This window comes from Trachurus japonicus, chromosome 8 (assembly GCF_045865225.1).
Source record: "Trachurus japonicus isolate A0001 chromosome 8, Traja_1.0".
Taxonomy (NCBI): domain Eukaryota; kingdom Metazoa; phylum Chordata; class Actinopteri; order Carangiformes; family Carangidae; genus Trachurus; species Trachurus japonicus.
In genome coordinates, this window is record NC_140914.1 from 28,875,585 (window position 1) to 29,163,942 (window position 288,358).

The following is a 288,358-nucleotide window of genomic DNA, read 5'->3' on the forward strand; positions in this document are numbered from 1 at the left end:
AGGCGAGAAAGTAGCCGTTTAGATCAGCAGTGTGTCGTTAATTTGTCTAAATACCAGCTGTTTACAATTTTGTTCGGACAAATTCGGCGCTACTCAAGCTAGCCGTTGTGACCAACGCACTTCTGGTTACTTTCACAAAATAAAACACCCGTTGCCCTTTACATACAGAAAACCATGATGATAGAATTTGTGCTTTTACTTTGAAATAGGAAGCTAACCTACCCTCGATGTAGCTAGCTTGAACCAAAATAAACCGTCTTTGCTTGAACCCTCCGTTTTGACCGATCTCATCCCGTTACCGGCATTTGACCGCTCAAGATGCATGAGGCAAGACACGATGTGTGAGGCAAGACATGAAAAAAAAAAATGTAGCGTATCCCTTTAAGACAGATTTCTCTTTATTAGTAACCACAGGGAGAATACAAACCATTAAGCAGAGAGCAGACTCTTAACGTGTGCAGCTTATTTCAGAATATTTTATTGCACAGATAAATAATTTCCACATTTTATATAACGGGCAGCTTTTCAAAATAGAATAACACTTACTGGAATTAAGCCATTTGTTCATGATTGGATTAGTGTTTACAGAGAATAAACAATGTGCAAAATATGGAAAATAAATATGATCACAGAACAGACAATCAAAAAATGACACCAACAGACACATTAGCTCAACAGCTCCACACATCCAGGTGGTGACACACAGGGAAGCTTCACAGTTTTCATGCAGACACAGAAGGCAAACACTTCCCAGGATGTTGAACTGTTGCTTCCAGTGGGAAACGACACTGATTGCGTTGCGTACTGATCTTTAACCACGTCCATGAATAAAGAAGAAGTTGAGTTATGAGCTGACAGTATTGAAAGCTGTTGTAACTTTGGCAGAAGGTTTAGTTTGTGTGGTTCCCTATCACTCAGGGTGAGATGCCGATTTCAACTATGCAAACATCTCCTATGTGAATGAAACATGAGCTCCTAACGCCTCCAACCCTGAGAACACAACACACAGTAACGTTTCACACGACTACACAGCTAACATGAAGCCTCTGGATGAGAACCAGTTAATACTCAGTAACTATCAAGTTTGTCGAGTGTAAAAAATAAAATAAAATAATATTTCTAATGATAAATCAACAACAATCACATTCACTCTCTCAGAGGTTCATGTCAGTGAGATGCTACACTTACAGAAGGAATGTTAATCAGGTGGGCTAACACAACCGGGAATGGCAAATATTAATATCTGTCAGCTTCTGATTGGCTCCTTGGCCTCTTCTTGCAACAGCTCGGACTAGATGACAAATACATATATAAAAAAATAAAAACCTTCCCAGGATGTCCCTTACATTTGCATGGTTAGTCTGGAGGATGGACTGGAGTTAGATCAGAAAGGTCTGTAGTTCCAGAAACTGGAAAAGACAGATATCTGCAAAGGACAGAGAAAACAGGAGCAGATGATGATCTATCCAAACAGCAAAGGCTAAAAAAACACCTGCATGCAAATTAAGAGAGCAAAGAGGACGTGGTGGAACACAGTTCAGACAAGTCAATTTAAGGCTTTAAAATAACCTTAAAATCCTACTTTTAATAGCAGAGAGAAAAGAGCATTGCAATAATCCAGTCTTGAAGATAGAAGAAGAGTGTGGAGAACAATCTCAGCATTACAGAGAGATAAAACAGGGAGGATGTTAGCTGTTCTGCAGGTGAAGAAATGCTGAGACACTGAGAAACTAATCGTACTTTTCTCTCCAGCAGATCTGGCAAGTGTAGTGCTTTTCAAACATATTCTAAATCAGAGGGAGAGAAAAAGGCCTAACAGCCCGACAGCTTCCATTTGAATTTTAAGATCCATTTAGCTACTCGTTTTAAAAAAAACGCAGTCATGGTCTTACACTGACACTTCCGTAGTGGTGCGTAGTAGGGCTGGGACGATATGCTTTTCTCCCAATTCGATTCTCCTACGATTTTTTGGGTGCCGATTCGATTTAAATTGCGATTCTACGATATTGCTGATTTTCTCGATTTTTAGTCTGCATGTTTAACACCAGTGAAACAGTTGAATGATTATGATTGTCTAGACTCTACAGACTATTCCAGGAAACACATTCCGTAAAAAAAAAAATCGATTTAAAAATCGTCAAGAAAAATATTGCGATACTTATGTGAATCGATTTTTTCTCCCACCCCAAGTGCGTAGTGTTCCTTTTTATTTCAGCTCTGGCCTGTGTGAAAAGTGTCCTACTAATAAACAGATGGAAGATTGTTTAGTGAGTGTTGTGTGAAGATGACCCACCTTGTCCTTGAGCTGCTGACAGAGCTGCAGGGAGATGGTGAAGAACACCAGCGTGTCGTTGAGCCACGGCACCACACACTCCACCTTGTGAACATGGCTCACCTCAAAGCGGTTGTTGTTGAGCTCACTGGAAGGGAAGTGCACCATGTAAAGGGGACATTAAAGATATACTTCACCTCCAAAATGTAATCATATATTAAAGGGATAGTTCACCCTAGAATGATATTTCGCTCATTATCTACTCACCCTCATGTTGACTAAGGGCTGGAAGAATTTTCAGAGTCCACCGTCCCTTCTCTGAGTTACAGGGGGTCTCGGCGTAGCAGTGCATTTCAATGCCACGGTAGCAAAGGGACACCGGAGCTCTTCGTAAAAAAACACACACAAAAAAACATCCAAATACCTCCATGATGCTCGTATGTAATGTCCGTCTTGTGCTGAAGCCCCAAATTGCGTAATTGTCCCGAAAAAAATTAAATAAGTCTATATTTGAAGCTTGTTTGTAGCGGAAGCTTCTCGAAGCTCCTCTTCCTGGTCTGTCCAAATCTCGCGTGATTCGCAGTAACCGCACTGACGCCGGCGCAAATCACGCGAGATTTGGACGGACCAGGAAGAGGAGCTTCGAGAAGCTTCCGCTACAAACAAGCTTAAAATATAGACTTATTTAATTTTTTTCGGGACAATTACGCAATTTGGGGCTTCAGCACAAGACGGACATTACATACGAGCATCATGGAGGTATTTGGATGTTTTTTTGTGTATGTTTTTTTACGAAGAGCTCTGGTGTCCCTTTGCAACCGTTGCATTGAAATGCACTGCTACGCCAAGACCCCCTGTAACTCAGAGAAGGGACGGTGGACTCTGACACTTCTTCCAGCCCTTAGTCAACATGAGGGTGAGTAGATAATGAGCGAAATATCATTCTAGGGTGAACTATCCCTTTAAAGGGATAGTTCAACATTTTGGCAAATTGGCCCATTGCCATTATCCCTATAGTCGTAGCAGTAGGTTCGTTACCTTTAATTGTCGGTGCAAGCTATTTTTAGAATGGCAGAGCAGAGCCGTGAGCTGCTCAGAGCTACACTATGGAGGCTAATGGGATTTCTTGGTTTCCCTCATCAAACTCATCAAATAAACAACAACTCCAAAACGCTCTGGTGGACAAGTTGTGACCTGCACATTCACCACGCTATGAGATAATAACGGAACGTTACGAAACAGAGTTGTTTTAGAAGTAAATTCATGCTGATGCGCGTTGCCTTCAGGGACAGTTTTTCAGCAAGCAGTCTCTGTATTTACCTTGAAAACGGCTCTGTCTCGTAACGTTCCATTATTATCTCATAGCGTGGTGAATGTGCAGGTCACAACTTGTCCACCAGTGCGTTTTGAGTTTTTGGATTGTGTATTTGATGAGTTTGATGAGGGAAACCAAGAAATCCCATTAGCCTCCATAGCGTAGTTCTCGCGGTTGCGCTCACTGCTATGACTATAGCGATTATGACAATGGGCCAATTTGCCAAAATGTTGAACTATCCCTTTAACAATTTTTCCCAATTGTTGCTTATTTCAAGATGTATTTATCTACATTTATATATTTATTGATAGGATTTATAGGATCCATAGGACATGGTTTGTGTTGTTAGCTCTAACTTGTTCACGTATACATGAGCTCAAGAGAAGGAAGCAGGGCTTACAACATGGCTCCAGGGTTATGCAACACTGAACCTCCAGCTGGCTTGAAGTTCTGTAAAGATGAGAGAGAAAACAGCCATGTCAGTCACACAGCGCTGTGTGCAGCCTCATGTGTAGTGATGCAGGACATCACGGGTTCAAACCTTGGTGGTGTTGGGGGGCAGCACATGGAGCTGGTAGACAGTCAGACACAGCTTGCTTAAGTTGATGTAAAAGTTCACCATCACATCTCCAGGCATGGGAGGAGAGAACATTTTCTGGCAGGGAACATAGAGACAGAGAGGAACATCAAACAAGTACCAGAGACCAGAGACCGATACAAATCTTAATAGAAAAAATGAGTTGTAATTATGATAGTTTAGGCTGAAATCACTGTTTTCCATAAGGAGGGTGGAGTATCAATGTTGTACATGAACTTAAAGGAGACATATTATGCCCCTTTTCCACAAATTAAAATAGTCCCCAGGTGTCTTAAAGACATGTCTGTGACATGCTTTGGCCAAAATACCCCAAGGATCAAACATCACAGCAAATGAACCACTGCTTGCCCCATCCCTTCTACTGGTACCAGGTAGGGGTGGGATTATGCAAATTCAAAAACTAGTTATATCATTGGAAGAGAATTGAGGGAACAGCTCGTAAAACCACGTGGATTTTAACCTAGAGGGCCTGAAAATAAATTACAGATGTTTTTGTCAATTCTCACATTTTGGGGGCCGGAAGGCAAGACAAACACCTAAATATATGTTAAAGAGCCTTCAAAAACTGATATTTCCATAATATGTCCCCTTTAACATCAACTGAACTCATGTGGATTGAGAAATAAAACCACTGTGGAGTTTTAAATCCAGAAAAACTGCAGCTCCTCAATTTTTTTCCAGATATTTACGCTTGCAGTCTGGCCTGGTCAAAGGGCAAAAACGTATCACAGCAACTGGCTGAAGTCAAATTGTAGTGTCTGGCGTATGTGTCTATGTCTGTTCCTGTTCCAGAAAATAAAAACTGAGATCTGTTTCTGTTTCTATGTTTGCATTCTTCAACAACCAGGAATTATGTTTGCAAGATCATAACTGAAATACAGCAAGATAATTCATCTTCACTATCAGATTAAATGAGAGCGTCTTCTTCTCCTTAGTGTGTAGTGAGAGTGGAATGTGTGTTGCTGCTGGCCTGTACCATCAGACCGCTGGTGGCCAGCTCCGGCAGCGTCATGGAGGCCGGGGTGGTGAGACGGTTTCGTGCTCGCGTCAGCTGGAGCATCACTGCATCCATGAGCTTATTGACCTCAGCCCCCGTCTTGAAGTGGTAGCTTTCATCATGACTGTTGAGCAGCTGCAGAGCCTGGTTCACATGGTTCCTGGCATCCTGGATCTGAGGGAGGAGCGGACATAGGAACGTCATTTCCATACAATAAGCAACATTCCCCTGTGAAAGGTCTTCTGTGTGACTTTCTTCAGCCATTGTTGTGTTCACAAAACGGTCATTATACATTCTGCGAGCTTCTGGTTCTTCAGATTAGAGGCTACACTGACTAAAGAGATGAGGTGGCTAGCATGTTAGCATGCTAACTTCAGTCATAGAACAGAAAGCGTTGTCTTCCACCTCTGGAGACAGCAGTTAGTGAGTAAAGGAGTGCTCAACTTATAATGTCTTTTTCTAATGTGCAAGTAAGTAAGTTTCCACATGTAACTCATTAAATCACTTCTTTCTTCTGGGACATGTGGTGACTTTTGTCTATGTGTCTGTCCGTTTCTTGGGAAATAAGGTTTTGAATCGTGATATCAGCCATGTTGTAATAAGACACTTAACAACTCAGGTAAACTTAAGGCAGTGGTTCCCAACCCTTTCTGGCTCATGACCAGATCAGTTATTTTTATATGCTGCATTTTATTTGAACTCGATTTCAATTCGAGAAAGTGAAAGTATAGAATACAGTTGTTTAGGATTGTGTGTGGTGTTTTTAATCATATTTTTAAAAAGAATAATAATTAGTTTAAAAAATATTTTTATCAGTATTTTTTTAAAATCAATTACTGGACATTTCAGGCGACCCCACATGGGGTCCTGACCCCAAGGTTGAAAAACACTGACTTAAGGATAGAGGAGATGGAATTAGAAAGAATATATGAAAATACCTTTTTAGGAGTAATTATAGACCACAAATTCAGTTGGAAACCACAGGTGAATCAAGTCAGATCCAAAATTTCCAGAAGCCTCGGTGTGATGAACAAAGTCAAGCCCCTTCTAAACTTCAGATCTATGAACCTCCTTTACTGCACCTTGATTCTGCCATATTTAACTTACTGTGTTGAGATATGGGGTAATGCCTGCAAAACTACGCTACAGACAGTATGCACAGTACAAAAGAATAGTAAATAATGTTGGTTTTTATGATCATACCAATTAATTATTCATAAGGTCATAAGCACTTAAATTCATGGACTTGGTAGACCAGAAAACAGCGTTAGTCATGTACAAATCCAGAAATAACCTACTTCCATCCATACATACAATCCATGTTCAGAGAAAGAGAGGGGGGTTACGCCCTCAGAAACAAACTAAATTGGAAACAGCCCGTCTACAATACAGTTATGAAAAGCAGGTGCATTTCTGTTTGTGGCGTGAACGAAGTTATTGAATGCATTACCTGACGAACTAAGTAAGAATGTGCTAATATTTTTTTTTTTAAAAGGTACAAAGACATGATGATAGATAAATACAGACTTTCTCCTGGGTGACCAAACAATGGAGAACATTGAGTATTATAATTATGTTCTAATGTTTGAACATTAACTAAGCACTCACCTGGAGGTACAGGATTTCATGCAGCACATGACTGGCTCATTGCATAACTGCATGAATAAGCAGATGCACAGCAGTTCCTCCTAACGTGCTGCTGGGTGTGTGCATATTTGCTGTCTGTCACTGCTGAGTGCACAAAGAAGTGGAAGAGAAATCACACTCTACCTGCTGCAGCTTCCACTGCTTGTCCTCTCTGAACTGAAAGTGCAGCACCTGGCTACTCTTTGCAACCTTCAGGTTTATGTCCTGTTAAAAAAAGTACAAAACATTAACAGAGGACAGTATTACCTTCAATCAAAGATCCATTTGAATATGAAACACAAAAACCCTTTAAGTCCAACTCACAGCCTGGATCAGAGCCTCTCCCTGCAGAGTCAGAACCCCCTTGACCTGATCCATGCTGCAAAACAACAAATCACATTGCTGCCATGTTACTTTAACAGGACACAACAGGAAAGGCACATTGTAGCAAAGATGGTGAGGGAGGTCAGTCTCCAAGCATCTGACATTTAAAGGAGAAATCCGGTCGGAGATATTTTGGACATTACCACGGCACTGCTCCACCGTTTATTTTTGTAAAGAAATCATCACAACAAGGAAAAAGTGTTTGTTTCTGTGGCGGCGAGAGCAGGCTCTCTGTGATCGGATAGTAATGTCTTTCCAGGATGTTTCAGAGTTCGGCTATCTGAGGTGAGTGACTACATGCAAAAAAAAAGTTTATACTGTTTATACTGTACACTATATGAGTTCAGTGGTGTGTCATAAGGATTCCAGTCATGTACCATAGATATTTGATTGTTTTTTCAGTGTTTGTTGTGGTTGAAAGAATTGCCCCCATACTTTAGCGTTGTCGCTATCCCTAGCGCCGTCTAGCCATGGTGTAACTCTGGTTTGCCTGCATCAATTTTAGTCGCGTTTTTTGCTCCCCCCAACACTGGGTGACCATCAGGACAACGACTTAGGGGTCAAAAATGCCGAAATTCTCCTTTAACCACCACTTTCCCACAGAAGTCATCTTACACACATTTCAAACATATTTCATTATCCACCACTGTATCTGTTCAGTAACTGTCCGTCAGATGAAAAACTGGAAAAGTTGTAGATATGAAGTATTACGTTGAGCTGCCGAGGATGAAGTTCTCCTGTTTGAGCTGACTCTCCAGGCCCGGGGTGGCCATTGAGAAACGCCTGGACGCCTCCTGTTGACAACAGAGCAAGCTGTCACCATGACGATTAAACTTCATCACACAGACAATAGAAAGACAAGAGAAAAATAACACTAGACAGGAGAATCATTATAATAACCTGTAGTAGTAGTAGTAGTAGTAGCAGTAGTAGGAAGCACTGCCTTTGGCTGAGGTGTAGTACAGCTGTTCTTTGTTCTGTCTCTAATTTCCTTACATCCACAACACCTAGTTGTCTATCTCTGACTGATGAAGCCTTTTCCATGTGTTTTGTGAGTTAGACATAGAGGTAGAAGTTTTAGGCTGTCTTTACACGACAGGCCTTGAAGCCCAATTCTGATGTGTTGCCTGTATCAGATTTTTTTGACTAGATCTATTTACATCAGTGTTTTTCAACCTTGGGGTCGGGACCCCACATGGGGTCGCCTCAAATCCAAATGGGGTTGCCTGAAATTTTCTAGTAATTGATAAAAAAATACTCATAAAACATTTTTTTTAACTAATTATTATTCTTTTTAAAATTAAAAACATCTGATATGCACGTGATCGCGGGGTCGCCAAAATTTTGTGATGTCAAAATAGGGTCATGAGTCAAAAAAGGTTGGGAACCACTGATTTACATGTTCTATCAGAAGTGACCTATATCTGATATCTGCATTTACACCTGCTTTGCATGAGTGAAGGAAATAAGCTGGTGAACCTTTTTAAAGACGGGAGATTTATTAGGTCACGTTCTAATTCCATAATAATTATAAAGGAAGGTGAGTCTGGTGCTCAGAGTTTATATCCAACACGTCACTGTTTACAAAGTGAACATCTCTTCTGTCCTTACAAAATAAAGTTAGTGAAGTGGCTGCATGGAGCCGACCTGTTGTGAGCTGAGCAGTGACCGGTGGAATGGCCTTTTAAAATTGTGGCAAGGATTTCACCACGTTGGGCCATGAGTATGGCTGGATACATTAAATCTTAATGTTTTGGTTTTTTAAAGTATATTTTTTGGGCTTTTTATTGCCTTTAATTGGTAGCACAGTGGAGAGAGAGACAGGAAATGGGGAGGCAGAGAGGGGGAATGACAAGCAGGAAAGGGCTGCCTGATGCGGGATTCGAACCGGGGCCGCCTGCAGTGAGGACTGTAGCCTCAACATGGGGCGGCAGCTCTACCAAGTGAGCCAAACGCCGCCCGAAATGTTTACCTTCAAAACATCCTGGAGCTGCTTTAGGACAGCATGCACTTCTTCTTTCAGCAGCCAGTTGAATTCCTCCTCCTATCAAACAGATACAACAAAGGTGTGACTTCAAATACCAAACCAAATGTACAGAGGATTCTCTGGTGGAGGTGTCAGAGGAGATGAACACCATGTGTTCATTACACTCTCAGTCTCGATTTGAAAGCTGTTTGACAAGACAGAGGTGTGAGATGATTAGACTGTGGAACATCCTAACTCAACTGCCAGAGGAGAGGTTAACAAAAGTATATTTAACTGGAACAAAGTGCATAACCATCCATGGATCAGAGAGGTGTCTTCATTTTTTTATGTACTTTTATGAATAATTTGCAGTGTAATCTAAAGGTGGTTAAACAATCACTGTTACATCAACAACAATGGAAGGTGGCTATTTGGAAAAAACCAAAGCTAAGAAATTATGTTCAGAGTAAAAATGAGTATTCCACTGAATCCTATGTTTCATTTAATTTAAAGAAAGGACAGAGGTCCCTCTGTGCTCAACTAAGAGCGGGTGTTTTACCCTTGGCAGTTAAGGTAGGTAGGTATAATGGTATCCCCGAAGAAGAGCCACTGTGTGTACTTTGTGGCCTTGGAGTTGTGGAGGATGAATTTCATTTTGTGTTTCATTGTCCACTTTATCATGGTTTAAGAAATGTTCTTTGAAAAAATCCAAGAAAAGAATCCTGATTTGTTGTGGATCTCTGAATGTTCTATGTTATGTTGGTTGGCAGTTGCGCAGGAGAATTCTGTATTCTTAATTCACTTTTTGGGAATATTAATTGTATTTCCTTGCTATGACTGTCTTGGATATTATTATTAGGCCTATGTGATTCACGTGAGTGTCTTGTAAGCCCGTGGGGGCTGGGCACCTTGTTGTGCAGAACGCTTTAATAAAATTTTTACTTTACTTACTTACTTTTGCAAAAGAGATCTTGGATCTCAATGTGACCTGGTTAAATAAAGGTTATAATAACTTACTACTCTGTCTTTTCAGTGCTTGTAATCTGTAACTCACACTTTCAGTCATGTGCTGCCATCATTTGGACTTTGCACCTCACTTTATTCTAAAGGTTTACACACGGTTAATAGGTACAAGTATAACACAACAGTCCTGTAGTAAATGATGCTACTCCAATGCTCAGCTAGCTCATACTAGCAACACAAAAATGACCAGCGCCGTAAAAGGTTTGCATATCAATTGTTAATAAAAAAAATTGATACAGTGCTCTTGAATATCAATACAGTATGGTGAAATTAAATATTGATATTTCAGTCTATCAATATTTTCTTACACCCTTAATATGGAGTATGTTCTAGTTTCTAGTGTTAGTTTGGATTTTCTGAAAAAGTGGCAGCCGCACAAGGGTGGACAAAATGTTGTAGGGTTTTTTTTGTCCTCAAATAAACTTAAATAAGTCAAAGGTAGACTAATGCACCATGGGTTGGTGGTGAAAGTGAAAGCAATAAAATACAGCAAAATTAAATAAGATAAAATAATCTAAAAGTGTCATCACACTACTGGGTATTAAAAGCCATCCTAAACAGGTTTTTAGCCTGGATTTGAAGAGGCCCAGGTCAGAAATAAGACATTTCGGTGGGGAGCTTGTTCCAGAGCCTGGGAGCAGCAACAGAGAAGGCTCGGTCACCCCATTGTTTGTATTTTGACCTGGGCACTTCCAGCAAAAGTTGATTGGTTGACCTCAGAGCTCTACCAAGATCACGGACAGTTAAAAGCTCAGATAAATACGATGGGGCAAGGCCGTTAAAAGCTTTAAAAACAAACATTAAAAGTTTAAAATCAATTCTATAAAGGACAGGAAGCCAATGAAGGGAGTTAAGAACAGGAGTGATGTGCACATGTCTGTTAATGTTGGTTAAGTACACTGAGTTTTCACAATTGTATGAGTATCTCAAGCTTGCACAGGCAATTCATTGTCTTAATCCAAATAACTTTGTTTTATGATTAAATATTCATTTCATGCTGCATTGCCACTGGAAAATACTAAGAACAAAGCAAAGGTGAAGCATAATACATCTTATACGTTAAGAGTGACCAGTGGAATCTGTAAGAAGAGCTTGCCAGGCTTGTATGATATCCAAAATGTATTATTTCAATAAAGTCTATATTGTTATAGATACTGCATTGTGCTGCAGTATTTTATGTTTTTATGTTCCAAGTTTTATTTGGTACAGTAAGTAAGGCAGTAAAAAGGGTTGGACGCATGGCCGCGTGTGGAAAAAAGAAAAGATTCCTTATTATGGAAAATATTCTGTGTGGTTAGAAATACTGCTGTACAGTGGAACACTTGTCCAGGCCTGGTTCCAGTGTCCTTCTGTGGACACCCAAAATAGGTCTGGACTGGTCTGGGACTAAACAACATCTGATCATGACAACTTGGCTCTGTACTGACCAGAGCACTAATCAATTATCCAAGGATATGATCAAAAGATTAATTTATCCATAATACAGTCTAAATCAGTTACAGTCCCAGCTGCAGGAAAATATCTTTCCAGTTGACTACTTTAATATGTTTTCATGGACTGAAAATCATCAGTCTTCAAAGGCTGGGAATCTGTCTCATCCCAGAGACAGTGACATCACTGCAGCATCAGATCTGCAGTTCATCTGTTCATATCAGCAGCCACATGGAGCTGAGCTGCAGCTGGCTGCCTAGTGCCTATCAATTAACTGGTCAGCGTCACTGTCACTTCCTAGTGTTATCAGCTGTGACCACACACCAGGAATAACGGCGTTACTTTTTTCAGCTACGGTAATCAAAAAGTTACTGTTCCCCCAGCCAGTTATAATGCTGTTACCGTTACTGACAGTAAAATGCGCCGTTATTTGACTCAAGAAGTCCTGGCACAAAATGATAACAACCCTTAACGCCTACACGTTTTTTTCAGTCCATCAACCAGTCGGAAAAAGCTATCTAGAACTAACCAACTCACTCACTCAGTATCAGGCTCCGCGACATGAAAGTTAGGGTTATGGTCAGGGGGGGCGAGTCCAAGAAATTTGACATAGGAATTGAGCATTAAAAAAAATCTGGGAAAAAAAAAGTAACGCAATACTTTTCCGGGCGATTCGTTTTTTGTGTAGTAATGCAGAAACTAACTCTGTTTTACTTATTGGAGAAAGTAACTAGTACTATAACTAATTACTTTTTCAAAGTAACGTGCCCAACACTGCCACACATACACACGCACGCACACCCACCCACACACACACAGGCCCACTGACAACATCATAACAGAGTAACTGACAGGGCCAGCCTGGCAGCACCTGCACACCGGGATGGAGCTGTGTCTGTCGCCTAACGGCAGCAGCTCCACACGCTCCACATCCTCCTCCACCCAGCTCCAGCTGCACTCTTTAAAATATGTACCACAGATATGAAAAACATATGTGACGTTAACCGACGGGTCAGTGAGGGAAGCAGCTAGCCGCGGAGCCGCTGCCTTCCCCTGCCCCGGTGCTGGCGGTGCAGCAGACGCGGTCGCAGGCTCACCAGCACGGCTCTCTCCACCTGGCTGGCAGCGGACATCTTGGGCAGCTCGGACAGAGACCTCTGTGGGTTCAGCATGGTGTGCAGGGAACAGAAGCAGAGCCGCGACAGGAACCGTAGGAAACACTGTCCTCTCCTCGGGAATCGAGATGAAGGTGTCTCAGTATTTACTAGCTTAGCGGAAGATATGCTGCCTTCAGGGACCGTCGGAAATATTACAAGCCTCCAAACGAACGATTCATTTCAGCGTTAAATACAAAAACACTAAAGAGCTATTACATCATGCGACGAGCTGCTGACGTGTAAAATAGTCTTTCGACGCAAATATAAAGTAAGTTGTGTATTTTCCAGCTGTGTGTGGTTTCGCGTTTAATTTAAAGCTTTCATTGAGAAGCGCGCGCAGCCTGATGTCTGTTTGACACAAAAACCGTCTGCTCTCTGCAACGTGGAGGGGAGGGGGGGCTCCCTCCCTCATATGAAATATATTGCGCTGATAGAAACATGTAGGCCTAGCACCTAATTTCAACCAAACCAACACGAAGTGAATTAGTTTAGATATTTACGAGTGGCTCTGAACGCACCATTAGGCTGGTCACACATTCACTATTAAACGTAGCCCCGCCCACTCGTTCTTCAGAGGCCTTTTAATGGGAATAAAACTTCCGCCCAGCGTCACACAGGCGAGCGGGGATGCGCTGCGCTCAGGTGACATGGAAAATATTACGACAGTGTAAGCATCTGCTAAATCTTAACTTTTTAATCCTTTATTCATTGCTACTTTTTCCTGTTAATTTACAACTTTGTACTCTAATAGCCTAATACAACTATTCTTTATGTTTCATATTATTTTCCACAATGTGGCCCTGTTACCTATAGCCTATTATTATCATTAGATTAGATCATCCACCCATTTGGATAGAAAATTAGATGTAGATTCAAATGTTGCTGGTAAAGAAGATTCATCCATCACTGAAAAATTCCTCTTTCTCTCTTAAATTCTTAAATTTAGTTGAAAAGAATACTCTTTGATAATTACTATCGGTGTTTAAAAGCTACTGTATAATTGTGTTTGGTGTTTTTAATGTTTCTTTTCAGCAACAACCAATGGATTAGAAGCTAGGAGCCACAGAGGTCAAAAAGTGGAGAAACTGATCCACATGGTTTTTGAGTGTCACATAATAAAGATATTATCAAATCGCCATTAACTACCATCAGTCACAAAACATGCACGGTGTCAGTAATCAGGAAAGGATTTATTAAACAGCACAAAAGTCTTGATATTTCCACATGTACACAAAATCATATGTCCCCAAAACCAAAGTTACAGCCTCCTTCCTTTAATGGGATCCAAGTCATTGTCATTTAAATGTTATAAGACAGATTATATAAGCCACATATCAATAAACCATTTACACTTGAACTGACCAATCTACAGTATTAAGACACAAAGATGTTAGACAGTTGCTCTGTGGCGTCAAAACAAAGAGAAATTGTTTTCATTAATCCCAGTTATTGTAGATATAAAAGAAACTCTACTCAACCTAATATGCTATTTACATCTGTCTTCTAAAAACACTTGTTTAAATGTGGTGTGTAGCCTTAAGTAAAAACTGAAACGTTTGTTTGGCAGAAAAGGTGATGATGGATTCTTAACATGCAACTAAATCAGTCTGTTTTATGGTCAACTAATTAACATTCAGTGAGATCAGAACTGTAAAAGAACAACAACACAAGCAGTTACAGGTTTGGGTCTGATGGTGCACGCTCTTGTGTTTATATCGCTCAGTCTCAACCCCAGACATTGACGGTGGGGGTTGAGCACTGACATGCTACTTCTTGAGACACATTTGTATCAGTTTAATTAAAAAGAATTACCAGGAAAGAAAAAAAAAGTATATTTGTCATCATGACTCGTGTCTGCATGAACATTAGCACTGATGTGAATTTGGCCAAAGCTGACAGACATGGGATAAGGTCAGCCCGCAGTATGCTAACACCGACACATAGCTACTAACTCACTCTGTGGACATCAGCAGGTTTTAGTGGTAAAGTGAAAAGTGCTTCAACAGGCACCACATTAAAGCTGTCTTGTTTCATTTGTGCTTCTCTCTGGCCTTTGACAAGCCCTGTTTGAAGGTCTGGATCAACAGAGGGACTGAGCACAGCAGTGCCATGTCTCTTTTCCATACATGAGGCACGTTATTATCACGTGCGCACTTGTTTAGGGCAGATTTTAGGCCACCTAGTAGAGGTTGTCACAGGTCAAAACTTTAGCCCCCATCCTAAATGGCCCCCTACAAAAAAAATTGCATGATATGCATTGTGAACTCAAGAAAACCCATTAAAGGAATAGTTCACCAAAAAATGAAATTCATTAGTGACTCACCCTCATGCTGATGAATACTTTGGAGTACTTTTTTATTCCTCAAAGTGCATCTGGAGACCCAGGAGGCCGGTTCGTAGTCCAACAAAAACTTTGTATGTGAAAAATAGCGCCTGACACAAAAACGTCCATAAAACTACACAAAGACCATTTAATATTCCTCCATACTGCTCGTCCACTGCAATCCCAAGTGTCCTGAAGGGATATAGTCCAGAGTTTACTCAAAACTACACCATTTAGGACATTTTTACAGCCTAAACAGTCCTGTATTGAATCTCTGGACTATATCCCTTCAGGACACTTGGATTGCAGTGGACGAGCAGTGTGGAGGAATATTAAATTGTTTTTGTGTAGTTTTATGGACGTTTTTGTGTCAGGCCCTATTACTCTCATATGAACTTTTCGTTGGACTATGAACCGGCCTCCCGGGACTCTAGATGCACTTTGAGGGATAAAAAACTACTCGGGAGAATTCATCAGCATGAGGGTGAGTCCATGACTGAATTTCATTTTTTGGTGAACTATTCCTTTAAAGCAGGCAGGTGGATAATCACACATGATCCAGAACATGTGGTTCCAGCGTGAATAAACATTACTGTCATGATTCTTGTGTCTGAGTCGCTCAGATCCACAGACCTGAGACCTTCTGAGACGTTAACACCATCCTGCCAGACCAGATTAGACTCATGATGCACAGTATGGCATCAACAAGAGTGTTAAAAAACGTGATCAAATATATTAAATAAATACTTTTCACTTTTCAGCAACATATAATATTTTAAATCAATTCAAATCATCATGACTGGGTGAACATCTGAATGACCTTGACCTGACCTCTGGTAGCTGTGCACTGGCCCAGGCCAGTTCATCAGTCAGGTTCCAGACCCCAGTCAGGACTTGTGATAACCTCTACCTCTCCCTTCATTCTACCTCGACTCTTTTTGAGGGCTCCATGAGAAATGAAAGAGTGAAAACACAAAGTTACGCTGGAGCAAGTTGTGTGTGTGGGGCTGAGGATGTACTCTGTGTCTTCTCACCACTAACAACCAAAACCTGCTTCTTTAAGTTTGGATTTTAATTGTGTGTTTTATACAAGGGTCTAAACTTGGCCTCAAAACTCTGCCACAAGTTTTTAGAACTGACCAGAAAAAAAATAAAACATGACACTGGGGCATAAATATGAATTACAGTTAAAATGCAACTCAAACAGTGGATTCATCTAGTTGCAGGTTAATATATTAAAAAAAGAAAAACACAGTAGAAATGAGAACTCTTCCAAATAAAAGAATGAGGGGTTTTTAAATGTGGAAATCTCAAGTCTTGATGAGAAACATCATTTGTTACTGCATTTTAAGGCCTCAACACATCTGTTGCTCTGTCCTTAACCTGTTCAAGAAAGATCATCAACACCAACGTAAAAGCATCATCATCGTCATAATCATCATCATCATCATCATCATCATCATCATCATCATCGTCATCGCCAAATACAGAAACGAGCCATGAACAAACTGCACCAAGAAGACCCTGGAAAGAAACATAAATAAATACATCTATCATCGAAGGACGAGGGGTTACAATATTAAGGCAATGCAGTTGCATGTTCTTGGTGTTTTCTCTCATGGAATTCTGGACATTTAAGATATCTAAGAAAAGCAAATATCACACTCAATTAAATAAACTCTTCATTTGAACATCAACAAAAAAAATCTTGCGGATTTTTGCATTCACAAAACCTGACAGCAATTCATAGTCACGTGCCGTGCTGCTGAGAGCAGCACTGGATGTGACATCCTCACAGACACCACGCTTTACTTTCTACTCTTCTTTTGACTTGTCAGAAACTGCAGCAGTGCAGAGCTGTAACCTCGTCTGGAGATCTTGTGCCTGGGACGCGGTGCCTGTGTTTTTGCCTGCATGACAGCCACCGCTCTGAACTGAGTCCACACCGCCAGAATGTCTGCTGCTGCCGCCACCAGTAATTGACCGACTAATTCTTCTTTGTTCTAAACCTTTACTGACCTCATTCACAGCAGAAGACAGAGTGTTTGTGGGAAAAAATACTAAAATACTGCTCTCCATTCGATCTCTGCTGTCTGCACATGCTGTTCCTAAAACAGTTAAGAAAATAATACTGTGTCCTTTCTATGTCTGTGACATGCAGCCTAGACGCTGATACCATAATGAAACATGTCACTTTTATGCAATGTTACTTGTATGGTGTCAATATGACAATATGTAAATCAAGAGGCCTTTTTCCTGTCTGTCTGCACTGGTTCACATCATGCATGAAGAATACTACAGATGTGGGTTCTGCAGATGTGGATCTCACAGGTTGTGAGGTGTTCAAATGGACAGCAGGACGAGCTGTGACTGTCATGCACATGAAACACAGGCAGCATGTCAGGGCCCTCACAGCATACATTTCCCCGGTGAAGTCAGTACAATGGTCAAGGTTGTTGCCTCTAAAAAAGGAAATGCATCCTGCAACGTGTGGGAAAGTAACAGCTGGCGCTGCAGACAAATAAAGTAAAACAACTAGAATTTAAAAATAAAAACCAGTAAATGAGGGAGAAATAAGAATGGATTAAAGACTGTGTGGTCCAGAAGATAGGTCACACCCCTGTCTAGTGAATGTAGGCTCTGTAGACTGCAGAAATATCATTGTCTGACTGGTCCAGTGCCTTAGCCCTCTTGTAAACCTGCACAGGGACAGACAAAAAGAAAAAAAGTTTCAGTTTTCAAGATTCTTGCTTCTCTCCTTTGGTTAATTCAGCATCTGTTCATATTTTGGTAAAAAGGAGAAAGATACTTGTTGGATTTGATGATCCAGTCTTTAGCTGGCCGTACCACTGCCAAGTAACCTTATAGTAATGGCTCCTGTGATGAGTTTCCTCTAATGCTTTAGTTCATACTGCTATTTATCCTCAAGTATTTTTTCTCCACAGGGTGAGCCAAAGGAGCAGTGATAAGGTCATTTACATAGAGGTTTTTATAATAATAGTCACATGTTCTGTGATGGTGGTGCTACAACATTTTAAAATCAGACTGTCAACAATTTAATGGAATCAACAAATCCAGTCTTTGAAAAAAACAAAAAACACAGAAGTGTGGTTTGTGTCCTTTCCTCTTCTACTTCATAGCCAACACTTGAGGGTGAGAAGTGTTCAGCATTTTACACTCTCATTTCTGAATGTTTTGAATGAATCCTCTGGGTGCTTATAGGGCGCTGTCTTGTCTTTATCTCATCTTAACAGACGTGATAATAATTCTACTGAAGCTAAATGTTGCTAGATTACATAACATACAAAAGGGGAATTGCCGTTTTTTACAATCTGGACCTTATTTCTAGCACCAAATACGATCATTTACGGTACTCACCCAGATAACTTTGGTGTCATTACAAGTTGTTCCGACGAAATTAGCTCCAGCCAAGAGCCACGTATATCCATATAATGTGAGTCTACAGGGCATCAGAATGCAGCCTCTAAATAACACATTATCTGCCGCGAAACTCGTTCATTTCACCAATATTTTGTTATGATACGCTAGTGCTATTCCCCTCTGAGTCCGGGGTTAGCTGTTATCAACATCTGGGGTCTGTAGGTTGATCTACTAACCTCCAGATTGTAAAAAAAAACGGCAATCCCCCTTTAATTAGTATATTAATATGTGTCTCATTTGCATTGATCCTAGTGCTTGTACAGCATCAGCTGGCTTCAGTGTACACCAGAAAACATGAAGAAATAAAAGCACACAGTGGTACCTCATTGGCAGCTGCAGCCATTGGGGTTGGATGGTTGGCCATGTCGCCCATGGAGATGGCTAGCCTCAGATCCTTCTGAATATGTTTCAAATAGTAGTCTGGCTTAAAGTTGCCCTGCAAAATATCTAGAAGAAAAGAGAAGGAAGGTTTCATCAGTGCACATTCACAAAATGTTGTCCATTATCTTCAGGCTGGGGTTGTAGGGGATGTAGACAGCCTAAGCAGCGGAACTTCAATCCGTTCCCATTCGTCGCTGCCATGGTGATGCGGGGACAGACACAGCTACCGCAAAACAGGAGCAATTAAATTGAAAATCTTCAGATTCTTTCTTTTAGACCTAAAATGTTAGAAAAATACAACCCTGAGTTGAATTTGCCCGGAATTGTCCTTTAACTCCCAACTCAACACTGAATTACGCAGTTGAAAATGTACGGACAGATTCTATTTGAAAGAATGAAGTGTAACCATCATGTAAGGTGTAGGTCATTCATGGACAAATGGCTTACTTTGGCATTTCTGGTCCACAAAGGTGCTGGCCATCTGGCCCTGACAGAGGATGTCCAAGAAGGTCTGCTGTGATTGGCCAGTGGCCTGGGCCAGGGTCAGCCCCTCTGCAATGGTGGCCATGAAGCTGCCCTGCACCATGTTGAGGATCAGCATCATCCTTGCTGCATTCCCTGCTTCACCTAATAACACACAAACACACATTTTCATACAAACAGAAAACAACAACGATGCAACAGTCTGTTGTAAAGTTGTTCATGTCGTTGTTCAGTGCAACGTCTGGCTTGTTAAGCGCAACAAATGAAAAGCCAGAAACCAGAGGTGAGACAGTTGGATCTGATATCAAGGACACAGGTTGTTGTGTCTCAACTCATCATTCACTCTGGTCACATTGCACCAACAGCGGTTTCCAACTAACCCATATTACAAAATTCAATCAGTCTTAAAAAGGGACAATAAGGAGTTTTTTTGGTTATAAAAGAGTCTCATATTAATGTGGATGAATCTACGTTACCCACACTTGTAAATGGACCCATTTTCGATAAATTTCTGTCTTTATAGTTATTATTATTTAGTGGTGGAGTCTCCCAGCATTTCCTAGTTTGACGGATGCTGCCCGGCGGGTCATGGGAATAACACCGCCGAATCGCCGTTTTGGTCAGAACTAAAGCGGTATCTGATCGTCTTCCAACCTCCGACTTTCATTCTTGATCAATGAAAACAGTCTTGGCATATGTTTTCGCTTTCGTCCATCTTAGTGCCGATCCAAGAATTTCACCACGCGCGCAGAGGCTCATGGGAAATGTAGTGTGAAAACACTTCACTTTCCAAAACTCCTTGTTGTCCCTTTAAGCAGTTTTGTGGGATATTCTGTCTCTGCACCAAACAACATGATTTTAGGCCTTTCAGACTACCAAAGCTGATACAACAGTTTAGGCAAGAGACTGTTTAGAGAATCTCAGCTTTCAAAGGATCATTGTTATGAGAGGTGTGTTCTGTGTTTGATAGACAGGAGTGTGACAAAGAGATGAAGGGTGTTCCAATGTGTGTGATATACACCTGGGAGAAACCAAGGTTACGTTTCCCTGTATCTCAGCTGTCCCTATCCATTCAACACAATATGTCAAAAATGGAACAAACCTGCCATTTTTTCTTAGAACCAGGATGGTTTGTCCTTGTTGATGATACGTTTCTTAAAGGGATAGTTCAACATTTTGGCAAATTGGCCCATTACCATAATTGCTACAGTCATAGCAGTAGGTTCGTTACCTTTATTTGTGCAAGCTGTTTTTAGAACAGCCGAGCGGAGTGGCGAGCTGCTCAGAGCTACGCTACTGAGGCTCATGGGATTCCTTGGTTTCCCTCATCAAACTCATCAAATACGCAATCCAAAAACTCCAAAACGCTCTGGTGGACAAGTTGTGACCTGCACATTCACCACGCTATGAGATAATAATGGAACGTTGCGAGACAGAGTTGTTTTCGAGGTAAATACAGAGACGACTTGATGAAAAACTGTCCCTGAAGGCAACGCGCATCAGCGGTTTTGCTAACAATGTGGCAGTATGTGATACAGATCAGAGGGGAACGGCAGGAAGGAAAATAAACCCAGTGAATGACAACATGAGAAGTTGTACAAGGACAAATGACAAATGATCACAAAAGGTCATGTAAAACAAGAGGCTGATGTTGATGGTTTTTATGTTCCACTGTTTAAACACTTAACTTTATGAAGCATAAAAACAGGAGCCTTTCCTTTGTGTTGTCCAAAACCAGCTCTACATCACACTGTATCTGATGAATGCATGTATTTATTAGAAATGTGTATTATGAGGGAGAAGTCTTAGTGATTCTCGTGTGATCTAGAGTAATGTAGCCCCATCAGCAATGAAGCCTGATGGACATGGACTGTTAGATTTGTGCTACTACTATAATGAGATTTACATACCCAGGAAGAAGGAGGTCTTGCCCATGGCCTGGAAGCAGCTGCTGCAGTCCTCATAGACGGTTCGGTCTCCAGCTGCCAGGATGACCAGCATTCCATCGTTGGAGAGCTGCTGGCTTCCCGCCACAGGAGCCTCCAGGAAGCGGCCGCCCCGCGACGTGATCACCTGGCAATTAAATAAACAATTTACAACATTCATACTATTATAACATTGTATCCAGAATAGATCAAGAGTTAAATCAGAGTTTATTGACATAGCTTTACTGTTTCCAGAAAATGCATCCCATTAACCTGGAAGTCACATTCCTCCCTCTCTATATCGAAATGGATCAGAAATGATGACCTGTTTACCCTTCGAGAAGATCACATACACTGCTGAACAAAATCTTAAGACCGAGGGGAAAAATTACAAGAATTCACATTTTGCACTGGTGGATCATAACCAGGTTGTAAGTTGTGCTTCAAAGTGCAAAAAGAAGAAACTGGAGCAAGAGACAAAAAAACAGAGAGTTGGCAATTTATTGAAAACTGCATTTTAACTCAAACAGGCTGCTCATCAGCTGATCAGAAGTTTAAGCCCTTCTCTCACAGACACCATCTTATGGTTAGTGGGCTGCAGTCAGCATCAGTTAAGCCAGGGACACACCGAGCCGACCGTCGGGCGTCGGGCCTCGTCGGACGGCGTCGGGAGCTCGTCTGTTTGGTGTGTTCCTCTCCGTCGGGGAGCCTCAGCTCTTGTCGGATCTCGTCGGGGCCGATTGAACATGCTCAGTCGGGACTCGTCGGCCGTCGGGAGAGTAGACTCGTCGGGTACTCTGATTGGCTGTGTGCTAGCTATGGCGATTCTGATTGGCGGTGCCCTAAGCGAATCAGCGCGGTGTGTGGGAGGGACGGAAGTGACCACAGTAAACAAGCGGTGTCATAGCCTGTCCTACAGTAAAAATGGTATACAAAATAAAAAGAGGAGTAAAGCAATATATCAAGCGGCAATATATATTTAAACATCAAAGATGTTCAATCAAACCCACATAGTTTGAAACAACGTTCAAAACACACACAGCTCACAACTAAGCATATAAAGCCCGCTAGCTTCATGCTAACGTGTAATGTAAAACGCCATAGACGGGCTAACAGAAATTAGCATCGGCTATCGCCAATTCGCGACAACCGAGCCACAGCAGTAAACTGCTAAAAACTGTTTTAATTTCGGCTTTAGCGCTGTTAAAACGTGGCTGGTTAAATTGTTTTGGGGAGATTAATGTTGTCTCATTGATGAAATTAACTGTGGCAGTGGCATTAGTTTGTTTGAATGAACAGTGAGCAGAGCTGCCTCTGGTCTGTATTGGTCTGTATTTCTATGGGGGAGTCCTCGCCACTCAGTCTCTCTGGTCGGCAGTCTGGGCGGTGTGTTTCACTTTTTCCTTTCTCCCGACGAGAGGCGACAGACTCGTCGGCCAAAGCCGTCGGCGTCGGGACGCCGCGGGAAGCGTCGTGGCGGTGTGTCAGGGGCTTTAGGGCCTTCATTTGGGTCCATCCTGCTTGTTCCCCTGATCTAAATCCCATTGAGAATGTTTGGGGATGAATGAATGGCAAGGGAAGTTTCCAGACCATGGATGCACTTTGTGAAGCTATCTTCACCGCATGGAGCAATGTTCCCAGCAGCCTCCTGCAAACACTTGCATCAAGCATGCCTGAACACATTTTTTAAGTGATCAACAAGAATGGTGGGGTTACTCACTACTGATTCCTTTATTGGCACTTTTAATTCTGTTCTTTGTTTTTTGGGGGCTTTGGTCTTAAAACTTCAGCTGATGAGCAGCCTGTTAGAGTTAAAATGCAGTTTTCAATAAATTGCCAACTCTTTGTTTTTTGTCTCTTGCTCCAATTTCTTCTTTTTGCACTTTGAAGCACAACTTACAACCTGGTTATGATCCACCAGTGCAAAATGTGAATTCTTGTAATTTTTCCCTCAGTCTTAAGATTTTGTTCAGGATTGTATGTCATGAGAAATAGATATGACACCTTTTTAAAGAGCTGGCAACCTTTTATTGAGTATATAGAAACATTACCCCTAACACTCTCTGTAAGGCTGTGACACATGTGTCACAATGTAATACATTTCCCTCTTTTTTTGTATTTATTTTATTTTCTTAAATTATTTTATTTTCTTCTCATTATTATTATTATTTATTTGTTTGTCTTTATTATTTGTACTACTTTTGCCTGTGGGAATGAGTTGTACTGTTTTTGCATAACTGAAAACTTAAAAAATAAAAATATTAAATAAAATATTTTTTTTTTTTAAAAACCGCCACCTTACCTCCTCCTTGAACCGCCACCTTACCGTGGTGGAGGGGTTTGAGCACCCGAATGATCCTGGGAGCTATGTTGTCCGGGGCTTAATGCCCCTGGTAGGGTCTCCCAAGGCAAACAGGTCCTAGGTGACGGGTCAGACTAAGAGCGGTTCCAAAACCCCCCCATGAGTGACAAAATACCAAGGACGTTCACGTCGCCCGGATCGGCGTCACCGGGGCCCCACCCTGGAGCCAGGCCTGGGGTTGGGGCTCGCAGGCGAGCGCCTGGTGGCCGGGTCTCCGCCCACGGGACCCGGCCGGGCCCAGCCCGAAGGAGCGACGTGGGCCCGCCTTCCAGTAGGCCCACCACCCGCAGGAAGGACCATGAGGGGTCGGTGCCGTGTGTTTTGGGTGGCAGCCGTGGGCGGGGGCCCCGGCGACCCAATCCCCGGACAACGACTCTGGCTTTAGGGCAGGGCTTGACGCTAAGCTTTTTTCCAAGTAGCACTGTGCTACCATGCTGAAAAATTTAGTAGCACACAACATTTTTTAGTAGCACAATAAAAATTTTGTAGTTTTGGTGAAAATATCATTTTCAAACAAATAAAGTAGATTTAGCCTATAATCCTAACCCTGTAGACTAATTTTTAATGTTTTAACTGGCTCTTTGCCTTAACAAAAATCAGGAAAGACAAACAATGCAAATATGTGTGAGAAAATAGAATATTTATTACAACCAATATTAGTTTTTAGTTTTACGCTGTATGTGTGTGCATGTGGCCCAGGGGTGGGGGTATTGATGAGCAGTGAACCTATATTTCCCTCAGTATAAAAAGCTGAACATTACATACAGGGCTCTACACTAAGATTTTTTAGGAGCACAATGAAAAATGTTGTAGCAGGCTGTTTAAGCCTTAAATAATGCTGAGGGTCCAACATGACCCATTTTTACATTTGAGAACAGTAAAAACACCAAACATTTTTCCTCAACAACCTGTCACACAAACGGCTCCATGTTGCCCCTGTGTGATGTTCAGGGACAGGTCAGACAGGGAGCTTTGAGGTTGAAGTTTATATGAATGTTGCACTGTGAGACTGTGACCACATGTCAGCTGTTCTCACCGCGACAAGCGTTTTTTTTTTTTGATAGCTCCGTGGTAGCCTCGGAGGCCACGTACCACCTAAGGGCTTCCTTCACCTGGGGCAGAGCTCCGTGTGAAACAGTAGGGGAGAGACAGCCCGAGACCGTGAACCGGAGGGAGAAGCAGGTCGAACGTGCACGGAAAAAAAGCGCTTCGCACCGAATGTGCGCTGCTACGGTGTCGCCTTGGCGTGCATGACGCGCGTCTACCTTGAAAGTAATGTGCGGAAAAGACGTTACATCTGAACGGCCCCGATGTACACAAGCTTTAATCAATGCGGCGGCCAAAATCACCAAACAGGCAGGGGGGGGCGGGGCGGGGGGGATACTGCTCACGTTGAACAGCATGCAAAGCGGTGCATGCAGTTTCTGTCTGAGTCGCACTGATGCGACTGAATGCAATTTTTTATTCGCACGGGCTATTATCAACTCGCAAATGCGAGCAAAACTGTCGCACTGTCGAGCCCTGCTTTAGGGACATGGAATGTCACCTCGCTGGGGGGGAAAGAGCCTGAGCTCGTGCGGGAGGCTGAGAGGTATCGACTAGAGATAGTCGGGCTCACCTCCACGCACAGCCTGGGCTCTGGAACCCAACTCCTTGAGAGAGGCTGGACTCTCTTCCACTCTGGAGTTGCCCATGGTGAGAGGCGGCGAGCTGGTGTGGGCTTGCTCATAGCCCCCCAGCTCAGCCGACATGTGTTGGAGTTCTCCCCACTGAACGAGAGGGTCGTTTCCCTACGCCTTCGGGTCGGGGATAGGTCTCTCATGGTTGTCTCGGCCTACGGGCCGAACGGCAGTGCAGAGTACCCGGCCTTCCTGGAGGCCCTGGGAGGGGTGCTGGAAAGTGCTCCAACCGGGGACTCCATCGTTCTGCTGGGGGACTTCAACGCTCACGTGGGCAGCGACAGTGTTACCTGGAGAGGTGTGATTGGGAGGAACGGCCTCCCCGATCTGAACCCGAGCGGTGTTTTGTTATTGGACTTCTGTGCTAGCCACAGTTTGTCCATAACGAACACCATGTTCAGGCATAAGGGTGTCCATCAGTGCACGTGGCACCAGGACACCCTAGGCCGGAGGTCAATGATCGACTTTGTAGTCGTGTCATCTGATCTCCGGCCGTATGTCTTGGACACTCGGGTGAAGAGAGGGGCTGAGCTGTCAACTGATCACCATCTGGTGGTGAGTTGGATCCGCTGGCAGGGGAGGAAGCTGGTCAGACTTGGCAGACCCAAGCGTATCGTGAGGGTCTGCTGGGAACGTCTGGCAGAATCCCCTGTCAGGGAGGTCTTCAACTCCCACCTCCGGGAGAGCTTTGACCGGATTCCGAGGGAGGCCGGAGACATTGAGTCTGAATGGACCATGTTCTCCACTTCCATTGTTGACGCGGCCGTCCGGAGCTGTGGCCGTAAGGTCTCCGGTGCTTGTCGTGGCGGTAATCCCCGAACCCGGTGGTGGACACCAGAAGTAAGGGATGCCGTCAAGCTGAAGAAGGAGTCCTACCGAGCCTGGCTAGCTCGGGGGACTCCCGAGGCAGCTGACGGGTACCGGCAGGCCAAGCGGACGGCAGCCCGGGCGGTCACGGAAGCAAAAACTCGGGTCTGGGAAAAGTTCGGGGAGGCCATGGAGGAGGACTACCGGTCGGCCTCGAGGAAATTCTGGCAAACCGTCCGACGCCTCAGGAGGGGGAAGCAGTGCTCCGCCAACACTGTTTACAGTGGAGGAGGGGAGCTGTTGACCTCGACTGGGGATATCGTCGGACGGTGGAAGGAATACTTCGAGGATCTCCTCAATCCCACTGACACGCCTTCCGTCGAGGAAGCAGAGGCTGAGGATTCAGAGGTTGATTCATTCATCACTCAAGCTGAAGTCACTGAGGTAGTCCGGAAGCTCCTCAGTGGCAAGGCACCGGGGGTGGATGAGATCCGCCCTGAGTACCTCAAGTCTCTGGATGTTGCGGGGCTGTCGTGGCTGACACGCCTCTGCAGCATCGCGTGGCAGTCGGGGACAGTGCCTCTGGACTGGCAGACCGGGGTGGTGGTCCCTCTCTTCAAAAAGGGGGACCGGAGGGTGTGTTCCAACTACCGGGGGATCACACTCCTCAGCCTCCCGGGGAAAGTCTATTCCAGGGTGCTGGAGAGGAGAATTCGGCCGATAGTCGAACCTCGGATTCAGGAGGAACAATGCGGTTTTCGTCCTGGCCGTGGAACGCTGGACCAGCTCTACACCCTCCGCAGGGTGCTCGAGGGTGCATGGGAGTTTGCCCAACCAGTCCACATGTGTTTTGTGGACTTGGAGAAGGCTTTCGACCGTGTCCCACGTGGCATCCTGTGGGAGGTGCTTCGAGAGTATGGGGTCGGAGGCCCTCTGCTGAGGGCTGTACGGTCCCTGTATGACCGGAGCAGGAGCTTGGTTCGCATTGCCGGCAGTAAGTCAGACCTGTTCCCGGTGCGTGTTGGACTCCGGCAGGGCTGCCCTTTGTCACCGGTTCTGTTCATTATTTATATGGACAGAATTTCTAGGCGCAGCCAAGGGCCGGAGGGGGTACGGTTCGGGAGCCACTTGATTTCATCTCTGCTTTTTGCAGATGATGTGGTCTTGTTGGCTCCCTCGAGCCAGGACCTTCAGCATGCACTGGGGCAGTTTGCAGCCGAGTGTGAAGCAGCTGGGATGAGAATCAGCACCTCTAAGTCCGAGGCCATGGTTCTCGACCGGAAAAAGGTGGCTTGCACCCTCCAGGTCGGGGGAGAGTTCCTGCCTCAGGTGGAGGAGTTTAAGTATCTTGGGGTCTTGTTCACGAGTGAGGGGAGAACGGAGCGCGAGATCGACAGGCGGATCGGTGCGGCGGCCGCAGTAATGCGGTCACTGTATCGGTCCGTCGTGGTGAAGAAGGAGCTGAGCCGAAAGGCAAAGCTCTCGATTTACCGGTCGATCTACGTTCCCACCCTCACCTATGGTCATGAACTCTGGGTCATGACCGAAAGAACGGGATCCCGGATACAAGCGGCCGAAATGAGTTTCCTCCGCAGGGTGGCGGGGCGCTCCCTTAGAGATAGGGTGAGGAGCTCTGTCACCCGGGAGGAGCTCGGAGTAGAGCCGCTGCTCCTCCACATCGAGAGGAGCCAGCTGAGGTGGCTCGGGCACCTGTATAGGATGCCCCCTGGACGCCTCCCTCGTGAGGTGTTCCGGGCATGTCCCACCGGGAGGAGGCCCCGAGGAAGACCCAGGACATGCTGGAGTGACTACGTCACTCGGCTGGCCTGGGAACGCCTTGGGGTCCCCCCGGAAGAGCTGGAGGAAGTGTCCGGGGAGAGGGAAGTCTGGGGATCCCTGCTCCGACTGCTGCCCCCGCGACCCGACTCCGGATCAAGCGGATGAAAATGGATGGATGGATGGATTTTTTTTAAAAGAGAACAGTTCGAGAGTAGTGTGTGTGTTTGTGTGCACACTGCTGCATACCTGTGAGAGTTCTGTGATAGTCTCTGGGTCTACAGTTGACATCTCTATGTAGCATTTTCCTGGCCTGATTCCCTGCAGCACTCCACTGGGTCCCAGCACCACCTGACACAAAGACATGAAGGAGTTTTTACCTGTGAACCTCTGATTAACACAGGAGCAGGAGGTTGTTTACTGTAGATGAGACAGTGTGATACTCACATCCCTGGCAGCCTTTGGGTCCGAGACACAGGAAAAAGTGATGTCACACATGGAAGCTACTTCTGCAGGAGTGCGGCCTAACCTGGCCCCCTCCTGGATGAACAGGTCACACTGGAACACACAAGTTGATATTAGTCGATCTGTAAGACGTTATAAATTCCGGATTGCCAAAATCCAAGTTTATTTAGCAAATAGCCTCGTTCTTTTTGCCTTTGTTATTTCATTGCAACATCATTACCACCAAATGTGAGTAGTAGATCACTGGAAAACGTGATACACTAAGCCCCTGCATGGAAGCCACATGTACCAGCTCTCTGTAGCAGCAGAGGTCACAGACTCTAGAGACAGTCTTCAACAGTCAGATTGGTGCCGATTACACTTCAGGCTACTCTAGATGACCAAACACCTGCCACCTGTGTTGGAGCTGGTCTTTCCCTGTTTGCAGCCGGCCTTTCATTCCCTATTTTCCAAGCCAATCCACAGCATGCCGTCTGATTGCAAGGCCTGAAAAAAGCCACGTGGCCGGCTGTGATTTAAAATAAGCGGTGCCACCAGTCATTACATGTTGACAATGTGTAGTGAACTGTAAAAGTGGACTAAGACGGTTAACGTAATGTGAATGTACGAATGTTGACTGGACTGAGGCTTGTGGTCTATGGTTTTTTTATGGGCTCAAAGGTCTAGTTTTCTTTGTTTAGAACACACAGGGGCCACTCCCTGTGTTATGGCAAGATAAGTGGAGACAGGCATGGTTCTATTTTATTTCTCTTGGTGGTTTTATTTCTGTTGTTGTTGTAGTACAGCACCTTGTAACTTGTTTTTGAAAGGTGCTTTATAAATAAAGTGTATACAATTTTTTATTTTATTTATTTTTTGTATTTTTAGTTGGATACTTTCCTGTTGCTTTATATTGTCTTGTTACAACTTGCTTTTAGCTTTTTTAGTCCTGTTTGTTTCTGTTTTTCTGTCCTCCCTTATGTTTGTGATGTTGATGGGTTGTATGTTACTGCCACCTGATTATTTGTGTCATTTTTCCTTAAAATGAAAGAAAAAGAATGAAAAGAAAAAGAAAAAAAAAATTAATGAGAAAGAAAAAAGAAAAATAAATTTTAAAAAAAGAAGCCATACAATGGAAATGAGGATGGAAAGAGTGGTCTGTGGAGGGGACAATCTGCCTCCTTTGAGTTCGGTTGTGGCTGGATGTCCACAGTAAACTATTTGGGGCTTTGTAAACAGAGTTGTTCAAGGGGATACAGTGTGAGATGGTACTACCACACCACTGGGTGACATATGAAATGACATTTGAAGCAGAGGTTGCTGTAGTTAGGTGTATTGTCAGTTCCTTGTTTGACAGTGACCATGTGTTGCGTTACGTACCTTTTCTGCTGTGCGATTCCACACCGTGACGACGTGACCCATTTTCAGCAGGTTAGAAACGATACCACTACCCATCAGCCCCAGACCCAGGAAGCCTATCCTGGAAGATAAAGTCAACGGAGAACACACAGATCAAAACACAAGCAAACACACAATGAATTGAAAAAAATACATAATTAATATACACACAAGGGATGTAACGATTACTAGTTTTCACAATTAATTGATCGTAAAGATTCCTAAATACGTCACTTTCCGAAAAAGATTATGATGGAACCGTATCGGCAGATGTGTGTCAAAGTAAAGGTAAATCAGATACTGGCCCATTTACCTAGAGTAACACTGAACTGGTAGGAATTTAAATGTTAGCGTGTCATTTGTATTGTAAAAAAAATTATTAAAATAAACTTAAACATTTGCATCTGCACACAGCTCTTCCAGTGACATCAGGTTTTATCCATTTGAAACAGTAAACATTAAACTGCATTGAGATTTATCAGACCATGACAGTGGATGTCAGTAGAGCATTTGGTCCTATATTGCAGCCCAGGACATATTCACTTTCACATCCATAAAATAATGAGGCCAGGTTTTGATATTCGTGATATGAGGATCTGACAAACTAAAGTGTTGATGTGCTCTTCCTAATAAAGTACTCAGTGAAACTCTGCGGAGTTGATGAATCAGTAAAAACAGTCTACTCTACTGTACGATATGTATGATCCAGTAAAATGTCCACAGTCATTGTGATGATGATGTTCAACGCTGCTGCAGTGAGGATGTCTTAATACCTTTTATCTGTGGGTGTGATGCTGCCATTGATGGCTGTGCTGTCTGCTGCCTGGATAGATGTTGACCCTGTGTCCTGCACAATCAAAAACAAAGTCGACATCATCATCAAGGAAACAAAGTCATACCCAGATTGGCAACATGAACATACATAATGTGAGGAACAAAATATGCTTCGAAAATGTGATTAAACTCTACACTACAGATCATGCAAAAAGATTTGTATTCATGTAAAATAATTTAAGTCTGGACATTTTGACCAGTTACTTCTCTAAGTGTACTGTCTCCAAGTGGACAGTCAGTTACTTTACCTCTTCAACGATCTTCAAGCGCTTGCTAATGGGCTCCATTGATGAAGCAGGCTGTGGACAGAGAGGAAACAATCAAGAGACAATAAACTCAATGTACTCATCACATGTAGGGGTGGAACGGTTCACTAAATCCTCGGCCCAGTTTGTTTTACGGTTATGATTGTCAGTTGGTTTGGTATACCTTTTTGGAATCATCATCATCATATATCTGTTTTATTTCAAAGAACAATTCCGAGCAAATTCAACTCGGGGCTGTATTTTCCAAACATTTCAGGTCTAAAAGAAGGCAGATGGCTACTCAAACATGCACCGAGAAGTTTGTTTACTTCAAGCAAGCCGACATGTTTGTCAAACTAGATCTAATTCAATGTCTCGCGCGATCCAAGTTGATGCTCGGTGCGTTTACGTGCAGTCGGAAGCTCCCGTTTGTGTCATAAACACAGGAATATCAACTCTTGACTTGCTTAAAGTAAATAAACTTCTCGATGCATGTCTGAGTCGCCATCTGACGCTGTCTGTGGAAAATTGCAGCTTTGAGGGATGTAAACAGCCTAAGCAGCAGAACCTCAATCCGCTCCCATTCATCGCTGCCGTGGCGATGCGGGGACAGCCACAACTACCGCAAAACAGGAGCAATTAAACTGAAAATCTTCAGATTCCTTCTTTTAGACCTAAAATGTTAGGAAAATACAGCCCTGAGTTGAATTTGTCCGGAATGGTAATGCTTGTGATACTTTGAAATTAGAATGTGAATGAGATTTCATCACATTGTGATTGTTATCACATTAAAACATCACAGTAACTAACACACAGACAGCACAGCAGTGTGTGACCAGCGAACCTTTTTTTTCTCCCCACAAACTTCCATCCCTAATAACATCAGAGTCTCAGTGTCTTCAGTAAAACTTAATTTTGAGATCCCAAGTGTTTAGGAAACATGTTGTGATTTGTGCCTTGAGTATTTATAACTACATATTATACAACAGATCAAACCTGAACCAAGCAGACACGTGATAGACAACAGAACACTGAGAAGAACAGATTAAGCGTGCAGCAGTGCTTCTTCATTACCTTCTCAGACTGGCTGAGTAGGAAGTGGTGGAAATGTGGGTCATCCTTCACAGGCTGCAACAGAAGAAGAGTTCAGTGGGACAGTGTTCTTCTTGGAGATGGTGGATGTGTTAACAGGACAGAAAACTAAATGCAGAAACCCTTAAACATTTTGGACTGCACAGTGCCGACACATCAGAGCTCCCATCTTGATCCACAACCCTCTACAAGTTCAGGTCACCAACTGAAGGTTGTGCCCTGAACCGTTGAGAGGTTAAAGGAGAATTCCGGTCATTTTTGACCCCTAAATCATTTTCCTGATGGTCACCTAGTGTTGGGGGGAGCAAAAATTGCGACTAAAATTGATGCAGGCAAACCAGAGTTACACCATGGCTGCATCAATTTTAGTCGCGTTCTTTGCTCCCCCCCAACACTGGGTGACCATCAGGACAACGATTTAGGGGTAAAAAATGACCAGAATTCTCCTTTAATCAAACCAACGAGGAGCCTGTGTGTGTTCGAACAGCTGCACAATTCATCCATAGAACGACAGTTTGCTTTTCAACAGAAACCAGAGGTGCACCGACTGACACGACTGCTGTGTGCTTTATAGTGTGAATTGAATGTCTGGTCTTTTTATATTCATTTCCACCAGTAGCACACTGATCAGTGTTGGCTGTCTAGCCAAAACCTGTCTTCACAGTGTGTAGTTATCAGGTGAGAAGAGTGAAAACAAGTCATCTTTTGGGAAACAAAACCAATGTGAGTGGGCCGAGGGCAAGTCTTCTGAAACCCGACAGCACTGATTCTAAAACTTCAGGTACAGTGCACTTCTATCAAATGATTAGTAAAACCCACAAAGCCAGTCACTGTCTGCTCCTCCCTATGTGAGTGGAAACTTGGTACAACTCCAAAATACATGAAATCATAGATCAATGTTCTCCTTGAAACCAAGATTAAATAAACTGGATTTAGATTTTTAAGTAGCAAAATATGAGGTTATGTTTTTGCATATGATAACTGAAATAAGGAATTGTGCCTTCTCTGTTTACATGTGAACAGCCCATGAAAATGGAAGAGGGGCAGCACTATCTGACAAACCTCTACTGGTTCAGTTTAATCATCCAATTTCATTCAAAGAAATATATTTAGACTTCCTGATTATGTAAAATTTGGGCCCACAGCACATTATTTCATTAGTTTTTGGAGCTGTACAACTGCTGCACTTTAACTACAGCAGCAATTTCTCTTGTAAAAAAAAAGGTTTCCACTGACATAAAAGGACCAGTTAATGACTCATCTCTCATCTTGCAGTGTAAAGTTTATCTGCACACACACAAACACAAGCTCTGGTGAGCACACCGCGGTTTGTAAGCGTTTGATTCACGAGTGGTCAACAACCCTGGTCCTCGGGAGCAGGCTTGCTAATGGAAAGCAGGAAGCTAACACATTGCACATTTCTGGGTCAACTCAGCTGAAGCCTCGGGCCTCCTTTTGGGCTCCACGCACAGAGTTAGTGACCATCTCAAGAGAACAAGGCAAACACAGTTTCAGGAGTCGACAGTGAGCACCAAACAGGTCAGAAGGGAAAGGTCTGCAGTTGGTGGTGATTAAAGCCAAAGGTTAAGGTTCAGGTAGAAAAACAGCAAGGCAAGGCAGGCTTGGTGGGAGAGGAGGTGGGAGATGGGGAGTGGGAGTGGGAGTGGGGTGGGGTGGGGGGGGGGTCACCTACACTGCTTTCCCATTTGAATCCTGAGCCAGGTCCAGCACCCAGCCTCTCAATAATGGATGGCTCGGGGTCAGAGTCAGTTAAGTCCTTAAGGAGGAGAGAGACACACATTCACCTTCTAAATCAAAGGGTGAACTTGCAGACGTCCATGTCATGGGAGACGTTTCTCTGTCGCTGACGGAGGAGCCGTCCACTGAATGGAGGTACAAGTCTCAGACAGACAGCAGTCTAAAACCTGGACAACACCTGCCTGATCTGAATGGATACACACCAACAGAGATGCCAGAGAACCCCCTTTTATCATGGTACTGATGTCATGTGACTGTTATTCTGACTAAGGATGGCCATTTCCAGTCATTTTCTAACCAAGTAGCACAACCTGCTCTTACCTGGGTAACTGATTACTTTAATAAAAATAGAATGACATCATGTCTGAAGGACAGAGCGCAGCCGCGGCATAAAATTCACAGCGCCATTCACAGCGTCGTCAGAAAAAACATCAGGTGGATAATAATAGTAGAGACTGGAGTTTTGCATTTATGCCCCGGCTGCCTTGGAGGAGAATTTTTTTTTTCCAGTCATTAGCTGTGCTTATTTATTAGTCTACACTACATTTTGGCGCCTACACTCTTCTCTGCCTCGCATCGTCTCAGGAAACAACTGGGAAGGTTTCAGAATGTTTGAAAGCTGAAAGCCTGTTTTCTAACAGACTTGATGACACCTGTCGTCTCCCTCCCGACGGTTTACCCCGAGGGAACCACCACAGATTCTTGTAAAAAGGTTTGAAAGTTTGAGGCTCGATCCAAAAATGCTTTTAAACAGCAAAAAATCGCGTTGCTTGATCCGAAACTGTTTAATACCACGGAAAAGCCGAACCGTGACATGATTATGTAGTTTGAGCCGACGCTGTACTGCGCTCTTTTTTTTTTATTCCTAGGTTAACTGGATAATAATTCATAACCGATTAGCAGATTGCCTACTCGGGTACTCGAGTACTCGGGTAACCGTGCACATCCCCAATTCTGACAATATGAGCTCCACAGCTTCAGGTGGAAGCTGAGGCAGCATTAAAACAAGGGGGAGCTGAGTAAAGCTGGGTTTTGTAAGTCAGCTCTGATGAAAACATATCATGAATCATGACTAAATACTTAACACATGGCCAGGAGGTTTTCCATACTGTGAACATTTACAGTGCAAAGTCTTGGTATAAGGTTTCTTTTATGTGTGCTGCAATTTTAACTTGGGTTCTGCAAGATTCATCCAATTAAATCTAAGGCTTAACTATAACAGAACACCATTTATTATTATGACCATGAAGAAAACTCCATTCGGCAATAAATTAACGTGGGCTGCAACAAGAGGCAGCTTTAACTAATTCTAGTTAATACACATGCATATCAGCAAAAACTTCATTAATATTTCCCTTTTTTTTATTTGTTCATGTCACCACATACATCATATTAGAGTCTATTAACCCCCCTCTGCAGCAGCTCTATTTGAGATCAGCTACTAAGGCCATTTTAAGGAAACTTTAGTCTTTCAAACCAAGACTTTTTAAGAATTGCAGATATGAAGATGGCATAGCAACTGTCCTGGTCAGTGGAGATGAAGTAGCTCCTGTTGTTATGAGGATTGGAACATTAGCTGCCCATCACCATGTTGAGCCCACGTTGTCAACACTGACTCCAGCTCTTGGGTTAAATGATGCACTGTCTATTAACCTTTTGAGGAAAACCTTTTTTTTTTTATTTGCATGGCCTATTTTTATTGTTGGTGCATCAGACTCATGAAAGAATCTTATGCATGTTTGACCTCTTAGTTAAAAGATGTGAACAGTCACAGCCTCAGTCAAATGCCTGGGGCCTCATTTATCATTGTGGATACACGTTTTTTTACAGGCTCTTTAACCCCGTTTTATGCGCACGCACTTTTCTCCGCCTAATTTGGGATCTATCAAACCAAAACCTGTCGGGAGAAAGTGCAGAAATTTACGACCAGTCTGACCATGGCGTACCGGCATTTACACGCTTTTTGAAGAACAGGAGGAATTGGCGACGCCGCTGCTGAGTCAGAGAACTGCAGTATGCGAGGGAGAGAGGAGCGGAGTACACAGTGTTTGAAGTAGTGGTGGTGATTATCAACCCCCCCCCACCGCACACGTGCTGACGTTGGCACTTACTACATGAAAAGCACAACGACTTTGATTTTTCCCCTGTGCATTTACACTAGTTTGCTCCTAAATACTGGCTTTATAAAACGAATTTAGTTTTCTTTTGATATCATATTGATATTTTTCCCCTGCATGTAGACTACACCTCTTCCACAACCAGTCTGTCTGGAAAATAATTTCTGCGACGTGCGTGTGTGAAGTAGCCAGACTGCACACACACAGCGCAGCAAGCCCAATAATGTCAGCGCAAATCGGTGAATTCTCTGGTCGTCCAATGATCGAAGGTGGTGGTTACAAGTAAAAAATGAGAAAACATGTTGATCGATATTTTTTGTGTGAATAATATTTATTGTATTTAACAAAAGGGGGTGCTTTTTTTTTTTTTTTAAAGTATATTTTTCGGCTTTTTGCCTTTATTTGATAGTGATGACAGTAGAGATAGACAGGAAATGGGGAGGCAGAGAGAGGGGGAATGACACGCAGGAAAGGTCTGCCCGACGCGGGATTCGAACCGGGGACGCCTGCGGCGAGGACTGTAGCCTCTACATGGGGCGGCCGCTCTACCCATTGCGCCACGCACCGCCCCGGGGGTGCTTATATTGTATTTAACAAAAGGGGGTGCTGCCCAACATCATTTTAGGAAAAGTCACAGACTGGTGGACTTCAATGTTTAAGAATGTTTCAAAGTAGCCTAATAGTAACTGGTAGTGGAAAACCTGCTTTAAATTATTTGTGACATACCTAATCTAAAATTATTCTTCTTTCTGCTCTGTTTCATTTAGATTTGGGAGTTTTTTTGTTTTTATTGTAGCCTTTCAATGCAAGATGATGTTTCTGACTGATATTGCCGTGTTACTGTGTATCTGGCTTTCAGAGAAATTCCGCTTCTTTCTCCACTCTCCGTCCATCTGTTGTCTTCACCGTCTTCCACTGATGTCACTCCACACGATTCCAGAGTGCACATGGCTACTTAATATGCACGTGCTTATTTGCATTGACCATATATGGTTGTGTGGGGCTGTTTAGCAGGCGGGATATGAGGCGTGTTCACATCCGCACTTTCTTGGGTCCGGTGTGATTTATCAATGGAAATTGCGGGCAGTTGTGCGTACGCACAGTTTGATAGATCTGAAAAGGGTGTAAATATTTTGGGTCTACGCCATTTTTTGCTTTTCGTCGTACGTCAAAATTTAGTAGCAGTTTTACACCCTCTTTGATAAATGAGGCCCCTGGGTGTTATGAAGTTGACCCTCCTTGCAGACAGTGAGCATCTAGCTCAGGGGTCATCAACTATATTTGTCGAAGGGCCAGAATCTTTCTCAGCAGACACTTTGGGGGCCGGACATTCAAATAGGCCGAGATTGAAATTAAATTCACCTTTTTGCCTAATAATTTAGTTGTTTATATTTTATTTTACCTGTAAGCTCATAATACACATCTTTGGTGTTTGGTATGGTATAAAATGAAAAATCTTGACAGCTGACTTTCAGATACATGCTGGAGCTTTACACTGCTGACTTGCCCTGTGATTTTCAGCCTAAATATGAAAGGAGGCTGACAATTTCTCTTCTATAATACACATTCTACTGTACATCTCGGAGGAGAGGTTTTTCCACACACAGAGCTCAGTGGGAAACAGTAGGAGAGACTCAGGCCGAGGGGGAACCGGGACACAACACCGGAGGGAGAAGCAGCTCCGTGCAGCTGTGCGCCAGGACGTGCACAAAAAAAAAACAACCGAGTGGCATCAAACACGCGCCGCTACCGCATCGTTTTTGTTTTGAGAGGGTGCATGGCGCGCATCTACACTGAATGGGTTTGAGTGCGCAAAAGACGCTACATCTGAACGGCCCGCCCACACCCGGTTTAACCAAGGCTGCGGCCAAACTCACCCAGGCAGCTGGCCTCTGCAGACAGAGAGGGAAAACCCTGCAGTCCAGCTCCCTAAACTTTCATGCACGGTGCTTTGGGTACCGCGGCGTTTCCTAATCCCAGTGCAGGGGCTCACAGGCACACACAAACACGTTTAGCGTGTCTCCGTTTCCCAGCGCATTGACTTACAGGCGCACAGAGCCCGAGAAATAATACTTGTAAACTTTTAGAACTCAGTCGCGGGCCGGATTGGAAGGTTCGGCGGGCCGGATTCGGCCCGCGGGCCGCCAGTTGATGATCACTGATCTAGCTCAATGCATTGAGGTCAGAAGCTTGAAGATCAAAAATCTAAAAATCAACAAAGGGTTGGGGTCTCCATCTCTTCACTGCTGTCAACTTTCCTGTCACTTTTAAATATTGTACATTGAGTTAAGATGTATTAAAGTAATGTTTTAACTTGGCGCTGACCAACTGACCTTCTCAGAGGGATCCTTCAGCGCACTGAGATCTTCATCATCCTCCTCCAGGATTTTCAGCGGCTTGTTTGGTGTCTTCTTTCCTTTTGAGTCTCCTTTGCCATCCGAGTTCTGTCAAAAGAAAACACACACTACCATTGCTTGGTGCAGCCATTTTAGGCAAGACAAGTTTATTTGTATAGGCTGTTTTTACAAACAGTTTGTGTCAAAGGGCTTTACACAGCATCATGACAACATCCTCTGTCCTTAGACCCTCACATCCTTGGAGGAAAAACCCCCAGGAAAAAAACAGGAGAAAGCTCAGGGTGAGAGACAGAGGAGGGATCCCTCACCCAGGACGGACAGACATATAATAGATGTTGTATAGGCAAGACAATTACAGTACAGACAATTTTAAACATCACAAGAGCAGTTAGATACTTTTCTGAAGTCAACATGACTGAAAAAAAGAGGGAGCCGCTTCCCACAGTCCTAAATCCACTGCTTCTGGTGGACAGGCAACCTGCACAGAGTTCATGTGTCCAGCTAAACCAACTGCAGCATCTCTGCTAACAAGACTTGAGCCAACCTGCTGGGTTACAAGAGGAGACCTTGTTTCTGGTGCACTTCAATGAGTGGATGTGCAGGCACCGTTCATTGTTGGATGACCAAGAATTCAGTTAAAAGGTACTACAAATAAGACATGTGATGGTTGGCTTAGTTTTTGTGTACCAAGTGTGAGACCCCCATCACACACCAACATCAGCTGGTCTGATTCCCCCTGCCATTGCTCTACACGACCATCCATGATACAGCCTGGCACACCAGAAATACACAGGTACAATAGATGGCTCCTACATATGTTTACTGTGAGATCCAGAGATTTTCCACGATGGGGGTCAAGAAGAGCAGACTTACTGGGAAGAGTCAGTTCAATATAAGAATTCAATAATAAGTATTTTCCGGACTATATGTTGCACCGGAGTATTAGTTCCATGGGTCAAAAGATACATCATGAATAGGAAAAAAACATATATAAGTCGCACCGGTCTATAAGTCACATTTATTTTTACTATTTACTATTTCACTTTTATTTATTTTATTTTACTTCCAGGACTTGTTGTTCTTCTTTATGCTGATGATAGTTCTAAATGACACTGGCTGAATGTTTGGGGTTGTTGTGAATAAATGTGGGTCCACCAAAATTCAAATTTCTCTCATTATCTCCTTCCCCTCATGTGGACTAAGGGCTGGGAGAAGTTTCAGAGTCCTCCGTGCCTTCTCTGAGTTACAGCGGGGCTACGTGCAGCACTGCATGTCCATATGACGGTTGAGAACGGGGCTCACTTTTCTTCGTCCAAAAAGACACACCAAAAAAACATCCAAATACCTCCATAGTGCTCGTCTGTAATGTCCCTCTTGTATTGAAGCCCCAACATGAGAAATTGTTCCGAAAAAAATTAAATAAGTATATGTTTTAAGCTTGTTTGTAGCACTGCTCTTCCTGGTCCGTCCAAATCTTGCGCTATTTGCATTGACACCCAGTTCACGGCTCCGCAAATCGCGGAAAATTCCATTGGGAGCTTGTGCTACAAACAAGCTTAAAATATATACTTATTTAATTTTTTCGGAACAATTTCTCATGTTGGGGCTTCAATACAAGAGGGACATTACAGACGAGCACTATGGAGGTATTTGAATGTTTTTTGGTGTGTCTTTTTGGACGAAGAAAAGTGAGCTCCGTTCGCAACCGTCATATGGACATGCAGTGCTGTGAAATTTGAATTTTGGGTGAACTATCCCTTTAACAGCATTTTTCATGCCTAAAACTTTTTCACAGTACTGTATAAGTCGCTTCTAAATATAGGTCGCATGGCCAGCCAAACTACTACAAAAAGCACAATTTATAGTCCAGAAAATACGGTAGTGATTAATCAGTTTCTGGGGTGGCCAACAGAACTGCAAAAATGAATGAATGAATAGATCAAAATTAAGTGGTTACTTTTTTTGCAACATTAGTCTTGCATTGCAGCTTTCTCTACCATCGCACATTATCAACATCTATGATGTGAAAACACTTTGACTAAGACATTCACCTCACTAAATTAATTTGAATTACCCGCTTTTAGAGAGAGGGCTCCATCGCTTTCTATCGGATTAGAGGGGTCTACAACAGACTGTTTGAAGGAATGCTTTGAAAGAGAACAGCACAGCACAGCACTTCTCTAAAATTCCAGTATTTCAATCGCTTACTTGTCCAGCAAGCTTACAAGAGAGCTGTGGTCACAGTTCAATCAAGCTGAACTTTGAATTTTGACAGCCGCACGTTGTGATGAACACAACCATGTGGCCAACAGAAGCAAGGCTGTTACCCACAGCCTCCTCCTTGCTGCCTCTCTTCTTCTTCTTCTTCTAGCAAGGCTAGTACTAGCACTTGTTTCTTAGCACTGGAAAGATAGTGACCTAAAAATAGAATACACACTGCTTCGTTGTGACATATCCTGCTAGAAGTTTGGAAACTCTGTCTGTGTTCACTCTTTCCTTTGCAAGGCGAGTGCCAGTCAAGCCAGTGCACTGGAAACAGTATTATGATCTAAAAGACCTTGTTGTCTTTTGCTAGCAGCTGTTGTTCAGTTAGTCTGTATTTTAATGCCACAACTGCCTTTGCTGTTCCTAATTCATAGTATTTTCTGCAACTAATCAATGGCAGAAGACAATCTGCCTTCAGTTTACACCAGTCCAGCTATTGCTGTATGTAAATGGTCATGTGGTGTGAGTTTTGCAGTGTGCAAGTCTGTGGAGACGTCAGAGTTCTGGATGGAGACTATTTTTGTTTTAAAATGAAAACATAGTAGTGGTGACATAACCTGAAATTCATGTCTCAGGTGCATGTGAATAAAATTCCACAAATTAGAGACAACCCAGAAGACAATGAGAAGAAATACAAACTCATTAGAACAAGATCCATTAAGAGGAGCTGGATCAACCACTAGAAGACGGCCCTCTTACCTGTTCTTTTCCCTTTGCTTTCTTTAGGAAGTCCTCCACCGCATCAACTGCCTGCTGGAAGCGCTTCCCTTTGTTTATCTTGATCATCTCCTCCTTGTGAGCATGGTAGGGCTTCAGCTGTTCTACTTTGATCCAGGCACTGGACAAACGCACATAAACCCAATATATTACACTTATATATTCGCTGGTAAAGCATTGTGAGGTCAGTCGGATCAGAAACCTTACACTGCAAACTTACTGGTCTTCAGTTCCAAAGAATTTCACAAAGTGGCATTTCTTGCCCCTGGGCTTTTTCAGGTCCTTTGGGGGGCTTACTACCTGTAACGTTAAAAAAAAAAATGTGTTGGTGCAATATTTGCATAAGATTTGTCACACAAACAGAAGTATATATTTGAACCAGCTATTGATATGTCTTTACTCCTTACCTTTCCTGGCCATGGTGGGTAACGACCAAGTTTCCCCCTGAAATAGAAACGATAGGTTAACACTTGTGTTGTGTCTTGTGCTGACAAATCTACATATTTGGAACCAAATGTATCCATATAACTAAGTACTGAAAATAATCTGGTCTACAAAGTTGCAATCAATGTTTTGTTGTGGATACAGCATCCTGTGCAGCTGGGATTGGCACCTTTAGCATAACACAGTGGAGATACAGTGTTAGCTGTGAGAGGCTGTTTTGAAATTGTATTTAAATGATCATTATCCACTGGTGTTGACTGAGTTCTACTTGATCTAATTTTCATGTTACTGATATTTGCTTATATGTCCTCTACATTAACACTTCCTGTTGCCACATTACCAGACTGTCAGAGGCCTCTGGTTGAGGAGTATCAGCCACTTCTACTGTTGTGTACTATTTAGCAGTTACCATTTGTCAGTATCGAGTCGGACATGCTTTAAAACACGATATTCAACGCAGCAGGCGTCTACAGGATGTTACAGGAAACTGCTCAGCAAAGTGACTGAAATTGGTTAGTTTATCCACTTTAAAGAAACAAATGTGCCATTGCAAATTTTTGTTTTCCTAATGTACATAGAACCCTGCCCCACTTTCACTCTGGTATATTTTGTCATGATAATGATGGCACCGACATTAAACTAATGCTACGAAACAACTACAGACGACGAATTTGACGTTACAGTCGGCATAAATAAGCCGCACGTGCGAGTTAAATTGACCCAAACTAAAAAATAAAATAAAAAAAACATGGAAGTAACGTTAAACGAGGACAAACGCGAAAAAAGAGCGGCCACAGTTAACACGGAAGCCGAGCAGATACAGAGCCACATACAGTAGAAATCCGCTTAAGCTACAGTGCTAGCAAAGCTCGTCACAACCACTACATGTCACAATATCAGAAAAAGTATTCCACTAAAGCTTCACGGATAAACCCGTCGTCGTGAAGAACAGAAACTTCCATCTAACAACAAATGTGTGCCCGAAAAAACTATCTTATATAAAGTCTAAACCTTTCCTGTAGCTTGTCCGCTAGCTAACAGCTAACGACAGCTGTTGGCTGAGTCAGCTTGGTTAGCAATTTGTTTGGGTTGACCATCAACTAACCTAGTACGCGAACACTTCACTTATTTCCCTGTGGTCAACACCGGCGAGAAACGTTAGCGTTAGGCAAGTAATACGACACTACCCCACGTAATGTAAGTTCATGTAGCAACTGTGAAGGCGTGTAACAGTGTTTAAAGGTTATCTCACCACACTAGGTCCCCGATCCTTAGATGCACCGTCGCCATCTTACAACTTAATAAAACGTCGCACTGAATGAGGGGAAAGACAACACACACCCACTAATCACATGAGGAGGAACCCCTCCTCCCTATGTAATATCCGCTACCATACTCTCTGCTCTGTTTAATGCATACAAAATACTCATTCAGCGACAGCGTTATAGCCTACAAAAATGAACAGAGAAAGCAATAACTAAACACACGTAGTGACGTCAAATCTGTAAACAAATGCGAGTAGGCTATGTCGTCATGATATGAGAGAAGACACAATTTATAGGCCTGCTCCTCATGACTTGCTTTAAAAAAAGTGTTGTCCTCTCCATTTAAGTCAAATATCTAGAATAGTGGATATCACATTTCTTGTGTCTTTATTGAACACAGTCATTCACATTAGCAGATCTAGTGGAAACAGTATAATTCTATTCTATTCTATTCTATTCTATTCTAATTAAGCCTACTAAATTCATCATTTATAACACATGAATAGACTCATTAGTATGTTTATAAACACAGTTTAAATATTTTACTCATCACTGATAAGCACTACTGTATTTAAAAATTCCTACATAGCCTACTAATGAGTAGCCTAGGCTATTCATGTGTTATTTATGAAGAAGTAGCCTATTCATGCTATGGTTAGCCTAATAGTGTGTTTACTTATAAAATGTTACCAAAACAGTCAGTGAACCTTTGGTAATAACTTGTGCATCCCCTGAAAGCAGCTCATCTTGTAGCTGATCAGAGCTCAGTGCAGTGTTTGGATCATTCCTCCTCACAGAGCTGATCAGCTCAGACACATTCTCAGGATGTCTGGTGTGAGTGGCTCTCTGAGCTCAGTCCACAGCTTCTCTCCTGGATTTAGGTCTGTGCTCAGACTGGCCCACTCCAGAAGGCAGATTTACTTTGATGTCTAGGGTCACTGACCTTCATAGAATTAGACTGATTGTCTCCTATAATGCAGAGTATTCCAGGTTTGACCCAGATCATGGTGTCTGAGTCCCACAATCCATTTTTTTTTTTTTTAGAACCGTGAGTTGTTGTAGCAGGTGTTTTTTTATATCTGTTTTTGTCTGGTTCAATAGATCATCTGGAAACTGAAATGTTTGGGTGTTTTTCATACATCACTGTAGGGTGAATTCAGGTATATTGGGACATCAGGTAATTTGGGACAGATAAGGAAAAACAATGCTTCCACTTGCCTTGAATGGGCTATGGCAAAGTTAAAGGTGCTGATACATTCCTTTGGATGTCTACATTAAAAGTCACATTAAACATTTTGGGTGACATCACACAGGGGGGTGGGGTCAGCATCAAACAGGACGCTGACCCCAAATATCAGGAGGTAAGCAAAACGGCATGTGCTTTTGTTGGAATTTAATATAAGGCTATTACATTTGTATGACTAATTTACTGTAGGTATGAAAGTTATATTAAGATGTGTGATGCATTGGTGTACTAAAATAAACAAACAATGGTTTGTGAGGATTTTCTTAATTTGGACATTTTCTTGCTGTCCCAAATTACCAATAGTGGTATGGTAATTTGGGACAGCATGTTCAGGTTATTTGGGACAGTGTTTCTGGGTTTATATTGAAATATTTCAATAGTGTAGTCATATCTTACATGCTTAAAAGTGAGAAATTCTTACACATATAGGGAAAACAGGTACCTTTGTACATTTCAGAATATCAAATCAGCGGTTAATGTATGTGAAGTGACGTTCAAAAATAGGTCAGATTGTTTTATCTCTTATTATGTCATGAGTTATCTTTATTTAATATATTTATATTTAACAAAATATAAAAATAAATGTATTTTTAAAAACATGCTTGCTTCTCCTGAGGTCAATAGTCTGCTCACAATATGTTTTAGGCTATTAAATCTGCTGTATGTTGAAATAATTCGTATATTTGGTTGATTTGGTTATAAATCACTAGATTATAAACAATACACAACATAAAAATAATAGGCTATAGGCCTAATATACATAAATAAGCAATCTATTCATGTCTTTTTTAATGTAATTGCAGCTCCATGCAATATCCCATTGCACAAGCCTGTGTCCCAAATTACCAAACCTACTGTCCCAATTTACCAAACAAGTTGCAAAAAAATAGTTTTGTGTCAAAACCTTTAAAATAGAGTGCTGTGCTCTCACAACAGAATTTTAACACATAATTGTTTCACATAAAGAACGCAGACACCTAAAGGAATCCAGACATATCTCATTTGTTGGGTTATTTATTAATCTTGATGACAAAAAATGGCTCAGAAAATGAATTTACAAAAATTGTCCCAATATACCTGAATTCACCCTATAGAATTGTCCTTAAAAATGTTTTATTCCGGCAAAGGGCCATCTCTCAGTGTAAGAGCCCTTTTCAGCTGTTTGTTTGTTTGTTGGTTGTTTTTTGTGTGTATACAAACAACATCTAAAAAATTAAAAAAAGGCTATAGGCCTACAAATAAACTTGAATTGTGTTGTACATTCAGTGCTTAGTGGGAGTTCATCACCAAAATATAAGGGGAAATCAGAAAGGGAAAATAAAGTTAGAAGGGCTACATTACAAGTCATTTTCCCTCTCACTTAATTGTTTTTTATTTATACTTCTTTATTTCATCCTCGGTTTTTATAAAATATACCAAGGAAATCAAAAAATAAATAAATAAATTGTACAAGACACATGAAATGTTCTCTGTTTGACTTTTATTAAGCTTGCAGAGCACACATAAGATAAACCAGAAAAGACCCCACAAATAAATGAAACAAGTAGTACCCTTGTAAATGACAATGATAGTGACAATATCAAATATATATTTTCCACCCTAATACCCAGTCTAAAAAATTAAAGCTCAGCTGAGCAAATCGTCTCCTACCACAATTTAATGTTGTTATGTAGTTGGCTGTAATGATAGTAATATCAATCCAGGTATGCTAGTACCATAAAACTAAATATATAAAAGTAAATAATTAGGAATCATATTCCAAATATTGCCAAGTCACCAAAGTAGCCAGAGCAGAAGTACATGAAAAAACAATTTGATTTGTCAGACAACACGGATGAAACAGTTTGAAGCTTTTACAGTCAAACCAAATTTCCATTCTCTTACATTTATTGTTTCTGGCCCGACACCATTACACCAAACTCCTGGATGGAGAGTTCTTTGTTTATGTACTGCTGAAGATGGCGATTTGTGATGTGTCCAAGACGCAACGCATCATCGATGGAGAACTTTTTCCCTGATTTTCTGTCATGAAGAACCGAGGATTCTCCCGCGGGACCCTTCACCGTGATCTCCTCCCAGTCACACTCCTGGCTCTGCAGGTTCACAAACATCTTCCAGTCGATCAGCCCCAGCTTGTAGGCCTCCTCTGGTCGCATCTCCTTGCCCGTATCTGGATCAATAACGACGATAGACCTTCGGAGATGACTCTCCCTCTGCTCCCTCTTTATTCTCACTGCTGCCAGGCTCTTTTGAAGCTTTTCAATTTCCTCATCCTTTTGACTGGTTATGCTTCTGAGTTCTGCAAGTTCCTTCTGGAGGGATTCCTGCCTCAACTCCAGATTCTTCCCATCCTCCCTTGGCGCTGACTCAGTAATAATCCGAGTCTCTTTGCTGGTGATCTCAATCTCAGAACGCAGTTTACGGATCTCATTCTGCAGCCTTTGATTTTCTTGCTGTAGACGGCTACTTTCATCACGGATGTAGTCCAGATCTTTTGTAGACTTGGTGTTCGTGAACTCCACTTCAGAAAGCTTGGTAGTGAGGGTGGACAACTCTATGTCAAGATCATGCCTTCTTCTCTTCTCTTCTTCTAGAGTCCTCCTTAGGTTCTCGATCTCAATCTCAGCCTCTGGATCCCTCTCAACCTGAACTTTCTCAGTGCGGACGACTCTTTCCTTCACATCCATCCTCTCTAGTGCGTGCTGCTGCTGGACAAGGGCACTCAACTCTTTCTCAAGCAGGGTGCGTTTGTGCTTCTCTTCATCAAGCTGTAGTCTGAGGATGGAGTGTTCCTTCTCCTGCTGGGGATCCTGCTGCAACACTACCTTCTGTTTGACTGTCACCTTTTCGCGGTTGTCTTTGTCGCGGATCTCCAGTTCACTAAGCCGGACCCGAAGCCTTTGGATCTCCAATTCCGCATCACGTCTTGACCTGCGCTCGCGCTCGAGTTCCTCCAGCTGCAGATCCAAGTCAGCCTTCTGTCTCTGCAGTTGGCTGAGCTCTGTTTTCAGGCCATCTCTGTTTCTCTGCTCTGTGCTGATGTTTAGTGAGAAGGTGTCACACTCCGACCTGAGGAGAGGGTCTTCTTCCATCTTTACCACTTCTTGCTGAACAATCTTCTCGCGAACCTGAGACAGATCTATCTTCCTCACTCTGATCTTCTCTTCTTGAGATGACCTGTCTCTCTCAAGATCAAGCCGTTTCTTCTGTTCATCTGCAAGTTTCCGTTTGAGAACTTCAACCTCCTCCTTGGTCTTGGGATCTTCTCTGTACTGCAGAACTTCATTTACCACCTCCTTTGTCTGCACTTGGGGTTTGGTGTCCTTCCATCTTTGAATATCATCACGGAGTTGGCGGATCTCCATCTCAGATTTCTCCGTCTGGTGACTTTTGTCAACGATTTCATTGCGAAGTCTCTCCAGTTCTCTTTCAGTTGCTGGATCTGTTTTGTATTTGATGACTTCTTTGACCATCTCTTTGATCTCCACTTGAGGTCCTCTGTTCCTCAGCACAGTCAGCTCGTCCTGTAGGGATCTAAGCTGGAGCTCTGAATCTTTATAGCGCCTCTGGTGCTCCACAACTTCAAGACGGAGATTGGCCACCTCATTCTCAGCCTTGGGGTCAGGCCGGACAATCTCCCGCACTTTCTCTTGAATGATCACCTTGGACTTCTCCTCCTCCAGGCTAGTAATTTTCCTCTGGAGGTCAGCTTTTTCTCGCTGTGATGATCTTCGTCTGGTCTTCTCATCTTCGTACTGTCGCCTGAGGTTTTCAACCTCCCTTTCAAAGGCAACGTCTTTCTCTACTTTCAGTACCTCCTTGATGGAGATCTTCTCCTCTGCCATCGATTTTTCCTTCTCCAGCCTTCGTAGCTTCTCCTGAAGGAATTGTAGTTCATCCTCCAGCTGCTTCCTGCCATCCGATTCCTTCTGCTTCCTATCCAGGAGCACTCGGTACTCGGTTTCAAGTTGAGGGTCGTTCTGAACTTTGATCACCTCCTCTTCAGTGATCACCTCTTGTTCCCTGTTCTTCTCTTCAGCCAGGAGTGTCATTTGTTTTTGTATCTGAATTAGCTCGTTGTCTTTCACCAACTTCTGCCTTCTTAGCTCATCCAGGTCCTCCCGAAGCTTGCGCACCTCCTCTTCCTGACCTCGGTCTCTTTCAATGCGCAGGACCTCCTTCACTGTATATTGCTGGGCCCCTTCTTTGACCTCGGTCTCAAGGCCGTGCAGCTTCAGCTTCAGTATTTCAAGGTCATTCTCCAGGACATGGGTAGTGCGGCGTTCTTCTGAGAGTCTCTGTTGGACTTTATGAACCTCTTCATCCAGCTGGGGATCAGGAACCTTTTTGATCAGCTCCTTCTTGACAATTGTATCTTGGGGCTTCTGTCCTTCAAGGACATAGATGTCAGTTTGGATGGTCTCAAGCTCCTTTTGTAGATGTTCCCTCCTCTGGATCTCATCTTCCAGCTGTTTCCTGATTCTCCATGGTTCTTCTCCCGGGGTTGTATTCACTGACTTGACATTTGTAACCTGGACCATGGAAATCTCAGGTTGCTATAGATGGAAAATCATTATTATTAGTGCTGTTTTATAATGAGAGATGTTTTCATAATGTTGATATTATTGTGTGATAAATATTGAAAATATTTCACCTGTTTGAGAAGACTTTCGGCAAACTCAAGATTCTGCAACCTTTGCTTATTCACAGCATTCACTTCAGTAAACTTGGCCTCGATAGCAGCTTCCTGTAAACAGTGAAATAAAGTCATATAAAGCACACAGAGTGATCCTACAGTTGTTCGGAACCTTTATGGGTTTTGACCATTTAAAGACCATTTAAAGCAAAGTTATGTTTATTTTCTATGCCTTGCCCTGGTCACATCTGCACTTAGTTGGTAGTTTATTAGAAAAACATCTAGAAAAAAGGCAGTCTAATAAGTCATTCAATTAATCTTCACATCGTGAAGGTTATAATGTTTAGTATTTACAAGATTGTTTCAGAGTATGTTATTTAACCTGCTCTGATTGATGTAACTGTAGTTGTGAAACATAATGCAACAGCCTCCTAGATGACCACACAGTTAAATCTAGTCCACACACACATTACACACATGATATAACTATATAAAAGTGTGAAATGTATTTGTTGTGCCTCTCACCATGTGTGTTGGTGGCTGCAATGGCTAACCATACCATACCATACCATACCATACCATACCAACTTTATTTATAAAGTACTTTAAAAACCCAGTGGACCAAAGTGCTGATCAATACTGAGAAACAGCTCACAGAGAAGTGTTTTACGTTGAAGTTTACAAAATGCACATTTCATTGCAAGACAGGGACAGGTTGTGTGTCTTGTGTATACTTCACCTCTGCCTTGACTGCTAGAGCAGGTGATTCCAGTCTGCTCCTCTTGTATGTCTGAGGCACAAGTCCATCCTCAAGGTCAAGGATGGATCTGAACTTCTCAGATTCACCCTCGTAGTCCTACAAAGAAGAGCCAGTAACATGTTCATCAAACCTTGTCTAATTTGTTATTCTGTACATCCTAGGTAATGATGACAGTGGTGGTAAAATCAATACAGAATGTCTTACTTTGATAGCTTGTTGGTACAGCTGTGCATTTTTGGAGACGTTGTTCAAGTCAGACTCTTTTCTTGCGATATCAGAAAGCAAGTTCTGTAGAAAACAAAGGTTAATTTAATTGTTTTTCTACACAACCACTGGCAAAATATTGTGCTTACGCAGGAATATTTATCACTCTCACCCTCTGATTCTTCAGTTTGGTCTCCACTTGTCGGACGTCATCAGTTTCACGGGGTTCGTAGTTTGGGACACGAGACAGCCAGCTGTTCAGGTTGTCATAATCATTGCGGTAATTGTTGTATGCCATCTTGGCTCTCTGCAAACTCTGAGACCTGCAAATCACAGCACAACAGATCAATATTCAGACATTATTGTGTAAAGTGTTCAATTAACTTGTTTCTTTAATTATTTTTGAATGCATTTAAAACTTTCCCTCCTTGGTCTGATCATCTCACCTGGCGTCAGTCTGCCTGCTGAGGTTGTTGTAGCGCTTGTTGAGCTTCTGGACATCAGATTCCTGTCTCTCAATGTCGGGGCAGTGCTCTTGGAATTTGACAGCCATGTTGTCACAGCTGTTTTTGGCCGAGCGCAGGTTCTGCTCTGTCTCTGAGATCACAGACCTGTTGGACCTCAGGTCTGATGCAATATCCTTAGGGTGGCAAATTAGATTAAATGAATACACACAGCAGGATTTTCTTCAGAAAAGAATAATTATGCATCAGTGATGGAATGAGTGTGTCGAGCTTTCTTTTTCTTACAGTGTATACCAGCATTTATCATCCAGCATTTAGCCTATGTTTGCAAGTGCAAAAGCTCCACTTGCTATGTGCTGATAAAGGTGTTTACACAGGGGCCACACTTGTTTTGGGCCTCAGGGGCAGATATGTCAACATTTGCCTCTCCATTTACCCTCATTTATCCTCCAAACACTAACCCCCAGCGGCCTAAACCAGGAGTATGATATAAAGCATTTTCTTTAGTCTCCTTTAGACAGGATTTTAATTGTTCTGTTACTTTCAATGATTTTTTTAAAAAGGTTAGTATGTGATGTTGGATGTTGTTTATGTATTTATGTCTATTATGGACTATATACACGGCTTTTATTCTTTTTCCTCATGATGATGAATTTTTGACTACAAATGGGTTCCCACTGACTATATACGTATAGTATATAAAAATATATGTATGTGATAGTGTGTTTACCTTAGCCTAAATTTGGTTGTCGAATAATAGTGTATGATGTTATTTTCTATATTTAAAAATGTTTCTACATTTAAAAATTGTTCAAATTTTCCGGGCTCAACCCCTTTTCATTCAATTGGACCGCACATCAACACACCTGTGACCCATGTGGTCCATGTTTCTCTATATATAGATGTGAGTGTTCTATTGTTCTGATAGCACCTGAAAAAGACCATACGGTCGAAAACGTTTGTGTGCAATTAAAGTCACTGTGATACTACCAGAGTGTGCGGGCATACCCTCTCTTTTTTCTAGGACATTTTTTATTGCCCTGCACCTCAAGACAGCCTGATGTGCGTATAAAAACCCTTGCTTTTCCCGAAACATTTGCCTCTATACCACCCAATCTGTTGCTTGGTTTTCTTTCTGGCAATTTGACAAATTTGACAATGCTCACACTTTAACACTCAGCCCTACGGCCAATTTGGAGTCACCAATTAACCTAATGTGCATAGACTGTTGGGGGAAGCTGGAGAACCTGGAGAGAACCAACACAGGTACAGGGAGGATGTGCAAAGAACCCGGCCAAAAGTCAGTCAGTGCAGGATATTATTCTAATGTGTGCCACACAGTGCAAATGCTTACTGCAAGCTCCCGCTGGGTTTTCTCCACTGAGGTGTTGTCTGCTGGAGCAACTTCCTCCCTGGCCAGCTTGTTCTCATAGGTGGACAGGAACGTTTTTCCATTCTGAATGGAATTCTCCAGCTGGTTGGAATTTTTCAGTCTAAAACAAAGGAGAGTTATTAGATGAAGAGAAATGCATCATATTCAACCATATAGAACAACATGTTTGGTCTGAACCCATTTAAACCAGAGGAACACTGAGATATCTATCAAGTCCCATACTTCTCCTGAGAGCTCTGGAGAAGCTGCTCAACTTTGTTGTACTTCTTGCTGGCCTCGTCCACCTTGTTGTTAAGCTGCGGAGCACTGATGCAGTTCGGGTTTGAGACCAAGAAATTCTTTGCTTCCTGCACTTTAGAGGATTTATCTGGCTCAATCCTGGTGACAGCTGCAGCGATGTCCTGAAGGGAAACACCACACACAGGCACGTGAGTTTAAAGATGTGGGACTGTGTGTTTTCATACAGCAGAATGAAGTGAAGGCCTTACCCTCATGTCATGCAGGCGGTCAGAACTGTCCTGCAGCGGCCTGGTCTGCTCCAGCGGTGGGCGCACTCGTGCATGAATGGCCTTCTCCTGTTTGTCCAGGTCAGTGACGACTTTATCCAGACCGGCCATCAGCTGACGACACTGCTGCTCCTGCTTGTCTGAGGTCACACAATCACACACAGCATGATGAAGTTGATTATTTGCTTTCCCCTTCTCAGTGGTACAGAGTGAAGCAGGGAAACAGGTTGACAGCTACTCTGGATTATCTAATTAAAATTATTTATTTTCACTATAGGTCTATCCTAAAAGGGGAATTGCTGTTTTTTACAATCTGGACCTTATTTCTAGCATAAAATACGATCATTTACTCACCCAGATAACTTTGGTGTCATTACAAGTTGTTCTGATGAAATTAGCTCCAGCTAAGCCGAGAGCCGCGTATATCCATATAATGTGAGTCTACAGGGCAGCAGAATGCAGCCTCTAAATAACACATTATCTGCTGCGAAACTTGTTCATTTCACCAATATTTTGTTATGATATGCTAGTGCTATTCCCCTCTGAGTCCGGGGTTAGCTGTTATCAACATCCAGGGTCTGTAGGTTGACCTACTAACCTCTGACCTGGATGATGTCATTTCTGAGCGCTGTACGGCTCATTCTGATAATAATGATTCCACTTCGGCATTCGGGTCCATTTTTAGTGCAACTAGCCAGAGCTTTAGTAAGTCCAGGCTGTGGAGAGGAAGCCTGTGGAAGCTGAACTTCGTCCAGCTGCTCATTTTGTTCTGACAAGTCAGAAACACGCAGAAACGAACCGTAGCATTAGCGGTAGCAACAAGCCACGCCGCGCAGCGCTCAGAGATGACATCATCCAGGTCAGAGGTTAGTAGGTCAACCTACAGACCCGGATGTTGATAACAGCTAACCCCGGACTCAGAGGGGAATAGCACTAGCGTATCATAACAAAATATTGGTGAAATGAACGAGTTCCGCTGCAGATAATGTGTTATTTAGAGGCTGCATTCCACTGCCCTGTAGACTCACATTATATGGATATACGCGACTCTCAGATGAAGCTAATTTCATCGGAACGACTTGTAATGACACCGAAGTTATCTGGGTGAGAAATGCTAGAAATAAGGTCCATATTGTAAAAAAAAAAAAAACAGCAATTGACCCTTCGCGTAAGCCCCGCCCCCTTGGTTACTGTTGCTACGCCGGGCAAGCTTTCACTCCCAGCCATGCTCCTGGCAATATTTGGTATCGATTTCAAAGGAAATATCAGCAAATTTCTGCATAAACTGTTCTGAGATAATAGAGAGAAGAAGTCACAAAGATCATTCTTAGTTTTCAGTGACGTGACTCGCGCAGGAGGATAAAACATCTTTTCAACGACACGACTGGACAATGTACAGAGCAGCAGTAAGGGCTGGTCATTTTACCGTCTATCAACCCACGAAGACTTGGGTCATCTCACTGGTCATGAAACGTTGTCAAACTGCAAGTTTTGGGGCGATTGTGAACCACATACAGCTTTCGTTGCTGTTTTTTTTCTCCCACCGCTGTATCAGTCAGTGAAAGCAGTCCCTGCCTGGAGGATCCCTCGCCTAAAAGCCCAGGTAAAAGCTGTAAAAGTACAGCTGTCATTTCGGAGGTGAACATATGGTTATCCCCATATTTACACCTGCTCAAGTCGAAAAAAAAAGTCCGCTCGTATCTGAACATCTCTATATATTGCTGCTGCCGCCGCCGCCGCCATAGTAGCAGCAGCAACAACAACATCCTTCTCTGCAAACAAATGTTTTTCGTCCTAGTCTCAAAATGTGTCCACAAAAGCAAACGTAATGACTCACCGCGGAAAGCTTGCCAGGCCTATAGTTACGGTTGCTAACGTAGGATTGGACAATAGCCGTTTGTGGGAGGAGTTGGCGTAGGGTCAATTACCCTTTAAATAACACAGTGGCACAATGTATATAGTCTTTGGTCAAATTTGTGTCAGTTGAGGGTTCTTGAGATCCACTCACAAACCACTTTATTTACCAAAGTTGTTGAAAGAAACCTCTTATCACACAGGACAGTATCCAGGTGGTTTAATGTGGACCATCAACATTTCTTGAGAACATCTGCAACTAATGAATGAGGCATAAATCAACTGGGTGGGTGTCACCAGTTGGAACTTGAAACTTGGAGCTCGGGGATGCTAATCCAGCCTTGTCAAAATGTTGAAATGAGGTTTCAAGTCTGTTAAGGACCTGGATTTAAAATGTGTCTCCAGCCATCCCACTTGATGATGATGATCAGCAGCTTCACTGCTTTATTATGCAAATAAACAGGCATGTGTTGTTGTTTTTAACCAATAAACACTTGGGACACACGTGCATCCTCAATGTGTTTCAGGTACAGTTACACCTGAACTTAGAGCTGACCACTCAGATCACACAGAGGTGAACACCAGGTCTGCACAGGGTCAAAGATCTGTGCTGACATCACACTGGCTGCTTCCTTTGGTTTTTTCTAAAAGGCAACATGGAGGCAGAGCTGTGTGTGTGTGTGTGTGTGTGTGTGTGTGTGTGTGTGTGTTGTGCACCTGTAGCTGTGCCGGTCCCACTCTCCCTCTTCAGCTCATCAAAGCGTTTCTGCAGAGTTGACTTGCTGCTCGCCATCTTCTGTTTCACGGCCTTCTGCTGGCTGGCCAGGCTGGAAGCACACAACATGACATCCTGTTACAGCTGCACCGGAATAAAACGCTGGAGTTGATACAATAAATGATTTTTAGGAAGTCACGTGTCCTTTATATACTATTTGCACACACTCACTTGTCAGAGACGGCCACAGCCTCAGGGTCGGTGGGGGGAATCATGAAGCAGACAGCGGGGGCAGAGATTTTACGTCCAGCTGCGTCCTTCACGTCCCATTTGGCGCCATTGTTCCGGAGCAGAGTGTACCTCTCCCCGCGCAGGATCTGTCCCTGTACAAGACCAACAATCTGTCATCAGCATGTCATTTGTTTAATTAACTTTTCTTTTTTTTTATTTGAGATTAGAGGCTATCTGCAAAATGGCAGTTTGATTTAATTCAACTGGCTGGAATTAAATGATCTCAAGTTGATGTTGGACAAAGCCTCAAACAGAGAAATATTTTAATAAATCTGCTGCATTCTGATCCCCCAGGGTTTAAAATAACATCCTGAGTCTCAGTCTGAAGGATCTGAATACATTACATCACATAACACAGCAGGTACAGGCCTGGGATTTAGACAGTGCTTAGTTATGTGCTCTGATAGCAGGAAACGTCCTGAGATAAATACTGCCACAAGCTGAAACACAGTAAATGTCAAGTCTTTAATGTGACAATTAGATGATAAAGCAAAAAAAAAAAAATCTGATTAAGGAATAACACAGAAGAGGACACAAATGATGCTGAGGTATCAAAGGAGGACTCTAAAAAAAGAACAGGGATGAAAAACAGCTGATGACAAAAGTTAAATCAATACTATGGAACAAAAGTTTAAAGACCTGTTCTATGGCTAAAATCAATCATTTTTAAAGTTCTTTTATTGGTTTTTAAAGCTCTTAATGGTCTTAGTCCTTCTTATCTGTCAGATTTGCTTTTAACTTATGAGCCATCCAGAACTCTCAGGTCTTCAGATAGAGGCCTTTTATTAATACCTAAAGTCAGAACCAAAACTCACAGCGAAGCAGCTTTTTGTTATTACGGTCCACGACTGTGGAACAGCCTGAAGACCTGAGAGCAGCTGCCAATGTGGACATTTTTAAGAGCAAACTTAAGACACACCTTTTTAGCTTGGCTTTTGATTAGATTTTACTTATAGGTTTTACTATTTGATTAGTTTTCCTATCCTTTTATTTATCGATTTTTACTGTTTATTAATTTTTTTATTATTATTTTATTTTATTTGTATTTATTTATTTATTTTTAATCTTTTTAGTCTTAGCCTATTTATTGTATAATTTTAGCTATTTGTATCATGTCCTTGCACTTATGCTAACTTTTAGTTCATTTGATTTATTTGGTTTTATCCAGTCCCTGGTGTTTCCTCACAGCAAATTGTTGAGAGTAAGATACTGTAGTGCTTCAGTTGCCTTCTTTTAAGCTCTATAAATGCTTAAAGTTTAATAACTTTAAACTTTATCTATTTTCTTTTATTCTACTTTTTTATTCTTCTTTGCTCCTGCTTTTAACTATGTGTTTCTGTTTTTATGCTGTTTTTATGCTGTTCTTTTTAAATGTTTTGTCTTTATGTAAAGCACATTGAGTTGCCTTGGTATGAAATGCGCTATATAAATAGATGCCTTGCCCTGCCGTGCCTATAAATGAGTGTGGTTGTGTGTGTGTGTAGTTGCGTGACTTTGGGTTTTATTTTTGCTTTGTTTTGTCTGCTTTTATGGTGAAAAGCGCTTTGTGCTACATTTCATTTATATGAAAAGTGCTCTATAAATACAGTCTGATTGATTGATTGGTTGAAAATAGGAAAGATGTGTTACATTATTTACAGAAAGTTGCAGGATTGCTGAGTCCTTTTCTCTTTCTCATATATACAGAATATTGTTCAGACATAGTTCCAGTGACAGGACGTACGTACCTCATCGGTGTCAAACTCACACAGGGCTTCAACAGGCAGCAGCTTCTGGGGCGTTTCTCTGCGGTACTTCAGAGGCATCACCTGCAGGCTGCGCTTCTGAAGAGCCTTGACCCGCTCATCAAAGTGGTCCATGGCTTTGGCTTGGTCCTTCACACACACACATAAATACAAACTATGTAAATATTTTCATCTGCTGAAGAAGATATCATCAGATCTCCATGTTGGGATGGAACACTCACATCCAGCTCCCTGATCAGACCTTCCATCTGATACACATCCTTGAACTCTGGGTTGTACTTCTGGTTGACTTCTGTCTCCAGCCGCTTCTGCAGGTCCTGAGTGTCACGGGCCTCCTTGTGGTACTGGACGCACACAGATGCACACTCACATGAGACTGATGCTTTGCCAAAAATGTGTGTGCGTGTGTGTGTGTTTGTCTGCCCTCAGTGTCTAACCTTGTGGTACTCATCCATGTGTTTCAGGTGGTTTTCCTCACAGATGAGCAGGTTCAGGTACTCCTTCCAGTCAGCGTGAACCGCCTCCATGTGAGCCTGACAGAAAAAGTGTGTGAGGATGTGATTAGACTCAACAGTTGGTGTACATTAGTTACAAAACAGCACAGAAGAATGTGCACCATGCTTGACTGGGAATTGCCGCTTTTTACAATCTGGACCTTATTTCTAGTTATGATACGCTAGTGCTATTCCCCTCTGAGTCCAGGGTTAGCTGTTATCAACATCCGGGGTCTGTAGGTTGACCTACTGACCTCTGACCTGGATGATGTCATCTCTGAGCGCTGCCCGGCTCATTCGGGTCCATTTTTAGCGAAACTAGCCAGAGCTTTAGTAAGTCCAGGTTGCCTGGACAGGTCATTTTGTTCTGACAAGCCGGAAACACGCAGAAACGAACCATAGCATTAGCAGTAGCAACAAGCCGCACCGCGCGGCGCTCGGAGATGACATCACCCAGGTCAGAGGTCAGTAGGTCAACCTACAGACCCTGGATGTTGATAACAGCTAACCCCGGACTCAGAGGGGAATAGCACTAGCGTATCATAACAAAATATTGGTGAAATGAATGAGTTTCACAGCAGGTAATGTGTTATTTAGAGGCTGCATTCCGCTGCCCTGTAGACTCACATTATATGGATACGCGGCTCTCAGCTGGATCTAATTTCGTCAGAATGACTTGTAATGACACCGAAGTTATCTGGGTGAGTAAATGATCATATTTTATGCTAGAAATAAGGTCCAGATTGTAAAAAACTGTAATTATCCTTTAAGAAAATGTACATACAGTAGAGACAACAATTGCCCCCTACACCTAAAGGTCAGAAGGTCAGAAATCCAGGAAAGCCTGAGATACCATTTGAGTAGAAGTAATCATTTTCACTCTATTCTAGCACGACTGATTGATACCAGCATATAATGAGTTGTAGTTTATGTGGCAGGAAATGTGTGGATGACCTGTCCCCACATTGAGGTGGAAGGGGAAAGAGTTCATTTTGGAGGTTATCTGCAGGAAACTGGGTCTAAATGGATCCCTGGGAAAGCCCACGCTCTGGACACCCAGATGTGCAGCAACAAAAAAGTCAACCATGTGAATGCGAGGAGTCTTTTCTTTACCTCAATGACATTCTTCCCAGGATGTGAAGAAGCAATCAGCTTCTCTCCATCCTCGTTCAGCTTGGTGACGGTGGCCTCCTTAGACTCCAGACATTTGCCGATGAAGTTCTGTAGGGGTGAGACATACGTAAGGAGTAAATTGGGTATTGGACGACACGTTGAACATGTAGCTGGTTGTTATGCGTTGGTGTATGTGCACTTCTCAGCTACCTCATACTGCCTCTGGCGGGCGGGGTAGTCCAGGTTGGTGTCACTCCAGTCATAGTCGATCCTCTCTCCAGCCTGTTGGTCCATCCAGTACAGCTCGTTGGTGCAGCGCTGCATGTAGTCCCGCAGGCTCAGCAGGTTTCGCTGACGAGCGCTGGAGGCGGTCTAAGACAAGGGAAAAAGACACTTCATCATGAGAAAATGGATGACTTGATGACTGGAAGTCGATGTACTAATGAAATTAATTGGAGAAAGGTTCATTTTTATGCACAAATTTGACAATGTGAGCAGCAGGAGCAGTGTTCAGCAGTTTAAAATACATGTGAATAATGTGAACTGAATTATAAATTGAAATGTGAGGGGAATGATGTGCTAAAGAGGTTTTAAGGGGAGACGCTACAGGTGAATAGGGTAAAAAAAAGTTAACTAACACACATCACCATGAAACTTCCCAAGTTTATCACTTACATTAAGACAAATATTTTTTGTATTACATATTTTGTCAAATTTCATGTTTAAATATGTAAATGAGGCAATATCTAATGAAATATGCGCTAATTTGCATACATTTCCAGAACCAAAATCTGAACAAAATTCTTATTTTATTTTGTTGACATATTAGAATCGGAAGTTTTTACAGAGGGGATTTTGGATATCTCTTTTTATCACTCTGTAAATGAGAAAATACTGTCAACAGCCCAAAAAAAAATCAAATTTTACCCTGTTTTTAGGAATAAAATGTTGTATAAATCAGGCTGTGAATGATATATCAACAATCCCCTCTGTAACAACCTTCAGAATATAGACAGGAATGAAACTGGAAGGTTTGGTGTCTGTAAGTGCTGCTGAAGTGGAGACTTCTATCTCAGAGTCTGAGGAAAAACTCATTTTGACAAAAAGGCCTTTAAAGACTTGTACTGTAAAATTCCATAGATTGTCAATGTAAATCATACTTATACGATTGATTGCCGATACGGAGGAAATGACCATTTTTGAAGCCTACATAATTGTTCAGGAGAGAGAGCTTTACAATGACACCTGACATGACATGGGTCAGACAACAGGCACAGCACAGTATGTCACAGTAGCATGTTAACTTTTGGTGAATTTAGGAGAAATCTACTGACGAAAGAGACAAAATGAAGTAAAATAAAAACCTAAATGATGATTTTCTACCATTTATTTCGACTTTTCTGAAAGAATACATGTTCAGGAAGAAAAATAGCCCATAATCTCAAAATTGATCAGTGCATGAAAAAACTGTGTTTTTGCCTGTAGTGTCTCCTTATCAATAACCTCAGGGTGGTTGGGTGGAAGCAGCTACAGAGACAAACAAGCTGAACAGTAATAAAGATCCAGTAGCTCTGTAACAGGAACTTTAATCTCAACTTTTACTTTCAGGTTGAGGCTGATATTAGATCAGTTGTTTTTTTTCTCATTGTCAGCAAATATGATATTAGACCAAAACCAGCATGACTGATAATTGTTTCACAAAATAAATCAATGAAAAAGACATTTAAGGGACTACTTTTTAGTGGTGGATTAATTCACATCTGGTGCTCTAGTGAGTATTTAGAGCAGCAGAATCTCATGATGATGTAATGAGTTCATGGTGGTGATGATGATGATGTGTTAATAACCACAGAGCTCCATGGTTTATGATCATAGGAAGTAGAAAGTTTAGGCTTTGAAGCTTTGAGCACGTGTTGAAACATTTGTTTCAGTGCAATAAAGTCAACTTTAAAGGTGGAAGTGTTTGTCTGTAAACACATAAACTGGCTGCAAAGCAAGCAGGTGGTGACAGATGGAACGGTACACAGCTCTGGGCCTAGAAAGTGAGAGTTGGAGGGGGGGAGGGGGGTTACCAGTAGTTTGTTGTACTTCATCTGGAGGCCACTGACGTACTCCTGAAACAAAGAAAACATACGTTAAGACAAAAACACAAGGTTTTTTTTTTTATTCATATGTAACTAAATGCTCCATGGACTAAACAGCTCTGTTAGTTAGTTTCCGTTTATTTCTGACATGTTAAAAGAAATAAGAAATAATACAGTAATGGTCAGACATAACAAATAAATACTCCACAAAGACAACACATGAAAAAAAAAAAAAATTGGAAATGAAGATAATTTGATTTTTTTTTTTCATACCCGAAAAGGAGTGGGAAGAAGTAAAACTTATTTACTCAAATTAGCTATCAAGCTTCCTTGTCATTATAATCTATACAATAAATTAATTTTATCTAGCTGGATTTATTCTAATATATTATCACTAATCTTTATCATATATATATATATATATATATATATATATATATACGTGTGTGTGTGTGTGTGTGTGTGTGTGTGTGTGTGTGTGTGTGTGTGTGTTTCTAATAGATGATTGAAATGTTGGTAAATGTTACTCCATAATTCATCTAACCATACTCTGTGAATTATACAATAGTTCTATTCTTTGTTCAGCAGTTTCCAGCTGTGCATTCTGGACCTTCAAGAAGAGTCCTGACATCATTCAGCTCTTCATACCTTGTCACCGCCGGAGGAGATGTGAGGGGCCAGAGCCTCCACCTCACTGTGGAAGATGTTGTGTTCTTCCACCTCATTCTCCACGGTTGGCAGGTCCTGTCCAAAGCCCTTGTTGTTCAGGTTGTCCTGGGCAGGGAGACAGAAAGGGACACTTCAGTCCACTTCACACAGGTAACACTGTATAATTACTGAAATATTTTTATACTCTGATTCTTTCCTTTGGTTTGTCACCTGGTATCTATCTATCCACCTGGTATCTATTTGTTTTTTTGTGAATTACTTAGTATATAGGTTTTTTAAGACTGTGTGTGCATCGAATTTGATCTATTCACTGAAAACATATTAGAAATACCAGGCATGTGTACAACTAACCAGTTGAGTAAAATAAAACAAGATGTATGTTTCAGTTTGCTGGTGTGTGAAGCAGCACAGTGGTCAGAGTCGGTGAAGCTTCCTACCAGCTTCTCATCGATCATGTTGCCCCAGTTGATGCTGGGCCTTCCCTCGGTGCGGATCAGGTGGTAGATACGGTCGTGGTCTTCTCTCAGCTTCATCACTCTCTCACGCAGCTGCTTCATACTGAACACACACACACACACACAATGATGATGATTAATAACTCATGTTCATTACATTCACTCTGACAAGATAAAGAGCCTCCGTGTTCACAGATTAAACTCATAACTGTGATATTCACACCTTTATATTCAATAGCAGAGATTCTCCAATAAAAGCTTGCTCACTCATTAATAATTGTGGACTATTTGAATTCTATATCTATTCTACTGAATTTACAGTTTCCCCAGTCATATCAACTGTGAATTTTCTCTATTGTTTGTTAAACAAGGCAGTTTACGTAAATGAAACCTGTGGATTTTCAAATTAAATGCAGGATTTTACCCACTGGGTGACTAGAAAGCTTTCAATGTGAAACATCTGTTTATCTGTGAAGTGATGGGACTAAGTAGAAGTGGTACGAAATACTGAGTTAAAGGAATAGTTCACCAAAAAATGAAATTCATCAATTCAATCACTCTCATGCTGATGAATACTCCGGAGTAGTTTTTTATTCCTCAAAGTGCATCTAGAGACCCGGGAGGCCGGTTCGTAGTCCAATGAAAACTTTATTATGAGAGTAATAGGGCTCGAAACAAAAACGTCCATAAAACTACACAAAAACCATTAAATATCCCTCCACACTGCTCGTCCACTGCAATCCAAGTCGAGTAAACTCTGGACTATATCCCTTCAGGACACTTGGTTTGCAGTGGACGAGCAGTGTGGAGGAATATTAAATGGTTTTTGTGTAGTTTTATGGACGTTTTTGTTTCGAGCCCTATTACTCTCCGAACCGGCCTCCCGGGTCTCCAGATGCACTTTGAGGAATAAAAAACTACTCTACTATACTATAGTATTCATCAGCATGAGGGTGAATCACTAATGACTGAATTTAATTTTTGGGTGAACTATTCCTTTAATTCCTTTAATTGAAGACAGTAGAGATATGGCAGGATAATTTTGTTACAAAGGTGGACTAGTTGTTGAAATGTACATACTACATCTTTCTAGATAGTCAGATTGTCTACAGTATTTGTCCGTCTCAAATAAAGGCCGAACTAGTAGCTCCCATGCTACACAGCACACAGTATAAACTTCAGGTGATAGAAGAAGCTCAAGCGAGCCGAGTGCCACTCACTCCTGCTCTATCATCTCAGCCTGTGGGTGCTGGAGACGCTTGGCGTTGACGGCGTCCTCGTCCAGGCCGGTGAGCAGGTCCAGAGAGTTGAGGATCCTCTTGTTGGTGTCATCCTGATACAGAGGCTGCTTCCCCTCGTTGATTTTACTCACATCCTGCAGCAAAAAAACACAGTCAGTCAGCTGCAGTCAACACCACTGGCTACAATTAATTGTCAGAGTAAATACAAACATCAGCAGAACAAACACACAAACTGAAGTTATGTTCTTGTCTTGTCTCAAATGACTCTCTTCCTTCCAATATGTCACCAGCAAATCCACTGGCAGGCTGCACATGGTTCAACATGGCATTTTAAAGTCACATTCAAAACTTTTAAGAGTACAATGAAGTGGTTTGCTTCAGCCTTGGATTTACTTTGTATAACACAGAATTGTGAAACATTAACATCTGTATGAGAGAGAATACTGGCACAACTCCTCTTGATCATTCTCTTTTTAGCTTTATCTCTCAGTTTTATTTTTATTCAAATCATGACTCAGATGAAGTGATGAGTATGAGCAGATGTCTGCGGTTGCTGGGAGACACTGTGATCAGACTGCACCTTGTTGATGTTCTGCTCCACGTCGTAGATGTTCTTCTCCACCTTGTCGGCATTCTTCTGCAGCTTCTCGATCAGAGCGCTCAGCTCGGTGGATGGAGCACTGTGAGAGAGACACACACGTTTTGTATCATCTGATGATCAGAAAGTGCATGGGAAACTTTCAGTGGAAACTAAGGGAACATTTATAGAGAACGTCAACCAGAACCACAGAGGTCTTCATTGTGTTCATTAGAATGAGGCTTAAGGGGTGTGGTGACTTCTGTAATGACATCATGGGACGTCAGCTTATTGTATTGGCAGCACAATTGCACTTAATTGTTTTTACATTATTATCTGGTGCCAGCCAATGAAAACTATTCATTGTTTCATTGTAATCTGGCTGGCATGATAATCACTTAGTACTAATTAATTGGTAAGTTAAAGAGAATACATTAAAACAACAACATTAAAATAATTGGTAACACTTGATGTCTATCTCTATAATGCATTATATAACCATACTTAGATATAATGCAGTTATAGCACTGTATGACTATAGTTATGAATGTTCATAAATTATCATAATGCTTTATAACAATAATCATAACACACTATAAAGCATTTTATCATGACTTATAAGGTCAGGTATTATAATACATTATAATTGTTAGTAACTGGCTGACAATGCCCACATCAATAATGCATTATAAATATAGTTATAATGTGTTACAATTGGCTTATAGACGTGTATAACTATCATTATAAACACTCATCAATTATCATAAGACTTTATAACAATAAGCATAACACATTATAGAGCATTATAACTCTATTATAATACTTGACCTTATAAGCCATTATAAAATGCTCTATGATGTGTTATGCTTATTGTTTTTTAATGCATTATCAATGTGGGCATTGTCAGCCAGTTACTATCAGTTATAACGTATTATAATACCTGACCTTATTTAGTCATGATAAAATGCTTTATAGTGTGTTATGCTTATTGTTATAAAGCATTATGATCATTTATGAGTGTTTATAACTATAGTTATACAGTGCTATAACTGCATTATAACTCATTATAAGTATGGTCATAATGCCTTATAGAGATAGGCGTCAAATAAAGTGTTACCTAATAGGTAATTCAACTATTGAAAAAAATGTAAAACATGATCCTGAATAGTGAGGTTGAACCTGTTAGATGGACGTTGATCCGGTTGTGTTTTTGTGCTGCTTCTGGAAGCTTGATGTCATGTGTTCAATTAAAATATACCCTTGCTCTTGTTCTGGGTTTGTTCCAAATGACTCAAAGGAAACCAAGCTGGAGCAGGTATTAATTTAATTTAATATACGTATAGATGCACTAATGTTATTCAGCATTGAGCCGATAATAATAATGTAATGAACCATAATTACACTGCTACACACTGCTTTATTTCCTCCGGGATGGAAATACCAGGCGGATGACTCACAGCTTTTCTCTCAGAGTCAACAACAATCTGCCTTTCAGTCCAGGTCAGGACTACAGTCACTGTGACTGCTGGTGTCTCTCAGCTGAATGGACTCTCTGAGAGGGCGAGGACACTGAGACGCAGACACCTCGCCTTGAAGTATAAAAGAAACTGGCCCAGCAGGCTTTTACCTGCTATCACACAGGAGACACACCCAGTCCAATCACCGTGACAACTATCACCGACTGCAAGGTGCAAGTGTCCTTGTGAATCCTGGTATATCACTCACAGTGTGTGAGGTTTTTAGTGTTATCGGGGATCACTGTCAAGGCTGTCTTTGTGTAATTCCAGAGCCTACCTGGTATTTTATTCATTCATGTTTATTTACTCTTTATACAGTCCAAGAGAGAGATGAGAAAAAGACATAATAAACTTATAATAAACATAATAAACTAAGCATTAACATTTACAATCAACATAATTTATTGCATTTCGATGTTGCATAATCCCTGAAACCAGTTCTGCTAACATCGGTGTAACCTTGAGGGTTCAACAGTTCCTGGATCAAGTTGTGTCGATACTGAATTTAAATGAGGGAAGAGACAAAAAACGACATATATTATATATATTACAGTACATCTCATTCTAGCTGATCAAAGATGGTGCCACGCAAATACATAACAAGAAACTGAGATTCATAACTTCAAAGCTCTGTTTCAGACCTGTATCATTACACAGTGTGTCCAGCAGGGAGTGCTGACACTTTGGACCTGGACAGTGGACACTGGTGTCCAGTCAACACATTCAAAGGGTCAGCTGTAAACTGATTGTGGCACAAACGCAAACAATGAACAGACTTGTCACAGTGAAATGACTATGAATCTATGATGATGAGCTAATATTGGCTAATACTATCAGTCAGTGTGTATTTATCTGCACTGAGATGTTGTTATCTAGTTTGTGTTACTGCCATGATGGACTGCTGCATCAGCTTCAAAGGTCCAGTGTCAGTGCAGTGGACTGTTTCACATTAGCTTTCCCTTGCACTGTCCCAGTCTAATCATTAGTGATGTACTCACACAGATTCAGGGTCAGTTCTGGGTCACAAAGACGTCACACATCAACTGTTGTCCCTCAAATCAAGTGGTCACATGAAACTAGGAAATGTTCGAACATCTGTGAGCCAGTACCAAACCCAGAGCCAAGGCCGTCCACCACCCAGCGCTTTAAACACACATCCACGCCCCAGCACCGTTTGTGCACAAGTTACATAATGCCTGTTGAATGCACACTGGACACTGACTTTCATTTCCCAGCCTCTCCTGGTTTTGATACGAAACAAGTTTGAACTGGTGAATCCTGCAGAGCTCTGCACAAACTGTCACATCGCAGCACAACACAACACAAACACTGCTCTGCTCTCACTGCAACCTTCAAACTGACAGGTCCATGTGTGAGCACAGCACTCATTCAGCCCACATCTATTACATGGACGTGACGCGCACACACACACACACACACACACAGTTCACAATACAATGTTGGACCTGGAGAATACATGGTTTCTACGACGGAGTCTAAGGGCCACATTGAGAAAAAAAAAACACAGATGAGAATAAAATCGTACATTTCCTATGAGAAAAAAGTCATACATTTACGAGAATAAAGTCGTAAATTTACAAGAATAAGTCGTACATTTTCGAGAATAAAGTCGTACATTTCCTATGAGAAAAAAGTCAGAACATTACGAGAATAAAGTCGTAAATTTACGAGTATAAAGTCGTACATTTCCTATGAGAAAAAAGTCATAACATTACGAGAATAAAGTCGTACATTTATGAGAATAAAGTCGTACATTTCCTACGAGAATAAAGTCGTAAATTTACAAGAATAAAGTCGTACATTTCCTACGAGAAAAAAGTCATAACATTACGAGAATAAAGTCGTAAATTTATGAGAATAAAGTCGTAAATTTACGACTTTACTCTTGAAGTTTGTGATTTTTTTATTTGTCAATGTGGCCCTAATACTCCGTCGTATGGTTTCAACTCCAGAAGAGATGATAACAAACACCACCCTGAAAATCCCCTCTGTGTGTTGGAGAAAATGTTGCACAACTACAAACAGTCTTTGTCTTGATTCCCAGGGTAGGTTTTTTTTTTTTTTACACAATCATTAAACAACGCTACAATAGCTCTACCTGCTCGACTATATTCTGTGTCCAGACATGCTGTCTGTCTGTCGGTTCCCTGGGAAACTTGCTGGCTCAGATTCAGTGTTCCCAACAGAGGTTCTCTTGGTTCTGGGAAGGGAAGGAACTGGCACTGGAGCTTTACTCAGCTCAGAGGTCTCCACAGGGAGAGGGTCAAATTAGAACCAGAACACTCCAGCACTAAGTCATAGAGGGTGTGGAGCCTTGTGAGCGTCACAGTGAACCCAGAGCACCACTGCGTCTGAGCAGCCCACTCCCCATCCACGTGTTTAAAGCCCAGACACATGCACAGAGTATGAGACAATAAACAAACAGGAGGGCTGCACTGTTTCTAGTGGTTGTGCATTATCCATCCATGTCTAAAGAGAGGAAATATACTCCTCTACCTCTCAACCACAACATTTGAAAATTAACTGGCTTAAATCTTGATATGTCACCTATTATTTTGGATTGTAAAGCTAGGAACAAATCACCATCTCCTAGGCTTTTAGTGGTGTAGCCATCTTTAGATCTTTTGCATTGTAAAAGAAGACCAGCATGTAGAAAATGGAGTGAATGCAGCAGCATTACAGAGATTCCTGTTACTGTTTATTATCAGGCTCATCAGGGGCTGGTTTGACTGTTGCTTAGATAAAGTCTAAACTCAAGCAGTTTAGCTCTTGACAATCTTGAGCTGGACTGTGGTACAATGCATTCTGGGTACAGTAGTATTTTTGCGAAATTAAGCAAAGAATGAAACAAACGATAGAGTATTAGGGCCACATTGACAATAAAGTCATAAATTTACGAGAATAACGTCGTACATTTCCTACGTTAAAAAAGTCATAACATTATAGTCTTCTAGGTAGGTGACACAGCACAGTTCTATGGAAGATTGAAGATAATGGAAGATAATCTGTAAAATTGTTCTTTTGGTATTTTCTTAGCCCCCCCCCCCCCCAGCCTTCTTTACACCTGCTGAGTGACAGAGAGCAGTATCTCTCCACAGAGGGTGGAGCACAGCCAAGATATTAGGCTGAAATGAAAATGAACAGTCTCTGGGGAAAATGATCTCACTTAAAAAGCAACATCAAACTCCACACACACACACACACACTTCTTCACTTTATTGTTTCCAAGGCAGAAAGCCTGTGTGTGTGACGGGGGACTGAGCCTGAGCCAGCTATTCTGTGGGAGAGGCTGCAGGCAGTTCCTCAGTCTGTGTCTTGTGGGGAGGAGGACAACCTCATAACTTATCAAACCAGTTACTACAACTTTACTACACGGCCTATCAGCCACACCCTCTGCTCGCTTATAGCACATTGTGCAATCGAATGCACGCTTTCCTGCGAAATTAGTCTTTAACATTCCATTCATTTGACATCCAGTCTCCATTAATATTCAACCCACAGCAGAGAGAATCAACTGTGTTCATCCAGCATAAGGCACAGCGTGTTCTCTTGTTGCATGTTCAGCTCAGCATACAAACTCAATGTGACTGATAAAAAACAACTTGACCTGGAATAAAACATGATCTGTACACGTTCTGTGAATAAATATAATACTACAACTGCGATTTTAAGATTCATTTTAATTCATTTTAAACTCTACATTTGCACTTCAACTTATTTTATGGTATGTCCTTGTGCAGTCTGTGTTAGTTTGTGCTCATTTGGATGAATTGGAAGTGAAGGCTGGCTGTAATCTGTTTTTTGTGATGAGCTTCCTTACATTTGAATTTCCTTGCAGGGATGAATAAAGTTTTACTCTAGCTACTCTAAATATAATATAGCCATAATATCACACAATAAGTGTTTATTCTTACTCATTCATGAATAATGTATAATGTCTTCTCTATACATTTCAATACTTTTTTACATTATTGTTGAAAAACATTAGAGGAAGTCTTGCAAAGAAGCAGTTTGAGGTTGGTGGTGGAGGTCAGGGCCGTTGCATAGGGGAGAAAGGTGATGATAATTCTAGGGGTCCAGCACCCAGTAGGGCCCACAAAAAAAAACCAGTAGTCTAATCTTTGTATGACTGATTTATTGTGCATAAGACCCTGACTAATACTCATAGTAATGGTGCATTAGCATCAAAACAAAGTAGGCTAAATAAAAAAAATGATAATACATACGTAGTCTAAAAATTTTTTTTTTTTTTAAAGTGGAAAAGTCAGGGGGTAAGGGGCCCACTTTAGTATTCTTTCAGGGGGCCCAGAATTCCTAGCAACGGCCCTGGTGAAGGTGTCGACGTGACTCCACCGGAACACGACGTCGCTTTAAATGAACGAGTGAAGAGAAGAGGAGCTGGACAGAAGGAGAGAGAAACAAAGTGTGCTACTCACGCGGGCTTGGGCTGCGTTATCACAGTGGATTTGCTCTTCTTCTTAAACATGGTGACAGTCTACCTGTCAGCGGCTCGCGACGAAACAGTCCCAGTACAGGTGACCCTCAGCTGAGTGTGTGTGTGTTGTGTGTGTGTGTTCCGTCCGCTCCGCTGCGCACACCGCTCCGAGCGTGTCGTGTGTCTGATAGGTCCACACACCCTTCAGTGTCAGAGCTTCTCCTCCCACTGTGTCCGCGCGCCACTGACTAAACCCATCACCTGCTGCTGCCTTCACTTTTACTGCTTTCGCCTCAACCCGTGAACCTGTCGGTGGAGGAGGGGCGGGGCTACGGCTACGGGGCCGCCCCGCCCCTCCCCTCACCCTGCCCTCACCTCCCAGATATTAACCAAACACACACACACACACACACACACACACACACACACACACACAAGGCAAGGCAGGGCATCTTTATTTATATAGCGCATTTTATACCAAGGCAAATCAATGTGCTTTACATAAAGAAAAAGAAAAAACTTCTTTTTTTTTTAAAGAATAGCATAAAACAGCATTAAAAAAACACAGAGTTAAAAGCAGGAGCAAAGAAGAATAAAAAAGTAAAAGAAAAGAAAATAGATAAAGTTTAAAGTTCTTAAAAAGAGCTCAGCTATAAGCACATGAAAAGAGAAATGTTTTTAACCTGGATTTAAAAGTGCTCACAGTTGGGGCTGATTTCAGTTCTGCTGGTAGTTTGTTCCAGTTGTGTGCAGCATAACAGCTAAATGCTGCTTCGACCGAACTCTGAGCTCCACTATCTGACCTGAGTCAGTAGATCTCAGAGCTCTACTGGGTTTATACTCGACTAACATGTCATTCATGTATTCTGGACCTAAACCATTCAGTGATTTGTAGACCAGTAGCAGAACTTTAAAATCTATTCTGTAGCTGACTGGGAGCCAGTGTAAGGTCTTAAGAACTGGGGTGAAAAACTCAAGCTGCAGCTGTTTGATACTTTTTTACCTGCAAAAACAACACAGAACAACAATGCACTGTCCTGAGAGATATCATAACAGTAGTAACCAAACAGTTAGAGATGAGTTTTTAAAAAATGGATGAGAAAAATCTGTGTATGTGAGAGTGTGTGTGTCTGAAGATGTGCAGTATGGGTAGGTGAGGTGATACACAGCTGAGAAGGGTGTGGCAGCCAGGGCTAACACTGGCTGAGCCCGTCTGACTGGATAGTGTCCTCCTGTGTGATTGTTGTCAGTGTGTGTGTGTGTGTGTGTGTGTGTGTGTGTGTGTGTGTGTGCGTGCGTGCGTGCGTGCGTGCGTGCGTGCGTGCGTGCGTGCGTGCGTGCGTCAGTGATACTACGACTCTCCACAGGAATTCCAGGTGAACTAGCAGGTAATGATTATACAGAGAGCAGGTGTAACGGAGGGTCTGGGTGCCGTCACTCACCCATAAAGGCCATGCAGGAGACCAGGGTTCAAACCTCACCTGAGGCAGTCCATACCAAACACAACGCAGAGGGCCAGATTAAAGGGATAGTTCAACATTTTTACAAATTGGCCCATGCCATAATCCCTATAGTCATAGCAGTAGCTTCGTTACCTTTAATTGTCGGTGTAAACTATTTTTAGAACGGCGGAGCGGAGCAGCAGGCTGCTCAGAGCTACACTACGTAGGCTAATGGGATTTCTTGGTTTCCGTAATACGCAATCCAAAAACTCCAAAACGCTTTCGTGGACAAATTGTGACCTGCACATGAGATAATAATGGAACGTTATGAAACAGAGCCGTTCTCGAGGTAAATACGGAGACTGCTTGCTGAAAAACTGTCCCTGAAGGCAACGTGCATGAACGGTTTTGCATGAATTTACCTCTAAAACAACTCTGCCTCGTAATGTTCCGTTATTATCTCATAGCGTGGTGATTGAATGTGTAGGTCACAACTTGTCCACGAGAGCGTTTTGGAGTTGTTGGATTGTGTATTTGATGAGTTTGAGGAGGGAAACCAAGAAATCCCATTAGCCTCTGTAGCGTAGCTCTGAGAAGCTCCGGGCTCCGCTCCGCCGTTCTAAAAATAGCTTGCACCGACAAATAAAGGTAATGAATCTACTGCTATGACTATAGCAATTACAGTATGGCAATGGGCCAATTTGCCAAAATGTTGAACTATCCCTTTAACATTGGCTACACACAGTATATACAAAGTTTTGCTGTTTACACTGAGAATTTAGAGATAAGGTAAAAGCAGAGCTGACAGGCGGTGTTTTCTCCTCTAAAATGAAACTAAAGGCTGACTCAGACCATGAGACACAGGAGAGGTTAAAGGTCTGCTGTAATCTTGAATAAGGGCTGGCTCTGTTGTTGGTTTGATTTGGGCTGGGGTGTGTGTGTGTGGTGCAGGCAGGTCTGGATGGAGGATGGATGAGTTGCAGAGGCTGGTGCACATACAACATGTGACTTTTGTCATGTCTGAGACTCTTGTGTGAGAATCCTCTAAACTTGGCTTTGTGTTTGTGTATATCTTCTCACTTGTACCTGTTGCAACACGTCCACACCTCCGCTGCTCCTTGTGCTGTTCTTGTTTGACGGTGTGAACATTTCCTTCTTCACTTGACATGCTGCATTCTTGATATTTAAAAGTACTCAAACATGGCCTGTATGTGTGGACATTATGTCTTTACTCATGTAACCTCTCTGATTGACTGTATTGAGTGGAGTCATTGTTTCCATCCCTCTGGAGAGGTGAAGCAGTGTCATTGAACATCTGTGCAGAAGGCCACCGCTTCACCACTGTTATCAGCTGCAAGAAACAGAGTGTGTGTGTGTGTGTGTGTGTGTGTGTGTTTCCATGTTCTCATGTGTGATTGAGGAAACCAACAGTGTGGTGCTGGGTTCTGTCCTTTCCTGTGCTGCCTCTTCCTCTCCCTGTTCATTCTCTCACAAAGAAACAGTTAGCACCGACACTTCATGTAGTTCCCACCCTTCATATGGTTTGTTCTTAAAATTGTAGGACAGTGACCTTAGAGTTCATGACATCCTGACCTTTGACCCCAGGGAGTTCAAGTTCAAAGGAGTTCAGCCACCGCTGCCATCTGACTCACCGGTTCACTTCTCAATCTAGGTTTTCTCTGCAGCTGTGAAACATCATCAGTCTCAGTTCAAGTACTGTTACAGTTCACAGCTGTAATGTTTTTGCCATTCAGACTCCAGGTATGATGTCGGCAGCCTTTTGTTCATTACTGGTGACTCTGTGTCTGTAGTGTTTTAATATATGATATCATATATAGTGTGTGTGTATATATATATATATATATATATATATACATATCACAATATGTATATGATTTCTCTTGGAAGATGAAACTTAATCTTTTAGTTGAAACGTAAAATTTGTTGCTGCTCTCTAATCTGGGAGGAAGAAGCAGAATAAATATGTGATTTTCTGCATAATTTACTTTACTTAAACTTAAAAGACCTTTATTGTCCTTACGGAAATTTGTGCTGCACAGCAGCTCCACAATCCCCACATTCCCAATCAAGACAAATCATACATTAAAAATATCATACGTATAAATAAAATAGAATTAAAACCTGATAGCTAACCAGTTTACATCCAATCCACCTATAGCACGCTAGTAGAAGTCTGACCCCGATGACCTTGAGCCATCTCCTTTCTCCTGGGTCAAGCCTGGTTTCATCCCAGCTGACAGTAAGCCTGGTCCTGGGTCTGTTTCTACTGTCAGTGTTCTGTCTTTACCAATGTCCAGCCTGGTTTGAGCATCAATTGCTGAATCTTGTGTTCTGCTTCTGTTGTGCTTCAGCTTCCCTGTTCATGGACCCCGCCTTCAAGTTACCTACATACATATGATTGCAATTTGGAAATGAGGGAGTAGTGTAGTTCCTAGAGGAGATAGATGACTTCAGCCAACAACATTTAGAGATGAATGTATCAGGTTTTAGACAGTAGAGATCAATGAGAGGGACAAAACCAGAACATCCACCATAATGAAATGGATTGTTGTTGTGTAAAGGGCTAAATGTGACTTCACTGTGCTTAGATCCATCGTATCATCATCGGAGGCCAACTGAGATATACACAATACCCCCCCCCCCCACACACACACACACACACACACACACACACACTAATCTCATCACCACAGCATTCCTTCTTGCATTCTTCAGTGTCCTTAACCAAATAACAGGCCATGGTTAACTAAAATCACTGATGAATCAATGACCTCTCTTGTAAACACACAGCTCGCCCAAACTACAACCTGACGCTACAGTACAGGATTAACTCATTCATGTGTCCACCGTACAATGAACATTTTCAGCAGTTATTGATTCATTAGACATAATCAGATAACACTATAATGCTGAACTGTAAAGCAATCATCACGTGTAAAATTGTATGAATGAATGAAACTTCAAAGTGGATCAAATCGATTGTGGGGTTTATCTTTGTCATCAAAGTTTTTGATTGCAACATCAACACCAATGTGCCGGAGCTGGGCTGCCTCTGTGATGAAAGGTGAAGCATTCCAACAGGGTGTAGCCGGTGAGGTTGGTCCAGGTTCACCACAGCTGGAATGTATGGCTGGACTGTAGAACCGGTACGGCAGCATTCTGATCATCAGCGTGGGCATGAATCAGCCAACAGGAAGGGCTGATGCACTGCCTGATGGAGACCCCGGGGGTGGTCCAGCGTGTTTATCTCTTACTATAGCTGCTGCAGGGCAGCGTGGAGCAGCGTTACACTCATCAGGTTTTTATCTGCTTACATTTCTGGAGATGTAGTGCAGGGGGGTTCCTCCGCTGTCAGCTGCATTTGATTCCTCTGTTGGGAGTTACAGTGTTGTACTGCAGCACCTCACCGTGCTGCTCAAAGGAGAGGCACAAAAGTACATTTTAGTTGCCATTTCTTTAAATTTTAAAACAAAATATTATTGTAAGTCATCTAATACTAAACTTTGTAAAGAGTTAAAGGTACATTGTGTAGGAATTAGCCTACTCCCATCTAGCGTTGCGGTTGTATATCGCAAGCAACTCAATCGTATTTTTCATGCTGCATTCACGTGAAATTGGGCAGACGGCAGACGGACGACAACCGCTGCACGTAACGGCATAAACAAGCCTCTATGTAAACAAGTGGTCCGTCAGCACGAGGCAAAACAATACACGTGACAATATGTTGTCATGGCGATGTCGTATTGTTTACCTGACCCACGTTTTACCGGTTTTCTCTTGACTTCTGTGACTAAAATGACATCTGGTTTGTTACCAACGGCCGTCTGCCCGACTGCACGTGAATGCAGCATCAGTGTAACGCTCCATTCCTCCTCACTGCGTTACCGCGGTGACTTTTCACAGACGCCACCTTGACCTGAGCCGACAGCTCCGGTGTCTCCGCTGAGTTTCCGTGGTTTCCTACCGTCACGCTGCCACTGAACGTAAAAACATGGAGACACCACATGGCAGCCAGCACCGAGCTTACCCGCTCCATGTAGATATGAATGACGGCTAATTCAGAGCTGAAAGGAACACTTCAGTTTGTTGATGGGGGGGATTACTGATTAATGAAAAACATACTTCTGAACAAAATAATCGATTTTCATGAATAGATAACAGGAGAAGTTACACAATGACCCTTTAAGATCAGTGAAATAAAGCACAAGGCCGGTAAACACATGATCAATGTGGGCAGACTGGGGATGAACATACAATTGTAAATCAATGTGTGACATTTCAGCAGCTCTAAAAGAAAAAAAAGAGGCAACATAGAAGGAGAGTGGAATCACAGGTGGACTGTGTTTAAACCCTTCCAAGTTTGTCATGTTTTGTTATGGTGCTGAACTAAAAATGAAAAAATGTTTTCCTCCTCACCAGTCAACGCTGAGCACCTCATAATGCAGTGGTTGGTTCCCAACTTTTTGGGCTTGTGACCCCATTTTGACATCACAAATTTCTAGCGACCCCGTGATCATGTGTAGTCATGTGTCAATCAAGATGCGCCAGCAGATATTTTTTTTTTTTTTTTTTCAATTACTGGACATTTCAGGCGACCCCATTTGGATTCCAGGCGACCCCACGTGGGGTCCCGACCCCAAGGTTGAAAAACAAGGAACAACAGTAGCAGAAGAAGCTCTGCAAGCTCTGTTACAGTGGAAATAAAGAATAGCTGTGGAAGCAGTGTGGAGGTAAAATAGCTGCAGAAGTAGCTCAGCATTCAGCTACTGTTCAATGTTCTCTTTAAAACCAGAGTAACAGCAGTATAACAAGAGGAAACAATAAGAATCAGCTGCTCTCCTCAGACACAATAGGAGGATAGGCCTTTGACATCCAGCTAACAGAAGCCTCAGTGCTCGACTGAAGGCCAAGGATTAGGCTAAAGGTATTCAAAAAAGAAAATTGAATTTGATCCCACTGAAATTAGTGTAATCACTCATCTATCAGACGATGTAGCCCAAACTTTATGCAAAATTCTATTTTCGAGTAAATCTGGGGTGAAAGTGTGGTAGTTTTTTTCTCGCATTGGTTAATGCAGCTGCACAAATTATGCGTCATGTTGCTCACGATTCATCAGCCAATGATATTGGATCCGTCATCCGTCAATCAAACGTCTGAGAAAAACGAGGAGACTCGTCCACATTGAACATTGAATATCCCGCCCGTTCGATAACGCCCAATCAAATTTGTTTTCCTTACTCGGGTAAACTCGTGCGGCAACTCGTGGAAACCCGTGGAAGGAAGGTGACAAACACGGACATTTCTGAACACCTTTAAAGCTCAGCTCACTCTGAGAATGTCCAGGCTGAATGGACTGCAGTTGTGGACACTGTGTGGACAAGATCGGTGGACTCTGACAGGTTACACCTGTAGGAAGTGGATAAAAATGACACTGTGTGTTCTTCCTACAGCTACACCTTGTGCCCTGCCCTTGGCTCACTCTGTAGTTTGTGCCCAGTAGGATTCTATGTGATTAGCATCAGACATTTATTCAGGCCTATCTTTGAACTAGTACAGAAGGAAAGCGTAGACAGGTGTCTATGTTGCACTGATACTGGGTGGTTGAATGTGTGCAGGTGTGACATGAAAAAGGGAAGTGCATACTTTCCTTGGAGTCCACATTCCTCAGGGAGGTGTGCCCTGGGTAAGTGAGAGGTGTGTCTGTGCTGTCACCAGAGCTTTATTACCTGGAGGAGGTGGGTTCGCTGCTGGAATGACAGGTATGACACCCATGGAGCTTTGGACACATTGCTGCCCAGGGTGGTGCCATGGAGCGGTGGGGTTTCTCAGGTGACTGTTGCATTGTGAGGGCCCAGGTTTACATGCAAGTTCTGTTTATGTTGCTCTGCTGTAGTTTTAAATGTTGTTGAACTTCAGTTTGACCTGTGGAAACTGTGAGATCTGAATTGAAGGTTCCACAGGTTTGAATTCTTCCCTGCAACGTAATATTGTTTGTGTGTACAAACTGTAAATGTCAAGCCAGCGGCTTTTCTGGATCATTGTCAGTGAATGGTGCAGGGTGTGGAACATGTCATTCCAGACTCACATCACTGCTCAGGTGTGGCGAACAGACGCCGATACAGACACAGCAAATATGTTGATGGAGTTACAAACTGTAACAACATACCATTCCTTGTTCTTAGTAACACAAATCCATTATTATGTTGATACTAAAAGTCTTTATACTTGTGTTAAGGAAACTCTTGAAAACTGAAAAGATCAGAATGTGTTGCCTGAACCTCTCACTGTTTACTTCCTACTAGTTAAAAAAAACTGTATAGATTATGAATGAATGAATGAATGAATGAATGAATGAATTTATTTCGAACATGAAAAATTAATTTTAAAAACAAAAAAATACAAACAATAGAGCAGTGTCCGAGTTTATAGTAGTAGTTTATTATATAATTCATATATAATAATATAATTAATACACCCAGCATCTTTATTTCTACCAAAAAAATAATACACAACACTTTTAGTATGAACTAAACAAGCTTTGTAGGGTTACAGTACTCAGGGTTGACAGAAAACAATATTTTGTACCAAATCGACAAAGCCACTGAAAACTCACACTGTTGTAATCACTAGGACTTAGTCACTAGAAACACCTGTCTCTCAATGTAAAGCTTGTTATGCAAAGTGTGATGTTTGAAAGGTGAAGCAAGTCCCTTTAAATTATTTGTAGCAGAGTTCTTTCATCGCTGTTGAGGCAGGGTGAAGGGTGTGTGCTCTCAATGACAGGAGTGCCCCGCTCTTCAGGTTTCAGACAAACACATTTCTGCCATACATCCATGCAGGTGTTTCTACAAACAACGCATCAAAGCTATGCCCAGCCCTTTGCTGCTTTGCATTTTTAAAAAGCGTCTGTTGGCATCTAAGAGACGCCACCCTGCTCTCAAATGTCCTCCACTCAATCAACACTGCTGGAATTCCAAGGAAGTGCTTTGCTTCTGTAGGTTTATTTTCAATTTGTGCATTTCTCCACTTTCTCACCTTATTGACCGTACCTCACCTTACCTTTTTTGTTGTTGGATGTAACATAGCGTTTGTAAATATTGTTTCTAATCACTGTACATATTTTCTATTCATTTGCATCAGTGGTGTAGTCTAATTAGTTGTAGTGGGTATACTGATTTTTAGGTGAATACACTGTTCATACCTGTATCATAGACTATCGTTAAATAGTTTTGTTGTAGGCAAGGCAGCTTTACTGTATCTACATAGTGTATTTCATACCAAGGGGCAACTCAATGTGCTTCACATGAACATTTTTTTTTTTTTTTTTATGTAAGAAAAGGAAACAGAAAAAAACAGAACCACCAAGAACAGCCTTTGGATAAGCAGAACAACCAGTCATCTTTCACCCTTTCTGTAAAGCATATTTTGATGCATACAAACAACATTAAAGCCTGAATTGAATATTTATTAGCAGAGCTACACTGGCCATCAGGTGTTAAAGGTACAATCCCGAACGGCTGGATTTACTGGACTAACGATTTTTTTTTTTTCCGAATTGCACACCCGCCCCTCCATCCAATCAGGAATCACAAAAACCATGCCCCCGTTTAATCCAGAGTCTTTGCTTCGATGTTTGTTTTGGGAGAAGTGCAGAGTCTGTGGGAGCAATCAGAGCGACCGGGGACCGTGGCAGCGGCTGTCACAGCAGCAGCAGCCGCTCTACTGAGCTGATCTGCCGGGGCCAACCTCCGTCATCATACCGGGGGAGAAAACGAGCCAAGTAACTTCTGACGGTCTTTCATACTTTCAATAAAAGTTTTAGGTTTTTTGGGTGGTGGTTGACTAGGAGGTGCAGTTGGAGGTCGGAAAACCGGCTGGTCCTTCGGCTTTGCCATGACAAATTCCTAGCTTGCTAGCTGCAGGCTGGCTGGCTGTGATGTGTTGTCAAAAAGTGTAGCTACAATCAAAGTGCTTGCATACTAGAGCGCATGCGCAGAACAGCGTGCACGTTGACTGATAGACATCCAACCAAAGTTGTCTGAGACTAATTTGATTGGTCGGCCAAATTTTAGCCCCTACTCCTTACACAGATGACCAAATTTCGTCATTGATACGCCAAATCATCAATTACTCTCTAATACTTAACCGATATACTCAGATTTTTATATTTTTGCCACAAAATGAGCCGCCCGGGATGGTACCTTTAATTATTGGACAAATCCCAAAAGGTGACACTTTAACCCCCTCCTAATTATTGGACAGCCCTGCTCACTCCTGCCACATAAGGAAGCCCCTGTACCAGCAGAACATAAAGCCCCCAAAACCCAGCAAAGCCACTCTGACAGGAAACTGCTGCTCTGTGTGTCCAGACGGCTAAGCCACACAGAGCCGTCCCTGCTGCTGGTGGCCAAACCAACCACATACACACTCAAAATTCACTATACACTAATGTAAAATGTAATACAGAGTTATTGCCTCTAAAGTAGTGCCTGTGGTCATTCATACAGATTAAACGTGTCTGAAGTGGATTCACGTTGCTTCTGATCCTGATTGAAACATATTTAATATTCCCTGTGTGTTGCCTGTGTGATGTTTTCATGCATTTCATCAAAGCTTAAGATCAGAGGTTTGTTTTTGAAGAAAGCGGGAAACTAATTGAAGAAATAGACATTGAAACATTTTTTCTCTTTTTCTAAAATATATATTTAAAGAAACTGAAATCAGCCCTTTATCAGACTTTTCATGAACTGCAGAGTTTATGTTTGAGCGAGTTGATGAAAAGCCCCTGAAAGTGACACGTGATTTTTATTCTGTTATGTTTGATTATTTCAGTCTAAAGCTCATGTAAATTTATTTTGGAAAGGTCTGCTGTGTTTTCTTTGATATTTATGGCAAAATATATTTTGCACTAACTTAAAAAACACAAACATTTTATATTTTTAACCTAAATTTATAAAATAAATTAAATTAAATATAATTAGATATAATACATAACTTTGTTGAGTATAATTTCTTTATAAGTTGCAGTATGTCATTATTTCTTCTATAATTTGTATGTGTCGCATAAAAATGTATCTATTTATTTTTGATTTACAGTGAATGTGTGTTGAGCACTTTGGTTCCCACCTGCCTTTATTTCAGGGGGACAGGTGTTATTGGGACGAAGCAGAATAAAGTCCTGTTGCAGAAGGAGGAACATTAATTCACTGTTAGTGTAGAAGACAGGAACATTTGTTTAATTAATTTCTGATTATTTCCTTTGAACCTTGAACCGGATAATGGTTTTGAACCCATGTTTGTTTTATTATTTCTTCGTTGATGATGTGCTCTGGTCCTGGTTTGTTTTCTTGGTGTTTTATAAGCCCATGCGGGCTTGGGCATACAGAAGAATGCATAACACATAAAAGTCATTCATTCATTCATTCATTCATTCATTCATTCATTCATTCATTCATTCATTCATTCATTCATTCGTTCCAGTCTTGACCTTCTCCTCTACACACATGATAAATGCTGTTCCTATTCCTCTAACTTTCACTTTTACCTGGAAATCTGTGGTTTAGCACTGCTCAGCCTGTGTGGGGTATCTGAGGACTCAGAGGCAGCATTTCACTCCTGACCCCCCTCTAGACCTTGGGAATCAAACCAGCCCCTTCCTTTCAAAGGTCAAAGACGAGAGTCAGAGCAGTTACACCATATTCCTCCACTTTCCATCCCTGAAGCCTACAGTGTGAGCAAACCGCTCCTCACACTATTATGTCACCTGAACAGTGAGTGAGTGTGACAGACTTAGGCTACACCTGCTGGAGTAAACCTGCTTGGTGAGGTTTAGACTCAGAGAGAGGACATGATGTAGTAGCAGACCTTTAATGTCCCAAAAATGACAAAATCTCATTTTTGACAAATGAGTTACACCCTGTCTCACTTTTAAAAATGTTCTGCCTGAGGTTAAAAGGCCATTCTGAAAGGAAAATTACAAGACTGCTCTTCAGACTGCAGTTTACTACTGAGTGAGTCGAGTGGTGCTTAACCCCTCTGTTAGGTTGTCATAACAGCTGATCTCTACCAAAACATTACTGGTGATTTAGCTGTCCTGGCCTTTCCTGCAGCGCCACCATCAGGCAATTTTCTTTCGAAACCACACAAGAATATCAAAATCTCAGTAGATGATTAAGGTTTTTTATACAAAAGGCAGGAGGAACTTAAATCAATTCTAAATGTAACAGGAAGCTAAAACTGGACTCATGTTCTCTCCTGTTGGTTCTGGTTCAGAGCCGAGCTGCAGAAGTTTTCAGTGAACTGAAGTCTGTCAGCATTTGTTGCTGGTTCCAGTGAAAGTGCACAGATGTGTTTGTACAGCAAGTATCCAAACACACGTGTATCTCTGTTACAACAGGTCAGAAAAACCTGCCTTAGGTTACCCACGACCACTGAGAGCTCAGTAGGTCAAGAATGAGTCTCCATGTTCAAACACTAACATTTGGCCCTTCTACTCTCTCCACTCTTTTAAGCTCTCTGTCTTATACTTTAGCTTCTCAAATAACACTCTGCAGAGATTCACTACTTATCAGACCATGAGGTAGAACTCGCTATCTAACAGGCGTGATAGACACTGGATTTTATTTATTTTTAAAGCTCTCACTGGCCTCTCACCATCCTATATTAACTCTTTAGTATCTTTTAATGCAAGCCTCTATCATACACGGTCAAAGGACTGGCTCACATTGCAGGTTCCCTCTGTTAATACTGAATTTGGAAAGTATACTGTGCACCTGCAACCTCGAACACTCTGCAAAACCATCTGAAACTTACCACACCTTTATCATTATGGCAATTTAAATCCATAACTGCATCTTATTTTATCTCCAACTGCTCCTGTTTTTAACTAGACTTCTCTATTTTCAATTTATCTTTGTCACTTTACTTTTGGGTATTATTTCGGATATGCTTGTATGCTTCAAACGTTTTGTGTTGTCAAATGTTTTGTCTCGGCTATATTGCAAATGAGGTTGCTCTTCAATATATTTCCGAGTTTAAATAAAGGTTTAAAGGTACATTGTTTACTCCCATCTAGCATTGCGGTTGTATATCGCAAGCAAATCAATCGTATTTTTCATGCTGCATTCACGTGAAATTGGGCAGAAAGCAGACGGACGACAGCTGCTGCACGTAACGGCATAAACAAGCCTCTATGTAAACAAGTGGTCCGTCAGCACGGGGCAAAACAATACACGTGACAATATGTTGTCATGGCGATGCTGACCCATGTTTTACCGGCTCTCTCTGGACTTCTGTGACTAAAATGACATCTGGTTTGTTACCGACAGCCGTCTGCCCGACTGCAGGTGAATGCAGCATCAGTGTAACGCTCCATTCCTCCTCACTGCGTTACCACGGTGACTTTTCACAGACGCCACCTCGACCTGAGCCGACAGCTCCGGTGTCTCCGCTGAGTTTCCGTGGTTTCCTACCGTCACGCTGCCACTGAACGTAAAAACATGGAGACACCACATGGCAGCCAGCACCGAGCTTACCCGCTCCATGTAGATATGAATGATATGAACGGCTAATTCAGAGCTGAAAGGAACACTTCAGTTTGTTGATGGGGCAATTTCTGATAATGAAAACACACTTTTGAATGAAATAATCGATCGATTTTCATGAATAGATAACAGGTGAAGTTACACAATGTCCCTTTAAATAAAAAAATAAAAAAAACTCCATTTGACTTAATCCGCTGTGCTGTATTTGCCTCAAGCTGAAGTCACTTTGTATCAATACATTTGAAGTTTGTAAATCAGATCATAGAAGTGCACACAACAACTCTTCAACAGTGTTGGCAGCGTGTTGCAGTTGTGTGTTTTGACAGCAGGTCTTTCCTGAGGAAGAGTTACAGAAGTAGTCATACAGACTGTCCAGAAGAGGGCGGTGTGTTACCAGCTGTCTGAACAGACTCACTGGTCTGACTCTGTTCAGATCATTTGTCGGACCTGCAGGAGCTTCAGTCTGGTACTGAGGCTGACTGGATCCACCTGCTGTGGTCACAACTGGAGTATGACAGATTCAGGATCAGGTTGCACAGTACATTCTGAAAGTCTTCAGACCCTTTCACTTGTTCACATTTCTTTATGATGCAGTTTTATAAGATTGTTTAAATTGTCTTGAAGTGAAACAGATGTGTTCTGTTCATTTTGGATCTGATGTAACGTCACACTTTTTAAACATCTGGATTATCAGATCTTCTCTGCGAATTCTCACAAACTCAGTCAGGTTGGATGTGGACAGATGTTTTGAGGTTTCTCCAGATGCTGGATCAGGTTCAGGTCAGGACTCGGTCCTGGTCCACTGAAGGACGCTCACAGAGTTGTCTCTGATCCATCCCTGTGTCCTTCTGTCACTCCACTCTGGGACCCTGCCAACCCATCTCACAGCCAAGTTCATGAGACCAATAATATTAAAGGAATAGTTCACTCAAAATTCAAATTGCACTCATTATCTACTCACCCTCATGTGGACTAAGGGCTGAGAGAAGTTTCAGAGTTATCCGTGGCTTCTCTGAGTTACAGGGGGTCTCGGCGTAGCAGTCCATGTCCATATAACGGTTGCAAATGGATACCAACTGTCTTCGTAACAAAAAGACACACCAAAAAACATCCAAATACCTCCATGCTGCTCGTATGTAATGTCCATCTTATATTGAAGCCCCGAAATGCGTCCAAATCTCGCACGATTTGTGCCGGCGTCAGTAATCGCACTTATGCTGGCGCAAATCGCGCGAGATTTGGACGGACCAGGAAGAGGAGCTTCCGTTACAAACAAGCTTGAAATATAGACTTATTTAATTTTTTTCGGAACAATTTCGCATTTCGGGGCTTCAATACAAGACGGACATTACATACGAGCAGCATGGAGGTATTTGGATGTTTTTTGGTGTGTCTTTTTGTTACGAAGACAGTTGGTATCCATTTGCAATCGTTATATTGACATGCACTGCTACGCCGAGACCCCCTGTAAGTCAGAGAAGCCACGGAGGACTCTGAAACTTCTCCCAGCCCTTAGTCCACATGAGGGTGAGTAGATAATGAGTGCAATTTGAATTTTGGGTGAACTATTCTTTTATTGATGAGGAACAGTACAGTACAAAGTAGATTTATCATCAGGAAAAATATATGGATAAATAAACAATTAAATGGTAACCAAATGAATACCTGCCGTTACTGAATGTAGCCTACAACACACACATTGAATTGCTGAAGCCAGCTGACATCGGAGGAGAGGTATACACCCTATATACCTATAGATATATAGATAGATAGATGACTATAGTATCTCAGGTCTGACATATAGAGACAAACAAGCACTCACTTTAATACCTACAGGGGATTTAGGGCCTGCTTGTCTCTGGACTGTGAGAGGACACCGGCGGAGTACCTGGAAGAAACCCAGGAAGTGTGCACTCAGCCGGAAGAGTGCAGCCACAGTACACCATATTTGCACATATACTGCATGTATAAATATAGGACATCAAATGAGGAACAGACATTTGCAAAGTGTGGCGGGAGTGTGGTGTATGACACAATTTTAAATAAGGGGGAACTAAAGATAACTAAAGAGGGACCAACAACACCACCTGGGGACTTGCACCCCAGGATGTAAAGAACTGAGAAATTAAACTGCTGTAATGCAGAAAATATAAGGGCACAGGTTTGAGAGAGAGACAGTAAGTAAATTAAATATTGTATGGCAATAATAATAAAATCAAGAATAAACCTAAGAAAATTTTGAGCTGTTAAGGAACAAGGAGAAACACAAGGTGAGTATAACAAAATAATTGTATTAACAGAAATAATCTAAAAGGCCGGCTAAACAAACACTAAAACTAATATAACTATAACAGAAAACTAAAACCAGTGGGCTGGGGCCTCAGTGGGAGGCAGACTACTACGGTAGGTACGTGCCTATTCCCACTGGCATGGGCTGCAACACAACACAAAACACTACAAAAACATGCAATAAAGGTGACCCAGTGCCTATACTTGCATGCAACGGGAGCAGGAGTGCAGATCCGATGCCAGGATTGGGGGGGACACAAAAGTGATTTTTTTTTTTTTGCCCATATGCAACTCATACCATGCCGCCATAAATCACAACTCCGCAGAGGCTCGGCATATCATTCAAAAAGTACTGCACAGGGAATCATTTATTGTGCTTACCTTTCTTGTTTATTTGTCCTAAACAGCCAACAGCACGTATCACTGCTGTTATATTAGTAAATTTTAATTTTAAGGGTCTCGGGTATGTAATGTCTACTCACGTTCTTATCTTTCGCCTCCCACCGACCCTCCCAGATCCCCAATTCTTCTCACCATCTTCCTTTTCTCCCAGTGTATGGAACTTTATGCATGATTAATTGATATGGATGAATATCAAAATATGAAGCCCATGATGCCCAGGCAGCACTGAAAATCAAAGAAAGAAACAAAAAAAGGAACTCCCTGAAACAAAGAGCGAAAGAAAGTTAACAAAACCAACAACCCAATTGACAAACAATATCTCTAAAGCAAGGACTGGGCCTTTTATACTGCATTTTATCTGAGAATGTGTTTTCAGTTTGATATACTATATAGTATCAATTTAACAGCAGCATCAATTGTAATACGGATCTGCCAAGTCCAACTGCCTGCGGTCACCTCACCTGTCCTATATGCTACGACTGAGGCTGTGCGTATGTGAGTGTATGGTTTCAGGGTTAATAGTTAGAGTCAGTGGCTCAGGAGTTAGAAGCAGTGACATGTTGGATTAACTGGATTAGCTGATCTGGGTTTATTAACCTCAGAGCTCTCCTGTGGGATTAAGGTAACAGGGGGATTGGCGTGTACACAGCCTGATAAGAAACATGGGAGATGGAGATGGAGGTTTTACTAACTCTACCTCAGTCACCACACCAGCTTTGTGCACAGGACGGTAAACTGATTATAGCAGATGCATTATGAAACACACAGTTTTATATTAACACCATTGGTATGGTTTGGTCAAACAAATGAGAGAACTGCTGACAGGATGGGACTCTGCTGGTCTCAGTTTAAGTTTATCAATCTGCCTTGTGTAAAAGCACCAATCGCCCCCCTGCTGTTAGACCGGCCTGCCCTCCCTTCCCATGAACCAGTCTGCCATCCAGTCCTCCCATTAAGCTGCCCTGCTCTCCCTGCCTTTCCTTCCACCAGAAGCTGCCTTCATCAGCTCTTGTTAACATTTCTATGTTTTCCACATTCTCTGTTATAAACTGTTTTCTTGTCTGTAACAACATCTATTGCACGTCTGTCCGTCCTGGGTGAGGGATCCCTCCTCTGTTGCTCACCCTGAGGTTTCTCCTGTTTTTCCCTGTTAAAAGGGTTTTCTATGGAGTTTTTCCTCAGTGGATGTGAGGGTCTAAGGGCAGAGGATGTTGTTATGATGCCATGTAAAGCCCTTTGTGACAAACTGTTTGTAAAATTGGGTTATACAAATAAAATTGCCTTGCCTAAAAGCACTGACCTATGTGGATATTGTGCTCATGAATCTTCCAGTATTCCTAAGCCCTTGGCATTGTTAAAAACCAGTAAATACAAAGTTGTTAATGAACTGTAAAATACTGAGGCAGAATCAGTGCCTGTAGAGGTGTTGTGTAATGATTTAGCCTTCACATGACTCATGATGTAAAACAGTTATGATATCAGGTTGAACTGTGCATCAGGTGACTGATGACAGACTGGATCATAGACCCTGTTCCTATATGACTAACTTTGAAACATGAATCAATGGTGAAAATACGCGGAGGAAAGAAACATTAGACAAAAAACATTCATCCATTGAGACCGCTAGAGCTGAAACATCTGTACAGATGTTATTTTAAGACCCTTCACATCTCACTTAAACACTCAGTCTGTAACATCTGCCTTGAGGGGTCAAACTATTTCATTTTTATTTATTTATTAATTTACTGAATGAGGACAATGCACATTAATTAACATATCAACAGAAAGCATTAGCGTAAATATACCAGAATTAGAGAAATCGCTAAATTACATCCATAGTCCTAAGGCAGGTAGCATAACAGGACACTTCATTAGACATTCCACGGGACATCACACAAATAACTGAACAATAACAAAAGACAGGGTTGGTTGACATCATGATTGCATTGAATGATGGGAGTTAAAGCAGAAGTAAGCGGAATATTTGTGTTAATATAAGTCTTAAATAGTTATATCTTCCGACGGCAATCACTTACATAGAGTGTTTGGTCTGAAACACGGGTCTGTCAGTCACTCTGCTCTGCTCTGAGCCGAGGAGAAAACGTCTTGTATACTTCCTTGTATCCTACAAGCTTTATCCAATGAGGAGAGAGAACGGCATGAAGGGCTGTGTGTGCAGCCAAGGGATGCGCGTGAATGTGGTGACGTAGGGACGAGGACCAATAGATCCATGACGAGGGCAGGGACTGCTAACTCCATCGGCTGACAAGAAGAAAAACGACCGGATCGCTTACTTCTGCTTTAAGTTCCACCTGGTCTGTATTCCCTCTGTGTCAGTGACTATAACCATTAAAAACAGGTTGGGGTAGCTGAGATTGTTGATAACTGATAGCCTAGATGTTCAGTAGGTTTTTACCAGCAGCTGTTTTATCCACAGAGGTGACCCCTCAAACACTCATAAAGCAGCTTCACTTTTTTGGGGCGCATTTTACTTTTAATTGACAGGAAAGTGGAGAAAGAGACTGGAAGGTGGGGAGAGAGACTGTGGGGAATGACATGCAGTACAGATCAGCACAGTCGGGGATCAATCCGATGACTGCATTGGGCATTGCCACCATGGATGTGCTCTTAACCACCCAACCACTGAGCACCCCCAAATAATCTGCTCAGCGTGCTCTTGAATTGCCCCTCGGGGATAAATAAAGTTTTTTGAAATTGAAATTGAATAACATTGAACAACAGTTTCAGTTTCACCAGCACTCTTCAGTGGACACACACAACAGTTAGAGCATTGGTTGGCTTGTTTTAATGTGAAAACGTTTTTGTTGTTGTTTTTTATGTGGTACTTCTTAAAGGGATAGTTCAACATTTTGGCAAATTGGCCCATTGCCATAATCGCTATAGTCATAGCAGTAGGTTCGTTACCTTTAATTGTAGGTGTAAGCTATTTTCAGTACGGCGGAGCGCAGCAGCTGGCTGCTCAGAGCTACGCTATGGAGGCTAAGGGAATTTCTTGGTTTCCCTCATTAAACTCATCAAATACAAAATCCCAAAACTCCACAGCGCTTTTGTAGACAAGTTGTGACCTGCACAACCACCACGCTATGAGATAATGACGGAACGATACGAAACAGAGCCGTTTTCGAGGTAAATACAGGGTAAATACGGAGACTGCTTGCTGAAAAACTGTCCCTGAACGCAACGCGCATCAGCGGTTTTGTATGAATTTACCTCGAAAACGGCTCCGTTTCGTTTCGTTCCGTCATTATCTCATAGCGTGGTGGTTGTGCAGCTCACAACTTGTCTACAAAAGCGCTGTGGAGTTTTGGGATGTTGAATTTGATGAGTTTAATGAGGGAAACCAAGAAATTCCGTTAGCCTCCATAGCGTAGCTCTGAGCAGCCAGCTGCTGCGCTCCGCCGTACTGAAAATAGCTTACACCTACAATTAAAGGTAACGAACCTACTGCTATGACTATAGCGATTATGGCAATGGGCCAATTTGCCAAAATGTTGAACTATCCCTTTAAATTTCTAGCATAAAATACGATCATTTACTCACCCAGATAACTTTGGTGTCAAGTCGTTCCGATGAAATTAGCTCCAGCCGAGAGCCGCGTATATCCATATAATGTGAGTCTACAGCAGGGGTGGGCAATTATTTTTTCCAGAGGGCCACACTGACTCCGATAAAGTGAGCGAAGGGCCACACAATTCGAAATCGAATTGAAACATTAGATATTTATTGCTGAATTATATTAAACTACATATATTTGGTGGGCATATTGCTTTACAATAGGCTATTTGACAGACCACAATCGATATAACTGCATTTTCAACCTATATCCAGCACAGATCACTGAAGAAACATACTGTATTATGATATAAATATGGACTCAAGGCAGATTGATACACAAAACTTACTGAGCATTAAGTAAATGACTGCATCAATGAATAATATTCACAGACACCTTATCAACTCAGATCCTTTCAGTTCTGATTCAGTGAGACTGTTCTATTTCTGTAAATAACCCAAACTTTAACAGACCTGCATAATGAAGAAAATATTAGGCTAATATGTTTTATTTATGAAGAAACACACAACTCCTTTGCTGCTGCTTTACTGTAACTAACAGCACCAACATGAAAATGATTCAAACTGTGAAAAATAGCCTAACTGATTTACAAGCGTTACCATTGGTGGATGGAGGCTTCAGACGCACGTGGCTACAATCAGTCACGGTTGCACCGATCACGTCAGAATGACATCGCCAGCGATCTCATAAAATGCTCTTTTAATCACAGTTTGTTAAATTTCAGTGTTTGGGAAGTTACGTCGTGATGGCGCTTAGTAACCGTCAGCAGTTATGACGTGATTTGGCTGACGGAGGGTTGTGAAACACCGGCTCGGTCCCCGGTCTCCCTCTGACAGGTCGAGGTGATCAGAAACTCTGCTGTGGAGAAAACCTGCACCAGAGCGGCTCCTCTCTCTCCTCCGCCGGACCTCCGGTGCCTGACAGAGAAAGAGACTGAGCACTGAGCAGCCGTTCATAACTGTCATACAGGAGATCTTCTACCTGGAGGAGGTTTCTGTCTGCGATGTGTAGGCTACTGCTCCAGGGCCGTCACTGTTTCAAACAGCTGATTAACGCGCATCAATAAACGCATCTTCTCTTTTTTTTTTTCTTTTTTCTTTGTGCACGTCGCGGGCCGGATTGAGATGGTCCAAGGGCCGGGTCCGGCCTGCGGGCCGTAAAATGCCCAGGTCTGGTCTACAGGGCAGCGGAATGCAGCCTCTAAATAACACATTATCTGCTGTGAAACTAGTTCATTTCACCAATTTTGTTATGATACGCTAGTGCTATTCCCCTCTGAGTCCGGGGTTAGCTGTTATCAACATCCGGGGTCTGTAGGTTGACATACTAACCTCTGACCTGGATGATGTCATCTCTGAGCGCTGTCTGGCTCATTCTGATAATAATCATTCCACTTCGGCATTCGGGTCCGGAGAGGAAGCCTGTGGAAGCTGAACTTCATCCAGCTGCTCATTTTGTTCTGACAAGTTGGAAACACGCAGAAACGAACCGTAGCAGTAGCAGTAGCAACGCGCCGCGCGGCGGTCGGAGAAGACATCATCCAGGACAGAGGTCAGTAGGTCAACCTACAGACCCCGGATGTTGATAACAGCTAACCCCGGACTCAGAGGGGAATAGCACTAGCATATCGTAACTAAATATTGGTGAAATTAACGAGTTTTGCTGCAGATAGTGTGTTATTTAGAGGCTGCATTCCGCTGCCCCGTAGACCACCATTATATGGATATACACGGCTCTCGGCTGGATCTAATTTCATCGGAGCGACTTGTAATGACACAAAAGTTATCTGGGTGAGTAAATGATCGTATTTTATGCTAGAAATAAGGTTTTACAGATTGTAAAAAATGGCAATTCCCCTTTAATTAAATAAGTAATAGTTATATTTCTCATACAGATTGCTCTCTATTCTAGGTCTCATCTACAATAATTATGTAATGTAAGGCAAATGTATTCAGCCTGTTTAAAGTCACCAACAACCACACGTGGATCAGCAGAGAGTCTCATCACTGATGAGCTCCAGAGTTTTAAATACCTGATAGCGACTAGTTCTCTGCTATAATTCCAGCTCTTAATACTCTGCCTTGTTCCTGTAGACAGTGGGAGGTGAACAGCCCACAGCGGGTGTCAATTAGGTAACTGACAGCGTCCTCAGGACGCCCAGCAGGCAGCTGCCCTCAGGGCGCCAGCTCTGTCTGACAACAGGAAGGAACTTCTGTTGCTCCAGCATGAACATAACTGAGACTAAATCTAACAATGGCAAATGATAAAATTAGTGTTGTCATTTGCTACATGGCAGCCTTGATGAATGGACATTAACCTGGAGTATCCAGGTGTTGTCCTGCAGGTGCTTTTAATGCTACTACTGCTCCTGCTGTTGTTGTTCCTTTACTTTATTTCACCAGGCTCATCCTCTCAGTAATTCACTGGGTAGAAAACAAAACAAAACAATAAAACAATGAGACATTTAGGAAACTCCCTACCCTCTCTTGGATTACAGACAGATGTTGACTGTGGCTGAGATCCAAATGATCAGATTTAAGACAGACAGAAGACAGAAGAGACAGAATAATAATCCACATTTTTCTTTGTTGTTGTTGGTCAGAGCAGGTGTCACTGTTACCTGACATCTATGTTCACAGCTACTAATAGTGAAGCCTACTACAGACCAGTCTGAGATATCCCTGTGTTCGGTGACATGAGTGACAGACTCATTCAGATTCAGAATGCTTTATATTGTCACAGAACGACAAGTCAGTTCCTACAGTCACGATTTAACAAAACAAACATTTATACATAGTATACATTCTCATTAAAAAATATAATATGTAAATAAGATAGAATAAAAACCAACTTCAAGGGAAGTAAAAACGGTCAGGTAGCCTAGATAAGTAAAGTGCCTAGGTGTAGGCTAAACTGAACTAGAGTAAAGTGCCAAGTATGTTATTGTTTCACAGTTCGGTGCAGCGTCAACTGTCTGTAGAAAGATTTAAGTCAGTGGCGACGAGACTGGACGTCATAATCCTGAATGATGTGGATCTTTGCCCGTAGGTAGGCTGCTACTGTTGTTTCCGTTTTTTTAATTGGACTTTGAATGCAGCGTCACTCGGGAGTCGGGAGTCAGGCTCGGGTCCTCCCGCCGGGGCGGACAGTAGACACCGTCAGGACCGAGGAGCGGCTGGACAGACCGGAGAGCGGGATGAGAGCACACACAGCCCCGCAGTCCGCCGGCTGAGGAGCGGGGTGGGGAGGGGGGAGCAGGGGGAGCAGGGAGGGATGGTCTCCGGGACTGGGGCACTCAGTTTGCACGCTCAGCACACGTAGCCTGGACCAGGACCAGGACCGGGACCACGTCTGAAGAACATGTCTCTACTGAAGCAGCGGGGGAGAGAGCTAGAGAGGTTCGACGGACTGTCGCTCATCTACTGGTAGGTGCAAAGTCAACCAAGTTTAGTTTGAGACGCACGCACGCGCACAGTTGAATTTGACTGGCTTTTTGAGCTCGCAGATGAAAACAAAATAGCATTCAGTGTGTTGTCCTTTTGTAGCTATTTGTCTGCTGGCATGTAAAATCCTGCATGTGAAGTGAACAGTTCAGCTTTAGTTTATTCAGATGGATGAAATCTTTAAAAGTCTTTGATTCTGGGATGTTTCTTAATTAGGCTACATACCATGCAGTGACTTATTGACATATTCTGAGAATGAATGAATGCATACAACTGTACCTCTAGTCTAGAAACTAAGTAAATAATGACCCAAAACACATGATCCACATGATATATAATGATATTAGACTATTAGACTTAGTTATTTTCAAATCAATGAAAAAAAAATTTAAAAATCAAAATAAACTTTATTGTCCCTGGTGGGAAATTTTTCTTGGACAGTCAGTGCTGCACCCGGCTGCAGTCAACAATCATTCAACACAGCCTGTGTGTTTTTGTTGCTGTTTTTGTTTTGTTTTGTTTTGTTTTGTTTTGTTTTGTTTTGTTGTTGCTGTTTTTATTGTTTAGCTTGTGTACTTGTTTGTTGTGGGGATTTTGGAGTGATTTTTGAAAATAATAAAAAAATATATAATTGGAACAATCATTCAACACACACAGTAAACAGAGAACACTTACAGACTAACAGTGCTACTAGTTCAGTCAGTCTTTATTGCACTTTTTCTGATTATTGCATCTTGCCCTAATTGCATCAGTCTCTATAATTCACGGTCCATGTGTGTGCAAACTGCACACATCAGTCTGGTTCAATAAAAGGTTAAAGTGCCCAATAGGGATAAAATAATGACACAAATATAAAATAACACAAGGAGAAAGGATATTGATATTCTTTTTGCCACACTATTGAAACGCCATATAGGATTACATAACAGAGCGCTGAGAGCTGAGCAGGTCTGTGGTGCAGCTGTCAGGTTGATCCTGTCTATACAACTAAAGATGAGTAAAACGGCTCAAATGTGAACGAGCCCATGGGGCAGTTTGAGGAGGGTGGGTTCATTTTGTGCTTGTGTTATGCCCCAAGGGGAGGAGTCAGTCAGCTAACTGTAGCTGCTGAGTGGATTGCTGAGGTCGGGCCAGACAGGAACGCTTACACACACTGAGTGGGAGGTGATATAACACTCCTGGGTGGCCCCTCTCTGGATGACACCCATCTTTTTCCGCACGTCTCTCTCTGACAAACGGAGCCGACACCAAAGCCGTCCTCATGATTCTCTCCTCCCAGAAGTTACCTGAGCTCTGGGACTACTTCCTCATCTACATCTCAGGAGCTCTAGAGTTTAATCCTGACTGTAAGGACATAGATCTGGGACTGTTTCCTCTCAGGATGAACCCCACCATTAAAAGCAGGTAGGTGAGATAGGGGGCACTTTATCTGGTGGTTTTTAGAGGAGGTGTAGCTCACCAGTAAACTGCTGGAAAGACGGATGAGGAGTGATTTGTGCTGAGACGTTCTTCAGTAACTCAGTTTAGAAATTCAGTGTTTATCGTACAGCATTGTGTGAGGCTGTTACAGACTGGTATGTTACGTTTCTACTTGTGACAGATTCTAGCTGTGTCCTCCTGGAAAGGACACATCATCATCTTGGCTTATTTCAGAATTTTTGTTTTAATTGATGCAATGCAGCATACAGTACAGTACAGATTTCACTGGCTTCCCTTTGGTGTCATACTGTATCTGTCACTCAAAAAAGCTAAAGCCTACAGAACACATGATACTGAGGAGAAGTTGTCTCTGTCCATCTGGAGTCTTGTGTGTTGTTGTGCTCTAAAATCATCTCACAGTTAACACACAGTTAACACACACACACACACAGTTAACACACACTCATCTCTGTCAGTCTCTGCACTGCAAAACACTCTTCTCCTGATTTGAAGCCAGAGGAGCTGTGAGAGCTCTGCTGGGTCTGTGCTCCCAGGTCTGTAGTCTCAGGTCTGTGCTCTGAGGTCTGTAGTACTTTGTTTGTTTGGTTTGTGGTGTCAGGTCTGTGGTGCCAGGTCTGTAGTCTCAGGTCTGTGGTCTCAGGTCTGTAGTGTCAGGTCTGTGGTCTCAGGTATGTGGTCTCAGGTCTGTAGTGTCAGGTCTGTGGTGCCAGGTCTGTAGTTTCAGGTCTGTGGTCTCAGGTCTGTAGTGTCAGGTCTGTAGTCTCAGGTCTGTGGTCTCAGGTCTGTAGTTTCAGGTCTGTGGTGTCAGGTCTGTAGTGTCAGGTCTGTAGTCTCAGGTCTGTGGTCTCAGGTCTGTTGTTTCAGGTCTGTGATCTCAGGTCTGTAGTTTCAGGTCTGTAGTTTCAGGTCTGTGGTCTGTGAAGACAGTTGAGATGAGCAGATGTGTAACGTCACTGTCCAGTGATGACCTGACCTGGATCATGTGTGGATGTCAGCATATTTGAAAGGCACCTGACTGGGTCTCTGCTCTCTGGTCCTCACAGTTTAAAAGGAATTCTATGTCATTTAGTAGATGATTGTATATATTTCATACTACATATTCTGGTAGTTTTGTATTGTTAACACTGAAGCAATGTGTGATTGTGTAACCACTGTTCCTGTGGTGACAGGTTTACATAGATGAGTCAAGGTAAATCATGATCACAATATGACGTAGCGTCACACAAACATCCAGCTCAGTAAAACGTAGAAGGTTTCTGGTTCTAAACTGTTCCTGTTCATCCTAAACCATCTGAGCAGTCCTACATGCAGCATGAATCACAGTGAGGCTGCCAACACAGATCATGCTGGAGGTTAAGACAGTGAGACAGATGGTGAATTGCTTAGTCCAAACTCTCTTCTTTTTCTGTCTCTGTCTCTGTCTCTTTCACTTGCATTTCACATTTTGCTGTTGGAACTTGATGCGTGGCTACACACAGACGGATCAGGCCAATCCTGGCCTTTTGTTGAAATTCAGCCTTTATAATGGAAGGAGCAACTATTGCATTGTTCTTTTATCAGGTGACTCATGTAACTCATGTAAAATGTGTCTTGTTGAAGGATTTTACTCGGCAGTGATACATGGGATGAAATTCATCTCACAAAGAAATGTGTCTAGTTTTTACTTTTCCTGAATGGTAGACAGTCTGGAGATGTAGCGGTGAGGAGGTGGTGAAGGACGACGGAGGGGACTGTTGATTGGAGGACTGACTGATGGGGAGGACGGGTGATGGACGGCTGAAGGTGGTGGATGATGGTAGAACTATGGGACCAGGAGGCTAAAGCTGCAGTCACTAGAACTCCTCTGGTAAAATATAGTGTGATTAAGAGCAGGTGGTAGGGGCAGGACTTAAAGAGATAGTTCAACATTTTGGCAAATTCGCCTATTGCCATAATCCCTACAGGTTCATTACCTTTAATTGTCGGTGCAAGCTGTTTTTAGATCGGCAGAGCAGAGCCGTGAGCTCTGCACGGGGTGCAGTATTTCCACCTTTCCCTCATCAAACTCATCAAATACACAATCCAACAACTCCAAAACACTCTGGTGGACAAGTTGTGACCTGCACATTCACCACACTATGAAATAATAATGTTACGTTACGAGATGGAGTTGTTTTCCAGACACGGCTGCTCGGCAGAGAGACGTCAAAAGCGTAAGTAGTTTGAAGTGTTTGCTTCATGTGTCGTAATGTTACATAATTATACATTATTATTTCATAGCGTAGTGAATGTGCAGGTCACAACTTGTCCACCTGAGTGTTTTGGAGTTGTTAGATTGTGTATTTAGCTTAATGAGGGAAACGTGGAAATACTGTGCGCCTCCATCTCTGCCCCACCGATCTTAAAACAGCTTGCACCGACAATTAAAGGAAATGAACCTACTGCTATGACTATAGGGATTATGGTGATAGGAGAATTTGCCAAAATGTTGAATATCCTTTTGAGGCATGAAGTGCAGGACCTGACATGGCTGATGTGGTGGCAGCAGCAGACCACAAAGCTTAGATAACTTCACCTTAGATCAAAGCAGCAGGCATTAGAGATTCTCTCTCTAGGACTCTTGGCCTTTCAAACTTTGACATGAGGCAGGGAGGTAGAAAGAGGCTGGACAGAGTGGAGTTTCAGAGCGCAGAGGTCATGGACTGATGGTCCATACAAGCAGCACCAACGGAGAACCTGAACTTGAGCCAAGACAGAAGACACTATACCCCAGTGATCTGGAGAGGATTGGAGAGCTGAGTCAGGCCTTTAACAGGTGAGGGAGGAAATGACTTTCTCAGCTGATTGACAGCAGATGTGTCAAAGGCAACGAGGAGAAACTCCAGCTCCACCCAGCTCCAGGCCAACCTCCAACAAAACACACCAGACAGGAGAAAAGACAAACAAGACGGTCACTCTGACAAAAAGGAGGGAAGGGAGCAGGGTCAGGCAAAGGGAGAAGACACTGAGATCTTGACATTGCTAAAGAAAATTAACAAAACAAATCCATCTAGATTGACCTTTATGGTGCACAGGTTGCCTTTTTTTGCAGAGCCTGTTGAGATGGATTTATTTGTCACTGGTTTAAATGATGACATTATTATTTAGATCAGCTGGAGCTGGAGGTTCAAGTAGAAATGTTGTAAATTAACTACTACTTAACCCTAACCCCTGATCACCAGCCAATGTGAAGAAGAATTTCCACTAGCAAATGTTTTTCCGGTGAAAATAAGAGAGATTCTTTACGTTCGTAAAACAAAACTGTGTTTCCTCCTCTTTGTGAAAATAGCATGTGTTTAGCCTCTATCATAGCCTACTGACAACTGAAATAATTACTTTCAGGTAATGTCCCCCCTCTATTAAATATGAAAGGAGGCTGAAAATCACAGAACATGTCTGTTCTGATGATACAAATCATTGGTCCTGAAATGTGTGTTTCTCTTCTATAAAAAATATTCTACATCTGGGGGCAGAGCTCTGTGGGAAACAGTAGGGGAGGAACAGCTGGACAGGGAAGCGGGATTTGACACAACACAGACAAGCACTGAGAGCCAGGTAGCATGTTACTGCAGGAGAAGCAGGTCTGTTGGTCTGCCACCACTACTGCTTTACTTCGGTTGTGAGCGGGTATGTGGCGCGACTACACGTTACATCTGAACGGCCCCATGCACGCACACACGCTTCAACCTAGGCAGCCCGGTTTGGGAAAGGGGCTGCGAGCTACCGGCAGACCTGTTGCAGACCCCTGCTCTAAAACCGCCTCTGCTATAGCGTCAAATACCGGCATGTGCGCAGCCAATGGGCGTCCGATAAGTCATCACGTAGCATTACGGCAGTGTTAATGGGAAATGTAGTAAGTAGGCTACTGCCAGGGGGACAAATGACCGTGAACAGTAAAGCGGCTCTGACCGTCATGATTGCCTCGTGCATCACCGGCCAAACTGGCTAATTAAATAGCCTAAGTCTTTATTAACACCCGTCAAAATGATTTTTAACTGGTGTTAATTTAGAACCCTGAATATAACTAAGAAGATGGAATCAATTATAGTAGGCTACGGTGAATTCACAGTAAATACAGTATGTGTGTCTTTCTGTCTGATGGAGGGGCAGTCTGTTTTAAAGGGATAGTTCACCCAAAATTCAAATTTCACTCATTACCTACTTACCCTCATGTTGACCAAGGGCTGGGAGAAGTTTCAGAGTCCTCCGTGCCTTCTCTGAGTTACAGCGGGGCTCCGTGTAGCACTGCATGTCCATATGACGGTTGAGAACGGGGCTCACTTTTCTTCATCCAAAAAGACACACCAAAAAACATCCAAATACCTTCATAGTGCTCGTCTGTAATGTCCCTCTTGTCTGTATTTTAAGCTTGTTTGTAGCGGAAGCTCCCAGCACTGCTCTTCCTGGTCCGTCTAAAGCACAAATCGCATGAGATTTGGACATTACAGACGAGCACTATGGAGGTATTTGGATGGTTTTTGGTGTGTCTTTTTGGATGAAGAAAAGTGAGCCCCGTTCTCAACTGTCATATGGACATGCAGTGCTGCACGGAGCCCCGCTGTAACTCAGAGAAGGCACGGAGGACTCTGAAACTTCTCCCAGCCCTTAGTCGACACGAGGGTGAGTGAAATTTGAATTTTGGGTGAACTATCCCTTTAATGAGTTGTCACACACTGAGAAATGCACCAATAAAATTAGCAAAATTTGTAAAGAAGTGTAAGACCTGCATCAAGAGTTGTCAGAATAATGTTTCTGATGAGAATTTAATCAAAGAGGAACTTTAATTCAGATATAAATGTTCATCAGAATGGTGCTACACACTTTAGTTCCATTAAAACATATATATGCATAATAATACATGCATATTTTCAGTCTGCCACAGGTTGAAACCTCACAGAGCACGTTGTTTTACTTGGTGTCCTTGGCTTGATTTTGATAGTGAGACTGGCCACAGACAGTGACAGCTGTGGCAGGTGTGACTGGATGCACTCTGACAGATTATTTACTCAACTCCTGTCCGGTGGAATTCAGGCCTCTGGTGGCAACAAACATCACTTTGCTTCTGCTGTGACAGAGGAAAACAATGTGCTCTCATTGAGTCACCTATCCTCAGCATCTCTCACCTCCTCATCTGGGACACTGCCGTGACATTCCTTTTGTTCCTTTCCTGTTAATCCAAGGTCAGTGGTGAATAAATGTAATAATATAAGATAAGGCTGCATAATTATGGCAGAAATATTAACATCACAATTATTTAACAAGGTCACTCATTGACTTTGGGGGCACTGTACAATGAAAAAAAGCATTGAATGTTGAATAATGGGAAAGACAAATCAAAGAATACATTTTTAAAAAATTGAGCTAATAAGATTAAAAAACAGACCATATTAAGAACAGTTTGACACCAGTCATGATCATTACAAAGCATTTCTGTTGAACGCTTTAGAAATCATGTGCGTATCTTCCACACCTTTGACGAGACAGGCCCAAACCAGGCTTCTGTCACCTAATGTGAGCCACAGATTGAACAGGAAATCACAGTAGGTGAGACATGCTGAGGCAAATCATCAGTCATTTACAAATTGTCAGAACAAAAATGATAATAAAAGTAATAATTCTTTATTTATATAGCACTTTTCACAGCACAGAGTCACAAAGTGCTTTACAAACAATTTAAGCAAATGTAGAACAAGCAAAACAAAACACCATACATATGTGCGACAGTGGGAAAAACAACACTGACATAATATTTAATATCCCGCTATTCAAATGCTTGTCGAAAGAGGTAAGTTTTCAGCTGCACCTATATCTGCCGAGTCTGGGCAGAGCGCATTCCAGAATTAAAATAAAATATCTGTACCGACTATATCTGTTCGGTCAAACCCGAAACAGAATCCAAACTCAATCCATAACAGAAACACTGCCCCACCAGACGTGCACAGTTTAAGATACTTGGTCTACAGAACAGACACACCAACACTGGTAGCATGATACTTCTCCAATAATGAGGTTCAGTAGTGGAAACGAGCAGTGGTACAGGTCAGTTTCTCTGCACATCACAGTTCTAGTGTTTTCGGTAGTAACCACCATGGACTTCCATGGCTGGAGACCTGGACATGTCTTGGATGATCTGGTTGAAGGAGTCTACCCACCCAATCCAAAGGCCTCCCCAGGGTGGGGCATACTGTGAGCGGACAACACTCAGTGTCAACATCCATATTGACAGAACTATGGTCAGTGGGCAGTCATTTTCACTGGTCGACCAGCATCCACTGTGGCAAAGAGTAACCATGTTGACCTCTACTACAAATGATTCTTGTGAATCCAAATCAAGTATGGCATCATTATATACGTAAAGACTTGGACAAATTTATTGGTAGCCTTAAAAGAGAATTCCAGCCATTTTTGACCCCTAAATCGTTGTCCTGATGGTCACCCAGTGTTGGGGGGGGAGCAAAAAACGCAACTAAAATTGATGCAGGTAAACCAGAGTTACACCATGGCTAACCGGCGCTAGGGATAGCGACAGCGCTAACCTCCCCCCAACACTGGGTGATCATCAGGAAAACGATTTAGGGGTCAAAAATGGCCGGAATTCTCCTTTAAAGAAAGAAAAACCCACAATTGTCACTGAAATAGCTCGAAACTGATTATTTTACTAATTTATAATAATTTAGTGAAAATTATCAAACAAAAATCAGACATTGTTGTGGTCCAACAGAATTATTTTAAAATACAAACTAATAAAACTGGCCTTGACAAAAATGATGGTACCATGAACTTAATATTTTGTTGACTGGAATTTTGTCCTACTCCTCGTGAGCAAACTGCTCCAGCTCCTTTCACAGATGATCAATAGGATTTAGGAGTCATAAAAGGCCACTTTAGAACAAACCAGTCATTTGTTCCTAGCCATTCTTCTTGTTGTTTTGGGTCATTACCCTGTTGGACGACCTCTGATCTGTGACCCGTGTAAGTTTCGATTTAGTCTCCAAACTAACTTATACGTGTAAGGGGGGGAAATTATTTTATTCTGAAAGACACGCACATCCGCGATTCCGTGCCCCCCGAAGCCTGCATCGCATGTGAATAGCGCTGATTGGTCGACCGGTCTGGACTAGTCAGACCAACAGGTCAGCTAGGACCGCGATTGGCTCCTAGATTTCCCATTTTTCAACGGGGGCGGGGGCTCGCGCTGGCGGGGAGGGCCACCCCGCTAACAGAACGGTAGGGGAAACACTGTATGCTTCATTTTTGCATCCGTGTGTGATGAGCTGATGGGACTTGCCGAAAAGCTTCAGTTTTGGATCAAAAAACTCCAGTTTTGTCTCCTCTGTCCACAGAGCTTCAAGGAGAACATCATTTAGTCCTTTACTTTTGTCAGTTTCAAGTTCTTTCAGTGACAATTGTGGGTGTTTCTTTCTTAAACAGATGGGTATAGCGACTATTTTATCCACGTCTGTAAATGGCTACAGCTCCCAGTCTTGGCCTCTACCAGTGGTGCACACCTGGAAACAGCCTCTGTAATGCCGATCCTCTTACCTAATGCCAGGCTGGATTAGGATCATTGTGGAACTGTTGTTTACAGGTCTCGCCACATCAGTTGGGTTCAAGTCGGGTCTGTGGTTAGGGCCATTCCGGGACATCCAAAAGCCTGTCCCAAAGCCGATTGACTGGCTGTGTTTTGGGTCACCTTGTTGAAAGGTGAAGCTTCGTTCCAGTCTTTGTTTTGTAGTGTTTTTATTCTTCAGATATTTCTCCTTGTTTGTTAATGTTTCTTCTGTCCTGATCTACTGTTACTTACATATCATGATGCACCCTCAACTACTAAAGGATCAGCAGTATCTGGACTTGGTTGGACATGTTGCCTGGCCATGAATGTTTGGCAACCGGTTCAAGTTCACTTTTGTCCTGTGTCTCATTTTTATTATTGCTGGAGTGGACATCTGGATTTAGTCTCATTCTCATTCTTCCACATCCTCCTGAGATCTTCAGGTCTCACCACAGATCTTGGGTTTTGACTGGACTGACTTGTCTGCTGTAGGTCATTGTTGTGTTAAGGTGAACCATTGCCCATCGCATTGACTGGCATTGACTGAGCCGGTTTTCTTTGTGTTTGTCTACATACATCATTCCCTTGTTTCTGATTTGTCCCTGCTGCTGGGGAACCCCTCACAGCCTGATGCTGTCACCAGGGATTTCCAGGCAGACAGTTATATCAGCGATCAATGTTAATCAGATCAGTCTCTTATGAGCTATAGATCATGCATTTACAAATTTCAAAACAATATTTGACTTGATTTTGTGTATATTTGTGTAGTCTTATCTGTCATAAACAAGAGATTACGGGTTACGGGGCGCGTTTGTGTGGCGGTGCCGCAGAGACGAGAGCTGGGACACCGGGATGGAGGCTCTGATCTTACAAGGTTGGTTTTCAGCCAAGAGACGCTTGGAAGGCAGAGAGCCTCCATTCTCCCTGTAACAAGTTACAAGTCATTGATTTAACCATTACAATTACTACGAAGCTGTTCAATTAAGGTAAAACTGTAGCAGAGTTAAGCTACAAATCCTGCATATTTAGTTCGGGAGCAGTTGGATACAGCAATCTGATTGGTCCCTATATTAAACTTTGAAACTGTGCACACACAGATTAAGGTTTAGGAAAGACTGTGGTTTGGTTCTGAAAACCACTGTGTTATGGAGTAAACTATGAAGGAGAGAGGAGAAGAGTATGTTCTGTTTTTGCTCATCAAATGGTGCGTTCATTACAACTCGGAGGTCGGAATTCCCAACTCGGAAATTTCTGACTTCCGACATCATTGCGTTCACGCTGCAGGAACTCGGATGAGAAAAAACATGGATACCCAAAGGAAGTTTGGCATGTTGTGGCTCATAGCTTAATACGAAAAATATATGCAGCAGTAAATTATGTTTATTTTGGAGGCAAATGAAGAGGAGAGGAGACGCCACAGACGAGTACACATAATGTTATAGCCTTGATAACAGTTAAACGTTATTTCCGTCACATACTGTACGAGGACCACAATTTCACACAATACAACAATCACAGCTTAATATGAACGTATAGGCTACTGCAATAATACACAAAAAATATGCATTAAAACCTCAACAAATAACTTAAAATTTCAAAATTCAAACCATTTAAGACGAGGGCTGTCATGTTTTGATGTTGTCGTGACGTCAAGTCAGAAAGTCGGAGCTCTAAAATGATACCTGAGTTTCCGACCTGTAATTTCCGAGTTCGACGCTGTTCAATTCATTTTTTACAACTCGGAGCTCATTTTTTTTCCGACTTCCGAGTTGTCTTGAACGCAGCATAAATTGCAACTGGCCAACTGTTCCATTCACCACCATAAAAAGCAGCTGGATGAGGAAAGGAACGATGTCATGTGTTGTGTGCGTTGGTCTCCTCTCTACTCTTTATTACAGTCAACTGATTGTGGTGTGTCCATTCAAATCATAGTTCTGGATATACGTATATATTAAACGTAAATTAAATTCTCTATTAATTTAATGCTATACACGTGGTTCTAACCCTAACTGATATCAATGTCCATCAGCACAACTGATATCAAGCCAGCCAGATGAACATGCCTGTGCTTTATGTCCAGGTCTGTTTTTAAAACCAGACTGGATGGAAATGACGTTGCTCCTCAGAGCTGACCTCCTACGTTCTCTGCTCCTGGAGCTGTCTTTTAACTTGGACATACACTGTGAGAATCAGCACCATTCCTCCCTGTCAGGTAAAATCAATGATCAGTAATGGGATTTCAATTCCCCCCCTGCCAACTGCTCCTGTTCCTATTCCCCGGGGTGATGATCGATTTTGTGTGGACGACTTCATTGTGTTTGATTTTCTATCTACACGGGACGTGGATCCTGGAGCAGAATGCTGACTGGTTTTACCTCCAAGGGAAAATTGCTTGTTGCTGAATGGTCCATCTTGAACTATTGATGTTTCTTTACATCTGACTGGTCTCTTGTGTCTGTTTAGAAGTCTCAAAGGTGAAAGACACTGCTCTGTTTCTTCATTACAAGAGCAGATAAGTGGGCTGCTGCTGTGTGCCCTAACAGCTGTAATTAGCTGAAACAAGCTCAGTGCCTTTCATGCAGCTGAAGGCTAATTAAGTGATGTCGAGATTTTCCCCATCAGTGGTGCCCTTCTTCAAGAAAAAAAATCCCTCTCAATGTATGGACAAGCTCTTTCTTGCTGCATTTTCTCCAGCTACACGACTGTTTTATCTTTGTATTAGAAATCATCTCCATCCACACTATCACACATATCAACCATATCTAGCTCCATGTAAACAGGAGGCAGTTTGTTAACTTTGCAACTGATTTTTTTTCACAAATCACCCAAAGACACAAGGTCACCACACTTATTCATTATTGAAAACAAATATCCCTATAGTACAATAAAGGCTATCCATCTTTTACATTTACAAAATATGTATACTTGATTTATATATATATCAGAACTTCGCTAGTCCTTGGTTTTAACTGAATTTAAAAGTTATTCCAAGATTTTTTATTTATCTGTTGCATAGTAGCCTAAGCAACAGCAGCAACGAAGATTAAAGGGGAACTATACAAGTCCGGTCGCACACACATTTAAAGCTATAGTGCGTAACTTCTATCGCCCCCCTAGAGGATGTCTGTGTTATTACAACGATACGGCCGGCAACTATGGCCCAGTGTAACCCTCCCCTCCCCTCCCCTTCCCACCACTACCCCTGTAGCTCTCCATGGTACCGGTAATCACACACAGTAACACTCACAAGACACAGCATACTGTTCGACACAGCAACACGGGCTACACACCTTGTAACTTACTGCTTGTTAGGCTAACGATGTGGCTAACACCAGGCTGTTACATTCATAGCTGTGTTGTTTCTAGCAGCGCTCTCCTCCCTCCTCCCTTCTCGTTGTCAGGTAAAAAAAACGAGTAAAACGCGTCATTTCCTGTGAGCCAATGCGGGAATGTCGCCAACTACACCAAATACAAAAAGAACAAATACTGAAAAACACCACGAGGCATTAGAGGAGCCGAATGGCTTAATCAGCGTTGTATCATCTCCTCTTGTAGTGGCTTGGGTGAAATGGATATTTACAGACACATAGAAGTTACGCACTATAGCTTTAAATATGAAAGGAGGCTTACAAAATCCCAGGCCATGTCTGTTCTGATGATACAGGTCAGTGGTCCTGAGATGTGTGTTTTCTATAAGAGGTGACATCCAGAGTACAACCACAGAGTTATAGTTTTCAAAATAAAACAGCAGCGTTTCTGAATATTTCTGTTTTCGGGGCTGTAAACGTAGCAGTGTAGGTGCACTTTCAGAAGAGGCTAAAACCTGTTTTGTGGACGGCCCTGCTCACATCAGCTCATCACTCAGCCTCTGTACCACTGCTCCTGCTGCTTCTCTAAACTGACCTGGATCTACTGCAGAAATGCACTGACTATCAAAGTCCATCCATGTTAACACGCACTTTAACATGGTTAAAAGTGTTTTCTTATGAACAAACACAAAGTTTCACCAGAAGTCACTGTTCATGACTTTGAGGTCTGCAGACCCTTTTTCTTTTAAGTTTGAAACTTGTTTGTTCATCTTCATGTTTTCCTTGTTACTGATCTACCCCCTGCCTCTCTGCTGTTGCAGAGCTGTGTGTATATCAGTGGAAGTCTGACACTTTTTGATAATGCACCAGAACAAGCAAATTCGTACTTCCTTAGAATAAATGTTGGTGTTTAACAAGACGAGCCTAAAAACTAGTGTCAAATATTCTAACTGAACATGAGTGTACTTCAGCAACAGAGACGAGTCATTTGAACATTGCAGCACAGGTGATGAACTGTGTGACAGGTTGTGAGGAGGACTGGGTTGATTCTTATGTGTCCACCCTGTGCAAACAAACAGTATGTCTGTGTGTGCTGATTTGAAAAAGTTAAAGTCTAAGGGTGAAATCAAAGCAACTCCTCTGAGTGTAGTTTTCCTGGTCATGACTTTGCCTCTCCCTCTGATCGGCTTATATGGTTGTTTAAAAAACATGTGCAGGTCATCACAGGAAATGAAATGAAGCAGAGCCAATCTTTAATGCATGTTACCGCCTCTTATCCTCTATCAAAATCAAATCAAACTTTATTGTCACTTTGTTCTTACTAAAGAAAGAACAAAATGAGAAAATCTTTCTTGGAGTTTAGTAAAACTTCAGTTTTTTTTTTATCACAAACATCTTTTTTTTTCTATCTGTCGGACTGTTTATTAAACTACTTAAACTACAACTTTTGGTTATCAAAGCTTGATCCCTTCTGTTATTAGACACAAAGTGAACCATGGTGTGGCTGTTTGTTGTCCTCTCATATCACACACGGCATAAGAAATAATCATTTTAGTAAGAGACTTGTGTAGTAACGGCTTGGTCTTTAATTAATGCTAGAATTGTCTATAGCCACACAGTGGTTCATTTTAATCTGTGAAATATGAAATATGCAGAAGCAAAAACAGACTCGTTAGTACTTTTTAAAATGAATATTTTATAGGAGGGAGAAGCCTTTGATATGTTTTCATCCTGTCTTACACAGGTTTGATTTTTTTTTTCTCCAGATCACAGAATAGATGTCAACATTATCATTACAGCAAACTGTTTCCTTAGAATAAACTCATGATATGTCAAAGAAAAGGTCCCAGTATGACAGAGATAATGTTGCACTTATTAGGTATGTCACGATTATACATTTTCTTGGTAAGATTATTGTCAGAGAAATAATCACGGTATTACGATAATCATGATTCTTATGCATTAATTAATTTCACAACACTATGAATGTGTAAAATTAAATATAGTCAAAATATAATTACATTACTCATTGTTTACACAAAATATTTCAAGTATCTATTAATATATGACCAATTCTTAATCCCCAGGGGAAATGTTTGAAATATTCAGGTCATAAATTGTTATATATACCAAATGTTTGCATTTATTTTAATCATTTTTTGTTTTGTTTTGCTTTTTTTTTAAAGCAGAAGTAAGCAGAATGTTTGTGTTAATATAAGTCTTAAATAGTTCTATCTTCTGACGGCAATCACTTCTATAGAGTGTTTGGTCTGAAACACGGGTCTGTCAGTCACTCTGCTCTGCTGTAAGCCGAGGAGAAAACTTTCCTTGTATCCTACAACCGTTATCCAATGAGGAGAAAGAACGGCATAAAGGGGCGGTCCTCTCTGTGTGTGCAGCCAAGGGATGCGCGTGAATGTGGTGACGTAGGGACGAGGGCGGGGACTGCTAACTCCATCGGCTGACAAGAAGTAAGCCAAAACCACCGGATCGCTTACTTCTGCTTTAATTAAAAATGACACGCTAACATTTAAATTCCTACCAATTCAATGTTACGTTAAATGGACCAGTATCTGTGCATTTACCTTTATTTTTGCGCACATCTGCCGATATGGTTTCCAACATCATCTTTTTGGGAAAGTAACAGTATTTAGGAATCTTTGCGATTAATTAATTGTGGCGTTTAATACCACAATTAATTGTGAAAACAAGTCATTGTGACATCCCTAGTCATCATATCATTTCTTCTTGAATGGCCCTGTTACATTTCTACATGGATGCTGAATGAGTGGTTTGTGCAGCTGTTTCAGTCGGTTCAGCGCTGATAGCTGCTGCTGTGATCCACCTCAGAGCCTGGTGGAGCGTCTGGAGTGTGTGACCCAGGCTGCAGCTTGTCCTCTCATCTATAGAGGGCAGCCTTGTAACTGTGATTACTCATCTCCGGAGTTGTTTTGTCTTCTGTTCGTATTGCTCTCCATCACACTGGAGCGTGTGTGTGTGTGAGAGACACAGAGACAGCATGTGTGCCTGTGTCTCTCTGTGATTGAGTCGGGGCCTGTTTGATTTCTCCGTGTGGATTGGATAATCCCATAATCTGATAACAACCCACTGTGCAGATTTAGTGATTAAAGTTCTGAGGCAAATGGTCGTTGCCATGGCTGCCAAATAGAGGAGAACCGATCTGTGTGTGTGTGGTTTTGGGGGGGAATGTCGGTGCTGCCGATGTATAGTGTAGTAGTGCATGTTACACTACACACACTGTGGCAAATTGACATTATTAAGATATTTATCAGAGTGAATTACTTGAGTGTTTGCGTGTTGATCTGTGCTGGTTTGTTCCGAGGTCAAACAGTAAACAGACGTCATCAACCAGCTTCACAGGCTCACTTCTCCTCAGCCTTCACTTCTCTGCTGCTCACAAGACAGAGACTGTGTCAACTATGAGCATTTCAATAAATACTATTCAAAGATGGGACCAGAGAACCAGTTCCAACTTGTTTGATCCATCAACATCATTTTTTTTGTGATAAATTTTTTAAATTTCATTTTAAAGAAAATTATGGATATGCACAAATACAAAAATAGACCAAGATACATATATAAAGTCACATACCTATGCATATATTATATATTATCCTGCACCAGCTGGCACCTAGAGAAGAAGCATTTAGTTTCTGTGCACGGGACTTTTTCTATACCTACATACATATATGATGCTCATGAATAAACAGCTAAATTAAATAATACTAACAACAAAAACAATTATATATATATGTATGTATATATTAATAATAATAAAATATATGAAAAAAAAAAATATATATAAATCCTCCTGAGACCCGGCAATGCATTTTTGTACACTGTAGTGCACATCATATGCAAACCCATTTCTCTCATACTAAACATGTCACCTTATTAAGTCCTGTTGTTCACTACAGAGGACAACTGGCCCTTTCCAATGATATCTTGTGTGGGGGGGTGTGACCTTCCAAACTTTCTGTGCATCTCTTTTAAAAATGGCCGACATCGCAACAAGCAGATTTTATGGGAAAGAGTACAAGTGAGCATGAAATTTACAATTTTAAGTATTTTGAGTCCTATATGTTGATTGTTTATTATAAATAAGCATCTCAGCAACACTGAAGTCAATTTTCAGAACTGAATTGTTTATGAAAAAAAGCAAATTTTACTAATGTACACTGTAGTGGACATCGGGACTCTGTACTTGTGTTTCCGTCACATTTCTTTGGGAACAGCTCATTGACAGAGGCTGAGTAAATTCTTATATTCTTAAATAGTTGAGGGGGATTCAGAAATTGATTTATCAGAGGATAACAGTCCATGGTAAAATGATGACCCTGTAGGAGAGTGTAAAAGTTCAGATGAGGAAGAGCCAGATGAGGGAGATCAAGACAAAGAGCTGATGTGGTGCACCATTGGTTTCTATGGGCCGAAACCAAAACATAGGGTTTTGAGGTTTTAAATCAGTGCAAAATTAATGCCCATGGAAATATACTCCAGAAAACAGGTACCTTGATTTTGTTCTTGACTCTAAATATGATTAAGCAATGAAAACTGTTCATGGATGGACAACAAGCCTTTTGTTGAGGCATTAATCAAAATAGCATAAGATGCAACCTGTTTGTCTTTTGCTCTAAAACGTCTGAATGGTCAATGAAATACCATCTCTAATGATGAAATCACAAAGATAAATAGTGTAGTTGATGAAAAAGAATGAAAACCCTATAATTGACATTAGTTTTTATAATATATTACTGTATTTTACATGATAATTCTAGTCTTTCCATGTACATTATAAGCATCAAAATATTACACGTTTGAGAACAATATAGTCCTGTTGTACACTACAGTGCACAGGTTATAAAATTAAAATAAAATAAAAATTTCAGATTTTTTTCTTTGCAATTTGTTCTTTACCATCCCAACACTTAATTTATGTAAAAAAAAATCAAAATCAAAAAACTTTTTTTTCCTGGGTCTCAATATACCTATATATATATATGCCTATAATAAAATCAGAGCAAGAATCACAACCCCAAATATAAATCAACATCATTTGCCTTTTTGCTTACTTATTTCCTTATAAATATCTACTTCGTTTCACATGCCCACAAAACAATGATGTTACACCTCTCTCTACACAGATGACAATGAAGGAGTCAAACAGTAGTCATAGTGCCAGCAGACAGAAGTGTCCAAACTGAGGCTTATTATTTCAATCAATGGTGGAGACAGCAGTTTCAAGCCACGCCCACCTCTCTCTGCTCCACTCTTACAGTACTTCTCTGTCAGTGGCTCCTTCACTACAGCATTCACTTTCATCAGCGACTTCAAACATTTCCAACATAACGTTGGGTGTTGCCTGTCAATGAGAGAGTGAAGTTTGAGTTGTGGTCAGAGCACCTGAATGAATGTAGAGAAAACACTGGGTCCAGTCATCATTACATTCTAAAAGTTCTATTTCTGAGTTAGTGACAGAGACAGAGGCAGAGACAGAGACAGAGACAGAGACAGAGGCAGAGGGGGGAGGGAAGAGAGGAAGTGACACAGGAGAAAGAAGAAGACAACTGTCAGCATGCAGTAACAACAGTTTTTGTGCCAGCAGTTATCTATCTTGTTCAGTGTTAAGCTCTACCTTCTTCTGCAGAAAATCCACAGGGATCAGTAACTGCATTGGTATCAGTTCCCATCCCTACTTACAACTGCCCCGAGCTTACTTAGGTTTCAGATGATTTTGACATTAAAAGGTATTCAGAAAAGAAAATTGATTTTGAGCCCACTATGGGTCTTAACATTAGTGTAACTAACCACTCATCTATCGGACGATGGAGCCCAAACTTTGTGCAAAATTCAATTTTCGAGTAAATCCGGGATGAAAGTGGGGTAGTTTTTTTTCGCATTGGATAATGCAGGCGCACAAATTATGCGTCATGTTGCTCACGATTCATCAGCCAATGATATTGGATCCATCATCCGTCAATCAAACGTCTGAGGTAAATTAGGAGTATGATGGAGGAGACTCACCACCGACACAAACTCTCCTCCTCCGGATCCCTGCGGTCCATCACTTAGCCTAGCTAGCTAAGTTAGCAAGCTAGCCAGCTAGCTATCAGTTAGCTACGTTAGCTAAACACACTCGCACACACACATACACACACTGAGCTCGGTCCCGCCCAAGGCTGTCCCAATTATCATATTTTGATAATCGAATATTCGCGGACATAAAATCGATCAAAATCGAAACTTTGACGGCCGGGGTGTGCGCGATCGTAACGTCTTGACAGGGGGTGGGGGGGATGCGCGAATCGCGATCATAGCAGAAATAATGAAAGTAATGGCAAACAAACACTGCATATCTCCAAAATCAGGCAGGTTTTCAGGATGCCAAGTAGCCTACTCGTTTTAATGTAACAATTGCCGATGAGAACCGGTGTCAAAAAAGAAAAAAGGGAACGAAGCTTCGAAGCCATAGTCCCGTCCCAAACATTGAATATTCCGCCGGCTTGATAACGACCACTGAAATTCGTTTTCCTTACACTGGGTAAACTCGTGCGGAAACTCGTGGAAACTCGTGGAAGGAGGTGCGACAAACAGGACAAACGGCCATTTCTGAACACCTTTAAGCAGGCGCGTAGGCAGGAGTGGGCCTGGCCGGGCCAGTGCCGCCCACACGAATCACTGGCCCGCCCGTCCACGTTTCATAAGAAGAAAAATTTTATTGATTAAATTAAATTAAATGCAGTTAATCGATCGTTTTCAATGGGAGTTGTTCTGTGAAATATAAACAAACAAAGCCGACAGACATGTAGCGGATCTCTGTTAAAAACGTTGGTGCAGCGCACTGAGCACACAAGGGAGAGAGGAGGTGAAAAGAGACAATGTTACCTGTTGTATAATACTGGACTCAGCCATGTAGCACGGTCGCTAAAACACCTAGACCAGTGAGTAGGCTATAACGAGTCAAAAAGCTGCAGACACTGATAACTGATCACTGCCTGAAGAGTTTGAATAGCCTCTAACTTCATGAACGCAGCTCAAACAGACCCGGTGCTTCAGCTGACATGTGGTCAAGACGTAGCTACAGACCTGTCACAGTCACAGGTGCATTTCATTTTTATAGGACTTCAACCTCGAAGCTGTCTGTCCTCAGACTGTCCTGACCTGTCCCTGAACATCACACAGGGACAACATGGAGCTGCCTGTGTGATTGGTTACTGAGTTTTACTGTTTACATGTACATGCAGGTACAGTTAAATACAGTTTATTATTTATTATCATAGTGGCAGGAAAGATCATTTCGTATCAAATATTGTGTTGGTCAAGAGCAAGTTACAAAAAAAAAAAGAAAAAAGTTGTGCAATAAAATGGTTAACAGTGATGTGTGCTAGATGAAATGCACTGTCCTGAGAAAAGATGGCCCATCCAATTTTGTACTGGCCCACCCAAAATTTTAATTCTGCCTACGCCACTGCCTTTAAGTATGGATATGGATAAATGGCTGTGTAGCACAGTAGCATCTCTGTTTCAGTCAACCATTCCAACCAAGTGTGTGATCAAGCGCTTCATCGTTGACCATGGTCCTCACTGGGAATTATCATCTGTTAGGGATGTCACAATTACTTGTTTTCACAATTAATCGCGGTATTAAACGCCACAATTAATTAATCGTAAAGATTCTTAAATACCGTCACATTCCAAAAAAGATTATTTTGGAAACACAGAGTCAGATGTGCACAAAAGTGAAGGTAAATGTAAGAAATACTGGTCAATTTACCTAACGTAACATGGTAGAAATTTAAATGTTAGTGTCTCATTTGTGATAAAAAACAAACAATTAAAATAAACTTAAACATTTGGTATAGATGACAATTAATGATTTGAATATTTAAAACACTTCCCCTGGAGGATTAATAATTGGTTACATATGAATAGTAGATACTTAAAATATTTAGTGTAAAAATTTGTAATGTAATTATATTTTGACTGTATTTGATTTTACACATTCATGTTGTGAAATTAATTAATGCGTAATAATCGTGATAATCGTAATACCGTGATTATTTCTCTGACAGTAATCGTACAAAGAAAATCTGTAATCGTGACATCCCTATTCTACATATTAGGCTACTATTAATCTAACTTTTTAGCTCACAGCTCTCATTAAGCAGCAGACGGCTGTTTTCAGTGAAGAAAAACCCATGAACCTACTCTGCACCAGACAACAGATAGACAAGCTGGTGAACACAGAGAAACATTAATCAGCTACATTTTTCTCAGTGTTTGGTGGAGACCATAAACAGAGCTAGGGGAGAATAAATACTGGGAGTGGAAACAAGCACCATTTTAAATGAATGATAATGTTGCTCTGCTGCAACTGGTCCAAAGATAATACAACAATAAATCACTTTTCACTGAATTTAAATTGACACTATTCTGTGCACCAGCTTCAAAGCAAAAAGGCAAAACCCACTACCTAAACACTGGCTGCTTGACCTTCACAGTAAAGTCTGAATATACAGCACCCAAACACCCCTCAGCCTTTGTGGTTCAGGTTTAAAGCACCCATCAGTTCTTCAAAGCATCTTGCAAAGATGCTTTGAAAGGCCACTAAGCTTCTTTAGGTATTAGAGTAAAAAAAATGCAGGATTTGGTATATTATGTAATCCAGTGGCTGATCAAAGTAAACACAAGTCACCCAAATCAAATGCTCACTGAATGAATTTACGTGGCTTACCCCAAATGTTGGATTGCCATTGGAAAACCGCGTAAACAAACTCAACTATTGAAACATGAATAGCAGCGGAAGGAAGCTGCTGATGAATGTGAGGCTTAAGGTCCTGAGCGAGCGAGTCACTTTAGTCTGAGAGGCTGCCAGCATGATGACACAACAACAAACTCAAAGTCTTCCTCAGTTTTCTCATATAATCTACACCATAATGTGATTGTGTTTTTGTTCCACATAGTTCAGGTTTTACCATGTGGGACAGAAATGTTCCTCTGATCACAGTGGCAGAAAACCCATTTAAAAGCACCGTCTGTTACAGTATGTTTTCACTTGTGTCGGTTGGTTGGTGTTTTTGTCAGTAGGATTAGTCCTGAACTGATACACCAAAACTTGGTTGAAGGATGCTTCAGCGAATTCAATTTTGATGCAGACTCAGTTCAAGGTCCTGGGTGAAGGAATTTTCTTAATGTATCCGGCAATCTTAAAAAATGATTTTGGATGGGAAAAAAGCAGTTATATATTATATATTATTATATTGATGCTTTTTCCCATCCAAAATATTTTTTTTCCTCCTAAATCCATATTTTCCTCGCGTTTTTGTCTTGTTGATATGGAAACAGTCCCAAGCTCGACAGTCGACTAGTAAATCAGCTAGAGTAAACAGAGGTACACACTGCTCTCTCACATTAACAGAGTTATTCACACTCAGTATTGTGTGGTAAGGAACTGGTGGATGTTGCAAAGCATTTGTAGTGATATTTTGAGCATCATATAGAGGCCAAAGTCGCGGTTAGAAGAACTGCCCCCATTACTTCGCTGTTTAACTGCAGTGTAGCGCAGCTAGCAGGATGAGAGCTAGGTCCGGTCTGCACAGATTTTTCTCAGATTTTTTCCTATGGTCGCACTCGGGGACCTAGAGCTGTAGAGCATTACTTCGAAAATGACCGGAATTCTCCTTTAAGGAAAGTGGCATAATATGGTACTGTACAAAGTCATTAATCACAAATGTGGTGGTGAGATAAATGAGTTTGTACACTTTGATGCAGATAAAATCTGACTCTGACAGATGCGTAAGATTGCATGACCGACTGCATGACTGCATCAAGCTTTTTATTGCCAATGTAGAAATGCAATATTGCCATATTGTAATGCAATGAATCTTAGAAATGTCCACTGCTTTTTGAAATGACATCAAAAAGTCCACATTTGTATAACATAAGAAAACCTCAAGGAAGGCTCAAACTCTTCACATTTGTCTTCATAGGCTAAAGGTCTCCCAAATTACTTTGTTTCTTAGTTCTACCCATTGTGGTTCTGGATGCACTCAATTTGATTTGAGGTTGAGATTGGAAAAGCAACACAAAAATGAAAACCACACCACAAACAGTCGTTTCTGTATCAGGCTTGAGGAGGAAACTTTTTATGATTAAGAGAAAAAAAAGAGTCTCTTTTGCATATACCAGGAATATGATCACTTCCATTTAGCCAGGATTATTTGTCTAAACCACAGCCTTTTACAGTAATACCGGCAACACATTGGATTAAAAAATCAGTTGTTAGGATTAGGGAAATATTGATTGTTTTATTTGCTGCAGCTTTGAGCCCAATAATGTATTATACTTAAAGGAATAATTCAACATTTTTGCAAATTTGCGGATATTTTCAGATATATTCGGATATTATCTCCATATGCATGATATGAACTGTAATTCAAGGGTTAGGGTTGGTTCAACCTAACTAGTCAATAAGAACAATTATGGTACCGATAGAAGTACTAGTTCCATTGAAATCTTAACAACAACCATCCTTTGTTAGGATCATTCCATAATATAGAGATACAGTACCCTGATACTTTATATTTAATACAACATCTTACACAAAATATGTCTCACAGAATAAACAAGGTTAATGGTGGAGTCGTTACAGGATGTCAGACAGGAGTTCACACACTCTGGAAATACATTATAGGAACAACCTCTGAAATTCCACTGTCTTATTGAAATTCTGCTTATGTCAATATACTTAAAATATATATATATAAATATACTTTTTTTTTTAAAAGAAAGAAAATATGCACAAAATCTGCCACAGAAGTAGACTGTTATTAAAGAAAAAAGGATTCAATTGTTAATCAAATAGATCAGTGAGTGTTGACTTTGTCAAGGGAAAGTGTTTTTGCTTTTACAAGGTTCTCCCTTGTATTATCTTAGCTAACAGTCCCATCTGAGATAACTGTTTAACATAATGTGACTCTCTATACCCATAAGCAGCAGTAATATCACTTAATGCTGAGAAAGCCTTTGATAGTGCTGAATGGAACTTTTCCATACTCCTGGGTTTGGATTTTGACCTAATTTTATTGAAGTAATTAAGCATATTTATGAGTGGGAAATGGATGATGGCAGGACAGGAAGTATCTGGAATGAGAGGAGAGGTTAATCACACATCTGACTAGCAGTCAACCGATATGTTTTTTTTCAGGGCCGATACCGATTCCAGTTATTAGTAATCAAAGAAACTGATATTTAGAACCAATAGGCTTTATGCACAGCTCCACTACTTCCTGAACTTAAAGGTGCCATATGTAAGAATGTGGCCAAAAACGGTTACTGCAGTCAAATTCAAAACACAGTGATCTGGGGCCGTATTCACAAAGAATCTTAAGGTTAAAAGTAGCTCCTAAGGGCCGAATTTAGGAGCAACTCCTAAAAAAAGTGGGCGTGTCAGTCTTAAATTTAGGACTCCTAGTTTTTTAAAATAAGAGTAATTCACAAAGTATTTTATGCCTAAAAGTAGCTCCTAAGTCTGGAACAGCTTAAAAGTCCTCGTGAGGACTCCTAACTCAGTAAGACCTATTCACAAAGAATCGGAAATGGCTGCAGCCAGGCAAATGTATGGAGGACTGCGAATTGCTGCAGAGGGGGGAGCTGGAGCACCTGCCCCTTTGCCCTTTGATGCCCAACGTGCCTTTTTGTCGGTGTTTTTTTTTTTTTTTTTTTTGTCATCACCAACATTTTCGCTATAAAACGGGAGGAGTGACGGTGACGAACTGTCCAATATAGGCGTCACAACGGTCGGACCGAGGTAAATGCGACCGCTGCGATGCAGTCGTGCTGATGTGAGCCAAAAATATTTTTAAAAGGTTGGTGGGTGCGCTAGACACAAACATCTGTTAGTAGTAATAGCTCACGTGATAGGGCAGCTCCCCCAATAAACTAAACTTATTGTCAGTGTGGGTTCAAATCCTGCTATAGGCCACAAATGTGGGTAATGCATTTTCTTTTCTCATCATTATTATGATCACCATATAATATTAGGGCTGTCAACGAATGTGAAAATTAATATTAAAATGTGGGAAGAAAAAAAACCAGCGGCTGCTTTGCGAGTGGACGCACTGACCCTCATTGCATTTGCACAGTGTCACACTGCAGAAAGTGAGACGCGACAAAAACTGTAGCAGAAAGATGCAGATGGCAGAGAGAAAGACAGAAAGTTCAGAGCCCAACTTGGCAGTAGAGAGAGTGGTTTGGACTCGAAGCTGTCTGAAAAGCCTCGTCGGACCTGACGGCAAAAAAAAAAAAAAAAGTGGAGCTGAGACCTACTCTTACTAAGGATAAATCACTAAGAGCAAACTAAGAGTGACGCCCCTGGTGACGCCCCGTTGCTATGGATTACGTCAATTTTCGTGCACGAATTCGAGGCGGTCAACACGGTGATTGGTTGTTGAGTGCCGGCGGCGAGGAGGAGGAGGAGGAGGAGGAGGAGGAGGGAGGGGAGGGGAGGGGAGGGGGGCCGCCGCCGGCTCTGTGACATAGGATTTTACGGCCAGTTGCTTTAGATTTCTTACATATTGTACCTTTAAACAAGGAGCTGTGCATAAAGCCCATATCAATTTGCTGTGAATAAAAAAAGTCAAAATTTGGAATAATACACCTGGGATTAGACTGAATACAGTGTTTTGTTGGTTTGGTTGGTTGGTTTTCACTGTGAAAATCTGTGATAAAAAAGACCTTCAAAGTTTGTATAATAACACAAACTCCAACACAGATCTTGTTCAGTGGGGGGTGTGGGACAGTATAAAAACAAATAAATCAAGACAGCAAAACATAACCTAATCTAGATTATGTCTGATGATGCCACGCTCACTCTGTCTGACATAGGGTTTTGACACTGCTAACTTTTCTGGTTGCATTGGTTTTAATAAGCATGTGATGAGAGTGGAGCAGACAGGGGCTTGGCAGCTTGAACGGGGAATGTTTCTGCTAGTGCATGGATTTAATTGGTCTTAAAAATTGCACACATTAAAGCTGCACATGTGACGTGATGTGAATACCAGGGACAATGCTGTCATCTCTAATTTGGAGAATCTATGGCCAAAGAAGAGAAAGACAACACTGTTACTGTGGCGTGTGGATGTCACTACTGTATTTATCCCCCCTGCATCTCTGCCCACATCTCCCACCCTCTCTCACCCTCTCTCTCTCTCTCTCTCGTCCCCCTCTTCTCATTTTTCACATGCGTTCTGAAGCTGGAGATAATTGGTAATCAGCAGGGTCCATCAGAGGCTCCCATTAGGTGCAGCATTGTCCCTGGTTTTTCTTCTACTGTATTTAATCATCCACTTGACTGTGCTTTATTATCTTTTATAAAACGTAAAGGTGAAATCCGGCAATCTGATTGGTTGTTAACCGTGGTATAATGAGCGTATACCACGGCTACTATTCTAAAGCTTTATCACAGCGCAGGCTATCACTCCGCATCAGAGGCACGTATGACTGGTATGAATGGAAGTTGTTGTCATATATCCATGACAACGCTGTTGCAGTCTGTAGCAAAAGACAGTTGATGTTTTTACGATGTTAAAAAATGGACTAAAGTAGTTGAATTCACATGTTTAAGGTGAACTTTCACCTCCGGGGAGGGTAAACAATGGTAGAGGGGATTGAGCAGTGACTTTCACCTGAAAAAAAAGGCGAGGAAAAGACGAGATGCAGAGCTAACTTGGAGCTAACGTCTGGAGAGGTGGGACTATTTTTTTCACAGAGAGGCTATTTTATTGGATAATATGTATTTCTGGTTGAATAAAACTACATGAAATTGATTGCGTATCCCTCTTTCATATTGCCTTTATTGGTAACCGTTTTATAAAAGCAATATATCACTCCGCTTCACGTCGGGCCGAACAATGCCCCTTACCACGGCCTGTCGTGATATATTGCTTAAATATAGTCACGTTTCAGAATAAACATGATTCACCGGCCCTTCTTGCGGCATCCTGTACAGACACATGTGAGCCTTGGTTTTTGAATTGATGAGGCCATAACAGATAGATACCAGCTCCTGCATTTAGAGTGATTTACAGCACAACATCAGAATTGATGCACTGATGAGATGCTGGGGGAGTTCACTTTCTATTATCATTCACTCTGTTCTGTTTAATTAGCCTACCTCACAGAGGGATTGACATGTTGATGTGCAAGTGTTACATCATACTGTAGATATGATGAAATCTGTTTTTGAAATCTGTCAATCTACACACACATACACACTCCCCTTTTGCCTTTTTGTAGTAATCAGATGTTCTGCTGTAAATAAGATGATAGCAGTGACACCAAGTTGGCCACCACAGCAGCCAAGTGTTAGCCAAGCTTACATCTGTGTTCTCAAAGCCTGTCTCTGGATTCAGTACAAGACTGGGTTAGGTAAGAGGCTGGATGGCCAACAGCTTCTTCTAATCTCAACATCTCGGTAAACCTCACAAACCTTGGAATCTACATAAATTATTTGCGCGTATATGTAACGGAGGTCTGCAGGTATAGTCACAGTCAGGAGGTACCAGTAAGGAGAAGTCACAGCATGTGGCGGTTAGCGGTACTGAAGTTAAACTCACTCACCCATAAAAGACGTGCTAACCCACTTGCCAAGTGGTCATTGACCTCTTGGTGAAACGGTTAGCATCGTCGCCCGCGGTGCAGGAGACCCAGGTTTGAAACTCACTCAGGGCAGGTCAGACAACATCGGTCACATATAGATGGAAACAGTGAAATCACTGGATACCTCAGTGGTTCTCCTGGTATAGTGAAGGTAACTTGCTTTTCCTCAACCTCTCTCTCTTCTGTTCTTCTGGAAGACAAAAATGCCCAAAACATGACTTCATTGAGGGTTTATTTAATTCCAATTCATTTAGCTCAAAATACAGTCAAGATTCTTCTGCAGTCTCACTGTGTCTTTCTGTAGCAGCAGTGGTGGTCGTAGCTGAATGTCCAGTTGAAAACATTAAGCTGTGAGCGTCGTATATACTGTATCTCACTTGGTAGAGCAAGTGCCCCATAAACAGAGGCTATAGTCCTCGCTGCAGCAGCCCTGGGTGTGATTCCACCCAGCGGCCCTTTGCTGTGTGTCATTTAGGGCTGTAACTAACGATTATTTTGGTTGTCGACTAATCTATCGATTATTTTTTCGATTAGTCACAATTATTTTGCCTGCATCTGTTTCGACTTTGCTTTCACTTTTGTTTAATATTCTCGGAGCAAATTAAAAACCCATTAAACATGTTTTAGTAACACAACTGATTGTTATTGTAATGAAACACAAATTAATGAAATAATACAATATTAAAGTCAGGGTTTCCCCCAGAAAACTTGACCCTAACAACCCTAACCCTAACCACTGACTGATGGCAGGGCCCTATAGGTAACAGATTCATGAATGGAGCAGTAGAAGTTAGAAGTTGTTATTCCGTAACACCTTGCATCAGATCAGTGTTAAAAGTTGACTGAAAGGGGCGGTGTTTAGCTCAGTTGGTAGAGCACCCGCCCCATGTGTTGAGGCTACAGTTCTCACTGCAGGCGCCCCCGGTTCAAATTCCGCGTCGAGCAGCCCTATCCTGCATGTGCCTCCCATTTCCTGTCTCTATCCCAACTCTGCTGTCCATTAAAGGCAAAAAAGCCCCAAAAAATATTTTTAGAGAAGAAAAAGTTGACTGGAAATGTGAAAATATTATCATAACCATGTGTTATCATAAGACATTTATTCTACATATTTAAACACCAGCTATTACAAAAAGGCACAAGCTTGAAATTCTGTTTAAACCGATCACAAAAAAATAATAATATTGAAATAAATAATATCAACTGTTTGCACTTAAAACTGATTTTTGGATCTGGAGTCACGTAAACATGACGTATCTCTCATCTTCTTCCAGTCAGTCGTCATGGAAACATGACACTCATCTACTGTTTGGACCCGAGTGAAAACACAGCACGTGTTTGAACACAAACCATATGAGTTGAAAAATGAAACAATGGATAATTTTCAGATGTGTGACAGCAGGTTAACCAGCGTTGTAGCAGCTCCTCTGGTTGGGTCTCCAGCAGCTTTAACGCTGGAGGGAATCCCTTCAAATATGGTGACGTGATTAGTGAGGCAGGCAGAAGAGGAGGTTCCTCTGCTCTCTGGGAACATGAAGGCTTATGTTGCTTTGTTTGAAAGGTGATTTCAGTGTTGAGTTCAAAGTTTGATATTCAGCCAAAGCAATCAAAGACAAACTAAACATTTATTGCAGCTTGTGTCATGAATAAATGGAGCTACTAAAGAAATATAGCGCAAGTAAGAATAAAGTGTAAAACACTGAATATCCTAATAATAATAGAACTCTGTGTACAGTTTGAAGAATAGTGGAATAATCTGTGCTTAGTGTTTGCTGTAATTGAGTAGCCCTCTTATAAAGGCCTATATTTAGCACATTGTGGTGCCATATGGATTTGTGTGTATTATCCTTTTGCCATAAGCTTATCATCGCTTCATCAATTGGCACTCTTCACATGTGCTCGCCGCAGTGCATCATGACGGGGAATCTGGGGAGCCACTGTTAACAGCGACAATCAGGCATCCAAGCTTTTCCACAAAAACAGAGACATGTTCCAAAGGCTGAAAGTGCCTCTAGGGTTTGCCTTTGCCAGGTACGTTCTCAGCTGTTTCCTAGTCAATTAGGCCGAATGGACTCATGGACGTTTCCTGTGCCTACATGTCAGGGATTAATGAGGCCACGCTGAGTTGATGTAGGCCGGTAGTCTGGGACGTTTTCACACGTATTACCCTTTGTAGTAAATATATTGTTTGTACCAAATGAATAGTAGTTGTGCATGCACCTACACGTGCATCCAGAAGTGTTGTATTGTGAGTTCAAATGTTTTTGAGTAATGTTTTTGAGTGATGTTAGACTGAGGTGTTTGTTTCTGAATTCACAGTATCATATAACAATAAACTCAATTCAATACGTAACATGTCTGCAGGCTCAGGACGGGTGAGCAACACATGCAATATTTAATAGGAAGGACACATTACAGTGGCATAGACCTGCACTTTATCAGCTCTGTAAGGCTTTACTTGCTGCTGTGTTCATGTGTTTGTTGGCCTGTGATGGGATGGATGTGTGCTTACTTGGAAACACTTACGTTTCCCTATGCAAACAAGTGATTCTTGGAAAAAAGGAAATACTTTTTTTTTTTTAACTTTATTTTTAAAGTCACCATGTGTTTGTGCATTTGCATGTACACATAAAAAAAGATCACATAATAACAACATGGACAACATAACAGTAACAACATCATACACATGGAAGAAAAAAAAAAGAAATACTTTTAACTAAAAAGATAAAATAATAAAATAAAAGCAAGCCCTTCAGATTGTCTGTCACCTCATCATATTACAGGTGAACATCAGAAGTCACCCTACAGACTACGTGATATTCCAGCAAACCTATATTTATATCCTATATTATAAATGGCTCCCTTCTATTTTGGGATGTCACTCCTTAAAGTTCCATGTTGTCCTCTTTTCCCGTTTTCATCCATAAGAAGATATTTATAGTTTTAAGAACCAAAACCATTTTAGTGTAGCCTCTTAGCTTCTTCTTCTCTGAATTCCCCCCTTGTGGATAAATGAAGTTGAGTTGAGTTGAGTTGAGTTGAGTTGAGATTACTTTATTTATCCCAAAGGGCAATTCTGTTTCTACAGCTGACCACCGCACCAAAATCACATACACAAGCATACATACAATTGAGGAGGAAAGTGCAAGGACCGTGCAAATTTGAGATCAAATCCATCCATCCATCCATCCATCCATCCATCCAAAATCACAGAAGTCCTGAAGGCTGCCTGCTATTAAAGCAGAAGTAAGTGGTCCGGTCGTTTTCGCTAATGCTGCGTTCCAGGCAGGCTTTTGAAATCGTAAATTACAGCTTCAAGTCACAACTTACGACTTTGTAGCGTTTCAGGGAACCCACTCGTGTTTTTCCGACCTGTTTTACCGGTGAAAGTCACTATAACGGCCACTCGTAACTTCCGACCGGTGAACTCGTACCAGATCGAACTGGTACCACTTCACGGTCGGAAAAATACGAGTTTCCTTGAACGCACCATAACAGTCCTCGTCGCTACGTCACCACATTCACGGCGTTTCTTGGCTGCACACACAGCCCTGCATGCCGTTCTCTCTCCTCATTGGATAAAAACTGTAGGATACGATAAATGTTTTCTCCTCGGCTCAGAGCAGAGCAGAGTGACTGACAGACCCGTGTTTCAGACCAAACACTCTATGTAAGTGATTGCTGACGGAAGATATAACTATTTAAGACTTATATTAACACAAATATATCACTTACTTCTGCTTTAAGGCTCAGTGTCTTAAAGGACAATTCCGGACAAATTCAACTCGGGGCTGTATTTTCCTAACATTTTAGGTCTAAAAGAAGGAATCTGAAGATTTTCAGTTTAATTGCTTCTGTTTTGTGTCCCCGCATCGCCACGGCAGCGATGAATGGAGCGGATTGAAGTTCCTTAGATGATAAAAAAGCAGAAAAAATCTGCTAATACAAACTATTTTTATTTTTCATATCTACCTTTTTTCTTATATTGACGTATTCATGCCTCAAAATAAAAACAAATATCTATCTATGAACAACAGTAATACAGAATGCAGGGATGAAGCCTCACAAGTAGACTTTGCATTATTCTAAATATAGTAGATTTTTTGTGTGTGGTTAGAAAGCAGCTCTAGGTCCTATATCAATACTGTGATAGTATCGAAGCATCAGTTCACAGAGAAATGCACACAGCCTATATTAAAGAACAATTCCGGGCAAATTCAACCCGGGGCTATATTTTCCTAACATTTTAGCAAGCAAGTCAAGAGTTGATATTCCTGTGTTTATGACACAAACGGGAGCTTCCGACTGCACGTGAACACACCGAGCGTCAACTTGGGTCTTGCGCGAGACTTTGAATTAGATCTAGTTTTACAAATATGTCGGCTTGCTTGAAGTAAATAAACTTCTCGGTGCATGTTTGAGTAGCCATCTGACGCTGTCTGTGGGAAAAAATTGCGGTTTTGAGGGAAAAATTGCGGTTTTGAGGGATGTAAACAGCCTAAGCCGTGCCTAAGCCGTGGCGATGCGGGGACAGACACAACTACCGCAAAACAGGAGCAATTAAACTGAAAATCTTCAGATTCATTCTTTTAGACCTAAAATGTTAGGAACACACAGCCCTGAGTTGAATTTGCCTGGAATTGTTCTTTAATATAGGCTGTGTGCATTTCTCTGTGGACTGATGCTTTGATAACCACACACATAAATCTACTATATTTAGAATAATGCAAAGTCTACTTGTGAGGCTTCATCCCTGCATTCTGTATTACTGTTGTTCATAGATATTTGTTTTTATTTTGAGGCATGAATACGTCAATATAAGAAAAAAGGTAGATTTGAAAAATAAAAATCGTTTTTTTTTTTTTATCGTCTAAGGTTTACATCTAAGGCAACATAAACAATGGCGAAAATTGACCTCCATGTAAATGGGAACGAAATTTTAAAATATAGCTACTGTATATCTTTAACATAACAATATATTCAATCATTTGTCAAAAATAATCAATATTGTATTGAATGGTCTACAAATCACAAGCTGCAGCCTGAACGGGCAGCAGTGAAACAGATGCTCACGGGCTTGAATGACAAATGACAATTCCATGTAATGGATGACAACTGAGGATTAAGTTCTGTTTCTAAATGGAGAGTGGGGCACTTATGCATTAATGTGTTTAAAGGCATCTAAGCCCCTCCTGCTGTTTCTATTCTCTTTGGCACAATAAGCAGTTGTAGTTGTAGCAGAGGAAATATTTCAACCCCAGACCTTTCCTGTTGTGTAGCCTGTTAGTGTTTGTTACACCGGACTATATTCATAAAGCTGTGTGGATGAGAAGAAGTCTCAAACATCAAGTTCAGTCTGTCATATAGGACCCAAGTTGTTGTCTTTTTCTTGTTAAAATACGATTGATGTGAGCAGTGTTGGACACGTTACTTTACAAAAGTCATTAATTATAGTTACTCGTTACTTTCCCCCAAAAGTAACTGAGTTCGTAACTGAATTAGGCTAGGCTACTACATTGCTAAAGTAATTACAAAGAAAGGTAACTATTGCGTTCCTTTTTTAAATATAATGCTCAAATATGGGTGTAGTCTTTTGTTACGGGACCTCTTGAGTCAAATAACGGCGAGTAACGGCACATTTTATTGCCAGTAACGTAACATTGTTGTAACCTAATACGGAAGCGCATTGCATTCACTTGAATAAAAAAAAAATCATTTTTTTCTGAGTAATTTATTTTTTTGGTCTGTTTTTCGAGGCAATTATTTCTGTTTTTCTAAGTTATTTATTTATTGTTTTTTATATAATTGTTTCTGTTTTTCGGACTAATTTTTTCCCTTGTTTTTCCTCCTGTTTTTCGTGATAATTCTTTTCCTCCTGTTTTTCTGACTTATGGTGCGTTCCAGGCAACCCGTAACTCGTATTTTTCCGACCTGTTTCTATGGTTACCCGTTAGAACGTACAGTCAAACTCGTAACTTCCCACCTGTGAACTCGTACTAGATCGATCTACTCCCAGTTCCCAGTTCGTAACTCGTAACTTGCCTGGAACGCTACAAACTCGTAACTGGTGACTTGAAGTCGTGACTTACGGGTTAAAAAGCCTGCCTGGAACGCACCATTAGCTTCGAGATTTCAAAATCCCGTGAGAAGCTCCCACCTGCAAGTAACGTAAGGACTGATTTCAAAATAAAGTTTGCTAGGTATATCAGACTAATCTGAGTGACACTCTCTGAGGTGGTGTTCTTTAATAACAGGTAGTTTCCTTTCAATATCAGTCTGAATTTACTTGGAACACAGAGTGAAAATAAGACTGTATTTTTTGTGGAGCATATCCATGGATGTAGCGCAATAAAATAAATATGGCCTACCAAAAAATAAATTACTCAAGTGAATGCAATAGCCTACGCTTCCGTATTATAACGGTGGAAACCGTAACTTTTTTTTGATTAGGCTACTCGTTACTGAAGAAGTTAGTAACGCCGTTATTCCCATCACTGGATGTGAGTAAATAACCAGAAGCAACAATCTTGCAGGGAGGTAAGATTGTGCTGCGCGTGCAACTCCAGCTTGTGTTCGCAGCAACACACGCGCACTCCAGCAGCAGCAGCAGGCAGGTGTCAGGTGAAGAGTCAGACCCGTCCCGGTCCCGGTCCCGCTCGGTTCCGGTCTGGCTGCTGCTCTCTGTTGCCTTTTTGAATTTTTTTTTTTTCGGCGGCTGTGCTTATGTAAGAGATTAAACGTGTGGGTGAAGGTGGAGATGTCTGGGCGGACAGCAGCGCGCTTCACTGGCATTAGAGGCGGACTGTAGCCGACTACACACAGACCATCATGTGGTCGAGAGCTGAGGACTGAAGCTGGGGAAGCTCCGACTGACCGTCCGTCCGAGCGGAGAACCGACCCGGGCTCCATGTCAAGATGCCAACCTTCTCAGTCATGTATAAAGGAGCTGTCATCATTAGCAGGTAAAGAAAAAAACAAAACACAACGGGGACCGGCGGGTGTTCGAGCCCCGGGGTCGACGCGGCTCTGTGCTACTTGTTTAGTGGAGTGTGTGTTGTTGTAGCGGTGGCCTGGACCGACGGGGACTAACGGAGCGCAGGTGGAATGGAGAGGTGACTGCACGCGGGGAGAACTGGGTTTGTAAAAAATGGGCTCACGCGCCAATCTGTGCCGGCAGAGCAAGCAACACTGTGATTGTGTTTACCGTGTGTGTGTGTGTGTGTGTGTGTGTGTGTGTGTGTGTGTGTGTGTGCGGGGGGAGACCAGTCCATCAGCAGAACAGACCCGTGTCCATCTGTCGCCTGGCGCGCGAGGCGTCCACGTCCATTCCATGGACATGGACATGAATGCTGTGTTGACGGTCCGACAGAGAAGTTGTGATGATAATGAACGACTCTATAGGCGACTGTCAAAAAATCAAACGGAATCAATCTAGACCAGAAGTCAGTGAACAGAGTCATAGTAATAGTAATAGTGGTGGGACAGTGACAAGACAACCTGGGATTCATCTGTCATTTAAGAGCAAAAACATCTCACTTTAAATCCTGTGCTCACTTAATTTACACTTTTATGTCCTCTAAGCTTTTATTTTGACTGTACACTTCACTTCCTCTTCCTGTCTATCTACTCTACTACCCAGCTTACTGTTCAAACAAATAGACAAGCCATGTGGTTTAGTTTTATTGTGGATTAGAATAAATAAATAAATAAATAAACCATAGTCATTTTAGAGATTTAAAGATGTGCTAAAACCCCCAAAACAGACAATTTTTGATTTTTTCTAAGTCAAAGTGAGAGTGAACTCAGGTTTGTATAGCTGGAACACAAAGGATTTAGAAAAGCAAGAAAGAAACTTTATTCAAGTCAGTTCAGACGACATAGTTTATCCTAGAGGACAATTAATTCTACAATCTGCCAGACCATGTTCAGAATAAACACACAGAATCGAACAGTAAACAGTAGTGGACTGCTCAGGTTGCACACAGAGGAACGCCCCGGAAGAGGTCACGGTTTCCCAGGTTTGGCTCCTCTTTGTGTTTACAACTCTGATGCCAAATTATCCTGATTAAAGGGAGTGGATATACAGGCTCATCCCCTCAGGCAGGACTAGAACCACCAGATGAGGGTCAGACAGTCTCTGGTTTAACTGAAGAAAAGATTCTGTCTTTCTCAGTAGAATGCGGCCCATAGCTGATAGCAGCTGTACCCAATCAAACACTGAGTCTCATTAGCCTGTGAGATGTGAAGTGGTCTCAGCGACTCAGTGCATCAGGTGTCTACTGTTTAATGTAGGGCTGCAACTGATGATTATTGCAACTAATGATTATTTTCATTATTGATTAATCTGTCGATTATTTAAATGATTAATCCATTAGTTGTTTGGGCAATAAAATGTAAAAAAATGTTGAAAAAAGTCAATCAGTGTTCCCCAAACCACAAGATGACTTGTTTTGTCCACAAACCAAAGAGATACTCAGTTTACTGTCATAAAGGAACAAAGGAATCAGAAATATTCACATTTAAAGGGACATTGTGTAACTTCTCCTGTTATCTATTCACGAAAATCGATTATTTCGTTCAAAAGTATGTTTCTCATTAATCAGTAATTACCCCCATCAACAAACTGAAGTGTTCCTTTCAGCTCTGAATTACACGTTCATATCATTCATATCTCCATGGAGCGGGTAAGCTCGGTGCTGGCTGCCATGTGGTGTCGCCATGTTTTTACGTTCAGTGGCAGCGTGACGTTAGGAAACCACGGAAACTCTGTTACACTGATGCTGCATTCACCTGCAGTCGGGCAGACGGCCGTCGGTAACAAACCAAATGTCATTTTAGTCACAGAAGTGGAGAGAAAGCCGGTAAAACGTGGGTCAGGTAAACAATACCACATCGCCATGACAACATATTGTCACGTGTATTGTTTTGCCTCGTGCTGACGGACCACTTGTTTACATAGAGGCTTGTTTATGCCGTTACGTGCAGCGGCTGTCGTCCGTCTGCCCAATTTCATGTGAATGCAGCATGAAAAATACGATTGAGTTGCTTGCGATATACAACTGCAACGCTAGATGGGAGTAATTCCTACACAATGTACCTACAATGTACAATGTACCTCTAATAATCAATTATTGTTCTTTTAATCTATTAATTGTTGCAGCTCTAGTTTAATGTACAGAAGTGTACACAAGGAGATTAAGGCTTCTATATAGCCTTAATCTCCTTGTGTACAACTTGTGTTTTGTTTGTTTGTTTGTTTGTGCCTCCTCCTTTGGAACACAATGGCTGTGTGTGTGTAGGTGTGTGTGTTAGAGAGAGTTGCCTTGTTTACAATTAAGTGGTGATTCACATGGTCAGGGGAACTATAAAGATTTAACATGTCAGGGCGCAGAAAAATAATCCAGTTCACTCTGTCTTTTTCACAGGGGCAGTGTTTTCATTTGAATTTCAGTGCGTCCTCAATTAGCCTCATTGTTTCAGTGACAGGAGGGACTGTCAGCTCTTTGTGCTAAACCCTCTGGACATGAAATATTGATAACCCCTCTTCTCATTTGGGCTCCAACCAAACAGGGACCTGTGACTGTCACTGACGCAAGACATTGTTCCAGATTCCCAAAATACCTGGCTGCAACAGCCTCTTCCATTTACTAAAAAGTTTGTATAAGCTGGTAATAATGACTTCTTACCTGTATACACTGCTTCCTCATGCTAATCTTCAGGGTAATATAGTATCTTTTGAAGTGCACAGGCTGAGCACATGGATGTTCTTTAATTGCTACTTGAGCCAGTGCTAGATGGATTAGGAAAATGGAGCGAAACCAGAGAGGTCGCTGCTAGTGCAGTGCTCTTATATAAGACTACAATAATTTCAGCCAACCTCATCTACTGGAGATTACTGTACAGAGTGTGAACTCTCACCAAGATGAGCTCTAGTTATTTGTATTTCATCTCGTCTCATTTAAAGGACCCATGTTGTATAAAGTGAGGAGTCCAGTTGTTTTTGATAATAACAAAATATATTGGCATAAATAGGATGAAAAGAGGATAAACATACTGAATGCAATAATGAGGCCTCACAGGTAGTTTTGTACAAGTACAGTGTATGAAAACTCACTGACCACTTTATTAGGTGCACCTAATTGCTAATGCTAATCTGACAGGCCAATCATCCTTGTAGGTGCCAGCTGGTGTTATTTGTAGCTTTTGGTTTGTTGCATGTCGTGTGGTCACATGTGGGGATGTACGACACGTGGTGCTGGTGGTACGTCAGCAGGTTGCAGTAATATCAGCTGTTCTTCACCTGGCATTTTTGAACGAATTAACTGAAAGGGGGAGGGGGAAGTCCTACTTTGCTGAAGACTCGTTGACTTCTTGGCACACGGTTCGAACCCCACCTGGAGCAGTCCGTACCGAAACACAACGCAGAGGGCCAGATTAACATCGCTACACTTACAATCATGGTAGCAACTCAGTGCATTTAGGCACGTAAACATATTGGAGACAACCTGCCGATACTGCTGATTTTAATGCACAACCGTCTCTAGGTTTTACAGAGGATGGCCCACAAAAGAGAACATATCTAGTGATCTTTGTGAACATGCCACGTTGATCCCAGAGGAGAATCATGGCTAGACTGGTTGGATGGAATGATGGCTGCTGTTGCCTTTCTATCACCTCCAAAGTGATTCGAATCACTGGGAAATGCGCATTAAAAAGAAATTTGAATCCTGTGTGTTTCCATTAAAAGTATGGACTTTGGTGAAAACTACAAAGTCACGCGGGTTATCCAAGTCGCGCGAGTTTTCCGCAGGTTGACATGGCAACCAGCCTGTAAACGCTTTCCTGCCTTCCCGACCCGGAGTGTGGATATCACCATGGAGGGAGGACCTCAAGCTTTAGTGACAAGCGGGCAAGTGGATAGCAGTGATGTTTTCTCCTTTATTAATGTTTTAAAAAGTTACTACGGTATGTCATATTTCGTAACCGCAAACACCGGAAGCAGTTGTGGTGAAAGTGCGCTACGTCACACTTAATTTGAACAGAACTGTTTCCATCCCTTTCGAATCAACCAAAACCCGGCTCTAGCGAGCGTATTTTAGTTTGTGCGAATCAGGTGATTTTAGTTCGAATTATGGCGTTTCCATCATAATTTTCCAATGGGATACTTCTAGATGCGCATCTAAACATCCTGATGGAAACATGGCTAGTAACTAAGTAACCACTCGTTACCACCAAGGTCTGCAGAAGAACATCTATGAATGCACAGCACATGGAACCTTGAAGCAGATGGACTTTCTTGCCACACTTTGGGCCCCTTAGTACCAACTGAACATTATTTGAATACCACAACTTACCTGAGTATTGTTGCAGACCATTTCCATCCCTTTATGATGGTGTGTGCTTATCTTCTGATGGCTACTCCCTGCAGGATAACATTCTCAAACTAGTTCCTTGAACGTGACAATGTGACACTGTGTGTCATCTATGCCCCGAAGAACTTAGAGTGCTACTGTATACATGACATTTGCAGTCCAATCACACACACACCAATGATACATCATGGGCAATTCAGTATCTTGCCCAAAGACACTTTAACATATGGGGCTCTATTTTCCTAGACTAGGTGCAGGCGTGGTGGATCTGCCCTGCGCTTCGCCATCGCCTTGCCAACGGGACGTGTCCAGGAGCAGTTTGCAATTTTCCTTCATTGCACAGCGAAGCGCAATCCCGCCTCCTTCCCTCCCACCGGCGCAAGTGGCATAGAGGGCGGGGAGAAGGCGTGGAGTGGGATTAACACAGCCGAGTCAGATCATCACCAATCAAATTAGCTCCTCTCCTCCCCTTTAAATCCGCCGCGCGCGAGGCGCACGTTTGATTTCACCGTGGAAGAAGGAGGCAGCAGTGAGACGGGAGGAAACTGATGTTCTGGTCCGGTCCAAGCTCGCAGTGTCCCAATATATGGTCGCGCAAACAGACCTCACGGGCTGATGATGCAAAAGTAGTCTGGGAGGGAGGAGGTTATGATGTTATCCAGGTTTGCCCTGACATATTGAGAGCTGTTGCCCAGTAAAAAAAAAAAAAAAAAAACACACACACACACCTCTTTTCCATTAATAAAGACACTCATATTTAGTAACCTATATTTAAACCCGTGTGCACAGATCACAACATAAACAAACAGCTGTGCGAGGCATCACGGAGCGTCTCTCTTTTTCTTTTTTCTTTAGAATTTACCTGAGATGGGAGATGTGAATATCTGCTCACTATCTGATGCCGAGGCTGATTGTGGTTTGCTGTGAGAGATGATAGTTTATTTGTTTTCAGTTTTATTTGTTATGGTCGTGTGACGATGCGGCCGCTGTGATGCAGATGTGGGCCGTGTGAGGTCTTGGTGACATGGGCGCACTGCGAGCTGGGCAGTCAAATTATCACTGCGCTTCGCCTTGCGCTTCGCAGTAGACCAGGTTGGAGCTGGCGAGCTTTCGGCGCACTCTCGGCGCGGCCTTTTGGCAACAAATTGTCACTGCGCCAAGCTGAATCTGTCGACATCTCCCCCTGCTGCGTGACCACACCCATTTCGGCGCACAGCAGTCTGCCAATTTACCAAATCCGCTGCGCACGTTGTTGCACTGGAGGAAAATACCACTGCGCCGTCTGCGCCAGGGTTCGCCTCGCTGCGCCCCCCTGAGTTGCGCCATGAAATTAGAGCCCAGGGACTTGAACCACAGCTGTTGTGCTAATGCTAACTCTGTCTCTTAACTGACAAGGTTTCAGGTTGATTAAGCTCCGCCTCCAGTCTGTGTGAGTTGACAGGATTGGTTCCTTAGATTTGTAACATATGAAACTCTGTCTGTTTGAATCTATTTTTATGAGGCTGTCATTGGTGAGTATAACACACTATCAGTACCACCAAGTAGTAGTAAGTATCTCAACTAAGCCTAATATTTAGATCAAGGTTAAGGTCAAGGTAATCTATATTATCCCTGTAGGGCAGCTTGTTGTACAGCCAGCAGCAAACAGTCTTAAAGAAATAATATATTAACACACAACATATGAATACAAAAGGCACCACAACACAACCATGAGCAACATTTGTCGAGCAGAAACTGATGGATTTTTACATCTAAGAGTCCTTAGCCGCGGCCTGACGGAAGCAGCTTATACGGTGGCTGTGGTCTGTTATCACTGCCTCAGCCTTCTTTAAAAGCCTCAGCTTATGAATTTGGGAATATTAAAGAACAAAGCCTGTGATAAACATACAAGCCAAGGTGGGCTTCGAAGATCAGCTTCTCATCAATGATAGTGCTGATGTACAGTACCTGTACTTCTGTACACACTCTACTGTCTACTACTTAATTCCTGAAGCACTTGTGTGATCCTTCTTTCAAAGGACGCACTTTGAGGCTGTCAGAAGTGAAGCTGAAATTAGAGGATTTTTGCTTCTGCAGCCTTAATATTTACTTTTTTTTTTTTTTTTACTTTAATTCACTTTTTTTTTTTAAAAGTTTAAGAAGAGTTCTTGTTTTTTTACCTGTGCATCCTGATATTTACATTAGCCTGCATACAGAGGGAAGCATTTTTCAGCATTATCTGAAGGACACAGCTACATTCTGTCTATTCCACAGACAGCATCCGTTTTTATGTGAAACATCTTTGTATAGCATTGAGGTCACATCACATCACAACACAAACATGAAAATATTTCACACAAATTTTTCATCACTACGTGGTAGATAAAACTAAGATAAAGGAATCATCCAACATTTTAGCAGCGATGCTCCAGATTTGATTCGAAGAGATCTGATCGGATCTATTTTAGATATGAAGGCTGGTGTTGCCTCTGCTGCTGACACTGTTTGAAATATGGATGGTTGGTTGTGGTGGATGGTGGATTGTGATGGGGTGGCAGCTGCATACACAGACAGCACTGACATTCCTTTTCAACACAGCTACAAACTGAATTTATTTCCTCCGTGCTGAGTCACCCCTGTGTTAAAAAGTTATCTTAAAGTCACATGTTGTGAACCTCTCTCCTCCAGTCTTGCTTCCAGAGTGTTTGGCGGGTGTGTAAACAGAACAGTACACTGCAAAACCTCAAAATCTTTCCAAGAATATTTGTCTTATTTCTTGTCAAAATGTTGCAGTTTTTTTGGGGCGGTGTTTAGCTCAATTGGTAGAGCACCCCCCCCCATGTGTTGAGGCTATAATCCTCACTGCAGGCGACCCCGGTTCGAATCCCGCGCCTAGCGGCCCTATCCTGCGTGTCATTCCCCCCCATCTCTGCCTCCCATTTCTTGTCTCTCTCGACTGTCCTGTGCATTAAAGGCAAAAAAGCCCCCAAAAAATACTTTAAAAAAAAAAAAAATGTCGCAGTTTTAGTCAAAACTAAACCTAAAAATTAACGTGTTTTTTTTTTTTAGATAATTTTCACTTGTTTCATACAAATTTTCACTTGAAATAAGTAGAAAAAGTGCTTGTATTAAGGAAGAAAAACTTGCTCCACTATCAGATTTTTCTACTTATTTCAAGTGAAATTATCCTTGAAAGAAGTAAAACATGTCTAAAAACAAGCTACTTTTTTTTATGTGATAAGTCTTATTTTAAGTATAATGAGATTTGTTTTGAATAGAAATAAGACAAATATTCTTGGTAAGATATTTGAGTTTTTGCAGTGTAGTCCCACCAGAGAGATTTACTGTATTTGTCCAGGGATTATAGCAGCTATTTCACCATTTACTCCTCATGGGCACAACAAAAACTGTCAAGAGGATTGTATCTTGTCACTTAGTATGTTGTGTTCTCTGGGTTTTGGACCGGCCGTTGCCAGATGCACATATATAAATGAATAAGGACTAAATATATTCAAAGCTAAAATGCTGCACATCTGCCACCCCCAGACTTTCTGTCAAAGGGGAAACAACTGCTTCAGCATTGTCCTTTACTGTCATGACATGACACAGTGATGAATGTGAAAATAACCTGTCAAGGTTAAAAGATTAGTTCTGGACACATGTGTTCATGTAGACACGTTTGCCTGTGTTCTGTAGCTAACATATTGAAATGCTCTGTTATATTAAGTCAGTGCCATCAATCCCTGACCCTATACTGCTGCAGGACAAACTGTGAGGCTCAGTATTCATCATCAAGTCAAACTGCAGTGAATGGAACAGTGTGAAGCTTTATGACCAAAGGGCCTTGTCTGAAAAAAAAAATAATGAAAGGCTTGTATAGTCAAGTTTATGTTGCACTCATTTTTTTGTCTGTTTTGTCTCTTCCTCTCTCTCCATCCCTAAACCTCTAACAGGACACTAATGGGTCCATATGGAGTAGACCGAGCTGTTCATTCCATGGAGTTTACTGACTGTGAGAATGGCCTGGGTAAGTCTTTGTTTTCTCTTCAGCAACCAAGAATAGAGGGCGAACATTTGTTCCTGAAAGCACCATGTCATCTCCATCCCTTTCACTATAACCAAAGATACTCTATATACCAAGATACCCCATGAGAGGCTGCTCCAATGATATGAAATGGTTACACTTCCTGTCTCCTAAATGGACGTGGTCACCCATCCCCCCACCTCGTGTTGTGAAGGTGTGTGGATTTATAAAAGTTGTAGCGAGATGAAAGTGAGCTATTTATATTTTCTTATAACATTAAATATTTACACAGCTAACAGTCATATTTCGCATGACGAAAATTTTAATTCTTTGACGTTGCCTAGGAGATCTGTGCCAAATCTCGCGAGAGTGTGTTGTTGAGACAGAGACAGGTCTTGAACAAAGTCGTGATCCTATAAAATAATGTTTTTATTCTGAAGGGCAGAGTCAGGGTAAGTGAGGTGTTATTCTGCTTGAGTAAAGTATCTACAGATTAGTGTTGGGCGATTTTGACATTCTCAGATCGTCCCAATCGCCCTCCCTGGAGATCGCCGATAGACCTATCTATCGCCGGGGTCCGGGGGGGGGGGGGGTTGGCGGCGGCCGTTCCACGTGTTCGTTCGACGGGGGGGGGGGGGGGCGCGGCGGCGTATGAGTATCGCTTTTACCGTGCCTTGCTGTCATGCATGCGCGCTTCTCTCTCTCTCTCTGTGTGAGGGCTAACAACGGAGAAAGAGCGCTATGATCAATGAACGGAACGCTATCGCGTTGCCGAAAGCCGAAAAATCTATTCTGGCGGACGTAATTTATTTGTGGCATTAGTGAACACCTCGTCGGGCTGTGACATACAGTTACAGGGCTGGCGTCGGCAGCCTAGTCACAGCCACAACACCAGCTAAACGTGTTTCCTCAAATTTGAGGCGGAGTGGCCATCCTGTTTACCACAGAGATTTTGTGTGCGGTCATATGACTACCTGGCTCCGTCTGATTGGACGTCGCCAGTGGCTGCATTTGATTGGTGAAACACTGTCATATGACAGAGTATCTGTTGGAAGCAGCGAGAGGAGCGGCTTCATTAAAACAAAACAAACAGATGCGCATTAGATCAATAAAAAAGTAGCGAGTATGTGAGTGTGTAAAATCGCCAAGAAAACAAAACATCGCCGATCGTCCTTCCAATCGCCGATAGACGATTGGATCGCCAATCGGCACAACCCTACTACAGATAGTTACTTTCCCATCATCAGCTATTCATGTATCATGAAAGTAAAGTCCTGTCCATATCTTGACTTCCACATACCATAGTGGACAAATAGATTGTTGTAGCTGGTACTGTAACTCCTAATTCCTTCTACTACCACTTGTTTGGGATGAGGGGTGTGGCACTTTGGCTTATCCCTCACAGGTAAACATCCACTGTCATTCAGCAAAACATTTCACTTACTCAAATGACTCGGTTATACTAACAACACAATGCATAAGCACACTCCATCATCATCCACTATCTGGGAATGGAGTGTGATTTGGAATAGCTGAAATAATGTAAGTCCTACTTTAAAGGGATTGTCTCTACAGAGTAGGTATCCTTGCTAAGTATCTGTGTTTTTGCCTGAGAGGGGAAGTAGGTCATGTGGCGAAAGCCCTAACCCACTTAACTCAGCGAGGTTAAGAATGCAGGAGCTGCTGTTGTTTTTATCCTTACTTCACTCCCACACCATCGCTCTGATGGAGCCCATGCCTACACAAGGACAAATGGCTCATATGCATAAATGCAAATTCAGTCTAAACTAAAATATTCTACTGTAGTGGATATGCTGTGTCTTTTCTAATCCCACAAATCTGCTCCAAAGCTTTGTGAACGTATTCAGAATCATGTTTGAGATGACTGATCTACATGAGATGCATCATTTCACAAATATTTTTTCCTTTGATTCAATGTGGTTTTATTTTTGTACCAGATGTATTTTTAGCTGGACTGGCCCCAGGCCAGTGCTGCATCCACGACTGCTTAAGTGAATGAGTGAGTGAGTGACAGAGTTGCATTAAGGATGGAATTATACCAATGGTTGGCCGAATGTCAGACTTTTCCCGTTGGCCATTGTTCTTTCACATAATCAGGGGGCATTGACAGTGGATCAACAACAATTTAATTCTGTTCATTTAATCTCAAACCTCAGAAGGCAACAGGTGTTTATGTGCAGCTGATTGGTCATACTCATATTTTAATATGTAACATAGCTTTGTTGATGTTTGCTGTGTTAAATTCACTGTATTACAGGTCAAAACTAACTCAACATTTCCTCTAACATTTTCAAATTAAAAACCTTTTACTGTAGCTTTTCAGTTGACAACATCCCTTTATTTCTTCACATGTTTTTCTTAAAGGGATAGTTCAACATTTTGGCAAATTGGCCCATTGCCATAATCCCTATAGTCATAGCAGTAGGTTTGTTACCTTTAATTGTCGGTGCAAGCTGTTTCTAGAACGGCCGAGCGGAGCCGCGAGCTGTTCAGAACTACGCTACGGAGGCTCATGGGATTTCTTGGTTTCCCTCATCAAACTCATCAAATACACAATCCAACAACTCCAAAACACTCTGGTGGACAAGTTGTGACCTGCACATTCACCACGCTATGAGATAATAACGGAACGTTACTAGCCTACTGCAGAAGAACTGGCCCCAACAGGAACGTGCATCAGCAGTTTTGCATGAATTTACCTTGAAAACAACTCTGTCTGGTAACGTTCTGTTATTATCTCACAGCGTGGTGAATGTGCTGTAATCTAGTCTCGCGATATCCCATAATTCTCGCCCTGCGAGACTTCACTTTGAGGAAGCTGGACGTAAGCATCTTAAGTTTCCATGGTGACGGTACAGCGATCTCAGCTGCCTACAGCTGCTGCTGTTATTGTTTTTAACAAAGACGAAAAGCGCTTGATTGCTGAAAGGCAAAACCCGTGTGGCGCTGGCAGCGGCCACAAATACGGGACACCAGCGTTGATGAGGTGCTGAGACAACAATATACGGTGGTTGTGTCCACAGCCGGGTTGGTTTATGTGACTGGAGGGGACATGTCAGTGCAGGAGGGAGTGGGAGTGTGGATGTGAGCCAATCTCCTTCAACCATGCATGGAAAAGGGGAATGATAGGAAAAGTTTTTCTAATTTATTGAGAAACAATGTCCAGGTCAGATATGCATCCCAAAAAACATGTGGTTCATTCGTCCACTCCAGTCACATAAACCAACACAGCTGTGGAAACTCCGCTGACGCTGGTGAAAAAAAAGTGTTTCCATTACACTTTTGCGATACACGTTTATATCGATACGTCTGAAAAACCACCTCATGAGAGCGTAAAAACTTTTTAGCGATATTTGAGAGTTTTTTTTTCGAAATGTAGGTGTTTCAATTACCAGTTTTTTATTTCGATATTTAGGTTTTGTGCATTTCTAGGGGTAATGGAAACGCACCTACTGTCTCTGCTCAGTGAAGTTGTTAGTGTTTCCCCATAGAATTTTTTTGCCCTGTTCTTATCCAGTCCAGTGAGTCCAGTACTCACCACCTTATTCACTAACGCAACTCTAATTATACAGAATGAGGCTCTGGGAGGATTTGGATGCACTCTTTCATTAGTGATATTAATGAGCAAATGAAATTTCAGCGAAGGCATCAATAATCTACCCATGGCTGCATCCCATACATAAAACAATCTTTTTTGGCCTGGTACGGGATACCATTTTGTAAAATGGTAGGGGAAGCACTGTCAGCTGTTCCTCTACCTGGCATGTTCTGGCATGGGAGGCAAAGTGGCACTTCCTATGGTACTGTAATAGGACTTAATCCCAGCATAGATCACTAGAATTTAACCTTTGGTTTTGTCCCCAGCACAAGGACAAGGACAAGGACAAAGGACATGATCAACCCCTCAGCCATACACAAGGCTTAGGCCTATTCTTGTTGTTCGATCCCTTTGTAATAGCATAAGAGACACACACTTCCAGGAATTGACCTACAATAAAATTAGAATTTTACATTGCTCTGCATTAAGAAGCCACATCACACCTTTCTTTAGGGATTTATGTGTTGACCCTGATGTTGTCAAGTGTTGACAGTTTGATCCCCAGTTCTTCTTGTGCACCACAGTCATAAACTATGTCTTGATAGTGATACAACACAAACACTGTATCAGTTTCCACTGTGTGTAGGCTTACAACTAGGGATGTCACGATTATAAATTTTCTTGGTACGATTATTGTCAGAGAAATAATCATGGTATTACGAAATAATCGATTTTCATGAATAGATAACAGGAGAAGTTACCCAATGTCCCCTAAGTTTATTTAATCTTTTTTTTGTTTTGCTTTTTTAATTACAAATGACACGCTAACATCAAAATTCCTACCAATTCGTTATGTTAGTTAAATGGACCAGTATCTGTGAATTTACCTTTATTTTGGTGCACATTTGCCAATATGGTTCCAACATTATTATAATGCTATTTAGGAATCTTTACGATTAATTAATTATGGCGTTTAATACCACAATTAATTGTGAAAACAAGTAATGGTGGCATCACTACTTACAACCCACATCTGCATCACAGCTACATGGACACCTGACGTGTGACGACGAAGACGTCACAAAAAAAAACAACAGCGAGGTGTAACACATGTGAGGAGAGAGCTGGAGGACAGGTGGAACGTGTGTGTGTATGTACTGAGACGCAAATCAGCTTATTGTCGACCAACTTGAGCACGTTCAAGTTGCACACACTGTTCTGATACATAAAGCCTTAGCAGTAAGACCCCCGCTGCCGCCTGTATCTGAGGCTGCTGCAGTATCTGGGGAAGTGTACGCTGTGAACACTGTAAGGGTGCACGCTGTTGTTCTTCAAACCCCTCCCCCTCATTGTGAGCAAAAACATCAGTAAAATATATATAGTCATTATTCTTTGTGTCTATGTAATGCTGAGATTCAGTCTAGGTGTAAAGGATGCAGTCTTTAGTGACTGCCTCTTGTTCTCAGGAAAGCTATTTGAATCTCAATGAGACTGCCTGATTAAAGATCAAATACATTTCTCTACAGTTTTCACTACGAGTCTGGACAAGCATGTTTGTAAGATCTTGGTGGAGCAAAAAAATATAATTCTAATTGATCATGTTTTCTATCATCTGGGGTATTGAACCATTTTTAGAAAGAGATTGCTCTTTGAATTCCTCCATCTTTACAAGGTCTGCTGGAACATTTAATCCTTGGGTAACGAATGTGGTCTTGACACATGGAAATGATTTGTACAACAAAATGTTGAGCTGAATAAGAGGCAGAGAGGCTTGTCTTTTATATTAGCTGCTGCCGCATGTGCCTGTGCATTAGACTGATGTTTTTCTTATCTGATGATGGGCACAGGGAGGAGAGCGCTTTGAGGCTGAACAAAAGAACGAGAGTCTGTTTTCCTCTGAGAAGAGTCAGAGGGAAGGGATGAGAGGAGGAACTTTATAACCTCCATCTTCCAACAGGCAATAATTAGCATGCACCCCTTCGCTCCAGACCCAATTAGTGTTACCATTTTGTCTCTGCGGTTACAGGCCGTCAGCAGCCCTAAGCTAAAGAAGCCTGATCTAATAGTTAAATAAGGCCGACTGTACTGTAGCAGTCACACTTAAGTGATTTCACTGTATAGTGCAGCAAAGGAACGAATGTGAAGGACTGTGAAGATGTAGAGGCTCTTTAGAGGGTTGAGTGTGTGCAGTGTGAGGAGGAATATTTCAGAATGCTCTGAAACAGTTTGTCTGTTGCTGAATCTGCTCATTTTTACACTACTTGAAGTTCATCAGCAGAATGTTGCAGGAGCCACAGCAGCTGCAGGATAGTGTACTGCAGACCTGACAGTCCGTTGACTAACAGAGTGTATTTCCTTATATGCAGCTGTTCAACAGTTAAAGGGATAGTTCAACATTTTGGCAAATTGGCCCATTGCCATAATTCTTATAGTCATAGCAGTAGGTTTGTTACCTTTAATTGCCGGTGCAAGCTGTTTTTAGAATGGCGGAGCAGAGCCGCAAGCTGCTCAGAGCTACGCTACGGAGGCTAATGGGAAAGCCATGGAATCCAAGAAAACTTGGTTTCCCTCATCAAACTCATCAAATACACAATCCAACAACTCCAAAACGCTCTGGTGGACAAGTTGTGACCTGCACATTCACCACGCTATGAGATAATAACACAACGTTACCAGACAGAGTTGTTTTAGAGGTAAATTCATGCAAATCCGCTGATACGCGTTTCCTTCAGGGACAGTTTTTCAGCAAGCAGACTCTGTATTTTCCCTCGAAAACAACTCTGTCTGGTAACGTTGTGTTATTATCTCATAGCGTGGTGAATGTGCAGGTCACAACTTGTCCACCAGAGCGTTTTGGAGTTGTTGGATCGTGTATTTGATGAGTTTGATGCAACATTTTATGCCTCTTTTGGAGGCAGAATGTTACCATTTATTAGCCTAGAAATCTAGCTGCACCCTAGCGGCAGCAAATATATTTGCTCCGTAGGTGGGTCTAGAAACGAGCCATAGGAACTTTCTGAGTCTCGAACACCGTTTGTGTTCACCAATCACAGCGCTCTATCTGTTTAGAGAGTCGTTGGGCGGGCTTAGCGCGATGACGACATACATTTTAATTGGCTTGTCAGGCTAACGTCATCCTGCTCTTTGCTCTGATTGGTCGTAGCGCTACCCTATTGCGTGCAGAGGCAGTTTGAAAGACAGCCTTCATCCCGCCCCCAGGATTGAGCCGAGGTCTACCAGTTGTTGCCAGACTAGACATTTTAATGATATAGTCTAGTTTGTCAGGCTAACCATTTATTATTATTGATTCGTATTGATTATTGTGCACACAGCTTACAGGCTTTGCCAACTTTTGAGGAGATGCACATCATCAGCAGAACTTTGACCAGCGACTACTTCAAACTAAATGAAGATAAAACTAAAATTGTTGTGGTTGGCGATCTACTCTGATGTGATCTGACCCCATTAAACACACACACAGTTAACATGTCATTGGCATTAATGTGATTTTTTTTCTGAGATTTTTTCCTTTACACATAAAAAACATCAACTATTCATAATGATGCTGATTTCTTTTCTGCATTAATGCCTTTATTTCAAACAGATATTGCAGTGATTTACTGCTCCCCCAAAAGCAGTCAACTAAAATACCCCAGTTTATTATTATTTATACTGGGTTTTTAGCTAAATCAGGAGGGGAGCTGATGCTACACACACACACACACATGAATACCAAACACTATCTAAATGACACTAAGCTCCTGGCCTGTCATCAGCCACTATAGATGTTATGACCCTAATTTTCTATCCAGCAGTTAATCATGAAACGTCATCTCTGTCATTTCCAACATGGCCTCACATCAGTGCTGGTACAGTATGAACCCAGTCCTCAGTAGTCATACATAGAATTGGTGTTACCATCTGGTCACTGCTACAAAAGCAACCGATGGTGGCTGTACCCAGCATGCTTCACTCTATGCTCTGTATCACCAGTCTTTACCTCTCTATGGTTTGGTCAGCGTTCATGTTAGAAGATCTCATTCATCCTCACAGACATCTATTCTTCTACAACAGTGGTTCTCAACGTGGGGTCCGGGGACCCCCAGGGGTCCTTGAGAGGGTTCAAGGGGGTCCCCAACTTTTTTTTTTTAATTTTTATTATTATAACTATTGTTTTGTTTTTTTGTTTTTGTTTTTTTAGAATTTTACCACTTTTTTCTAGAATTTTTTTAACCACCTCTTCCTACAAATGTTTAAATGTTTTTGGAGAAATTGTACCACATTTTTCCAGATATTTGGGTATTTCTGGTGTTTGCTTGAAAATTTTGTCCAATGGGGGTCCGTGGTCTAATTTGTGTCAATTTAGGGGCCCTTAGTGTAAAAAAGGTAGAGAAGCACTGTTCTACAACATGCATGAACTGATTTCAGTTCACCTCTGCATCATTTATTAGCATTTTGGAGATTACCTTCTTTTTACAAAGGAAATACTATCTGATGAATGTGAAACACAAAGTGTAGCGATGTCACTGAGATCTGAGTGATGAGGATGTGGTAAGTTGAACCATGAGGTCTTAATTCTGCACCAACTGGTTGCATTGAGCCATTCCATCAGGTCAGAGACAAAGTGGAAATGTACCTCAATACTGAGTTGAATGTGTAATTATGTTGTTGTGTGGCCAAGAGCAGGGAGAACCTATAATTTACAATGTGATATTGTTGCTCTGTCAGGGAGTCACTGTCCCCTTCTGTTGGACGTCCTGTTCAGAGTGTGATCTCTCTTCTCCCACCAGGAATCAAAGTGATCGGAGGAGTGAAAGAGGTAACTGGAGAAGAGTTTGGAGTCTACGTCAAGCGCATTTTACCAGGTGGCCTTGCTTCAAACGATGGTGAGTATCATGTGGTCTGAGGACATTTTTATTAAAAACAAGAAAGACTTTCCAGGAACGGAGGTGTACTGAAAAAATAAAAGTTGTGAGTTGTCTCGATAACTGCTCACCCTAATGAAAATACCACTCCCATCTATTCCAAGTAAAATGTCTCACAGTAAAACTTGAGACTAAGTAGACAGCAACAGCCATGGCAGCTGTGATGGCTCAAACACCCACTGCTGCCGACAAAACATTGTTGAAGTCTTGTAGTTTTGATTCTCATTCTGTCATAATCTGCTGAACAGAGTGGGTGTAGTATGTGGTATATTGTTACTGGTGTTATTAATAGCCAGAAAAATAGAAATGAATTACATTTTTTTAATAAAGTATATAGCTGTCTCTGGTTCCTGACGTTACAGTGGGGATGATAATGATGAGCCTTTCTAAGCTGTTTTAAATAACACAAGAAAAAAAACTTCTTAATATTTGAGATGCTGCACCAATGCATTCCAAACTATCAAACTCAGATCCAGACTTTCTAAATAATGAGTCAAAAAAAAAAAAAAACATAACCTACCTTAGTGATGACAGCTCTTTGAAGATGAACTTCTCCAACACACTCATTTTCAAACCCCCGTCATTAATTCAGGAGCAGGTGGTGGAGCAGATGAGAGTCAGTAGAGACCTTGACATTGAGACAGAGCTGTGACCTCATCTCTTCTGTGAACAAGAAAGTTCAGCAGCAGAGGACACACAGGCATTTTACTGTCAGGAAAGACTCACCTCAACACCAGTGTGCAAGTCAGGGAGTCAGTGCTCATGTTCAACACCTCATCTCGGTGCAAGTACATACTCTATTAATTGTGTGGCAGTCTGGGAAAACCCGTCGGAAGTCGCTGACGTTCTATTGTGGCAAAATAGGTGGATTTGATATTTTGTGTGATTCTGGTACTTTGAACTCCCTACTACATCGTGGTGAATAAATATTTTAAGAAAACAAAATGGAAAGTACTTAAAGGGATAGTTCACCCTAGAATGATATTTCGCTCATTATCTACTCACCCTCATGTTGACTAAGGGCTGGAAGAATTTTCAGAGTCCACCGTCCCTTCTCTGAGTTACAGGGGGTCTTGGCGTAGCAGTGCATTTCAATGCAACGGTTGCAAAGGGACACCAGAGCTCTTCGTAAAAAAACACACACAAAAAAACATCCAAATACCTCCATGATGCTCGTATGTAATGTCCGTCTTGTGCTGAAGCCCCAAATTGCGTAATTGTCCCGAAAAAAATTAAATAAGTCTATATTTTAAGCTTGTTTGTAGCGGAAGCTTCTCGAAGCTCCTCTTCCTGGTCCGTCCAAATCTCGCGTGATTCGCAGTAACCACACTGACGCCGGCGCAAATCACGCGAGATTTGGACGGACCAGGAAGAGGAGCTTCGAGAAGCTTCCGCTACAAATAAGCTTAAAATCTAGACTTTTTTTTTTTTTTTAGGACAATTACGCAATTTGGGGCTTCAGCACAAGACGGACATTACATACGAGCATCATGGAGGTATTTGGATGTTTTTTTGTGTGTGTTTTTTTACGAATGAGCGAAATATCATTCTAGGGTGAACTATCCCTTTAATTTTATGTTTTTGTGGCGAATAAAACGTTTCATTTTCAGCTGAGCTGCAGCAGCAGCGCTAGAGGAGAGGAGGGCCGTTGTTATTGTAGAGGCACCATTCAAGGACCCTCGGAAAGCAGAGAATCCTGCGATTCAGATGCTTTTTTACAGCCCGTCTTTATCATAAATGGTTCAGAGGTTATAATATGTTGTTGATGTTTTGTAAAACATCTGCAAGCGTCGATGCTATGTTCGGTTTAGCACCGATGCTACGCTCGGTTTAGTGTCTGTTCCCGTACCACGTGATGACACGCACCCTATACGGTCCCTTCTTGTCATAGAGGCACCATTCAAGGACCCTCGGAAAGCAGAACATCACACGATTCAGATACAGTTTACAGCTCGTCTCTATTATAAACGGTTCAGAAGTTGTTTAATGTTTTGTAAAACACTCGTCTTTAGACGGTTAAAACAGCAACGTTCTATTTAAAGCCATTTTTCTCACTTTTCAGTTTGGGCTATCTCAGTTATTCAAACAGTTATGAATGGCTGAAAACTTCTAGTTTCTGGAAATATCAAAAAATTAAAATGTCAAAACCCCACCATGTGAAAGGTTTTCCCAGGCCACCACACATTTACGTATGTATGCACATAACGTGTAGCATACTGCTTGTTCATAAGTGAAACAATATGTACACCCTGACAATGCACACATCATAGAGGATGGTGGTATTGAGGGACTCTGGATGTCACTGTCTTTTGCCTGTCTGTCATTTTTACATCTGTGGACATGATCATCTGACATATATTTGATCTCTGACAGGAAACCTGTTGCCAGGGGACCAGATCCTGGAGGTGAACGGGGACAGTCTAGTCGGAGTCACGAGTGAAAGGTGAAGACCTGGTAAAATCTCAGTGGTCTCTGTTTTAGTTGGAGGCCTGCGATGATGTAACAATGATGTGAACATGTATTTGTGTTTGTTTCACAGAGCTGTGGATATCCTGAGAGCAGCCTCAGCAACCAATCACATGCGTCTTCTCATAGCCAGAGATGAGGAAGCAAAGTAAGCAGATGTTGAGTCCATGTCTCCAGCTCTGGTTATTGGTGCATGTTACCAACATGCACGTTAAACCTAAACTACTGTGAACTTAAATATATTTATACTTAAAGGTGTTTGAATATCTAAATTGATAATTTTTTGTATCTTGCTTTCTTATATCTGATCAACCGAGTACAAGATCATATCAACCCAAATGCAGTGAAATCATAATAGCAACAGAATTATTAAGCAAAGAGACACAAGTGTTTCAAGTGAGAGTCTGAGAAAGGAGATATGTGTTGAGACAGAGACAGGTCTCTAAAGTTAATTTTCTCTTGATCTGTCTTAAAGATGACTTAAAGGGATAGTTCAACATTTTGACAAATTGGCCCATTGCCATAATCCCTACAGTTTTAGGAGTAGGTTCACTACCTTTAATTGTCGATGCAAGCTGTTTTTAGAATGGCGGAGCAGAGCCGCGAGCTGCTCAGAGCTATGCTACGGAAGCTAATGGGATTTTTTGGTTTCCCTCATCAAAATGATAACAGAACGTTAGGAGACGGAGTTCTTTTCGAGGTAAATTCATGCAAAATCGCTGATGTGCGTTCCTGTCGGGGGCAGTTTTTCAGCAAGCAGCCTCTGCATTTGCCTTGAAAACGACTCGTTCCGTCCCGTTATTATCTCATAGCGGGGTGAATAAGCGTGGTTGGTGCAACTAATGTAAAGGGTGCTCTAAAAACTGTATTTTTTACAAAGAGTCAAATTTTAAGACAAGGCTTAGTTGGTGCAACTGATCTTCCATAAGGAATCCAGTTTTCTGATCAAGGACAAATAGCTTTGATAACCAGTAAATACCAGAGGAGCTTGCCTGACTGATGCCAGAGGCTCATAATATCAGTGTTCAGCTTTCTAATCGCACCACAACCAGTCTGGGTGGAAACCAGGTCAGAGCCAGCTGTCAACATCAGGCCCCGTCTCCCCTTTTAAATCCACTTTAGACAACATCAAGCTGTAACAGTAAGTTGACAATGATGGTGGTGGATCTGCATTTTAAATGAGCAGGTCGTCTCACACCTGTAAATCCTCAGCGAGAAGGCACAGACAGGATTTCCACCTCAGCTGTTACAGAGGAGGCCTGAAGTCAGAGCCAGTGACCGTGATGTGAACAGACTGGGTTTACTGGGCAGATCCCAGTATGAACACGTGTAGTGTCATTAATTTTTTATCAGGGAGAAACATAGAAAGTCATTTCAGCACCATTACACACATACAGAGCTAAACAAAACATGTATTTGGACAATTGTGCTAACATATTCTCCAAGCTATTACTCTCCCTTTCATTTTACAATGTATAAAATAGGAACATTTGAACAAAGGAAGTCACATTTACTCATTTTTCCATCAAGATGAATAAACTGGTACTTCAAGCCATGTAATGGAGGTACTTAAAGCAGTTCAGGTCTCCGTGATCTTATATATCTGATCCATTTTGACCTCCAACTCTTAAATTTCTCCAAATGCAATTTTAGAGCGAATGTCAGCCTCTCCATGATGTAGATTTTGTGAACAGTCCCTTGCCAGTCTTCCAGTGTTGGTGCGTTGGGTTGTAGCCATTTCCTTGTTTAGTTAGAGCTTTCTTTGCTCTAATCAATAATATCTTCATTAGATATTTGTCTGCTATTGATTGGATATGTAATGCCATGGTACAAAAATACATTAAGCTGACATCAAATTTTATAGTCATCTGAAACATAATATTCCAGACAATCCGTGTCGTGTCATTTCAAGGTGAATATTCCTCTCATGTAGTTGTGTCAGAACAGTGTGACTGCTGAGGTATCCTGAGCCCACACTCCCTGCCATTGTGCTGCATGCGGCGCAGTGACAGTAGACTTGGGGAGGGGAAAGAGCTTAACCTAGGGCAGCGCTCCTGACGAGATGAGCGTGTGTGTTAATCTGTGCTCCGTGTATTAACTACCCCGCAGCCCGGAGCAGATGAACTGGAGGGTGGGGGGTGGGGGGCGGGCGGCAGGAGGGGTTATGTCTGTCTGCCTGTCTGTTAAAACAAGTCAAAACTAGCTTAGCACCCGCTACGTGCTCACCAGCTGTAAGAGCCTTGGAGAATATCAGAGCAGGATGACATCACCACCAGCGCACACAGACAGAAAACAACAACATTCATGACTGCACATGACAAAAGGGAATCTTCATGTTGTCAGTTCAAAGTTTCCCTTGGTATATCTGCCACAGTTGATGACAGATGTTACATCCTAATTGACGGTTTCCTGACAGGGTTTCCAGTTGGACAACCATCATTTTATTCCACTGTAGTTCTACAAACTGGCTATGTCATCGTTTCACTTGTGTCCATAATTAATGTAGCTTGTTGAAGATACTCACAAATTTAAATGTTTTAGATGCAGCTGCCTATGAAAGGGTCTGTATATCATCAGAAAATTCATAACGCCTTTGTAATTTAAAAACATAAATCAGTTTGTTTTGAAATCAAAATGGAAAAACTTTTTTTTTCGGTGTCAGAATTTAAAAAATGTATAGATTTTTGGCTTGTTTGTGGCTTTTTCGCCAATCCTTCCTTTATCATTTTTTTTTGTTTGCAACTGAAAACCAAATTCATATGGTTTTATAAAACAGAAACTAAATCATATGGTCTGTTTAGTTTTTCTTTTCTACCAAAAAAGCTAGAATACCTCATTTAAAAATGTGTCCAATTAAGTAATGTTTTATTAAAATGCATGTTCTCAAATGAACAATGGTTTATGATTTCTCTCAATATCTCACTGTTGCTATTGGTTATGAACCACGCGTAGCCTGTTTTTGAGCTGATGAAGACCAGTTTGTGTCCTTGTTTATGGAGGAGCTAATGTCAGCACACGTCTTAATCTGCTTAGAAACACCACATCCGAATCACCAACCACAGCAGATCATATCACACTGCTGTGTTGTTGTGGATGATAACACTGACATCCCATCTCCACCCAGTGGATACTGAAATATAACTATACATTTACTCTTTTTATCTGATAGAGGGGTCGGTCACTTTTAACTTTTTCTTTTTATGTCTATAACTTACTTGATTTTAATCATAACATTTAAATCTAAAACCCACTGTTAAACTAAATCAAACTAAAATCATCATCATCTCATCATCATCATCTTTATTCACATATAAAAATTGTATATATATAGAAAATAAATGATTAGATGTGAAACAGGGTAGAAACAAAAGTCATATGAGACAAATCATTCACTGCATAAAAGACAAACAAGATGTGACCATAACTTATCTATGAGTTAAGTTAAGTTGACTTTATTGTCACATATAATTACAAGTAATTACAGTGAAATTCTTATGTACCTTTGGTCATTGCATAACATAAATAAAGATACAAGAAAAAATCTAATAAGAAAGAGAAGGATATTTAAAACCAAAGAGGTTGGTAGTAAATTTAAAATATAAAATAGTGCAATGGCAATCAATATAAAAAAGAAGAGAAAGAAGAATGTAGCAGTGAATATACAGATATTTTTTATGTTATTAAAATCAAAGTCTCTGAATGTTTGTATATTATTTAAATGGTTTATATGGTTTAGAAATGTTCTAAGTCTCATTAAGCTTGTTACCAGAGGGAGTTATTTCAAGGTGAGGTGAGGAGGTGAAGTCATCATTCCAAACAGTGGAATGATGAGGAGACTGCGTCATCCCACAGCACAGTTCAGCTTTCCTTTTCTTACAAGGCCATCAAGGTGTGGAATAGGCTCCCTACCAACATAAAAAACATCCTTGACTATAATCGCTTTTGTCTTGAAACAAAAAAAAAGCTCCTTGCCTCACAGTCTAACCAGCATTAACATGACCTGTCTATGATTTCTGACTGGACAAACACAGGTTCTTATAACATGTAGCAATGTAGTAAACCCACTTTAAAATCTATTTTTATGTCTGTATTATATCTTGTATTTGTATTATAGATGCATAGATATGTCCTTGTAACATTTCTGTATGGACTTTAAATCATTAGTGTGCATAACTCCTTTGCACCCCAATTTACCATCGCTGGTAACCAGGACTTTGCTGACATTTATATTCTCTATGGACCTTTGTAAATTTTGTACATCACACTTACCTTATACTAAGCACTACTTTTTTATTGTATGGTATGTTATGCTTTTGTAGTGTATGTGGTTTAATGTTGGGTGTGTATTGGAGGTTTTGTTTGCATTGTTGTTGGACAACAGATGGAAATTAGCTTCTGCTAAACCTGGTGTGCCCATCTTTCTGTTTTCTTGTAAATGATCAATGCAAGTACACATTGTCCTTAAATAAATAATAAGAAAAAAAATAAAATCAGAGCAGCTAGAAACAACCACGTCATTAGTGCAACAATATTCTGAACATGTCTCCTTTTATTTCTTTGAAAAGGAGAGAGTTTGCAGAGCTGCTGGAGAAATATGGATCCAATGGCAGCACAGGATCAACGCGTAACTCTCCCATCCAGCAAGGTAGGCATACCACTAGCCTGTGTGCACTACATTACATATTCGTAATTATTTCTGCAAGTTGTTGTTTAAAGTGGGCAGACTCTCACGATCCTGTTCTCATAAACAGTGCATTGCAAATTTTTCGGCGGTTGCACTGATCCTCTGCCAAGAGGATTGCAAGAATTGTCATGTGCAGTACGATAAAGTTAGAATATGACAAAATCAGGATGACAAAATTAGGGATTGTAAATGTGTATGCATGATGCGGGGGGACATCAAGGAACATCCTGCTGCTGCCAAACAGCTTCCTGTGGTTGACAGAGGGCTAAGCCTGCAGGGTAATGGAATAAGTCAGCCTTTAAAAATGGCTTATGACAATGCACTCGTCCATTACACAATTACCAACATCTGTTTGAGTCGGGAAGGAGGCAGCCAGCTGGTACACATTTGTAAAAACAGAGTTACAGCACATGGGCAGTCTTGTGTGCTCTGAGCATTGGATGGTGTTGATACATCAGAGTCCAAGTCCAGAGTCAGGAGACATGGATTTAAAGGGGAATTGCTGTTTTTTACAATTATTTCTAGCATAAAATACGATCATTTACTCACCACAGCGCATCATCCAGTTCAGAGGTCAACCTACAGACCCTGGATGTTGATAACAGCTAACCCCGGACTCAGAGGGGAATAGCACTAGCGTATCATAACAAAATATTGGTGAAATGAACAAGTTTCTCTGCAGATAATGTGTTATTTAGAGGCTGCATTCTGCTGCCCTGTAGACTCACATTATATGGATATACGCGGCTCTCGGCTGTATCTAATTTCCTCAGAACGACTTGTAATGACACCAAAGTTATCTGGGTGAGTAAATGATCATATTTTATGCTAGAAGGTCCAGATTGTAAAAAACAGCAATTCCCCTTTAAGGCCCTCCTCCTGATGCAGTATGTTACACCACAGGTACTGCCTCTGGCACTGTACACACAAACACAAGTACAAGTATAATGTGTGTATGCATGTGTCAGCTTTACACACTCAAAGGCAGCTCTCCTCAGATATGACCTTCATCATCATCATGATCGTGAAGAAAACAGGTGAACAGTACACTCTGTTCACTCAGAAGCAGGAATACGGTGCTGCAGCTCTTTTTCAGAGCTCTATGAAAGAATCCATGACCCCCCCTCCACACACACAAAATCAGAGATACCTTTGATTCTAAGGACAGGGTGGAAGCTGTGGGTAAAAAAAAAAACTCTGGAGGATATGTGTGCAGCTCTGCAGTTGGTTTGGTCAGCATGTTAGGTATTAGAGTCAGTCAGGCTTAAGAAACATTTGACAAGGCGGTGCATGTTTTCCAGTGGAGAGGCTCTGTGCTGCTGCAGCTGCAGGGAACTGATGAGAGCCTCTATTTTAATGTCTGAAATGTTAATTCTCTACACGTCACCTCTTATAAAACACATTGTGTTTACTCACCATAACTCATTGAATAACTGCATCATCTGGGAGCGTCCGAGGTTGTCTTGGTTTAAACCAGGGGCCACGAGGGGCCGCTGTGGTTGTTGGTTGTGTCACTGTTCCTTTATGTTCCCTGCCCTGTATGTCTTTTAATAGGCATACAAGCTCACATCCACAGTCAGCAGTAGCATGACTCAAAAAAAAGGCACTGAGGGTGGTGTACAGCAGTATGCCCTAGGGCTGACACACACAAGACAGTGAACCATTAGTTACCTAAAGTGATATTTCGACATTTTGGCAAATTGGCCTATTGCCATAATCCCTGTATCACTGTATTAAAGGTTAAAACTAACTCAACATTTCCTCTAACATTTTCAAATTAAAAGCCTTTTAGCTTTTCAGTTGACAACATCCCTTTATTTCTTAACGTGTTTTCCTTAAAGGGATAGTTCAACATTTTGGCAAATTGGCCCGTGCCATAATCCCTATAGTCATAGCAGTAGGTTTGTTACCTTTAATTGTCGGTGCAAGCTATTTTTAGAACGGCGGAGCAGAGCCGCGAGCTGCTCAGAGCTACGCTACAGAGGCTAATGGGATTTCTTGGTTTCCCTCATCAAACTCATCAAATACACAATCCAACAACTCCAAAACACTCTGGTGGACAAGTTGTGACCTGCACATTCACCACGCTATGAGATGTAACGTTACAAGACAGAGTTGTTTTCGAGGCAAATGCGTAGCCGGAACTACATTCCAGACACAGCTGCCTGCTCGGCGGAGTGATTTTGAGTGAGTTCGCTTGTTATTATTTCATAGCGTGGCGAATGTGCAGGTCATAACGTCTTCACGATAGCATTTTGGCATTGTTGGATTGTGCATTTGATGAGTTTTGAGGGGAACAGCTCACGTCTCTGTCCCACCAATCTGAAAAGAGCTTGCACTGACAATTAATTTACTGCTATGAGTAAGGGATTATGATAATGTGCAAATTTGCCTATCCCTCCACTCACATCTTCACTCACACTGTTTTGTGTGTCATGTTCTGTTTTAACAATCCAAGGTGGTCGCTACCTGGACAGTACATCATCCGGCTCCTCATCTCGCTCCCAGAGTCCTTTGCTGTTGAGCCCAGCAGGATCTCAGAACATGTACAACAACAGTGGGCCCATGCTGCGCTCCCTCAGGTAAGAGTTCACCCACCGACCAGCACACTGCTCTCCTGTAGTGGTGCTGCGACAAGTCTCATCCAGCAAATACTCACTCAAAGCACAGATTTACAAACTCTCCACTTGTGTGGATTTTCATCCTCACGGCTCTTTCCAGCTGAGATGACACATTTCAAATAATCCAAAAACCCAGACACTGTGGCCGGCTGAAGCAGGACGTGCAGTCACAGAATTATAAAGTGCATCTACAATCAAAGTTAAAGTCAGTCAGGCCAGACTCATGGTGTGAAACTCATTGTTATAGTCTGAGAGCCTGAACAGTGATGACTGCAGCTGATAATGTTGTGAACAACCTCATGTTATGAACTGTTGGCTAGCCTAAACAAGCTAATGTTGATAGTATACTAATATCTCTAAACAAACTAAGGTTAGCTAACATGAGCCTCTGTTGGTCTTCTGTGTGCATCAACCTCTGAGTAATTTTTTCTCAGAGGCCAAACAGTGTCAAACAGTGCAGTTCCTCAAATGACCACTAGAGTCTGGCTCAGCAGTGAGTCAGTCCCCTTGACTCCATGTTTACATTCTGGTACAGAAACAGTTTTGCTGTCTACAGCTAATTTCCTCCTGCATGACAGTTACACAGGCATTGGGGTGAATTTTATTTAAAGGTATTCAGAAAAGAAAACTGATTTCGAGCCCACTATGGGTCTTAAAATTAGTGTAATAACTCATATATCAGACGATGTAGCCCAAACTTTGTGCAAAACTCTATAAATCCGGGATGAAAGTGGGGTAGTTTTTTTTTCCGCATTGGATAATGCAGGCGCACGAATTATGCGGCACGTTGCTCACGATTCATCAGCCAATGACATTGGATCCGTCATCCATCAATCAAACGTCAATCAAACATTCAGGACATCAACACGTTGGCATTTTGTTGACATAATGTGAACAATTGAAACCGATCTGGACCATGTAGGCTACCATGAGCTGCACCTGTACCTGCTGCTTTCATTCATGTTGTTATTGTTTCCTGCTCTCTTCTTCTCCAAGTTCAATGTCAGACAAGGACACTTACACACAGTGTTATTATTACACTGCTCTGTCCTGGACCAATCACATCTCTAGGAGCCATAATACATGTACAAAAACAAATACAGAATTCAGAATTTGGCATCCTCTTGGTAGCAAAGTAGATGTTGGCATGAATCCTTACACTGCATCCCCTACCTGTTCAGAGGAGGCCAACAGTGCAGCACTAACACTGTCACTGTGAGTGACCCAGTTAAGTGAGACAAATACAGTACAGTATAAACTTGGCATCGCTCTCCAGCAACACAACATGGAACTGAAAAAGTTTGTCAAAGACCTCAAATATGTCTCTGCACTGCAGTTTCTGCTTATTTAGTAACTGGTGTATATGCTGATGCAGTTAGACCTGTGATAAGCCAATGTCATCATGTAAACTGTGCACAGTACTGACAGTAGATGTTGATGGTGTCAGTCATCCAGGTGAAGGGGTGATCCAGCTCCTCTCAGTGACGCGCTCCAGCAGTCTAGGCATCACCATCGGAGGAGGCTCCAACAGGCCGGAGGGCCCCGCAGTCTTCATCCAGGAGGTTCTGTCTGGAGGAGACTGTCACCGGGTGAGCACCTTCACACACACAGTCACATCAAAGCTGCAGATACGGAGGTGATAAAGGATAAAGTAAGAGGAGATGTTTCCAATCTTATCATTTTATTTGCAGTTATGTTTTTGTTTGTCTTGGTGCCAATAGCCAGTAGTAGTTTAGTGGTAGTATTAGTATAGGCACATAGGATACATGATCAAGCTAATACTGCACCAACATCATCACTGTGTCCCACCATGACTCTGTTTGACACAGCTTACAGCTTTTGTTGTTATTGTGCAAGAAATTGTGACACTCACACATTTTAGGTAAAAAACTGAACCCACATGCACACACATACAAAAAACATTGGGATTAGTGTAAAGTGGCCTTCTAATAACAAAAAGTGACGTAGTTACAAATTCAAAACCCCAAATTGAGACAAAACTGAAACATGGGGGAAACTAATCAGGAGAGAAGCAGCAAAGGACAAAGATGCAATCACACTGGTGGAAAATGGGACCAAGACAAAAAGTAAAATAACCACAAGACAAACAAGTCAGGAAAATAATCAAAGGTCAACATCTCAAGAGTCAGAATCAAACTCTACAGATGTAAAGGAACATGTTTGTTTGGTAGAAGACCCAACAGAATGTATTCTCTCATCTTCATTATTTACATTTTCTAAATTAAATTTATTGAGGGATAACCCCTTGAGATGTATCATCTCGTCTTCCAGCGTCCTATACATAGAAACAGTCAGACAGTACAATACAGCGTAAACACAACACAAAACACACACTTAAAGTGTGCACAGCGGCTCCCAAATCCCTCCCGCCCACGCCACCAAACCCCATCAGCCCCTAACCCCATCACAAAGGTCAAATAGAGGTAAAGAGACATAAAAATAAATAAATGGAAAATAATAATAATTAAAAAATAAATAAATAAATAAAACAGCTAATAACAACAGCAGGGGGTCTGAAACAAGGACATTAGTGAGGTCTTGAACAGATGGAAAGAGGTGACAGATCTAATGGATGGCGGTAAGTTATTCCAGTCAGAGGGAGCTTTGTGTTTGAAAGCACGTCTACCAATTTCTTTTGAAGTTCTTGGGATGGAAAAAAACAGTTGATGTGAATGTCTGACAGAGTAAGATTAATCCTAAATTTACTGCAAAAATGACCAAAGTACAATATCTGCCAAAAATAATCACAACATTATGTAGGATTATACCAGGAGAGGAGTTTTCTAGTTGAGGGATTCTCCAAAGGATGAAAGCAACAATGTAGAATACCATAAAAACTAACAGTTAAATGATGCTGTGGAAAAACACGCTGTGGTCCGTCATCGAGGTGCAGACGAGGTGCAAAGAGTAGAGACTGAGCAAGATAGCTATCTGTAGTTTACCTTAGTACTCGCGAGTACCCGACCCAGTGCAGGGCTCTGCTGTGAAGGTGGAGACATGCGGCGGTGGTGTAAACAGACCTCCATGTTTCTCCTAAACACAGAGTATGTACAGAGTGTCTCTGTTATCTGTGGAGTCACCTTGACTGCCTGGAGGAAATTAGCATAAAGTGGCAAACACAGTCCTGTCATCTCATTAAACTCTGTTGAATATTTAGGAGTTCATGCTGGATTAAAGAATATTAAACACCGCTTCAGTATCTGCTGGCGTTTGTGTTGCGCTGGCGTCAGAAATCCGAGAGTCCCCGGACACACAAACTACACCAAGTGTGAAGGTCAGTCGTCAAGCGAGGACTCTGCCAGGGGGCATCACCCTGCTGCTGCTCCACCCCCCCACCCCCCCGTCCCCTCCCGCATGCTGTTAGATACGGACGGAGTACAGGAGCAGTGGCAGGCCCTGTCTAAAGTGCAGCTTTCAGACTCCTACTGAGGACATCATTAGAGTTTATAGTTTTCCGAGTATTTACTTAAAGGTACATTGTGTAGGATTTACTCCCATCGTATTTTTCATGCTGCATTCACATGAAATTGGGCAGACTGCAGACGGACAACAGCCGCTGCACGTAACGGCATAAACAAGCCTCTATGTAAACAAGTGGTCCGTCAGCACGGGGCAAAACAATACACGTGACAATATGTTGTCATGGCGATGTGGTATTGTTTACCTGACCCATGTTTTACCGTCTTTCTCTGGACTTCTGTGACTAAAATGACATCTGGTTTGTTACCGACGGCCGTCTGCCCGACTGCACGTGAATGCAGCATCAGTGTAACGCTCCATTCCTCCTCACTGCGTTACCGCGGTGACTTTTCACAGACGCCACCTCGACCTGAGCCGACAGCTCCGGTGTCTCCGCTGAGTTTCCGTGGTTTCCTACCGTCACGCTGCCACTGAACGTAAAAACATGGCGTCACCACATGGCAGCCAGCACCGAGCTTACCCGCTCCATGTAGATATGAATGATATGAACGGCTAATTCAGAGCTGAAAGGAACACTTCAGTTTGTTGATGGGGGTGATTACTGATTAATGAGAAACATACTTTTGAACAAAATAATCGATTTTCATGAATAGATAACAGGAGTTACACAATGTCCCTTTAATTAGGACCATGTTCTTTAGCACACCTCACTTAAATACGGAGGTCCAGCATTTTTGGATCCTATTTTCAGATGAAGTTTAATCCACATTTGATGCTCTAGTGAACGTGTCTGGGAGTGGGACGGTGTGTGTGGGGGGTTGAATCAAACTAAACTACACTGTATGTGTGTGTTCATGACTTAGTTTAATACCTCCTGGACAATAGAGATCAGTGCACAGTGAAATAAGATAAACAAGATCAGTTTATTGTTGGTTTTGTTCTTTTTGTTGCATTAGTTTAAACAAAAGTATACATCACCATACGTTAGATTAAATCACAGTATCCAGTTTATTATCCTGGGAGCAGCTGTTTGTTCTGTGGCCACTAGCCTGGTGCTGAGCCTACTGAAGCATGTGAGGGTTGGAAAAAAAAAAGTGGAGTATATCCAGACAGGAAGCTACTGGTAAGCATGATGGATGAGCTCTGCGGCCTGGCTGAGTGTCAGGTATCAGCTGTTTCTGCTGAAAAAACAGGCATTAAGTGCTGGAACCTGCAGCCTCAACCCTCATGTCTGATCAGATCAGGCCTTTTTGTCGTCCTGTTCAAGGAAAAATCAGATTCATTGCATTGTGTATTTCAGTTGTCGTGTCATTTATGCGCTGATGTCCGTCCCATTCTTGTGAACCTGACATCTCAGTAACTCCTTGAGGGAACTCTTTCAAATTAAGCATAAAGATGAGATGAGATGTGACGCAGTGACACATTTGCACAGAGGCTAGCAGTTTACTGTGTGTGTGTGTGTGTGTGGGGGGGGGGCATTTTATATATAAATGGTCAAACACCAACCATGTAGTGATTCTAGTTCCTTTCAGTCCAGCCCCAGTCAGCTAGCCAGGCTAGCGCCGCCTACTGGTTCCGGCAAATTTCATTTGCCTCAACAATGTAGTCAGGACACTAGCAATGCGTTTCGGTTTGCTCCGTCCGCTCTGGTGGACGGAGCAATCAGCGAACAGATGGGGAACTGAAGGCGAAGCCGTTGAACTCAAGCGCTCAAGCTAACCTATGAGCTTAACCGGTGTATAGCACACGTGACCACCAAGCAGCAGCGATTAGTTGAAGCAAATGTAAGCAACCGCCTCCCGGAAGCAAACGAATCCCTATGGCTGGTGTTCAGACGCTTTTTGAAATGTAATGAAATAAGCGGCTGATGCATCAGGCTACCAGTCAGCTACATGCAGTGTAGAAAGTGTAAATTGTGGTAGTCACATATCGTCATCATGAATATTAAAGGGGAATTGCTGTTTTTTGCAATCTGGACCTTATTTCTAGTAGGGCTGCCCCCGACCAAAGATTTTGTTGGTCGACCAGTAGTTGTCACTTATGGCGATTAGTCGACTAATCGACCCCCCACCTTGAGGGGAAAAAAAAAAAAATTACATTTTTTTTTTTTTTTGCCAGGTTGAGAATTAATTAATTAATGCTCGTGACTCCGGCCGTGTTGGGTCCGAGATTCAACAACAAGCCGGTCGGGTTTCACCGTTATTACCGGCAGAATGCCCGTTTATCACAACACAGTAGATGAGGAGGGTAAAAAGTTACTGAGCTCAGGCTGTGTGACGGGGGTGCGTGGGTGGGGGTCCGCGGCGTGGAGCAGTGCGGGCATAGACATGTCTGTGGGTGCGGGTCTCTGACTGCAGCGGGGACTATCATGGATCCGCTCCGTGACACTGAGACTGACCGCCGGTGAGCGCTGTGGGACGGGACCGGGGCTCAGACAGCACCCGCTAATGGTTAAAAACAGCGGTGATACGAGAGAGATTGCCGTGCCGTGTAAAAAAAAAAAAAAAAAAAGTGTCACGTCATGACTTCCTGTATCTGGCCCTTCAAAATAAAAGCCCCATAACCTTTCATATACAGTTCAGTCATTGATGTTGGCTTAATTTTGACAAGACACGGCTCCAAATGTTTGGTTTTTTTTCCTGCGACCAATGAAATTTTGGTCGGCTAATGATTTTTTGGTCGACCAGTGCTTGGTCGACTATTTGGGGGCAGCCCTAATTTCTAGCATAAAATACGATCATTTACTCACCCAGATAACTTTGGTGTCATTACAAGTCGTTCTGATGAAATTAGCTCCAGCCGAGAGCTGCGTATATCCATATAATGTGAGTCTACAGGGCAGCGGAATGCAGCCTCTAAATAACACATTATCTGCAGAGAAACTTGTTCATTTCACCAATATTTTGTTATGATACGCTAGTGCTATTCCCCTCTGAGTCCGGGGTTAGCTGTTATCAACATCCGGGGTCTGTAGGTTGACCTACTAACCTCTGACCTGGATGATGTCATCTCTGAGCGCTGCGTGGCGCGGCTTTTTGCTACCGCTAATGCTATGGTTCGTTTCTGCTTGTTTCCGATTTGTCAGAACAAAATGAGCAGCTGGATGAAGTTCAGCTTCCTAGTTGCGCTAAAAATGGACCCAAATGCCGAAGTGGAATCATTATTATCAGAATGAGCCGGGCAGTGCTCAGAGATGACATCATCCAGGTCAGTGGTTAGTAGGTCAGACCCCGGATGTTGATAACAGCTAACCCCGGACTCAGAGGGGAATAGCACTAGCGTATCATAACAAAATACTGGTGAAATGAACGAGTTTCGCAGCAGATAATGTGTTATTTAGAGGCTGCATTCCGCTGCCCTGTAGACTCACATTATACGGATATACGCGGCTCTCGGCTGGAGCTAATTTCATCAGAACGACTTGTAATGACACCAAAGTTATCTGGGTGAGTAAATGATCATATTTTATGCTAGAAATAAGGTCCAGGTTGTAAAATAAAAAAAGCAATTCCCCTTTAATGAGCCATACTAAATTTAAAGTGGCAACAGTAGCAGAAAGTCTACACACGAAACACTGTAGGAGCATGTAGAAAGTTTTTCAGGCTCCATCAGGCTGTGATTATTGTGAGCCAAAAAACTACAAAAACTTGTAGCCTTTAAAGTCAATCTTAGTATGGACGACCACTTTCTGTCTCATGGTGTGAAAGCCTGTTATCCTCTCATAGAGGGGCAGTAAGAATGATGTTCCTACATAAAGATGCTCCAACAGTCATCATCAGCCGTCCTGTTTGCACACGGCGCTGCCTTTCCTCCAGCTTCTCCAGCTTCCCTCTCCACAATCCCATCCTCCTCGCCTCTCTGTCCGCCTACTCACTGTCAACCGTGGCAACGTGACAGGGAGGGAGAGGAGGAGAGTGAAGGGGAGAGACACATGAAAGGAATATGCTCTTGTATTTTGTGCGCTTGAATTAAGCTGTTTCTAAGTACAGCATTTGCATTGCAAGATAGTAGCGAGTGGATCACAGAGAGTTCTTGAGACCAGCGTGGCCCGGGGCTGAGAACATATCCTCTGATCCCTGTGGTGAGGTCTGTGTTGCTGTGGCTTGTACCTTTTGAAGCATGTTCAGTATACAGTAGATTCCCTCTCTCTCTTCACAATGACAAATGAAAACAGACTAAATCCATCAGACATTTGTCTATTAACCTTCTTAATTAAAACAATCTTTTTGTCATTTTGTCTGCTTAGAGAGAGAACCTTATAAATAATAAAACCCTAACCCTTGTAATATATTGTGTGATTGAAAGATTTTCTGAAACACTGCAGCTCATTTAAAGCTCTGTGATAATATTATTGTTTTTAGTTGTTGAAATACAAAAAAGGATAAAAATAGGATGGATGGACAATCTAAAAACAGTATGGACCTGGCCCTGCCTGTCACTGGCATAAAAACTCCTCATGAGTAGACCTAACTTCAAATTGATTTTAAAGTTTTCCTGATTCTGAATAAATTTGACACAGACAAAGATCTGTACATGGCTGAACTACCATTTAAAATTGACTCCTAGATCATGGGACCATATTTCCCTCAGAAGAGAAAGCAAACAACTGTATCAGGTGTTTATTTGCAGTGTTGGGAGGGGTACTTTTAAAATGTATTCCTCTACAGATTACTGATTAAATGTCATAAAATGTAATCTGTAATGTATTTGGATTACTCAAGTAAAGTAATGTATTCGGAATACTTTCTGGATTACTTTTAGATTACTTCAAAATAGCCTGCCTTAGCGCCTTTAACTGGGACACTGAATTTGCTTTAGAGAATGATCTTACACATGAACTTATAGGCTACCGTGGCTCCTTTAAACTAAAAAGCATTAATAAATATGTGTTTGAATTTGTCAAACCACATTTCAATTTATATTAAAACTGAGCAGCTTTCTCTGCTCTACAGTCCAGACTACAGCCCCTCAACCTCTAATACTTATGCAGAATACCTCCGAAAAAATACACCATTTAAAATAGGTTTTATTTGTGAGTGTAGGACAAGCAACATGATGATATTTTGAAATTAAAGTAATGACAGGAGTTACTGTTTTATCTGTAGGCTAACACTAAAACTGTACTTAAACTCACTTCACTGCTGAAGTCGGTTCGTTTTGGAACTTCGCCACAGTGCAACAAGCGTTCACACAGTGCAACCTGCGTGTAGTGCAGTAGGCTAAAGTAATCCAAGTACTCTGTCTTTTTTAAAAGAAAGTAACTGTATTCAGAATACACCAATTTAAGCTGTAACTATAACGGAATACAGTTACTCATATTTTGTATTTTAAATATGTAACGCCGTTTTGTGTAATCCGTTACTCCCCAACCATATGTCAATGTTGTGTCTTCACGGCTGAAAGCAGTGGTTACTTCATTGTGACATCATATAATCACAGAAGTTGTGATGGATGTCTGAATACAGGCTGTGTGCATTTCTCTGTGGACTGAGGCTTTGATACTTTCACAGTAATAATATAGAACCTAGAGCTGCTTTCTAATCACAATACACATGGACATCTACCCTTATATTCCAGTATGGGACTTTTAATGCAGCAAAATAAACAGAAAACACAATAAACACTCACACCAATCCCTCTTCACATAATCTGCATATATATATACAGTTTATGTATGTATATACTGTATGTATATATATATATATACTTGTAAATTTCCCAGCCGTCTCTCTTCCAGCTGCATTAATCCAGCATCAGCGCTGGAGGAATGTCTGAGGGATGGAGCTGCAGCAGCAGACATGTTGATTTCATTTGGCCCATTTATTTTTCACTGACTTACAGACTCAATCCTCAATAACAGATGGTGACTGGTTCATAGCAGGAGACTACACGCAACTGTGTTTGACACAGGGCAGAGCTGCACTGCCATACTGTACTGTCATTAAGTCTCTGTGACTCGCTCCTCACTGTACACTAATGCCTGGCTCTATTACAACAGCAGCTGACACTGACCCTCAGTCTTCCGCTTATAGAAGCAGTTTGTCCATTTCACCCAAAACTCAACTCTTAATCCCCCTGTGTTATAGACTATAGGAAGCAGCAGGCAAGCATCCATGCTGTGTGAGTCTGTGAGTCAGCAGGAGGATTATGCAGCAGCTTTAAGGTGACAAACCATGCAGGAGAGATTTGTGTAGAAATGAGTGAGGATGAGCCCCAGGGGCTGTTATTCACCTGTGGAGGTCATCAGTGGGCGACAGTCTCCTCTTGAGGAGCAGTGAGCTGAGCTTGACCCCTGCTGACTCTGCTGAATGTTTATTACCATTTCCTTATGTTCCCTCCTTTACTATAATGAACATGTTCCTTTCTACACTTGATTGGACAGATGAAGTATTTTCTGGGATGTTATTAACAAAGCCAGAGTTGCAACATCATGAGGGGGCAAACAAATGCCAGGAACCCCTAGAGAGAAAAGATGGCCACAATAGCCTCATAAACCCCCATAAACATGTCATAGTGTACTGCACCAATGCCCTGTGGTCCATACATTTATGATTACGGAAATCCTGTTTAACCCCTTAAGGTTAACCAGGCGTTAAGTGGGGACACCACAGGTGAATAGGGTAAAAATTTAAAATAACAGATATCACCATGAAACTTCCCAAATTTATCACTTACATTAAGAAAAATATTACAAGTTTTGCCAAATTTTATGTTTAAATATGGAAATTAGGCAATATATGATGAAATATGCTAATTTGCATACATTTCCAGAACTGAAATCTGAACAGTGGATAAAGCTACTTTTAAAATTCTCATTTTATATTGTTGACATATAAGAGTCAGAAGTTTTTACAGAGCAGATTTTGGATATCTCTTTTTATCACTCTGTAAATGAGAAAATACTGTCACCAGCCCTAAAAAAATCTAATTTTGCCCTGTTTAGGCTGTGAATGATATATCAACAAATCCCTCTGTAACAACCTTCAGAATATAGACAGGAATAAAACTGGAAGGTTTGGTGTCTCTAAGTGCTGCTGGAGTGGAGATTTCTAGCTCAGAGTCTGGGGGAAAACTCATTTTGACAAAAAAGACTTGTACTGTAAAATTCCATAGATTGTTAATGTACTGTAAATCATACTTTTACGATTGGTTTTTGGAGCCCACATAATTGTTCAGGAGAGAGAGAGCTTTACAATGATACCTGAGAGGCACAGTAGAGTATGTCACAGTAGCATGTTAACTTTTAGTGAATTTAGGAGAAATCTACTGACAAAAGAGACAAAATGAAGTAAAACATCCACCTTAATGTGGATTTTCTACCATTACTTTCAATTTTTCTGAAAAATAGCCCCAAATCTCAAAATTGATCAGTGCATGAAAAAAAATGTCTCGCCAATCATGTTTAATTTTCATTGTGAGTTAAGGCTCTGTGTCTTCGTTGTTCAGGACGGACGTCTGAGGCCCGGAGATCAGCTGATTGCCATTAACAAAGAGTCTCTGATAGGAGTGACCCACGAGGAGGCCAAGAGCATGCTGAACAAAGTCAAGCTCAGGTGGGTGGTGTTGAGATTAGGTCTGAATTGATTAATAATAATAATAATAATAATAATTCATTTAATTTATATAGCACTTTTCAATAACCCAGAGAAGCTTACAAAGACACAAAAGAAACAGGGTAGAGACATACAGGGGGAGACGAGGGAGAGACAGTACACAGTGACACATTAATGAGCGAGGTGATGGAGAGACAGGCTATGGGTAGGGGAGGTCATAGGCTTGGGAGAAGAGGTATGTTTTTAACCGGGACTTGAATGTGGGGAGTGAGGGTGAGTCGCGGACAGGTGGGGGAAGAGAGTTCCAGAGTCGGGGTGCAGTACGGGAGAAGGCTCTGTCGCCGAAGGATTTGAGTTTAGATATGGGTGTTGTCAGAGAGAGAGTGGAGGAGGATCGGAGGGCACGGGTGGGGCGGTGGGGAATGAGGAGGTCAGACAGGTAGGGGGGGGGCCAGGTGGTGGAGGGCTTTGAAGGTGAGGAGGAGTATCTTGAAGTTGATGCGCTGTTTGATGGGGAGCCATTGGAGAGAGTGGAGGATGGGAGTGATGTGTTCACGGGACCGGGTGTGGGTGAGGAGGCGGGCAGCAGAGTTCTGGACCATTTGAAGTCGGAGGGAATGGGAAGTGATGCCGGTGAGGAGGGAGTTACAGTAGTCGAGGCGGGAGGAGATGAAGGCGGGATGAGGGATTCGGCAGCAGGGGGAGAGAGGCAGTGTCGGATTTTGCCGATGCGGCAGAGGTGGAAGTAGGAGGTCTTGACGACGGAGCTGACATGGTGATCGAAGGAGAGGGTGGGGTCCAGGATAATGCCAAAGTTGCGTGCCAGGGGGGAGGGTGATGGTCGAGGTGTCAATGGTGAGTGAGATGGGTCCGGTTTTGCTGAGGGTGGATTTGGTGCCTATGATGAGGAGCTCTGTTTTATCACTGTTGAGTTTGAGGAAGTTGTGAGTCAGCCATGTTTTTATTGTAGAGATGCAGGTTTCGATGTGGGTGAGGGGAGGGTTCTGGGTGGATTTGGTGCTGATATAGATCTGGGTGTCGTCGGCGTAGCAGTGATAGTCCAGGTTGAGATTGCGGATGATGTGACCAAGGGGGAAGAGGTAGCAGATGAAGAGGAGGGGGCCGAGGACTGAGCCTTGGGGGACCCCCTGCGTGACCGGGGAGAGGGTGGATGTGTGGCCGGAGAGGGAGACGAACTGTTGTCTGTTGGTGAGGTAGGAGGTGAGCCAGTCGAGTGCAGTGCCCTCAACACCCTGTTGGTGCAGCCTTTGAAGGAGGATGGTATGGTTCACAGTGTCAAAGGCTGCGCTAAGGTCTAGTAGTAGCAGGATGTTGAGGGCACCGGACTCTGCAGAGGTGAGGAGATCGTTGATGACTTTGACAAGGGCGGTTTCAGTGCTGTGGAGTGGGCGGAATCCAGACTGGAGGGGTTCGAAGAGGTTGTTGGACTGGAGATGGGTGTGGAGGTGGGCGGCGACGATGCGTTCCAGGGTTTTGGAGAGGAACGGGAGGTTGGAGATGGGGCGGTAGTTAGAGAGGTTGGCTGGGTCCAGGGTGGGCTTTTTGAGGATGGGAGTGATGGAGGCGAGTTTGTAGACAGTGGGGAAGTGACCAAGGGATAGAGACTGGTTGAAGAGGGTGGTGAGGTGAGGGAGGAGGACAGGGAGGCAAGCCTTGGTTAGGGTCGTTGGAAGGGGGTCCAGAGAGCAGTGGTTGTCTTGGATGCGGTGATGACGTCCAGGATGTGGGAGGAGTTGACAGGGGAGAAAGCAGTGAGAGGAGGGAAGGGGAGCGGGAGTGGTGGGGGAGGGGAGGTGGGGGAGGAAGAGTTACTGATGGTGGCAGTCAGGGAGCTGTTGATTTGGGAGACTTTGTTGTTGAAGGTGAGGAGGAAAGAGTTACAGAGGTCAGGGGAGGAAGGTGGGTTGGTGGCCGGTGGCTGGAGCAGTTTGTTGACGGTGGAGAACAGGATGCGGGGGTTCTGGTTGGTGCTGTTGATGACGGATGAGAAGTGGGCGAATTTGGCAGCATGGAGAGCATCGCGGTAGGAGGAGATGTGTTGTTTGAAGGCTTCAGCGTGGACAGTGAGGTGAGTTTGTTTGTAGAGACGTTCAAGTTGGCGGCCAGCTTGTTTCATGATGCGGAGTTCCAGGGTGTACCAGGGGGCGGAGTTGGTGAATGAGAGGGAGGAAGTTTTCCAGGGGGCAAGGGAGTCCAGGGAGTCAGAAAGGATGGTGTTGAGCATGATGGCGTAGTCGTCAGGGGAGGAGGGGACGGAGCCAGGGGGAAAGGCAGAGGATATGAGCTGGGAGAGCATGAGTGGGTTAACTGGTCATGTCACTCTGATTAATGTCAAGTTGTCATAACAAAACCGAATGACACTTAATGACAACAGTCATAAACCCTTATGATATTGACATAATGTTTATGACACGTACATGACAGTGTCATGACACTTTTATGACGATACCTTCAAGTAAAGTGTTAGCAGTGAGTGTAGTCAGCTTCTAACAACATCACTGTGTCTTTGTGTTCTTACGGTTCTCCAGTCAAGACACCACAGTGGAGATTGCCTTCATCCCAGGTAAAGGACTGTTTCCTAGCAGCACATCCCTCCACAATGGAGTCCAGCGAGCAGCCGGGACCAACTACAGCTCTGGACGTTTAAAAGTCCACATCAGATCGCCTGAGGTCAGCTCACCAATACACAGGCTCTGGACATTTTGTCAGTCGATTCACAGATTTAGTGACAATTTATTAGTGTTGCAAGTAACAGAAAAAATGTAGAGAAAGGGCAGCAGAATCTCTGACCGAATAAAATAATCAGGTTTCTGTCTCCACACATCGTTAGACTTGTTATCAGCTCAGAACCACTTTTTGGGATTTTTTTTTTTCTAAATTAATGAGAATTATATAAAGATAATACTGTTATCTCTGCTTTTGCATTGGTTCAGTAAAACTCTCTGCATTATGATGTGAGAGAAGAACTGAACAAGGCTGGATGGATCTATATGGAAGTCTTTTCCTGCTATTCTATTTTATCAATGAAGCCTCTGGAAAAATAATATACTTATATTCAAGTTTAAGATGATCAGTGAATACGCTGAGAAACTTTAATTTAATTTAATTTAACTTAATTTAATTTACTTGATTTAATTTTGTTCAACTGTGTATTCATCTTTCCTGTAAAATGCATTTATAAATGCAGTTTTTTCATTAGGCCTAATACTTCTATTTTCCTCTTATCATTGAATTTCAAAATTAAGATTCAAAACAAGACCAAATGATTATTATTTAATTTTGTTTTATTTCAAAAGTCAATTAATGATTAATCATTGAGAGACAAAGTTAGGAAATTTATTAAATTTGCAAAACAGAAAAAAGTTTGTTTTAATCTCTTTTATTTCTCTTACTACACATTTTTTTCCACAGTCAAATGTATTTGTGTGTGTTTCCTGTGCAGATTTGTACAGAGGAGCCGGCTCCAGTGTGTTCACCTTCTCCTGACATCTGCCCACCAGATATTCAGATTTCAGGTACAACACCACACACACACACACACACGCACACACACACACACACACACACACACATAAATCCTTGCTAACAGGTGGCACCTGTCTTCAGGGAGGACAGCATCATGTTATTGAATAATATGATCTAGTATCAGAAGCTGTGACTGCTCCTTGACTGATCTGAATCTTGGCCCTGAAGAGGGAGAGTCACTGCAAAACATGACAATGTATAAATTAGGGCCGGGACTTTAACGCATTAATTACGATTCATTAATTACACAAAAATTAATGCGTTAAAAAAATTAACGCATTGTAATCGCACAAATTAAATTTTTTTAATTCATTTTTTTCTCACGTGTGTTTACGTGCAGTGCGCCCGCACGCGAGAGAGGCGGCAGTTTGAGAGGCTGACTCATCGCTGACTCATCGCAGAGATGAGAGCTGGTGAAACGCTAGCATAGTTATTTAAAACATCATCTCTGATCTCTGCCTGCACATAGATACACAGACACGGGCGCACGCTAAATGCGCTATATCGCGCTAATTGCTCAGCTGCAGCGCTATATCTATTGGTGCGTTCCAGGCACCATATGACCTGTCACTGTCACAGGTGCATCTCATCTCATTATGATAGGACTTCACCCTCAGAGCTGTCTGTCTTCAGACTGTCCTGACCTGTCCCTGAACATCACACAGAGACAACATGGAGCTGCCTGTGTGATTGGTTACTGAGTTTTATTAATGTTTACATCAGGCTGAGTTCAACAAATCAGTTTATGCTACTGTGATTTAAGTAGCCTAGTTAGATACTACAGTAATCATCATAGTGTATTGGCAGGAAAGACCATTTAATCTGTATGTATCAAATATCGATTAATGAATTAATGGATAATTTGCATCCCTAGTCTGTTGGTCTTGGTTAAGTACCACCTTGAATGCTTAAGCTTATGTATTCAGTCATTCAATGGTATACTAAAATCCATGTGAAAAAAAAAATGCTTTTCACTGTTCTCAGGTCAAATATTTATATGCGATTAAAATGCGATTAATTGCGATTAATTAATTACAAAGCCTCTAATTAATTTGATTAATTTTTTTAATCGAGTCCCAGCCCTAGTATAAATACAATATTTAAAAGAATAGTTCACCCAAAATTCAAATTGCACTCATTATCTACTCACGCTCATGTGGACTAAGGGCTGGGAGAAGTTTCAGAGTCCTCCGTGGCTTCTCTGAGTTACAGGGGGTCTCGGCGTAGCAGTGCATGTCAATATAACAGTTGCAAATGGATACCAACTGTCTTCGTAACAAAAAGACACACCAAAAAACATCCAAATATCTCCATGCTGCTCGTATGTAATGTCCGTCTTGTATTGAAGCCCCGAAATGCAAAATTGTTCCGAAAAAAATTAAATAAGTCTATATTTCAAGCTTGTTTGTAGCGGAAGCTTCTCTTCCTGGTCCGTCCAAATCTCGCGAGAGTAATCAGTAATCAGTAATCGCACTGACGCTGGCGCAAATCTCGCGAGATTGGGGCGGTGCGTGGCACAGTGGTTAAGGCGGCCGCCCCATGTAGAGGCTACAGTCCTCAACGCAGGCGTCCCTGGTTCGAATCCCGCGTCGGGCAGACTTTTCCTGCATGTCATTCCCCTCTCTCTGCCTCCCCTTTTCCTGTCCATCTCATTATGTGCTATCAAATAAAGGTAAAAACGCCCCCAAAAAATACTTAAAAAAAAAAAAATCTCGCGAGAATTGGAGGGACCAGGAAGAGAAGCTTCCGCTACAAACAAGCTTGAAAAATAGACTTATTTAATTTTTTTCGGAACAATTTCGCATTTCGGGGCTTCAATACAAGAGGGACATTACATACGAGCAGCATGGAGGTATTTGGATGTTTTTTGGTGTGTCTTTTTGTTACGAAGACAGTTGGTATCCATTTGCAACCGTTATATTGACATGCACTGCTATGCCGAGACCCCCTGTAACTCAGAGAAGCCACGGAGGACTCTGAAACTTCTCCCGGAAATTTCAATTTTGAGTGAACTATCCCTTTAAGTTTTACTGTGCAAAATGATAAATGTGGGTTTGATGATTGAAGTTCTTACACTCACCTGCTGGAAGTGATACTTTTTTTTAATGAAATCTAATATATACTTACATAGGACACATACGTTATGGTAGATGATCATAAATATCCATCCATCCATTAGACATACTGCTTATCTATGCAGGCTGACAGGGATCTTGGAGTTTTTTGGACCATTTTTTATGTTAGCAGACTTGTTGATGTGTCTTGATCCTCTGAGGTACTGGTGCTTGTGTTCCACCGACACACACCAGCAACCAACCACTGTCCAGCTGCTGTTGGGAAATGGTATGTGCCACTCTTTGGTAGACAAAAACCCCCCTCACCATCTGTACCATGGCTTTTTACAAAGCAGCTCTGCCATCAAATAACCTTTAAAGGACTGGTAAACACCTGCCAAATCAGAGCTGAGACTTTCTGTGATTTGTCCCAGAAGTACCTCGTATCAGATGTATGAGATAAACCCTGCTGATCAAGAATGAAAAACGGGGAACATTTGCTCCCTTACAGAGATTGGGGATTAGGTAGAGAGGAGAGGAGAGGATGGGATTTAAATGAAACCACTGCACAGTAGGGGACCTACGAGTGCACAGGAATATGAGGGATCACAGCAGAGTCCTGTCTTAATAACGTTGGGTGTAATGCGTCATTGTTTTCAGCAGCAGTGACTCTATGTTGTAGACAGAGAATCAAGAAACAAGAAGAACACAGGAGGCAGAGAAAAACTATGAAGCCAAGTCATTAAATTTGTTTGTCGACACATTCTTTTACTACATTTTTAACCACTCTGTTAAAATGTGGAAATAGCCTATACACAGACCACTGAGCAGAGTTTGAAACTACCACAAACTCACCTGAAAACTCTCAGCGGTATTTAGTTTGGTGTCCAGCCACAGTGACATGATGACATGTTGCCCCAGCAGACAGCAGCATCAAACAGTTGACTGGCCAGTGCCCATCACTAACTGATAAAACATGTGCAGGATTTCACTGCAGGAGTCAAAGGACCTGAGCATCCTCAGGAAAAATCCAGCTCTGCCAATTCCAGTAGAAGATAGAGACAAAAGTAGCACACAGGATGGTCAACTCCCCCCTCCCCTTCTTGCAGGAGCACGGCCCCATCACCAACATCGCTCGCATCCACCTGGATTTTGAATAGTTTGTGGAAGACTGGAGCAGACAGGACAGGAGCAGAGCATATCAAACTTTTCACAGCAGCAAGTAGGCTGGTCAACAGAGCCACCACAGTAGAAAAGTTGGGACAAAGACTGCGGTAAAACCCCACCAACCCAAGGAACCGCATCACGTCCTTCTTGGACGCTGGCACTGAGCCGGAGAACCAGGCCACCCTCGAGCACCTGCTAGATCATTTCCCAAAATGACATGAACGCCCTCCATGGGCAAGACAGGGCGTACCACCATTACCACCTCACCCTGCACCAATTCAGAGAACAACATTAGTCGATGCCGTGGAGCAGAAAAAACCGTCAGACCCATACCTCGTACTTTCACATTGCTACCACTGTGGGTTTTGGCAGAGAAAGGCAGCAGTGAGCCCACAATGAATGAGTCCAATGCCCCAGTGTCTCTTAAGACTTTCACTGGAACTCTGTCCTCATGTCCAACCAGGGAAACAAAACCATCTGACACAAAGGGGAGGTAACCAGGGTCAATCCCATCTGTGTGAGTAGAGGGGTTTGTGTGTGCCCTCACAGCAGCAATGGCACTGGCTCGCTCCTGCACTCCCACCGTTACAGCAACAGCAGACGGCTTGGTGGGTGAGTAACCTGACCAACCCCTCCTCAACACTGGACACTCCTTTTTCCAATGACCTTTATCAAAACAATAGTTACACACCAGAGCAGGGTCCAACTTACCGGACCGCCCCTGGTCCCACTGCACTGGGTCGGCTGCCCCAGCAGACAGACTCTTACTGCTGGGGAGAGCTTCCCCGCGGCCCTCTCCACATGCAGCATCACCCTGACCACGGTTACCACCGCCATGCGTTAAAACATATTCATCAGCCAACACTGCCGCTGCGGCTGCTGTTTTAACCTTCTTTTCAGTAACATAAGTGGCCAGCTGGGCAGGCAACGACATCTTGAACTGTTCTAACACAACCAAGTCACATAAATCATCAAACGACTCTACACTGGACGCCGAGCACCACCGACTGAAATGCATTGAAATATCCTGAACAAACTCAACATGGGTCTGCTGGTCTCTTCTTTCCCAGTTGCGAAACCTCTGCCTATAAGCTTCCGGCACGAGTTCATATGCTTTAAGGACTGCCGCTTTAACCTTAGCATAACTGGCGCTGTCAACAAAACTTAGGGCAGAGAAAGCTCTCTGGGCCTTGCCCGTGAAGACACACTGCAGCATCAAGGTCTGGTGGGCATCCGACCACCCCCTAACGCCTGCCACGCGTTCGAACAATGCAAAAAATGTGTCGGGGTCCTTCTCATCAAATTTTGGCAACAACCGCAACCCTTCAGAAACATCAAAGCCCTGACGCGGCCCTGTAGGCCTTTCACTCCCATCTCCCAACTGCAACCTCAGCCGTTCCACTTTGACCCTTTCCTTTGCCAACGCCGTGTCAGCCCTCAGCTTCTCCTGCTCCAACTCAAACTGGAACCTCTCCCTCTCCAGCTTCGCCTTTTCTCTCTCCAGCTGCAGGCACTGTTCAAATGTCCAACCTCCCTCCCCAACACCTGGCGCCTGAGCCACCTCCAACAGAGCAGCAGACACAGCGAGCCCCTCCACAACGACCCGTAGCTTAGCCTTTTTTGGCCAGACCAACCCAAATGTACGCCCAAGTCAACCAGATCCGATTTGGCAAACTGAGCTAAAGTGCTACGCGATGGTCGCTGGAGGAACTCAGAGACCAGCGGATTACTGTGCGAAGTCTGCATGATAACTGCCAAACTAAACCACAACAACAACCAGTCCAAACTTCATGCACCTCATCCAACAGAGAACAGAGCTAGCCACTCAATAACAGCCACAGAGAGACAGATTGACCAAGGAGCGCACCCTCCTAACTGCCTAACTGAAGCTGACTAACTGCGCCCTAGTCTTCATGTGCGTACTGGCGGCGGGTATTTATGCACCTCTAAACCGTCTGTATTGGGGAGACAACTTGTCCCAGCCAATACTTCGGGGTGCTCCCGAGACCACTGCTGCTAACCGCACGGACAACACACAAAAACAAAAAACAGCCCTGCAAAAAAACAAACAAAGCAACCCCTCCTTGTGAGGAAACTGCCACTACAGCCTACTGAGGGACACAACTGCCCCAATCACCCGCTCCCCGCAGCCACACAGAGTTAACTTAGCCACCATTCTCCTTGAATGCAGGTCACCAGAAAAAACCATCCAGCATTACACTACACTCACAAAACCAAGCCACTGTGATCCTCCCAACTTCACTGCCACACGTGCCATGCCCTGACACTCCCAAGTTCAAAATTGGACGAGCCCCCACTTGTTATGGCCAGCTCGTTCAAGAGCATAACTAGGAGGGAGGACCACACAGCGACCAGGTCAATTAAACATAAATTTATTAACGAAACACAAGGTTAAGGGTAGATCAATAGTCAATAATCATAAAGTAACAAAAAGCTAACAGAACACAATCAAACAAAGCAACACTGAGATGCCTGGGTGGCACCAGCCATCCAGGAGGGAGGAAGAGCCCACCATCTTAGAAAGGCCTCCTCTTTATAGACCCAGCTGCAGGTGGAGTTGATCCCCCTGACGAGGTAGGCGGGACACAGCAGAGAACCTACGGAGGGGAGATGAGACAGAGAGACGCAGCAGCAACACAACATGGCCGAGGGCCATAACACAGTCCAGTTCACTATCCAGGTGCACACCTAGTAGGGGGGTGGGAATCTTTTACTATCTCACAATTAGATTTAATTCTGATTTTTGGGGCTACGATTCGATTCAAAATCAATTTTCAATTCAAAACGATTTGATTCCTAATGATTTCTGCTTCAGTCTATCGGCGTGCAAAAGATCCTCATGATCTACTCCAGTCTGCTTTGCAAGACAGAATGACTAAAGTGTCTTTTTCACACTGAGTTTTAAACATTTATCCATGCTTAGATGGAATTGTTGAAACTGTTGCATAAAAGAAATATCACATATTGCTTAAAGCAGAAGTAAGCGGAATGTTTGTGTTAATATAAGTCTTAAATTGTATCTTCCGACAGCAATCACTTATATAGAGTGTTTGGTCTGAAACACGGGTCTGTTAGTCACTCTGCTCTGCTGTAAGCCGAGGAGAAAACTTTCCTTGTATCCTACAACCGTTTATCCAATGAGGAGAGAGACGTAGGGACGAGGGCGGGGACTGCTAACTCCATCGGCTGACAAGAAGTTAGCCAAAACGACTGCTTACGTACTTACAAAATTAAAAGTACCTCTTTATTTAAAAAATACTGCAGTTAAACATGCTGCCTTTTAAATTCTAAGGAAATGGAGGCCGACAGCCAGCAGATTTGTTTCATTTTTTTATTTTTTAAAATCAATTTTGGGACATTTTATATCAATTCTGAATCGTATTAAATGAGAATTGCGATTCCTATGTGAATTTTTTTGGTGCACCCCTAACACCTATTTATAATTACGCACCATCTCAGTGTCCATCCCTCATATGTTGACTGGCTGGAGGATGAAGACCTGTGTCATCCCAGTATTTCTGGATGTGGTAAGACAAGAGCTTTATTCAAAGTCTGGTGTATACAGAGTGAACAGGAACAGAGCCAGAGCTCTACTCTGAATAGTTCAAGTGAAGCAGAAGGGGTCGTCATGGTGCTGAGGTAAAAACATAATCAACATCAGGCAGCTCAGCCCATCCATCAGCACCCTGCACAAGCACATGGCAGACTGTACCTTCCAAAAGGCCTTCATTAAATAAAGAGAGAGCTGGAGATAGGGAGTTCATCATTATGCACATGAGACTCATTAACATAGTCAGAGGAGAGAAATGAAAGGAATCGGATAACAAATGATGAGGATGGAGCCTGGCTACAAGCCCTCCTATCTCCAGGACTGGCCAAAGTTTCACACTGGGTATTCATACCTCCAGAGTATGGAGGAGTAGTACATGACTGTCACCTGACAGCTGACACTTTATAATTTAAGCCCGGGGACTCTGTTTCTTTGTATAGGGTGGAGAGATGGAGGTGTGCTGTCTGTTCTGATAACACAAGAGACAGCATTGGAAGTGTGTACTGCTCAGGACACCCGCTACAGCTTTGTATTCAATTCAGCTCTATAAAAGCAGACTGGTACATGCCACCTCTTTTAAACGGTACATTGCAGGGGACTTACAGTTTATCTCGGTTGGTTTGGCTCATTTCTCTAAACAGAAATTACATTCTCAAAACTCTAAGATCATTTGGCAAAACAGTGTTACAGTTCAGCACAACACCATAGCTCACTTGCAAAAGCGCATCTCTCTCTCAAAACAGTTAAAGCAGAAGTAAGTGATATATTTGTGTTAATATAAGTCTTAAATAGTTATATCTTCCGACAGCAATCACTTACATAGAGTGTTTGGACTGAAACACGGGTCTCTCAGTCACTCTGCTCTGCTCTGAGCCGAAGAGAAAACATTTATCGTATCGTATCCTCCAGTTTTTATCCAATGAGGAGAGAGAACGGCATGCAGGGCTGTGTGTGCAGCCAAGGAACGCCGTGAATGTGGCGACGTAGGGACGAGGACTGTTATGGTGCGTTCAAGGAAACTCGTATTTTTCCAACCGTGAAGTGGTACCAGTTCGATCTGGTACGAGTTCACCGGTCGGAAGTTACGAGTGGCCGTTATAGTGACTTTCACTGGTAAAACAGGTCGGAAAAACACGAGTGGGTTGCCTGGAACGCTACAAAGTCGTAAGTTGTCACTTGAAGCTGTAATTTACGATTTCAAAAGCCTGCCTGGAACGCAGCATTAGCGAAAACGACCGGACCACTTACTTCTGCTTTAACTCGGGTCAAAACTAAATTTATTTCTCATACAAATAGTCAGTGCACCCAAAATGCATCGTCTCTTTGGCATTGTATGAGCACTGCAAGTCAAAATGTTTAGATTTTTGTCACTGAGGCAGAGGAGCATTGAAATGTCCCTCATGTCCTCTCAGTCTGAGCCCAGTCCCTCATTGACAATAGTAACTGTTTTTGTCTAGCTAACAGAATACAATTGTGTATAAAACTGAAGAAAAAAAAAAGGATTAGGAAAATTATAAGTAGCCTACAGTGCTGTAAATAAATATATGGTGTCCATGGTTTTATGTTCTTGACTAATTTTGACAAGTGAACAGACTATTGTGCATGTGATGTCTTATAGAATGAAATGAGGCTGACATGTTTTGGAGAGAACAACCATTAGACTGAGAATCAACAATCAGTTTAGATCAACGAGATCTATTCTCTTGGAAATTGTGCTGCAGCTACCTGTACTTAATCATTTACAAAGATGTACAAAGACATTTGCAATTTGATGAAATGAATGAGAAATTCAGTTCTGTTGTGAACATTTGCCAAGTGGTTTGGAGGTTTGTCCATGTTGTTTTGAGAATGTAATTACTGTTTCAAAAAATGAGCCAAACCAATGGAGAAAAACTGTAATTGGAGTGGTAGGCTAACTCATGATTGTCATGGCGTTGTCTCTGATGCTGCTGCTGCCTAGTGTTAGTGTGAACGACCCGGCTGGACACCATGTGGTGCAGAACACTTAGTCAATATGACTGACCATGTCTGATTGAAGTATCCTGGTGTCAGTTCAGATGGAGGACTTGCAGTTGACTGGTTGAGAGGTAATGAAGAATAAATGCCAGAACCTCAATGAAGCTGCTGACCAAATAATATAAAACAATCAATTCATAGTCAAAGAAGAAGTCCTGATGTGAATGAGAGCAGCAGCTCTGATGATTAGGGTCGTCAGAGCCGGCCCCAATCCTATTTGCCTGGATTAGACCAGCTAAGGTTATATCCTAGGTGCTGTGGCCACTTATCTCACCTTCAGGCTCTTATTACTTAGCCAGGTCCAGGTCCAGGTCCAGGTGGTGTCAGGGTCAGCGGTCTGTGGTGAGGTGAGCAGACCCCCCCCCCCCACCCACCCACCCACCAGTGATACTGCTCAGACACACAGATGCTTTCACACCATGGCAACAGTGGAGGACACAGGTTTTAGAAGTTAAAGGGATATTTCAACATTTTGAGCATTTGAGCAGTAGGTTCATTACCTTTAATTGTCGGTGCAAGCTGTTTTTAGATCGGTGGAGCAGAGATGTGAGCTCTGCGGTATTTCCACATTTTCCTCATCAAACTAAACACACAATCCAACAACTCAAACGCTCTGGTGGACAAGTTGTGACCTGCACATTCACCACGCTATGAAATAATAAGAGTTGTTTTCGAGGCAAATGCATAGCCGGAACTACATTTCAGACACGGCTGCTGGGCGGAGTGATTTCAAAAGCACAAGTAGTTCCAAGTATTTTCTTCATGTTGTTGTTGAAGTTGTTTAGGATAAGCCCCTTGAGTTGTCACAACTCATTTACGAGGGGGTCCTACACACAAAACATCAAGACATAACACAACTCAGCACAATACAATGAAAGGAAACAATACAATACAATACAGACAATAAAACAAAATAAAATAAAAAACAGACAGACATATACAAAAATCACTTAGACAAAATTGCAACCAGAGTTTGAACAAATATTACATGAAAATATGGTGACAGAGTTAATGAAAGCAGGAGCAAGATGTTTCAAAGTAGGAGGATAGGACTTGATTAAAACAGATTAGTGATTGCGATGATCTAATACCCACAGGTAAATGGTTCCAGTCGTTTGGTCCTTTGAACATAAATGCTTTTTGATTTCCTATTGTGAGGCACTGCAAAGTAGGGATAATTAGATTGCCTGGTTTGATAGTTAGATGTAAGTTGCACAAAATACTGTTTTAGATAAGGCGGGTAATCAAGATAAATACATTTAAATATAAATTGAAACCAGTGTATCTGTCGTCGAGTATGAAGAGAATGTGTCGTAATGTTACATAATTATACGTTATTATTTCATAACGTGGTGAATGTGCAGGTCACAACATGTCCACCTGAGTGTTTTGGAGTTGTTGGATTGTGTATTTAGATTGATGAGGGAAACGTGGTAATACCATGCAGCTCACGTCTCTGCCCCGCCAATCTAAAAACAGCTTGCGCCAACAGTTAAAGGTAACAAACCTACTGCTATGACTATGGGGATTATGGCAATAGGCCAACTTGCCAAAAGTGTTGAAATATCCCTTTAAACAAAGTCATTATCAAACTGAGATGATTTGAGTACAGGAAGGCACAGAGACACAGACACCCACCCACACACCAGACATCCGAGACATAAGCAGACAGGAACCGGATTGTCAGATTGAGTCGGGGTCATCACAGCTTCTCGTGTGGTGGGTCAGCCGTGAGCTCCCCTCCAGAGATCATCAGAGGTGTTCAATCCTGTTAGTCAGATGAACTCACCCGTGTCATTATGTGTAAAACCTGTTTGCATGCACACCTGTTGTCACCTGAGAATAAACGGCCTCGCTCCTGCTAATCAAACACATCACATCAAGAAGCTGTGAAGGAGCTTTTAAGCATCATCACATGGTCGCTATGATCCATACCAGCTGCTGATGAACGAGAGGTGGGATTCTTTCATCAGCTGCTGTTTCCAGGAAAGAACCACCAACACCAGGCGCAGGTTACAGACCTTTACTCTGTTGCGCCGCGCACGTGTGTGCGTTTAAAGCATGGCTGTTGTCACGACAGCAGGTCTGTCAATCAGGGGGGTAAATCCTTTGGGTAGGACGAGGAGGAGCCCTAGCAACAGAGGGTGTGCAGACACACACACTTGCCGCAGCGAACACACACACACACACAAATCTGGGACATACAAACTCATCAAATTAATATTAGGCCTGGGCTCTGTGCCACACACACACACACACACACTGCTCTCCCTCACTCCCATCCATATAATCATCAACCTCTCTCTCCCACTCCTCTTTTTAATCATCTGCTTTTCATCCCCACCCCCACTCACACACCTCCCCTATCACTACACCTCCCACTTCCACCAAATCCAGAGAGAATGTTGGTCCATCCACTCTGATAATACAGATTATCCAATGATATCTCTCCTTGTGTTGTTTACCAGGTGTCCAGTGGCCTCACAGACAGACAGACACTGTATTGTTGACACTGTTTTTTTCCTGCTGTCCAGATTCCTCATATTTTTCTTATTTCCTTCTCCCTCCACTCTCCTCACGTTTTGTTTTTTTTCTGTGTCTTTCTCTAGGTTCATCCAGCCAGAGGTCGCCCACAGGGGCCAAACCTAAGATAACGCTGGACCCGTACATACGCCTCAAATCAGACAAGTTAGACTTGGTGAGTCCTGTCAGACAAGTTGTTTGTGGTCACGATGCTCCTTGCGTGTGGTGTTTGCAGCGGTTTATTCAAGCCGTGAGCTGTTGCTCCTGCTTCAGGTTTATTTGCCCAGACAGCCACATGAATCCTCCTCTGCTCGTCTCTCTCTCTCTCTGACTCCGCTCTGTCTCTCTAGCTGTGTTGTAAACCGCCCCCTATCACGGATGTAGTGCACTATATAGTGTGTTTGTCATTTTGTAGTGTTGTTCGAATTCTCCGTGGCTGATTTCATCCACAAAACACCCACAATGCACCGCAAAATTGAGTGAACAAGCTCAAGAGCAATTATTATTAATTTACCAATAAACTCCTCAGACGTATTTGCCTTCGCTCCGTTTGCCTCGCCTGAAGAGCAGGAGTTGGGCGACCAGCATCCGAACAATAGCAGGCAGCATTAAATCAATCTGATAAAGAAACTGTAGTAGAATATGTAGTAAATACGAGCTAAGCTAATAGCCACAGTTCACAGGCGAGCTGTTACGGCTCACGGTCGGGACACACAACAGTAGTTTACCAAACCAAACTTCCGATATTTCAACAGTTTATTGTCCGAGAAACACAACCACGCAGAATCTCATCCTCAAATGTTCCCACAAGTGTCCGGTTTTTCTTATTTTGTTTTTATGTGTCCGGTTTGTTTATGATTCTCGGGTCTGCTTACGTCACAGCAACACTGGCACATCTGCTGACGTAACCACATACAGAAAATGATCGTGTAGTGTCCGAATTCTCCTCTCATCGTTCCCTACATCTGTATGATGAATAGTAAAATAGTGCACTATCATATGTAGGGGATAGGGAGTGAATGAATGAGTGGATGATTTCGAACACAGCTTCTGTCTCACCTTCAACCTCCTGATGCACACTCACTAACAGTCCACTCTCGTCATACTGTATTTGACTGTGTCACTGAGGACTGACTTTCACATTGCTGCATAACACAAGGTGATAATCAATAACCATCGTGTTTATGTTTTTACACATGGCTGCTCTGATGTCAGTCATTTCAAAGCTCGTTATCCCAAGATAATGAGATATTATCAGGAGATTTTTTTTGTTATCCAGATAAAGAGGTGATTATCCCGTCATCTCCAGATAACAAAGCTTGTTTCTTCATAACAGTGACTTTGTTCATGAGAGATCAGATGTGCCGAGTTAGAGTCAGTATGCAGATGGCAGCTTGTAGTGCTGTAAGTGAAACTGTCATGACGACACACCGAACAAGTCATCAGAGTATTTAATTTCAATCAGTGTTCAGTCACAATCAGTCAAAATCCTTTTTGATGCAGAAAAAACATCATGTATTACCATTCTGATGGATTTCAATGTACAAAATAACACATATAAATTAAACTAAAATACACCTGAGGATTTGTGTCAACTTTAGTGCTTGTACCTACATTTGAAAGATTTCCCTGAAATATTCAGTGAACAGCTTCACTGGATGGTTTCGTTGATATCAGAAATTAAATTAAATTAAATCTAAAAATCTGTTTCAGTTTCAATCTAGTGAGAGTGTGAGAGATAAACAGCTGAGATGATGCTGGTTGAGGGCTCAGTCTAATATAGGACTCAGGAAGTATTTGATGTGATTAACTCAGTTACAACTTTTTCACAGCTCTAGTGCCTTTTCACCCGTATCCCGGAGCTCTCCCTTCATCTAATTATTGATCTCTCTCTGCTCTCCCTATCACGCTCACAGTATTCATTAGTTTTTCTCCTATCAGCACATTCTCCTACCGTGCAGCTTCCCACCCCTCTGCCTTGTTCCCTGGCCTCTGTATGGTTTTTGTTTCCATTATTCAGCTTTGATTTTAATTTAGTCCGGATCCTGCTCAGCCATAGGTTGACCCTCTAATCTACCAATTCATTAATAGGATTAGAGAGACAGAGAGACTCAATGTTGAATACAGTTCTCTCTTGATCTGTTGGCTCCTTTACAAATGCAAAATAGAGAGAGGGAGAGGTGGATTATGGGTATTTTTAGCTTTGAGAGACACTGTAATAGGTGAGGAAATGTCACAAAGGACAAAATAACAATGGAAGATTAAACAAAAAAAAACTCTGTTATTGAGTTGTCACTGAACACAATACAGTATTTGGATGCACATTGATGCAAATTTCTGCATATCACTGATTATGAGCCCTATGAGGTCCAGAGTCCAGACCACTGATGGCTGTGACAGGGGTTGAATGTTGTATCCAACATAGTGTAGAAATGCTTTGGTTTATTGTGACTTAATTCACTATAAAGCAGATTCAGGATTCAAATATATCGGAAAGTCCATGTTTCTTATTGTTATTAAAGGGATAGTTCAACATTTTGGCAAATTGGCCCATTGCCATAATCTCTATAGTCATAGCAGTGGGTTCGTTACCTTTATTTGTTGGTGTAAGCTATTTTTAGAACGGCGGAGCAGAGCCGCGAGCTGCTCAGAGCTACGCTACGGAGGCTAATGGGATTTTCTTGGTTTCCCTCATCAAATCAAATTTGCCAAAATGTTGAACTATCCCTTTAACAAACCCCCTGAGAGGCCTCAACATGTGCAACATGTGGAATGTTCTTCCTCAGCGCTTTCAGATTGGATTGACAGTGGATCGAAATCACTTTGCTTTTACTGCTGCAGAGCGCTATGTGAATTTGCATTCTAGCTGAATATTTAGTCTCAGTATAGTTTTCCTTATTCAAGGTCTTTATTGGTATTTCAAGTCCTACAGAAACCAAAGACCAAAAGTCACAGTGATCTCCTCAAGGGAAGTTCTTCAAATTTGGCCCAAATTCACCAGTTCACCATTACATCTAAAATTCACTTAGATGTAATGGTGAACTGATTTCCATTTTGGTGCTTAAAGGTGAAGGTCAAGGTCATGGTGACCTCACAAAAAACAGCTTTGGCCTTGTAAACACAGTCTCTGCTAACTTGTGTTGTGTAACACTAATCCAGTACCAAAAGCTGTCAGCAGGTAGTTTGCTGCAGTTTGGCTCCATGGTAAAAAAAAAAAATATCTCCATGTCTTTATTTCCTTTGTCTCTGTCTGTCTCTCAGGCCTTGTCCTTCCTGGGGTTAGACGTCACAGAAGAAAAGAAGAAGAAGTTGAGACAGAATCTGACCGCAGACCCACAGGGCACTGTGGCCTATGGAGGTGAAGCACACGCAAAACACACACACATAACGAGTCACAACAACAAGTCACACACCTTTCCAGTTTTGTCCACAGCAAGGTGAAAGATCTGTGTTGAAATCCTGTCAAATCACAGGCTCTGTTACTGACTGACTGTGTCACTTTTTGTGCAGCATGTCTGGGATCAGCCCCCTGCATGACGGATGACTACAGTCAGACTTGTTGTCAGGATTCATTGAGTTTAGAATGAATAGTGGTCATACCAAGAGGCTGTTTAGTAATCAGGCTTCACATGATCTGTCTGAATTTGTAATTCACTTCAAACTACACAGTCATCAGCTGCTGGTCTGAAACTGCTGATTTAAAGGTGTCAACCTTAACAATTACAGGTCTGTCTCTAAATGATCATTCTAATAGATCTATTCTGTAGTAAATAATCATCCGACACGGTTCTTCTTAGACCACTCTATTGTATTACAGAGTAAAGTGCAGCAGAGTCATTGTTATTTTAGATCTATGTCATCATCTACATAATTTCAACATGTGATAATATGAAACACCATGCAGCTCTTTCATTCGTCTTTCAAAGGCACTCGATACAAACTAACTTTTAAACATCTCATCATCTCTATTAAAATGGTTCAAATAGTTACATGTGTGTTTATTACACCTCTTTAAATTCTCTGAATTACTGAGACTTTGCATTTGAACCATTTCTGACCATAGATTTTTTTAATTGTCCCCTTTGTTACCATGGGAACTTTGGCTTTCCCATAGAAAACATTGCTCTTTCTGTGTTTGTCTGCTGACTCTCAGACTTTGTGGAGGCCATACGCAGCGTCCTGCAGGAGGACCTGGAGGAGCTGGGTCTAGGGTCGGGTCCCTTCATGTTCTCCTACCATGAAGCAGCCAGCCTGATGGACACGTCGGCCTTCCACTCACCTGTAAGCTGCAGCCACAGCTTCTCTCAATCTGCACAGCCTCTGGCAACGAGCAACACAACACAATGAGCAACGCTTTAATGATCTAAAGACAGAAGACAGTTCACTATCTGTAAAACTTAGAATATTTACAGCACCAACAATTGACTCTTAAACTGAACAGGAGCTGTTTGTGTCAGAGAGAGCCCGTATGAACATGCACATTTTTATCTGTAAATATTGGTGTACCTCAGAAAAAAAAGAAAATCAGTCTGTTTTTGCCTTTTACTGTTCCTGTTTTCTCTGCCTTGGTGGTCTGTAGTGAGAATGTAACATGATAGAACTGAACAGGGACATAATTCTCTCTTCATGTTGTTTCTGTGTGTGTGTGCAGACATATGAGTCAGAGTGCAGCTACAGCAGTGAGGAGATGGAGCAGTTTCAGACGGAGGTGAAGCAGCTGCAGACCCAGATGAAACAGCTCAAGGTGAACTCACACTCACACACAGTGTGATCAGAACAGACAGGTCCTCTGTATCAAACATTTGATGACATTTGATGTTGAGCCACACAACATTGTTGACTCTATCGTATAACAACCTCTCAGCTCATACTGGGTCTCCTTCATGAAACATTTGATTATCGTAAGCACGTGTGTAAGATCATGAAGACCAACCCATTGTAAATTAACAGCACGCCCCCAGTGATCAGCAATATAAGCCATATAAGGAGACCCTGACCACCTAGAAGGAGGTCCTGGAACCTGTATTTCTCATCGTTAAAAAGAAAAAAGTGCAGGCACTCAGGTTGGTTTGAAAAAGTTAAAAACCCTTTATTTTAGGGGGCACAGTTTAAAAAACACCAACGCGTGTCGGCTTGCGCCTTCTTCAGGGTGTCTGAAGACAAGAGACACATCCAAGTAATTATACTCAAATCAAGTTCAATTGTTTTGTTTGATTTGTTTATTGCAAACATCTACTAGTTTGTACATTTTGCCAATAAACCTAATTTGCAGTGGGGGTTGAATCATTTTGATTGCAATTGTACGTGTTTCAAAGGCATCAGCGTATTGTCCTACATAATAGAGAGTAATACAAATTTCCAACAGCTACAAACAGTATTTCTGTGCATTCCTACATTTACACAAGCGCTACACACAGTCAGGAGCAGGTGTAGATTTTGTGAGTAGCTACAAAAAGATCAGTGCTACTAAAAGATTGATGAAATCCACAGACATTTCCATCTGCACACAGTTTACACAGAAATCCGTTCTGCTCTTGTTTCCTGAATGAGACCCAGTGTGTGTGGCTCCTGTGAGCAGAAAGTTCAGGTGTCAGGTTTCAGAGACCAAGATGATGACACATGTAGAGTTTAGGAGGATAATATCAAAAAGCAAATACGTCTTGCTGTAATTGACCATGACCCAAAACATGTCAGTTTTAGTGAACAACAATAACTAAGGAAAACTATGGTAACAAATAAACTTAAACAGAGTCATCAAACACTGGCCAACTGGAAGTGAATGTTGAGGTGGCACTCAGCTTGTTGATTTATCGATCGACATCCACCATGTTGAAGAGGTCAGAGGGGGTTGATCTGTTGTGTAGTCTGGTTTCCCAGCTGTAAAACCCTGCTGGTCTCTATCTACTACAGGTGATGCTGAAGGACATGGAGCACAGCAAGAAAGCTCTGGAGGATGAACTGCAGAAGACATCGGAGGTGAGACATGAGCGTCCACAGTGGTCCTCTCAACATGGTGGACATAGTGTATGTTTTACATCCCATGACTGAGGTTGATTTTGTAATTCTCTTGTCTTCAGAAAGCGTGTTTGACCGTGGAGGAAAACTCTCGTCTGAAGAGTCGTCTGCAGGTGGCCGAGGCCGAGGCGGTGCAGCGGCAGACCAGCAGCGCTGAGCAGGACTACGAGGAGGTGATCCAGCTGCTGGAGGCTGAGATCATAGACCTGAAGAACCAGCTGGCCAGCAAGAGGCAAGCACGAGGACTGGAGCCCGGCAAGGTGTGTTTCACACAGGAGTCAGCCTGACTCTGTTACACATAACATCATGTCATGCAGGAAAGACAGGAAAGACAGATGAGAGTCTTTGGTCATCAGACTCCAGGAGGTCACAGCAATTCACCTGGATTCACCGTATGGCAGGGACGATGTGATTGGCTGATTGTAGCGAGATCTGATTAGTGGAGTGGCGTGACAGAAAAGGAGAGTCCCTAACATATGAACTAGTTTAATGGGGAATTGCCATTTTTTACAATCTGGACCTTATTTCTAGCATAAAATGCGATCATTTACTCACCCAGATAAGTTTGGTGTCATTACAAGCAGTGTTTCCCACAGGATTTCAGGAGACCATGGCGCAACGGGGGGAGGGGGGGTCGTTCGTCCAACGGAGGGGGGGAGGCGATATAGCGCTGCAGCTGAGCAATTAGCGCCATATAGTGCATTTAGCGTGCGCCCCTGTCTGTGTATCTATGTGCAGGCAGAGATCAGAGATGGTGTTTTAAATAACCATGCTAGCGTTTCACTAGCTCTCATCTCTGCCAGTCAGCCTCTCAAATTGCCGCCTCTCTTGTGTGCGGGCACGTAGACACACGTGAGGAAAAAAAAAAAAAAAAATTGAAAAAAATTTTTTCAATTTTTTTTTTTTTTCTGTGAGAGACTGTGGCGGGCCGCCGCAGTCTCGTTAATTAATGGGAAGCACTGACAAGTCATTCCGACAAAATTAGATCCAGCAGAGAGCCGCGTATATCCATATAATGGAGTGTACAGGGCAGCGGAATGCAGCCTCTAAATAACACATTATTTGCAGTGAAACTCGTTCATTTCACCAATATTTTGTTATGATATGCTAGTGCTATTCCCCTCGGAGTCCGGGGTTAGCTGTTATCAACATCCGGGGTCTGTAGGTTGACCTACTGAACTCTGTCCTGGATGGTGTCATTAAATAGCTGATCACATGTCAATGCATGAAAAATAAATATCCTGTAATAGTATACATGAGAATCTCATTGTACACTGATAGTTTTTGATAAGTTCATGTTTTGCCAATGATACAGGTTTGAACAGGATTTGAAAAGTTCAATAGGAGGTTTTAATGTGTAGGTTGCTCAGTTAGGGTTAGATGGGTCAAAGATCAAGGTTACCAACCCAGTTTAGTCCATAACTGATATAATCTCACCCAGATGTGTAAGAGGAGTTGGTGGAGGGAAACAACAGAGTTGATGGTTGTGAGTTCATGTCCAGCAGTAAACCTTGTTCTGAGGCTCTTCTGTCTTTCACAGTCTCGTGTATACATACAGACAGTCCAGTGGTCTGCTAATACATTTCTTTTTCTGTGCCTGCAAACTCTGCTGCAGTTTGTGTCTGAATATGTTTTTTAAGTAAGTCAGGTTTTTATCAAAAAACAAACATTTGCTGTTTGGGCTTTGAAGCCCTGGTGAAAAGGTTTAATTAACATTGATTGACTGACTTAGCAGCTTTCAACACATTAACAAGGTTTTGGTTGTTTCAGAGGCTTTTCACAGGTGAGATTATGAGAATTACATGAACTGTTCTGAGAGCTGTGAGAGAGATGTTTCTGATGCCAAATAAACAACCGGATCTGAAGTTCGCTCTGATCTAGTCTCTCTTACCTCAAAAGGTCATCAACAAAATCAATGGTGTACGAGTGCTGACACACACTGAGTGGTGATGTGTGTGTGTGTGTGTGTGTGTGTGTGTGTGTGTGTGTGTGTGTGTGTGTGTGTTTGTCAGGAGGATGTGCTGGTGTTGAACAAGAGGCTGACAACCATCGACTGTCAGCTGAGGAAGTCTGAGCTGAGCAGGAAACACCTGGAGATCTCCAACAAGAAACTGCTGTGCTTCGCTCAGGTGAGGCTCCTGCAATCAGTCTGTTGTTCCTGCATTGAGTCACAGATTGTGTCTAATAGGGCAATAAGTCGTTGTAAAGTTTGTCTAGGAAGACGTTTCACCTCTCATCCAAGAGGCTTCATCAGTTCATGTACGCAACTGACCAGGCTGGGACTGGTCCGTTGCGTACATGAACTGATCAGTCCCAGCCTGGTCAGTTGCGTACATGAACTGATGAAGCCTCTTGGATGAGAGGTGAAACGTCTTCCTAGACAAATAATAAGTCCAGTTGCTTTCGATTTAACCTCCTTTGAAATACTATGACCTGGGCAAATGAGAATATGCACCGGCTCACCCTAAACCAGTGTTTTTCAACCTTGGGGTTGGGACACCACGTGGGGTCGCCTGAAATTCAAATGGGGTCGCCTGAAACGTCTAGTAATTGATTAAAAAAATGACTGATTTTTTTTTTTTTAAACCAATTATTATTCTTTTTAAAATTATGATTACAAACACCACACACAATCTTAAACAACTATATTCTATACTTTCACCTTCTCAAATATAAATTGAGTTAAAATAAAATGCAAATATCTGAGCTGGCGCATCTTGATTGGCCGCGATCACGTGACTGCACAACATGATAGCGGGGTCGCCAGAAATTTGTGATGTCAAAAAGGGATCACAAGCCAAAAAAGGTTGGGAACCACTGCCCTAAACATATGGCAGTAATGAAAATATTAGTAATACTTTTTCAGTAGTATTAATATGCATTATTAATATATATTATATTGATTTTAAAATAAATTAATAATTAAATGAATGAAGATAGCAAAAGATAAATAATCAAAATAAATAAATAAATAAATAAAATAAAAAATCAATCAATCAAAACCGCATTAATTAGTCAACAAATTACTGTGCAATTAGTAGCCTATTAAATGGAAAAAATAAAAATAATACTAAAAAATAAAAATAAATTGTTCTTAATGTAGGTTACAGTACATTCCCAACAACAAATTAAATATTTTTCATTATCTCCTTCTCCCACTGCCTCCTTCATATCTCCTTTTCTCAACAGTTCCAGAAATATCTTCCACATGTTGTAAAATCAGAAGCCCTCTTCTTTCTAACAATATAGGTCAGTTTCTCAAGAGTCAAACATGAAGCAGCTTGTTGATGATTGATTACATCAGCACCTTCATCAGGCCTTAAGACTGGTGGTAAATGGGAATTCCCTCCATAATGATCAGTGTGTTCTGCCTGTGCTGCAGACCCGCTGGGCACTAGGCAGATTGAGCCAATCACTAGACAGCTATGGAGCCAGTCTGCCCCCTACTGGCTGAAGGGCTCACTGCAGTTTGATAAACCAGCACAGACAAACACAAAGTTGTACTGACTTCTGAGCTCATGCGTGGAACCTGTTAGATAATACTGGTCAGCTGGTCTCTTTCTCCTCAGCTCCATCTGAAAACACTTCATCTCTCTCTCTCTCTCTCTCTCTCTCTCTCTCATGACACTGATAAATCCCTGTGTCACATAACGTTGTTAAACTGACACATTATCTCTCCCCTCAGAACGTCCACAAAGTGCTGACAACACCGAGCCTGTTTGGAGGAGAAGGCGGGTAAGAGACCCTGAACGTCACATTATCAGCCCCCACCTCTGCAGTATGAGCGCTGTTGTAATCCTTCCTCCTCTGTGTGTGTGTGTATGTGTGTGTGTTGTCAGGAGCAACAGGTCATCTCCAGCCACCGACAGCCCCGACACCCCGTCACCACTTCCTGACCCTGCGTTCCAGCTGGCTGTGGAGGCCAAGGAGCTGGTGGAGGGAGTCAGCAGCGTCACTGCTGACAGCAAAGGTCAGAGAGGAGACATGGAGCTGTGTTAATAAACAAGAAAACACATCAGCTTCTCAAACCTTGAACTGATCACACTGTGTATGTGGGACATCGACTGAAGTCAGACAACATATATATTTTTCAGATGTTTTATCAAGATCAATTACTACTCATTAAAGCTCCAGTTGGTAAGTTGGCGAAAGTGAAAGTAAAAGGTATAATATGTAGGAAGGAATTCCCCCCATCTAGCGTGTTGCATTCACGTGAAATCGGGCAGACGTCAGACAGACAACAGACGCTGCATGTAACAGGATAAACAAGCCTCTATGTAAACAAGTGGTCCGCCAGCACAAAGCAAAACAATACAGGCGTGACAATATGTTGTCATGGTGATGTCGTATTGTTTACCTGACCCACGTTTTACCGTCTTTCTCTCGTCGAGTAAAATGACATCCGGTTGGTTTGCCGACGGCCGTCTGCCTGAATGCACCTGAATGCAACATAAGTGCCTCCGTCCTTCCTCACACTACACAGTGGTGACAGTTTTAACAGGCGCTACCTGGAAAACTTTCTTCCCGAGCCGACAGCTCCGCTGAGTTTCTATGGTTACCTACGGTCACGCTGCCACTCAACGTAAAAAATGGCGATGCAACATGGCCGCCTCGGTTCTTATGTATTTGTAACGACTTGTAACAACTCATTCTAAGGAAAGCTTTCATTTGTATGCGGATGCGATTCGACTTCAGTGAAATACGTATTTATGAAAGCAATATTTGATTTTTGCTAATAAAAAGCCAAATAAGTTACATACTGGGGCTTTAATGTCAGCAAAACCAGCTTCCGTTTGTGAAGTCTGGAAAAAGGTGGATTCATCTGTGCCTGTGCTCCTGTTCCAGAAACACCAAATGCATTGTGTTGATTAAAGATGATGATCAGTGCTGTGTGTTTGTGACCTGCAGCAGCAGAGAACGCGTCAGAGGCAGCGGCGCTCCCAGATGTCGGCCCTCCTCAGATGTGAGCAGCAGAGAGCCAGAGGGGACGGCGGGAGGCCAGGGCAACGCTGGAGAGGCCCCCGACCCATGACCGAGCAACACCACAGCCAGACGTGACGCCACCCGACACCACTTCAACCAAATCCAATAAACCGTCGGCTCACGGCCACTGATTGAACACAGCGCAGCCAACGTTTTGATGCCAAAGCTTCCTCACACACACACACATCAAATCAGTGTGTTGCGTCCCTGTGTGGGCTCCCAGCGGTGGGGTGTGTTGAACTCAGCCATGACCCATGGACTCACTCACATGTACAGAAGTCTCTATGACTCGTGCTCTGCCAAAATACGTCTGCTGGAATCCTCTCTGTGTTGGTCTGAGAGCAGGTGGTTGTTGGAGGATCTGCATGACCGAGTCCTCCACACACACACACACGTTGCTGTACACCTTGTTAATATTCCTGCCTGACTTCTTTTCTAACCACACACATAGATTTGCTCCGTGGATTTGCATGTAAAGGACTTGTTTTGCTTGGAGAGGACAATCCTGAGCCGGTTCCGTCATAATAACTGGCTGCCAGCCATCTGCCTCCTCACACTGTCACGGGTTTAGCTGTGCCACAGAGCCAGAACCAGCTGTTAGGAAGACAACAACAGTCCCTCTCCCATCATGCTCTCTCTCCTTGTGCCCTTACTCATTATTAAAGGCAAAGAATGGCGTTTTGCGAAAGCTACTGGACTCGAGCAGCTTCATGTCACTGCATGGTTCATGTTGACGAGTGGCTTTACTGTGGCTGTAGCTCCAGCTGTGTAACTTGTGTTTGTTAGTCACAGAGTCTAGACAGACATCAGTCGTAGGCTGCACTGGTTTTATTTCTACAGACAGATGCAAACGCTTTCAAAGACTCGTCCTGTAGTTCGACCAGACTGCATCTTTGGTGTGGCCTCATGTTATTTCTGTTACTGTTTTATATTAAAGGAATAACTGACTGGACCGGCTCCTTGTTTATTTCCAACATGGTATTTCTCTGTATTTCACAGGAGCGGAGGGAATGACAGGTTTAAAGAACCATGGCTGTTATGGGGACTCAAAATAAGGACTGTAAAAAGAAAGTGGTTAGCTCTCCAATTTGTTACATTTCATGACCATTTACTTGAGCCTAGCTTAAAAGTAATGAACCTACACCTACAGTGTATGACTATAGGGATTATGGCAGTAGGTGAATTTGCCAAAATGTTGAACTATCCCTTTAATTATCTGTGCATGTCGTTTTGAGATTGAAATAATAATGTAGCACTACAACACATGAAGCAAATACTTGGAACTACTTGTGCTTTTGAAATCACTCCGCCCAGCAGCCGTGTCTGGAATGTAGTTCCAGCTACACATTTGCCTTGAAATCAACTCTGTCTCATAATGTTCCATTATAATTTCACAGCGTGGTGAATGTGCAGGTCACAACTTGTCCACCAGAGCGTTGTGGAGTTGTTGGGTTGTGTATTTGATGAGTTTGATGAGGGACAGGGGACCTGTACCGTTCACCTCCATTGTGTTCACTGAGCAGCTCACGTCTCTGCCCCGCTGATCTAAAAACAACATGCACCGAAAACTAAAGGTGATGAACCTACTGCTATGACTATAGGGATTATGGTGATAGGCGAATTTGGCAAAAATGTTGAACTATCCGTTTAACAGAAAAAGGTCCAGTCATTGGACAAGTCACCTGTCCTGTCCTGTGTATGGCTGTCACAATCATGAAATTTAGTTGTTGATTAATTGCCATTAACTATGTAATTGTCTTTTTCTAAAAATGTTATGCCACTAATATTATAAGATAAGATGTAACATAGTTTATTAATACACACAGACCTTATGAAGAAGAAGAGCCATTTATTGGCTTTGCAACTAAATCCATGATGCTAATGAGATGATGATAGAGGATGTTGTCATGATGCTGTGTAAAGCCCTTTAAGACAAACTGTAAAAATGGGCTATACAAATAAACTTACCTTGCCTAATGTCAATAGATGCTCATGGAAATGCAGTCCAGATAAACCGTCTGTGGCTAAGAGGCCGCAACGTGATGATGTCATTAAAAGAGGACCAGTCAGGGGCGGTGTGTGGCGCAGTGGTTAAGGCGGCTGCCCCATGTAGAGGCTACAGTCCTCAACGCAGGCGTCCCCGGTTCGAATCCCGCGTCGGGCAGATGCATGTCATTCCCTCTCTCTGCCTCCCCCTTTCCTGTCTATCTCACTATGTACTATCGAATAAAGGCAAAAACGCCAAAAAATACACTTTAAAAAAAAAAAGGAGGACCAGTCAAACCTCAAACGGTGGAAAACGACGAGGAAAAAGCGACCAAATCTGACATCTGTTAGTTTTATACAGACTAATGGAAACCTTTTTAACCATTAAGCAAAATGATCGCCAGCTCAAATGATCTTGATCAGGTCATTATGTAATAATTGTGACAGGCCTAGGTGTACGCCACCTTTAACCCCCACACACATACATGGTGTTCCGATGAGAACAACCCAACAGAAGGTATTTTATTGTAGCAGAGCCACAGTGAAGGATGTGACCACATCCCACACTCGCAGAAATTTGGTCAACAAACGTAAATAGATGAACACAAGAACAACTGTACAGTAACAGTAACATCCCACAGGACATTTATTCAAGTCTATGTGAGACCAACAACATTGCTGTCCTCATTGTCCTCTGTCCTCCTCGTCCTGTACAAAAATATTCAGCTGAAGTTAAACTTTCAGCTGTTTTAGAAAATTGTCCTGTAATATTAAGATCAGGTTTCCTGACTACATTTCCCATCACCACCTCCTCCCTTCTCATCTCTTTTATATATTATACACAAAGTTTCCAGAGTAGAAAACAAAGACAGACAGACACAGTTGAGTCCTGTGTCACTTTAACATCTTGGATATCTGTGTGTGTAGAGTTCATAGTTATTTCAAACAGTTTGTCTCTTGTTAGTGAAGTCATGATGTGGTGGTCTGCTCCTCTCTCTCCATGTCAAGTTTATAAGTTAAACATGAAGTGTGTGATGCCATGGAGAGTCGCAGCATGATGAGGGACTAGAGCGTTCTCTGGAAGCCGAAGGGCGGTGAACCGATGCTGCACGGGCTGTGGAGGGTGGAGTCATAGGAGCTGGGAGTCATTCCCACAATGCCCTCTGTTTTGGGTGTCTCTTCAGTCAGGAAGTCGTCCTCGTCCTCCTTCGCGCCCTGACGGACAGAGTGGACAACCTCAGCCAACAGTCAACAGGGAGGACACAGCACACCCTACACCAGGCTCCTTTCATGCTCTGACTTTACACACATATAGTACCTGTACCTGTCACTCACTCAGTCGCTTAAAGGTACAGTGCAGCACTTTATTAACACAGGTGAGACAATGTTTCCTGTGGTGACCTGCTGGAGTTCTCCTCCTCTCACCTGTTTGCCTGTCTTTGCAGGAAGTGTCTCCACGTCTGACAGCTCCTCCCACACCTGGTAGAGTGGCTCGATCAGCTGACCGGACCTGTGTGGACACATTTAACATGAGGAGTCTGGACTCACACCACACACAAGTGTATTGTAATTCTCTACATGTGTAGCCGATGTTATCTGGCCCTCTGCGATGTGTTTCAGTAAGGACTGCCCCAGGTTAGGGTTCAAACCCTAGTCTCCTGCACGGCGGGCAACGATGCAAACGGTTGTGCCAAGAGGTCAATGACCACTTGGCAGTCTGGTTTGCACGTCCTTTATGGGTGAGTGAGTGCACCGCGGACCCTCTGTTACATATGCAGGACTGAGTCAGAAGGCCATCTCCCGTCTCCAGCTTGTCCAGAATTCAGCTGCGCGACTTTTAACTAATACAAGGAGACAAGACCACATAACACCTGTCCTTGCTACCAGTTAAATTTAGGATTGATTTTAAACTTTTCCTCATTACTTGTAAAGCCATACATGGCCTTGCCCCCTCTTTTATCTCAGAGCTACTTGTTCCCTATGAGCTTAGTCGCTGCCTACGCTCCTCTAGATGACCCTTCTAACTGCTCCCACAGCCCGCCTAGTCTCTAAAGGTGATCGGGCATTTTCTATTAGAGCCCCACAGCTGTGGAACTCCCTGCCTGAGGAGCTAAGGTCAGCTAACTCACTGCCACTTTTAAGTCTTAAAACCTACTTTTACAGGAAGGCCTTTTTAGAGTAGCTCTGTTGTTTGCCACCACTATTGTGTTTATTTAGATTTTATTTCATTTATTTTATTTGTTTTATTATCAATACTGCTGATTATGGTTTTATGGTTTTATGCTTTTATCCTGACTGTTTTATCTCACTCCGTAAAGCAGATCAGGTATTTGGTTTTGTTTTTCTAAATGTTTTTGATGACAATGTTATTTTTACTTGATCTGTAAAGCACTTTGTAACTGTGTTTTGAAAGGTGCTGCTATACAAATAAAGTTTATTATAAGTGGTCAAAATATAAGGATAGGTCATTTCAGACAGTCAATGTTTACTAATGTGTTTTCTTTGTGTATTAATATCACATTATTTAAGGAAGTACTGAAGTACGGAATATAAATCTGAGTGTCAAAGGATGGCCATTAGATTTTCCTCTGTGTTTTGTTTATCATTCAGGGAGTTTTCCTGTATAAATGTATGTTTGTTATGTGGAAGTGAGTATGTTGTATGTGTGTGGATGAGGAGGAGTAGCTGATGCTGTTGCAGGATGCCACACGGACCTGTTGAGCAGGTAGGGGTCGAAGGGGAAGAAGCTGTCCAGAGGGTTGGTGTTGGTGCTCACGCCGTCTCCTCCTGCAGAGCTGCGCACCACCGGCAGCACGTGGCGGTTGTTCCTCTCTATGATGGTGTAGCAGAACACCACCTGGTACTTCCTGCAACACACACACACACACACCTGCTGCTGAGGATGGCTGGGGGAGATAGACGCTAGATGGGAGTAATTCCTACACAATGTACCTTGAAGGTGAATACACGCGGAAGAAAATCGCTTTCCAATCACATTATCTGAGTGTTTTAGTCGGATTAACGCGTTTACATGAACTTCAGTCGTCCAGTTATAGTCGGATTAAGGCCAGAATTCAGTTTTCTCAACTATAATGTAAACGTACAGACTGAGACGTGACCTTCACTTTGAGCAGTGTCAGGTGTGTGTCAGGGTGTGTGTGTGTGTGTGTGTGTGTGTGTGTGTGTGTGTGTGTACCTGGTGATGGCAGCAAACATGTTGGTGACAGACGGCAGGCAGACTTTGAGAGGGTTCAGCTGACTCATCACGATCCGCTCCAGGTTCAGGCCCTGCAGGTACTCCAGACCTGAAACACACAGATAAGAGTGTTTTGGTGTTTTTCATGTTGGGTTGTGGGCAGTGAGTGGAATGGGAGGTGGTTGAGGATCCAGACCTTTCTTCATGTTGCCCCCCAGCATGGCCCGGTGCCTGAAGATGAGTGTGTAGAAGACGGCCTGGCAGGCCGAGTAGAAGGGCCCGTGCAGGCTGATGTCACAGCAGGCCTGTCTGCCGCTGCTGTCCTGGCTGTCCATGTAGCCGTGGACCCAGGAGACCAGCAGGTCCAGACACGCGCGCACCGTGCTGTTGGGTTGGAGGGAGAAGGAGAAGGATAAGGAGAGGATGGGGGGGTTAGAACAGCTGATGGAGGTGTGTTGCAGCAGTCTGTGTGTAGACACTACGGCTGGACTGACTCACAGCACAGGGATGAACTTGGCTCGGGCCAGGAAGCTTCCCAGGTAGCCGGCGGCCGTCTGGCGGAGGACGGCGGGCTGAGACGGGCTCTGCAGGATCTTCCACAGGTGGTCCAGGAAGGCCTCGGCCAGGGCCTGAACACACAACAGGAGACACACACACCATTAGAGTTTCATCTGAGACAGAGCAACACAAGAGATGAAACTAAATACACATGATAAACAGCTCCACACTTCCCAGCTCATCATGTAACACAGTGAAGTCTGTGGATTTGTATTGCATGTCTCTAGAAGAATTAGAGATGGATATTTCACAAAGTGTAAATACTTGGTGTTCGTTTCAGACGACTGCAATGATCAAAAGAAGGCCATACTGTCATGAAACTAAAGATCTGTGGTTCAGGGTATATACACAAATCTTTGAGTCAATTTACTACCATTTAATACCTTTTTTCACTACCTTCAGATTTTTTTTAATACCACCACAACATCGAGTTGCACCAACTATCAATCAGAAAGATTTTATGATATGTACATAGATTTTATCATCCAACACTTACTTACATCATTACCATTACCCAGGAGACTCGGTTGCACAACAGGGCATCATCCATAAGTCATCAGGAACATTTGATCAAAAATAAAATATCTTATCATGTCTTTCTCAATCACCAGCCTCTCTCCCCTGATCCCACCCTCACCTGCCCCCCCCCCCCTCACTCACTCACCTCACTCCACCTCCCTCCCTCCCTCCCTCACCCAGTTTGCCTCGCTCCGTCTTCCTTCCTCACCTCCCTCCCTCACCCAACTCACCTCACTAACTCTTTAAATAAATACCTGGTTCTGTCTCTACCGTCACAGAACACAGTGGTAGGCCATATATATGTTTTTTTTTACATCAGTGTGAAAAGTTTCAACAATGTCCGCACATCTGCACCGTCGGTCTGTGTCTCACGTGCGTTCCATCTGACCTCAGCTCTCAGTAGAAGCTGCAGCTGCTGCAGGTGTCTGTATCTGTAGCGCTTCGGGGCTTCCTGCCCTTTCAAACGGAGCAGACCCGGACCCGGTCCGACTAAACACCGGGCTGGCGGTAGAAGGTTCATGGAGCTGTGAGCCGCGAGTGCATGAAAAAAGAGCACATCGGATGTGCGGCGCGTGACGTGCAGCTACATTGACACACATAGGCTACATCAAGGCGCCTGTCATCTCAATTTAAGTCTTCTGCAAACTTGCATTTTCCCATATTCGAAACGTTTTGCCACACGCTAAAATCCGAAGAGATTCACTAGCACTTCTATCCGCCTGACAACTATGCGCGCGAAGACGATTTTAGATTTCTAGCGGCCAATGAATACAATGAATCGATATGACGTCAATATCATTCCTTTTTTTTTTGAAGTAGCGGCGCAAGCAAGTAATGCTTTATTTTATTACGCCTATTTCATCAAAATAAAACCAGTCATTGTCCAAAAGAAAAAAAATAATACCTATTCTTTAAAATTAATACCTTTGGACCAAATTTATCACTTTTTAAGGCCATTAAATTTTGCTTTTTTGATTTATCACTTTTTAATACTTTTTAAAACCCCGCGGACACCCTGGTGGTTGTGTGTGTGTGTGTGTCTGTCTCCACCTGTTGACTGGACTTCATACATTCAGTGGGGGAAATAAGTATTTGATGTTCAAAAGGTGTAATCTGGATGAAAATTATCTGGATATTGAAATCCCTTTTTTTGCTATCCAGGATCACATAATCCGTCTTACTTGTATCCCAGTTGTTCAAAGCAAAGTTGGATTGCATCAGTCTGATCTAGATCCAAACTTTTCAAGATTACCAAATGAACGAAATAATCAATTTTCATGAATAGATAACAGGTTCCAAGTTCCACAATGTCCCTTTAAAATTGTGTCAAATGTGTGAAGATTTGAGAAAAGGGTGAGTTGTTCCAGGAATTGTGTCTAAGCATATGAGAAAAACTGTAATATGAAAACAGAGGCTGTTGTGACCCTGAACACACACACACACACACACACACACACACACACCAACAACTGTGATCCTGTGTGCGACAGCTTACTGACCAGTCTGAAGCTGCACAGGTAGAACAGTGTGTACTGGACGTGGCAGGACGCGTGCGTTGGCAGAATGAGTTTGTCAAACACGCTCAACAGATCTCTGTACAGTTCCTTGGTCCTGTCCACGTGCAGGGAGCCTAGAGACACAAAGCAGCGAAGGTCACAGCTCAGCTCACAGACAGACACACAAACACGGCGGACAGATGTGCAGCTGGTGTGCCGTACCTGCGTCGTGGCAGATGTCCTTGATGTAAGACATCATCACAGACATGAGGACGTCCAGCTTCTCAGCCTCTGGATGAGCCATGGCAGACGTCCTGGAGGACTCGTCTGCTGCCACGTCCTCGTCCTGACACAACACACAGTAACACAAACACAGCAGCCTCTTCACATCATGTTCACACTGACTCACTTCTTCTACTCTGATACATTCACATTATTTTCTCTCTTTGTGGACGTTTCATTTGTTTTGAACACTATATTTTACTGCTGACATACAACAACAGTCATCAGATAGAAATGATGATTGACAACAATAGTCCAGTCATTTTATGAGAAAAAGTTGAACAACTTGCAACAGAAGCAAACTCAACTGATTTTGTATCCTCAACATGTCCTGAGTGAGGGAAAAAAGCCCAGAAGAATCCCATTAGGGGAAAGTTTAGAAAAAGACCAAAATATAGCCCATTCATACACCTATTAATTATTTTAACCTTTAGATATATCCATGAAAATTACCCAGTTGATTAGGCTACTTACATTAAGACAAACAAAAAATGTATTACAAGTTTTTTGAAATTGTTTGTTAACATGAGCAAATTTGCATAAATCCGTTTTGACTGCACGGGTATATATAAAGTTGCTGTGACCGTACCAACATGAAAATTGGGATGAGTTGACTCCATCGGTCACTCAACAAGAAACCACTTGAAATTTGAAGATGGCTACAATTTTTCAAGATGACCGCCACCTTAGTGGAGCAGGTACGACATGGCCTATATTTTGGTCTTTTTCTAAACTTTCCCCTAATGGGATTCTTTGGGGCTTTTTTTCCCTCACTCAGGACATGTTGAGGATACAAAATCAGTTGAGTTTGCTTCTGTTGCAATTTGTTCAAGGTTGACCCCCATTTTGGCTTAAAATTACTGGACTACAATGTTTCACGTCTTTTTGTTCCTTCCATATTTTCAATTTAGCTTCAAAAACGCGTGGTAGAACAAGTCTTTTACCTGCAAATGTAAAATATATATTTATATTTTCTCCACAAACATTTGTTCTGGTTGCTCAATAGGGTTCATTATGTCTCACATTGTAATACTTGGTAATATTGGTTTCCTTATAGCAGGTAAGTGGTTCTTTTCATACCTTGACGTAGTGAAGAAGACGGAAGAACACCGTCAAAACATGTCAAGGGATGAAAACAATCACTTGTCTGCTGTCAGAAAAACAAAAGAAGTATTATTTCTGCTTATTTACCTTTACTCCTTGACATGTTTTGGATGATTCCCTGTGTTGTAAATGCCGGGGGCTTTAGATCCTTAATCACAGTACCTCGTCAGTCAAACCATGTACCATAAAACATGATAAGACATTTATTGTCATGTTTTTTGTTTTTTTCTTCTTCTCATTATTACATTTATTGTTATTGTATGTATTTTTCCTTTCTTTCATATATTTACTGTATAATCACTTACTTTTCTACTTATTTTTCGTTATCATTTAATTACCGGTATTCCCTATTTTCTTGTCTTTACTTACTAAATGTGGTTTTTGAACATGTTCTTCTTGGGTGAGGTTTTCATATAAGCCCTTTTGGGTTTCATACCTGCCCTTTGCACATCCCAATCATAATGATTATTCATACTATTTCAAATGATATGTTCGTGCAAAATAGATACATTTTAAAAAAGTTTAATTAATCTGTGATAAACATGAACATAACTATTGTTGACTGCTGTGTCAGTTAGTTACCATGTGGAAGAGCCCCTCCTCACTCTGCTCCTCTGGCCTCCGGCTCTGCTCCATCTTCTCCTCAGCCTCCTCGATGTCTGCCCGGGACGCACTCACCTGAGACACAACACACAACACATTACAACCCTGGACTCACCACCAACCTGAGGAATCCACTAACCTGATTCAACATCTTGCAGTAGAAAATAATGAAGGCACAGTAATGAATTTGCATTGTCCATTAAAGGAGAAGTACTGTTGTTTTTACAACCTGGACCTTATTTCTGGTTTACTCACCCAGAGAACTTTGGTGTCATTAGGATCCTTCAGACAATATTTAGATCCATTCCAGAGCTGTGTATATTCATATAGTGGGAGTGATCAGGGCACCGAAATGCAGCCTCTAAATAACACATTATATGCTACAAAACTCATATTTCACCAATATGTTGTTATGTATGATTCACTCTATTCCACAAGAACACCACCAGTTACCATCTATTCACGGACGTGCAGCGGTTTGTTGTTCTCTAGCCAGATGTTCCTCTCTCTACCTCCACATCCTCCTCTGTAAGGACATCTGTCATATTCAAAGTCGTCGTCCACAACCTCAAAATCTGACAAATATTCAGCCATGTTGCACAAAACTAGCAGGAGCAAATTCCAGGTAAACAAGCTGAAAAAAACAGTACTGTTTATTCAGGGGTATTGCAATTATAAAAATGATATACACAAAGAGGCAGAGTGAATGAACCGTTCTCAGAGATGACATCATCCAGGTCAGAGGTCAGTAGGTCAACCTACAGACCCCGGATGACGATAACAGGAAATTCTGGACTCAGAGGGGAATAGCACTGGTGAATCATAACAACATGTTGGTGAAATGAACCAGTTTCACGGCAGATAATGCGTTATTTAGAGGCTGCATTTCGGTGCCCTGATCACTCCCACTATATGGATATACACAGCTCTGGAATGGATCTAAATATCGTCGGAAGGACTCTTAATGACTTCTCCTTTAACAAATTCGTTCACAGTTCACTATCAAACGAAGACTTCCCCTCTCCTGCTCCAGAAAGCATCGGAGCAGCTGTGTCGTTTTCAACACTCACATCCAGTTTGAGCATCTTCCCCATGATCAGCTCCAGGACTTCCCGTCTGATGGATGGGATGTACACCGTCACCCTCAGGAGGTTGTGAACGTAGCACTCCTGTAGAGAGCAACACGCTGTCAATCACCCAAACACCACAGTTCTCATTAGTCTGTAACACAGTGAGTGAGTTCAGACAGAAAACAACATGTATAACGGCACAATCAAGCGGGAGTGGCCATTCTACCACTTCCACGGCCTGATCAGTGTGATATTGATTTTAGATTATTGGATATGAATAGATTATTGGCAACATGAGATGACTATCAGACTCCCCTCCACCTCTTTGCTCTCCACAGGCTAACAAATCTGGTTTTCCTTCTGTGGCCATGTTTTCTATCTGATGAGGTGACGGTGGTCATGTGACCGGACCTGCTGCATGGTCTGTGGTGTCTTACCAGGGTTCTGGAGGATTTCTGGATGAAGGGGAAGTTCTCCTGCAAAATGGGCATCAGGAAGCGGCTTGTGCTGGAAGGAGGAAGCAGATCTGAGCAACTCAAAACACAAACATTAAAGCAGCGTGTGAAGATCTGATCTGATGAAGATCATAGGAGGAGGTTTGGACTATGCAAGGACATGGGGAGACAAGAGCCAGAGGTGGGATCATCATTGGAATGACTGACTGCTGGATGTCCTGAACAATCATATGGATTCAACACACCCAGCCTGTTTTTCTCCTTCTACACTCACAACTTGACAAAGTTCAATGTGAAGGGAACTGGTCAGAAAACCTCATTGAGGAGTTTACTACAGCAGGTTCTTTCTGGTCTGGATCACAGTCTAGATGAAATCTAGACCTTCACAAAACATGATCCTCCGATATGTCAACATGATGATGACTCACATGGACGATGCAATTAAAGGTAAATAAACTCTTCTGATAGAAAATCATGAATGAATTTCATTTTATGTTCACACATGATCAGAAAATTCAATGTAATGATGATGTTTTACCACATCCATCAGCAGCAGCCCCCTGCCTCTGCCCCGGCCCCCTCACATGTCAAACAAAGGGAACTGATCAGAGTTCCCAAGAGTCTCAAACAGCTCTGTCCCTCCTTGGTTGTAAAGGAGGGGCTACGTCAAGGTCTAGGCTTAAGACCTTCCTTTATGACAGAGCTTTTAGTTAGGGCTGGTTCAGGTAGCTCTGAACCATTTTATAGCTACGCTGCTATAGGCTTAGACTGCTGGGGGACACATCTGGTTACATGGAGCCCTCTCCTCTCCTCTCCTCTCCTCTCCTCTCCTCTCCTCTCCTCTCCTCTCCTCTCCTCTCCTCTCCTCTCCTCTCCTCTCCTCTCCTCTCCCCTCCTTCTTCTCCTCTCCTCTCAGCACATTTTGAACTGTCATTATCTTTATCTGTTGCACTTTGTAATTTGGCCTTAAACCGGCCTGCCCTCCCTTCCCATGAACCAGTCTGCCATCCAGTCCTCCCATTAAGCTGCCCTGCTCTCCCTGCCTTTACTTCCACCAGAAGCTGCCTTCATCAGCTCTTGTTAACATTTCTCTGTTTTCCACATTCTGTGTTATAAACGGTTTTCTTGTCTGTAACAACATCTATTGCACGTCTGTCCATCCTGGGTGAGGGATCCCTCCTCTGTTTCTCACCCTGAGGTTTCTCCTGTTTTTCCCTGTTAAAAGGGTTTTCTGGAGTTTTTCCTCAGTGGATGTGAGGGTCTAAGGACAGAGGATGTTGTTATGATGCCATGTAAAGCCCTTTGAGACAAACTGTTTGTAAAAATGGGCAATACAAATAAAATTGCCTTGCCTTGCCTTGCCTTGCCTTGCCTTGCCTTGCCTTGCCTTGCCTTGCCTTGCCTTGCCTTGCCTTGCCTTGCCTTGCCTTGCCTTGCCTTGCCTTGCCTTGCCTTGCCTTGCCTTGCCTAAAACCACCTCTTATGATCTCACAGAGATAAAGTGGTAGAGCTCCTCATCAGGTGACTTACGATGGGACGTATCTGGTGATGAGCTGCAGCGCCTGGTGGCTCTGGTTGAAGGTCCTGGGGAGGTCTGAACAAACAGAGAACGGTTCAGTTCAGTTCAAACTTGATAAACAGAGCCATGATCACACGTGTCTGACGTGTAAAACAACCACATCGTAGAAGCCACCTGCATCAGAAATAACAAAGACAGCACTTACTCTCATCCTCGTCGTCTGAGTCAGAGATGTCCACCCCTCCTTCACAGATGGTCACTCTCTCTGAAAACACACACAGTGTACAACATGAGGTCTTTTACCTTTCAGTGGTAACACACACAAAACATGCACAAGGCTGTCACAATCAGACATTTTAGTTTACCATTAATTGTTGTACAAATAGTTGCAATTAACGATGTTATTGTCTTTTTCTGATCATGTTATGTCACTATTATGGTATAAGCCTGAACATAGTTAAATATACACATACACCTTATAAAGAAGAAGAGCACACTGGAACATATAGATATATAAATTTTAAAAAACTGCATTTCTGTTCATCTTTAGACTTTGCAACTAAATCTATGCATGTGTAACTGATGTTGTTCTGTGACCTGCCCTAAGTGGGTTTCGAACCCGGGTCTCCCGCACCACGGGCGACAATGCTAACCGTTTCGCCAAGAGGTCAATGACCACTTGGCAATTGGGTTAGCACGTCTTTTATGGGCGACTGAGTTTAACTTCAGAACCGCTAACCGCCACACTTCTCCTTACTGGTACCTCCTGACTGTGACTATACCCACGGATCTCCGATGTGTTCATCAAAATGCAACTGTTGAATATTAGAAATGAAGCTACAGATGAACAGCTTGTGGCACTAATTCTCCACTCGTGTCATTAAACCATGAGGGTGCAACGTGATGATGTCATTAAGTCAAAACTAAAACAGTGGAGGAAATAGTGAAATCTGACACTTCTGTTAGTTTCATCCAGCTGTTTTTATAAAGATGAATGGAAACCATTATGATGACTGCAGTCAGCTCAAATGATTGTGATCAGGTGATTATGTAAATAGTTGTGAAAAGCCGAAACTTTCACTGATCACAATGCAGCTATAATATTGACTCAGCTCACAGCTCTGACATCCCTGTGAGCTCCTTCAGAGAGTCACTGAGGGAAACGTACTGGGAGTGAAGTGGGACACCACCATCCTGAGGCAGGAGCACAGGTAGACCGTCTGCGCTGACACCAGGTTACTGAGGAAGGCCATGTACTCGTCCACCACCGCCTGGCTCCGCCCCGCCCATGGAAGCCTCTACAACAGAGTATTATGGGAAATGGTCAATGGACTCACATTGCACTTTTCTAGTCTCTAGGACCACTCAGCGCCTTACACTGTTTGTCTTTGGTTTGTCTTTGGACTTTGGTGTTTAAAAAGTAAATGTGGCGACTTTTCAATAAATTCTATTAAATTCAAAAGACTTTATTTATCCCCAGGGGGGCGATTAAAAGCACATAGGCAGCAGCATCAATATCAAGAGGTGTACTAATTACAAAATGTACAATAAATAATATAAAACTATGTAGAAAAAATAATACAAACTAGATGATGATGATGATGATGATCAGTGTAACCATAGGATATATCCTTATGTTCAAAATGTGCAATTTTAATGAACAAAAACACTGAGGTTATGATACAGTGATAAAATACAAATAGCAGAGGCCAACAAAACATTCATTACAACTCTAAAAACATTTGAACATCCATCTTAAAGTCCAGACCACACACAGTAACAATCTGATGACTGAAGACCCCCACCCCCCACCCACCCCTTCTGACCAAACCTGCATGTTGCTTATATTGTGTTTAAGAAAAGTGTTCACAGTTCTGTTTATATTCTGATCATATTGCTGAGCTCACTGGTTGGTGCAGGGACAGCTGCCTAAGACTAAGGAGCTGGTTATTGTAGGTCACCAGAGAATTGATGAAGATCTTCCACCTGCAATGACTGACGATCAGCAGGTTGAAGTAGTGCAGGAGATTAAATATTTAGGAACTTTTTTTGATTGCAATCTTAGTTTTACTTTTAACACTGAGTATATTTTTAAAAAGGCAATGCAGCGCTTGCATCTTATCAGAAAATTGAATTATTTTTATGTGAGTAAGAATATTTTGGATCGGGTCTATCAGGGTCTTGTAGAAAACATGCTGTGTTACAATATAAACTGGCAAAAATTATAAAAATGGCCAGTAAAATCATCGGAAGGAAGCAGAAACAGCTGGGATGTATTTATGGCATTAGAGTTGAACAGAAAGCACATAGGATTCTGGCTGATCCCAGTCCTCCCCTGGCCAATGAATTTCAAAAACTCCCCTCAGGAAGGCGCTATAGAGCTGCCAAAACAACGATAAATATTTATAAGACGTCATTCATACTGAATGCAGTTACAATATTAAATTCATGAATGCATTCAAGGACATTTTAGAGCTCACCTCTCTCTCTTTCTTTGCGTATTGAATGACATATTATTTATTTATTGTGTGTTATCATGTGGTTTTATGTGGTGAAGCCAAAGACAAATTTCCACATTGTGGACAATAAAGAAAGATATGACTTAGACCACCTGAAGGCAGCAGCCCCCACCCTCCAATCACTGCCCCCCACTCACCAAGATAGCGTAGATGAGTTGCTCATGATCTTTAGTCAGCTGGGTGATACAACCCCGAAATTCTTGCAGCCAGTTGATGATCTGAGCATCCTGTCAGAGGAGAAACAGCAGCTCCTGTTACTTCACTGCTCCAACAACAGACAGTCTCTCAAACATAATGAGAATGAAAGAGTTTTCTTTTTCATCTAAAACAAGGATTTGATCCAGCAAGTCACTGGAACTGGTGAATGTCTGTATTATCAAGGGTTTGCAATGTTCTTTCCATAGGAAATGTGTTGTTTTTTATTCAGAGTTTCAGATCTAGGAGACTGACTTTTCAAATAATAAACCAATTTTCCTGCTCGGATGGTATATATACCCACCAGTGCAAGAAATAATAACAGAGAAATAATTATAAAAGTGGCTGTTGTTATTGTTGTGGATCTATGGCCTGTTTTAAAAGTTCTTTCTAAATCAGTTTATTTCATTTGACACTTGCACACTGTTTTCCATGACTTGTTGTGTTGATGTCATGCTTGACCAGTGGATATAAATCAGGGTCTCCTCACACGTGACGTCAGAGCTCTACTCTACCTTGATGTCGGGGTCAGCCAGCTGGTGCTTCAGCAGCTCGTAGTCGCTGTAGTCTCCCTAGACAAGACAAGACAAGACAGACACAGTGTTACACGGTGACCGAGCGGCACCTGAACTCACCACACCGCCTGACGTCAGCAGCACTCACCTGTTTGTGTTTCGTTAACATGTCCGCCACACTGCTGCCGAACCGGACCGTCTTGACGGGGGGGCTGTTCATGAAGTCCCGGCCGTCTATCTCCATGTTGACCACCGTCTCTGCTAACTGCTAACTGCTAACTGTTTGTCCCGCTAAAGGAAAAGACGGACAGCTCACATTATTGTGTCTCTGTCCTCACAGCTCGATGTCCGCGTGATTATAGGGTTTATTATGTGCTGCTTTGGCAGTAAATTAATATCCTGCGTAGTAAACAACTGAGCACATGGGAAGTTTCTTCTCTAGAGGAGGAAATGTGTATTTACGGAAGTGACGTCATAACACCGGTGTCACAGTCAAAGTGTTCCCAGCTGCTCCACTTCCAGGATAATGGGTTCTGCTTGGCCTTTCTTTACCTTACACTTTGTAGCGTTGACTCTGAAACACAGAACAAAACATTTCTGTTTGAAGTTATACTTGTAGTTTCACCGGTCACCAGCTTTAATGTTACTGGTGAACATGTAGAAAAGAGGAAATCCTAACAATCTGAAGTGTGTGTCTGTCTCCTGTCTGGTCTTCTAGGCCTATGTCCTCTTTGTCCTGCACCCATGGATGCCTGCACCTCTTCCTTCTTTCCCTCCAAGTCTCACTCCTTCCATGTTTCAAATTTCTCACTGAAAACCATGGCGTTCAGTGTTCACAGTGTTCCTAAAGTTCCTATATGTTTTAATATCCTGCTTTTACATACCCTAACCTTATGAATTATCAACCAGCAGGTCGGTGAACAGAGGTTTTTTTTTTTTAGCTTTTCATGTATTGATAGGACAGTTGAGAGAGACAGGAAATGACACGCAGGATAGGGCCGCTCGACGCGGGAATCGAACCAGGGCCGCAGTGAGGACTGTAGCCTCAACACATAGGGCGGGTGCTCTACCAACTGTGCTAAGCACCGCCCCAGTGAACAGAGGGTTTTATCCTAATGTTAATAATCCATTTCTAAATGGAAATTAGCTCTGCAGCTAATTTCCTGGGAGCAGAGTGTGTGAATCAGGATGCTGCCTGTTGCTTCAGTTTCCTAATAAGCTGTCTTTCAAATGCATTCTTTGTGTATTATATTTCTCCTACATCTGAAATCTAAGGATCAGTGATCAAATAGACCAGTGCAGAGAAAAAAGACAAACAGATTCTTAATGTAGGCTAATGTAATCAACTTTGTAGTGACTGAACAGACTTGTTTGAACTGTAGCCTACCTACTGGTAGAATTGATAATGGAAGTACAGGTAGGCCTACAGTTGGAGGAAAAAGAGGAATAATAAAGTGAAGCTGGTTCCAAAGGTTGGACACGAGGCTTGTTATCACCATGGGTGGGAACAGGGAAGCATGTGGACAACTACACCTGTTTTTCCACAGCAGTCACTGGCTCTTGTTGTTCATGTCACATACATACTGATGTTTCCTCTTGAAACAATTAACTGAATGACATAGTAATATGATGAGATAAATCATAGCCATAGTTAGTCTAGTAAGGTAGGGGTCCGAGCATAAACCAGAGTGGAGCTGGTGGCCCGAACCAAACACATTCATACATTTACAGCTGTTATCACAGCTACCTGATGGGCGTGTCTGACTATGATGGAAACAGTGACTATAAAAACCATCAAGATAGGGAAAAAGAAACAAAATACACTCACAGGGCATGCACAATACAAACACTGAATGCATAATTCAGCTCCCATTTCCATCCGCTGTTACCTTGTACAGTGGTTCAATGCCATTATAACAAGTTATTTTTGAGTTCTTGTGTGCTTATATGTGCTTATGTTGCTGAGTTTTTTCCTTCCAGTCCCACACTGTACTCCCCCACAGGAGCATAGTCTGGGAGCTGCTTTTTCCTCCTCCCCTCTCCTCTTGCCCCCTCTATCTATCTATCTATCTATCTATCTATCTATCTATCTATCTATCTATCTATCTATCTATCTATCTATCTATCTATCTATCTATCTATCTATCTATCTATCTATCTAAACCAGAGAAAAACAAAAGGCAGAGGTGGATCATCAACATAGTGTAAACTGCATCATGTTCAGCCATGCATTTTTATGAAGTACATTAAGGCTTTATTAGGTCAGAAAATGTCATTGAGATCAAGATGCCATGCGCTACAACACAATTCAGTCATACAAAACATCATACACACCATTTACACCAATTAAGACATTTACAATTCTTTTGAACAACGACAGTGAGTAGAGGTTTAACGGCCCTGAGAGGAGAGGTATAGGCCAGAGACACGTTGTTTTAATAAAAGTCCCTCCTGACTTTTGCCTTCTCTGATTGATTGGAAGGTTGAAGGTCTGATATGTTTTAGAGCATCAACAAACATAGTTAATAAAACAAAAAACACTTTCTTAGTTCAGATTTACTTCAACATATAAAAACTAACCTAGCCGAGTCCATGTTTTCTATGACTTCTCCAACAAACAGACATAAAGCTGCTGCTCATAGTTGATATATCAATGTGCAACTGTCATCACATTATAAATATGCTGTCTATGATCCAAGCTGCCACACATCTGACACAGTGGTTAAAGACATGACACCTCCTCCACACATCCTTATCAATTATGACTCATTTCTCATTAAACACACAAACAGTTAAACAGTTAAAAAAAAAAAAAAAAAAAAACATCCACTGGAGTCTGTTGGAGACGGCTCAGGACAGTGAAGTGCAGTCTCTCTCTTTTGTTCAGTGTTGCAAGAGAATATTAATAAAAATATCTGTAAGAGAGAGAGAAAAAAAAAGATAGTTATTAAAGCTTGTGCACCGACTGGAGATGAATATGGTGTTTGAGAGTCTTGTATATCAGTGTGTAGATGACCAGGAAGTTTGAGGTATAATGACATTGTTTAAACTGAGGGCTTGTCTCTCGGTGAGCAGTGAACTGTGGTTAATGATTATCCACTGATAAGAGATCTGTGCTGCAGCCTGCCACAGACACAGGTAGTCCTTTCAGTTGCACATTTAAACAACATCAGGCTGAAGGAAAGAAGGAACAAGCCCTGATAAATGCCGCCTCTACTTCATAGTTTCAGGGTTTTAGAATAAACTGTTCCTTCAGCAAATACACCTGACACAGGATTGTGATGCTTCTTCTGTGTGTTTAGCAGGTTTCCTGTTGATCTGACATCAAACATACAGATACTTTGTTACTATTCACTTTCATTTAAAATACTCATGATAATAACAATGGCAAGAATGATTGTGAAACCACTTGAGCTTCATTCTTATCAAATGGTGTTGAGACCGTGTGTTACCATCATTTGAGGACCACAGACCTGTGGGGGGTTTTACATTCACCCTACACACATAGCACATGGTTTGATACAGTCTGATTTTCATTTTTAACTGAACTGTATGTCAGCTAGATGTAAGATAAAACTGAATTTCAAAATGTTTCTATTTCTTTAGAACTGTAGCCTAACTGTGGCAGAGTGAAGGACATAAAATCACCAGTTAGATGCAGTAGGCTATAACCTACAGGGAGAATAACATCAAGCAGGAGTCTTTATCTTACAGTAGGCTACATGTGTGAATGCAGGTGATAGAAGAAGTTTCATTACCAAGTCTAACAGAGCTCAGGATGCTGTTCTTTACTGAAACATCATGTTTCCATGATCCTGAATCCTCTATTAACCAGGTACAAGGCTCAGTGAGACTGGACATTAAAGAGAATCTGATGGTTTAGTAGGCTACCATGACATCAGTATGGTTGTAATTGATAAGACTGGATAATGTAAGTGTGTAATAAGCAGTCAGCCTAATGAACAATGCCCCAGTTCCCCCTACATAACCCTAAACCTATGGACAGTCACTCTGCACTACTACAACAATTTGCACAATAACTTATTTAGTAGTATTTTGTATAGGCTATATCTTTATTCTATTATTTTATATAGTAGCCTATATGTGTATTTATAGGCCTAGTATATGCATATTTTTTGGTATATAGTAGGCCTATATGCGTATCTTTTGCACTAGAATATTTTAATTCATTCTATTTTATTTTATTTAAATTCTTAATTCTCTAAATTCTTATTCTATTCTATTTTGGGTATGTTTGCACCTGATACCAAGACAAGTTCCTCCTGCTGTAAACTGACCTTTACTGCTCTTGGCAATAAAAACAGCTCTGAAAAAGACAAAGAAAAGGCTAGGCCTAGTCATTTAAAACTTTAGTTTTCGAGTGATTTTCTCATTAGACTACACGGGGGTTTGTTTTCATTAACTTTCCATTCTGCAGTGTGTCGGTGCCTCACCTGTCCAGCTGCTCTACGCAGGTAAGCTCTCCGTGGCGGTGTGTGGCATCTGGATCTCGCTCTCCGCCGCCGTGGACACGCTGTCACTGTGCGGGCTGTCCTCCTGTGGGTTAATAGTTGCCATCGCAACAGTCACCTGTCCCCCCGGCGGGGCGGCCGGCGGCCCTCGGCGGGCACCGGCCCCGGCCCCGGCCGCTGCTCCGCTCCTGCGGAACGAGCTCCTGATGCTGCCGGTCAGGCGGCTGGAGAAGCGCCGCACCGCGCCGCTGATGCCCTTGTCCTTCTTCAGTAGACCGACGTCATCCTCCAGCTCCGCCGGGGGGACCTCGATGTTCCCGGAGTACCAGAACACCCACCAGATGAGGCTGAGGAAGATGACGATGGCGCCCGCGTAGATGAGCAGGTCGTAGAAGAAGACGTTGACGAACACCCCGATGAGCAGAACCAGCAGACCCACGATGTCAAAGGCCACGGCGAGCCAGAAGCAGCACGCGCAGCGACCCAGACCCCGGTAGGCCGGCTCCATGTCCACCTGACGCTCCCAGGTACGGCGCGGGACTCCGGAGACACGTCCAGGTCTCTGACAATAACCGATTCTTCACCCGGGACCTTTGGACCGAGGTGTTGAGTTTCAGAGGCTGTAAGGTGAGACAGGTAAGGCGCGCTCCCGCTCAGGTTGACCTGCTGAGGCTGAGGAGGGGAGGGGCGTGCCCGCGGTGGGAGGGGCTGACTGCCTCACCTGCCAGGTAGGTAGGGAGCATACTGCCCTACAAAGGCACAGTGCTGCCAAACTGAGAAAAACTGCTTTTTGTGTTTTTCATTGTCATGTTTAAGCATCAAATTATGAATGAAAAGTCTATAATTGATTAGATAAAGGTGGACTGAAGTAATGTAGCCTATTTTGTAGTTTGTCTTTCTGACCAATTTTGACCGTTTTATACGGCACTTTGCCTTGGTTTTACTCCAATGGAATTATAGAGTCAATATGTTACATTGGGGTTAGGGAACTTTGCAAATAACACATTAGACTTCATCACAAATCATAATCTAGTCTGTTGCAAACAGCCTGAAAATTACATGTGGACTTGTTTACTGACTCACATTTGTAAAGGTCAGTGAACTTGGTATTAGTTACCGTAAATTGACCTTGTAACACATTATGTCTGTTGTGATTGATTAATTGTGGCCTAATGTTCTGCTTGTATAAAATCAGTATTTGACAATACTAATGATGATATTGCTTATCACTTCTTTTTTTTTTTTACCTACTAGATTCCTTCTGTATGGAGGGAGTGGACAGATGTTCAGGTGCTGAACAGATGTTTCCCAGCTGGGTGGCCTACAGGTCGGCAACATCAACGTCCAAACACAAACACACACAAGACATTGGCTGTAGGCCACTTCCTGAAAGGGGTAGAGTTACACACACACACACACACACACACACACACACACACACACACACACACACACACCAGTGTGTTCAGTAATAACAGAGTGATAAAACATAATGGTGGAATGTCAAACTGATATAGTTTCACTTGTCTGATGTGTGATGCTCATGTTAATGAAGATGACAACATTTGGTAACACTTTATAATAAGTACACACTATTAAGCATTAGTTAAGCATGAATAAATACTGAATTCTTCATTTATAATGCATGCATACTCATTAATAGGCCTATAGTAGTTTATAAATACAGTTAGTGCTTAGTAAAACATTTTTAACTGTATTGTACAAATTGTATAAACTACATGAGTATTCATGTGTTGTAAATGATGGATTCAGTATTTAATGCTTAACTAGTGTGTACTTACTGTGTGTTTTACTGAAATGTCACATGAGTCCTACATACACCGATCAGGCAGTGAATTTTTGACCACTGACAGGTGAAGTGAATAACTCTTCATCAGAGAAGGCTGCGTGTGCTCCATCCAACAGACCAGCTACTGACGCTCAGACTGCTGAACAAGTTCATGCTGCTTCTGATGAAGCTGTCAGAACACAGTGCAGAGCAGTCTGTTGTGGGACCCGGACCAACATTAGCCAGGTGGTCACAATGCTCTTTTTTCTACAACACTGTAAGATAACCTTGTGATATCTTTATTTTTGATGGTCAGAATTTATAAGGGATGGATATTTGGTTACTGTACTGCTGCACAGAGGAGGCAGATGACAGGACAACCTATAGCTGCCAGCTACCTGAAGATCTGTGTGCAGGTTTGCTGGAGTCAGAGAGGGGTCACAACAAATCCAGATCTGACTTAGACTTCTCCCGTCTACTGCTCTTTGTATGAAGTGAACTCTACTAACTGATCTACTCATGGCTTTATTTGGTGCCTGCAACTTCCATAAAGAACTGTTCATGTTGCATATTTCCCTGTTGGGCAGACTCAATCTAGTTAAAATGATTTTAACTCCCAAGATCAATTACATCATTTCCATGTTACCGCTAAAATTTCCTTCCCCATTACTTAAAACATACAACAGTATGATAGAGAAGTTTATATGGGCAGGAAAAAAACCCATGTTTAATCGGACTAAGTTATATGCTGCAAAAGACAAGGGGGGGTTGGCATTATCACGAATAGACTGGTATCATTTATCATTTTCTTTATCACAGCTATCTAAAATTCACCTGCCGCCTACGAGGATCCCTCTGTGGGTCAGGATAGAAGAGCAACTGGTACATCCTTTTTCTGTGGAGGCCTTCCTCTCACAAACAGATAGACCAGTCCCCTCCCAAGACCCGGTAATGGCTTTTGCCAGAGAGTCATGGAAAATTGCTCATCAAATAACAAAAACTGATCCATATTTATCAAGCAGATCCTCCATATGGTATAACAAGAAATTGTTAATTGATAAGAAAAGTTTCTTTTGGAACAAATGGATTAGATCTGGGATTCATATTCTTGAGGATGTGATGGGAGATGTGGGATTTAGATCATTTGCTGAAATTAAAAATAAATATAATTTGAGTAACTCTGAATTCTGGCGATATTTACAAATGAGACATTGTATTCTCTCAAACAAACATATTCAGCACAGTCTGACTGAAATCCAGGTAATTTCCCATAAGATTGAAGAGAAAAACAGAGGAGCTTCAAAATTCTTTGAACTTATTAGAAGTACACAAGTGCCAAAACTGGATGGTCTGAAAGCGTGTTGGGAGAAGGACCTGGCTCAAATGATTCCAGAAAATAATTGGAAAAAACTATATGCATCATGGCACTGTTACTCACGTGAAGCACAATCACAACTCATTTGTTATAAGATATTAAATAGATCTTACTGGACCCCTTCCAAACTGGCAAGACTGAAACTCAGAAACAGTGATTTGTGTTGGAGATGTAATGGAAGGGTCGGAACTCTGGTACATATGTTATATGAGTGTGACAAAACTAAAGACATGTGGAATGCAATAATTGTGTTCTTGAATAAGGTGCTGGGCACACACTTGATCAAAAACCCTGCATTATGTTTGTTGGGATTACTTCCAGATAACATTCAAATGTCGAAACACCAAAAACTTTGGTGTCGCCTAGCTATGACAACAGGGTGCAGGATAACTTTACGCCACTGGAAATCTCCCACTCAGTCCACTTTTAAGGAGTGGATACAGGTTTTAAGCTCAATGGCCAGCTACGAGCGGGTCACCTATAGAGTGGCTGGGAGGGAAGATTTATTTAACGAGGTGTGGGGCCCATTCCTAGCTCAATTGCTGGATATGTAAGAATGTCGCCATCTCTCCATATTTTATTAGAGGCAGGTACAGGATTGGTATAATATGTAGACTTCGTAGGGTGTTTTGTTTTGTTTTGTTTTGTTTTGTTTTGTGGATCTATGTTTTGTGTTGTAGGTCTGGCCTGTTCTGTACATTATTGCTGGACTGCATTTATTTTTTTTTGCTATTTTTGTTGCTGTTTGTAAGAAAAAAAAAAAAGACTGGGCAGATAGATACTGATAAATGCATACAAGATGTGTATCTTATCCATGTAACTGCAATAAGGTAACAAGTATTTGTTTGTATTTGTCTGTCATAAACATCAATAAAAAAAAAAAAAAGAACTGTTCATGTTTTGCTGCAAATGTTGCTTAGGTGTATTTTTTGTATTAGTGTTTCTGATATTTTAATAGAATGCCCCTCTGAGATGAGAATATATAGCTGTCTGTATGGGTCATGTGTCATAGCCTGAGGATGGGTGTTGAAGGTTATCTTATCAGTAAAGGGAACAATCTTTTCCAAAGTAGATTTTGTATCAGTGAATCCATTCAACTTACTGTATGGACACATTGAAAAAAAGTAAGACAGAGTGAGAGTGACAGATCCAGCAGGTGACGTTCACTGTGTTTCACACTGAGCTGCTGTCTAACAGGGGGTTCTGGTTTATTTGCACAGCGCACACAGACAGATGGACGAGCTGCAGATTAGATTAGGTCAGATCGCTTCATTATGACGCCAAGTGTGTGTGTGTGTTTGAATGGCTGTCAGTACAGATTTTCCTGGTTGGATATTTCTCTGGTACAAGTGAAAGTTGTTCAGATATACAGTGATATACAAGTTTGGGCACCCCGGTCAAACTTTCTGTTGATGTGAACAGTTCAGCAAGTGGAAGATGGAATGATCTAAAAGTTACAGATGACACATTGTTTTAATGCTGCTGCCAAGAAAAAATTATAACAAACAACTTTCTTGAGCAGCTTGGACTATGGGGACATTATTTATATGCATGCTGCTCCCTCAACTCTCCAGTGCCTCGACACGGCTTACCACAGTGCTATTCAGTTCATCACCAACTCAGCATTCTCGACACATCATTGTGCTCTTTACTCTCTGGTCTCCTGGCCCTCATTGTCACTCGGAAGACAACACCACTGGATTACTTTAATCTATAAAGCGATCCTTGATAAGTTGCCGTCATATCTGTGCAATCTGTTATCCCCAGCTCACAGTATGTACAACTCCCGCTCTTCCACATGGAAGTTGTATTAAGTTCCCAGGATTCACAGAGCATGGTAGAGCAGCCTTCTCCTATGCTGCCCCTTGGTCCTGGAACAGCACTCAGAACACCTTACAACTGTCCAAATTTCATCTCCCCGGGCGAATTCAAAGCCCTTATAAAACATAAATTAACAGAAAAGTGCACCTGCTATTCCTGAATGATGATATGTTTGTATTATGTTTAAGTGCTTGTACTGTCACGTAACCTGCTTCTATCTTTGTTGTACCAGTGCAATCTCTTAGCCAGGTCTCCCTCGCAAAAGAGATTTAATCTCAAGGGACAATCCTGGTAAAATAAAGGTTGAAAAAAAAAATTCCCTTTACATTTTCAAAATGACAGAAAGACAAAAAAGCCACAGCAAAGGTTTGTCCCCCTGCACAGTTAGTAGCTATGGAAACTATCACAGCATGTGCAACGGAGGGTCCAGGTGCACTCACTCACCCATAAAGGACATGCAAACCCGACTGCCAAGTGGTCATTGACCTCTTGGCACAACGGTTTTGCATCGGCGCCCGCCGTGCGGGAGACCAGGGGGTCGAACCCCACCTGGGGCGGTCCGTACCAAAAAACAACGCAGAGGGCCAGACTAACATCAGCTACACGTGTAAATAGTAAATATCTTGTCTGATACCTTGGTCAAAATTATCTGAGAGCTCAAGTCTCCTGGGTTTCCTATTCTTGCTGCTTTGTTTCCCCCTTTCACTCTAAAATAATACACTGATATTGATTAAAATATTACAAAAGAGTGTTTCATGTTTAACTTTATGTCTTTTGGAGATCATTTCATCTTCCACTTGCTGAACTGTTCACATTAACATACATTTGGACCAGGGGTGTCCAAACTTTTGCATGCCACTGTATATATTGAAGTTAAAGTGCTGCAGTATGTGAGTTTAAAGTATTCCCAATTAAATCTATTATAAATGTCAACTCATTGTTTTATTGTTCCACATTTACACAGTCACCTCATCTTCATCCCACAGCATCATTAGGACACTGATAGGTCCAAACATGATTGACAGTGAAGGAGTTGGCTGTGATTGGTTTCCCTTCTGTACTGGTGATCATATTTTCAAAAAGTGAATTAATTCACAAAGAACTGCTTCAAAGTAAGAGTCTTTCATAGAAATGTGCATCAAAACTAAACTAAAATAAAGCTTCAAAAATCTCAATCTGCGTGTTTTAAGCCCAGAATATGTGAAGGTTTCACTTTTTGAACTACAAAATAAATCAACTTCTCCACCATGTTCCAATTTATTTAGATGCACTCGTGCAATGATGCAACAGTTGTTCATGAAAACTCAGAAGTTGATACGTTTTCTATTCTAGTGTCACATGAACGATCTACAGTGATCTACTGCTTTCTGATGTATCTGTTAGACTGAGGCCACGTGTCAAAAATCACATCTGTATCTGATATGGAACCACAGATGAAAGTGGCCACACCTGATTTTAAAGTCTGAGTCCATTTATATTTCTATCCTGCATTTTATTCTATTTTTTATTTATTTATTTGTATTTCTTCTTTAAATATTTTATTGTTTTTATTTTATTTTGTTTTTTACTATTGATATATTGTATTGTTTTTAATCTTCGTGCATTAGTCTCCATGTCATTCTTCTTGTTTCACTTCTTATACTTTTTCAATCAAAATGTAAAGCATTTTGAACGCCATTTATTTGCTTTGAAAGGTGCTACATAAATAAAAATTTGATTTGATTGATTGATGAGATTTGTGCTGCTCAAGCTGTCATTAAACATCAGATGTGGGTCATTGGACCACGTGGGCCTGCTGTGTGAAGAGTCTTCAGCTGTGAAGTTCAACAATGAAACGCTCAGTGAAAACACAGTGAAATATAAATGAGGAAGGACATGTGATTACAACTATTACGCTATTAATGATGGAATCAACCAGGCAGAGAGGAAGTTAGGAGAGACACAATATCTTTCTTTTTTTTAAAGTTGTCTTTTCAGGCGTCTGCCTTTATTAGTCATAGTGAGAGAATGACAGCAGCAGCAGCACAGGGCCGGGGACTGGACTCCAGCCTCGGCCTCTGTGGCAAAGTCTGAACCCAGATAACACACACACCAGCAGGTGAGTCCGTGGACAAGACACTGGTCATTAGTGACTGTGCACGTGAAAGAAAAAGTACAAATGTGAGTGAATGTGGCTCGTTGTGTAGAATGCCTTGAGGTCAACCAGATTCAAACAGCTGTAGGAGCAGTCCCTCAAGACAAACTGTATGACGCCAAACATCTGCAGCATCTGTGCACCGACACAGAGATGTGTGGATCAGGCCGGTTTGTCTGGGACCTGTTCAGAATTTTATCTAAAAATAAAAAACATTTTATTCTTTAAAAATTTCAATTGGAGATTGGAGAGTTATTTGTCTGTCAGGAACTCCTTTAAAGAGTGAAATATGAAACCAGCCACTGGAACATGCTCTGAGAATGAAAACACTGTTTTCCCAATTTATTATTTTATTGTCATAGTTGTTTGCTTTAATAACATTTGAGCACGCTCAAGCACACAGCCAGAACGCAACGAGAAACCAAAAACTGGGTCAAAGCAAAGGGAGACATGTACACCCAAGATAAACATTTGGTTTCAACTGGTTAAGTTCTCTCAAACAATTTCTTTTGCAATTTACTTCTGAAAATCATTTTTTATACTCCAAGCAAAATCCTGGTCCACATCTGTTTACAGATATAACTTCTGCCATTTGTCACTGTCATTTATGAAAGAAAAAAAAAAAAAAAAAAAACTAGAAGAAAAATATCATGTAATGATGAGTAGACCAGAGGGGAGGTGGTAGAGGTGGAGGAGGGCTAACCCAGAAATGGCATAGCTGAGCTCTCAATATGAGAAAGCTGACTCGTGTGGACTTCATCTTGGTTTGTCGTTTACTTAAAAACAGGTTTTTCTTTTTCAGATGAGTTTTTTTTTCTGAAGCAGATCTTCGGCACGCAGAAGGGGGGCGTGACAGGGAGGTGCCGTCGCCGCTGACAACGTTGTGGGCGGGTTAAAAACCAAGCTCTGCCCGTTCCTTCTCACCAGGACTCTCAGACGGCTCGGTCCTCTTCAGTCCCGCTCGGCGACCAGCTTCAGCACCTTTCCGATGGCAATGGTCTTACCTGAGACACACACACAAAACACACAGTCACATGTCAGTCAAAGTCAGTCTGTAGCAAGAAACTACTGGATACAAGACGGTTCAAGTTTTTGGTTCAGGAGCCAGACTGAAAACATATTCTGAAGGTTGTTACAGAGGGGATTGTTGATATATCATTCACAGCCTGATTTATACAACGTTTTATTCCTAAAAACAGGGTGAAATGTGATTTTTTTTTAGGGCTGGTGACAGTTTTTTCTAATTTACAGAGTGATAAAAAGAGATATCCAAAATCCCCTCTGTAAAAATTTCTGACTCTAATTTTGAAAGTAGCTTTAACCATTGTTCAGATTTTGGTTCTGGAAATGTATGCAAATTAGCGCATATTTCATCAGATATTGCCCCATTTACATATTCAAACATAAAAGTTGACAAAACTTCTAATACAGAAAATATTTGTCTTAATTTAAGTGATAAACTTGGGAAGTTTCATGATGGTATGTGTTAGTTAAATGTTTTACCCTATTCACCTGTAGTGTAAGACTAAGATGAGGAGAAATGTTTGAATTCTTCCTTGGAGATAAAAACGTAACAGCATTTTGTGTAAGTGTTATTACTTTAACTCAGACTTGAGGAGTGTTGGGTTAGGGTGTGGAAGAGTTTCACACTGAACTCAGAACAGTGACAGCGGATTTCTAACGACGGCATTGTTAGTGATGAGGCCACACACCTTCGTCCCGTAAGGTAAACCGTCCCATCTGAGGAAAATCTTTGAAGGTCTCGAGGCAGATGGTCCCTGCTGTGCGCAGGCGGGCGATGCAGACCTGGTCCTGTTTGACGAATCGTGGGCGTGTCTTACTCTTCTCTCCTGACTTCTTGTCTACCAGACAGATTAAGGCCTGAGAGCAGAGAGCAACACAACGTCAGCACACACACTACAGTTACTCATAGTGACAGACATGACATCACTGTATAGATTCATTTTGTGTTGGAGGAGCAGCAGAACAACATAATGAAGCACATCCTCCTCCGTCTGCTAACAACTATCAGCTGTAGTGAGTGATGTCAGACTTACTGTAATCTGCACTTCTTCAATGCAGGTGTGGATGTGAAGGACTGCGTTGTAACCTGGACAGATGATGGATTTGTGTTCGATGATGACAATCTGAGGAGAAGACACACACAGTGATGATGAGGACACACAGGGACTTCCCACAATGATCTGTACTGAGACTGTTGTTATTCTTTCACTGAGTTAAAAGGAGAATTCCGGACATTTTTGACCCCTAAATTGTTGTCCTGATGGTCACCCAGTGTTGGGGGGAACGCGACTAAAATTGATGCAGGCAAACCAGAGTTACACCATGGCTACCCGGCGCTAGGGACACTAACCTATGGGGGCAATTCTTTCAACCACAACAAACACTCAAAAAACAATCAAATATCTATGGTACATGACTCAAACCCTTACGAGACACCACTGAACTCATATAGTGTACAGTATAAACAGTATAAACTAAGACATTACTATCCGATCACAGAGTGCCTGTTCTCTCCGCCACAGAAACAAACACTTTTTCCTCGTTGTGATGATTTCTTTACAAAAATAAACGGTCAGAGATATTATGGACATTACCACTGCACTGCTCCACCGTTTATTTTTGCCTGCATCAATTTTAGTCGCGTTTTTTGCTCCCAACAACACTGGGTGACCATCAGGACAACCATTTAGGGGTCAAAAATGACCAGAATTCTCCTTTAATTGACTGTGTGGTGAAAACCAGGCTGTGGTCTGTGACTGAGGTGCAGACAATTGAGTTTGGAGCTGAAGAGAGGATCGAAAAAAGACAGAGAGACACGTGGCCGTAGCCACATTGACAACTATGAAGGACTCAGTCAGCTGTGATGGAGAAGCTCTAAACAGAGTCGAGGCGAGTAGAGCTGTGAGTGTGCTGTGGAAAAGGGGCGTTAGATCACCGCTTAGTGACCAGGAAATCCACCCTGACTTCTGAAGACCCCTCCCACCCAGTGATCAAGTCCTACTGGCCCAAAAACACATCTAGAAGAAATCTTTCATTCCCTCTGTCAGAACTGCCTGGAATAATATAAAATAGACACATGGTCATTCTGTTTTATCTGTTGCTGTGTCTGACCCTCTCTCCTTTGTATGTTTAAATCAGAGGTGGGTAGAGTAGCCAAAAATTGTACTCAAGTAAGAGTATAGTTACTTTATAATAATGTTACTCAAGTAAAAGTAAAAAGTAGCCATTCAAATATTTACTTGAGTAAGAGTAGAAAGTACTTGGTGAAAAAGATACTCAAGTACTAAGTAACTGCTGAGTAACCTCTGATTTGTTCGTTTAATTATCAGCGCGTAAATGTAGGCCTAATCAAATACACAAAAATATAATAGCAGTGAAAAAATCCAGATATTGCCAAAGAACAACATTTAACAACTAAGACAAAAGCCTAAATGACATTTTTTACAAAGTAACATAAATGAAGACAAATTCAGCCACAATAACTTACATAGGCCTATCTATGAAAGATCTATGAACTGTCCATAAGCTCTTTGTGTGGGTGTGGTGTCTGTGTGTCTATCTGTGACTGTGTGTGTGTGTTTGGGGGGGGGCGGGGGGGGTCCTATGATTGGTTTCTAGTGAAACCAAAGTCAAAGTCAAACCCCCGAAACTCGGGGGGTGGAGATTTTGTGTGCGGTCATGTGACTGCCTGGCTCTGTCTGATTGGTTACACGGAGGCAAACGTCGCGAGTGGCTACATCTGATTGGTGAAACGCAGTCATGTGACAGAGGCTCGGAAGTATCTCATTAAAACATAAACAAACAGATCGCACATTGGATCAATAAGAAAAAGTAGCGAGTAGCGACCGGAATGAAGCTCAATGTAACGGAGTGAAAGTACAGCTTCTTCTGAAGAAATATACTCAAGTAAAAGTAACAAGTAGGCTGCATTGAAACTACTCTTAGAAGTACAATTTTTCCAAAAAGTTACTCAAGTAAATGTAACGGAGTAAATGTAGCGCGTTACTACCCACCTCTGGTTTTAATATGTTCCTCAATGTGTTTTAATGTGAACTGTGTGTGCTGTTTGAGCCTTGTCAAAGGAGGATTTCTGTCACCTTTTGGGACAGACAATGAAGTTTTGGATCTCTCTGGGAGAGACGAGATGTGGGTCCTGTTTTGTGTCTCACACAGAAGCTGCGTCCTTCAGGGGATCTGCTCTCTGGATGCAAGCTGAACAACACCCACACACACACACACACTACACCGACAGGCCCTGGCTTTCTACTGGGAGGGCAGCATCGTGCCACCCACTGTTCATTTTCTCCCAAAAGACTGTGTAATAACGGCTGGACGGTGAAGCGGTGAGCGGAGACGCTGCGTGGGACTGACCTGGGCGTCGAAGGTGCGCCCTGAGTGGCAGAGGTTCTCAGCGTTACAGAGGATGAAGCCCGGCAGGATCTCCTCCTCCTCGATGCCCTTCAGCCGCAGCTTCAGGTTCTCTCCAGGCCCGGCGTCGTCCGTCTCCACGTCGTCTGACAGGAGACTCAACACCTCCACCACATGCTGCAGGAGGACAGAGGGGAGACGGGTCATTTCATGTGTATGTGCAGGGTAGAAGAATCACAGCAGACGGCAACAGAGGACATGAATTAAAGCTCCAACTCCTCATGTTAACGTTTCAGTTTCCTGTTTGGTTTAGAAGCAAAGGCAAACTACAGGAGTCTCATCGCTGACAGCTGTTCAACTTGACCCAGTAGCCAGTAGTCTCCACTACTGGGCCGTTTACAGGAACCTTTACGGGGCCCAACGGAGTCCCTGCCTGGGGGTAGGTACTCAGATCGGCCCTGAAAAAGTCCTGGTGGGGCTTGAGATTTACTCTGTGCTGATTGGTCAGACTCAAAGCAGGATGTGATGCTAAGAGAAAGCCCCGAAATAAGCGGCATTTTTAAAACCCAACGTTACTACAAACACGAGACGGACAGAAAAAAGAGAGAGTAAGTCAGTAAAAGTCAAGAGTAGCAGTAGGCCTGGTAAAAAAAAGTGTGATAAATATGCAATCGCGGGATTACGTGACGATCAAGACGGCAAGCCCATCTTTTTTTAATTTCTATTTTTTTAAGAAAGCGTCTATACTGCTGGAAAACAACAACAACAACAACAACAACAAGAGCAGTAAAAAAAACGCTGCACAACGAGCGTGTGATGATTGAAACTGTCGCACATTACCATAACGTTGAGGCTACAGTGCAGGCGGCCCCAGTTCGAATCCCGCATTGGGCAGCCCTTTCCTGCATGTCATTCCCTCTCTCTGCCTCCCCATTTCATGTCTCTCTCTTCACTATCAACTGAAGGCAATACAAATCCCCCCACATACATACAGTGGGTACGGAAAGTATTCAGACCCCTTTAAATTTTTCACTCTTTATTTCATTGCAGCCATTTGCTAAAATCAAAAAAGTTCATTTTATTTCTCATTAATGTACACTCAGCACCCCATCTTGACAGAAAAAAACAGAAATGTAGAAATTTTTGCAAATTTATTAAAAAAGAAAAACTGAAATATCACATGGTCATAAGTAACCCTTTGCTGTGACACTCATATTTAACTCGCATGCTGTCCATTTCTTCTGATCCGCCTTGAGATGGTTCTACTCCTTCATTGGAGGTTACAAAAGAATTTCTGCAGCACTCAAGGTTCCTAAGAGCACAGTGGCCTCCATAATCCTTAAATAGAAGAAGTTTGGGACGACCAGAACTCTTCCTAGACCTGGCCGTCCAGCCAAACTGAGCAATCGTGGGAGAAGAGCCTTGGTGAGAGAGGTAAAGAAGAACCCAAAGATCACTGTGGCTGAGCTCCAGAGATGCAGTGGGGAGATGGGAGAAAGTTCCACAAAGTCAACTATCACTGCAGCCCTTTGTATTGGGCAGGTTGAGCAGTGCCTGGTTTTCTCCACACATACCGCTTAGAATTAATGCCAAAAAGTTCAATCTTCGTCTCATCAGACCAGAGAATCCTATTTCTCATAGTCTGGGAGTCCTTCATGTGATTTTTGGCAAACTCTATGCAGGCTTTCATATGTCTTGCACTGAGGAGAGGCTTCCGTCGGGCCACTCTGCCATAAAGCCCCGACTGGTGGAGGGCTGCAGTGATAGTTGACTGTCTGGAACTTTCTCCCATCTCCCCACTGCATCTCTGGAGCTCAGCCACAGTGATCTTTGGGTTCTTCTTTACCTCTCTCACCAAGGCTCTTCTCCCACGATTGCTCAGTTTGGCTGGACGGCCAGGTCTAGGAAGAGTTCTGGTCGTCCCAAACTTCTTCTATTTAAGGATTATGGAGGCCACTGTGCTTTTAGGAACCTTGAGTGCTGCAGAAATTCTTTTGTAACCTCCAATGAAGGAGTAGAACCATCTCAAGGAGGATCAGAAGAAATGGACAGCATGCGAGTTAAATACGAGTGTCACAGCAAAGGGTTACTTATGACCATGTGATATTTCAGTTTTTCTTTTTAATAAATTTGCAAAAATTTCTACATTTCTGTTTTTTTCTGTCAAGATGGGGTGCTGAGTGTACATTAATGAGAAATAAAATGAACTTTTTTGATTTTAGCAAATGGCTGCAATGAAACAAAGAGTGAAAAATTTAAAAGGGGTCTGAATACTTTCCGTACCCACTGTGTGTGTGTGTGTATATGTGTGTGTATATGTGTATATATATATATATATAAAAAACATAGAAAAGGAAAAAAAAAAAGACATTTAAATGAAGCGGTTTCTTAGTTGACTCTGCTGCTAATGCTGCTTTGTTCAAAAAAGAGAGAATATGAGTTTGCACTGCTGGTAAAGCAGCACTTAATGTTGAATTCGTTTATTTTTTTGAAATGAATTCTGCAATGTTTGCTATACTTAAAGCAGAAGGTGAGCTGACAGAGCTGGGGCTTGATTTTTGTTTTGTTTTTACAAGTTCTTTGAAGTCCCATTCTGAGGAAAGTGTGAAACTAATGAGCCGTGGCTTCAAAAGTGAAACTTTTATGTAGCGTTCCAGCCCTAGTATATGTGGATAAATTGTTTGAAATAAAAAAGTTTTTGCTCCCTTCATCTTAGGGATGAAGACTGTGACAATGACTGTGTCCACTATAACAGATCAGTGTGTTCACGCTCCAGAAATGTTGTGTTGTTGTGTGTCATCCAACTGTTTGACTTCTTGAAAGCAGCCTCATCCATTACCCAGCTGCTCAGTCAAACTGTAACAATATGAGACCATTAGAGTGAGTTATGTGCAGGTGGCTGATGATCAGTGTGGTAATCATTGGTCAGTGTGTGCTGAGGCTGTCTTGTCTGCAGGCTGCAGGACTGAAGACAGAGCATGCTGTTCTGAGGACTGTGGACAATGTGTCAACTCTAAACTTGTTACCGGGTCCTGAGATGAAGTTTGAAGCAGCACAACAACAAGAAACAAAGCCTGCAGGGATCAATGCATCCAGGTACAGTCTCATCCTGTGAGTCCGTCTGGAGCAAAGGCCTGTGGGATACCTTACCCTGTTTGGCATCATGACCAGCTGCTGTGCTTTACTGATGGAGCCCGACTCCAGTTTGCCCAGAATCACCGTGCCCATGTCCTGATGGAGAGACAAGGTGTTAGAGTGTCAGCCAGAGACAGTGGCACAAACACCTGTTTAACAATGTCCATGTGAAGAAGAAGGAGACATGTGGACAGGTTGGGTAACAACATTAAACATGCACTCCCTTAAAGGGATAGTTCAACATTTTGGCAAATTGGTCCAGAACCGCGAGCTGCTCAGAGCTACGCTACGGAGGCTGATGGGATTTCTTAGTTTCCCTCATCAAACTCATCAAATACACAATCCAACAACTCCACAACGCAAGAAATCCCATTAGCCTCTGTAGCGTAGCTCTGAGCAGCTCACGGTTCTGCTCTGCCGTTCTAAAAATAGCCTATGCCGACAAATAAAAGGGTAACGAACCTACTGCTAGAGTCTCAAAGGACAATTCTGGGCAAATTTAACTCAGGGCTGTATTTTCCTAACATTTTAGGTCTAAAAGAAGGAATCTGAAGATTTTCAGTTTAATGGGCTTTATGCACAGCTCCACTACTTCCTGAAATAAGCCAGCTCCTTTATTTCCTGTCTTACATTATTGGACCAATTGATTAATCCAGGTGTGTAGCCCTCACAACAATGGTCAGGCACACCTGGATTAATCAGTTGGTCCAATAGTGTAAGACAGGAAATAAAGGAGCTGGCTTATTTCAGGAAGTAGTGGAGCTGTGCATAAAGCCCATTGCTCCTGTTTTGCGGTAGTTGCGTCTGTCCCCGCATCGCCACGGCAGCGATGAATGGGAGCGGATTGAGGTTCCGCTGTTTAGGCTGTTTACATCCCTCAAAGCCGCAATTTTTTTTCCACAGACAGCGTCAGATGGCTACTCAAACATGCACCGAGAAGTTTATTTACTTCAAGCAAGCCGACATTTTTGAATTAGATCTAGTTTTACAAAGTCTCGCGCGAGACCCAAGTTGACGCGCTCGGTGTGTTCACGTGCAGTCGGAAGCTCCCGTTTCTGTCATAAACACAGGAATATCGACTCTTGACTTGCTCGAAGTAAATAAACTTCTCGGTGCATGTTTGAGTCGCCATCTGACGCCGTCTGTGGAAAAAAAAATTGCGGCTTTGAGGGATGTTAACAGCCTAAGCAGCGGAACCTCAATCCGCTCCCATTCATCGCTGCCGTGGTGATGCGGACAGACACAACTACCGCAAAACAAGAGCAATTAAACTGAAAATCTTCAGATTCCTTCTTTTAGACCTAAAATGTTAGGAAAATACAGCCCCGAGTTGAATTTGCCCGGAATTGTCCTTTAAGTGGAAAGTGAAATTTGACAGCTGAGCTTTGAATCTGTTGTTTATTGCACCTCTTCATCCAAAAGTCAAAACAAATTTTTCCAGAGAAGATTAAGAGTCTTAAGACACTGTTTGTGATATGGATGTGAGACCAGGTCCAAGACTTCCACTTGTTTGATCACTACTGTTAGAAAAGGCGCTGTGAGAATGTATTCCATGTCGTTACAGAATCGGATGGGTGACACAAATATTTGAAATGTTAAAAGGGATCATGAATAGGTCGAGGTGAACCTGCAGAGGGTCGTCAACACACTCTTACCTTGTATTTGTCTACGATGGGCAATCTGACAGGGCCATCACTTGATCTGTTGAAATTTGGCAAACTGTCCAAGTGTGGAATGAACGGTAAACCTCTGGAATGACAGAGAGCACAGACGGTGAGCTGGGTGGAGGAACACAAGAATCCATGTGTGTGTACGGCTCCCTGCTGAGAGGACTTACGTGTACCAGGAGCACATGTCGGTGGGCTCCTTCAGGTTGGCCCCTGTCAGCCCGGAGCACGGCATGAAGTGAATGTCTTTCTTTGGGTTGAAGCCCACCTTCTTCAAAAATGGCACCAGTTTCTCCTTGCACTCCTCATACCTGTGGGTTCAGACAAGGGGATGTGGAGTCAGGACACACAGCTACACACAGCTACACACAGTGCAGTCAGCTACACGGTCGGTAGGTGAAGGTGCAGTGCAGCCGCCCTCCCGCACCTCGGTGTGTTGGCTCATGCTGTCCTGTGCAGGTCAGTTGATGTTTACCTCAAAGTGAGTCTGGTTTGACCCGTGAACTGGACGACTGCAATTCTACATCTGCTTCAACCCTGCCGCTCACAGAGCCTTTAGGAAAGCAGTTGGAACCAGAGCAGCAACATACGCGCTTTGGGTATCAGGTAACGATAGAAAAGCGCAGTATAAATGTAATCCATTATTATTATTATTATTATTATTATTATAATACAAGGCAAATAGTGCTGCTTTCCTCAACCAAAGCTAAAATATCGTCGTCAACGAACCTTTATCACGTGACAAAACGAGATGAGACGAAATAACGTTATGTTTAGTCGTGTTGTTATAATTATTTTGCAGTATTTCTGTTTCCTAGGCAGCGACGTCACTTCCTCAATCCCCACTCACAGCATTATTTAGATAGAAGATGCAGCTGCGGTGGGTTAGACTTGACCACAATTTAAGAAACAAAGTTAAGTCTGACATAGAGATAGGGCCTGATGGCCGGCAGCCTGTTTGTGTGTGAGAGAGAGTGTAAAGTGGTTTTTTTTCTCCAAAATATCTGCTAAGTCTAGTGAGTGGGAACTGAAAATAAATATGTTGAGCAGCATCTTCCATGTCAGGAATGGATGTTTATGGATGTTTATACTATACAAGGTAATTATACTACATTGACTGGGTTAAACATAATGACAAAGAAATTTAAATCATTGACCTTAACTAGACCAAAATAGTAATGGGTTATTCTGTCTAAAATAAACTAAAATGCTCAGACTTTTAGTCGTCTGAATCTTGACTAGACAAAAAAAAAAAAAAGGAGTATGAATGTGACTAAAACTAATAAAAACTAAAATGACAGTTGGACACAAAGACTAGACTAAAACTAACATTAAATCAGGCCTCCAAAAACAACACTAATGGCAATGGTCCATGTGAAAAGCTGCTGAATGACATGTTCCAAGGTTCAGACTCAGAATAGATACAGTAACTGCTCTGGCCTTGCTACACACACTGAATGACCTCTCTGTATGATAATGTTCCTAACAAATACATGTGCCTTGCCGTTAACAGCACAGTGTAGCGTCTGTGACTGAGAGACATTACAGCAGTGGAAAAGCTGTCATTAGCCTGGAGCCGGCCGAGCCAGCGCTGCTGCACTGGAGCATGTGTGGATTCAAACATTCACATGCTCAAGTGAATGATCAGGTTGTGTTTCAGGACTAAAGGACATTTTCAGTGCACTTCAGTAAAAACCATGATAAAACTGACGACGACGGTGGCCTGGAGGTGCAAACCATCATTGTCTCTGTGTTTGTAAAAGTGTTTCGTGTCTTGTTTTCTGAAATGTAAATTTGTCTTTCGGATTTTGTAATGTTGGTTTACGCCTCCAGGCCACCGTAGACGACTGCTCATTTTGGTTTTCAAGATCATTGGCTTTTTGTGCATGTGTTTGATTGACAGGCAGAATGAGAGTACACACTGAAGTTAGTCATTTGTCAGTGCACACTCCTTCTTCTTCCTCATCAAAGCTTTGCTGGGGGTCTGATCTCACTTCCCAGAAATATGTTGATGTGTTCCTTAGTGCTGCCTAGCAACCACCTGGACCGTGACCCCACCCTCAACTGTGTACAATGCACTAACTCGCTGGCTTTTTCTCTTTGCTCCTGGTTCTTATTCACCCACCTCTCCAGGCTCCAGTTGACTGTGGGATCGTCCATCTTGTTCACCAAAACTATCAGGTGCTTGACGCCGGCTGTCTTGGCCAACATGGCGTGCTCCCGTGTCTGTCCGCCCTTCTCAAAACCAGTCTCAAACTCGCCTTTCCTGGCAGAGATCACCTGAGGGACAGCAAAAAGGATCAGATCTGAATCAAGAGCAACAGTCCCACCACCTCTAAAGATGTGAGAGGTAGAGACAGACAACAGGACAGGACAAGAGTCCAGGACCTGGCTGCAGGACTGAATATAAGACATCTTCACTGTGTTTCAGTCTGAGAGATGGTTATCTGAGAAAAACAAAACGACTAATAGATAGATATCACGTGACGTCACACAGCGTTCGCAGCCGGTCACAGCGCCATCTTGGGTACCGACTTCCAAAGGCAGTCTATGGGCTGTGACCTAATACATCCATCAAATCTCACAAAAATAGTGGATAAACCTTTTTTTTATTACATGGCACTATTGAATGTCGTATTCCGATAATTTATTGATATTTCTGATATTTATTTACATCTTGATTTTGCATTTAACAGTCTGTTATTCCTGTTTAACAGATCGTTGTAAAAGTAAAATACACTAGGTAGGGACGCCGCTCTGATCAGCGCAGCACAGAAAAGAGAAACTATGCAGGATATTTACTTTCTGTTTCATTTTTTACCGTCATTAAACAGCTTGGGAGACATGTACGCCAAGGGAGGCTGCCTCACTCTACTGAGTCTGAGCAGCACGTACGTTCACGTTGCTTTCGTGAATTGTAAACACACAGACGCCCCCTCGGTTTTAGCGTCCAGCAGTTTAGCGGCTAATTCAACAGCAGTGATGGATAACTGTACCGGAGAGGCTCAACATGAGCTTCATTTGAGGAATAAACGGCAGCTTTTACCTGACGGGAGACCGACGCCTGAGCTACGGTAGCTAACAGTTAGCAGCTAGCAGGTTTTTACCTACTTTTCCTCTCTCCCTCCCCCCTTCCCTCCCTCCCCCCTTTCTTATCGCACACACACGGCCCAGGTTGTCAGTCATATCTGTTGTAAACCTTGTAATAACAGCTTGTTGAGTACAGTTAACACTATTGTTGCCTCGGTTTGAGTGTGGATTATTAATTGTTAACGGTTTGTTTAATGTGAGTGGTGGTCATCGCGTCCTGATGAGTTGGGTTTTAATAACAGCTGATAACGTAACTGTGTAGATGGTGTGGATTGTGATGAGAAGGTGTTGCACATATTTTAAGACTTATCTGTGCAAACCATTGTGCAAAACCTGTTTGTTGTGACTTTTTGCGTGATAAGATGATTTGCCGAATTCTTCTTCCATTCCTGCAGCCTTTTGTCTCAATGTTAACGATGGCAAAATGTCCAGATATTTTATTACTTTATGAAAATAAATGTCTGTGAGTTAAAAAGAAGTGGGCTACGCATTTCTGATTTGATTTGGCTTTTCGTGTATTTGGAGGAGAGACAGAGCGAGCGAGCGAGCGAGCGAGCGAGAGAGAGAGAGAGAGAGAGAGAGAGAGAGAGAGAGAGAGAGCTAGATTAACTTTTAACGGGAGAGAGAGCGGCGCACCGCGCTGTCAAAGATCGTCTCAGCAGAAATGGTGTGTGCTTTCAAGGCAAGGCCATCAGAATGAGAAATATCCATATCCAAATATCAGGCAGCAGTCATTTCTGGTCAGAGAGGATGTGGCTGCACTGAGCTGAATAGAGGTTAACTCAGTGTTCGGTACCCAGCATGGCGGCGGCCAGGTGGAACGCATCGTGACGTCACCTTACTGATAAGTATCTATTAGGGTTGTTCGGTATACCGGTACTAGAGTGGTACCGGGGTACTGACGCATTTAAAACGGTACCATACTGCGCTTAGATGGGACCGGTACTTTCATTTTGCGCCGCCGGCAGCGGTGACGTCGCCGCGTGAAGTCGCCGCATTGTAATTTGAGCCGCAGCGAGCGAGTGAAACGAAGCAAGGTGCTGTTTTTATTACCGTTACAGCGCCACCTGTCCACGTGCCTGTGTTTATGTGTGTGTGTGTGCCCGCGCGCGAGAGAGACGGCTGCCACAGACTCGTTAATTAATGCAAACACTGCTACGTTTCGTTTGTACCGCGGATCACCACTGGCATGCATAGTCTCTCTCTCTCTCTCTCTCTCTCTCTCTCTTTCTGTGAGTGAGTGAGCACAGCGAAGGAGCGCGACGCGGAGGGGGGGAGGGGGAGGGGGGGGGGGCAGAATCAACGTATGGGAAACAATAAGTGTGTGTGTTTTAGTAACATGAACGTTTGTGTTTCAAACTACTGATAACAATTTCTCCCAAAAATAATAACTGGTCAAAATAACAAAAAAGATGCAGTGTTTTCAGACCTCAAATAATGCAAAGAAAACAAGTTGATATTCATTTTTAAACAGACCACTAATGTTTTAATTTAGGAAGAGTTCAGATTAATATAGATGGGCATTAATCCTGCAGCAGCAGTAACTGTTTACTGATTTACTGATTATTTACTGATGCATATGTTATAGTTCTAAGATTTTCTATTAAAATAAAGCCAATAATGACATTTGTTGTGTTCTCTTTTTATTTGGAAAAGTACCGAAAAGTATCGAAAAGTATCGAAAAACATGTTGGTACCGATACCGGTACCAAAATGTTGGTATCGTGACAACACTAGTATCTATAGCTTTCAGACTGTACCTATTGTTTTGTTTTAAATCTCATAAGCGTCTATTAAACGGAATGTTCCACAGAGTTGAGCAACATTGACCAGGTCCATGACTCACCAGAACAGCCAGGTCTGCTTGTGACGCCCCTCCTATCATGTTGGGGACAAAGCTTTTGTGGCCTGGAGCATCTAGGATGGTAAAGTGCTTTTTGTCTGTCTCAAAGTACGCTCGTCCCACCTCCACCGTCTTTCCTTTGTCCCTCTCCTCCTGGTTGGTGTCCAAGGCCCAGGATAGATACCTGAGGGACAAACGATGACACGTTTCATGCTGGTTCATCACTAGGGATGCACATGATTAACCGTTTAACCGTTAACCAATAACAAGAACTTTGACCGATTAATACTATCGGTTATTTTTTTATTATTATTATTAGGTCCTTATGTCGTCATCTCATGGGGGCGTGTCGACACGTGCAGAGTTCACGTGCCTTCAGTCATATTTCGCAGCAAAAAGTTACACAGGAGGACTGACAGTATGTGCAGCAGCCCCCATGAAGGAAGATCAGACAATAAATGTAGCCTACACGGACATAGATGTCAATCACCTGTAACTACGGCGCTGAGAAAAAAAAAAAAAAAAGAGGACGAGGACATCGCTGCTCTCCAGCCTGTTCACCTGCAGCTCCACAGAGGAGCTGTCAGGAGCTCTGCTGTTCCTTCAGCCTGGTGTTTGGCTGCACTTTGTATAAAAACAGTTCTACATTGGACGATCTAACCTCCATATGAGCGCCATCAGCTGAGACAGAGCACAGTGGATGTGGCGCTGCTCTGTTGCAGCGCACGTTTGTATTTAACCCCCCCCCCCCCCCCAAAAAAAAAAAAAAATTGGAGAGGTAATTTTTTTTTTTGCCGTGCGCCACAAGCATCTTAATCTTATCGGTTAACGGTTAATAATCGGTTAACGAGCGTCGGTTATCGGTCAGAAAAAAAATTCAAAATGTGCATCCCTATTCATCACAGTACATATTTAGGGCCCCTTAATCGGCCGATTAACACAAAACAGTTTAAAGCTCAGCATTAATATTTTGTTGGTATTCGAAGTACCTGTAATGCAGTGTTATGTTGCATCATGCCAAGTGTTGTTTGTTTGTTACCTCAATACATTTAAAGTAATTTCTATTTAATTTGTGTAGTCATTAATATTAAAGGGATAGTTCAACATTTTGGCAAATTGGCCCCATAATTCCTATAGGCACAGCAGTACGTTTGTTACCAAAATGTTGAACTATCAAGTAGTAAAATAAGAGTAAAGGTAAAAATAAAACAGAATTCCCAAAAATTAAAACGGAAAAAACAGAATTTGGGAAAAAATAAAACAAATTTTATAGGACCATGCATATTTTTTAGTGTTAGTAAGAGGAAGTGCTGGTTTGTATAAATAATGCAGCAAGTTCAGAGTGCAAACTCAGCTGAGGTGAAAAAACACTACATCTACAACTACATCACAGCAGTCTCATCCAGTGTGCAGTGAAAACCTGCTTACAGTTATCCTGATGGAGGCTAACGTTAGCTCCCACAGTGACCGATGACTCATCAAACAGAGGGAGTAGACATAAGCAGCTGTCATTCAGCACATGAATAAAGGCTCCATCAGTGTTTGAGGAACTAAACTAAACTGCTAATAATCTGATATGACATTAGTCATAAAGTTCCAGTGTGTTTCAGATGTTAAATGCAGTCACGGGGACAGAGCAGGACGGTGTGCGCACTCACCAGGTTTCTCGGTTCTTCTCCTTGGCTTCTCTCTCGTACTTTTCCAAGGTTCTCTTGTCTACCATGCCCGTTAGATACCTGTTGGAAAGCAGGGAAGACTAAGAAACAAGCCTCAGCAGCACAAAGGCCTCATGGTGGATTTAACCTCGCTCACGGTGAAGGAAAAGCACAGGACCAGAAAAAAGGGGACACTTACATGATCTGTCCGCCGATGGTGGACTTGCCAGCATCTGGAGAAGAAGCACATGGAGCAACTTTATATCAATGTGTTCCATCAGTCACGTTTAAACTTTGGTGTGTGTCTCCAGCCACCAAAGCCACAGGTTTTCAAGCCCCAAAACGCTGTCGCCGTCTAAACGAATGGCACATCTGATTAAATATTTTGCCGCTTTCATCTGCGAGCGTTGTCGTGTAAACAAAATACGTCGGTACCTGCTTTTTTCCGGTACTTTGAGTAACGGAATATACAACCTTGCCATCAGCGCGCCGTGTGGTTTCCTATCAGGACTGACGTGGACAGCGGTCTCGGTGCGGCTACAGTGGAGCTGGACCTCGAGCCGCTATTGCTCGGTGTGCGCTACAAGTTGGAGCTCATTTAAACATGAGATATCACGCGTCTTTCTCCCGTCAGTTCTCATGGAAACATGACGCTCTGACAGTACTGCGGCGTTTGGACCAAAATACATCCACGGTTTGGACCAACTAATAAAAACAAACGTGTGTAGCACGAAACATACGAGTCATTTTTGCACCAGCAGTCAACAACAGTTCTCTGGTTGAACTAACGACTACATGACTCTCTGTTTGTGTTGAGCCTATTTACCTTTTTAACTCTGTTCTTCATGTTTCTGTCTGCTCTGTAAATTCTGTGCGTGTGAGAAGCACAGTGGAACTTAAATACAAGAAAGTTTGATGTGAAACTGTTTTTTTTTTTCTCAAATAAAGTAGCCTAATGAATTTAGAAGCACATGGCTCCTGTTTCTTCTTCTTCTTTTAATCATGGTACCGAAAAAGTATCGAGAATCATGGAAATTGACTGGTATTGTATCGACTATCGACTAATTGTGACAAGTCTAATCTCAGCTGCTGTTCAGAGACACTTTAGCTGTGCCATCATATAATACACACACCTGATACCAGATCAGCCTGCTGGGCTGGGTTGATAAAACTGGCCTTTCATTATGAATCAGCTTGAATACAACACACACACCACAGTGTAAATGAGTGTGATGAGCCACTGTGGAGGTGATAATCTCTGAGCTGGTTGTGTGCACACTGGACAGCTGAGTAAACACACGGCAGCAGCTGGAACAAACATCAGCACAGTTTAGCTCCGTCTGCTGCTGGCTGTGATCTGCATGTGTGGGTATGCAGAGGAGGCTCCTGTAACACCACATAGCAGCTTGAGCACACACACCGGCTACACACCGGCTGAACAGCTGGCAGCAGCACAGCCCTGTCCGAGGCCCACCGCCACATGACCAACATAATCACCTACATTCTATCTATGTGGGATAATTAGCCCAGCCTGCCTGACTTGTAATAACAGATATGAACGACAACTTATTCAACCCCTCACACATCACTGTGTCTCTCACAAACTGGTCTTCACTTTCCATGCGCAGAACCACTCATTGGTATCTATTTATCTATAAAATAACTGAATGGTTTAGGTCCAGAATACATGAATGACATGTTAGTAGAGTATAACCCCAGTAGAGCTCTGAGATCTACTGACTCAGGTCAGATAGTGGAGCACAGAGTTCAAACCAGACATGGCGAAGCAGCATTTAGCTGTTATGCTGCACACAACTGGAACAAACTACCAGAAGAACTGAGATCAGCGGGATAGTTCAGATCCTCTGACCTGCTGTTGCTGCTTTAGGAAACATGCAGCTGCTCTCGTAGGGAATCGATCTGAACATGGGCACTATGTTTTCTGTGGCTAATTTGTAGATTTATAGATTATTTCTGCAGATGCATTTTGATTTGAGCAACTGGTATATTGGGATTTTCATTTTATTCTATTCTGCATCCTGGCTGCAGACATGATGGACCTTCTTCCCTCTGGTCCCCTGACTGGGTAGAGACCTAGTTTACAGCTGGGCCGCGTCGCATTAGGAAATCCCTGAGCACTCACTCCTTCAAAAATAACAATCTATGTCTGAGACGGTTTTTGAAGTCTCTCCTGTGGAAATCAGCGGACAGGTTATTTGTTTGCACTGACCTACATGTCCGATGAATACGACATTGATGTGTTCCTTCTTGGGGGCGTCTGGCTGTGTGAGTGGAACCTTGGGCACCGGTGGCGACTCCTCCTCCTCCTCCATCATCTCTGGAGCCGTCTCCTCCGTTGTGGCCGCCACCGCCGGTCCCCGGTCCCCGCCTCCTGGCTCCTCCTCGTTGGGCTCGGCCTCTTTCTGGTCCCACGGCTCCTCTGTGGTCATCTCTGTGTCGCCGTTCTCCACCGGAGCTGCACGGACACACAAACCCCCATTATTCTACTGGTAACTTTACAAAACTGCAGAGCAACAAGCCAAGTGTGTGTTCCGACTGCAGTGTTGACCAATCCTTCAACGTAAAAACACAGCACCTTTGTTGACTGTAAATCACCCTGATCGGCGCCCCGTTGCAGAGGGAACAACAAGTGAGCAAATAAAATAAACTTGGAGCAGTTCATGAGTTCAAGTTAAGTACTTCAGTACTTCTCTACGACTGCAAAAAGCACTGACCAGATGTTTTACCACAGAGGACTCAGACGTTGAATATAAAGACAGTATCTTATAGCCTGCACATCGTTACACATCGGCTTTATGTATGGTTTTTCGTTCTCTGCTGACAACGTTTGTGTGTCAAAGTGCAGCTGTGGCACAAACGATTCATACGATCGCCGCAGTTTGACAGAGAGCAAAGGCAAGAGTGCGTGACTAACAGACAAATACTTAATTCACACATCTGTCTGCCAGTGAAGGTTCAATTCAGGATCCAGCAGTGAAGCAGAGCTAAAGCCACCACAGGCCTGCAGCAGTAATGAACACCAAGCACCAACATGGGACCAGTTCAGAGTCCATTTCACTGGATTTGAACACTAAAAGTGAAGTGTTTCCATGTGCAGACACACTATCAGTGCACCTAACTATAACCGACACGCAACTTTCTGACCAAGTTCAGTCACAAGAATGTCACCTCTGCAGTCCTGGGGACGTCAAACAGCACCACAACACTGTCTTCTCACAGGTGAATGAGTGTACAAACTGGATTTACACTGCATTACATTACAAGAATTCTCCATTTTTCTAATGGTGTTGGTAATGTCATTAAAATGTAAAGGAGAATTCACCTTCTCATGTAAGGAACCGTATTGCATTCAATTGGAAAAAAAAGAGAAGTAATTTAGTAAAAGTTTTTTTGAACAATGTTTTCTGTTTTTCTGATTAATTTATTGTTTTTCATGTTCATTTTTTTCCTCCTGTTTTTCGGAGTATTTTTTTTCTGACTTTGCGAGATTTCAAAATCCCACGAGAAGCTTCCATCTGCAGGTAACACAAAAAGCAGTGGTCAATGACCGCTTGGCAGTCGGGTTTACACGTCCTTTATGGGTGAGTTACACTTACACGCTCTATATACATGTAGGCCTAGCACAAAACAATGCGATAGCTCAACTGTACTTTTTGAAGTGGAGCATATACATATCATAGATCTAATAGATCCGTGATGAAGTGGAGGCTTGACCGCAGCGGTTAAACGTTACTTGCTTGATTTTGAAATCTCGTTAAGTAAGGGGAAAAGAATTGGTCAGAAAAACAGAAAAAAAATATTCAAAAAAACAAGCCAAAAAAATAACTTATTCAGAAAAAAATTAGTTTTTTTTTTCAAGTGAATGCAATACATATGATACACACCTGTTAGCTTGACAACACTGACTGTTCCAGTGTGTTTGCAGTGAGTCTTGTTAAAATGTGCTGCTGTGTATATAAAGATAATTTGTTCATTAGGATGATGAACTTCTGTGTGGTGTATGTGGTCTTCTTCATCCTCCCTGTACATTCAGCAGGCTGTATGGTCAATCAGTGCACTTCTTCAGCTGTTTGTTATTCACTTTGCTGATATTTATCAAATACTAAAGATGACACCACACACTCTACTGTACAGGAGACAGACACGCACACACACACAGCATGTGGGGGCTCGCATTGTTTTGGAGCAGAGTCGTGAAACACGCACACTGGACTTGATGTGCAGTCGGCTGTTTGGCTGTCGGTGTATTGAAAGCTCTGTGTGCAGTCATGAAGAGGTTTTTTGTCTGCTCTCAATCAACTCAGAGGCACGTGAGCTCTTTTGTGCATAAGCTGGGGTTGAAAGGACACAGGTGACCACAAGAGTGACCGTGGACAGAGACAGGAACAGTCCAGGACAGAGAAGGATGGGATGGACCTGGGATCTATCATCAGTTGTGTCCATCTGACCAGTTAGAGTGATGAGATGGATTTGTACAACGCTCCTTGAAATCCCCTTATATTCAGCAGAAATAATGAACTTTCACAGTATATCCCCTTATATCTATATTGTAACATGATAGAACTGTATTCATTATAACCCAATACCATTGCGTTGCTATTATCTAACAAACACCCTTACTGTTTCGTTTCTCTATAAAAAAAGAGCAAAAGTTCAGAGACTTTTGAAAAACCTCCATTGTTCTTTATGATGGTTGATTTTACTGCTTTAAATATTTTCTGGATTGACATTCTGTAAGATCAACTAAACTGTTACTATTTTTACTAGCATTTAAGGGATATTTCAACATTTTGGCAAATTCTCCAATCACCATAACCCCTAAAGTCTTATCAGTGGGTTAATTACCTTTAACTGTCGGTGCAAGCTGTGTTTCCACATTTCCCTCATCAAACTAAATAAACAATCCAACAACTTCAAAACGCTCTGGTGGACAAGTTGTGACCTGCACATTCACCACGCTATGAAAAAACATATATTTATGTAACATTACGACATATGAAGCAAATACTCAGAACGACTTGCTCTTGAAATCACTCCGCCCAGCTGCCGTGTCTGGAATGTAGTTTCTGTTACACATTTGCCTCAAAAACAACTCCGTCTTGTAACGTTCTGTTATTATCTCATAGCGTGGTGAATGTGCAGGTCACAACTTGTCCACCAGAGTGTTTTGGAGTTGTTGGATTGTGTATTTGATGAGTTTGATGAGGGAAGGCCCGGAAATACCATATGCCTCCGTAGTGTTAGCTGAGCAGCTCGCGTCTCTGCCCCGCCTATCGAAAAACAGCTTGCACCGACAACTAAAGGTAATGAACCTACTCCTAAAGCTCTAGGGGATTATGGCAATGGGGCGAATTTACCAAAATGTTGAACTATCCCTTTAAAGAAGCTATTTCTAAGCTTTGCTATGAGGATGTAGCCAACATATGCATTACCAGCCTATTACTTACCAGTCTTGTCAAGAGCGTCAACTATCCCTGTGTTTACAGCACAAGAGGATCAAATATGCCCTCTAGTCAGCGCAGACTGGATGCTACAGTGACTTCTTACCAGGAAGTGATGAATCAGGTCGGCCAACTTTAGAAGAAGATAAAACTACAACAAGAGGGTTGCTCTCCTCCACTGAAGAATGACAATGAAGTGAACCTGTTAAGCTTTGTTTGCATTGGTAAGTAAACAGCTGTTAATGCTCATGTTGGCTATTCAGCAAACTAAAACTTACTTGATATTGTTTTCTCTGGAATATAATTCTACAGTGCCTACTTTAGACTCCTGGCCTGTGTGTGAACAGTCTACAAGCAGTAGAATCCAAACATGGCCGCACCTCAACTATGGCCATCACCTGTTGACATCCAACTACATTTCTCTGCTTCCTTTTCTACTGTGGTTATGTTTCCTCATAACAAGAGAAAAACTAATACTACAGATATTTGTCCTGGTTCTAGTGTAAGAATGACTGCATGTAGAAGTGAATGGACAAGTAACAGGTAGCAATGTTACACTATCAATGTAGCTGTGCACTGTGACCCAGAGGACACGCAACACAACCATAGTTCATTATAATCACATTTCACCAGCTTACAACTCAGCTGAATGTTGTAGCTTTATCTCCCTCTGAAATAAGGTCATGTCTGTTTAAAGTTGATAATGAAACACAACCAGAAACAAAACACGGGACAAACTGATGCTAATCTCTGACAAAAACTCATTTTTCAGTTAATCTGGCGTCAGAGAGGGGGGGGGGGGACTTTGAGGGAAACTAAACTTCTGTAATTAGGCCTCAGTTATTCATGATGTAACAGTCACTTTAGGCTTTGCACTAGGCAGCACAATGAGGCATACCAGTAACAACATGTAGGTGACACATGGCACAGAGGGAACTGGTCTTAAACAGAGGCAGGCCATACATACCGGTGCTTTCTGACACCTCCATGGTGGAGATTTTTTCAACAGCAACTGAAAAAAAAGAAACAATTGTTGAATTAATGTAACATCTGTAAAGTTCAACTAGTTCCACTCACCACAGGCCAAACTCTGTTAAATGAACACTGACTGGAAAACAATATAAAACAAGTGTATTTTTCCTCAAACTCCACAGCCTGACATGTGGAGGTCCTTCCATCCGTTTGGCATGTCAGGCATCTCAATGTCCTGGAGCACAAGTCCACGAGTGTGTTAATGGAGACAGTAGTGGAGGAGTTTGGAACTCAGTGTACATCATAATGTCTGTCACACTGTGGAAACAGGACGTTAATGTAAAATGATAACCGCTCCATGCTGCTTACTGCGGTGTTAGTACGGTATTCAACCCGGTCCAGGTCTCTGGTTCGCCTTCACCCGGGTTTCAATGACACATTTTGCTCCACTCTTGACCAGCAGTGCGTCAGAACACCCACGTCACACGAAACACTCACGTTCCCACTAATTTCTGTCCCGAGCAACTAGCTTCGCTTAAATAACCACAGTGTTGGTGGTAAACGGTAACAGTGGTGTTTGTTTGCTGTCCAGCTCCGGCTCCGCTTACAGGTTTACATTGGAGTGAACGGTGGAGCTCAGGTCGACACTGGAACCCGGGGCTCCAGTTGTGAAACCGCACCACTAACGAACACGCTAGGTGGCTACCGCTTTAACAAGCCCATACCGGCTGGCTCGAGCACTTTTTTACACAGTTCTGCCAGTGCTCAACAAGGTAACACAACACAATTTAATCACAGTTACGGCGCCTATGGGATGTAGTTAGAGTTACACATCGCCAGGCGTGTCGAGTGTATTACCACACCGACCGAACACCACGGCAGTTAGCTTAGTTTGTCGCGCTTCAAGAAACGCGTGTCTGTGGAGCGGCTAAGTGAGCTAGCAGCCACCCAGCCCAGGCTCGTGTTGGCGGCTAGCTAACTGCTTGCTAACGTAGCTCCCCCCAACGTGACTGTCAACTTACCATCGGAATTGAGATTTTCCGAGTTTGCTTTCACGGCAAAAGACGGAACAAATTCAGCGGCGTTTACATTGGGCACAAACGGTTTGGCATTCACGTTCAGACTTGTGAATGCGGATTCAAGTTGTCCGTCGATCGTGGCCTCCACATCGTCCTCTTGTTCCCAGGAATCAGGGGCAGTGTCTCTCGGGTCCATCGTTGGTCTCAGATTTTCACTACTGTGAGATTTGAACAACGTAGTTCTTGGTCTATGTTGGTGTCTGTCCAAAAGCCGACGTTAAGGTGACCCCTCCGGATAATCGAGCGCGCCCCAACTCGGTGTGTAATGTTTTGTCTCCGGCTCAGGTGAAATTCAGCCACCGGCTTCTATCGGCACAGACGCCAGAGAGGATATTCGACTCAGCACTCCCAGAGACAGTCCGCGTGAGCTAATACGTCCCGTCAGTCGACGTGCTACGCGCAATGCCCTATGGGATATGAAGTCTTATTTGCTTTTGCGAAACATTGGCTTTTAAAGAGATTTTGGGGCAAGAAAACTACTTTTCCCAAAGGCTCATGGCAAACATTTAACGTCAGGGGTTTCTGACCTTTTCAGGAACCGCAGATTCGACTCAGATTTTGTAGCAATTGGAAAAACGACTTCAGTTTCAGTGAAACAACTTCCTGCACTCAAGTATTTTTATTCAACTCTGTTTGGAAAGCTTATTGTACTTCAACATTTTAAGTTCCACGTAGAATATTCTCTACATATTCTGGGATTTGCGAAATTCGCCATGAAGATTTGTTGAAAAAGTTTTTTTTTTTTTTTTTTTTTTTTCCAATAATTATATCACCAACTTTATCAAGTCAACAAAGCTAAGGATTTGATTTAAAAATCGCACCAGTCTCACTTACTGAAGAAGTAATTCCCTTTTTAATTTTATCCAATAATGCATATCAGCCTCAGGTAATGAATGATTTGGAGTAAATGCAAGTAGGCCTACACCGAGGGACTTAAAAGTCATATAAAAAGCTCATTTGGCATAATTAGGAAATCAACAGAAACACGTGCTTTTTTGTCCATGATGGGTGTCACCTCTGAATATTTGGTGGTTTTGAATATGCCTGTAGGCATTTAACTTGTCCATTTAATTAGATCAGCATAGCAGCCAGTTTATAAAAAGGAGTGCCTGAAGACATAAACTTCACATTCAGAGGATGCAACATCCTCTTGGATTAGGCCCATATGACGTGCAATTATTATTTAATTATGTGTGTAGTTATTGTATGGTTGTTGTTAGTTTATTATGTATATTATATAAAAGCAACTCAATGAAACCAAAATAATGCAACCAGCCTCACTTCCTGTGAATGAACAGATGAATAGATGGAATCACCTTCTCTGAGCCTCACACAGGAAGGATCTGTAGCACTAGATTAAACATGTGCTGCAATTTATTTGTCCATGTTAACATGAAAATGTAACAAGACAAGGGCCAAGTCACAAGGAAGTCTCAGGTCAAGACCAACTACCACTTAGTTCAGTCCAGACTTCGGTTTCAAACATCAAAATGATCACAAGTCAGTATTATTGGAGATCCTTTTCATTTTAGATTGCAATGCAGGTTTGACTAGTGTTTGTCTTCCTTTGATGTGGTTAAGACTTCTGATTCCACACAGAGGTAGGTTGTAATTGTGTTTTGCTTCACTCCCCCACCACTTTCTCTTTTTTTTTGGTTTAGGAGACCTTACATAGTTTGACCCTGTTCACAGCTCCATTACAGATAAGGTGTAATATTAACTTTTTATTTGTAATTATGTCACAGGGTATTAAAACACATGTACACACAAACAAATTATATTATAGAGAAGTGCCTATAATATAATTATCTCATTTTGTTAGTGACTGTGCATCTTGTTATTAACACCTGACATTTCTTTTTGTATTTGTCCGACATCTTGATCCTCAGAACAATAACAGTTTGCAGTGTTTAAGAATGAATGCTGACTGGGGCCGCCATGGTGGCTCAACTGGTGGAACTCGTTGGTTCGATTCCGACCCGTGGCCCCTTTTCTGCCTGTCATCATTTCTCTCTCTCCACTGTCCTTACAAAATGAACATGCTGACTAACTGAACCGTTAATACACAAGTTGTATTGACTGACAAACCCACAACTTCATGACGAAAATCCGCTGGAGAGGTTGAACTACAGAAAGCCATGACCTCGCGTTCAGACTAGAAAACTTAGAATTTAATCTGTCGACAGGAATAATTTACACAAAACATGTCAACATGTTTCTGTGCTGTAAATTAATTGTATAAAATATTCAAGAGGAAGGATTCTGCTGATTAAATACAGTCAATCGTTCAGACAGTGAAAGCTACAGGACATTTCATATCAAACCAAAAGTTCTTCATTAAACATAGAAAGTTATTGATTCAGTTTTGCATTATAATCACATGACAAAAATAATCATTAATCTGCTTCATTTACACCATTTAAGAAATTAAATAAAGAACAGTAGTAAAGTAATTATCTACAGAACAAGTGCAATAAAGCTGAAATCCATTCTTTTGTAATCGTCGTTTCCCCAGTGTTAATTCCTTATTAAACCATGTTCTATCTGTCTACAGTAAATGTTCCACCACCGGCCTCAGTCTACTACAGGACCAGTCCAGCTTCATCTTCTCATTTTTGGACACTTTCCTTCTGTTTTAAAGGGATAGTTAAACATTTTGGCAAATTGGCCAATTGCCATAATCCCTTTAGTCATAGCAGTAGGTTTGTTACCTTTACTTGTCAGTGTAAGCTGAGCAGCACGCAGCTCCGCTCCGACGTTCTAAAAACAGTTTACACCGACAAATAAAGGTAACGAACCTACTGCTATGACTATAGGGAGTATGGCAATGGGCCAATTTGCCACAATGTTGAACTATCCCTTTAATGTCATGTTTTTCCAGTCAGACAAACCCATGTCTGCCACACCCACTGAGCCCCCCCCACTCAACTCCAATATCATGTATATAACAATGACAACTTCTCAGTGATGAGACCACGCTCATCATGTTTATGGAAGTTTGCATGTTTCCATCACAGTGTGGATTATTTTCCCATGTGCTTGTGTGGAACTGATTGACAAGAGACAATAAGCTTTGCAGTCCGAGGCAGAGGACGAGGAAGAGCTGTTGAGCACAAAGTTGGAAGTTACAGATTCGCTTCAAAGAGCGTTTCTCACTAACTGTTTGTACAGAGGGAGGAGGATTCAGTTCTGTGGCTAAGACGACGACTCCAGCTATTTCTGCTTATGTATCAACCTCTGAGCTCACCTGTTTTTACATTTCATTAAGGCTTAAAGTTCTGCATATTGAGGGTGTGGCCCCTGAGTGACAGGTGAGGAAGCATATGCATGCACCAGAGTCTCAGCTCTATAAACACCCCAACTTTCACCTTTGGATTTGCTGCAGTTAGGGGCGGAGTCAAATGATGGCATCAACAAAGCAGCTCCCTCTGACCCTTAAAGGGATAGTTTAACATTTTTGGAAAATTGGCCCATTGCCATAATCCCTTTAGTCATAGCAGAAGGTCCGTTACCTTTATTTGTTGGTGTAAGCTGTTTTTAGAACGGCGGCGCGCAGCCATGAGCTGCTCAGAGCTACGCTACAGAGGCTAATGGGATTTCTTGCAAGTTTCCCTTATCAAACTCATCAAATACACAATCCAACAACTCCAAAACGCTCTGGTGGACAAGTTGTGACCTGCACATTCACCACGCTATGAGATAATAACGGAACGTTACGAGAGTTGTTTTAGAGGTAAATTCATGCAAAACCGCTGATGCACGTTGCCTTGAGGGACAGTTTTTCAGCAAGCAGTCTCTGTATTTACCTTGAAAATGACTCTGTCTCATAACATTCTGTTATTATCTCATAGTGTGGTGAATGTGCAGGTCACAACTTGTCCACCAGAGCGTTTTGGAGTTGTTGGAGAGAAACCAAGAAATCCCATTAGCCTCCGTAGCGTAGCTGTGAGCAGCTCGTGGCTGCGCTCCGCCATTCTAAAAATAGCTTACGCTGACAAATAAATGTAACAAACTGCTATGACTATAGTGATTATGGCAATGAAGCCAATTTGCCAAAATGTTGAACTATCCCTTTAAAACCAATGGGTGGCGTTACACATGCGCCAGAGGTTGCCAGTTGACGAATCCCGTTCATTAATGGACAGACAGTAAAGATTTTTGTCCCAATCAGTTATTCACATCCAAACACATGATGGAAAATAATAATATTCAAAAAATGTCAGAGTTTTCTTTTAAGGCCGCGCCACAGTCTGCAGTGACAGTGATCTGACTGGTGTTACACACTACATTGTATCAGCACTGACAGTGCATTTACCAGCAGTTACACTGTCATGTCAGACGGTGTTTGCATCATTTCTCACTGTTGGTCTGGTTGGTTTGGAGAGAATTTGCTTTTATATTTCTGATCCTGTCAAGAGTTTTTGTCTTTGGTTTCCAAAGCTCAGATCAGACCAGATCACCTGGGACCACACAGTCATCACGGTCTCTATGTCTTCTAAAAAAAAAAAAGTCCTGGTGTGACAGACGCACTATGAAGTTACAGTCATGTTAAAGAGCATTCATAAAGTGCACGTAATGTGCCCCACTGTGCCATACATACCAGTGCTGCCTTGACAGTCAAACAGTCAAGATGGAACAAAGGTGGACAGTTAGCCCAACTGTTCAACACAGTGCAACAACAACAACAAAAAATACACAAACAAAATAAAAACCAAAAGACCAACCCTCATCACAGACCTCCACCTCAGAGCTGCAGCCACAACTACAGGGCTGGGACTGTTCTCCCCTTATGACTGTGTACAGGTGTGTGTCTCTACACAACTACTAGTCATTGTGTGTTGTGTTGTGACAAAATCCATCCACAAACTTATAAACAGCAGCCATGACCTCCTACCACTGTCTCCAGGATCACTCTTTGTCATGATGACTCATACATTGACCAATATGCCAAAAGAAAATAATGTAATTGCTATTCCAGTGGGAATATATATTTTCAAATTTCATTTCGATTAATATATCATCTGATATGATATGTAGGCCGGGTTGTGTCTGTAGAATCACAACACGTCTGATGCTGTGAAATATTTGATCTTGCAGTTCTTGTGATTTGGATATTACACTTGGCCGTACAGTGAATTAGATCAGAGTTTGATTAACAGTCCACAAGGTAAAAACCACACCAGCCACAGTCACACCTGGTCTACACCTGGTCTTCACCTGGTCCACACCTGGTCCACACCTGACCTACACCTGGTCTACACCTGGTCTACACCTGGTCTACACCTGGCCTACACCTGGTCAAAACCTGGCCTACACCTGGTCAAAACCTGGTCTACACCTGGCCAATACCTGGTCTACACCTGGTCTACACCTGGGCAATACCTGGTCTACACCTGGTCAAAACCTGGTCTACACCTGGCCTACACCTGGTCTACACTTGGTCTACACCTGGCCAATACCTGGTCCACACCTGGTCTACACCTGGTCAAAACCTGGTCTACACCTGGTCTACACCTGGTCAAAACCTGGTCTACACCTGGGCCACACCTGGTCTACACCTGGTCAACACTCGGCCTACACCTGGTCTACACCTGGTCTACACCTGGTCAAAACCTGGCCAAAACCTGGTCTACACCTAGTCAACACTCGGTCTCCACCTGGTCTCCACCTGGTCTACCATGGCACTTGTGGGCCACAGGGTGGTGCAGGACAGGAAGTAGTTGGACTGAGGTCTGGCAGGATGTTTTTGGCAAAGAAACAAAAATGTCCACATACAGTAAATACATGACAAGCCCCGCCCCTCTGTGGCAGTAGGCCACTTTCTGCTCACAAAATAAGATACATTTACATAAAAACATGTTATAACTTTGACCCCAGTTGTAAAGGCAATAAAGCTGTGGTTAGAGATTCTACTGTGATGGAGCGCTGGAGCCACTGATAAAAAAAAAGGATGAAGTTTCAACTTTGTCTTAATGTTTGGACACAAGTCAGAATTTAAAAAGAAAAAAAGCAACATTATGACTTGTAATTTCCAAAATAAAAGTTGTGATATTATGAGATCAATGTTGTTAATGTTACCTTTTAGTTTTAGATAATGTTTGACATTGATAATAATTTAAATTCTCTGCAAACAGAGCAGCAGAGTGGGACAGAATGTGGAGGATTTGAAGGTTTTAGGTTTCAGCAGCTCATTGCAAACTGACTGTAGGCCAATGTCAGACAGTGCAACACTTCACCTGTGTAAAGACATTGGATGTTTTTACATGTCTAAAAACATGACATGTAACATGTAACGTGTCTTGATTATAAAATGACAGCTGTCTTTTTATGCGACTGAAATTTGTAATTTTACAAAAACAGCCAAGACTGTTTTTGTAAAATTACAAATTTCTGTTGTCATTTCTTTGCTCTCATAGTTAGAAACTATGTCTCTCTTTTGTAAAACACTTTTATTAATGTATATTTTTTTCATATAATCACAACTTTATGTTTCTATTGGAAAATTCCTGTAATTTTGTCCTTTTTTTTCTTCCATATTTGTAACATTTGTTTTCCTGCAGCAGTGGCTCTAACGCTCCATCACATGAAGGGAGTGTTTGAAGCTCGGGTAGGAGGGGGCCGGCTCTCATTAGGGGCCATTTTTAATTAAATACTTCTCTTCCTCTACAGATTTATTAGATAATAAATTATTATAATCAGTTACTGGGCACATTAGATACATATTTGCGTGTAGACTATTTACAGTGAGGACTCTAAACATTGTAATTTCAGCAACACTAATTGCTTTAGCATTGAGATGCTTCATTTCAGGTGAACGGAGTGTTGATTAATCATATTTCTCTTTAAATCAAAAGAAGAAAAAAAAAAAACATCTGTGTGCAATACAGCTGCTCCTCAGCTCTACGATCACGACACAATCATCAGTGTGAAAATCTGAACAGAGTTGGGCTGAACTCCATATAAAATATGTTTAAAGGAAAAATCCACCCAGAAACTCTTCACTCCACCGTGTGGGGCGAGGAGTGTATTACTGAACACATGGTCAATCAGAGATGATGTGAGTCAGAGAGATTTTTTTGGAGTTTGATAGCAGAACATTTTCATCGACCTGTTTACCTCATTTCACTTCCTTATATAGGTGAATTAAATGAAAACAACTTGTTTATGTCCAGATTCAAGGCGCTCAGAAACCTGTGGGAGAATACTCTGGCTACAGTGTAAGTGTACTGTATTTGTGGGTGGATTCCTCCTTTAACTTTGACATCCTCTCTGTCCTGACACATCAGAGGAGACAGACAGGTTCATCTGCTCCACTGCTTTTCCTCCACATCTGGAAGAGTTAAATTCTCACTGTGATAATCCCTTTTAAAACAACTGTTAGGCTGGTACCAGTTGGAAGACACCTGAGACCGGTCCTATCTCTCACTCTGCTCCACCTCTTGGTCTTCAGAAGGCCTCTCCTCTGAGGCCTCCTCACTTTCCTCCTGAGCCTGCTCCTCCTGCTCAGAGGACTCCTGGACTTCCTGTGGCGAGACTTCGCTTCCAGTTTGCGAGTGCTCCTCTGGTGCAGGCGGAGGCGGAGTGGGGGGAGTGGGGGGAGTGGGGGGAGGGTGGATGCTGCTGCTCACGGTGGTGCTCTCCTCCCCGGTCCCTTCGTCAGCTTGTCCGACCGAGCTGGTCTCACTGAAGGAGTCAGAGCTGGCCCCTGAGCGGCGGAATAACCTTTGTCCTGAGAGGAGACATGAGGACAGGAAGTGAACGATAACCCACAGCAGCAGAGAATCTTTAATCAGAAAACCAGTTTGTGCATTTTTTAGCGGATGGGTGCTGCATTGAAGGGATAGTTCAACATTTTGGCCCATTGCCATAATCGCTATAGTCATAGCAGTAGGTTCGTTACCTTTAATTGTCGGTGCAATCTATTTTTAGAACGGCGGAGCAGAGCCGTGAGCTGCTCAGAGCTATGCTATGGAGGCTCATGGGATTTCTTGGTTTCCCTCATCAAACTCATCAAATACACAATCCAACAACTCCAAAACGCAGTCGTGGACAAGTTGTGACCTGCACATTCACCACGCTATGAGATAATAATGGAACGTTACCAGACAGAGTTGTTTTAGAGATAAATTAATGCAAAACCGCTGATGCGCGTTGTCTCTGAATTTCCCTTTAAAACAACTCTGTCTCGTAACGTTCCGTTATTATCTCATAGCGTGGTGAATGTGCAGGTCACAACTTGTCTACCAGAGCGTTTCGGAGTTGTTGGATGTGTGATTTGATGAATTTGATGAGGGAAACCAAGTCCCATTAGCCTCCGTAGCGTAGCTCTGAACAGCTCGCCGCTCCGTTGGGCCGTTGGGCCGCTAAAAATAGCTTGCACTGACAAATAAAGGTAACGAACCTACTGCTATGACTATAGGGATTATGGCAATGGGCCAATTTGCCAAAATGTTGATCTATCCCTTTAATGCAGCACCCATCCGCTAAAAAAATTACACGAAAAAAAGCAAGCTGAACATCAATCGGGCATAATGTGTTTATGAATTCATTTTTCCGGTATTATCGAGAGCGACTGGAACAGTCTCCAAGATGGACGGGTTGGTGACCACTGCTCTATAGTACATAATGATAATGTACAGAGGTTAGTGATCCTACCTGGCAGTCTCTTGGAGGAGGAGGCGGGGGTGTCCTGCATGGGCGACCTGCCTGCCTGGGCCTTGGTGGAGTATGTCTCCTCTGAGGAGTCCAGGGAACCTGTACACACACACACACGCACCATGAACATGAACAAGAACACGTATGATACACATTGACTGACGAAGATTCACATACTTTGATATACTGTATACTCTCTATAAGAGCAAAGTTGCCTGTGTGTAGCACCAAATATTATATTGATCTATTTAGACACGTACAGAAGACGTTTACATGCGAGACAGGAACAGTGATGAACCAGAGCGGAACACACTTGGTGTTTCATGTTTTTTTTTACTTCAAATGTCAAGTATTGATAAAGCTGCAGTTCCAATGGAAATCCATAAATATGGATTTATTCTCTCTGAATCTAGTTCTTTAACAATACTATAACATTGATATAATGTACCCTTATCCTCTCCCTGTGCAAATGAATTCATTTCCTCTACTTGACACTTTTATAGAGATGCACTAAGATACACTTATGCCAGAAAACTGTACATCTGTATTTTTATCTGAACATAATTTATTCTTACTTCTTGCTCAGTTCTCTGTTTCTATCTTATTATTTTAAAGGCTCAACTTTCTCAATTTGTATTTTTCATTCATATATTTATCAACTTATTTCGACATTTCAGTTCTGTTTGCTTTTTGTGGTTCAAGTAGGATGATTTACTGTCATTAAATTATATTTTTAAGTATTTAAAAATCTTAGTCTAAGACTAAGTGCAGACACATTTTATTGTTGTCTTTATGAATTCTACTGAACTCCTCATCTTTCCTTGACCTCATGACAACTTCTTTAGAGGTTGAGGAGAGATGATGGGAAAGTAGATTATTATGACTTTTTGACTGTAGCACAAATGTGGTCCCAGCTGGGTTCACCACTTTTAATTGTCCCCTGGACAGTAGAAGAGTGTTGAGCTATAATCACCAACCCAGACATCACAGCATGAGTGTGAAAGAGAAACACATGAACAGTAAAGCCGTAGAGTTTGTCTGTGTGAATTCAGATGAATCATTGGTCTTACTTACAGTATGAATCACACACACATACCTGCAGCCAGGTTAAAGGTCTGTCCCTTTATGGAGCTCTGCACTGGAGAGAACCAGTTCAACACAGAGCCAACCAGAGGAAGCTGTCGCAGCATCCCCTAAAACACACACACAAAAATGTCAGTAGATTAACCTAGATTTGTATTATTATACACACACAAAACCATACTCACAATTTATAAAAGCAAGAGAGCAAACAAAAGTGTTCATCTACACACCTCCTCCATGAGTTTCTCCTCATTGGCCTTCTGGAGCTGCAGCTCCGCCTCCAGGATGCCTTTCCTCACCACCTCTGTCATGTTCTCCAACAGCTGCAAGGAGGGAGTCACAGCCATTACAAAGGTGAAAATTAAATTAATCAACATCTGTAAACATCTGGACCTTAACCAATGTTTGAGTGGTAATTCCTCCTCCTCAGTCAGGGTTTTTATACAGAATGTGAAAACGATTTTCCTGGAAAGGACGAATATACTTCTTCTAAAATCTGAATCTGTTTCCTGTGCAGCAGCATTTTACAGTCGACATCTTTCTGACTTTTAGAAGTCTAAAGCTCTCCCATCATCAAACTCCTCTGGACCTGAGCTGACATCCACCTGACCTTTCTGGTTTTATTCATACAGCACATTTCATTCCAGGAGTTAAAAGACCAGTTGAGATTTAAAACACAGTGGTGTAGCAGCAGCTCTAACACAATCATGCAGCATGTTGCAGCAGCAGCCCGCAGCGTGAAGGCTCCTGGACGGCCTGTTCCAGCTGACCTGAGAGCACCAGCTGGCTCCTGGCTTGAATATGACCTTAAAAGCCAGTATTAAGATTAAAACATCAATTATTTTTATTTTTTATTTTTATTTATTTATTTTTCTTATTTTCTATTTCCTTTTTTATCTGTAATTGTCCATAATTAATGTAACCCCCTGGGACAAGGGGTCTAGATGAATGAAAATGTAATGAAATAAAATAAAATAAAAAATTGACCCCCCCCCAAAAAAAAGTTTAAAACATCAATTCTGGCTGTCCTTTATTCACTGCACAATTTGTAGCTGATTTGTTTCAATAAAAAGAACAATCATCCCCTTGGTTATTCTCACTTTCTATTTTGTCTCTTCATTACTGCTCAGAGATTCACTTTCTAATTGAGGACCTTTGGCCCGATGTGAGACTGTTGAGAATATTCTGGTCCATTCATTTGTTTTAATGAATGAACATTCCATTCTTTCATGATTTTTCATCATTTAAAGATGGGCAGTAATTACACAACGTCCACACTGTCTAATGATCTTCAGATAAAATTAATAAAACAATAAAACAGTTACCCTTCCACTCTCCTCTATGTCCCTCCCCAGGGCAGCTATTGTATCCACCAGCTCTGAAACATCAACATCCTCAGTCACCATGCCAACGAAGATACAGTGCTCCTCGGTGCTAAACTCAGGACCTGGGAGGAGAGGAGGAGAACAGGTATAGAGTAGAGTAACATGCGGGCTGGAAGTGACACTGTTGCACAGCTGCAGGCGTGTGTAGGACGAACCAGTGGAGAAGATGATGTCAGTGTCGAGCTCCTCTAGTTTCTTCAGCAGCTCCGTGTTCATTTTTTCCAGCTCCTGCTTCTTCCTGCTCTCATCCATTCCTTCAGTCTGTGGCTCATACCTGAACATCAACACATCAGTTCAATCCATTTTGACTTGTAGAGCATCAAATCATAATGCACATTATTATCTCAAGGCACTTTAGAGGACAAGGTCAAGACCTAACTTTATGCATGAAAGTGAAAATTGTAGGACAGACAGTGTATCTTTTGGTCATTGGATTTTCTTTTGATGAATAGGAATTAAAAAACAAGAAATGGTTGGTTTATTTGATTTTTTTTTAAATATAAAAAATAAAATTGAAACACAAAGCGTTCTTCTTTTTGAGTGTCAAAAAGAAATTGACCAAATTCTAAAAACAGGTTGATTTTCATGTTCTATTTCATATAACAAAAGATAAAATTACTAGACAACAGAAATAAACAAACAGACCAAAAACACAGGTTTTTTTTTCATATTCTGACACCAAAAGTCATTTATAAGGCAAGAGTCTCACACACACACACACACACACACACACACACACACACACACACACACACACACACACACACACACACACACACACACACACACACACACACACACACACACACACACACACACACACACACACACACACACACACACACACACACACACACACACACACACACACACACACACACACACACACAGAGCAGAAGGAGGGAAAAGGGGAGGTATCGCAGGTTCATACCCCGGTTATGACTTTTGCCACCTTTTTTTTTATTGTTTATTTGACGAGGACAATGCAGATTGGTGATGCGCACATCACGTCATGTAAATATGCCAGATTTAGCTCAAAGCTAATTTCCATCTGTAGTCCTCACATTTAAAGATGGACAGACAGACCATACAAAAAGATAACAATAGGAAGCTACCTGGGTAAGTCTAAGCCTCTAATTCCAGTTGTACGTTGGGGACTCCAATCATCATGCTTATGTTATTTTCAGCTCAACATCTCCCCAAATTTGTTAAAAAATCCTCTTCCGCCCTCACTTTCATCTGATATGTGCACAGATTTCAGGCCTCGTTTGCCATGTCTAAAATCATATCTGTGTAGGGCTTCAAAGACATTTTAGCCTACAGGACCACAGGTACCTTAGTGCTCATTGGAACTATTGCCTTGAAAATAACAACATCTGATGTCAGAATGTGAAAAAACTGTGTTTTTGGTCTGTTTTCTTTAGTTCCTGTTGTCTAGTGATTTTATCTCTTGTTATATGAAATACAACATGAAAATCAAACTGTCTTTTAAATTTTAGTAAATTTGTTTTTGACTCTCCACAAGAAGAACGCTTTCGGTTTCAATTTTATTTTTTGTATTACAAAATGAAATGTGTGAAATTTGTTTTTTAATTCCCATTTATTAAAAAAAAGAAAAAAAGAATCCAATGACCAAAAGATACACTGACCCCAAGTACATACTCGGACAAACTCTGATATCAGATTACTCTGAGGCAGCTGAGTTTGTTTTGTGACAGACAGACGTCTTACCGGACGGCTCCCAGGCCGGGCCAGCTCAGGTCCTCCATGTATCTGAGGGAGGCGGCGTGTCGCAGGCTGTCCTCTCTGAAGTCCTGTCGGAGGCTCATTGTGGAGCTCATCACCGGCACCAGCTCCATCAGCTTCTCCACCAGGTCCTCCACGTCCTGCTGCTGGGTCCCCAGCACTGGGTGGGAGGGACAAGTCACAGACCTGAGTGTTTCCCGCTGACAGTTTGAATCTCTTGAATTTTAATTAAAAAAAAAAAAAAAAACCTTGGCAGTTGTGCTGCTGAGGACCTGTGTTGGTGTTGTGTTGACTCTGAAGGTTTTTGTAAGAGCTGATGCTGAGACCCCAGTGTACCAAAACCTGACCTTTGATCACTAAAATCTGCTCAGTTCAGTTTTGAGTCAAAATGAGCGTTTGTGTGAAATTTGAAGAAATTCCCTCAGCATTACTGAGATATATCCAAAAGAATGGGACAATGGAAGTCCCCGATTCCAACTGTTGCCAGCATACAGGTGTAAAAGAATTGTTGTGTTAGTGTGTGTGTGTGTGTGTGTGTGTGTGTGTGTGTTACCTGCAGCAGTCAGGAGGGGGCTGAAGCGAACACAGGTTCCCTCGTCCTCCAGCTCCACCACTTCTACTCCACTGGTAGGAACCAGCTGAGAGAGCTGCTCACCAAGCTACGGACATTTAACAGGATAAACATGGACTGAGTGATTGGTCAATTATGACACGTTACTGTTAAAGCACTGACAACAAAACAGTGCTTTGATTTTTTTTGGATTTTGTCAGGAAGGGTTCAGTTCTGCCAAACTCTGCACTCAGGTAGAAAGTGACAGACAGTTGATGAACAACTTCCTGTCACTTTCCAACATCCATAGATCCACTGTTTTGTTTTGTTTTTCCATTTTCTTTCCCTTTGATCCCTCAGCAGCGGCCAGTGTACAACAACATGAAATGAACCAGAGTAAATGTACATACAAACAACTCAATAAACACTCATGAGAAAATACTTAAAGCAGAAGTAAGCGGAATATTTGTGTTAATATAAGTCTTAAATAGTTCTGTCTTCCGACAGCAATCACTTATATAGAGTGTTTGGTCTGAAACACGGGTCTGTCAGTCACTCTGCTCTGCTGTAAGCCGAGGAGAAAACTTTCCTTGTATCCTACAACCTTTATCCAATGAGGAGAGAGAACGGCATAAAGGGGCGGTCCTCTCTGTGTGTGCAGCCAAGGGATGCGCGTGAATGTGGTGACGTAGGGACGAGGGCGGGGACTGCTAACTCCATCTGCTGACAGGAAGTTAGCCAAAACCACCGGATCGCTTACTTCTGCTTTAAGATTTTCTTTAAGAGTTTAAAAAATCTTTGCATTGCGAAATTATATTAGCTTTTGAAATTTATTTATTTTCTAATAAACTCCTTTCTGTCTTTATTCAAGAAGGGACAAACAATTACACAATGATATTCATCTCCTTGATCAACAGTCAGTCTCCACAGTTGTGGAATATAATCACGGTTAAAAATCACCTAATCACCTCATCACATACACGGTACCAACTTCATTTCTCATTCAGTGACAGAGTATCCAACTAGGATATGAAGTAAAATATTGAAAGTGAAGACCCTGTCAAACATAATGCCATGAATGGTTTGTATTTATTAAATCACAGCGAGTTAATTCATTTGGCCAACGCTAACATCTGTCCAACCTTTACCAAGGTCAGGACCGGTCGTTGTCAGACTGACTTTCAAAAAACAGAACACACACTCACCCATCTGTTGAAGGCATCCATGACCTCTTTCTCCCCGGCGCAGTATCCCTCCACTGAGCCTCCACTGGATGCTACAACACAGCACAAAGGGAAAGAAAGCAAAAACCAAACATATTATGATTGTGTTGTATGCTATGACTTCATTTCTTGGCCTCATCTAATTAATCATCACAATCTTTAAAGGGATAGTTCAACATTTTGGCAAATTGGCCCATTGCCATAATCGCTATAGTCATAGCAGTAGGTTTGTTACCTTTAATTGTCAGTGTAAGCTATTTTTAGAACGACGGAGCAGAGCAGCAGGCTGCTCAGAGCTACGCTACGGAGGCTCATGGGATTTCTTGGTTTCCCTCATCACACTCATCAAATACAAAATCCCCAAACTCCAAAACGCTCTGGTGGACAAGTTGTGACCTGCACAATCACCACGCTATGAGATAATAATGGAACGTTACGAAACAGAGCCATTTTCGAGGTAAATACAGGGTAAATACAGAGTCTGCTTGCTGAAAAACTGTCCCTGAACGCAACGCGCATCAGCGGTTTTGCATGAATTTACCTCTTAAACAGCTCCGTCTCGTAACGTTCCATTATTATCTCATAACGTGGTGAATGTGCAGCTCACAACTTGTCCCCGACTGCGTTTTGGAGTTGTTGGGTTGTGTATTTGATGAGTGTGATGAGGGAAACCAAGAAATTCCCTTAGCCTCCGTAGCATAGCCCTGAGCAGCCTGCTGCTCCGCTCCGCCGTTCTAAAAATAGCTTACACTGACAATTAAAGGTAACAAACCTACTGCTACGACTATAGCGATTATGGCAATGGGCCAAATTGCCAAAATGTTGAACTATCCCTTTAACTTTCCCATCTCTCTCCACTCTACTATCCATATAAAGACAAAAATGCCCTCATAAAATTCAATAAAAAACAGGATCTTGTCTCGTCTCCATCATGTTAGTCAGGTGAGCCTCACCGGCGCTCATCTCCTGGGAGAACTTGAACAGAACCACAGGAGAGTTGAGTTCATCCTCCACCTGTTGGACACACAGACAAACCACTCAGACAACCTGAGGCATTCATTTCATTACATAGATCTTGTCAATAAACATTCTTAATGACATGCAAAACAATTACCATACATTGAAAGGGCGCAATGTATTTAAGAGCTTGCTCTGAGTGTACGTGTATTGAAGCTGCACTGTAAGTTATGTCCATGGTCATTGGAACTGTCACAAACAGCTGTTGTGTGGAAGTGGTGGTGCTCTGAGTGTTATGGAGCAGCCCAAAGCTGAGTTACAACTCCAGTTGTCAGGACTTGGAGTGACCCAAGACCAAGCTGACACTTGATTTATGTAACATTAAAGAATTAACTTATCAGTAAAGTGTACTGGACATAACAATTTCTCCATTATCACTGCAAAAATATTTCAAAATAAAGTCCATGAACCATGCAAAAAAATTACTGATGCAGGCTGCACCATGACTGGGTTTTTGAGTAGGACATCACCCAGGGTTGTCTCCTGTTTAGCATCATCTTAATGTTCATGTCAAATTCACCTGTATCATTGAAAGGGGAATTGCATTTTTTTTTTTTACACAATCTGGACCTTATTTCTAGCATAAAATACGATCATTTACCCAGATAACTTTGGTGTCATTACAAGTCGTTCCGACGAAATTAGCTCCAGCCAAGAGCCGCATATATCCATATAATGGAGTCTATAGGGCAGCGGAATGCAGCCTCTAAATAACACATTATCTGCAGCGAAACTCGTTCATTTCACCAATATTTTGTTACGATACGCTAGTGCTATTCCCCTCTGAGTCCGGGGTTAGCTGTTATCAACATCCGGGGTCTGTAGGTTGACCTACTAACCTCTGACCTGGATGATGTCATCTCTGAGCGCTGCCCGGCTCATTCTGATAATAATCATTCCACTTTGGCATTCGGGTCCATTTTTAGTGCAACTAGCCAGAGCTTTAGTGAGTCCAGGTTGTGGAGAGGAAGCCTGTGGAAGCTGAACTTCGTCCAGCTGCTCATTTTGTTCTGACAAGTCGGAAACACGCAGAAACGAACCGTAGCATTAGCAGTAGCAACAAGCTGCGCCGCGCTCAGAGATGACATCATCCAGGTCAGAGGTTAGTAGGTCAACCTACAGACCCCAGATGTTGATAACAGCTAACCCCGGACTCAGAGGGGAATAGCACTAGCGTATCATAACAAAATATTGGTGAACTGAATGAGTTTCTCTGCAGATAATTATTTAGAGGCTGCTCTCAGCTGGCTCTCAGCTGGATCTAATTTCATCAGAACGACTTGTAATGACACCAAAGTTATCTGGGTGAGTAAATGATCGTATTTTACGCTATAAATAAGGTCCAGATTGTAAAAAAACGGCAATTCCCCTTTAAGGCCGGAATACGCAACTTCGCCAGATTAGAGTTTCTAAAAATGTTGATGAGTTGTGTTCTTATGTTCTCCCAAAAGGTGTTATCCATTCTCAAACCAGGGAAAGCTGTGACTTTAATCATGGCAACATGTCATTGGTTGTCTGTTAGTGACATCATGATCATGTGTCAGTATCTTTGTCTAACCAGAAGCTCAAAATAACTTTTATCTTGTTTTAATCCACCTGCCCTTAATACATAAATACATGGTGGGTCTACATTTGAACTAGATGAAAGATTTAGTCATCGGACGTCTGGACATGAAGCTATCAGAGAAACAAGCTGAGGAAATAGCAGAGAGCTCAGCTTCCAGCTGCTGGAGACGTCCTGTCCTGTGTGCACTGCGTCAGTGAATCACTGATCTTTAACATTTTACTGCTTTAGTCAGTGTTTCCATCAGTTGCGCTGGTAAGAACCTCCAGATATCTGGACCATAACTTATCAGTGAAACAAGCTGAGCAAAGCTTAACGTCAGCTTGGTTTGCTAACATGTAAATGCTTCTACTCACTTGGTCCATTTGTTTTGTAGAGGACGATACTTTTGTGGATAATCAATGACCCTGATGAACACAGTGATGGCAGTACAACTCCCATAATCTTCACAACATCACAACATCACCAAACACTGTCTTTTGTTCTGGTTTTTAATTTGGGGAGCCCAGAGGCAAACCATCAGCAAACAGCTGATCCCCTGGGAGTTCGATATGATACAACACTAAGACAGGATATAAAACCCAGAGTGAAGTTGATCATTGATGACATCCAGGTGAGGGGTTAAGGCAAGCATCATGCCTGGGTGGGACTGAGATGAGGACTAGTGTTTCTGAGGTGTAGATGTGAGGGTCATGAATAATTCACATGCATGTGTGTGGTGTTGTCGGGTCAGAAAACTAGAAAAAGAAATGTCTGTTTGTCGAATGGTAGTTTCATCCAGGCTTGGTCTGATCAAAGTTACAATAAGTGTACACAGTGAATACATATCCATCATATCTTGCCCCTCTCTATCAACACCACCTGTGAATGTGGAGACTTCAACCTTCAGACATGATCATAGTCTGTCTGAAGTGGCCAAAGACCTTAAAGGTTTTCAGAAATGGCCGTTTGTCCTGTTTGTCGCGCCTCCTTCCACGAGTTGCCCCACGAGTTTACCCGAGTAAGGAAAACAAATTTAATTGGGCGTTATCGAGCAGGCGGGATATTCAATGTTTGGGGCGGGACTGAGCTCGGTATGTGTGCCAAAATAAACGTTTCTAGCAAATTGGAAAAAATTCTAATTTGCATGTGACTGAAACGTCATGTCTGTGAGAATGAGACAGATGGACACAAAACCTGAAAACAACATGACCCCAGGTCTGATTGTGGCCAGCGCAGAGACAGAAAGGCGACTGTAGTGAGTATAAAGTATTCATAATAAACTTATTAGTTTATTATAAGATTGCCATGGATGTCATGGACACAATATTGACTGTTAAGTTGTTGAAACAAAAACAACCTGATGGTAGAAGAAAGTAACACCAAAGCGCACAACGAGAGCTAGTTAGAGGTGTTGGGGACTGAGAGAGGAGAGGCTCTCTGAAGAGAAGAAGAAAGAAATTCCTGAAGGTAGAGGGATGCCTGTGCTCTGATGGACTTCAGGAGCATGTTCCACCATCAGGGAACCACAGAGCAGAACAGTCTGGATTATCTTGTGTGCAGGGATGGTGATGTCAGACCAAATTCCTTTTTGAGAAACACAAAGAAAGAGCACGACACTGAATGGGTTTGGGTGGAGGGTCCCAGACCCAGACGTCTCACTGAAGGCAGAGTGACATGGCCTTTCAGGATGAATGAAGAACAGGGTGCTGCGTTTTGGATCATCTGGAAGAGTTCTGGACGGAAGCCCAGCAGAGGAGCACTGTCGTAGTCCAAGAGAGAACGGTCCGGTCAAGAGCTGGCATTCATCCTTAGCCTTGTTTACAGCATACTGTCACTGCACTGCACATTTGTATATTTGCACCCAAGAGCGTCTTATATAGCTACATTTAACAACTACTTTTAACTTTGTATTCTTGACAATCATTTTTCACACACTCCCTTTCAGTAAATAATAAATTGTTGACTGCCCACATTTGAAAAGGAGAACCTCAACAATTTACTGTTGCAAATGACTAAAGCCGTCAGGCTCAAGAGTAAACCATGTGTCCTTAAAGGATAATTACCATTTTTTACAATCTGGACCTTATTTCTAGCATAAAATACGATCGTTTACTCACCCAGATAACTTTGGTGTCATTACAAGTTGTTCTGATGAAATTAGCTCCAGCCGAGAGCCGCTTATATCCATATAATGTGAGTCTACAGGGCAGCGGAATGCAGCCTCTAAATAACACATTATCTGCCACGAAACTCGTTCATTTCACCAATATTTTGTTATGATACGCTAGTGCTATTCCCCTCTGAGTCAGGGGTTAGCTGTTACTAACTACCGGTAACCTCTGACCTGGATGAAATATTGGTGAAATGAACGAGTTTCTCTGCAGATAATGTGTTATTTAGAGGCTGCATTCCGCTGCCCTGTAGACTCACATTATATGGATATACGCGGGTCTCAGCTGGAGCTAATTTCGTCGGAACGACTTGTATGACACTGAAGTTATCTGGGTGAGTAAATGATCGTATTTTATGCTAGAAATAAGGTCCAGATTGTAAGAAATGGTAATTATCCTTTAACAGTATCAAGTCTGGATATTTCAGTTGGACATTTTCAAATACATTTTTTACTGCCATCAAATGACATTTTTTCTAACAAGGAAGTGATTGGACACAACAGCATGTGAAATATTCATTAATTATTCATGACCCTTGTATTTCTTCAAAAGTCAACAAAACATATTGAGTGTGGAGAGGCATTCCCTGAAGTACCTCAAAGGACATGCCTGAGTGGTCCACATCCTAAACAATTAGGAAGAAGTGAACAGTCCGTCAGCCAATGGAGACCCAAAAACCGCTAAGCTGATGTGGGTGAAGGAAGATGGTCAGGAGTGACAGGAAGAAAGAAAAGGGAGAGAGGGGAGGGTAAAGGGGGAGGGGGAGGTGGAGGGGGGCTGGAGGCTGGGGGTGGAGGGTACAGGCAGAGGCTTGGTCCCACCTACAATAGAGAGCATGAGAGAGCCCAGAACGTCCCGCAGTGAAGCCCCGGAGATAGGCGGGATCGACGGCACCACGCCCTGGAACCAAGGCAATCCACACTGACTATGGCTACAGCTGTACACACACACACACACACACAGACATGCACTCACTCACACACACACACACTCGCAGATGCACGCACACCTCACATCTCACCAACAAAGAGGCATTCTGATTGTTCACTGCATCTGGCTCACAGTAGTTTGAATGTATCATGTCATATTGTGCTACTGAGTGGCTACATCATGGATACAGTGTTCATGTGGTGGATGCCAGTGAACAAGCTTCATGTCAGGTCTGTAGCCCCTAAGACTGTTGTCAGTATCAACACAACTGTGTGTTACCATGGTCAAAGCCTCCACGAGAGAGATCTCTGTCTCTGTCACATCCTACAAACACACATGGGGTTCATCTTTCAACTCTTGGAGTCAAGTTAACACATGAAGAGCTTCTGATCCTCTCTGCACCTGTGGACTTTCTCACCAAATATAACAAAACACCAAAGCTGCCCTTCATATAAAAAACATCATCAATTCATCAACATGTTTGATTATAATAAAATACATGCACCACAGTTTTGTAAGTTCTTCTATGTACGGTGGGCTGGAGAACTCAGTGTACTGTCATTTAAGAACGCATGCAAATGCATAAATGAGCTGGATCAATCACACAACACATGAGCTGCAGATACTTGTATTTCCAAATGTGTCTTTTGAAGTTACTGAAAAACAAGGAACAAGGTTCATCACTTTTTTCTTCATTTGTATTTTTTTTGCCTTGAGATAGCAATATAGACAGCAATAAAGATTGCGATAGAGATAGTGATAGCGATAGAGACAGAGGCAGATATAGCAATAGAGACAGAGATAGCAATAACGATTGCGATAGAGATAGTAATAGAGATAGCAATAGAGACAGAGATAGCGATAGAGACAGAGATAGCGATAGAGACAGAGATAGCGATAAAGATTGCGATAGAGATAGTAATAGAGATAGCGATAGAGACAGAGACAGAGATAGCAATAGAGACAGAGATAGCGATAAAGATTGCGACAGAGATACGTAGTAATAGAGATAGCGATAGAGACAGAGACAGGGATAGCGATAGAGACAGTAATAGATAGATAGATAGATAGATAGATAGATAGATAGATAGATAGATAGATAGATAGATAGATAGATAGCAATAGAGACAGAGATAGCGATAGAGATTGCGATAGAGATAGCGATAGAGACAGAGATAGCGATAGAGATAGTAATAGCGATAGATAGATAGATAGATAGATAGATAGATAGATAGATAGATAGATAGATAGATAGATAGATAGATAGATAGATAGATAGATAGATAGATAGATAGATAGATAGATAGATAGATAGATAGATAGATAGATAGCAATAGAGACAGAGATAGCGATAGAGATTGCGATAGCCATAGCCATAGAAACAGATAGCGATAGAAATAGAGATAGCTTTAGAAATAGAGATAGCGATAGAGATAGCGATAAAGATTGCAATAGAGATAGTGATAGAGACAGAGATAGCAATTGGGATAGTGATAGAGATAAGGAGAGAGAGAGAGAGAGAGAGAGAGAGAGAGAGAGAGCACCTTCATGGTAACTCACCCCCACTCCACCTTCGTGTCCACTCCTGTTGTGTTGTGGGATTGCATTTGCAGCACGTCATTACGTTATTTGCATGTTTTCCCAAGTTGCAGTGCACTGGGCTCTAAGGGTCACCATATCTGTTTTGTGATGGGTGTAATTATCCATACAGACACAAGCACCTTCAGTCTCATGGCGGCGTGTCAGCTCTGATGAGATGGGGCTCATTAAAAACAAAGATCTAAGTGGATGTTCCCTCCAGCTGCCGTCACAGTTTGATGGGCCTGACGTTTATCACTCTAATTGCAGTTCACCACTGAGATCTATCAGCAGCTCAGATTGACCTCCTGCTTGCTCCAGAACATCCACTATAATCTCTTTATGGATCAAAAGATGGTGATATTCTAGATTTCTTTATTGCCATCAACCTACGTAATGGAAAAACAAAACCAACAATGATTAGATATTTACTTTATCATTTACAATGAGCTGAGGAATAATATCTAGTTGCTACTGTAACAGTTAAGCACTAGTGAATGAAACAAAGAGTAGATAAATAAACTGTGACTTATTCTGTTGTATTTGTTGTTGTGACCTCTGACTGTTTAGTGACAGTCAGAAGTCACCTGTGTCCCGCTCAGTGAATAATGGGTGATATATTACATTATAACAACCCTTGGTACTTTACATTTATTGACCTTGACTGTAACAGTATTCCATTTGGCTTTATTTTACTCCACTAACATTTTTAGACAGTTAGCCCCAATCCAAATATGTGATTGGACGAGAAATGATATGCTGATGCAGAGTACAACAGAAGTATACCTGTACTGTATACTTCAAACGTGACAGTAAGTCACTTTTGAGAGATATTGTTGGCTTTGTTTTTTTTGTGACATTGATGTCAAATAGAATATGACCAGTCTTGTTCTGTATTTTGACTCATGACTGTGAGACACACACATGTCGTTGCAATGTCAGGAGGTGCTGAGAGACACACTCATTGTTTCATGGCGATAAGAAGACATGGAATAAGAGCAGATACTGCAGTGATGCATGTGACTTCTCTGTATGTGAGGAGCCTGTGGACAGGACGCACAAAATAACCCTCGCTCTTTTTTTCTTTTTTTAAAAGTATATTTTTGGGGGCTTTTTCGCCTTTAATGGACAGGAGAGTTGAGGGAGACAGGACTATTAGTCTAACTATTAGTTCAACCTCCACAACATTTAGTCATTTATGCACATCATAGTAGCAATTTCTCCTTCCTCTGAACAAATTGAAAATGCTTTTGGGCATGTAACAGTTGCTTTTATACAATTCTCTGCTGTTTTATAACATTATCATTTGTTTCAGTCAAAATGAACTATACTTATGAATGCTAGTCCTTCCCTATAAAACTAATGGTCCTCATTTCATTTTTGTGCAATGGTGATTGCAAACATTGCCATAAGGTTGAGAGAGACGCCAAGTGAGGATGACAATATCTCTAAGAATATTGAATCTGTTTCAATCGCTACAATTGACAGGGTGATGTAGACACAGTGCAGTACAGTACTCTATATGTTCAGTTACAATATGACCAGTAAAAATGTGAAACATACGTACTCAATGTCTTGTACTCAGTTATCATCACTAAATATACAGTAATGTGTAAGTTTACTGTAGTTTTCAAATGGCTGTCCAAGTAGTGTGTAGTGCTGTCTTAATAATTTCAGGTAGTGTCACCAAACTGCGTCACCAGTGTCACTTTTTTTTTGCATTGAAAAACACTTAAAGAGTAAACTGTCATAATGACTATCTTGTTCATAAACAATGGTCTTTGAGGAATGGACTATCCATTTTGAGCAAGTGATGCACTTTTGCAGGTTATCCACTAGGTTTTGCAGTTTGTACTAATTGGTTTGAGAAATGCACTAACTGTTGTGCAAATGTTAATAGTGATGTGAGAAATGCAGCAAAGCGACTGAGAAAAACTGTAATGTTCTGTTGGAGCCACCAATCACACATTAGTAGAGTCTCTTCACAGAACAGAGAAGTCACTGGTGCAACTGCAGCTTTAATACACCCAGCAGTAAAGACCACTACCCCTACTGTAGTTTACTAACATTACTACCTATAATACTGGTCTTGATGATGATTTTATTTCCTCAGTGTCATCTTTCTAGGTTGTGGGCAGTGGTGTAAACATGATACAGAGCTCTGTTCTCAGGTGCAGGTGCTGACAGATTTATGAACAGTGATATAAAACTAACTACCACTAAACAAGTATTTTTTCCCCAACGACTTCACTCACAGAGGAGAATCCTCTATCATCTATCCTCATTAGGCCTGATGGTCTTTTATTATTGTGGACATTATGTGAGCAGTGAAGGAAGATCACCTACCGATGTCTTGATGGAGGACAGTGATTTCAGTTTCTGTAGGAGTTGTTGGCTCTGGAGGAGAGAGAGACGTGACACACCACATTACATTTCTGGACAGTTTCAACCTGCTGAACGTCATCACATCTGATGCATTCAAGGTGCGGTTTAGCCTAGCTTAGCATGTGTCTCATTTGATTAGTCTCGGCACACAAAAACACATGTAGCGACTGTTAGGGATGGGAATTGATAAGAATTTCACGATTCTGATCATAGGCGGCAGGTGACCCTGACGTTTGGGAAGGCAACTGTGCACTTTGCCTTAATGATGAGCAGTGGAAGTTGATTGATCATTGCACAAATCTAAAGTAAAGTTTATACAGCACATGGCCAAAAGTGCAACAGGTGAAAATGAATTAAATATTAGAACATTATGCTGTTTGGTGCTTCAATAAATTGCCGATAACAATGATGAGGTCTATAAATTATTTGGAAGGTGCTCACAGTCACTCAATTTTATTCTTATTTTCTTACCTCAACCAATATTTAGGCCAATATATTTTGTAACATATTTTATGAAAAAGCAAAAATCTTCGCACATCCACTTCTCAGGCAGGTGCGTCGGAGGGCGACAATCAAGTCCAAATAAGAAAAAGAAGAGTTCCCGCACACTAAGCCAACTTGCAGAATTTTATTATGCAACGTTTCGGTACTAGACCTTTTTCAAGCAAAATTTTTTTTTTCAATTTGCTTGAAAAAGGTCTAGTACCGAAACGTTGCATAATAAAATTCTGCAAGTTGGCTTAGTGTGCGGGAACTCTTCTTTTTCGTAACATATTTTATGAAAATAATTTTGAAGGCCTAATTATGAAAAAAAAAGCCTAATAAATATTGTAAATGTTCCATGTTTTTTGATTATTGTTATTATTTGTTTAGAAATCAGGCCAATATGTACATGACAACAATAACTGTATGAAACACATTGATTTCTGATCAGAGTGACTGCTGACTTCACAGATAAAGACAACAGAATCAACTAAGCCTGGCTGTTAGCCTGGTCTGGAGCAGGCTAGCTGCAGAGAATAAATCACCATAGTAACTTGACCAGGATAAATTTAACCTGCTTTCGAACAACCGACTTGAGGCTAAATTAAGCCAGGATAACAGACCATAACCAACATATCCCGGCTTAATCCCTAATGTAGGTTTCAAAGAACAGGCTCCACGAGCTGATAAACTAAAGCAGCATGTGTCCACACGACACAGTGTCGGCTTACAAAACAAACAGGCAAGGCAATTTTATTTGTCTAGCCCGTTTTTACAAACAGGCGATGCTGTCACATCACTCAATCAACCCCCACACTTTAGAGGCTTCTGTCTCGACGCCGTGTTGTTTGGTTCGGAAACTCGCGCATTTGCAAAAAACATCAACAAAAAAAACGGAATCAATCCCAAGAATTGATCCACGTTGGAACCGGTTCTGAAGAGGAAGCGGTTTTCGATTCCCATCCCTAGCGACTGTGACTGTGTGGTTTAGAGGAGGTTTAGTGAAGCTCACCAGTGCAGTGGCATGTTTGATCTTCTGGACGATCCCATTATGACCAAGGTACTGCAGAGAGAGCCAGAGAGGCAGCGCTCGCAGCTTCTCCACCGGCTGGCTGGAGGTCAGCCCAGCTGCCAAAGACTGAGACACACACACACACACACACACACACACACACACACACATTGAGCGGTTAGGCAGGTGAAGAGATAAACAGCTAATCTAAACTATCTAATCCATTTTATTATTATTTTTTTGTCTCTCACACAGACAGTGTTGGGCATGCTACTTTAAAAAAGTAATTAGTTATAGTTAGTAGTTACTTTTCTCTATTCTGTTCTAAAACACTGAGGTCACCATAGTGATACTTAGACATCTGATTTCGTAATCTCCACCAAAGTTACAAATTCATGCATGGCTTCATGAAGGGACCTTACCAGAGCGGGATCTTCATGTCTGTAAAGGGTGACTGCAGTCACAGCAGGCAGCCCCAGCCACTGACCTGGGGTCAGTGTCATACTATCACTTCTGGTGGCCGCCTGGAACAATACACATAAATACAAAGAAAATCAACATGAGAAAGAGTGAAAGAAGATGGTGAAAGTTCTCTCACAGGCTGCACCAACTTCTTCTGCAGTCTGGATCAGCGTCCACCAACAAAAACCAGACATTTTTATTATCAGTCATCACCATTTATGAAACCATATTGTTCATAAACTATGATCCTTACATTTGTTTCACATCTTTTTGCCATTGCAAAGCAAAACAAGGGGGAGCAGCAACCTCTGACATAAGAATGCACAGTGCTGATGTTCTTTTCATTTGCAATAATAGAATGATAATGTTTTAAAGGTTGAGTCTGGAGTTTTGTGCCCAAAAATAGAGAGGATTTGTGTGCCCTGAGAGGAGGGGCCCAGTTTCAATGTTTTGTTTACAAACTAAAAACTCCAGACTCTGCCTTTAACAGTGCACATATTGACCTTGTCTGTGTGTATTTAGACCTGTGTTGTGCAGCCTTTTGTTAACCTGAGAGTATGTGTTTTATGCTGGGTGTGTGAATCAAACATTTCAATGTGAGCTTACCATGACAGCAGATGTGGTCTGACCCAGTGCCAGGGTTGCCAGGTTGACCCTGCAGAGCAACAACAAACATCAATGATGATGATGATGGAGCTGGGAGACTTCAGACACTTATTAGACCCGACAATATCAAAGCAACAATGCTGATGTGGTTTTACAGAATGGACTGATGAAGTGATGCTGGCTGTCATTTAAAACCAGTCACCTTCACCAACCGGACAAATATCAGGAAATATGATCACAGTCTCTCCATCCTGGGTTACAGTATCTAAAAATGAATATTACAATGTCACAGTGAAGACGACCATTGACTACTTTAACATAAAATGTCAGAACTTATTTTCATCCTTGTAGACATTTTTGTTAAATTACATCATAATTAGTCTATGGATTTGTGTTATGTGAGGTCACAGTGTGACAGTGATGAAATTCCCTCAACAAGCTCCTGATATACTGGACCTATGACCTTTGACCACCAAAGACTATTCAGTTCATATTTCAGTCCAAGTGAATGTTTCTGTTCTGGAGAAGTTCCTGTGAAGTGTGACTATCCTATCACAACCACAGGAGATAACCACATGCTGATGAGATGTTGTAGGACTGACTCACCCCTCCACATGAAGCCAGATGTTGTACTGGTCACACAGGTCCTTCAGGCGACCCAACTTGTCCGTATGACCTGCCCCGGGGGTGCCTGGGGGGGGGTAAACACACACACAGAATTCAAGTAACATTTAAACTACAGAAAAAATAGTAATCTGTAATAGACCGAATCGCCTTGTTGTTTACATTCTACTTCCGGGTAGAAAACCAGCACCTAATTTGAATGAGATCAATAGTAACGAACGAGAGTTTAGCAATATATATATCACATTTTTCACGTCACTATCACCGTTTAGACAAATCTGAAATGATTGAAGAAACATTACTATTTCTTTGTGTGTGTTTCGTGTTGCTATGTGTTGTATTTATTCAGTTTGGGGGAATCACAGTGTCTAGAAAGCATCATGGCTGCAGCTGACAGGGACAGCTAACGGCAGAAGCTAAGCTAACGGCAGTAGCAAAGCTAACATCAGGACGTCAACTGTTAAAACTCTCCCGTTGTCGGACACGGCATGAAACTACTCAGTTAGCTCAGTCATGTTGTAACTTAGATATCCGCTGGAGAAAATATTTTTTCATGGACCGTTTATTGAGTCACTGAGTTATTAAAGTTAAACAGGTAGCTAACCGTTAGCCCAGCTAATCTATATGATAACCATGACTAGTTACAAAAATGTGCACACATAAATAGTAATGTTTGTCCAATCATTGGTTTTATAAACTTTACAAACATCAGGTTAGTCTAAACGGCGATATAGTGACATGAAAAATGAGATATACGTATATAGCGAAATTCTCGTCCGTCACTATTGTTCTCATGCTGGTTTTCTACCCAGAAGTAGTTGTAAACAACAACAAGGCGATTCGTTCTATAGTACTAAACTTATCTGTCGATCTACTATTACAATGATCAATCATGTCTGTAACTGCTGACATGTACGACTTGCATAACGCGCAGACAGAGCGAGTGTCTGTCTGTGAGTGTCCTTCACCTGCGTTAGCGATCAACAGCAGAGGCAGCTTCCCAGCCTCCACATCCTCTCTGATCAGTTTGTCCAACAGGGCGACATCCTGACAAGGACACACACAGGACATGAGCCACAGTCACTCTCACTCCATCTACCTGCTCTGTTGTGTGTGAGTTTCATCTGTGCTCTCCTACCATTTGGTGCTGGGATCCAAAGAGGGTGTTGCATGGGACTGTGCACAAACTGGAGAGAGGAAGGCCGAGCTGAGGACACAGAGACAGTCAGTTTCTATTGGGTATGCAAACAGATGGAATACAGTCAAATCTGTATTATTAGTAATCATGAATATTAAAGCTTCAGTTGGTAACAATTATCCAGTCATATTTGCTGGAACTGTCACTATATTCTGATAGTCTGATAGTAAATTCTGCAGATTTGCACAATTGTCTATCGTATGTTTTGATTGTGTGTGTAGGTATGATTTAATGTGCCATGAATGTATGCAAAAGACAAATTTCCACTAAGATGGACAATAAATAAATCCATCCACCCACCCACCCATCCATCCATCTATACGTACTGCATAATATTTAAATGATAGTTATCATTATCATCATTTAAATCGTTCTAACTGAAACTGCAATATAATAATAATAATAATATATAATAATTACAAAATCATGTTTTGGCATACTGTGCAGGCATAGTTTCAATCACCAATATGCCATATGTGTCAATAGTTACAGCAAAGGCAGAGGGTTGGATCTGGGATTGCCTCAACTGTTATTCTAATGAAGGTTCCATCCATACTGGATTTAAAGCAGCTATTTGTAAGTTCTCTGTTTCTTTATGTGTGTGTGTGTGTGTGTGTGTGTGTGTCTACCTGGCTGCAGAGGTGTTGTCCCAGTCCAGGCCTGCAGGACGCACTCTGGTAGATGATGGGCTGTTTGGCGCTCAGCACTGAATAACCTTCAGAGGCATACTCCTCATAGCGGGCATTGATGATGAGCCGACACACTTTAACCAGGCCGTCCCTGTTGTCCTCATGGAAGTAGGCCGAGGCGTTGTCATACCTGAGGGACACGTCACATCCAGGTGGAAAGACTCAATACTGACAGCCAAGAGAAGACCCTGAGTGTTGAGCTGCTCAGACTGAAAGACATGTTATTACGAGTGTGCCTATGACAGCTCTTATAAATATATAACACACAATAGTCTGCTTCAGGCCAAAGAAACAAATTTATAAGCTTAGAATTTCTACCCATCTGCCATATTCACAATAAAATAATACATTTACTGAAACCATGAATGGTACAGAAACAGGAGCCTTGTGGGTCTGAGTGAGTCAGTCTCCATAGACTCCTATGTTAAAATATTCAACTTACAGTTTTTTTTTTACGATCGCTAGGACCCGTTGTTCAATACTTTAACACTTTTTCAAAACTCTTCACAGTTACCACAACATCAGCCTGTGTGGGCTATACAATTAACACATTTTTTTTCAACACTTGTTCATTTCACCAATATTTTGTTATGATACGCTAGTGCTAATCCCCTCTGAGTCCGGGGTTAGCTGTTATCAACATCCGGGGTCTGTAGGTTGACCTACTAACCTCTGACCTGGATGATGTCATCTCTGAGTGCGGTGCGGTGTTGCCACTGCTAATGCTATGGTTCGTTTCTGCGTGTTTCCGACTTGTCAGAACAAAATGAGCAGCTGGAAGAAGTTCAACTCCCACAGGCTTCCTCTCCACAACCTGGACTTACTAAAGCTCTGGCTAGTTGAACTAAAAATGGAGCTGAATGCCTAAGTGGAATCATTATTATCAGAATGAGCCGTGCAGCGCTCAGAGATGACATCATCCAGGTCAGAGGTTAGTAGGTCAACCTACAGACCCCAGATGTTGATAACTGACTCAGAGGGGAATAGCACTAGCATATCATAACAAAATATTGGTGAAATGAACGTGTTTCGCTGCAGATAATGTGTTATTTAGAGGCTGCATTCCGCTGCCCTGTAGACTCACATTATATGGATATACGCGGCTCTCGGCTGGAGTTAATTTTGTCGGAACGACTTCTAAAGACACCAAAGTTATCTGGGTGAGCAAATGATCATATTTTATGCTAGAAATAAGGTCCAGATTGTAAAAAAACGGCAATTCCCCTTTAACTTCTTTTACACACAAGCTCAACTATGACCAAAACAGTAGATGTTAACTGATACATTTTCATTTGCTTTCACAGTTTGTCAAAACAGAAAACCTCATGAGCATGAAATTAACTGTTTTGGGACTTGTGTGTTTTAGGTGTGATATACATTAACAGTTTTGAAAAAGTGTTTAAAGTGTTGACAAACACTAATAGCGATCGTAAAAAAAAAACTGTAACAGCAGAAATAAACATGTCTACAGCCTGGTAAAAAAAAAAAACTGGTCTCTATAGTTCATTTCCTCCTTCATGGCAACTGTACAGGGACTGAAATTTTATACAAGTTACTTGATTAAATTTCACTGAAGGTTAAAGTCTGCATACTTGAGCGTGTGCTGCTTTATACTGCCTATCCTGGTGCACAACAGAAATGTCCTAAACTTCAGCTTCCAGCATTAGAAGAACATACTACTGCAGGATTTAGTATCACATACACCTTCATCCACTGAAGGAAGATCATTCAAATACAGGAAGCAGAACCCAGAGGTCTCTCAGTACACAAATGGAAAATTGTAGAAAAAACAAAAGTTCATTCATGAAGATGTGTGAGAGTGTTTTTATCTAGAGTTGAAATACTTGCCATCTTAGTTCATAGTATTGAGGGACTAGGCATTTTTAGGATATTTAGAATGATAGAGAACTTCTCTGCACATGAATAGTTAGTGTTGTAACAGTAGATTGTGATCGTCTGTGGCCTCAGTCGTACCTGAACAGTCTGCAGATCCACAGCGTGGTGTCAGACAGGATCCGGGTGGTCAGCTTGCGCAGGCGCTCTCTGTCCAGCACTGAGATATAGGCCGCCAGGCTGTGGCCCAGCAGCGCCATGTGACCCTGTTCACCCACATTCTGCATCCTACTGGAGACACAACTCAGATACTAAGCTTCAAAACAATAAATATGAAAATAAACTTTATTGATTCAACTGTGTTTTATGGCTTTCACTGCAGTAAAAATTTTTATTTTATCCTACTGTATAAGCTTTTTCCTCTCCAGGCACTCTGTCAATCAATCAGCTGTTCTGATCTGTTTCATACTGCTTCTACTTTTATGCCCTACCTTGTTTCATTCTGTTTTATCACTTCTTATCTCTTGTTATCTCACTTCATTATTTCTATCTCATTTAATTGGATCATTACTTACTGTGTTGCTCCTGCTCTCAACTTATATTGTAGGATTCTTGTGTGGCCTTAGCTTGCTTGGGCTTTCATGCATTTTATGCCAGTGTTTTTGGTTCTTCTGTCATAGTTCTTGTGTATTTCCGCCTTTGTTCTTTTATGTATAGGCACTTTTTATTAAATATTATATTATTATTCCTTACTGTTGGCTGGGCTTGTCCTCCGTCTCCTCCTCTTCATGAATGAGGCTGTGAACTAAGTGCAGAATTGTGGCGACATCCTGACCACTGCACAGAGAAAAAGAAACTAATGATCATCTTCAGCTCCTCGCCTCCTCTCCACAATAATAATCATTTTCTTTTGTTTCATTTTCTTTTGTTGGAGGTGCATGTGTGTGTGTGTATGTGTGTCTTACTCTCCCTGCAGCGGTCCAGGGATGTTGGTCCTGCTGAAACGTCTCCCCTCTGACCCCACCTCTCTATACAGATGGACACAAACGCAAAAATGTGAAGACGCTCCGCTCTGATATATTCTGTCATCTTACATTCTTGTGCTCTTTCGCTGGAAATTCAACCCTGAATGGACGTTTATACATTTTCCATGATTGAGATGCCACAGAATCATCTGACTTGTATTAAATACAAGACGAAAGAAGAAAAAATGTCTCCTTTTACCTCTGTCCATCTTCCAGGATCTTCATGGCCTCACTCAGATTCTTGCCCACTTGAACCAGCATGGAGTCCACCATCATCTATAGTGTATGTGTGTGTGGGTGTGGGTGTATGTGTGTGTGTGTGTGTGGGTGTGTGTGTGCTGGGACAAGAATATGAAAACAAACAGATTAAAATCAATCAGTACACACAGACACAAATGTAGACACTGTGGGTAGTGAGCTGTAACACCTGTGATACTGTAACAATAGCTGACTGAACCATTTAACTCAGTGGTTCCCGACCTTTCTTGACTCATGACCCCATTTTGACATGACACATTTTCGGTGACACCAACATTTTTTGGGGGCCAGCTCAGATATTTTTATATGCTGCATTTTATTTGAACTCAATTTATATTCAAGAAAGTGAAAGTATAGAATACTGTTGTTTATGATTGTGTGTGGTGTTTTTAATCAGAATTTTAAAAAGAATAATAATTATTTAAAAAAGATTTTTATCAGAAATTTCAGGCCACCCCATTTGAATTTCTGGCGACCCCACGTGGGGTCCTGACCCCAAGGTTGAAAAACACTGATTTAACTGGACCTTTTCTTATTATTTGGAATCAAATGAGAACAGGTGTTTGGTAGTACACCTCCTGGTGCCATAAAGAGGTAGGCTGAGAGAATAACAGCAAACATATTCAAATCGAGACCTCGAAATGTCATTAAAAATGAAGGCTTTCCTATCACTGTATGACTGAACTGTCACAGCAAATACTGGTTCAGAGCTAGAAGTTTTTTTTTTTTATGATTATGATGATCCTGGATGTTCCCTGAGTGGCCGACTATGAGATGGGAACTCTACACACACACAGCAGAGTGCTGAGACAGTCTACAGGTTTCCTGGCTGCTCTGGAACTGCAGGGAAACAAAGGAACACTTCCAATAACTTTTGACAGCTTTGTGTGTCTTGCTGGTGTTAGTCTAGTGTATATAGTAGTAAAGCTCCTCCATTAAAAGAGTTTATAACACTTAGATAACAGGGGGACAACTGTGTGACTGTGTAGTATAGAGTTTGGTAGATCAGCCTTCTCTGTTAGAGCTACAAATGACTGGAAGTCAACACAAGAGTAAAAACAGCTTTACTGGCTTTAAAACCAAGATGGAATCATGGCTAAAATCAACCCAATCATGTACCCATCAATGAAAAATGCAAACATTGGACTTTTAATGTAGTGTAATCTTTTTATTGTTGTCTTATCATTGGGATTTTATTGTCACTGTTATCTTTAATACTATGAAACTACATTGCTGTAGTTTCAATGTTTGTTTGTTTTTTAATTTAGTGAAATCTTGTTATTGTTATTGTATGTTTGTCTAGCAGATATGTTTTCTGTTTCCTGTCCAGGGACCTCAGATGAAATTTAGCTGGAGCTAATTCTGGTAGGGCTCAGAGCTGTGCACTGTCCCTGCTAAAAATAAATGACTAAATGAATGGATAAATAAAATGGAGGTGTTAACTATTTCATTATTACAAAAGAAGGGAAAGAAATAGTGAAACACAAGCAAAGAGAGCAGGAGAGAGGTCAATAACAATAGCCTAGAAATCTAGCTGCACCCTAGCGGCAGCAAATATATTTGCTCCATAGGTGGGTCTAGAAACGAGCCATAGGAACTTTTTGAGTCTCGTGTTCACCAATCACAGAGCTATATCTGTTTAGAGAGTCGTTGGGCGGGCTTAACGCGATGACGACATACATTTTAATTGGCTTGTCAGGCTAACGTCATCCTGCTCTTTGCTCTGATTGGTCGTAGCGCTACCCTATTGGTGCAGAGGCAGTTTGAAAGACAGCCTTCATCCCGCCCCCTAGATTGAGCCGAGGTCTACCGGTCGTTGCCAGACTAGACATTTTAATGATATAGTCTGGCTTGTCAGGCTACAATAACAAGGCTTTGTACCAACAACTACGACCAACTCAAGACCAGTGCAGCTTCAGGTAGTCAAAGTGGAAACATCCAATCAGAGGAGAAGCTGCACAGCAGGCCCACCTCAAGCTAAGCTAACAAGCTAGGCTCTGAAAACACAGAGGAACTCGTTTTCATTTCCAGCAGCTCAATATGTCCAGGGCCGACAGGCTGACTCCTTACTAATTAGTCCGTTAGTAGTAACTTTCCGGTTAACGGGAATGTATGGGAACAAACCAGAATAAACCAAAAATTTATAAAATTGAAGGTTGGCCTTTAACATGGAACTTAAATATAGTTGGGAAAATATATACTATACGGCTGCTGGGCGGAGTGATTTCAGAAGCAAGTAGTTCAGAGTATTTGCTTCATGTGTCGTAATGTTACATAATTATGCGTTATCATAGCGTGGTGAATGTGCAGGTCACAACTTGTCCACCACAGTGTTTTGGAGTTGTTGAATTGTGTATTTAGTTTAGGCGAAAGTACTGTGCAGCTCACATCTCTGCCCCGCTGATCAAAAAACAGCTTGCACCGACAATTAAAGGTAATGAACCTATTCCTAAAATTATAGGGATTATGGCAATAGGCCAATTTGCCAAAATGTTGAACTATCACTTTAAGTTTTTCTTGCGCGTTACTTATAATGCATAACTGATAACAGGAGATCAATTAATACATCTTTAATGTCAAAATGACAATGTTAATCCATCTTGTTTGTTTTTTATGAGCTCTCTACATGACTGGCTTTATTGATTATCAGATCTAATAGGCTCTTTACACTTCAGATATGGTGGTTCTTATCAAGCTCCTTCTTCTCCTCCAGGTTGTAAAATCTGAAATGTGTCCAATAGCTACTCCACTCAAGCCAGAGCAGCTTGAATTACTTTTTCCTTTATGTTTCCCATAGCTCAGGCTGCACTTTGTTCTCTCCCACACCAAGGAGGAATACCTGGGCAGAACCTGACACCGCGCCTTCTCTGGAAAGTCAACTGACACTGTTACAAGACTGAAAAACATGAACTGATTTCTTGGCATTTACGAATTGATTCTGAATTGGCAGAGACAGAATTGGGATTCTACTGTGAAATATCTTTTCACACTCCTAATAAAGCTAAATTACTGTCAAGCCCAGATGAATGGTGTGTAGTGTGTGTCAGAGCCAAAAAAGGAAATGTGGAGTTACAGGTGGTGTCTGTGGAAAAGGTGGGAAGTGGGATTACATCACACAGCTCAGTGCTTCTCTCAGCTGCAAACACCAGAGCAGCAACCACAGCTGATCTGCCAGTCATATACTTTAATGCAAATGCCATGATCAGCAGCCAATCAGCTGGGACATCCCATACTCTGTGTTTTATTTTTGCATTTGTTTTGTATATTTGTATTTGTTTTATTTCATTTCATAGGCAATGCTTATTTTATGTCACACAGTGCTGTGTTCACCTGGGGTTTTCTTTTTTAAAACTTCTGTTTACATTCAGTGTGTGTATCCTTGAGGTTTTACAAATGTGTGGGGGCGTGGCTAGCTCTGTCTTTGTTCTAGATATCTGTAGTCTTATGCTCTGCCTGTCTCTTATGGTCCCCCTACCTGTGGAATGTGTTTATCAATATGTTTTTCATTGTCATAGTCACTTTTTTGTCTTTTTGTGTTGTCTACACATTATTATGTGTACTGTTATTGAACTGTTTTTATGTTTATGGGACTCTGGACGGAAATTAGCACCTTGCTACAATCCGGCACATTTAGGCCTACATGTTTTTTGTCCATTAATGTGCACTGTCCCATTCAAATAAACAAATAAATAAAAAAATAGTGTCATTTTAACACTACAGGTTTGAAAAGTGAAATGCGCTGGTGTAACTAGACCTCTGTGACCCAGAAACCCCATACCACATGAGTCCTGTATAGAATCTAACAAGGTCCATACGTGGGTTTGTTTATCCTGGGGGGTTGACAAAGATGTGACAAAGAATAATGCCAATATTGCCATTATACCTCTATAAACACTTAAAGCAGATATCAGTGGAATGTTTTTGTTAATATAAGTCCTAAATAGTCCTATTTTCCGTCAGCAATCACTTACATGAAGTATTTCAGCCTAAACACGAGTCTCTCCGTCACTCTGCTCTGCTGTAACCCGAGGAGAAAATTTTCCTTGTGGGATACAAGTGTTATCCAATGAGGGGAGAGAACGGCATGAAGGGCTGTGTGTGCAGCCAAGGGATGCGCGTGAATGTGGTGACGTAGCACGAGGACCAATTGATGCCTGACAAGGGCGGGGGCTGCTAACTCATGGTGCGTTCAAGGAAACTCGTACTTTGTGTTTTTCCTTCCTGTGAAGTCATACCAGTTCGATCTGGTACGAGTTCACGGGTCGGAAGTTACGAGTGGCCGTTATAGGGAACTTTCACAGACAACAGGACGGTAAAAACACGAGCTACGGGTTACCTGGAACGCTACCAAGTCATAGTTGTGACTTGAAGCAGTAACTTACGGTTTCAAAAGCCTGCCTTGAACACAGCATTAGCCGAAACGGCCGTGCCACTGATATCTGCTTTAACAGGACCAGAAGTGGTGTCAGGATGAAAGTGAGACGCTGTGGTTTTTTAGCTGTCTCTTGATCCAGAGTCGGTATGTAGCCTGTCTACATCATTAAAAACTACTACAGTGCTGCAGGCTGCTACCGTACGCTGCCTCAGACACAAGAGAACACACTGAGCTGCAGTAATTCAACATGTTTCTGGAGATCAATTACCAACAGGGAACATGATGGATCCATGCAGTGGGAAGAAGAACCCTGCTGCACTCACTCAAATACATTCATCCATGGATAAATGCTGCTGCAGCAGTTTGAGTTGAACTAGCCAGCTGAAGGATGTATGAGACACAGCAGCTGTCACATGTTATGATCACAGACTAACTCTGCTGCTCTGAAACCTCCTCATGATCCCTAACTAGATGTCATTATATCAGAAACATGGTAGTTTTGACATCTGAGTATTAAAAAACTGGAAGCAGTGTGCTCACACACACACACACACACACACACACACACACACACACACACACACACACACACACACACACACACACACACACACACACACACACACACACACACACACACACACACACACACACACACACACACCTCCCTCACCTCAGTGTAACCGGTGACTTGACAGACTATTAAAGTCAGTGTTGTAGCTATTGTGACTGGACAGACATGTTAGTAGCTGCTGCTATGCTAGGTTAGCCTTCAAAAGCTAACGTTAGCATACACAAGCTAACGTTAGCCTCGCTACTCTTTGGTTTGTCTTAATTGGAGTTGCCTGAACAAATCTTGTGCATGTCATTTTCACTGGTTTATTGTTTAAGTGTTTTATTTATCTCACATGTCACTATCCCAGACTGCGTTGTCATGGTGATACGAGCGTTTCAGACGGTAAGTTACTGTATGCCACACTCAAATTGAAAATTCCACTGAAGTACCTGAAATTCAGGATTTAGGACACGCCCACTTGTCCACTAAATTGTTATTACGGTATGTCAAACCTACATTGTCTAACATTCTCTATACTGAGCAGTAGGAGGCGCTTTTAATATCAAATATACGTATAAATGAATATGAAAACTACCTTTTAAGTACAGCACACACTAGTCTAGTCTGGGTCTAGTTCTAACATCACTGACATGTTGTTGTAGCAGTATCGCAGGGTTTCTAGGCAGTTAGGTTACAGATACTATCAGCCGTCCTGTGTAACAACATCTGTCATTGGCACACATCTTCCTGGTGGTGGCTGAGACAGGTGCACTGCTGCTGTCCGGGCTAGGAGGAGGACAGGAGGAGGACAGGAGGAGGACAGGAGGCTCCTCCGCCTGTCAACTGCTGCGTCCTCCTGTCCACGGACAGCCGCAGTGTCCCCGGCTCTCCGCCTGTCTCACAGCGGACATTAGAAATGAGGCGAGGACAGCTGCTGCAGTGAAGTCCGTGTTTCACAGACAGCCCGCAGAGCAGGACACAACACAAGCGGAGCGGAGAGCTAGCTACAGACAGCCAGCCAGCTTCACACCGCGGTCCCTGCTCGATTCCACGGAGCCCTTACCTTCACTGCACACGGCTGACGGTTCGTCCGAGGACGCTGAGAGTCAGTGGCGAGGACAGGCGCGTTGAAAAGGGTCCACAAAGACACGTAGTCAGTGCGCTGGCGTGTGTGTGTCCTGCAGGCTGAACCGGACAGTTTACTTCCTGGACTGCCGCTTGACGTGATTCCACGCTGGCATCGCCGACGTCACGCTCAGCAGAACTGGCCACTCAGGAGGTAACTGATGACGACGGCGGATTTTTTTTTTTTACTATCTTTATTTTTATTCACGTAAATTAAACCATTATAATAAAATAGAAGACACGTTAGGCTATCAGAAATTGAGGCTCTTGTTCATGGCTAAAAAAAATTCGCATTAGGGTTGTTGTTGTTGTTTTTTTTTAAACATGTCCTACAGGACATCTGTCCCACCTGCTTCATACTCTTTCCAGGTGTGAGGCGACTGCACTCCAGTCAGCCTCTAGTCCTCTGAGAGAACTACAACACGTTTCTCCCCCCCCCCCCCAAAAAAAAAAAAAAAAAAATTAACACATTTTAAAGGGACAACGAGGAGTTTGTACTGGTATTGGGTTATAAAAAAGTCTCAATATGGATGAATCTCTACGTTATCCACACTTAAGAAAATTGAAGAGCCCACTGTGGCTCTTAAAATTAGTGTAATAACTCTTCTATCAGACGATGTAGGCCAAATTTTGTGCAAAATTCTATTAATATATAATATAATTTAAAGGGATATTTCAACATTTTGGCAAATTCACCTGTTGCCATAATCCATAGTCTTAGGAGTAGGTTCATTACCTTTAATTGATTGTGCAAGCTGTTTTTAGATCGGCGGGGCAGAGATGTGAGCTCTGCACCGTGCTGTATTTTTGCCTTTCTCTCATCAAACTCATCAAATAGCTACACAATCCAACAACTCTAAAACACTGTGGTGGACAAGTTGTGACTTGCACATTCACCATAATGCAACGTAAGGAGACATAGTAGTTTGCAAGGGCAAATGCGTAGCCGAGACTCCTGTGATTTCAAAAGCACAAGTAGTTCAGAGTATTTACTTAATGTGTCGTAATGTTACATAATTATACAATATTTCATAGCGTGGTGAATGTGCAGGTCACAACTTGTCCACGAGGGCGTTTTGGAGTTGTTGGATTGTGTATTTAGTTTGATAAGGGAAACGTGGAAATACCATGAGCCTCCGTAGCATTAGCTGAGCAGCTTGCGTCTCTGCCCCACTGATCGAAAAACAGCTTGCACCGACAATTAAAGGTAATAACCCCACTCCTAAAACTATAGGGATTATGGCAATAGGTGAATTTGCCAAAATGTCCATCTACTGATGTCAGTCCATCTCCTGATATCAGTCACTCTCTGGTCATCACGCCACAACAAACAAAGAGCGTGTGAGAATCCAGTGTACGATGCCTTGTTGCTCATCTCAGCCTCCTCCTCTGGGACACACACAGGACAAGACTTTAAATGCATACACCATTTGTAGCAGCAAAAATCTGTAGTGTCTGCCTCTAGGAGTCCCATAGCATGGAATCATGAGTTGTTGTCTTCACCACTGAAACACTTCATAAAACAGTCTAATGTTGAAAATGTTGCAACACAAAGGCTACTGTATACTCAATTTATTTCCTTTGATAACTTAAAGGCATAATATGTAGGAATTACCCCCATCTAGCGGTGCAGTTTCATATTGGAACGTATTCTTGATGTTGCATTCACGTGAAATCAGGCAGACGTCAGACAGACAACAGACGCTGCATGATATGAAAGCAATATTTGATTTTTGCTAATAAAAAGCCAAATACTGGGGCTTTAAGATTCTGACGCCCAATCACAATGGTGAGCTTCAGCCAGACAAACACAATACTGAAACAGGATCATAGGATGTGATGTCATTGACAAGCCACCAATAATACCATTACCATGATTAAATGGAAACATTTGTGATGATGGTTGAACACATTGACAACATAAAACATAGGTTTAGTTGTTATTAGATATTTAAATGCAGAGAAGTTACAGATCTCTGATACTCTTGACTATTAAAAGCCTGTAAACACTGAAAGAGGAGCTGCACATGGAGGCAGCGTGATCTCATTCATTTTTCTGCAGTTCCCCCTTTAAAAGTCTAACAGCTATGGGTGACCTACTCTTTTTAAAATGGGTTTTCAAGGAGTCTTCACAGATTGATGTGGCTGAGTATACCACTAAGAGAGGCCACTACACAAGCATTAATCTGCCTGTCTGAGAGGGAGCTGCTTCTAACCCAAACACACACTCATAAATGTGTTCATTGTTATACATGCCAAGTGTCCCAGCCCAGCAGGTGACTCTGAGTAAACAAGTCAGTCAATGATCCACTGAGCACAGCTGCTCCTCGGCTTCAAAGTGGTTAGATGGAGTTACACTTGTTAGTTTGTAGAATCTTACAAACAACTTAAGCTTTACAAAGTGTAAACCTTCAAACTAAATTTTAAAGTTCAGGCTAAAGGTCGGTATTCATTATTGAATTATCTCTATGACGCTTACTGTGCAAATAATAGTTTGAGAGCTGTGTCACGGTTACATGAAAAATCAAACAGAGCAGGAGGCGGGAGGCAGCACGGTTGGATGCTGTTCATCTGGTGATTGTCCAGTTCTCTGCAGAGTTGTTCTTTGCCATTAACGACTGTCAGCAGGAGTTAATACCTTCTCCTCATTAACATTGTGGAGAGGAAGTTGCTGGCATAAGGCCCCAGCTAACTGTTACCATGGCCAGGCATGTCTATCTTAACAAATGGAACTTTGGGAGTTGCTATTGCAGGTTACAGTACATCCTTTAAACCTAGCTGATATGACTGTTTAAAGGGATACGCCAACATTTTTTTTTTCGTGTCTTGCCTCACTCCAGAGTCCATGACCAGCAGATAGATACCATCCTTTCAACTGTGCGTGCAGTAACAGGGGAGATACGGGCAGAGCTGGCGCACCGCTAATTAGCTTAGCTCAAACGCTAGTGCATAGGTAGTGTTACGTTGAGTGACAAGTTCACAGACAGTTACCGGCCGTTAGCTGGTTCGAGTTCAGTGGGCGGGTTCTCAGCCGGCTCCTCCAAATATGGAAAGTATACTCCCACTAAAATCCAAGATGGCGCAGTTCAAATGCCTGTAGTAGGAGCACAAAACAGACTCCCCCAAACCAATGGGTGACGCCACGGGTGCTACGTCCATTCTTTTTACAGTTTATGAGCAGATCAAAGGGTCAGAATGTGTGTATTGTCTCTTGTGTTTTGTGCTGTTATATGTGAACAGATATTTTCTCTTCTGTCCAAGACAAATTTCTCCCAAGGAAGACAATAAAGTAACTAAACTAAACTAAAGGCCACAGTTCACCGTCTTCTATTGGAGACTTCCAGGAGGATAATGCTCCATGTCACAAACCGGTTTCATCAACATGACAGAGCCTCAAACAACCTCAGTGCTCTAGGATATTCGTAGCATGAAGCAGCCAGATGTTTGGCCAATTAGAAGAAAGCTTTTAAGGAGGCCTCTTAAGGTGGCGTTTTTTGGATTGTGAATCATACACTGCACTAACTGAGTAATAATAATATAGTACAGGAAATGAGCCAGTTCCCCTTTAACATTGTTTTATTTATTTATTTTTCCTTTATTTAAAGACTCTTCAACTCCTTGACAGATACAGTTCACCTCAGTCACATATCTTTGTATTGTGGTTTTGTGTTGAAGACCAATTAAAAAGTCAAATTTAGAGTTGAGTTTAAATTTTTCAGTTTAAAAATACTAAAAATCATGTATTTACCATTTATTTGTAGCATTTACCTTTTCCCTGAACAAACTACACAGTTCACCTATCCTCTCTCCACGTGTCCCTTACTCACCATAGCAGGTACCTCTTTTAAATATTGTTCTTTAGACTTCTTCAATGTGGCTCTTATGCTGTTGTAGATAAACCACTTGTATATCAGTCCAGCTCCAAACAGCAGACACACAGATAATATAGAATGCTCATCAATATCAAATAAATAGATAAATACATACAAATAAATACATATAGCTATGAAATAAATCATGAAATAATGATATCCGCTATTACGCTCCCTCACTGGAATATAATGGATTGAAACAAATATACCATTTGGAATTAAAATGTGGAGTAAATAAAATCAATGCCCCCTGAAATAAATAAAAAGGTCATTCATAATGTAAAAAAAACATGTATGTATGTATTATTCTTTTATTTATTTACTCATTTATTTGTATTTATTTCTAAATTAATTCCCTAATCATCTCTCTCTTTTTTTTTCTTTTTTAAAAATATAATCTATGTAGCCTATGTATTTTGTGAATTTCATGCTTGCATTTATTTATTTATGGATTAAAGTGGCATGCAGATGGAAACATGTCCAACATCATCCTCTCATTTGTCACAAGTTTAATTCCATCATGGAGGCATGTAAAGTGCACACAGATTTATCAAAACTAGAAAGCTCTTTTTGTCATCTTATGAAACTCATTCTACAATAGCTTTGTTTTTGTTTTTTTGAACATGCATTCATGCTTTCAAAGTATTGTACATCATGCTTGCAAGGCCCCAGTGGCGACAAGCATCCATCATGTCAAGTACGCTTGCAAAAACAAACAGAAAAACTCTTAAGGGAATCAGGCATTCATAGCATAATGATAATAGATGATATAAATTAGCCTACTATGCAAATAATGACATTCAGGGTCTATGGGGGTGGAACACCACTCCCTGCACATGCAGCTGCCCCCCAACTGCACCCACACACTACTTTAAATATAGTATTTATGCAGTTCATATTCAAGTCATACCTAAATATGATTTTTAAAAACCATGCACAGATACACACTCAGTCACCTGCTCACTTGTCTTACTGACCCCGTCCTCTTATTATCACTCGTACAGCTAAGGTTCAGGTTTTTGGTATTGAAAATAGCTCAATATACTTTAAATTTACAAAATATATTCTAAATCTGACAATCAGAGGGTGTGAAACATTTGTGATGACTCAACATCCATATTAATACACACAGAATGCACTGGCCTCTAGTCTCACGGTGGTAAACAGATAACAGAGCAGACGCCGACAGCCCTTTATATTATATGACAACGACAACACTACGTATGGGACAGTTGAATGATGAACGATAACTATACTCAAGTTGAATCTAAAAGCCTTTCTGGACCTCCAATAGTAGTCTGAACAAAACAACTCAGTGTGGACTGCACAAGACACAGAGAACTCTTTTTCTCAGGAAGCAGCTTAGATTGGTCCAGATCAGGGGTGTCAAACAAGCGGCCCGCAGGCCAAAACCGGCCCGCCAGAGGGTCCAATCCAGCCCAACATTTGCCAAGTGTGAAAATTACATTGACAACAGGAGAGGTAATATTGATGAAATTGTACATGTTTTTCTCAACAAAATTCATGTTTATAATGTTTTGTAAAAGGATAGTTCATTTAATGTAAATATCTTAATAATGTACTTCTTTGCACTACAACAAAGAGAAAAAAACACCCTTTTTTATTTATAGTCATTATGCTATTATTTTACCGGACCGGCCCACTTATGATCAAATCGTGCTGTATGTGTCCACTGAACTAAAAATGAGTTTGACAACCCCGGTCTAGATAGGGTTTAGACTTAGCTAGACACCTGACAACAGCTGCTGAATGTATAACACTATACTGTATATCCTAACACTGCTTGTTCTTGCCACATTATTTTAAAAGAGGACCAATTGGGAAACTCCATCACTCTGATTGCCAACCAGTTGTGGACCCTTATCACTCAGTCAGTCAGCCACATTCACATTTATAAGGCTGGTCCCAGTGTTGTGGTGGGCAGGGAGCTGGGTCTTTTGCCCCAGTATTTAAAATATATATATATATTTACAACAAAGATAACAAATGATTACTGTAATCTCAAACAACCTCTACTTTTGAGTAAAGGGCTGGAGGGACACTGACAGGTTATCATATAGAAAGAAGAAGAAATAGACAGCAGTCAACCTTCTCTGATGCTCAGCTCCCACAGTACAGCTATTATGGCTATAATCAGAGTTCTCTAAAGGCTTTCATCAGCAGATACAGTTTTCTTAGTTGCCACCACCTCACACCGATAAGTGGACTTTGAGTGGAGTTGGGATTGTCTCACTCAAATGACTATTTCTATGAGATTTCAAACCTAGCTTTGAAGCTCTTAAGGGAGATGCTGAGTTTTTATGTCAACACTGCCATCTCCATGACAACTAAGCAAACTACATTTGCTGTTAAGACTGTGTGATAGCAGTCAAAAGTTGTTAGACTGTGATGAGCTACATTGTGTCAGTGATGGCTTTTGAATTACATCTCCTCTGGTCAGTCGTGTTACTGCCGGCTTGGAACCACACCATCATGAAACTAGAGGCCGCTTACAGTACTTGCACCTCACCAGTGTCAGTTACACCCATGAGTCATACCAGTATTTGGACAGCAACGTTTCATAAAGTCAAGGACTGCAGCATTTCTCAGTCAAATTATTCAGAAATAAAACTCCAGTGTGTTAATTGCTGCTTACTCATCTCCTCCAGAACTGTTGATGTCATCTCAGGGTTCTTTTTTTGCACAGAGATGCTGATGCCCTTGGTATTGTGGGGAAACATTATGCATCCACAGTCAGTTCCCATGTGTTTCTATAACCATGGGTTTACTGTAAATGTCCTTTCTGGTTGTACCTGGCTGTGAAACTAACAGGAGATTGTTTTGTGCAAAATGCCTGAGGCTGTATTCAGGAAGTATTTTATCACATCACAACAGGTTCATAAGGAGTGGATAAAATGAACTTGTGTTGAAGTCTGGGTGTTTTAACTTCTGTTATCCCAAACTGAAGGAATGCACAACTCTCCTTTAGCAGTTGCTAAGTTTAACATATATGTTAAACAGTGGTAATTGGCCCAGTGTGAATAATCATGGTTTGATGCTGATGTTGCTCCTAGACTATTCATATTAATCAACATGTGCACTGCTGGTATAGAATGTATAACTTATAAAAATAATAATAAAATCTCCTGTGTGCATTTAACTGACTGTACATGGTTTCTGAGGAGCAGCTGAAGCAATCTGAAAACAGCAACCACAACTTCTGACTGTAAAGTACTTAAGACTAAAAACTAAGAAAAATGTCAGTATCTTTTTTTTTCTTTTTTTCCTCATTGTTTGCATTTTAAGGCTGTGTCATTCACATCCATAGCAGCACAGAGTGAAAAAACACTGCAGTGGATACAGCAGCAGTCCTAATACAGACGACTCCTGACTTCAACTTCAACCAAACAGGAATGTCATCCAGACAATTACTGCACTGGCTAATCAGGTGAATAAGCACCTTTCTGGACATTTCCTCCATATTTAAAGTACTTAATGAGTTATGAACCACTTTGCAGCATTTTAGCATCTGATAAGCCTCAGAACTCCAGGTCTGATTGTCTGTTTCTGTATGTGGAACCACTTACAGTGTGGCTGCTCAAACATTTATCAAACAACAATTGTTCAACTGTGGAAAAATTTAAGATGTTAGTTAAATACAGATACTTGATGACTTGATGTATGGCTTGTATGAATGTGGTATAATAGTGTTGAATGGTAGCCTCGTCCTCTTCTCCAACCTCCACACATGAATTTCATCTACTGGCAAACTACCTGCAGGTTACACAAGCTCAAACCTGAATGAGTCAACAGGAAGTGCAGTATACAGCAGAGCCATGGTTCCTTCCTCTTCATTTCTCCTCCTGAACAACAGAGAAGCTGCTTCGTCGCCTCTCCACCAGCAAATCCATCTCTGTTCTCTGTCTCTTTTTTGTTGCTTGTCTCAGTCTAGTAATACCCCACCCCCAGGACTTTCTTCATGTGCTCATACACCACGTAGGAGATGCTGACAGCAGGAATGACTTTGAGGAAGTTGGGGGTGATGCCACGATACAGGCCTGGCACACCTTCATGGGATATGATGTATTTGAACTGTCCCACCATGGTCAGCTTGGGTTTCCCTTCAATGACGGCTGAAGGAAGAGGAGCAATGGATGTTACACAGGCTCATAGAAGTACTACACTCTTAGAAATAAGGGTTCTTCTAGAAGGGGTGAGGTTCTACCTGGAACCATTTACTTCTGAAAAAACATTTTTTCAGGAAAGGGGTTTTAAAGGGTTCTCTGGATCAAAATGGTTCTTACTGGAACCTTTAGTGTTAACCAAGTTCTTGGTAACACTAATGGTGCGTTCCTGGCAGGCTTTTGAACCCGTAAGTCACGACTTCAAGTCACCAGTTACGACTTCGTAGCGTTCCAGGCAAGTTACGAGTTACAACTGGGAGCTGGGAGTACATCGATCTAGTATGAGTTCACAGGTGGAAAGTTAGTTTAACTGTACGTTCCAATGGGTAACCATAGGAACAGGTCGGAAAAACACAAGTTATGGGTTGCCTGGAACGCACCATAAGTAACAGTAAGAACCATTTTGATTCAGAGAACCCTTTTTTGGAAGAAAGAGTTCTTCAGGGATTGTTGAAAGGTTCTGGATGGAACCCCTAGTAAGGGTTCTGGGTGAAACCAATACACCATAGAAGGGTTTTCTGTAAAACCTCTTATTGGGGGTTCTGGGTATAACCTTTCACAGAAGGTTCTAGGTATAACCCTTTATGTTGGGTTCTAGGTAGTATCCTCCGAGGTGGAATCTTTATAAAAGGTTCTACAAGGAGCCAAAAAGGGTTCTCCTATGAGGACAAGCCGAAGAACCTTATAAGGTTCTACTTAACACTCTTATTTTTAAGAGTGTAGTAAGTTTGTAAAAATGTTGAAGTCTACGGCTTACCCTGTGCCTGCATGCGTGTCCGGATGAGAGCGAGCGGATAGGATGCCAGCTGGCCACAGGTGCTGGAGATGGTGCCACAGCCCAGCAGGACCAGAACTCCTGGATCAGCTGAATCCACACAGAACCTCTGGAGCCAGGCGTTCTTCAGGGTCTGAAGCAAGACAACAAACATGGAAAAGATGAAAAAGACAAGAAAATCAATCCATTTGAATTAATTAAATATAAAATAGTATAAAATTTAAATTCTAATCTGTGACATCTTAAGTGAAAAATCTGTGATTACTGCAGTGTGGGTGGGACTGGGATGTCATTCACTGAACACTGATTCTTTTTTCTCTTAGGATAAACTTAAATTCAAAGAAGTTCAAAGAAATAAGCTGTTAATACTAATAAGAGACAGAAAAAAACATGTGATTTTACTGTTAGTGATATGCTAATTATTTTTCAGGTTTAATGAATAGACATTATATTATTTTTCCAAGTTATTTTTGTATATTTCCTCATGTACTGGACATCTCCAACTCACCACCTGATAATTTTATTGACTGGACTTCCCAGCTAAAGCTGCAGTGACTGATTCATTTGGCCACTTCAGAC

At 42.1% G+C, this 288,358-nt stretch overlaps 9 protein-coding genes across 18 annotated transcripts in view; 1 reads left to right on the plus strand and 8 right to left on the minus strand.

The window, feature by feature from the left end:
• Window positions 1-456: 456 nt before the first annotated feature.
• rogdi (rogdi atypical leucine zipper) lies at window positions 457-13,086 on the minus strand. Its single transcript, XM_085785118.1, has 10 exons — window positions 12,710-13,086; window positions 9,165-9,236; window positions 7,904-7,986; window positions 7,133-7,187; window positions 6,953-7,033; window positions 5,162-5,356; window positions 4,129-4,242; window positions 3,988-4,037; window positions 2,294-2,420; window positions 457-1,426 (listed from the first exon to the last, which is right to left on the minus strand). The coding sequence occupies exons 1-10, from the start codon at window positions 12,782-12,784 to the stop codon at window positions 1,385-1,387; spliced, it is 894 nt and encodes a 297-aa protein (XP_085641244.1). The 5' UTR covers window positions 12,785-13,086; the 3' UTR covers window positions 457-1,384.
• Window positions 13,087-16,150: 3,064 nt separating this feature from the next.
• glyr1 (glyoxylate reductase 1 homolog (Arabidopsis)) lies at window positions 16,151-43,013 on the minus strand. 3 transcript variants are annotated; one of them, XM_085785119.1, is made up of 16 exons: window positions 42,870-43,013; window positions 41,581-41,617; window positions 41,394-41,473; window positions 41,156-41,294; window positions 38,168-38,278; window positions 33,653-33,736; window positions 31,942-31,995; window positions 30,871-30,921; window positions 30,562-30,635; window positions 29,771-29,870; window positions 28,394-28,504; window positions 28,196-28,297; window positions 21,308-21,470; window positions 19,362-19,541; window positions 18,856-18,980; window positions 16,151-17,791 (listed from the first exon to the last, which is right to left on the minus strand). In XM_085785119.1, exons 1-16 carry the CDS (start codon window positions 42,905-42,907, stop codon window positions 17,717-17,719), a joined length of 1,524 nt encoding a protein of 507 aa, XP_085641245.1. In that variant the 5' UTR covers window positions 42,908-43,013; the 3' UTR covers window positions 16,151-17,716. The 3 variants fall into 3 exon arrangements, with proteins under 3 accessions (XP_085641245.1, XP_085641246.1, XP_085641248.1); XM_085785120.1 differs by lacking the exon at window positions 33,653-33,736; XM_085785122.1 differs by lacking the exons at window positions 31,942-31,995; window positions 33,653-33,736.
• A 2,492-nt stretch (window positions 43,014-45,505) lies between these two features.
• ppl (periplakin) lies at window positions 45,506-69,730 on the minus strand. Its single transcript, XM_085785123.1, has 22 exons — window positions 69,304-69,730; window positions 63,333-63,432; window positions 62,732-62,886; window positions 61,494-61,614; window positions 61,036-61,161; window positions 60,376-60,417; window positions 58,514-58,675; window positions 58,304-58,411; window positions 57,134-57,229; window positions 56,918-57,040; window positions 56,679-56,825; window positions 54,892-55,043; window positions 54,663-54,772; window positions 52,074-52,231; window positions 51,808-51,986; window positions 51,547-51,685; window positions 50,175-50,368; window positions 49,901-50,051; window positions 49,729-49,812; window positions 49,504-49,620; window positions 48,783-48,875; window positions 45,506-48,684 (listed from the first exon to the last, which is right to left on the minus strand). The coding sequence occupies exons 1-22, from the start codon at window positions 69,351-69,353 to the stop codon at window positions 46,015-46,017; spliced, it is 5,277 nt and encodes a 1,758-aa protein (XP_085641249.1). The 5' UTR covers window positions 69,354-69,730; the 3' UTR covers window positions 45,506-46,014.
• A 22,189-nt stretch (window positions 69,731-91,919) lies between these two features.
• LOC146983518 (syntaxin-binding protein 4) lies at window positions 91,920-190,477 on the plus strand. Of its 5 annotated transcripts, XM_085785130.1 has the most exons (22): window positions 91,932-92,019; window positions 93,317-93,441; window positions 134,336-134,409; window positions 142,756-142,851; window positions 145,264-145,333; window positions 145,430-145,504; window positions 149,922-150,001; window positions 152,499-152,622; window positions 154,109-154,250; window positions 163,549-163,655; window positions 166,205-166,346; window positions 167,119-167,191; window positions 178,619-178,707; window positions 181,794-181,890; window positions 182,686-182,813; window positions 183,184-183,276; window positions 184,443-184,508; window positions 184,610-184,807; window positions 186,560-186,676; window positions 188,233-188,282; window positions 188,387-188,517; window positions 189,456-190,477. In XM_085785130.1, the coding sequence occupies exons 2-22, from the start codon at window positions 93,419-93,421 to the stop codon at window positions 189,512-189,514; spliced, it is 2,034 nt and encodes a 677-aa protein (XP_085641256.1). In that variant the 5' UTR covers window positions 91,932-92,019; window positions 93,317-93,418; the 3' UTR covers window positions 189,515-190,477. The 5 variants fall into 5 exon arrangements, with proteins under 5 accessions (XP_085641252.1, XP_085641253.1, XP_085641256.1 ...); XM_085785126.1 differs by lacking the exon at window positions 93,317-93,441 and having other exon boundaries at window positions 91,920-92,019; XM_085785127.1 differs by lacking the exon at window positions 93,317-93,441 and having other exon boundaries at window positions 91,920-92,019; window positions 186,563-186,676.
• Window positions 190,478-192,378: 1,901 nt separating this feature from the next.
• Window positions 192,379-206,015, minus strand: rrn3 (RRN3 homolog, RNA polymerase I transcription factor). The gene is made up of 17 exons (XM_085785133.1): window positions 205,696-206,015; window positions 205,548-205,604; window positions 204,975-205,064; window positions 203,487-203,616; window positions 202,524-202,583; window positions 202,330-202,393; window positions 200,782-200,851; window positions 200,345-200,443; window positions 199,254-199,349; window positions 197,508-197,631; window positions 197,289-197,419; window positions 195,211-195,341; window positions 194,909-195,096; window positions 194,713-194,821; window positions 194,231-194,383; window positions 192,942-193,026; window positions 192,379-192,731 (listed from the first exon to the last, which is right to left on the minus strand). The coding sequence occupies exons 1-17, from the start codon at window positions 205,789-205,791 to the stop codon at window positions 192,582-192,584; spliced, it is 1,833 nt and encodes a 610-aa protein (XP_085641259.1). The 5' UTR covers window positions 205,792-206,015; the 3' UTR covers window positions 192,379-192,581.
• A 3,989-nt stretch (window positions 206,016-210,004) lies between these two features.
• LOC146983520 (transmembrane protein 238) lies at window positions 210,005-210,645 on the minus strand. The gene has a single exon (XM_085785466.1). The coding sequence runs from the start codon at window positions 210,525-210,527 to the stop codon at window positions 210,015-210,017; it is 513 nt and encodes a 170-aa protein (XP_085641592.1). The 5' UTR covers window positions 210,528-210,645; the 3' UTR covers window positions 210,005-210,014.
• A 6,825-nt stretch (window positions 210,646-217,470) lies between these two features.
• On the minus strand, window positions 217,471-240,783 carry gspt1l (G1 to S phase transition 1, like). Of its 2 annotated transcripts, XM_085785135.1 has the most exons (14): window positions 240,377-240,783; window positions 239,350-239,394; window positions 235,151-235,396; window positions 233,120-233,153; window positions 232,924-233,001; window positions 231,269-231,449; window positions 228,458-228,612; window positions 226,503-226,643; window positions 226,321-226,414; window positions 224,681-224,761; window positions 221,534-221,707; window positions 219,196-219,285; window positions 218,851-219,019; window positions 217,471-218,142 (listed from the first exon to the last, which is right to left on the minus strand). In XM_085785135.1, exons 1-14 carry the CDS (start codon window positions 240,567-240,569, stop codon window positions 218,090-218,092), a joined length of 1,734 nt encoding a protein of 577 aa, XP_085641261.1. In that variant the 5' UTR covers window positions 240,570-240,783; the 3' UTR covers window positions 217,471-218,089. The 2 variants fall into 2 exon arrangements, with proteins under 2 accessions (XP_085641261.1, XP_085641262.1); XM_085785136.1 differs by lacking the exon at window positions 239,350-239,394.
• Window positions 240,784-247,613: 6,830 nt separating this feature from the next.
• On the minus strand, window positions 247,614-272,953 carry pdxdc1 (pyridoxal-dependent decarboxylase domain containing 1). Of its 3 annotated transcripts, XM_085785139.1 has the most exons (23): window positions 272,834-272,925; window positions 272,575-272,637; window positions 272,363-272,446; window positions 271,751-271,900; window positions 269,717-269,906; window positions 269,028-269,096; window positions 268,858-268,936; window positions 267,872-267,956; window positions 267,266-267,314; window positions 266,620-266,721; window positions 266,198-266,323; window positions 264,664-264,714; window positions 261,019-261,063; window positions 256,029-256,089; window positions 255,058-255,128; window positions 253,856-253,961; window positions 253,288-253,462; window positions 251,712-251,830; window positions 251,497-251,618; window positions 250,402-250,494; window positions 250,185-250,281; window positions 249,089-249,187; window positions 247,614-248,162 (listed from the first exon to the last, which is right to left on the minus strand). In XM_085785139.1, the coding sequence occupies exons 1-23, from the start codon at window positions 272,908-272,910 to the stop codon at window positions 247,849-247,851; spliced, it is 2,427 nt and encodes an 808-aa protein (XP_085641265.1). In that variant the 5' UTR covers window positions 272,911-272,925; the 3' UTR covers window positions 247,614-247,848. The 3 variants fall into 3 exon arrangements, with proteins under 3 accessions (XP_085641265.1, XP_085641264.1, XP_085641263.1); XM_085785138.1 differs by lacking the exon at window positions 261,019-261,063 and having other exon boundaries at window positions 271,751-271,897; window positions 272,834-272,953; XM_085785137.1 differs by lacking the exon at window positions 261,019-261,063 and having other exon boundaries at window positions 247,615-248,162; window positions 272,834-272,953.
• A 13,159-nt stretch (window positions 272,954-286,112) lies between these two features.
• Window positions 286,113-288,358, minus strand: part of slc25a23b (solute carrier family 25 member 23b) — a 17,186-nt gene continuing 14,940 nt past the window's right edge. Inside the window, exons 9-10 of the mRNA XM_085785142.1 lie at window positions 287,762-287,912; window positions 286,113-286,953 (exon numbers count right to left, since the gene is read on the minus strand). Coding sequence (XP_085641268.1) covers window positions 286,769-286,953; window positions 287,762-287,912 — 336 coding nt within the window. The 3' untranslated portion in view covers window positions 286,113-286,768. The remainder of the gene's footprint in view (window positions 286,954-287,761; window positions 287,913-288,358) is intronic.

Bases quoted from the DNA above. Each gene is read 5' to 3' on its own strand.
- rogdi (XM_085785118.1), bottom strand. From the start codon at position 12,784: ATGCTGAACCCACAGAGGTCTCTGTCCGAGCTGCCCAAGATGTCCGCT. The intron at 9,237-12,709 runs GTGAGCCTGCGA...TCTGTTTGATAG, and splicing joins AGGTGGAGAGAGCCGTGCTG to GAGGAGGAATTCAACTGGCT. The intron at 7,034-7,132 runs GTGAGTTGGACT...TTTTTTTAACAG, and splicing joins GAGAGGCTCTGATCCAGGCT to GACATAAACCTGAAGGTTGC.
- glyr1 (XM_085785119.1), bottom strand. From the start codon at position 42,907: ATGGCGACGGTGCATCTAAGGATCGGGGACCTAGTGTG. The intron at 30,636-30,870 runs GTAAAGTAACTG...TTGATTGTGCAG, and splicing joins GCTTGAAGATCGTTGAAGAG to GACACAGGGTCAACATCTAT. The intron at 28,298-28,393 runs GTGAGTATCACA...TCTTTGTGTCAG, and splicing joins ACCCAAAGGCTGCCAGGGAT to GTGGTGCTGGGACCCAGTGG.
- ppl (XM_085785123.1), bottom strand. From the start codon at position 69,353: ATGTTTAAGAAGAAGAGCAAATCCACTGTGATAACGCAGCCCAAGCCC. The intron at 58,676-60,375 runs GTAACCCCCCTC...CCCTTGTCTTAG, and splicing joins TGAAGTACAACAAACTACTG to ACCGCCTCCAGCGCTCGTCA. The intron at 49,621-49,728 runs GTAAGACATTCT...TCTTCTTTGTAG, and splicing joins TGTACCAACAAGCTATCAAA to GACTACGAGGGTGAATCTGA.
- LOC146983518 (XM_085785126.1), top strand. From the start codon at position 91,955: ATGTCTCTACTGAAGCAGCGGGGGAGAGAGCTAGAGAGGTTCGACGGA. The intron at 150,002-152,498 runs GTAGGCATACCA...TAACAATCCAAG, and splicing joins TAACTCTCCCATCCAGCAAG to GTGGTCGCTACCTGGACAGT. The intron at 183,277-184,442 runs GTGAACTCACAC...TATCTACTACAG, and splicing joins CCCAGATGAAACAGCTCAAG to GTGATGCTGAAGGACATGGA.
- rrn3 (XM_085785133.1), bottom strand. From the start codon at position 205,791: ATGGAGATAGACGGCCGGGACTTCATGAACAGCCCCCCCGTCAAGACG. The intron at 200,444-200,781 runs GTAAGACACCAC...TGCTCTCTACAG, and splicing joins AGAAATCCTCCAGAACCCTG to GAGTGCTACGTTCACAACCT. The intron at 194,384-194,712 runs GTACACACACAC...TGTGTGTTGCAG, and splicing joins ATGTTTGCTGCCATCACCAG to GAAGTACCAGGTGGTGTTCT.
- LOC146983520 (XM_085785466.1), bottom strand. From the start codon at position 210,527: ATGGAGCCGGCCTACCGGGGTCTGGGTCGCTGCGCGTGCTGCTTCTGG.
- gspt1l (XM_085785135.1), bottom strand. From the start codon at position 240,569: ATGGACCCGAGAGACACTGCCCCTGATTCCTGGGAACAAGAGGACGAT. The intron at 239,395-240,376 runs GTAAGTTGACAG...CTTTTTTTTCAG, and splicing joins GGAAAATCTCAATTCCGATG to TTGCTGTTGAAAAAATCTCC. The intron at 233,154-235,150 runs GTCAGTGCAAAC...CTTCTTCTCCAG, and splicing joins CGTATTCATCGGACATGTAG to ATGCTGGCAAGTCCACCATC.
- pdxdc1 (XM_085785139.1), bottom strand. From the start codon at position 272,910: ATGATGGTGGACTCCATGCTGGTTCAAGTGGGCAAGAATCTGAGTGAG. The intron at 267,957-268,857 runs GTGAAGGACACT...ACCCCCCCCCAG, and splicing joins GCTGTTGATCGCTAACGCAG to GCACCCCCGGGGCAGGTCAT. The intron at 266,324-266,619 runs GTAAGGTCCCTT...TGTGTGTCTCAG, and splicing joins GACATGAAGATCCCGCTCTG to TCTTTGGCAGCTGGGCTGAC.